Source organism: Poecilia mexicana, unplaced genomic scaffold (assembly GCF_051168715.1).
Source record: "Poecilia mexicana isolate PSO_F unplaced genomic scaffold, ASM5116871v1 scaffold_12, whole genome shotgun sequence".
Classification (NCBI taxonomy): domain Eukaryota; kingdom Metazoa; phylum Chordata; class Actinopteri; order Cyprinodontiformes; family Poeciliidae; genus Poecilia; species Poecilia mexicana.
This window is the reverse complement of record NW_028263381.1, coordinates 23,080,063-23,315,719: the sequence shown is the minus strand read 5'-3', so window position 1 is coordinate 23,315,719 and position 235,657 is coordinate 23,080,063. Positions and strand designations below refer to the sequence as shown.

Genomic DNA, 235,657 nt, shown 5'->3' with positions numbered 1-235,657 from the left:
TGAACTTCACTTTTATTCATTTAGTCAGAGTCCCTATTAAACTCTATTAAATCCATGCCACTCTTTCATTTTCCTTGTGAGCCGTTCTTAGTCAGGAGAATATTCCAGAAAACTGGGTAATGATCTCTGCCTCCAGATGAGGCGTCTAAATATTTAATGATCAAACTAAATATTTCTCTTCAAACTAAATGTTTCCCATCAGACTAAAGACGTTTCTCCTCTTCCTCCTCTATCAGACCTTCTCTGCTCCTGCAGCAGGTTCCTCCATACCTGAGAGCTTCCAGTCTCCAGTCTGGATCCTTCAGTCCAGCCGACAGCAGCTTCACTCCTGAGTCTCCTGGATGATTGTAGCTCAGGTCCAACTCTTTCAGATGGGAGGGGTTAAAGGTCAGAGCTGAGGCCAGAGAAGCACAGCCTTCCTCTGAGACCAAACAGCCTGATAAGCTGCAGACACACAATTCATCACATGATGAGAACGTTGAGGTAGAGCCCAAGGTCTGAACTGATGGATGGATTTATAACATGTGGAATAAATAATAAAGCCAAGCAACTGCTGGATCTGTAACAATTCTTCTTTTTGCACCAAAGATGTAGCAATTTGTCAAGAGCCCAGAGTTACCTGAGAGTCTCCAGGATGCAGTTTGGACTCTTCAGTCCAGCAGAGAGAAGCTTCACTCCTGAATCCTGCAGGTTGTTGTTACTCAGGTCCAGTTCTCTGAGACTGGAGGACTGGGAGCTGAGAACTGAGGACAGAGCTTCACAGCTTCTCTCTGAGAGGTTACAGCCACTCAGTCTGAGGAGACAGGGAGGAAAATCTGGTATTAAACAATTCATCACAATTTATGTTCTTTCAAATCAACAATGTTTTTATTGGACAGAGAAGGAACCATGTGATTTTACACAACCTTTGTATTTGTTGTGAACTGGTTCATTCTATATTTGGGCCTCCAGCCTTAAATGACAGAACTACAGGTAACAAGGAGGTTGGAAAGAAAATTATAAAATTACACAATTAACTATATTAATCCATTTCAACGTTAACATAAAGTGGAGGAGTTTTGCTGCTTGAATATGTAACATTATGTTCAGCTGCTGAAGGAAGTCTGTTTCTTTTTTGGTCATCCCCCCCAGTGGACACTTTGAAGAGACAAAGCACCAAAATATAAACTGAAACATGAATATTTACCTCATAATTAGCAGATTTCTACCCATCAACAATACCTGCAGTACCAATGTGTGTCCTTACAGAGCTTTGTTGGAGGCTTTAACCACTGGCAGCAGCCTCAGAAGAGCCTCCTCTGAAGCAGAGTATTTCTTCAGGTCAAACACATCCAGATCTTTTCCTGATGACACTAAGATGAAACCCAGAGCTGAACACTGAGCAGGAGACAGTTTATCTGTGGAGAGACTTCCTGAACTCAGAGACTGTTGGATCTCCTCCACTAGAGAACGATCATTCAGTTCATTCAGACAGTGGAACAGATTGATGCTTTTCTCTGCAGACACATTCTCACTGATCTTCTCCTTGATGTACTGAACTGTTTCCTGATTGGTCTGTGAGCTACTTCCTGTCTCTGTCAGCAGACCTTGTAGGAGTCTCTGATTGGTCTGCAGTGAAAGTCCCAGGAGGAAACGGAGGAACAAGTCCAGGTGTCCATTTGGACTCTGTAAGGCCTGGTCAACAGCTCTCTGATGGAGAGACTTTATATTTGATTTGCTAAAAAATGTAGAGAACATTTTAGAGAAAAATGATGGTGATTTTTTTTCCATCAGGTTGACTCCAGAGTTGATGAAGGTCAGATGAACATGAAGAGCAGCCAGAAACTCCTGAACACTCAGATGGACGAAGCAGAACACCTTGTCCTGGTACAGCCCTCTCTCCTCTCTAAAGATCTGTGTGAACACTCCTGAGTACACTGAGGCTGCTCTGATATCGATGCCACACTCTGTCAGGTCTGATTCATAAAAGATCAGGTTTCCTTTCTGCAGCTGATCAAAAGCCAGTTTTCCCAGAGACTTGATCATCTTCTTGCTCTCTGGACTCCAGTGTGGATCTGTTTCTGCTCCTCCATCATACTTGACCTTCTTCACTTTGGTCTGAACCACCAGGAAGTGGATGTACATCTCAGTCAGGGTTCTGGGCAGCTCTCCTCCCTCTCTGGTCCATAACACATCCTCCAGAACTGTAGCAGTGATCCAGCAGAAGACTGGGATGTGGCACATGATGTGGAGGCTTTGTGACATCTTCATGTGGGAGATGATCCTGCGGGCCTGCTGCTCATCTCTGAATCTCTTCCTGAAGTACTCCTCCTTCTGGGGGTCATTGAACCCTCTGACCTCTGTCACCATGCCAACACACTGAGGAGGGATCTGATTGGCTGCTGCAGGTCGTGTGGTTATCCAGAGGAGAGCAGAGGGAAGCAGTTTCCCCCTGATGAGGTTTGTCAGCAGAACATCCACTGAGCTGGACTCTGTAGCATCAGTCAGGATCTCCTTGTTGTGGAAGTCCAGAGGAAGTCGACTCTCATCCAGGCCATCAAAGATGAACAGAACCTGGAAGTGTTCAAAGCTGCAGATTTCTTTGGTTTCAGTAAAGAAGTGATGAACAAGTTCCACCAAGCTGAACTTTTTCTCTCTCAGCACATTCAGCTCTCTGAAGGTGAATGGAAATATGAAGTGGATGTTCTGGTGGGCTTTGTCTTCAGCCCAGTCCAGAGTGAACTTCTGTGTTAAGACTGTTTTCCCAATGCCAGCCACTCCCTTTGTCATCACTGTTCTGATTGGTTGATCTCTTCCAGGTGGGACTTTAAAGATGTCTTCTTGTCTGATTGTTGTTTCTGGTCTGTGTGGTTTCCTGGATGCTGCTTCAATCTGTCTGACCTCATGTTCATCAATGACCTCTCCAGTCCCTCCCTCTGTGATGTAGAGCTCTGTGTAGATCTGGTTCAGAAGGGTTGGACTTCCTGCTTTAGCAATCCCCTCAAACACAGACTGGAACTTCTTCTTCAGACCAGATTTAAGTTGATGTTGACAAACTGCAGCGAGATGTTCTAAAATAACACAAAAAGTAAAATCATGGATGAAACAAAAATACCTTCTGAAGATAATTTAAATAAATGTGATTCCATTTCTTCAGACATCAGTAAATGTGTCATTTATCCATCAGGTCAAATCTTTGTAGAAATCCTCTTACTGCTCTGCAGACGGTCAGCCAGCTCCTCCTGCTTCATCCTCCTCAGGAAGTTCAGTGTGATCTTCATCACTGCCTCTCTGCTGCTCCTCCTCTGCTCTTCATCATCACCTCTCAACACCTCATCATCCTCTCTGTGACTCTCTGAGCATTCTGGGTAATCTGGACTCAGAACCTTCTGGATCTTCTTCAGCTCGTTCTTCACAAAAGTGACAATGTTTTCCTCCAGCAGCTGGAACAGAATAATAGATGAAGGAAACATCAGACTGAAATCATGGAGCCAAACACCAGATGGATGTTGGACAGACTGACAGTCCTCTGGTCTACAAAGTGCAGCATGGAGACGACTGTGAACAGAACCATGGAAAAGTAGTTGTTGTTCATGTACAGACCATAAATATGGAGTCCAGCTGTGTTTGATGCTGCTGGACAGACGGACCACTGGGAACCTCTGAGCTCTGCTGGTCCACTCTGTGGAGGAACCAGGAACAATCAGGAAGGCAGGAAATATTCATCCAGCAATATTTACTAATAAAATAACTAAGAGTGTCACATTAAAGCAGAAAACAGAGCATCACATGAACACAATACAAAGAAGTTAGAAAGAGGAAGATGAACTACAAGGATGAAGACCAGTAACACCAGAATCACCAGTAGACATTTTAAAAAGTTGGTGCTGAACTTGGTCTTCAAACTGTCCACACTGTCAGCAGATCTGATGCTGGTGGAGACAGAGTCCCAGAGCTTGGGGACAGTGGAAGTGAAGGCTCTGTCCACACAGGTCTTCAGGACAGTGTGGGACATCCATCAGGTTCTGATGACTGGATCTGAGGTGATGTGGACATGGAGGAGCTCTGAGATATGTGGGTGTGTCCATGTGGGATCCTCTCCTGGATGTTCTAGAGGATTTAAAATGGATCCTGTAGATCCTGGAAGCCAGTGAGCTCACATTATATCTGTCCACACAGAGACAATCAGAAGGTAAAGGTCCATGAAGTGATATCTGGATGTGAGCAGTGAACCAGATGATCCAAGTAAAGATTTAATGTTCCTGCTGATCCACTAAGAACCAGCAGAACCTCTGATGGTCCACATCAGCTCAGTCTGGTTGAGTTCCAGCAGATCTCACCAACCACATCATGAAGCTTTCCTTCCTGCTGAACTGATCTCACAATGCACACAGGAACCAAGTCCTGATGGACCAGACTGGTTTACCAGGTATTTCCCAGTGGCTGGTGGAAATGTGTCCCACTGTTAGTCTGACATGGAGCCAGGAAGCAGCAGAACATCATCATCATCACCCAGAGATGAAGATATGAAGGTGTTTTCATTAGAACAGAGCAGCTGGTTTATATAATGGATCAAAACTCTGTAAATATAACTGGGAACATCTGAAACTTACTGGTTCAGTTTCAACAGTTAGAAACAGCTCACCTCTCTGATGGTGGAGATCCAGGAGATTTAAAGTAAATGATCTCTTCCTTTGACATGTTGCTCTTAAAGGACACACAGCTGGGTTCTGGTTCTGGTTCTGGTCTGAGTCTCTGATGGATCCTGACAGAAACATGATGATTAAAACTGAATCTGTTCATATCACCGTAATTTATGTAAGTGTAGCCCTGGGGTTTGAGAACCACAAGAAGTGGGGGGTTTATGTCTTTTGATAAGTACCTGGGGTTAAAAATGGGTAATGGAGTTACATAAATGTACATTTCAGTGATTTATCTATTGCAGCATAAGTAAGAGGCTGAATCCCATAGGTTTGAGAGTAACGGAGGTTTACGAGGGAAAGTAAAGGGGACTTGAACAAAAAAAAAAAGGGGGAGGAGGAAGGAGAAGGAGAGCGGGGAGGAAGGATGGAGCAGAGTGTTGAAAGAGTCGTAACGAGGGATTTTGTATTCAAACAGATGGGAAAATATCTGTGTTAGATATAGTAGTTGAATATAACCATTACTATACGCTGAGTATAGTACAGTACTGAGGAATAAGAGTTAGGAACTGTGAAGAGGACTGTGATTTATGAGGGGACCTAGCTACGGAGCACATGTTCGGAGGAACGACCAAGATGGCGAGAGGTTTTTCATAAGGACAGATATAGTTGTAAGAAACGTGTTTGAAGGAGTAAAGAGTAAAGAAGAAAAGAAGGGACTGTGGACTCGGAAAACAGCATTGACGTTGAGGACATCGGTGGAGGAGGTTTTCATGAGTTCATCGAGTTACCAGACGAGATAAAAGAAACGCGGACGGCAGGATTGCTTCGGCGAACTCGAAAATCAACAGGCCTGCGACGAAAGATTCAGCGGGTATCGGACGGTTTGTGAGAGAATGTGGGCCCTGCGAGTGTGTGTGTGTGTGTGTGTGTGTGTGTGTGTGTGTGTGTGAAATTATATGTTTGAAATGTAAAAGGGTGTAGAATTGAGAACTGTGATTTTTGGGAATGTTATTAATGGGTTATGTATACTGAAATGTGTTAAATTTCTGCCAAAGTTCTGGGTAGAGGAAAAAAAAAAGTTAGCTGTGTGAAAATATAAAAAAATAAACCCGAAGTTCTGCATGGATGTCTGGGTTATTCTAGATGAAACAAAATAGGAATGAAAATAGTAACTGAGTAGTAGTCACTACATTTAGGTAAACCTGATTGGTATATTCCGGAAAGCTAACGAACCCCAGTAGTTTCCCACTTGAGAGCGAGAGTTCTGTCCTGGGTCCAGGTACGGGAGCGGTGGGTGCTACATAAGCATATCCTTATTGAGGTTTTCTTTGTTCTTTACATTTATTTTAGAGGTCATAGCAGAAAAGTGAGGTGATTCTAGTTTAATATTGTTTCCTGTTATTTATCAGCAGTAATTTATTTTACTTATGGTGTCAATAGCTGGTCAGTATGGGGCAATTTCTCTGAATGATAGTTAAACTGATCTCAGGGAGACAAAAGTATCAGATTTTGAGGGTTCTGTTAATTAGATGAACATGCAGAAGTTCTGGTAGAGACCTTGGATATAAACTGATTTATTTTACTTTTTAAAGTTCTTTCATTCGTTTTTGCGTCACCAATAATCCCATTGGACTTTGTTTATTGATACTGATGTTAACATGAAGACTGGGATTATATTATAGTCTTTTATATGTTCCATCAGCAGGTATTGAAGCTCAGATTAATTAACTGAGTCTGATCTCCTATAATAACTTCATGGTTCTGCTGCTAGTGAAATATTTTGTGCACATGAACGTTTCTGTCCTGGTCATGTTGACGGTACAAGGCTTGGTCTGAACCTGCAGCAGTAAAATCTCAGAAATAACAGAAATAATTATGAAGCAGGACTGAGAACCAAAACTGTAGAAAGTAACTCAGATCATTAGTTCTGCCAGCAGCTGCTGCAGAAATACTCCAGAAGAGGTTTTAGTGCAGCTTCAGGTCTGGTTTTATTCTATATAACTGCAGGTATTAAGAATGGAAACCAGATCGACTGAATCTTTGTGTGAATTTTTCTGTCAGCTTTCCAAAGAAATCTTTACATTTTATTAAAGTTTGGTTGATTTTAACTTGCTGATCTCTCACATCACAAACCTGGAGGAAGATGTGTGATGTCTTTAACAAGACATGTTACCATATGCATTGATGGAATGAAAATAAAATAACCTGGTATTCAGTTTAATGTTCCCATGGCAACAGAACCCAACAGAACTTGGTTACAGATCAGTTACAGCAGTTAGAAACAGCTCACCTCTCTGATGGAGGAGATCCAGGAGATTTAAAGAAAATGGGTTCATCCTTTGACCTGTCGCTCTTAAAGGACACACAGCTGGGTTCTGGTTCTGGTTCTGGTTCTGGTCTGAGTCTCTGATGGATCCTGACAGAAACATGATGATTAAAACTGAATCTGTTCAGTCTGGATGAAGCAGCAAAGAGGAGCAGCAGCAGCTTCATCACCACGTCTGTTTTGGCCTGATATAGTGAACGCTGTGTGAAAAGGGCTGTGGACAGTTAGAGATGGTGACCTCACCTCTGACCTTTGCTCTGGCTCTCATCTTCCTCACACAGAGTGGTTTTAGAGGGAGGGACTCCCTCCTCTCTGTCCTCACACTGATCCATGCTGCTGAATTCACATCAGCTCACACACACTTTCTAGCTTCACCTGCAGAGGAAACACACATCATTCATCTGCACATCAACTCTGATCATCCTTTACATCATTAGTGCTGGAAAAAGATCAGCTGCTCCTCCTCTGATTGGCTCTTCTTCTCTGCTTCATATCAGTGTCAGGTGAATGCAGTCAGACAGCAGAGAGGCAGAGGAAGCTGCATCAGCTGCTGCACTTCTACTATCAGTCCACTAGATGTAGACATGGACCAACATTTACATTCACTGATTCAACCTGCACTTCTATTATCAGTCCACTAGATGGAGACATGGAGCAACATTTACATTCACTGATTCAACCTGCACTTTTACTATCAGTCCACTAGATGGAGACATGGAGCAACATTTACATTCACTGATTCAACCTGAACAACAGGAAGGATTTTAGTTAATTATTAATCTCTACAAGAGGATTATCTGCAGGGTCAAAGATGAACTATTTAGTAATTTGACTGAATTGAACAAATTTTGCTGTAATAGCATTTAACTTTGAAAGGATGCAGGATAAAATTGTTGTGTCCGACTAATGGTGGAGACCAGAGTTTGATTCAAGGAAATAAAATTAAGAAGATAAAAAAACATCTGATGTTAATCAATAATCCTGTAGATTAACCTTCAAACAGCAAAGATGCAACTTTTAGCTGAAATCAGAAGTGAACCTTTTCTCCAAACATCAGAGCAGAAACAGTCAGTAAAGTTCCTGAAGACAAAGTTCATGTAGAAAACAAAGCAAACTTACAGTTTGTTCAAACGATCCAAAGAGCTGAAGAAGAAAATGTGATCAACAAACTGAGACCCAACAGAACCGCAGGAGAACCAGACTGGTGCCACACCTGAAAAGACTGTAATGGGACAGGACTGGACTCTTACCTGATCTGAACGATTCAGAGTTCAGAGTCCAGGTGTTATAAATGCTGAATAACTGATCATGTGACGGCTCACCTGGTTTGTAGTTTCTTGTTCCAGAGCAGCAGAAGGTTTGCTGTAAAATCAGAGGCAGGTTGATAAAGTCTTCATGAGGAAGGAGAGAAGTTCTGATGAAAATGTTTCATGATGGTTAATGAGGATAAAGCTGCTACCACCACCTGATTGTTTATCTTTGTGGTAATAATTGTTTATTATGTTCTTAAGGTTTTTTAATCTTTGTTTTCATTGTTATGTTTGCAACTTAATTTGAGCAGAAATGAGTCCAGAGAAAAGAGCAGCTGGTTGATTCCTGCTGCAGTAACTGGTCTGACTATGAATACAGTCAGAATATGAAGATAAAGTTAAACAAACTAAACTGTAGTTCTTAACATCACCACATTACTGCAGCTGAAACCACACGTTGTTATAATATAGATTATTAATATAGCTCCTATATAATCATTGATCATCATGTCAGTGAGGTGAGCAGAGTGAGGACAGTCTCTGGTTAAACCAGGATCAGCTGAGCAGGTTCTGCTGATCCAGGTTCAAACCTGATTTCATTTCAATCATCAACCTGAATCTAAAGTCAGATCAGCAGCAGAAGGTGGCAGCTTGTTCCAGACTCATTATTTACACATGCAGCTGTTTTCCAGCTGTTCTCCACAGCTGGAGGGAGGGAGGGGGGATGTTTGGAGGAGAGAACCTGAACATTCAGCCTCCAGGTTTTACAGCTGGATTCTGACCTCAGCAGCTGGAACAACGACACAGATGAAACCAGAGACTCCTGGAAAATGGATGTTTGGATCTGATCAGGTCTGCAGATTCACTGACTGGGATTTATTCAGAAAATGTCTCAGAGCTGAGAAGAGCTGAGCTTCTTCAGACTGAATGCTGGGAAATCTTCACTCCTCCCATTCAGGGATGTTCAGGTTCTGAACTTTAACAACTAGAATCAGTTGGAAACATCAGGAATTTGGTCCATTAAAGTGTTAATAATAAAATCAAACCTTCTGCTGTTAGTTGAGTAAAGTCTGTTTCCACTAAGAACTGTGAGCGTTTCCTCCAGTCTGTGTTCGGCTTTAATCTCCTGCAGGAAACCAAACCTCCACGTCTCGACTGGAGTCGCCGTGGCAACGCCTTTCAGACATCAGGATGGTGGGTTGAGACTGGATGAGAGCCGATGAATTGTTTTTATTTAGTGGCAGAGCTGCATTCATCCATTCATCATCCCAGTTTTCCTGCCATGCAGATTAATCTCCACTAATCTGAAGCTTGGAGACCAAAATGTCACAAACTGGGATTAAGAGAGTTGAGATGTTGAAATCTGTCACATTTAGAAAAGAAGCTTCATGATGCTATGATTTGTTCATCTGAACAACTTTTTAAAATACTTACTCTTTATAACAAATCAAACTGATCAGAATTATTATTTTGAAGCAGCAACCATCAGTTTAATTGATCAATTATGTTATTGGCAAACTAATATAAAGTAAACTGATGTATGGAAGAACAAACATGCCTCAGTCAAGATAATCACCATTCATATCATATTTATAACCACATTAGCTAACAAAGCTAACATCTTGTATTCCACATATGTAAAGATTAAAACCTTTAGATTAAAATGTGTAGAAAATTATAAACTTATGTCCAGTTTTATTTGCTACAACAGAGTTTTAGGGCCAAACTAAGGAAAAAATATCAAATAAATGACAAACTAAGTCTGTCTGTGTGGTGATAAAATGATCCTAAGTTACCATCAGCTGATCATGTTATATTAATGCTTGTGAACTCTGACCTGAAGATCCTGTTTGGGTTAAACACACACAAGGTTGGAAGTTGTTTTCCTGCAGCTGAAGGGAACCAGACTGTCTCTGCATGTTCTGGATCCTGGATATAAAACCTACATGTTGACTCTTCCTGTTGGAGCTTTTAATCCTGAACTGATTCATTACTGATCGTCTTACAGGCTCTCTGCATTCTGCACAAGATACAAATAAACCTGATGGACTGATTTCATCTAACAGCTTGGAAATTAATGTTTTCCTCAACAGTTTGGTGCCGACCTGGACACTCGGCTCCAGCCTCAAACCTGGATTAGGATTAAAGAGACGAGGGCTGCTGGTCGGCTCCACGGCTCCAGAGCTGAGATCAACGAACTCAATCCACTGATATCTGCTGAGACTCACTCAGGGAATAAACTAACTTAATAATTATAAATTATAAAATACTAAAGGATCCTAATGACCTTTTTCCCTGAGGATTGAGATTGACCAGATTAATAGAGATTACAAGAGAAAGAAAAATAAATAAAAATAGGAAAAGAATAATAACAGAATAAAAGTAAGAGAAGACAGATCTTTGTAAAGATTATTTTCTTGAAGATTCCTGCAGGGTGTCTGTCAAAGAAATTGATACTTATAGAGATTTTTTAGTTTTTCTTGTAAAGCTGAATAAAAACCTTTACAGAGTTTTGATGGAACCACAGGTTCTAGGATGAGTCCTAGTCAAAGTCCTTATGGGAGGATAAGGCAGGTATTTACTAGAGTTTTGGTTTTAAATTCAGGGAACCAAACCTTTAGAGAATCCTAAAGACTTTATCAGAAATAAAAACCTGTTAGAGGATGAAGAGGCAGAGCGACCTCAAAGCTGATTGGTTGGATTCTGTGGAGACGTTTGCAGTCTAAAGAGGAAATCCCACCTATTCAGAAGAAATGGGTCTGAGTGGTTCCTGGGTCTTTTCTCCTCCTCAGGGTGAATCGATTCACTATATAATAATGAAATATGGAGAAAAAAGTTTGCATGATGTGAATGAATGGATGAAAAGTGTCATTTCTCCTGTTGATTGAAGCTGATGGTTTAAAAGGAAAAGAAAGATAATTAGAAGCAGAGGAAGAAACTGAGGCAAAGAAACGAGAAACGAAGAGTCGAGTTGATCCTGAGAAACAAGGAAAGTTTGGAAAGTTGGATGAAAGAGAGAAAGAAGAGAAAGACAGAAAAATGATGAACAAATGGAAATGCTTCTATTTCTGAACATAAATCTTGTGGATAAATTACAGGCCTTAATATGTTTTAGTGTGTTTGAATCAGCAAATGATTTTATTTTGAAAAGGAGGATAATAAGTGACTAAAACAATCATGAAAAGGAAAAATAAGATGTAAATATTTATATAAACAATAAAAACAACAAAACAAACTAATGGATTTCTATTTGCTTCTTCTTCTCTCCTCTGTCTGAGCCTCACTGTGGTGCATCTGACCTCTGACCTCAACTCCTCAGCCCTGTCCTCCATGGACCAGATGACGTCCCTCTCACACCAGCAGCTGATCAAAGTGATCCAGTAGATCCAGTGGATCAACAAGATGAGGAAGATGAAGAAAACCTTCATCACCTCCAGGCTCTGAAGATCCTGATTTATTTGACACCAGAGAACTGATGAGACATGTCCATTCAGGGGACGACTGTCTGTCTCCTGTTGGACATTTGGACTGAAACTGTGTGTGACTGAGCTTTAACAACCTCCACTGGTCTGCTGTCCAGGATCAGAGCAGAGAAAGAAAAGATCAACCTGATCAGAGCTGAGAGGAGAAGACACCATCTGTGGACAACATGGACATATTGTTGCCATGTGAAGCTGGACAACATGGACATATTGTTGCCATGTGAAGCTGGACAACATGGACATATTGTTGCCATGTGAAGCTGGACAACACGGACATATTGTTGCCATGTGAAGCTGGACAACATGGACATATTGTTGCCATGTGAAGCTGGACAACATGGACATATTGTTGCCATGTGAAGCTGGACAACATGGACATATTGTTGCCATGTGAAGCTGACAGCTGTAAATGATCATTTGCTGACATTTATTCTCCAAAGTCATATTTCTCTGTAATCTTTAATCCAACATGCTGTCAGTGAGCTTTACTCAGTCACTTGTTTTTTACTCAGTGCCTGAGTGGGGCAGACAAAATGAGCCACAGCTGGATAATCTGGGGACAATTAAAGGCTCCCCAAAATGTTCCATGTTGTCCCAAGATGACAAAATGTAACCAGTTAGATTAACGACGTCTCATTGGAGATGAGACTGAATTGATGTCTCTGACTTGATGACATTAGTCTGATTTCTCCTCTTCACCAGCCACTGCTTCAGGGAGTTTTGCTGTGTGATGATGGTTGAAGCTGTTGGGCCTTTAATTTGAAAGGTTCCTGTGTGGCTCAGACAGCGATGCTCTAGCATTGCTCTGTCTTTAATGGCTCAGTTAGGATTTGAACACATTTTACACAATGTTGGCACTTTTGACAAAGGTTGATGTAGTTAGTAAATCAAATGCTACTCGTCCTTTTGTTGCTGTAGATCTAGTAAAACTAGATCTTGTCTCCTTCTCTTCACATATTGTTCATCTTGGCAGTCATCAAATAAACAGGTATTTTTGTATTTTTATGTTTGAAATGTTTTGAACATAGATATGTATTTTAAAAAGACAAATGTAATAATTTCCTGCTATCAGGTTCCAGGTGTTTTCTCAGCAAACGTCAGCATGTGAACATAAAGAGTCTCTATTAAATCTAATCTATTAAATATCTCTCATCATGTTGCTTTTAATTAAATCCAGTTTGCTGAGCGTCTGCAGGTGAAGATAAAGACGAGTTATGTTGTGGTCATTTGGACTAAATCCATAAAGTCTCAAACCAGCCTGGACACAATTTGTCAGATCAGACCAAGACGGAGCCAAAGACGGAAAAACCAGTTTGAGAGCGTCTGGATCCCTGGGAAAAAGGGAGGTTCTGGTTCTGGTTCTGTTCTGTTCTGGGGATGACTGTGGGGCTACTGGAGATGATGGTCCAGAGGAACTTTAGATCAAATCAGGAACATTATGGATCACCCTGACCATCCTCTTCATCAGACGGCCTTAGAGAAACAGTGTCTTCAGTCAGAGGCTCCTTGAAATGTGCTGCGACACAGACCACTACAGGAGACTTTTCCTGCCCACAACCATCACCACCTACAATAAGTCTTTGAAGAGCCTTGAATAATATGTGTTACATTTCATTTCCCCTTGGGATCAATATGTTTGAATCTGAATCAAGTGTTAAAGTCGTCATGATTGTAGTTCCTTATTCTCACTTTTATACTTTTTATCTTTGTGTTTATATTCTTGTTCAAACTGAAGTTGCTGCTCTGACAGCTGCATTTCTTTACCATGGTACGATAAGCTATACTTTGATTAAACTATCAGTTTTTATGACACTTTTATGTCCCTGTTTATTTAAAGGGTCCAAAGTAAAGAGTGATCCCTTCTACCCAAATAATGGAGTCCAGGACTTGAATCTTTTTCAAAATCTTTGTTCATCAATTAAAAATCCCACATCAGATCCTTGCAATGTCATTTCTTCCCACTGAACACGTAGTATTTTCTGTCTGTGTCCTCAGTTTCCCAGCATGCCCTGCTGGAGTGGTGGAGGTTAATGAGGGGGCGGAGTCTGTCCTCCTGAGCTGCCGATACTCTGATCATTTGCCTGAAGAGCCTCACTGATGTGGAACCGCAGCGATCTCACTCCTAAATCTGTCCACCTGAGGAGAGAAGACAACGATGAGCTCAAAGGCCAGAACCAGAACTTTACAGGCCGGACCTCCATGAACCCTCTGGACAGCAGAACCTTCAGCCTGACTCTGAGGAAACCTCACCTGTCTGACAGTGGAAACTACACCTGCATCATCTACGACGGGAGAGAAGAACTGGAGCTGGCAGCCGTTCACCTGGAGGTCAAAGGTCAGATTAACACCAGATTCTAAAGCTACATGTTGTGAATGAATCTGTTGCAGTGAGAAAACTGATGATGATGGTTGTTGATCCTGGTCTCTGTAACCATGGAGACCAGCAGCAGCAGCAGCATCCCAGAGTGAATGAGTGAAACCCATGGATGGATGAATGAGACCAAGGACTCAGAGGGAATCTATCAGCTGCTCTGTTTGCAGTAGAAACTTGATGTTCATGAAATTATTTGACAACAATTGTGGATAATTAGTAGAGTTGGATCAGGTGGTTTTATAACGAGCATTTTATTAGACTATGTAATCATACAAATCTAATAAAACAAAGTCAAACTAAATTAGATTTAGATGCTCAGATTGGAATCAACTGTAGAAAGACTTGAAGGAAATTCTCTCCTCTCTTGTCTCTTCATCAGTTTATGATTTGTTTTGTAAGCTTTGATTAATATCAAGTTGTAGTTTAGTCCTATTTCTACATTTGTGTTGCTTTTTTCTTCTTCCTTTATTATCTACATTTGACATGAATTGCATTTTGATGTAGTTTTGATCTGTAATTGTTTGTGTATTGTCTCGGCTAGGTCTCTTCAAAGGCTGATTTTTCATGTCACTGAGACACAATTGGTTCAATGAAGATGATATAAATAAATATACAGTAAATGTCATGTAAAAACAGCTGCTTGGTTTTATATCTTTAAATGAAAATCTTTTCTCTACTTGTGAAATTGACACAAATCCTTCTTTAAAAATGTCTGCCTGCTGATTGTGGACGCAGTAAACAGAGAAGACATGGCATCTCATTAACAGTCATCAGATATTTGCCTCTAATTTTCCAGCACAACACAGAAACTCAATGATATTAAATGTTGTAATAATTTCATGTCAGTTTCCTCCCCACTGGTTACATTTGATGTTTCCTCAGATGATCAGGAGGAGGTGGCGATGAATGAAGGAGCAGAGTCTGTTATCCTGCCCTGCAGAACGTCTGCTGACCTTCCTGAGGACACTTCAGTGGACTGGACCCGTCCAGAACCAGAACTCATGATGGTTCATGTGTTTTCAAACAGCAGCAGATCTGACAATAAGCAGGACAGCCTTTATGGCGGCGCACAGAGATGAATAAAGAGCTGCTGAGGACCGGAGACGCCAGTCTGACCCTGAGGGATCCCACTGACAGAGACAGTGGAAGCAACATCTGCACCATCTACAGGGGCCAGGACATCCTGAGACACACAGTGGTTCTGACACAGGTCAAAGGTCACAGAGACACAGCTGGAACAGAATCATTTACCAATTCAATGACTTTATGTCATGTTTTGCTGATTCTATGTTGCATGACTTTGTGTTTAATGATGTGAAGCTCTTTGAAATATCTTGCTGCTGAAATGACAAATAACATTTGATTGATTTGATCTACTGATGAAGGTCAAAGGTCAGAGGAAGGTCAAACCTTATTAACAGTGTAATAAAGCTTAATAAAATCTTTATTGCTTGTCCTACTTGTTTCGCTTTATTTCAGGTAGTGGAAAACTTAATGACTGTTTTGTTAAAGTCTTTGCTAGTGTAATAATTAAATCATTATGATATGATGATTATTGGTTCATGTCAAGTTGTCGTAACAAAGACATTTTTGTCTTGAATCATGTCAGCTTTGTATTAAAAGTGTCATGATTTACCCAACAACACTTTATGACAACAGTCATAAATATTCATGAAGACTGAATGACAGTGTCATGTCAGTCTTATTCACACCCCTTCATATAAAGTGTTACTGTATCTTCTTCCTTCTGCAGGTGAAACACTCAGTAAGCTAGCAGGAGCTATAAGGCCTTCAACAAATTAGGTGCTAATATGGGGCAGATGTGGTGATGGAACAGCTGGGGAAGATTTCTGGTTGATCAAACAGTGGGTATGAATAATAAACTTGAATTAATTAGTTTGCCCTCCTCTGGTAAAAGATGGAGGGTTTCCTCTGAGTTATGGCACGTTTACAGACTCTGCATCCTGTGCTGGTTAACTGATGGGAGAATAATGGAGGAGGCGGGCCGCTGAAGATCAAAATGTCAGAGATGGGGATGAGTTTAACTACTGGACTTAAAAGCTGGAGAGAAGCCTGGCTGTAACTTTGCTTCAGCAGCAAATACATGGAAAACAGTTGATCTCCAGGCTATTTTATTATGGCCTGGGTTCATTAAATGAAGCTAATAAATTAAAATTATATCATCATTCTATCTTAACCCAATTATTATCACCAATAAAGAGCACAACAGGAAATATAGACTACATTTTAATAAAACTTTTAATGTAACATTTTTGGGGAAGAAAATGGAACATTTAGAAAAATACCTTGTTTTTGTTTTACTGACAATCACCTGCAGCTGCTTAGAGAAAATAACCTAATATCAGTTTATTAAAGCAACTTTTGGGCCAAATATGATTAATGCTACAGAGGAAACGATGGGAGAAAATTCAGGTTTATCAGCAATAAAGTGACTGAGGGAAGCATGGAGACTCACATAAAAAGGTGAAAGGTCATAAAAAATAAAACTACAGTTGGGGCAAATTTATTACAACAGAAAGATATTGTACAGATATCGAAAATAGGAAACCTAGGTTAAAAGTGTGAAAGAGAGAATAGTTTGAAAAATCAACAAAATTTGCACATATATTTCAGACAATTTCAAATAAATTAATGAAAATGTGAAAACAAAACAGAAGAGAAGGAGGAAGTTCAAACCGTCTCTTCTGAACAAACAGAGATTTAAAGAGGAACAGCAAAAGCAAATGAAGTGGATTAGCAGAGCTTGGTGTCAACAAGGACATGATAATGGAAAACACTGACTGATATTTAGAGCCTGACGGCTGTAAATGCAACAGGAAGTAGATCAGAGAGAAAAAACGAATCGAGAAATCACTCAGGGTCAACTTGATCACCGACTGACAGCCTGACACTGAGCAAGGGGAACAGAGAGCTGAGGAACCAGACGCTGGAACACAGACTGCTGCTGGAGGAAAAACAAGGGAATCATACTCAAAGTAAGAGATTAAAGTTTCTGTAGGATGGAAACTGACTTCCTGTTTTAACTTTCTGTCTGCTGGGTTTTCAGCTTCACTCAGAGACAAAATGGCTTCCAGGTTAGAGGAGGATCTCTGCTGTCCGATCTGTCAGGACATCTTTAAGGATCCGGTTCTTCTGTCATGTAGCCACAGCTTCTGTAAGGAATGTCTGAAGAACTGGTGGAGAGAGAAACCAGGAAGAGAGTGTCCAGTTTGTAAGAGGAAATCTTCTAGAGATGAACCACCTTTATGTCTGGCTCTGAAGAATCTGTGTGAGTCTTTGTTACAGCAGAGAAACCAAAATGCTTCAGAGGGTCTCTGCTCTCTGCACTCTGAGAAACTCAAACTCTTCTGTCTGGACCATCAGCAGCCAGTGTGTCTCGTCTGCAGAGATTCAGATTTACACACCGAGCACAGATTCAGAGCCATCGATGAAGCTGCTCAGCAACACAGGAAGAAACTTCAGGAAACTCTGGAGCCTTTAAAGGAGAAGCTGGAGCTCAGGAAGAAAGTTCAGGAGGAGTTTGATCAGACAGCAGAACACCTGGAGGTCCAGGCCCGACACACAGAGAGGCAGATTAGGGAGCAGTTTAAGCAGCTTCATCAGTTTCTAGCAGAGGAAGAGGAGGCCAGGCTGGCTGCACTGAGGGAGGAAGAGGAGCAGAAGAGAGGGATGATGAAGGAGAAGATGGAGGCTCTGAGCAGAGAGATAGCGGCTCTTTCAGACACAGTCAGAGCCACAGAGGAGGAGCTGAGAGCTGCAGACGTCTCATTCCTGCACAACTACAAGGCTGCAGTGGAAAGAGTCCAGCGCTGCCCCCTGCTGGAGGATCCACAGCTGCCCTCAGGAGCTCTGATAGACCAGGCCAAACATCTGGGCAACCTGGCCTTCAACATCTGGAGCAACATGGAGACCATGGTGACCTACACTCCTCTGGTTCTGGACCCAAACACGGCTGGTAAAGAACTCCATCTGTCTGAAGATCTGACCAGTTTGACTGGAGGAGAGAAACAGCAGCTTCCTGATAATCCAGAGAGTTTTGCTGATAAATTCTGTCTCTGTTTTGACTTCTGAGGGTTTGAACTCAGGGAACCACAGCTGGGATGTTGATGCTGGAGGCAGGAAATCCTGGATATTTGGTGTGATAGAAGAATCTGTTGATAGGAAGAAAAACATCAAGTCTGGACTGTTGGTTATAGAGTTCAATGGAGATGAAGACTCAGCATGGTCTCCATCAGCTCCTCCCACTCGTCTCCCAGTCCAGAATAAAGTCCAGAGGATCAGAGTGAATCTGGACTGGGACAGAGGAAAGCTGTCCTTCTCTGACCTGGATACTAACACACACACACACACACACACACACACACACACACACACACACACATCTTCACACACACCTTCACACACACCTTCACTGCCAAGATGGCTCCATTCTTCAGCTCTGATTATGAACTAAAAATCCTACCGATGAAGATCTCAGTGATCAACCAGCAGCTCAGCATGAAGAACAAAAAGTCCAAATGAAACATTATTGATCAGATGAAGGATTGGTTTGATGATTGTCAAGTTAAAACAGCAAATGGTTCATTTGTGAGTGCATTTACTATCTCCACCCAACTGGCACACACATCACAGAGAACCAAGCGCACCCATCCCTTTCACTCAGGCCCATCTGAAGTCTATCAGGTAACTTGGCACACCTGTGCTCACAATGATCTCTGCAGACAAAGAGCCTCAGCTTCAAGCTTCCACAAAGACACTCTGGTAGGAACTGGACATGATATCATTTAATCTGCATTCAGAGACCAAATCAGCCTTTGATTCAATGGGTTTGATGTGTTTGGAATGTAGTTTATTTGTTCCTTCATTCACTGTTAACTTCAAAGTAGATTGTTAACATTACCTGGAAAACTAGTGAATGAGTTGATTGTGATCTGTAATTGATTTAGTTTCATTAGTTTGTAGGTTTCCAACCTGCTCTGTGACTCTCTGTGACTCTCTGACTACTTATGCCAAGTCATGGTGGTCTTACACTGTCAGCTGAAATCATCTAAAGACAAAAAGAAAAGATGAATCAAAGATGAGATGAGTGGTTCCTGCATTTCTTTGAGGGAAACAAGCTTTTTCTAGTTTGGGCAGAAGCTGAGGTGGTTTAAAGAGACCAGAAAACTTGACAATGATTGATTGTTTACTGGTTTGGTGAATTTCTTCATATCATTTTTAAACAGTTTTTAATCAGGAAACTGGAGCTGATCTGATCATCTGGGGACTTTTTCATTTCTTTCTGTGTTTTCCACTGTAATGTTTATTATTTCCAACAACTTGATGTCAATGAAATGACTAGCAGATGATTGAAAGCATAATGGGAAGCTTAATAAATGTATTAGTAGCTGGTAAGAATGTATTTAGTTTTTCATCACTGTGATGCTGCAGTTCCAGTCGCACAAATGTGGCGCCATCCAATCACACCACACACAATAGTTCAGTCTCACCACATTTATATCTGGGTTTCTTTAAGTCTAGCATTGAATTGACAGAATAACTATTTTTGTTTAGAAGGCAGCACATCATAACGCTGTATTCTAGAAGAAGTGCAGACATTTTAGATCTCACTGTTATGTCCCGCCTGATTGAACCTGTTTTCTGAGTTTCCTCAGTCCCGGCTGCTCCAGTCCTTCACAGGAACAAAGAGCTGGAGCTGCTGAGGCTGCAGCTTGGCTCATACCACTACTCATCCAGAGGGGAGGGGGTTTTTCTATGCTGGCTTCAGTTGCTGTTTGTGTTTCTCCCCTCTGTGTTTCTATGTGGCCTGATCAGCCAGGATTTAAGTTTCCCCTTTGTCTCATTTAGGGAGGGATGTTTGTTGGAGTCAGTCTGAGTTCAACTTTGTTACTTTAACCTTTTTATGGGCCCAAGTTTGTCATTTTTTATTGTTGACCAAAGTTTATGTTTTGGGTTAAATAAAAGCCAATAATGTTTTAATTTAAACCTGTGCCTGGCTTTCCTTTGACTGCTCGGTCCATCACAATCACCACCAACATCTTCAGTGACTTTATCAACTTTTGCTGTTTTATTTATAAAGGATTAGAAAATTAAAACAACTTTACCATCACAACATGCGTCCAAACATCTTCTCTGCTTGACTGGTGAACAAATTAAAGGAGAACAAAAATCCTAGAAAAGCAGAATTAGCAGCAACATAAATGTATTATTTCATCTTCACCCTCTGGTCAGAAATCTAAAAAATCATCTATTTTGTTTTGTTTGCTACATTATTTGTTCCAATGAGCTGCTTCCAGTCCAAACCTGAAGTTATTTGATGTTCATTTAGGAAGAATTTCATGCAAACAAATGTTTCAGCTGCTTCATGGGAACAAATGATTATATTTCCTGAATGTCTCTTGTTGATCTGAAACAGCAAAAATAAAACCAAATAAAACAGATAAAGTTATCAGGTTTGTTGGGATTAATGGCTTCATGAATCTGCAGCTAAAAATCCTTCTAACACCAAAATGTGAAAAGTTCAGGCCTTTCTGCTTGACTTCACATCAACACAGTGTTTACTGATCTGCTGGTTATTTGTTATATTAACCTGTTACAGATAAACTACAATAAAAAGTCTGGCCATATGTGAACCTGTATAAGTTTATTATAGTTTACTGCAATTATTTGCCACTAATATTGGTAAAAATTAAAAGGTTTCTAATGTGAGTAATGGGGCGACATGCAGTACACCCTCCAGTCCAGCAGGGGGAAGCAGAGCACATGTCTTCAACATGAGCCTGCGCCTACAGAGGATCCCTGTGACGTGGAAAACATCCTGCATTGTTCCAGTGCCAAAGACGCAGCGACCCTGTGACTCCAAGGACTCCTGTGACCTCTGACCTCCCACATCATGAAGACCCTGGAGAGACTGGTCCTGGAGCCGCTCCGGACTCTGGTCCAACCACACTGGACCCCTTGCAGTTCTCCTAGCAGCCCAGACTGGGAGTTGAGGACGCCATCATCTTCCTTCTGAACTGTGTAAACGCTCACCTGGACCAGCTCTGAGAGAATCATGTTCTTTGATTGTCCAGCACATTCAGCTCCATCCGTCCGGCTCTACTGGGTCAGAAACTGATGGTGATGCAGGTGGAGCCCCCTGGTGTCCTGATTGTTGACTATTGTTGAGAACGAGAATCTCAATCGATGAATCATAATTTGTATTGACACACGGAGCATAAAATCAGCCAAGAAAAGCATTCAGACTTTACTTATTTTATTAACTTTCAGCGCTGAAAGGAGACGCTTTACCATTACATCCGAGAAGAGTTTCTAAAAAAAAGTCTGTGCAGCGTCTGAGGAGAAGGAGGAGGGCAGCTGATTATATGGACTGAAGACACTCCCTGAAATCACACCATGTCTCTGTGGCCTGATAAGTTTCTGTTTCTCGTGAGAAATGGACCTTGGTGTCTAACAGAATCAAAAATGTAACTCTTTACTATGGGCCCTTTGTCTAACAGCATGTGACTCTTTCTCGGCCTTGGTAAAGCATCTCAACACCCCCTGTTGGGATCTAAAAGAGCCCAAAAAGGAGAAGACAAACCCTAGAGTAGACACTGTCCCTTCCGGAAAACATCCCTCGAGGCTTTTACAGATCTTGACATACATATCATCATTTCAGTCACTGATGTCTTTCATTCATGTCATTTCATCTCATTTCATTTCATTTCAATTTTGGGGGTAAAAACGGACAGGGCACCCCTAGGCCTCTTAGGCGGTGGATCGAAACCACAATGAACCTCTTACAATCTAATGAAGAACATGTAAGGAAATAAAATCTTAAAGAATGTTAGAGTTAAAATTAGGAAAAGGAAATTCAACCGTCCATGGCATGACTCTTTTTGTTTTTTGTAGAAGAAAATATTTTTGCAGTTTTCTCAGAGCTTCATCATCTGTAATTACACATCAATCATAAAGTCGGACCACGACACTTTCTGGAACCAAATATTATTATTACCTTTATGTTGCTTGTTATTTATTATTTCTTTTTGTTACCTCGGGTCAACACCATGCCATAGAAGGGTGATGAACTATAAAAGAACAAAGTCTGAAATTTTTTGTGTTAGTTTTTTATATATATTTTTGTAATCCAAGTTAAAAAGAATAAATGTTAAATTTTATGAAAATATAAAATGGATGAAGTGTTAGGAGGATCTAATTTTCATCTTTAAAGTAAAAACTATTAAAATTATATTCACTAAGTTGTTAGAGTTAACTAAAATGTAAATTGAATACAATTGTAGAATGATTATTTAAAAACTTAATAAAATGCAAAATGAATAAAAGGTAGATATTACTTAAAACTTAATAGAGTAAAATTAGAAATGTTAAGGTACTATCCTTTAAAGTCAATGAAGCGGTAATGAGTAATGAGTAAAACAATTTGTTAGTTTTATAAACCAAACTTATTGAAATTTCTATGCAATATTTAAAAGTTAATGACCTAGAGAAAGGATGTAATGTTAAACAAAATGAAATGGTAAGAAAAGCTTAGAAGTCTGAGTATTGAAAGGCACAGAACAATGAACACATTCATAAAACGGCAAACCAATGCAATAAATCAGGATCAAGGGCAGCACAGTCAAAATATATGATATGAATTAACTGTGATGAGGAAACAAGTAAAAATGCTCTCTACGTAAAATGTACTAATAGTAATAAGATCTAATCATATCAGTCTCTCTATAGCGAGACATGTCTACGTCAAATCAGTTTCTGTGTGTGTCCAGATGTAGAGCAGCCCGATAGGAAACCCCGACAGGCCCGCGAGGCTTCAGTGGCGTTTCAGCTTTAACTCGGTCCACCAATCGTGGAAGGCGCCACAGTCTCACACCCGGCTCACCCAGAAAGGATTGGACTTCATTCTGCAACAGAAAAAACACAACAAAAAGCGAAATCAATGGATTATATAAAGAACATTAAAGTGAATGAAAAAATGTTGTTTTGTCACTAGATACTAGTACTGCCCTTATACTATAGAAAGCCGGAGTTCAACGGTCGTCTGTCGGTTCTGGGAAACCATCTGATAGGCAGGTGAGGTTCTATTGGTACCGCTGCCCTTCTCTATGTTGGAAGTGATGCACTGAACAGCCGAGGACCTCAGGCAGGGAACAGCAGCATCCACATGAGGAGAGCAAGGAAGGTTCTTTAAGATTCTGCATCATCTGATTAGTAAATATAAAGTTCTTTTTTTTTATTTAAAGGCTGCTCCTTGAAGCTGAAGATCAAGTTTTTTTTTTTCATACTAAGCCAATAGAGCATCAATATATCAGTAACATCTGTTATTCAAGTTCTCCTCTTAATAACAGCTAAAGAAATGCTTAAAGTCAGTAACACCTTGGACATTTCAACCTTCAAGAATAACTTTCCTTGTTTTAAGTGTTGGCATATTTCATAGGATCAGACAAAATCAGAAACCAAACAAAAAATCATGTAAAAGATCAGATTATGAAATAAATGTGCAAAACTGCCCACAGTCATGTTTTATCAAAGAAATATCATTTGAAATGTACATAAGATTTATCCCTAATAGAAACTTTACCAGAAATCTTAAACCATACATGAATGTTTTGCTTTTGTTATTTTAATGAGATTCAATCAAATAGTCCTCATTTAACAAGAAGTAACCTGCTATACTAAAGGCTTGTAAAGTATCATCAATAGTGTGAAAAGTTAATGATCCGTGTTAAATTAAGATCCCTTGTAATATATTGCATTCACGTAATAAAAGACAACCTTATTTTGTCTCAGACCAAAAACTGTAAATTATGATTATGAGAAATGTTTAGGCATTGGATCAACAATTACACATAGAACTAGATTCTTTTTATTCTGTCAATCTGTTTGACCCCCTTTAATCAGTTCCATAATTGCTCATTTGTAAATCCCCATTTAGACCAATTTTATGTGAATCCTCATATTTTCTTCCCATTTTAAGCCCTCATATAAAGATTAGCCTGTTTTTTTTTTTACAAGAATAAAGTTAACCCTGTCACTCCATATTTAACTGACTTATTTTATTCTCATCATGATTTTAAATCTCATAAGTTCAACAATTTGAACCTTTGAACAATTTGTTCTCTTGAAACCCTTCTATTAAATATTTGTTTAACTGAATTACACTCCTTTGTAGTGTTGATCATATTTATCAATGTTTTTGGCAGATTTGGGGAGAAGTTTGATAAAACTAGATTTATTAAATGATATAATGTTCAGGTTAGACCTTTCTGCATGACTTGGTTAAACAAATTATTTTGAATTATAGCAAGAGAGAAGCAGCAATCAAACAATTTATATCTATTTTGTAGAAATCTAGTTGACACGTGACATCATTGTTAATTTTAATGTATTCAATTCAGAATATTCAGTATTACTTTAGAAACTCATTCGATTAATTAAAACATTTGTGAATTTTGATTTAACCTCTTTTATATTTTGCTGAGGCCCAAAACTGAAAAATGTCTCAATATATTAGATTAACTCAGAATTTGCTTGAATAGAGTAATTCCATTCATCTCCCCCTGTTTCTGTATCAGACACTGTTTAGTGTTTCGGTACAGAAACTCCTAAGAAACCTACGCAAATCATTTAGCCCAAATTTGCTTTCATTGCTAACTGTAACAGTTGGACGTGATTTAACCAGGGTGTTTACACCTCAGTGAAGGAATTTAACAGTTGATTAAAAAATGTGCAGTAAACCCATAATTTGGTTGAGTAATTTTCCAAAGAGTAGATTTTCCTAAGATTTGAAATGGATTCCAAATAAACTTAAATCATAACTTGAAATAATAGTCCTTATATTTGTAGCCACTGTAATTTGAACCAACTAGAACTTAGACCATCCTCTTTTGCATTTAAAGTGTGGTCGGATGTGCTTTTGTAAATCAGGAAATTAACAATTTTACCGACTTTTATCCTTTTCAATTCTTGTCCTGCTGGAGGAGAGAAACACATTAGCCAGATGTTGGACAATCAGAGTTATAATCATTCAGGCAAACAAAATATTTCTGTAAACTGCAGAGAGTTCTGACACCCTGCTGCACCGTTAAACTTATCCTGGGGGTCAAAGAGCAGAGGTCAGAGTGCAAAGGCAGTAGATAATGAATTTGCTGTAAATAAACTAAGGTGAGAAAAAGTGGCATCACACAATTCAAAAATTCTAGAAAAACCATTAAGAGCTACAAAGTTTTGTTGGCAGCCATTTTGTCTCCAACCTGCAGACTGAGGGAAATCCCAGGACCAACCATGGCAACAGACAGGACCGCCTCTGAGTCTCAGTCCGACTTTACATGTGATGCTCCATTTGCCCCATCAGAATCTGCCCAGGGCAGCATTCAGTCCCGCTGTGCAGAAACATCTGGACAAAGTATGTGGCCCCCCGTGTGTGGGAAGGGAGAGACGGAGAGATACAGCAGATGAATCATTGTTTTCAAACCTCCGTCTCACGTCGGGCAGAAGCTGTTGGTCTTTTCTGCCATAGGAGACCCTCAGAAATGACGCCTGGGTCTCATCCTTTAGCCAGGTGTTTCCTCAGAGATCACAGTCAGACATCCAATCCGAGATCCTGTAAGCTGCAATCCGCCTTCAGGTGACAACAGGAAAAATCAGTCCAGCCTCACTGACCTCTGTAGAAGGTGTAAGAATCGTCCAAGAGGTCTTTGCACCCAAACAGCTGTCCAGCAGAAGATGGCACAATTCATGTGTAGGAAGTGCAAATGTCCAAGTCAGCGTGGCTAAGAACAACGGAGGCCTGACGCCGAGGCCACGCGATCCGCCTCTCATCACCTCATTGCACGGTTCTGAACCCGCAAAACCCGGCCCCTACGGTCCGTCAGACCACAGGAAGCAGAACTGCTAGAGTAAAACACAAAGTAAATTAAGAAAATAAAAGTGTATGCCACCTTTTGCTCACATAATTATAAATTAAATGTCTTTTCTGTAGCTTGTGATGTAGATGAAGAGTTGCTTCTTTTTTTGTTTCAGCCAGGCTCAGGGTCACTGGAGCGGCTCAGATAAGGTCCACTGCCTCAGTCTCTGAGCTCCAAGGAAAGATAAAATAGAAATGCGTTAAGATGATTCACCCTCAGATGTTTCAGAATTAACAGATTATGGAATCAACTCCTCTCAAAAATTAAACTCAAAAATTATTAAAAATGTAAACAAAATGTAGTATTTCCAGCTACATACACTTTTCAGAAATTGGTTATTCAAATGCATATATAAAATAATTAAGTTAATAGTGTCCAATTCTACACAAAAGCATCTTTGTGAAATTGCCACGCTTTAAGACAACTAGTTAAATTTCCTTAATAATTTAGGTCAAAAAGAAAACTGTAATCAAATATTCTTTATACCATTAAAGAAAATATTACCATTATCCTGATATTTTCCAAAACAGCTGAGTGATGTATTTATGTCTGGTTTTCTTTTTAGAATTTTTAAAACATTTTACATTTTATCTGAATTTTTGCCCGTGTCCCCTCAGGGGCTCCGTAGAATTTTATAGTACTTTTAACCAAAATTTTCTTAATGATAACAATTATATCCAACTGTAACTTTATATAATTAAAATTAGAGGTGATGCAGGAAATTCATGAATGTTTAAATAAACATGGCATAGATATTGATTGAAGCTATTCAGTTTTAAATTACCAATTTTAATTTAGTAAGATCTTCTATATGACTCTGTATTTCAGTCATGCAGGAAGGCACTGTAAGAGTTCATTAAATAAACTCACAATATACCAATGTCACATGAATAAATTCATAATTAAACATATCTATAAATCGACTAGGAACTAGAGTCTCTTTCTTCTCCACCCCCTGTTGATATAATTTAAAAATTTGAAAGCAATTTTGCATGTTACTATTCTCCAAAACTAAAATATTCCAGGGTGTCACAAGTTTTCCAAATCTTCTGTCTAGAATTGAAAGTAGATGATGAGATATTCTAAATGTAAAGATTTATCAGAAATGTTCTAAATGTAAAGATTTATCAGAAATGTTCTAAATGTAAAGTTTTATCAGAAATGTTCTAAATGTAAAGATTTATCAGAAATGTTTTATGTTTATAATTTATCATTTCCCCCTTTTGTTTTCTTATGTAAATAGAAAACAAACAAAATATTGTTCAGAGACTCTTTTTTTTACATATGTCTAAAATGTCCAACTGAAACTGAACTGCAAAGGCCAAAAGCTTCATTATTTTAATGAGTTCAGATCAGAATTTGGATTGCTTTCCTAAAAAGCAGTGTCAATGTTTATTTTGAACTGACAAAAGAAAAATGTATCAATTTAGGCAGAGGAGCAAAATCTGTAGACAAAGATTCTGCAGTACTGTAAGATGTCTTTGCGTTTCAAATCAAATGTTTTGTTGGACTTGAATTTATGTATCAATTCAATCAAAATTTAAGGCACACAAATGTTGTGAGCCAGTTGTTGTCCAATCAGTTTGTTTTTACATAATCAATTACTATCATATCAACTTTAAAAGCTTCATGTCCAATTTGTGCCTTTCTACCAAACACGCATGTGTTTTGAAAACAACAGTTAGTTCAGTTAGTAAATTAGTCTGTTATTAGAAAAAATAAAAACAATATTAATAAAAATGAAAAGAAAAAATGTCAAACTAAATGAAGCATCTTGTAATAAATGCTGTCTGGTCTTAAACCAAAGCTGAAATGTGATTACTCCTTTTCCAACATTCCCATTTTGAAGTAAGGTAACCGAATTATCTACTGTAGATTCAGAATCATAAATTGTCTTTGAGGCAAGAATATTTTGTAATGAACCTTAATTGAATCCGGAGCTGTTTCATAATCACCTTTTAATTCATACAAATATTCATATTCATTTACCAATCCTGTTCCCTCTTTAGACATTTTAAGGTGACCAAGTTTCACATAAACAGGAATCCTGTTTTTGATCAGATAATAAAAAAGAAACATTTTGATGAGTCCATGATAAAGTTCAAGTCTGCTATAAACCTCATTTTTTAAAGTTTCATTAAGTTTAAATTTAACCATGTCTACAGCTAAGCTGAGTTTCAAAAACTTCAACCCATTAGATGTCACTTTATTTTGTTTATAAAATAAAGTTTTATAAACCTGTTATGTAATTTCATTCATCCTTCATACAGTTAATTTTACCACATGTGAATATAGTGAATTGTGCAGGATTAGTTTAGTTTCAACCAGTTTTCCCTCAGCGTCATTTATTCCGTCCAGCCAATATTTCACCAAAGGCTGTTTAACAGGTCGCCTCTTTTCTGCACCAGGTATTCTAGCCCCCTTTTTTTTAGTTTTTCTCTTTCTCCCTTATTTTGATATTCGTCATCCTCTGCCAAATAGGTTATTAATGCTTCTATTTGCTCAGACCGCAATCAACCTTATTCTCTTATCTTTTTCTCATTCTATCTTTTTTCCTATGGTGGACCCCTCTCAACACTTTTGTGTTTCTTGAGCAAGTCACAGATTGGCTAACGCGTTCTTTTCAGGGGGCAGCACTCCCCAAGGGTAAAACCGACAAAACCTCGCCTTTACCTTCCCCGCGTCCGGGAAAAGCCGGGGACGGCGAGCTCCCGCTGCAACCAAGCCAATCAACCTTTTACTTTGACTATTAGCTACTTAACTCTTTAATCTTTAACTTTACTCCTATGAACAACTCAAAAGCCTTTAGACGAACCAATCAAAAGCAGTACGAACAACAGCTGACAATGAACAATGGCTGACAACTTAGACAACTCGGTGACAAGCAGACAAACCTGGGAAACAGTACAGACAACGGCTGATAACTGAAATTTATACAGACCTGAGAAACAGTACAGTGGTGTATATTAAGGAACAAGTGTCCTTACCTTTCATGTGGGCGCTACACCAGAGTACTGTTTCGGAGAGTCTGCGCCTGAACGGCCAGTCCAATCTCTGCTCATGTGTCAACACAAAACCATCCTCTGCTACCAACTGTTGAGAATGAGAACCTCAATCGATGAATCATAATTTGTATTGATACACAGAGCATAAAATCAGCCAAGAAAAGCATTCAGACTTTACTTATTTTATTCACTTTCAGCGCTGAAAGGAGACGCTTTACCATTACATCCGAGAAGAGTTTCTAAAAAAGTCTGTGCAGCGTCTGAGGAGAAAGAGGAGGGCAGCTGATTATATGGAGTGAAGACACTCCCTGAAATCACACCATGTCTCTGTGGCCTGATAAGTTTCTTTTTCTCGTGAGAAATGGACCTTAGTGTCTAACAGAATCAAAAATGTAACTCTTTACTATGGGCCCTTTGTCTAACAGCATGTGACTTTTTCTCGGCCTGGTAAAGCATCTCAACACTAGCTAACTCTAATTCCCTACACAAAACTGGTATTTACCACTAGCTAATGCTAGCACACAATACCCACATAGTACATATTAACAACTAATCCCAAAGCACTACACCAACTAAGTATTTATCACTAGCTAACGGTAATGCCCAGCACCAAAATGTTATTTACCACTAGTTATGCTAGCACACTATATGAATGTGGCGACACTAGATGGTAGTTCGGGTTTTGTGGGATTTTAGTTCTAATAGGTTGCTCAACAACGCCACCCTGGGAATTTCACCCAGGGAATATTACCTCTCGTCGGAGGCACACAGGTTCGGTTATGCAGGGATTTAAAACATCTGAGACAGTTCACAGTTATAAAAGTAGTTTTATTAAATTCTCTTTTTTAAAAAATGTTTTTAAAAATGACACAATAAATCAAAATAAGTCAAAAGAAAATAGAAAAAACTGCAGCAGCTGAGGTTACCGGCCGGAGGGGGCGCTATGGGGACGACCTCCACCAAACACAGCAAACCAAAAAAAAAAAAACCTTTTAACACCAGACGCAGTGAGACACCCCAAACTCAAAAATCACAGCACACAGACGAGGAGGACACCGTCACCACACCAACACCGCCACCGGGCCTCAGCAACTGCAAACAAAAACAGACAGTTAACCAATATAATAATCTCAAAAAGAATAATATCAGCCCTGACTAAATAAAGAACAAAAAAAAAGGCTGTAGACAAAATAAGTAAAAGAAATAGAAAACAGATAATACAAGTTAAAACATCAGGCCCAGGCGTGGTCCTCTTGCCGCACCGCAGCGAGAGGTGAAATGGGCGCGCTGACGCCACACCCCAAACACCGCTTTAATGAGGGCGGATAACGCCACAGTCCAACTTTAAAAACAATTGTGCCGAAATCCGGGAGATAAACGTAGACAGGAGCAGAGCAGGTCCGGAAAACGGATGCAGACAGAGCAGATCCGGGAAACGAACGTAGACAGAGCAGATCCGGGAAACGAACGTAGACAGAGCAGATCCGGGAAACGAACGTAGACAGAGCAGATCCGGGAAACGAACGTAGACAGAGCAGATCCGGGAAACGAACGTAGACAGAGCAGCAATGGTCCAACTGTGGGGACTACAAACAGATTAGTCACTAAAACTAAAAGAAAGCGGAGCCTAGATGGGTGTTAATTTCTTACCTGCCGATCCACAAACACGCACACACACACACTCGCAGACCGAGGAAGAGGAGCGCAGCGCTGAGGCGTTTTACCTATAATCACACTTTAATTTAGATTTTCTGACCACGATCAGCTAAAGTGCAGGGAGAGAGAACACCTACCACCAGATCGTCAGCACAACATGCACCAGCCAGCAATTTGTTGCTTTCCGCTGCCAGATTCCACCGGACACAAACCACACAGTGGGAGCACAAAGACGACACATGCTGAATGAGCGCTGCAGCTCCCTTATATACACCACGCCCACCTAAGAACCGGAACTCCTCACCTGGAAACTATTTGTAGAATTACATACATTTCTATACCACTACATTCTACCCCCCCTTCTTGCATCGTCGACCCGACGATGGCCAATTCAAAACTGGAACTATCAGATCCAAGGTCTAAAAGCTGATACACTTGACATGGATGCAGAAGAGCCTCCAGGAAGAGCATCTCCTGCTGGCCGTGGGAGATGGTACACATTAGAATGTTGTCCAGCAGTTTGTCGTTTGGAACGACGTAAGGCCACTGGCTCAGGACAGCTGACAGGTGGAACAGTCACAGATGTAGAGGGTTCAGCGGATACAACTGGTTCACATGGTGACCCTGGTTCCTGGGATGCAGCTTGAGGCTGTGATCTACTAAAAGGTAAGTCAGAAGCAACCACCAGGGGTTGCTGTTCACAAACAAACAGATCATAATCAAATGGGCCATTATCCTCAGACAGTCCTTCTTCTACAGAAGGCAAGTTGTGAGGAGGAATGTGATCAGGAGGAACAACACCAACCACAGGCTTCAGCATGGTACGGTGTACCTGTCTTACTTTAGTCTGGTCATTCATAGGTGCAATGGTATAAACAGAGCCATCGTCCTTTGGTGCCCTCAACACTTTATACTTGACAGAGCTCCATCGGTCCCTGGTCTTATGAGGCCCCCTAGCAGTAAAGTCACGCAAAAACACAAATTGACCTTCTTTTAATGGCAGATGTTTCACCTGAGTCTCATGGGCCTGCCTTCGGCGATCTGCAGCATGTTTCAGGTGCTCTCTAGCCCCATCAAAGGCTACCTGCAAACGAGCTTGATGCTCTTGAACCCACTCATGGACAGAACCACCAACTGGACTCTCAACTCTACCCAACAGGAAATCTAGGGGCAGTCTAGGTTCCTGACCAAACATTAAAAGGAAAGGTGACTCTCCAGTAGATTGGTGAGGAGTTGTATTATAACAATAAAGAACCTGGGGCAAACAGGCATGCCAATCTCTCTTCCGAGACACAGGCAGCGTCCTTAACAGATTGTGCAGCGTCCGATTAAAACGCTCACATTGGCCATTTCCTTCTGGGTGATATGGAGTGGTGCGTGATTTTACAATACCATACAAGCTACACAGCTGCTGGATAAGTGAGCTCTCAAAGTTACGACCCTGGTCGGAGTGCAACCGAGCTGGAACACCAAACTTATAAAACCATTCAGACACCAAAACCTTAGCCACAGTGGCCGCTCGCTGATCCCGTGTGGGGACAGCAACAGTATATTTACTAAAAACATCTGTCAAGACCAAAACATTTTCTAAGCCATTCTGAGTGGGCTCTAAGGTGGTATAATCAATAGCCAAAATTTCATTAGGACGTGATGCTAATAAATGTCCCATGTTACCATAAGCTTTAGGGTGGACATCCTTTGCCACCTGGCACCTCTCACAAGCCTGGCACCATTGGGCCACATCAGAGGCCATATGAGGCCAGTAACACCGGGACCGTAAGAGCGCCAAAGTTCGCTCCACTCCCTGGTGACCATGTTCTTCATGAACTTGGGTCAGAACATCCTTAATTAGCACACTTGGTAACACCAACTGAAACACAACATCACCACCGTCGGACCTAAATACCTTTCGATAGAGAACTCCATCTCTCTCGACAAACCGGTTCCACTGTCGAAGCAGAACCAACGTGGATGAAGACAGCTGGGCTCGCTCCTCTCGACTAGGATGCTGTCCTTTCTTCCAAAACACCAACACGTCCTGTAAAACAGGATCCGCCTGCTGCAAAGCACAAAGTTCAGCTGTAGTATGCTGTGGCAAAACTGCAACGACTGCTTGGGTTGCCTCAACTGTTTCAAACCCCAAAGCTTCCTGCAATGCTCTAGGCATAGCTGTACCCGGAAGCATGACTTTCACATCTGGTAGGTCAGGTGGATGCTGGCGAGAAAGCGCATCAGCATTGGTGTTACTCCGACCTGACCGGTACTTGATCTCAAAATCAAAAGATGCTAGCTGAGCAGCCCACCTCTGTTCAGTGGCAGCCAATTTAGCGGTGGACAGATGACTGAGAGGGTTGTTATCAGTGTAGACAATACATTTGTTCCCCAACAGATACTCTCTAAACTTGTCAGTCATGGCCCACTTAAGGGCCAGAAACTCAAGCTTCATGGAGCTGTAATTTGCCATGTTTCGCTCTGTGGGTCTCAAGCCTCGACTGGCATAAGCAATCGGTCTCACCTTGCCTCCTTGCATCTGAGAGAGGACTGCTCCCAGGCCACCATGGCTGGCATCAACCTCCAGGATAAATGGCTGAGTGAAATCTGCATAGGCTAACACTGGTGTTGTTGTTAGCTTAGCCTTCAGGATTTCAAAGCTCTTTTGACACTCATCAGTCCAACATGCAGCAAGTCCACAATCTGATTTCTTACCAGCTTTGGCACCAGCACACTGAGCCACAACTCTATGCAAAGGAGCTGCCAGTTTTGCAAAACCTTCCACAAAACGACGGTAATAACTGGCAAAGCCAAGGAATGACCGAAGTTCTGAAGCTTTAGTGGGAGTTGGCCAGTTAGCTACAACTTCAACTTTACTAGGATCTGTGGCAACCCCTTCACCAGAGATCACATGTCCTAAATAACGTACCTCTTTTTGAAAAAAGGAACATTTACTGAGCTTTGCCTTAAGCCCCTGTTGTAGAAGTCGATCCAGCACCACCTTCAAGCGCTCCAGATGTTGATCCACACTTGAAGAGAAAACAACAATGTCATCAAGATATAACAAAACAGACTGGCACTGTTGATCCCCAAAAATCCGCTGCATTAACCGTTGGAAGGTACTAGGCGCATTGCAGAGCCCAAAAGGCATCCGGTTCCATTCAAACAGCCCAAAGGGAGTACAAAAGGCAGTTTTTGGACGATCTGCCTCCACAACTGGAACCTGATTATACCCACTAGCCAAATCAAGGGTGGAAAACCAACATGCACCAGACAAGGCATCCAATGACTCTTCTATTCGTGGGAGAGGAAAAGAGTCTTTTCGGGTCTTGCTATTTAACTGTCTATAGTCAACACACATCCGAATACTTCCATCTTTCTTTCTCACTAATACTATTGGAGAAGCATACGGGCTGCTACTCTCTCTAATGATCTGTGAAGTCAGCAATTGGTTGATATGGTCCTTCACCACCTCATAATCAGAAGGGGGAATACGCCTATAGCGTTGTTTAACTGGGACATCGTCAACCAAAGGAATGTCATGAGCTATCAGACTAGTACAGCCCAGGTCACCATCATGAGATGAGAAAACTGTCATGTACTGATGGAGCAATGATCTCACCTGACCTTGTTCTTCCACAGACAAAGACGACAAATCCAAGTCCTTCACCTGCTGTTGCACACCAACTGAAGCCGTCTGGCACCCCATCCTGGCTACTTTTGCTGGGACTTCAGTAATTCCTGCCGGGAGACTCACCACATTAACAACATTCAGTGTGCCAACAACAGTGCGAGGGTATAACACCACTTCAGTCAAACCAACATTAATAATGGGCACATAAGCTGTACCCCTGATTACTGGAACCAAGGCAGGGGAAGCAAGCAAACCAGAAGGCAATCCGGACTCTAAGGGTTCAAACAGAGCAGTAGAGCCTGAGTACCCATCAGAACATGTGGCAGCCACAATTTTCATGACTCCACCAGGAATCCGACAGCCCTTTTTACCCCTGACCTTAACCCTTCCAGGACTATGAGGCTCTTGTAAGGAGGCAGACTGACACTGCTGCAGTGCCTGCATGACGGACTGAGGGGTCTCAGAAACACCAGGCACAGAAGACCAAGCTACACCATGCAGCCCAAACAGTTCCTGATAACACTTCCTGATCACATTCATCCCCAAAACACCTGGGACCTTAGTTGGGAGCTCACCACAAGGGTCCTGAACAACCAAAACACCACAGTGGGGAATCAATTTGCCACAGAGTTGTACATCAAGTTCTAAATAGCCAATATAAGGAATCTTAAGACCATTGGCAGCTCTAAGCTCCAACCAATGACACGAATGGAGACGCTCCAAACCCCAAGACTCCATATGCTGACGAAAAAAGCTTTCAGAGACCGTGGACACCATTGAACCAGTATCCACTAAACATGCGACTGTTACACCACCCATGATTACATCTGCATGAGGACAAGCTGAGATCAATTTAGAAGCACCCAAACTCCCAATAACGGCTTGTGAGCCAGTAGCACCCCCACCTAAACTGTGGCTCTGCAGTTCGGTGGGAACTAGTTTTCCGCCGCTGAAGCAGAATGGGGCCGAGTAGCTGAATCTGACTGAACTTGGGTTCGACGAGGGGCACGCACCCCATCACACTCTCGTGCAAAATGACCAGGCTGATTACACCGCCTACAGATAACTGGACCAGCAAAGGGTGGACGGTTAGTACGACGGAAATTCTGCAACTGAGAAATGCTCTCACTAAGCTGTTGGAGCTGCTCTTGCTGACGCTTTAGCATTTCCCTCATCTGACTCATTTCTGTTGCTGATGTCAAAGAAGCTACCTGAGGACCACCATGAACCCCATACTGGACACCATAAACTGAAGGAACCGACTGACTACGGCTTCTCACAGGATGAGGTACCCCTTCGCGCTCCCACTGTATTGCTGCAGTCCTAACATCAAGCAAAGTGCTGTCCGGCCTCGCGCGCACCAGCTGCTTCAGCTCACGACGCAGGGAACCATCCAACACCTGCTCAACAAACTGATCTCTTAGCAGCGTCTCAGAATTCAACATACCAGCAGGTGCGCGTTGCTTTACCTTCTCCATAAGACCCATTAATGCGAGGGAGAACTCCTGAAGACTCTCCCCCTCTTGTTGTCCTCTGGAAAAGAAGGCCTCTTGGAGAGCAACATATGACTCTGAGCAGCCATACAATTCTTGTAAGATTTCAAACACTTTAGCAGGGTCCTCTCTCTCTGCACTAGAGCGATACTTTATTTCATTCCTAGCCTCTCCATCCAAATGATCGAACAGGAAAAATGCTTGGTCAGCAACAGATAGATGTCGCGCTCTCATACACACCTTTGCTTCCTCCATCCACTCACTCAATCCTATGCCTGTCCTTCCTCTAAAGATGGGACATTTCCTATCCCTAGGCACAAAAATCAGTCTCTCTGCTACAGGGAGACTAGGCGTAGGAGGGGCATTAGCCGATGCCGAAGAAGTGGACGGTTGAGCACCCAAGCTAGCCTGACCCTGTCGCAACTGCTCGTTGTCAGCTCTTAAGCTTGCTACCAGGTCCTTAAGTTCCTGAATTTCTTCTTCCATTATAGCAAGCTTATGATTACTGCAGTGCAAAAAAAAAAACAACCTAAGGTTAAACTATTAAGACCTCACCCACCACTTTGAAGCTCTACATGGAACCACTGCTGCTCTGTTTCTGGATCGGTCAATCTGCACAAAAAGAAAAAAAGGGAAAAAAAGAAAAAAAATACACAAACACAAATATTGAAAAACACAAACACTGGTCTCAGATGTTCATAAAAAGCATAGTCCTGCCGACAACGCCAAAAATGTGGCGACACTAGATGGTAGTTCGGGTTTTGTGGGATTTTAGTTCTAATAGGTTGCTCAACAACGCCACCCTGGGAATTTCACCCAGGGAATATTACCTCTCGTCGGAGGCACACAGGTTCGGTTATGCAGGGATTTAAAACATCTGAGACAGTTCACAGTTATAAAAGTAGTTTTATTAAATTCTCTTTTTTAAAAAATGTTTTTAAAAATGACACAATAAATCAAAATAAGTCAAAAGAAAATAGAAAAAACTGCAGCAGCTGAGGTTACCGGCCGGAGGGGGCGCTATGGGGACGACCTCCACCAAACACAGCAAACCAAAAAAAAAAAACCTTTTAACACCAGACGCAGTGAGACACCCCAAACTCAAAAATCACAGCACACAGACGAGGAGGACACCGTCACCACACCAACACCGCCACCGGGCCTCAGCAACTGCAAACAAAAACAGACAGTTAACCAATATAATAATCTCAAAAAGAATAATATCAGCCCTGACTAAATAAAGAACAAAAAAAAAAGGCTGTAGACAAAATAAGTAAAAGAAATAGAAAACAGATAATACAAGTTAAAACATCAGGCCCAGGCGTGGTCCTCTTGCCGCACCGCAGCGAGAGGTGAAATGGGCGCGCTGACGCCACACCCCAAACACCGCTTTAATGAGGGCGGATAACGCCACAGTCCAACTTTAAAAACAATTGTGCCGAAATCCGGGAGATAAACGTAGACAGGAGCAGAGCAGGTCCGGAAAACGGATGCAGACAGAGCAGATCCGGGAAACGAACGTAGACAGAGCAGATCCGGGAAACGAACGTAGACAGAGCAGATCCGGGAAACGAACGTAGACAGAGCAGATCCGGGAAACGAACGTAGACAGAGCAGATCCGGGAAACGAACGTAGACAGAGCAGATCCGGGAAACGAACGTAGACAGAGCAGCAATGGTCCAACTGTGGGGACTACAAACAGATTAGTCACTAAAACTAAAAGAAAGCGGAGCCTAGATGGGTGTTAATTTCTTACCTGCCGATCCACAAACACGCACACACACACACTCGCAGACCGAGGAAGAGGAGCGCAGCGCTGAGGCGTTTTACCTATAATCACACTTTAATTTAGATTTTCTGACCACGATCAGCTAAAGTGCAGGGAGAGAGAACACCTACCACCAGATCGTCAGCACAACATGCACCAGCCAGCAATTTGTTGCTTTCCGCTGCCAGATTCCACCGGACACAAACCACACAGTGGGAGCACAAAGACGACACATGCTGAATGAGCGCTGCAGCTCCCTTATATACACCACGCCCACCTAAGAACCGGAACTCCTCACCTGGAAACTATTTGTAGAATTACATACATTTCTATACCACTACATGAACATAGTATATATTAGCAACTAATGCCAACCGCTACACCAATTCAGTATTTATCGCTGGCTAGCTGTAAAGTGCTACAATAACATAGTACTTAACAGGAGCTAATGCTAATGGGCTACGCCAACCTGGTGTATTTCTTCAAACCTCAATAGCAGCTCATGGAGGAGTTTGATCTGTTCACATTTCATCTGTCTGATGCCATAAAGTCATGACACGGTAACATTTTTCACAAATATGTAAAAAACATATTTTTAATAAAAGTTACACACTGCAGCTATAAATGCCTGGATTTGTTCAAACTACTAATTCTGCATTTATTATGTTTATAATGCAAATATTTAAATTTGAACAGGAAAAGAACAGAATGAGCAGCAAATGAACCAAATGCAGAAGAAAAATGTTTTTATTTCTCTAAAAACCATGAAGAAAAACTGCAGCAAATAAACAAAAGGAAGATTTAATATTCAAATCTGACGAGTTTAGAAAAATAGGAGCCGACAGAAACAGAAAATGTTCAGAGAGAAAAACTGATCAACATTTCAATGAAATCTGATGAATGAGAGGAAAAAATAAGAGAAACGACATCTTGATATTCAGTGTGAAGCTTTGACTGGAAACAAACAGGAAAACATGAGGATCCTGGAATAATCCTGGAATAATCCTGGAATAATCCTGGAATAATCCTGGAATAATCCCAGCTTCCATCTTTAAAGGACTGGAAGAAGAAAAAGTTTCCAAGGACTCAATCAGAAAAGTTTCACCAAGAAATAGATTGTAGAGATGAACTATCTGTTCAACAGTGAGAGAGTTTCTCTGACAGGAGGAAAATATTTAGACTCAAATCAGCAAAGAGACACTGAGGAACCAAAAGTCAAGAACCAGAATCCAGGAATCAGAGGTTCAGTGAATGTGGTGTTGAAGGTGTGGAGGAGGATCAGTGAGTCAGAGGAGACTCTGTAGAAGGACAGAATGCCAGCAGGACAGTCCACATACACTGATACTCTGTGAGAGACGGAGGAGGAGGAGGAGAGACGAGTTTCTATGTCATTTTGCCAGACAGAGTAACCATCATCATCCGAGCAGTTCAGACTCCAGGAATGATCATTACATCCAAACTTACAGTCTGCACTGTATCCTTTCCTCTTGATTCTTCTGTAACTCACTGATATATAAACTTTTCCTCTCCACTCAACCTCCCAGTAACAGCGACCAGTCAGACCAGTTCTACACAGCAGCTGATTATATACATCAAATCTGTCTGGATGATCAGGATATGACTGAAGCTTCTTCACACGTGTCACCTTCCTGTTGTCTTCAGACAGTTTGAGGTTTCTGCTCACTGTGTTTGTGTCGATGGTGAGTTGACAGGAATCTGATGGAGAGAACAAACACAATCCAGCTGCAGTTATTGATCATTTATTGATCTTTGATGATGATCCTGAATGAGTGATGTGACAGTTTGAAGATGGTTGAATGTGAGCTGCTTTGTTGTCATGAATCAGATGAAAAACACACTTACACTTCCTCAGACCTGGTGTCAAGAATGGGCCTCCAGCAGGCTCCACCCTGAAAGGAGGAGGGGGGTCAGACCATCAGTCTCTTTCAGCAGCAAACATGGACATTACATGTCTCTCAGACACACATTGTCCTCCACTGAGACAGGAACAGTCCAACATCTGGATTGCAAACTGCAGTGGATGTAGGAAGGACAGTTGGTGCTGCTGCAGCACAACTCATTTCTCCAAACACAGGAAAAGCTCCAACAGAGAGGAGAAAGGAAATCCCTCAGTAACAACCTGAAGAAACTCACTGAAGCCTAAAAGGACATCAGGAAACTAAGGAAACATTTCTGGAAGCTCAACCTGATTTAATAATCAGCATTAAAATCCAATCAATCTAAACTCTGATCAACACCTGGATACCTGCTCCATCCACACTCCCACACACAGATGAAGGAATGAAACACTAAACAACCTGCTGCTGAAAACCTGCTGTGGCCTCACTGGAATATCCAGAAATACAAACATTAAAAAGGAGAAGCTGCATCACATTCAACAAAGAGTTCAACAAGAACCAAACATTTGATCTCTGAGCTCAGACTCACAAACCAGGGAGAGGCTTCCATCATCACACACCTCTGACAAACACCTCCAACCTTTCAGCACTTCCTCTACCAACCAGCACCACCAGGTGGCGCTATACACACTTGTGAGTTTAGTTCAAAATCTTGATTTCTCTCTCTGAACTTTTAAACATCCATCTGACCAACATGGAGTTACTTTTCTTCTCATCTTTGCTCCTTGGGGCTGATTGGTCTGGAGCTCCATCCAACATTGTTTTAAAGTCCTTTCTGTCATCAGTAGATCATCATGGAAATCTAACTGAACTTCACTTTTATTCATTTAGTCAGAGTCCCTATTAAACTCTATTAAATCCATCCCACTCTTTCATTTTCCTTGTGAGCCGTTCTTAGTCAGGAGAATATTCCAGAAAACTGGGTAATGATCTCTGCCTCTAGATGAGGCGTCTAAATATTTAATGATCAAACTAAATATTTCTCTTCAAACTAAATGTTTCCCATCAGACTAAAGACGTTTCTCCTCTTCCTCCTCTATCAGACCTTCTCTGCTCCTGCAGCAGGTTCCTCCATACCTGAGAGCTTCCAGTCTCCAGTCTGGATCCTTCAGTCCAGCCGACAGCAGCTTCACTCCTGAGTCTCCTGGATGATTGTAGCTCAGGTCCAACTCTTTCAGATGGGAGGGGTTAAAGGTCAGAGCTGAGGCCAGAGAAGCACAGCCTTCCTCTGAGACCAAACAGCCTGATAAGCTGCAGACACACAATTCATCAAATGATGAGAAGATGAGAACATTGAGGGAGAACCCAAGGTCTGAACTGATGGATGGATGGATTTATAACATGTGGAATAAGTAATAAAGCCAAGCAACTGCTGGGATCTGTAATAATTCTTCTTTTGCACGTAAGATGCAGCAATTTGTCAAGAGCCCAGAGTTACCTGAGAGTTTCCAGGTTGCAGTTTGGACTCTTCAGTCCAGCAGAGAGAAGCTTCACTCCTGAATCCTGCAGGTTGTTGTTACTCAGGTCCAGTTCTCTGAGACTGGAGGACTGGGAGCTGAGAACTGAGGACAGACCTTCACAGCTTCTCTCTGAGAGGTTACAGACACTCAGTCTGAGGAGACAGGGAGGAAACTCTGTTATTAAACAATTCATCAGGATTTATGTTCTTTAAATCAACAATGTTTTCATTGGACAGAGAAGGAACCATCTGATTTTACACAACCTTTGTATTTGTTGTGAACTGGTTCATTCTATAGTTGGACCTCCAGCCTTAAATGACAGAACTACAGGTAACAAGGAGGTTGGAAAGAGAATTATAAAATTACACAATTAACTATATTAATCCATTTCAATGTTAACATAAAGTGGAGGAGTTTTGCTGCTTGGATATGTAACATTATGTTCAGCTGCTGAAGGAAGTCTGTTTCTTTTTTGCTCATCCCCCCCAGTGGGACACTTTGAAGAGACAAAGCACCAAAATATAAACTGAAACATGAATATTTACCTCATAATTAACAGATTTCTACCTATCAACAATACCTGCAGTAACAATGTGTGTCCTTACAGAGCTTTGTTGGAGGCTTTAACCACTGGCAGCAGCCTCAGAAGAGCCTCCTCTGAAGCAGAGTATTTCTTCAGGTCAAACACATCCAGATCTTTTCCTGATGACACTAAGATGAAACCCAGAGCTGACCACTGAGCAGGAGACAGTTTATCTGTGGAGAGACTTCCTGAACTCAGAGACTGTTGGATCTCCTCCACTAGAGAACGATCATTCAGTTCATTCAGACAGTGGAACAGATTGATGCTTTTCTCTGCAGACACATTCTCACTGATCTTCTCCTTGATGTACTGAACTGTTTCCTGATTGGTCTGTGAGCTACTTCCTGTCTGTGTCAGCAAACCTTTTAGGAGTCTCTGATTGGTCTGCAGTGAAAGTCCCAGGAGGAAACGGAGGAACAAGTCCAGGTGTCCATTTGGACTCTGTAAGGCCTGGTCAACAGCTCTCTGATGGAGAGACTTTAGTTCATGTTTTTTAGATGATGAAGATTTCTTAGATGTTTGTGTTTCTTCCATCAGGTTGACTCCAGAGTTGATGAAGGTCCGATGAACATGAAGAGCAGCCAGAAACTCCTGAACACTCAGATGGACGAAGCAGAACACCTTGTCCTGGTACAGCCCTCTCTCCTCTCTAAAGATCTGTGTGAACACTCCTGAGTACACTGAGGCTGCTCTGATATCGATCCCACAATCTTTCAGGTCTGATACATAGAAGATCAGGTTTCCTTTCTGCAGCTGATCAAAGGCTAGTTTTCCCAGAGACTCGATCATCTTCCTGTTCTCTGGACTCCAGTGTGGATCTGTTTCACCTCCTCCATCATACTTGACCTTCTTCACTTTGGTCTGAACCACCAGAAAGTGGATGTACATCTCAGTCAGGGTTCTGGGCAGCTCTCCTCTCCTTCTGGTCTCCAACACATCCTCCAGAACTGTAGCAGTGATCCAGCAGAAGACTGGGATGTGGCACATGATGTGGAGGCTTTGTGACGTCTTCATGTGTGAGATGATCCTGCTGGCCTGCTGCTTATTTTTGAATCTCTTCCTGAAGTACTCCTCCTTCTGGGGGTCATTGAACCCTCTGACCTCTGTCACCATGTCAACACACTGAGGAGGGATCTGATTGGCTGCTGCAGGTCGTGTGGTTATCCAGAGGAGAGCAGAGGGAAGCAGTTTCCCCCTGATGAGGTTTGTCAGCAGAACATCCACTGAGCTGGACTCTGTAGCATCAGTCAGGATCTCCTTGTTGTGGAAGTCCAGAGGAAGTCGACTCTCATCCAAGCCATCAAAGATGAACAGAACCTGGAAGTGTTCAAAGCTGCAGATTCCTTTGGTTTCAGTAAAGAAGTGATGAACAAGTTCCACCAAGCTGAACTTTTTCTCTCTCAGCACATTCAGCTCTCTGAAGGTGAATGGAAATATGAAGTGGATGTTCTGGTGGGCTTTGTCTTCAGCCCAGTCCAGAGTGAACTTCTGTGTTAAGACTGTTTTCCCAATGCCAGCCACTCCCTTTGTCATCACTGTTCTGATTGGTTGATCTCTTCCAGGTGGGACTTTAAAGATGTCTTCTTGTCTGATTGTTGTTTCTGGTCTGTGTGGTTTCCTGGATGCTGTTTCAATCTGTCTGACCTCATGTTCATCATTGACCTCTCCAGTCCCTCCCTCTGTGATGTAGAGCTCTGTGTAGATCTGGTTCAGAAGGGTTGGACTTCCTGCTTTAGCAATCCCCTCAAACACAGACTGGAACTTCTTCTTCAGACCAGATTTAAGTTGATGTTGACAAACTGCAGCAAGATGTTCTAAAATATTAACATGAAAAAAGTAAAGTTAGGATCTAAACAAAATCATCTTGGGGAGATGAGTTGAAAAACATTTTTCTGTTTCTCCAGACATCAGTAAATGTGTCATTTATCCATCAGGTCAAATCTTTGTAGAAATCCTCTTACTGCTCTGGAGACGGTCAGCCAGCTCCTCCTGCTTCATCCTCCTCAGGAAGTTCAGTGTGATCTTCATCACTGCCTCTCTGCTGCTGCTCCTCTGCTCTTCATCATCACCTTTCAACAGCTCATCATCCTCTCTCTGACTCTCTGAGCATTCTGGGCAATCTGGAGTCAGAACCTTGAGGATCTTCTTCAGCTCGTTCTTCACAAAAGTGACAATGTTTTCCTCCAGCAGCTGGAACAGAATAATATATGAAGGAAACATCAGACTGAAATCATGGAGCCAAACACCAGCTGGATGTTGGACAGACTGACAGTCCTCTGGTCTACAAAGTGCAGCATGGAGACGACTGTGAACAGAACCATGGAAAAGTAGTTGTTGTTCATGTACAGACCATAAATATGGAGTCCAGCTGTGTTTGATGCTGCTGGGCAGACGGACCACTGGGAACCTCTGAGCTCTGCTGGTCCACTCTGTGGAGGAACCAGGAACAATCAGGAAGGCAGGAAATATTCATCCAGCAATATTTACTAATAAAATAACTAAGAGTGTCACATTAAAGCAGAAAACAGAGCATCACATGAACACAATACAAAGAAGTTAGAAAGAGGAAGATGAACTACAAGGATGAAGACCAGTAACACCAGAATCACCAGTAGACATTTTAAAAAGTTGGTGCTGAACTTGGATTTCAAACTGTCCACACTGTCAGCAGATCTGATGCTGGTGGAGACAGAGTCCCAGAGCTTGGGGACAGTGGAAGTGAAGGCTCTGTCCACACAGGTCTTCAGGACAGTGTGGGACATCCATCAGGTTCTGATGACTGGATCTGAGGTGATGTGGACATGGAGGAGCTCTGAGATATGTGGGTGTGTCCATGTGGGATCCTCTCCTGGATGTTCTAGAGGATTTAAAATGGATCCTGTAGATCCTGGAAGCCAGTGAGCTCACATTATATCTGTCCACACAGAGACAATCAGAAGGTAAAGGTCCATGAAGTGATATCTGGATGTGAGCAGTGAACCAGATGATCCAAGTAAAGATTTAATGTTCCTGCTGATCCACTAAGAACCAGCAGAACCTCTGATGGTCCACATCAGCTCAGTCTGGTTGAGTTCCAGCAGATCTCACCAACCACATCATGAAGCTTTCCTTCCTGCTGAACTGATCTCACAATGCACACAGGAACCAAGTCCTGATGGATCAGACTGGTTTACCAGGTATTTCCCAGTGGGTGGTGGAAATGTGTCCCACTGTTAGTCTGACATGGAGCCAGGAAGCAGCAGAACATCATCATCATCACCACCCAGAGATGAAGATATGAAGGTGTTTTCATTAGAACAGAGCAGCTGGTTTAGATAATGGATCAAAACTCTGTAAATATAACTGGGAACATCTGAAACTTACTGGTTCAGTTTACAGCAGTTAGAAACAGCTCACCTCTCTGATGGTGGAGATCCAGGAGATTTAAAGTCAATGGGTTCATCCTTTGACCAGTCGCTCTTAAAGGACACACAGCTGGGTTCTGGTTCTGGTTCTGATTTGACCGTCTGATGAATCCTGATGAGAAAAATTCTAATTAAAATATTTCTGTGTATTTTATTCTGTAAAGTTTATTTTGAATGTGGAACATTTTAAAATACTGAGCTATGAGACCCAACTGAATCAGACAGGTCATCAACTTGATGCTCTAAATGATTCCCATCAGAACCGGTCCAATCCTCCAACATGTTTCTGATCATTGATCCTCCTGAATAAATCCCAGCCTTGTTTAAAGAGTAGAAAGATCTGATTCTCAGACAAACATGTTGGTTTAAATGACTGAGAGAAGTTTGATGATCTTAGTGTTGAGCTCTGACATGGAGAAGAACCAGGAGTCGTTTCCACTCTGACCATCCAAGGAGGATCTGATGGAGCTTCATTCAGAACCAGATGGTCCGACAGAGACCATCTGGTTCTGAATCAGATCCACTTGAGGTATAATTTAGATTAAATGCAGAAATGGTTGATGATCCATGATGTTTGAACCACAGAGGTGAAACTGGAATCATATAATTATTTAATTATAATTATAATAATTATATTATAATTAATATAATTATTAATTATAATATAATTAAGGTCTAATCGTCCAGCGTTAATCTGTTTATTGTCAGTTGCTCGAAATCTGATTTATTGCTTCATTGATTTTGAGAACAATCCAAATATCAACCTAGAAATGAAATTCACTTATGGATTTGTGTATCTGTATTAATATTAATATTGGACAAAGTGCATGATTTTGTTTCATTTGGAAACATTAAGTTGATGCAGAACTTGGTATCGTCACATGGCCACAATGACAGATATAAACAGTTACAGCAGTTAGAAACAGCTCACCTCTCTGATGGTGGAGATCCAGGAGATTTAAAGTAAATGGGAAGACCCATTGACCTGTTGCTCTTAAAGGACACACAGCTGGGTTCTGGTTCTGGTTCTGGTCTGAGTCTCTGATGGATCCTGACAGAAACATGATGATTAAAAGTGAATCTGTTCAGTCTGGATGAAGCAGCAAAGAGGAGCAGCAGCAGCTTCATCACCACGTCTGTTTTGGCCTGATATAGTGAACGCTGTGTGAAAAGGGCTGTGGACAGTTAGAGATGGTGACCTCACCTCTGACCTTTGCTCTGGCTCTCATCTTCCCCACACAGAGTGGTTTTAGAGGGAGGGACTCCCTCCTCTCTGTCCTCACACTGATCCATGCTGCTGAATTCACATCAGCTCACACACACTTTCTAGCTTCACCTGCAGAGGAAACACACATCATTCATCTGCACATCAACTCTGATCATCCTTTACATCATTAGTGCTGGAAAAAGATCAGCTGCTCCTCCTCTGATTGGCTCTTCTTCTCTGCTTCATATCAGTGTCAGGTGAATGCAGTCAGACAGCAGAGAGGCAGAGGAAGCTGCATCAGCTGCTGCACTTCTACTATCAGTCCACTAGATGGAGACATGGAGCAACATTTACATTCACTGATTCAACCTGCACTTCTACTATCAGTCCACTAGATGGAGACATAGAGCAACATTTACATTCACTGATTCAACCTGAACTTCTACTATCAGTCCACTAGATGGAGACATGGAGCAACATTTACATTCACTGATTCAACCTGAACTTCTACTATCAGTCCACTAGATGGAGACATGGAGCAACATTTACATTCACTCATTCAACCTGAACAACAGGAAGGATTTTAGTTCATTATTAATCTCTACAAGTTTATTATCTGCTTTAACTATTAACTATTTAATAGTCTGACTGAATCAAAGACATTTTAAGAATAATATTTAATTTTGAAATGATCAGCAAGAAACTTTTCTGTTTGATGTTAATGGCTGAGACTGGAGTTTGATTCCTTGAAATAAAACCATGAAGCATTTTGTTTAGATAGAAAAATAAAGAAACATCACTGTTGTCATGTTTTTTTTTCTTACACGTCATTAATAGTTTAATAATCCTGTAGATTAGTTTTCAAACCGCAGGGAGAATAAACTTTGAGATGAATTCAGAAGTGAACATTTTCTCCAAACATCAGGACAGAAACAAGTAGGAAAGTTCCTGCAAAAAAACTTCAAGTAGAAAAAAGGTAAACTTACAGTTTATTCAAAGAATCCAAAGAGACGAAGAAGAACATCTGAAAATCAGACTGAAACCCAACAGAACCGCCGATAGAACCAGACTAATGCCACACCTGTACAGAGACACAACAGAATTGGACTTTTACGTCGCCTGAACAACAAGAGTTCAAAGTCAAGATGTTGTAAATGTTTTATAACTGATTATGTGACAACTCACCTGGATTGTAGTTTCTTCTTTCAGACAAACTGAACCAGGAGGTCGAAGGTCTGCCGTGAAATCAGAGGCAGGTTGATAAAATGGTCATGAGAAAGATGAAGTTCTGATAAAAATGTTTATGATGGAGTCATAAGGAGAAATGAACCCAGAGAAAGAACAGCTGGTTTATTCCTGCTGGTCAGACTATAAATACCAGGAGATAAATAAACATAAAAGTTAAACAAACTAAACTGTAGTTCTTAACATCACCACATTACTGCAGCTGAAACCACACGTTGTTATAATCTAGATTATTAATATAGCTCCTATATAATCATTGATCATCATGTCAGTGAGGTGAGCAGAGTGAGGACAGTCTCTGGTTAAACCAGGATCAGCTGAGCAGGTTCTGCTGATCCAGGTTCAAACCCTGATTTCATTTCAATCATCAACCTGAATCTAAAGTCAGATCAGCAGCAGAAGGTGGCAGCTTGTTCCAGACTCATTATTTACACATGCAGCTGTTTTCCAGCTGTTCTCCACAGCTGGAGGGAGGGAGGGAGGGGGGATGTTTGGAGGAGACAACCTGAACATTCAGCCTCCAGGTTTTACAGCTGGATTCTGACCTCAGCAGCTGGAACAACGACACAGATGAAACCAGAGACTCCTGGAAAATGGATGTTTGGATCTGATCAGGTCTGCAGATTCACTGACTGGGATTTATTCAGAAAATGTCTCAGAGCTGAGAAGAGCTGAGCTTCTTCAGACTGAATGCCGGGAAATCTTCACTCCTCCCATTCAGGGATGTTCAGGTTCTGAACTTTAGAAACTAAACAGGATTTCATGTCTTTCTCCTCAAAACTTATAATACTTGTTCTCAGAACCTCTTCTTATCTCCCACTTAAGTCCCTTTTCCTTTTGCTCTGCACATCCAGACCAGGGCCGACTTCAAAGCAGGGCTGAATGTTTTTGCATTAGCACTTCCATCCTAGTACCACCCTGTTACCTGGATCACCAAGAGCTGTGGTTCTGATCGGACCGGCTAGACCAGGCTGGTTTGGAGTTAGCTGGATGTTTTTCTAGAAAACTCTGGTACTGAGCCATAAGTTTAAGTTATGATGCTTCCCAAATATTCAATTTCTACATATTTATAGGTTCTCATCCATCCAGGACATGGAAAAATAAAAACAAAAAGAGTTAAAGCAACTTAAGTCATAACTGAAATAACACATGACTTGTATTGAGAACCACTGCAATAAATCAATATTTATGATGAATTTTATTAAGTGGAGTTACTTATTAAAACTTGTTTAATTTATATCCTTAAGTTTTTGTAAAGGTGTAGCAGAGATTAGATCTGTGGCTCTGAACCAAACTCATCTAAACAACATTTAAATCTTAATTTGACTTTTTGGGTCTCAACAGTTTGAGAAAAACTCATTTGATCTGCGTTGCTACTTACTAGCCATTTTTGGTCCTGCAGCTTGAACACAATAACTTTTAAACCACATTTTATGTTTATTTAACTTTAACTTTGCTGACCCCCGAAAATTATTCTCAAGAAATGTTCCTGTTTCTGGTTCCCCAATAATGAGATGGGATCTTCGCCCTGGAGGGGAACGTCTGTCATTTAACTTGTGGTGTCAAGAAATTGCCGTCATAATCTATTCTTACCTGTAAGTTTTGAAATGATGATAATGACAGAATATTCAGCTGTATTTTATTTTCTTTTTGTTAGAATAATTTTAAACTGAACCAACGATCTGCATTATGTCACCAGATTAAACTGATAAATATGCAACTTTTTCCTGCAGTGAAACAAAAAAACTAAAGTTCACTGACTTTGGTCCCACTAACAGTTTGGATATAAAAAATAAAATTCAATGTTTGCACCTAAATTATAAACTATTTATCTGCGGTATCCAAAATGAATATCTCACCTTCCTGCTCTGCATCAGCTGCACATAATCATAATCTCAGGGTTTTGAAGTTGATCTGAATGATAAATCTCCACTCTCTGCTGCACTGGAACTACAATCGCCTCTTCCACCAAATACTTTAATGCTAAATGTAAATAACATTTCTCCATTGAACCGATCAGTAGTCGTTAAGACTGTGAACAAGGGAATTTTCTCAGTTTACGTCGCTAACTAAAGCAGGAAATCCCGCAAACTGCAGCGGTAGTTCAGCTGCCTGTGAATCCAGCTCAGAGACCACTGGATGGAGAAACAACGACGTCAACTTTCTGCTTCGTAGTTCACTAAACATCCGCCAGCTGTGCTAATGATTTCTAACAGCTACTGATCGCTAACAGCTACTGATAGCTAACAGCTACTGATCTTAGGCAGCATTTTGGTCACCCTACCAACTCCCTGTCCAATGGGTGGCACAGGTTGCTACCATCAATAGTAGCCATGCAGGCACACCCGCTAGAAGGAAACAAACGCACCCAGTACAACACTTCCATTCTATTGGCTGAGAGGTTGCCAGGCGACTGTGCCCAAAGGCATTTCCAAAAGCGAACAGAGACTAAGTGTGAGTGTGAGGAGAAATTTTGAAAAGAAACATTACACGTTGTTGGGTAAATTGTATTATTATCAACTATTTGTTATATCTTTATTATGTTCTTAGTTATGTGGTCTTACTTATTTAGTTTAGTCATATGTTTTTAGAAATGTTTCTATATTGTTAACCACTCTGCTTCCTTTCTCAGAGGGCCTCTCTGAAGAAGGGCAGTGACAGCAGCTCTTCACAGAACGGCCTGCTTTGACCTCTTAGATAGCTATAAAACCATCGCCATGAAGATTCACAACTTGTCCTGTTTGATCCTGGGTCAGGAACTGGATTGGCTAGTGTGAGATAGATTGTGTTGTTAGTTAGCTATAATCTTGGCGCTGTGACTGTGTGATGAAGTGTTTTTCCCCTCCCTTTAGAGTTACAGCGCTCTCTATGATTAGGGATCCTAAAGACAATAAAAAGAGAGGGGCAGGCAAATGTGCTTCAGAGCGGTAGGAGATTTGTAACTGGAAGCACATCTCTGTCTGTTCTCCTCGCGAGTATTAAGAATCTAACTCTCTCTTGTCTTTCCTGTGTTATTTGTTGTGTTTAATAGGTGTCAACTCTGACACACGTTTTGAAAAGAAAGCCATGAAGTCCTGCTTTCAAAATAAAATTGTAAGCAAAAGTATTAAAAGTTTTGAGATGAAAGGACATGACATCCTGTTTTCAGACTGAAAATGTGTGCTCTTGGATTATGGCAGAAAAATTCCTCCATAACAGAGGAAATGTTTGAGAACAAACAGAAACTAAAGGATGAAGGAATGAAGAGATTCCAGTTTAACTGGAAAGACAGAAGGAGCTGCAGAAACACAGATGGTGGTGATTTAGTTTCAACAAATAGAAACGTTTCAGGTTCACAGCAAAGTTAACAGAAAACAAACTGCAGACATGATGTTAGAGTCTAATAATCTATTAATTCAGATTCAGACATTAATAATCCTTGTAACAGTTTTATACATTACATCTTCTGTACCACCCATTTGTAAATTATATCAGCTAAATTTGATTATATTTCAGTTCAATATGAGACACATTTGTTTATAATTAAGTTCCATACAAACTATGAGATACATACTGTCTAAAGGATGTAACTGATGGTTAACTCCACAGAAAGAAAAGTGAAAACTGAAGATAAATATAAGAAAAATGCAAGAGAAACGATAAGAGGAGAGAAAACAACCAATAAGGATCATTTAGCCCCTCCTGGACATCAGCTCACCAGGTCTGTTTAGTTTATGCTTATTTTCTGTTAACCGTCAGATATAAAGTACATGAATTTGTCCTGATGTAGAATTTTGCTGTCGTTCTCTAATGTGAGCAGTTCTCACGGGTTGTCAGCACCAGAATAAACCCTGTTTTCTACATTGTGCCAAAGTCCTTGAGGTGCTACAATCCTGTAGATTAACCTTCAACCAGCAGAGATTAAAACTCTGAGCTGAAATCAGAAGTGAACATTTTCTCCAAACATCAGAGAGAAACAAGCAGGAAAGTTCCTGAAGACAAAGTTCAAGTAGGAAACAAAGCAAACTTACAGTTTGTTGTAGAATCAGAAGAAGAAACTCTCCAGTGGCTTCAGACCGACTGAGACTCAGGAGAGCTGCTTCTGGGAATAAACCAGCTTCACCTGCATGGAGGAGGAGGAGGAGTTACTGGGAGGAGTTCAGACCTGATTCTGCTCCAACTGGTTCTAGCAGATTCATCGCTGCCGTTCTGAGATGAAAAACTCAGAAGCCCCTGACCCTTTATCCCTGATGCCCCTGGTGCCTTTTTGAGTTTATTTTATTATCTGTATGTCAGGAGGCCTGCTGGTTCCTCTGTTAACGTCTCTGGTAGAGCAGCTCTGTCAGGGAGGAAAAGACGTCGTATCGTCTCGCTTCGCATGCAGAGATCAGAGACCATCTGACTGACAGAAGGAAAGAAGCCAACAGGTCGTCTGATCCACAGGTGGAGGCCGAGATTTATAGGAACAGGAACCAGATTCAGCAGGTGTGAAACTATGAGGAGCTGAAGGGCCTCACCTTTCCCCAGAGCTGATCTGGATCCAACAGAACCGGTTCAGCAGCATCTGCAGAGCCGACCAGCAGAGCTTCACTCCCAGTTTGTTCTGGTTGCTCTCTGAGAGGAAGATGAAGATGATGATGGTGGTGGTTTGTGGGATCCTCCTGCACAGTCAGATCACCTTCCTCTCTCTGCTCTCATCATCCTCACTCCAGTCTCTGCAGGTCTTTCTGTCTGGAAGCTGCTCAGCTCAACCACAGCAGAGGTTCTGGAGGTCCAGCAGGTTCTACTGGGTCGGTCTCAGACCAGTTGCTGTGTGGTTCTGCTGCTGTTTGGTTGATAAGCTGAAGTTCTGACGTGGTTCTGTCTGGGACCAAAGTAAATGGAGGTTCTGTTGTGTTCTGGTCTCACTTCAAATTGTCCTACTGGGAGAGTTTTGGTCCATCTGGTAACAACTTTTAAAGGTTTATTCAGATTGTTGTCGCTTGTTATTCTGTTCAGGTTCTGGTTCTGGTCGGGTTCTGGCCTTCATATATTGACCTGAATGACATCAGCTGAACTAAAGGACATTCTGACGTTTCCAGAGACTTTCAGCTCCAAACGGCTCTGAGTTTATTATCATCTGCAGCCCGAAATTTTAGCATAACTTGACAAATAGTAAAGTTTTAATGATGAATCACGAAGTTTTTAATGTTGTCGATAAGATGAGCCTCATACTTCCTTCATTTTAAGTATTTATTCTGCTGTGGAAGCAGAACAACCAGTGAGACCCAAACCAATAACTGATTATAAAATATCTATACATACTGAACAAAATGTCACATATTGTTGCCATGTGAAGCTGGACAACATGGACATATTGTTGCCATGTGAAGCTGGACAACATGGACATATTGTTGCCATGTGAAGCTGGACAACATGGACATATTGTTGCCATGTGAAGCTGGACAACATGGACATATTGTTGCCATGTGAAGCTGGACAACATGGACATATTGTTGCCATGTGAAGCTGGACAACATGGACATATTGTTGCCATGTGAAGCTGGACAACATGGACATATTGTTGCCATGTGAAGCTGACAGCTGTAAATGAGCATTTGCTGACATTTATTCTCCAAAGTCATATTTCTCTGTAATCTTTAATCCAACATGCTGTCAGTGAGCTTTACTCAGTCACTTGTTTTTTACTCAGTGCCTGAGTGGGGCAGACAAAATGAGCCACAGCTGGATAATCTGGGGACAATTAAAGGCTCCCCAAAATGTTCCATGTTGTCCCAAGATGACAAAATGTAACCAGTTAGATTAACGACGTCTCATTGGAGATGAGACTGAATTGATGTCTCTGACTTGATGACATTAGTCTGATTTCTCCTCTTCACCAGCCACTGCTTCAGGGAGTTTTGCTGTGTGATGATGGTTGAAGCTGTTGGGCCTTTAATTTGAAAGGTTCCTGTGTGGCTCAGACAGCGATGCTCTAGCATTGCTCTGTCTTTAATGGCTCAGTTAGGATTTGAACACATTTTACACAATGTTGGCACTTTTGACAAAGGTTGATGTAGTTAGTAAATCAAATGCTACTCGTCCTTTTGTTGCTGTAGATCTAGTAAAACTAGATCTTGTCTCCTTCTCTTCACATATTGTTCATCTTGGCAGTCATCAAATAAACAGGTATTTTTGTATTTTTATGTTTGAAATGTTTTTAACATAGATATGTATTTTAAACAGACAAATGTAATAATTTCCTGCTATCAGGTTCCAGGTGTTTTCTCAGCAAACGTCAGCATGTGAACATAAAGAGTCTCTATTAAATCTAATCTATTAAATATCTCTCATCATGTTGCTTTTAATTAAATCCAGTTTGCTGAGCGTCTGCAGGTGAAGATAAAGACGAGTTATGTTGTGGTCATTTGGACTAAATCCATAAAGTCTCAAGCCAGCCTGGACACAATTTGTCAGATCAGACCAAGACGGAGCCAAAGACGGAAAAACCAGTTTGAGAGCGTCTGGATCCCTGGGAAAAAGGGAGGTTCTGGTTCTGGTTCTGTTCTGTTCTGGGGATGACTGTGGGGCTACTGGAGATGATGGTCCAGAGGAACTTTAGATCAAATCAGGAACATTATGGATCACCCTGACCATCCTCTTCATCAGACGGCCTTAGAGAAACAGTGTCTTCAGTCAGAGGCTCCTTGAAATGTGCTGCGACACAGACCACTACAGGAGACTTTTCCTGCCCACAACCATCACCACCTACAATAAGTCTTTGAAGAGCCTTGAATAATATGTGTTACATTTCATTTCCCCTTGGGATCAATATGTTTGAATCTGAATCAAGTGTTAAAGTCGTCATGATTGTAGTTCCTTATTCTCACTTTTATACTTTTTATCTTTGTGTTTATATTCTTGTTCAAACTGAAGTTGCTGCTCTGACAGCTGCATTTCTTTACCATGGTACGATAAGCTATACTTTGATTAAACTATCAGTTTTTATGACACTTTTATGTCCCTGTTTATTTAAAGGGTCCAAAGTAAAGAGTGATCCCTTCTACCCAAATAATGGAGTCCAGGACTTGAATCTTTTTCAAAATCTTTGTTCATCAATTAAAAATCCCACATCAGATCCTTGCAATGTCATTTCTTCCCACTGAACACGTAGTATTTCCTGTCTGTGTCCTCAGTTTCCCAGCATGCCCTGCTGGAGTGGTGGAGGTTAATGAGGGGGCGGAGTCTGTCCTCCTGAGCTGCCGATACTCTGATCATTTGCCTGAAGAGCCTCACTGATGTGGAACCGCAGCGATCTCACTCCTAAATCTGTCCACCTGAGGAGAGAAGACAACGATGAGCTCAAAGGCCAGAACCAGAACTTTACAGGCCGGACCTCCATGAACCCTCTGGACAGCAGAACCTTCAGCCTGACTCTGAGGAAACCTCACCTGTCTGACAGTGGAAACTACACCTGCATCATCTACGACGGGAGAGAAGAACTGGAGCTGGCAGCCGTTCACCTGGAGGTCAAAGGTCAGATTAACACCAGATTCTAAAGCTACATGTTGTGAATGAATCTGTTGCAGTGAGAAAACTGATGATGATGGTTGTTGATCCTGGTCTCTGTAACCATGGAGACCAGCAGCAGCAGCAGCAGCATCCCAGAGTGAATGAGTGAAACCCATGGATGGATGAATGAGACCAAGGACTCAGAGGGAATCTATCAGCTGCTCTGTTTGCAGTAGAAACTTGATGTTCATGAAATTATTTGACAACAATTGTGCATAATTAGTAGAGTTGGATCAGGTGGTTTTATAACGAGCATTTTATTAGACTATGTAATCATACAAATCTAATAAAACAAAGTCAAACTAAATTAGATTTAGATGCTCAGATTGGAATCAACTGTAGAAAGACTTGAAGGAAATTCTCTCCTCTCTTGTCTCTTCATCAGTTTATGATTTGTTTTGTAAGCTTTGATTAATATCCAGTTGTAGTTTAGTCCTATTTCTACATTTGTGTTGCTTTTTTCTTCTTCCTTTATTATCTACATTTGACATGAATTGCATTTTGATGTAGTTTTGATCTGTAATTGTTTGTGTATTGTCTCGGCTAGGTCTCTTCAAAGGTTGATTTTTCATCTCACTGAGACACAATTGGTTCAATGAAGATGATATAAATAAATATACAGTAAATGTCATGTAAAAACAGCTGCTTGGTTTTATATCTTTAAATGAAAATCTTTTCTCTACTTGTGAAATTGACACAAATCCTTCTTTAAAAATGTCTGCCTGCTGATTGTGGACGCAGTAAACAGAGAAGACATGGCATCTCATTAACAGTCATCAGATATTTGCCTCTAATTTTCCAGCACAACACAGAAACTCAATGATATTAAATGTTGTAATAATTTCATGTCAGTTTCCTCCCCACTGGTTACATTTGATGTTTCCTCAGATGATCAGGAGGAGGTGGCGATGAATGAAGGAGCAGAGTCTGTTATCCTGCCCTGCAGAACGTCTGCTGACCTTCCTGAGGACACTTCAGTGGACTGGACCCGTCCAGAACCAGAACTCATGATGGTTCATGTGTTTTCAAACAGCAGCAGATCTGACAATAAGCAGGACAGCCTTTATGGCGGCGCACAGAGATGAATAAAGAGCTGCTGAGGACCGGAGACGCCAGTCTGACCCTGAGGGATCCCACTGACAGAGACAGTGGAAGCAACATCTGCACCATCTACAGGGGCCAGGACATCCTGAGACACACAGTGGTTCTGACACAGGTCAAAGGTCACAGAGACACAGCTGGAACAGAATCAGTTACCAATTCAATGACTTTATGTCATGTTTTGCTGATTCTATGTTGCATGACTTTGTGTTTAATGATGTGAAGCTCTTTGAAATATCTTGCTGCTGAAATGACAAATAACATTTGATTGATTTGATCTACTGATGAAGGTCAAAGGTCAGAGGAAGGTCAAACCTTATTAACAGTGTAATAAAGCTTAATAAAATCTTTATTGCTTGTCCTACTTGTTTCGCTTTATTTCACGTAGTGGAAAAATTAATCACTATTTTGTTAAAGTCTTTGCTAGTGTAATAATTAAATCATTATGACATATGATGATTATTGGTTAATGTCAAGTTGTCGTAACAAAGACATTTTTGTCTTGAATCATGTCAGCTTTGTATTAAAGTGTCATGATTTACCCAGTGACACTTTATGACAACAGTCATAAATATTCATGAAGACTGAATGACAGTGTCATGTCAGTCTTATTCACACCCCTTCATATAAAGTGTTACTGTATCTTCTTCCTTCTGCAGGTGAAACACTCAGTAAGCTAGCAGGAGCTATAAGGCCTTCAACAAATTAGGTGCTAATATGGGGCAGATGTGGTGATGGAACAGCTGGGGAAGATTTCTGGTTGATCAAACAGTGGGTATGAATAATAAACTTGAATTAATTAGTTTGCCCTCCTCTGGTAAAAGATGGAGGGTTTCCTCAGAGTTATGGCACGTTTACAGACTCTGCATCCTGTGCTGGTTAACTGATGGGAGAATAATGGAGGAGGCGGGCCGCTGAAGAACAAAATGTCAGAGATGGGGATGAGTTTAACTACTGGACTTAAAAGCTGGAGAGAAGCCTGGCTGTAACTTTGCTTCAGCAGCAAATACATGGAAAACAGTTGATCTCCAGGCTATTTTATTATGGCCTGGGTTCATTAAATGAAGCTAATAAATTAAAATTATATCATCATTCTATCTTAACCCAATTATTATCACCAATAAAGAGCACAACAGGAAATATAGACTATATTTTATTAATAAAACTTTTAATGTAACATTTTTTGGGAAGAAAATGGAACATTTAGAAAAATACCTTGTTTTTGTTTTACTGACAATCACCTGCACCTGCTTAGAGAAAATAACCTAATATCAGTTTATTAAAGCAACTTTTGGGCCAAATATGATTAATGCTACAGAGGAAATGATGGGAGAAAATTCAGGTTTATCAGCAATAAAGTGACAGACTGAGGGAAGCATGGAGACTCACATAAAAAGGTGAAAGGTCATAAAAAATAAAACTGTACAGTTGGGGCAAATTTATTACAACAGAAAGATATTGTACAGATATCAAAAATATGATACCCAGGTTAAAAGAAGTGTGAAAGAGAGAATAGTTTGAGAAATTTACAAAATTTGCACATATATTTCAGTCAATTTCAAATAAATTAATGAAAATGTGAAAACAAAACAGAAGAGAAGGAGGAAGTTCAAACCGTCTCTTCTGAACAAACAGAGATTTAAAGAGGAACAGCAAAAGCAAATGAAGTGGATTAGCAGTGCTTGATGTCAACAAGGACATGATACTGGAAAACACTGACTGATATTTAGAGCCTGATGGCTGTAAATCCAACAGGAAGTAGATCAGAGAGAAAAAATTAATTGAGAAATCACTCAGGGTCAACTTGATCACCGACTGACAGCCTGACACTGAGTAAGGGGAACAGAGAGCTGAGGAACCAGACGCTGGAACACAGACTGCTGCTGGAGGAAAAACAAGGGAATCATACTCAAAGTAAGAGAATAAAGTTTCTGTAGGATGGAAACTGACTTCCTGTTTTAACTTTCTGTCTGCTGGGTTTTCAGCTTCACTCAGAGACAAAATGGCTTCCAGATTAGAGGAGGATCTCTGCTGTCCGATCTGTCAGGACATCTTTAAGGATCCGGTTCTTTTGTCATGTAGCCACAGCTTCTGTAAGGAATGTCTGAAGAACTGGTGGAGAGAGAAACCAGGAAGAGAGTGTCCAGTTTGTAAGAGGAGATCTTCTAGAGATGAACCACCTTTATGTCTGGCTCTGAAGAATCTGTGTGAGTCTTTGTTACAGCAGAGAAACCAAAATGCTTCAGAGGGTCTCTGCTCTCTGCACTCTGAGAAACTCAAACTCTTCTGTCTGGACCATCAGCAGCCAGTGTGTCTCGTCTGCAGAGATTCAGATTTACACACCGAGCACAGATTCAGAGCCATCGATGAAGCTGCTCAGCAACACAGGAAGAAACTTCAGGAAACTCTGGAGCCTTTAGAGGAGAAGCTGGAGCTCAGGAAGAAAGTTCAGGAGGAGTTTGATCAGACAGCAGAACACCTGGAGGTCCAGGCCCGACACACAGAGAGGCAGATTAGGGAGCAGTTTAAGCAGCTTCATCAGTTTCTAGCAGAGGAAGAGGAGGCCAGGCTGGCTGCACTGAGGGAGGAAGAGGAGCAGAAGAGAGGGATGATGAAGGAGAAGATGGAGGCTCTGAGCAGAGAGATAGCAGCTCTTTCAGACACAGTCAGAGCCACAGAGGAGGAGCTGAGAGCTGCAGACGTCTCATTCCTGCACAACTACAAGGCTGCAGTGGAAAGAGTCCAGCGCTGCCCCCTGCTGGAGGATCCACAGCTGCCCTCAGGAGCTCTGATAGACCAGGCCAAACATCTGGGCAACCTGGCCTTCAACATCTGGAGCAACATGGAGACCATGGTGACCTACACTCCTCTGGTTCTGGACCCAAACACGGCTGGTAAAGAACTCCATCTGTCTGAAGATCTGACCAGTTTGACTGGAGGAGAGAAACAGCAGCTTCCTGATAATCCAGAGAGTTTTGCTGATAAATTCTGTCTCTGTTTTGACTTCTGAGGGTTTGAACTCAGGGAACCACAGCTGGGATGTTGATGCTGGAGGCAGGAAATCCTGGATATTTGGTGTGATAGAAGAATCTGTTGATAGGAAGAAAAACATAAAGTCTGGACTGTTGGTTATAGAGTTCAATGGAGATGAAGACTCAGCATGGTCTCCATCAGCTCCTCCCACTGGTCTCCCAGTCCAGAATAAAGTCCAGAGGATCAGAGTGAATCTGGACTGGGACAGAGGAAAGCTGTCCTTCTCTGACCTGGATACTAACACACACACACACACACACACACACACACACACACACACACACACACACACACACACACACACACACACACGCACACACACACACACACACACACACACCCTTCACACACACCTTCACTGCCAAGATGGCTCCATTCTTCAGCTCTGATTATGAACTAAAAATCCTACCGATGAAGATCTCAGTGATCAACCAGCAGCTCAGCATGAAGAACAAAAAGTCCAAATGAAACATTATTGATCAGACGAAGGATTGGTTTGAGAGTCCCGATCTGGAGCCAGGGCTAAGTACAACAGGGAGTCTCTAAGAATTCCCCCTGCTCACACTCATCGTTCAGCCAGACAGCCAGAGTCCAACTCTCTCTATTTGTAATTCAGAGGGGACCCAGGAGAAAAAGTCTGGGAACCACTGGCTTAGTGTGTAGAACCTGAGATGGTTCTGAACCTCATGATTGCAGCTGGTTCTTTGTTGACGTTTCTGTTAGAGGTTCTGGAAAACTGAATGAACTGTTCTTCCCCAGCTTCCTCAAAAAAAACTAAATTGATGTCAAATGTTTTGAAATAAAAATTCCTCAAATATTTCTTTATGTTTAAGATATTAATGTTTCCAGAGATCAGTGAGTCCCAACAACAGACTAAGGCTGTTGGAGGCAGTAAATACTGGATATTTGTGTTTATAGCAGACGCCCGGCTTCTGCTATAAGCACAAAGAAAAGAACATGGAAGCTGGGCTTAAAGAAAGAAACATTTGGTCAATGAAACTCCAGACATGAACAGACCAGAAGCTCTGCTAACATGGCTGCATTGAAGCTTCTGTTCTTCATCCACAGAAACAGGCACGTGCAGAGGGGGGGTCTGGGGGTGCTTGAGCACCTGCCCTTTTTGCTCCTTGCCCCCAAGTGCCCTTTTGGTCAACTTATTATTTTTTTTTAATTTTTTTATTTTTTGTATTATTTCCTAAGCCCTCTTCTGACACATAACATGTACTAAAATTATTTGTAATTATTTATTTATTTTTGTTGGGGTTTTTGTACAACATAATAAGCCCTCCGGTCACCTTGTTACCTTTGACCTTTTGCCCGTGACGCATGACACAATTGGCTCTCACGCAGTGAGATAAGGCGGCTAACTGGAGCTCAGCGTAGCAAACGTTCCAGATTACAAATCAGTTTTTGAATAAAAAAAAAGAAACGTTTATGGTGAATGAAGTGGAGTAGACCTGCTACTTGTCAGGTGACGGAAAACGTTGAAGTCTCGTTTCTGCTTCAGCTCGGAGTAGCGGTTTAAGCAGAGAGGTAATGAAATACAACAGACACTGACAGGCCTCTGCTTTACTCTGAAGAACTACTGAGGGGAGGAGACAACCAGGTGAGGAAAAACTGTTCTTAACTATCAATCAGTATTTTTATCATACAGACATTAGGCTGCTGTTGTGCTATTAGCTAGCTGCTAGCTACGACTTTGCTAGCAAAGCTAGAGAACTGAAAAGCTTCTTCCCTGTATCGTTAATGATATCAGTCATTCTTCACTATTGCTTATGCCATAGGGGCACATCGCCCATCCAAAACCGATCATCTCCATAATGGATAAATGTCTTCTAATTTCCTTTGCTGCATAATGTACATTGCATTTATTCTGGCGTTAGGTAAATGTATCTTGAAGGAGAATAGCACTTAAATAAAAGTCCGACAAGGATATTCATTTAGAATTAAAAATAACTCACCCTGAATTACCATGATAGATATAATGTATGTAATAAAAGCAGTGGCGCAAAAAGTGGGTATGAAGCGCATGCAACGTATAGGGGCACAGCACCGGAGGGGGCGCCAAAACCCCGTATGGAGGGTGCCGACGGGCACATAATGCCCGTCGGCACATCTAACTGCATTCTGTCCTAAAATGCAGTTAGATGTGCCCCCTTTTTTTTTTTTTTTGAGCACCTGCCCCTTTAGTGGTCTCTGCACGGCCCTGCACAGAAATCTGCTGAAGGAACCAACTCCAGACCTCCTGGTATTGAAGAGTATAAATTTAAGATTTAAGAGTATAAATATAGTATATTTATACTCTTAAATATATAAGTAAAAGAAAAAACGCACAGAGACGTAGTTCTTGCTGCTAGGCCATAGATGAGCTGGAGATTTATTAAACTACCACGGATTCCTCATTACAGTTTCATCAGTTCAATACTCAACAATCTTCCATAGTCTCAACATAAAAAATCTCCTCCAAGTCTTCACATCAACCTTTTTTTTTATACCTTCTCATCTTCTTCAGTGTGTGTTGGAAAGTTTCAACCAATGGCGTGCTACTGACGTACATCTCTACAATCAGAAGATTATAGAGATGAACTATCTGTTCAACAGTGAGAGAGGTTCTCTGACAGGAGGAAAATCTTTAGACTCAAATCAGCAAAGAAACACTGAAGAACCAGAACTGGACCAATAGAACCTAAATCCAGGAATCAGAGGTTCAGTGAATGTGGTGGTGAAGGTGTGGAGGAGGATCAGTGAGTCAGAGGAGACTCTGTAGAAGGACAGAATGCCAGCAGGACAGTCCACATACACTGATACTCTGTTAGAGACGGAGGAGGAGGAGAGACGAGTTTCTATGTTGTTGTGCCTGACAGAGTAACCTTCATCAGAGCATCTCAGTTTCCAGGAATGATCATTATATCCAAACCAACAGTCCGTACTGTTTCCTTTCCTCCTGATTCTTCTGTAACTCACTGATATATCAACATCTCCTCTCCACTCGACCTCCCAGTAACAGCGACCAGTCAGACCAGTTCTACACAGCAGCTGAGGCCAGAAATCAAATCTGTCTGGATGATCAGGATATGACTGAAGCTCCTCCACACATGTCACCTTCCTGTTGTCTTCAGACAGTTTGAGTTTTCTGCTCACTGTGTTTGTGTCGATGGTGAGTTGACAGGAATCTGATGGAGAGAACAAACACAATCCAGCTGCAGTTATTGATCATTTATTGATCTTTGATGATGATCCTGAATGAGTGATGTGACAGTTTGAAGATGGTTGAATGTGAGCTGCTTTGTTGTCATGAATCAGATGAAAAACACACTTACATCTCCATGGACCTGGTGTCAAGAATCGGCCTCCAGCAGGCTCCACCCTGAAAGGAGGAGGGGGGTCAGACCATCAGTCTCTTTCAGCAGCAAACATGGACATTACATGTCTCTCAGACACACATTGTCCTCCACTGAGAAAGGAACAGTCCAACATCTGGATTGCAAACTGCAGTGGATGTAGGAAGGACAGTTGGTGCTGCTGCAGCACAACTCATTTCTCCAAACACAGGAAAAGCTCCAACAGAGAGGAGAAAGGAAATCCCTCAGTAACAACCTGAAGAAACTCACTGAAGCCTAAAAGGACATCAGGAAACTAAGGAAACATTTCTGGAAGCTCAACCTGATTTAATAATCAGCATTAAAATCCAATCAATCTAAACTCTGATCAACACCTGGATACCTGCTCCATCCACACTCCCACACACAGATGAAGGAATGAAACACTAAACAACCTGCTGCTGAAAACCTGCTGTGGCCTCACTGGAATATCCAGAAATACAAACATTAAAAAGGAGAAGCTGCATCACATTCAACAAAGAGTTCAACAAGAACCAAACATTTGATCTCTGAGCTCAGACTCACCAACCAGGGAGAGGCTTCCATCATCACACACCTCTGACAAACACCTCCAACCTTTCAGCACTTCCTCTACCAACCAGCACCACCAGGTGGCGCTATACACACTTGTGAGTTTAGTTCAAAATCTTGATTTCTCTCTCTGAACTTTTAAACATCCATCTGACCAACATGGAGTTACTTTTCTTCTCATCTTTGCTCCTTGGGGCTGATTGGTCTGGAGCTCCATCAAATATTGTTTTAAAGTCCTTTCTGTCATCAGTAGATCATCATGGAAATCTAACTGAACTTCACTTTTATTCATTTAGTCAGAGTCCCTATTAAACTCTATTAAATCCATCCCACTCTTTCATTTTCCTTGTGAGCCGTTCTTAGTCAGGAGAATATTCCAGAAAACTGGGTAATGATCTCTGCCTCCAGATGAGGCGTCTAAATATTTAATGATCAAACTAAATATTTCTCTTCAAACTAAATGTTTCCCATCAGACTAAAGACGTTTCTCCTCTTCCTCCTCTATCAGACCTTCTCTGCTCCTGCAGCAGGTTCCTCCATACCTGAGAGCTTCCAGTCTCCAGTCTGGATCCTTCAGTCCAGCCGACAGCAGCTTCACTCCTGAGTCTCCTGGATGATTGTAGCTCAGGTCCAACTCTTTCAGATGGGAGGGGTTAAAGGTCAGAGCTGAGGCCAGAGAAGCACAGCCTTCCTCTGAGACCAAACAGCCTGATAAGCTGCAGACACACAATTCATCACATGATGAGAAGATGAGAACATTGAGCCATAGGCGCCGGAATAGGGGGGCCAGGGGCCCATTGGCCCCCCCACTTTACGGCCCTGCTTGTCCGCTGGTCCCGCCAGACATTTACAGGCTGCACACAACTCTGACAGTCCGACTGACATCTCTCTGTGTTTCTATGCAGACAGAGGTACAGATAAAACCTCCAGCACTGAGGACCAAATCTGAGGCTCCAGATCATAACAGTGATCCAAAGGTTCACCACATGCGGAGCTTCGGGTCGGGTTGGGATCAGGAACCGGTCTGACATCTGAAAAAAGGCTTTGACTCTGATCCAGTCCAGGTCTGAACCAGTTCTGCCTAAAGATTAAATGAGATTTCTGTATTTGTCTCCATCTATAGAGCTGTGACGATGTTTTCTTTCTAATGACGTTTGGATGAAAAACAGAAAAAGAGATCGGGCCCATCATGTCCGTTTACGGGTCGGACCAAATGCTCACCCACACTTTGCCCAGAGCAGATCATTTTGGCTCAGATCAAAAAATAATTGTGTGAATTTGTTTACTTTTTCCTCTTTGCTCTTCCAGATGCCAATCAGCCATCAGGAGCCATAAATATCGATGCTACTGATGGTTTTCAGGTCTCTGTTGAAATTCATGTTTGTCTGCTAAATAACAAGCACATTAAAGTTAATGGTGTTTTTCATTTTGTTTTTAATATAAAATATTGTCAGCAGTCTGACTGGTCATCTGTCCCACACATATCATCTCTTTCCCGCTCAGTTTGTGGAACAGCAAATATAATCTGCTGCCTTTTGGTTTTAGACCCGCAGCATCCAAGCGCTGCTGCGCCGTAACGTGATGATCCACTAGGTTGTCCTGCTGCTCTAAACTGGCATTGCTGGAGGACATTTGACATCTATTTTATTATTATTATTTTAATATTGCAAATATTTGACCAGTCGTGGTTTTTGTCATATCTATCTGTCCTCCCCATAGTTCTATTGAGCGTATTTTGGACTTTTAACAGTAGCTGAACACAGGAAGCCGCAGCTGCATGTTTACCTTGAGATTTTCCTTTAAGTGAAACAGAAAAGAATCATTTTAGATTTTTTTACTTTTAACATTTAGGAGAAAAAAGATCTATTGTGTCCAAACGTAGCGAGTCTGTGTGAGTCCGTGGAGGTGCGCACAAAGCCTGAATCTGATTGGTCAGTTTACTTTAGTGAATTTGGCAGCTTGGCGCTTTTTCTATAAGGTGAAAATGAAGAGCGGAGTTTGAATCCTCCTGTAGTTCTAAGAGCGGTCGGATCCTGCAGAGCTTTTTACCGTGTCCGGTTCGGGCGGGTCTCCGGTGTGTGTGTGTGTGTGTGTAGGTGTGTGTGTGTGTGTGTGTGTGTGTGTGCGTGTGTGTGTGTGTGTGTGTGGTGAACTGAAGAGCAGAACCCGGTTGGACAGCTGTTTAACCCGCTACTGTTCACACCAATGATGTAATGATGACAAAACCTTCATCCAATCAGGTGTTTTAATCCCGTCGATCTGTGTTCAGCTGTTCTCAGATCGGCTGCAGCCATTTATTCTCTTTTCCATTTTTCCGGACTCCAGTTCTGAAAATGGAATAAAGTCCACTCCACCATCTAATGCTCTGTGTAAAGCTGCCTTCTGCTCCCCACTGACAACTTTTACATTTTGTTCTGATTGTTTTCCACCAAACCTCTATGACCGCAGCGCATGGTAGACTCAGAAACGTTGTCCACCAGGTAAGGGATGTTTACTGTTTACTTCGGGACAAATGGCGACAAACCCACTGAATTGATTGACAGGAGCCATCATATCAACTGAACAAGAGCCTGACATTCAAAGTGCGTAACAGAGGTGACGAAACACCCCATGGCCCCAATACCTCAAAAATGAATCCAACGCCGCTGCGTTGAGGTAGAGCCCAAGGTCTGAATTGGACATTTTCACAAGAGGAAAACACACAAGAAACTGGAGCTTAAACTGTTAATACTTTGAAATATTAATAAAACTGTATTTCCTTTTGTAGATAATAAAAATCAACATTTCCCCATCGATGGTTGAGAAAGTCTGACAACTGCTGGTTGGAAAGATCTGCAATAATCTCCTTTGTTCTGTCAATAATCCAGAGTTACACTATCAGTGGAAGCCTGACCTCCACTTTTCTTAATAACTTTCTTTATGATTCTTTCAGCCTGGAGGAAATGAAAATGATCCATTATTATGTGTTGAGATTTAGCAGGTTAACCATGTCACAGTCAGACATCAATTATTATATCAGATAATAATTACATCATCTTTGAAAGCAGGTAAAGGACAGAAATCTGGTTTCACCAGGATTGGTCACATTTTACCTGAGAGTCTCCAGGTTGCAGTTTGGACTCTTCAGTCCAGCAGAGAGAAGCTTCACTCCTGAATCCTGCAGGTTGTTGTTACTCAGGTCCAGTTCTCTGAGACTGGAGGACTGGGAGCTGAGAACTGAGGACAGAGCTTCACAGCTTCTCTCTGAGAGGTTGCAGACACTCAGTCTGAGGAGACAGGGAGGAAAATCTGGTATTAAACTATTCATCAGGATTTATGATCTTCTGGGAAAGCCTGAAGGTTGTGTCTTGTTTCATGTCTTTTTGTGCCTTTTTTCAGATCTAGTTTATTCTATAGTTGGGTGTCTGGAAGGACTGAACTACAGGCAGCAAGAAAACTTGCAAGGCAAGAGAACTATAAAATGCAACAATGAACTTAATGAATCCAGTGTCAATCCTGAGAATCAAAGCTGGTTGAAGATCAGCATCAGGCTTAGTTTGAGGAAAAACACTAACTTGAATCAAAGCAGAGAGAATCTCAGATTTCATCTTTATCTTTTTCAACTCTTTGGATACAGAGATGGAAAACTGAGCAGCAGTTGAAGAAGCTGTTCTTTTATCCAACAGTCATACTGGTCAGTAGTAGGATTGTCCCAAATGTGTTCCAAACAAAACTCCATTTGAGAAACAAAAAGTATGACACAACTAATGGAGAAAACAAAACACTCAGACACAACCAAAACTTTGCACTGGTCAAATGTTAAAGATGGGGAAACGCCCCAACCTGACACTAAAGGTGCCTCTCAAAATGGTGGTGTCAAACAAACTTTAAGAGAGTAAAACTGTGGTCACTAATATTACAGCATTGAGTGATTCTCCTAGTATGTTATTAAGCAGTTTTTTTGGGAAGGAATGTGCTCCTAAAATGTTAAAGTCCTTCTGTCATCACACAAGACACACGACATATGAAGTCCAGACCAGATTACATTTTTAACAAAGGTTTTATTAAACCCAAATCTGGTCATAAAGTGGTTCTGGGAGTCTTAGTGAAATAAATACAAAGTGGGAGAATCAGAGACCAGGCAACAGTTGGCTGATGGAGTCTGGCTGCTGTGGAGGCTCACACTGATTCTAATCTAATGTTTGGAAGAGTTATGTCTAGTAGGTTTCAACTAATTTATTATTCTTTCTATTGCTGTATTAAAATTCAAATATGCTTTATTGATCCCAAAGGGAAATTAAATGTTAGATGATGATGCTGTGGGCAGGAAAGATCTCTTGTAGCCTCCATTACAATGAATTTGAAGAAGCTTCTGACTGATATTAGTTGTGTTCTAGATCAGATCCTCTACTCGTTTCTCTGGATGTAGATCAACTTTTCTAGATGTTGCTCATCCTCCTCACTTAACCATTTCCACTTATTATAAAATCTACATTTGCTCTCAGCCATATATCTTCAATGATAAGATTATCAGCTTCATGATGTCATTAATCTGCATATTTTTAACTTCCTGTCTATCAGCCAATCAGCTCGTTGTATTTTCTCAGTAGACCAATCAGTGGAAGCCCCGCCCCCCCATGATGTGAAGACAGAGAGACAAACTGAACTCTGATAGGAAACAGTTTAAACAGATTTTCTCTCTCCAACCTCTTGGTTCCACATGGAGCTATATTTGGCCCCCTGCTGCTCTGACTACCATGTCATTGTAGTTTGAGTAGTTGGGTTGGTTTCCTGGGTTCTTTCAGCACCATGTGAAAGATTCCAACATTTTAAATGGGATGTTGTTTGCAAAGTTACAAAGTCAAAAATAACAGAAATAACTTGAGTTGTTTAGCCTGTTAAGAGAGAAAATCAGGAATCAGAATAACAAGTCATATTTTTACCATGTTATTCCTTCATTTATAAATCTCATGGCTCCAATCTCAATATATAACTAGCAAACTAAATGTTTCCCATCAGACTAAAGACGTTTCTCCTCTTCCTCCTCTATCAGACCTTCTCTGCTCCTGCAGCAGGTTCCTCCATACCTGAGAGCTTCCAGTCTCCAGTCTGGATCCTTCAGTCCAGCCGACAGCAGCTTCACTCCTGAGTCTCCTGGATGATTGTAGCTCAGGTCCAACTCTTTCAGATGGGAGGGGTTAAAGGTCAGAGCTGAGGCCAGAGAAGCACAGCCTTCCTCTGAGACCAAACAGCCTGATAAGCTGCAGACACACAATTCATCACATGATGAGAACATTGAGGTAGAGCCCAAGGTCTGAACTGGACATTTATAGGAGAGGAAAAAAGTCAAGAAACTGGAGCTTAAACTGTTAATACTTTGAAATATTAATAAAACTGTATTTCCTTTTGTAGATGATAAAAATCAACATTTCCCCATCAATGGTTGAGAAAGTCTGACAGCTGCTGGTTGGAAAGATCTGCAATAATCTCCTTTGTTCTGTCAATAATCCAGAGTTACACTATCAGTGGAAGCCTGACCTCCACTTTTCTTAATAACTTTCTTTATGATTCTTTCAGCCTGGAGGAAATGAAAATGATCCATTATTATGTGTTGAGATTTAGCAGGTTAACCATGTCACAGTCAGACATCAATTATTATATCAAATAATAATTACATCATCTTTGAAAGCAGGTAAAGGACAGAAATCTGGTTTCACCAGGATTGGTCACATTTTACCTGAGAGTCTCCAGGTTGCAGTTTGGACTCTTCAGTCCAGCAGAGAGAAGCTTCACTCCTGAATCCTGCAGGTTGTTGTTACTCAGGTCCAGTTCTCTGAGACTGGAGGACTGGGAGCTGAGAACTGAGGACAGAGCTTCACAGCTTCTCTCTGAGAGGTTACAGACACTCAGTCTGAGGAGACAGGGAGGAAAATCTGGTATTAAACTATTCATCAGGATTTATGTTCTTTCAAATCAACAATGTTTTATTGGACAGAGAAGGAACCATCTGATTTTACACAACCTTTGTATTTGTTGTGAACTGGTTCATTCTATACCCAGATAGCACATGATGTTAAATCAACGTTGAAAAATAGTTAGAATCGTTGATTTTTGGTTGAAGTCGACAAATGACGGTGGATCAACCATCAAACAACCATCCATCTCTAGCCAAGTAACCAATGTTGAAACTGTGTCATTGAATCAATGTTTTTTTGTGGTTGAAATCTAATGACTGAAATGCTGATGTCTGATCAACATCTGATCAATATTGAATCAATGTCAGCTGTTTTGCCGCACCCCTTCCCCTCCTCTCCTCCTCATCAGCGCTCTGGGTCAGAGCATTTTATTACTGAGCGGGGGTTATCACATTTAAATTAAGCACTGTAGAGGATAGTCGGTGGTGATTACTTTCTGTACATTTTCTTACTTGTTCATAACAATTCTCACTGACTGTGTGTGTGTGATATATTGACACAAAAACATCTACAACTTACTACAAGGAGTGGAGCGGTCCACCCCCACCGTTTACATGAGTGGGATGTCCCAAACACACAGCTGCTTCGCTGTTGGCTTGTTGGAAAATATGTTAATTCAATGTTGAATTATCATCACAAAGGTTGCATGTTTGGTTGAGGTCGACAACTGATGGTGGATCAACTATAAAACAACCATTCAATTCTAGCCAATTAACTAATGTTGAAACTGTGTCATTGAATCAATGTTGTTTTGTGGTTGACATCAAATAAATGAAATGCCAACGTCGAATCCAGTGTGTTTCAGCACTGGTCCTCCAGGCCCTACAAGTTTTAGGCATTTCCCTAATTCAACACACATGATATTAATTGACGTCTGGTTTTGCTGAACTGAAAAAACGCAGGTCAGTTTGATTGACGTCAAGGTTTGGGGAAGAACTACCCAGATAGCACACGATGTTAATTTAATGTTGAATTATGATCACAAAGGCTGCATGTATGGTTCAGGTCAACGACAGAAGCTGGATCAACCATCAAACAACCATTCAATTCTAGCCAATTAACATTCATTGATTGAAATGCCACATCGAATCCAGTGTTTTTCAGCACCGGCACCAGGCACACTGCCCTGCAAGTTTTAGCCATTTCCCTAATTCAGCACACATGATTTTAATTAACATTTGATTAACAAGGTTTTGCTGAACTGAAAGCATGCAGGTCAGTTTGCCTTGAGGATAAGGTTTGGGGAAAAACTAGTAATCAAAGTGTTCAGGTGTTTTTTGCACCCCTCACCACCGCCTGCCATTCAAACGCCCAACCCCCTTCCCTCCACCCGCCAAAAACACACACACACCTCTTTCCCCCCACCTGGGCCCATCTACCCCTCAATCGGGTGAAACAACTTTAATTTTAAGTGAGGGTTTTTCATTTTTCACATTTTATTTTTTAAAAGATTGTTTTGGCTAGTGGCCTTTATTTGATAGTTAATTGACAGGAAAGTGGGTAATGCAGCAAAGGTTGCCAAGGTCAGGAATTGAACCTGTGACAGCTGTGTTGAGGACTGAGTCCTTGATTGTGGTTTGTGCTTAACCCCTGCGCCACCACAGCACAACCCCTTTTAGGTGAGGGTTAATCACGTTTTAACTTAAGCACTATGTGTTGACAACACTGAGTTGTGATTCTGTTCTGTACCCAGATTCACTAGCGGAACAAGTCAGCGTTGGGCCGGGGGGCGGGGCTAATTACCGGACCCCTAATGAATCACCAGGCCCCTGACGTTTATCGCCTGCGCTACCAGAAACTGTTGAGCGAGGGGCGGGGAGGTTGGTCTGCGTTTTTTGGTTGATCTTTACCCAGGACACACATCGGCTAAACCGTGAGTGAAACGGTCACTGGGACTGACTAGTATATATTCCATTGAGGGAAAGTAACTTTAACATTAAATAGACCTTTCTCAACAGGCGGTAGACTTTCTCAGTCTATAATCAGATATTTAAGCCCCCCCCATAGCTCTGCGCCTGCCCAGATTGCACATGATGGCAATTCAACATTGAATTAACATCTTTTGCCAACAAGCCAACAGCGAAGTGGCTGTGTGTTTGGGACATCCCACTCATGTAAATGGTGGGGGTGGACTGCTCCACTCCTTACTCCTTGTAGTAAGTTGTAGATGTTTTTGTGTCAATATATCACACACAAATGGTCAGTAGGACTTTTTTATGAAAAAGAAAGAAAATGTACAGAAATGAATCTTCACCCACTATCCTTTACAGAGGTTAATTTAGAATGTAATACCCCCCACTCACTAATAAAATGCTCTGACCCAGAGCTCTGATGAGGAGGAGAGGAGGGGAAGGGGTGTGGCAAAAGAGCTGACATTGATTCAACATTGATTCAACATTGATCAGTCGTTGATCAGACATTAGCATTTCATTCATTAGATTTCAACCACAAAACAACATTGACTCAATGACACAGTTTCAACATTGGTTACTTGGCTGGAGGTGGATGGTTGTTTGATGGTTGATCAACCGTCAGTTGTTGACCTCAACCAAAAATCAACCATTCTAACTATAATTCAACGTTTATTTACTGTTGTGTGCAATCTGGGCAGTTTGTTGCATCCCTCATAACCTCCTCATCTCCCCCTACTCCCTCCCAAGCCTCCCCCACCCAGCCGCTCCTCCCAACCTTCTCCTCTTTACCCCCTCTCATTCCTTCTTCCCTCCCCCTCCTTGAGCTCTGGGTCAGAACATTTTATTACTAGGTGGGGGTTAATCATGTTTCAAATTAAGCACTACATGTTGAGAACAGTGGGTTGTGATTCCTTTCTGTACATTTTCTTACTTGTCTGTAAATATTATTACTACTGTGCATAATGTGTTGACACAAAAACATCTACAAGTCTGTACTAGGAGTTGTACAGTCCACCTCCCCAATTTTACACTTGTGGTTTGTCCCAACCAAAAAGCCACTTTGCTGCTGGCTTGTTTGCTACTGGCTTCTGAATTGAATTCTCTGCTGAGCACTTTTATGGTAAGTTTTTCAATATTACTTTGATCTTAAATGTGTTTATTGAAAAATAAGGGCATTGTTTTGTGCCCATAGTAATCCTGGTTATTTTGGGGCAAAACGGATATTTTTAATAATTGAGGTCATGTCTCCTTTTGTATTATTTTCATCCTACCCACCACTCCAGGCCTAAGTATGAAATCCTGCGAGATTTTGTGGGATTTGAGTTTTTAAAATAGGGCGGGGCCTATTGTTTGGTCTGGGAGAACATGTGGTGGACAAGGAAGTGTAAGGCTGGCTGGTCCAGGTGGGCTTTAAATTGTTGTGATAGTAATCACTTGTTTTTAACTTTTTATTATGATATGCTTAGGGTCGTGCTTAAATGAGCCTCTGTACCAGAACAGCTGAGTTGGATGATTACATGACTGTCTGCAGCCATCAAGAAGTGCAGAAGGTTGTTAATCATCCACAGATTCAATCCAGGTGAGGCAGAAGGGAAACACTTAACATGTAAGGCAGGTGAAACACTGAACTAAACCTGCTAATGACTGATTCAGTCTGTTGATCCTTGGATTGGTAACTGGTTAAATTGAACTGGACTATTGTTACTTGTGTGGGATCTTTATTAGCATATAGACACTTTTTAAGGAATTTAATCAACTTATTTGGAAATATTTGTAGTTGATGGAAGATTGAACCAGCTATTTGATGGAAGTTTATTCTGTATAAATTATAATTTTTCCAACTACACTATAAATCACCTTTTGTTCGATTTATTTGTTTCTGGTGTGTTAAATAAACCTGATCCTCCCTGAGTTTTATTGTTAGGTTTTCTGATAAACAGCCCTTTATTTTAAATATTGATTTAATATCAATATCATAAATCCTACACTATACTGCAGCTTGATGGGTAAATGCAGTTGTATATGTAAACATTAAGATAAATATTAATGAAGGATTAAGATATTAATTTAACAGTGAGTTTACATGGGGAACTATATGGTTTGTATTTGTTCTCAGACCTGTAACCAGTACACTGTTTAATCTTTCATTGTGTTTCAGAACTTTTCAAATGTTTATCATATTTCTAACTGGCACCTTCCTCACTTTTATTTTTTTCAGCTGTTGCTCTGCAGTTTGACCGAAAGCTGACTCTTGAGGACTGCAGCAAAATTGTCAAGAAGTGGCTCCATTATGCGCCAGAATGAGAGGAAGACATCGCAAGGAATCAAAGTGACGCCAACCAGAGTCAAACTGGGGATACCACAACTTGTACTGTTTCCCTACTTCATACAGTACAAAGCTTAACTTCATGGACTCTGTTCTTCTGTGGACAACATACTGTTGTTTTGACAGTCAAAAAGGAATCAAATATGTTTAAAGATCTGTCCCTCTTTTCTTAAATAAAATGTTAAATCAAACCCATGTTGTCATTTTTAACCTTTTGTACACAGTTTACGCATCATCTGCCAATAATAGTGTTTAACACCAGTAAAGAAACTTTTAGTGGCATGTTATGATGTAGACCTATCAGATGTAAAATGTACATAAATCCTTAGCTTTCATTCAATATAAAAACAACTGCATGTACATCCACAGTCAAATGAGTGTTGAATCAACATTGATTCAATGTAGAATCAACACAAATCTGCATGCAGATCCACGTTCAGCTGATGGTTGAATGAACGTTGATTCCTAACTTATTCAATGTAGAATCAACACAAATGTGCATGCAGATCCACAGTCAAATGAGTGTTGAATCAACATTGATTCAATGTAGAATCAACACAAATATGCATGCAGATCCACGTTCAGATGATGGTTGACTCAACATTGATATAATGTAGAATCAACATTGATTCATAACTGATTCAATGTACTATCAACACAAATATACATACAAGTTGACATACAGATGATGGTTGAATCAACATTGATATAATGTCAGTTATGGTTGAAACCCTAACGTTGATTCAACATACAAGTCACCGACCACTTTCAATGTTGTTTCAATGTCAGCGTTCAACGTTGATTCAATGTTTCTGGCTGACATTGATTCAATGTTGTTTCAATCATTCTGTGCTATCTGGGTAGTTGGGCCTCCAGCCTTAAATGACAGAACTACAGGTAACAAGGAGGTTGGAAAGAGAATTATAAAATGACACAATTAACTATATTAATCCATTTCAATGTTAACATAAAGTGGAGGAGTTTTGCTGCTTGAATATGTAACATTATGTTCAGCTGCTGAAGGAAGTCTGTTTCTTTCTTGCTCATCCCCCCCAGTGGGACACTTTGAAGAGACAAAGCACCAAAATATAAACTGAAACATGAATATTTAACTCATAATTAGCAGATTTCTACCCATCAACAATACCTGCAGTAACAATGTGTGTCCTTACAGAGCTTTGTTGGAGGCTTTAACCACTGGCAGCAGCCTCAGAAGAGCCTCCTCTGAAGCAGAGTATTTCTTCAGGTCAAACACATCCAGATCTTTTCCTGATGACACTAAGATGAAACCCAGAGCTGACCACTGAGCAGGAGACAGTTTATCTGTGGAGAGACTTCCTGAACTCAGAGACTGTTGGATCTCCTCCACTAGAGAACGATCATTCAGTTCATTCAGACAGTGGAACAGATTGATGCTTTTCTCTGCAGACACATTCTCACTGATCTTCTCCTTGATGTACTGAACTGTTTCCTGATTGGTCTGTGAGCTACTTCCTGTCTGTGTCAGCAGACCTTGTAGGAGTCTCTGATTGGTCTGCAGTGAAAGTCCCAGGAGGAAACGGAGGAACAAGTCCAGGTGTCCATTTGGACTCTGTAAGGCCTGGTCAACAGCTCTCTGATGGAGAGACTTTAGTTTAGGTTTATTAAATAATAAAAACTTTTTAGATGTTTGTGTTTCTTCCATCAGGTTGACTCCAGAGTTGATGAAGGTCCGATGAACATGAAGAGCAGCCAGAAACTCCTGAACACTCAGATGGACGAAGCAGAACACCTTGTCCTGGTACAGCCCTCTCTCCTCTCTAAAGATCTGTGTGAACACTCCTGAGTACACTGAGGCTGCTCTGATATCGATGCCACACTCTGTCAGGTCTGATCCATAGAAGATAAGGTTTCCTTTCTGCAGCTGATCAAAAGACAGTTTTTCCAGAGACTCGATCATCTTCCTGCTCTCTGGACTCCAGTGTGGATCTGTTTCAGTTCCTCCATCATACTTGACCTTCTTCACTTTGGTCTGAACCACCAGGAAGTGGATGTACATCTCAGTCAGGGTTCTGGGCAGCTCTCCTCCCTCTCTGGTCTCCAACACATCCTCCAGAACTGTAGCAGTGATCCAGCAGAAGACTGGGATGTGGCACATGATGTGGAGGCTTCGTGACGTCTTCATGTGGGAGATGATCCTGCTGGCCTGCTGCTCATCTCTGAATCTCTTCCTGAAGTACTCCTCCTTCTGGGGGTCATTGAACCCTCTGACCTCTGTCACCATGCCAACACACTGAGGAGGGATCTGATTGGCTGCTGCAGGCCGTGTGGTTATCCAGAGGAGAGCAGAGGGAAGCAGTTTCCCCCTGATGAGGTTTGTCAGCAGAATATCCACTGAGCTGGACTCTGTAGCATCAGTCAGGATCTCCTTGTTGTGGAAGTCCAGCGGAAGTCGACTCTCATCCAAGCCATCAAAGATGAACAGAACCTGGAAGTGTTCAAAGCTGCAGATTCCTTTGGTTTCAGTAAAGAAGTGATGAACAAGTTCCACCAAGCTGAACTTTTTCTCTCTCAGCACATTCAGCTCTCTGAAGGTGAATGGAAATATGAAGTGGATGTTCTGGTGGGCTTTGTCTTCAGCCCAGTCCAGAGTGAACTTCTGTGTTAAGACAGTTTTCCCAATGCCAGCCACTCCCTTTGTCATCACTGTTCTGATTGGTTGATCTCTTCCAGGTGGGACTTTAAAAATGTCTTCTTGTCTGATTGTTGTTTCTGGTCTGTGTGGTTTCCTGGATGCTGTTTCAATCTGTCTGACCTCATGTTCATCATTGACCTCTCCAGTCCCTCCCTCTGTGATGTAGAGCTCTGTGTAGAACTGGTTCAGAAGGGTTGGACTTCCTGCTTTAGCAATCCCCTCAAACACAGACTGGAACTTCTTCTTCAGACCAGATTTAAGTTGATGATGACAAACTGCAGCAAGATGTTCTAAAATAACACAAAAAGTAAAATCAGAGATGAAACAAAAATACCTTCTGAAGATGATTTAAATAAATGTGATTCCATTTCTTCAGACATCAGTAAATGTGTCATTTATCCATCAGGTCAAATCTTTGTAGAAATCCTCTTACTGCTCTGCAGACGGTCAGCCAGCTCCTCCTGCTTCATCCTCCTCAGGAAGTTCAGTGTGATCTTCATCACTGCCTCTCTGCTGCTCCTCCTCTGCTCTTCATCATCACCTCTCAACACCTCATCATCCTCTCTCTGAGTCTCTAAGCATTCTGGGTAATCTGGACTCAGAACCTTCTGGATCTTCTTCAGCTCGTTCTTCACAAAAGTGACAATGTTTTCCTCCAGCAGCTGGAACAGAATAATAGATGAAGGAAACATCAGACTGAAATCATGGAGCCAAACACCAGATGGATGTTGGACAGACTGACAGTCCTCTGGTCTACAAAGTGCAGCATGGAGACGACTGTGAACAGAACCATGGAAAAGTAGTTGTTGTTCATGTACAGACCATAAATATGGAGTCCAGCTGTGTTTGATGCTGCTGGGCAGACGGACCACTGGGAACCTCTGAGCTCTGCTGGTCCACTCTGTGGAGGAACCAGGAACAATCAGGAAGGCAGGAAATATTCATCCAGCAATATTTACTAATAAAATAACTAAGAGTGTCACATTAAAGCAGAAAACAGAGCATCACATGAACACAATACAAAGAAGTTAGAAAGAGGAAGATGAACTACAAGGATGAAGACCAGTAACACCAGAATCACCAGTAGACATTTTAAAAAGTTGGTGCTGAACTTGGACTTCAAACTGTCCACACTGTCAGCAGATCTGATGCTGGTGGAGACAGAGTCCCAGAGCTTGGGGACAGTGGAAGTGAAGGCTCTGTCCACACAGGTCTTCAGGACAGTGTGGGACATCCATCAGGTTCTGATGACTGGATCTGAGGTGATGTGGACATGGAGGAGCTCTGAGATATGTGGGTGTGTCCATGTGGGATCCTCTCCTGGATGTTCTAGAGGATTTAAAATGGATCCTGTAGATCCTGGAAGCCAGTGAGCTCACATTATATCTGTCCACACAGAGACAATCAGAAGGTAAAGGTCCATGAAGTGATATCTGGATGTGAGCAGTGAACCAGATGATCCAAGTAAAGATTTAATGTTCCTGCTGATCCACTAAGAACCAGCAGAACCTCTGATGGTCCACATCAGCTCAGTCTGGTTGAGTTCCAGCAGATCTCACCAACCACATCATGAAGCTTTCCTTCCTGCTGAACTGATCTCACAATGCACACAGGAACCAAGTCCTGATGGACCAGACTGGTTTACCAGGTATTTCCCAGTGGCTGGTGGAAATGTGTCCCACTGTTAGTCTGACATGGAGCCAGGAAGCAGCAGAACATCATCATCATCACCCAGAGATGAAGATATGAAGGTGTTTTCATTAGAACAGAGCAGCTGGTTTAGATAATGGATCAAAACTCTGTAAATATAACTGGGAACATCTGAAACTTACTGGTTCAGTTTACAGCAGTTAGAAACAGCTCACCTCTCTGATGGTGGAGATCCAGGAGATTTAAAGTTAATGATCGGACCCTTTGACCTGTCGCTCTTAAAGGACACACAGCTGGGTTCTGGTTCTGGTTCTGGTCTGAGTCTCTGATGGATCCTGACATAAACATGATGATTAAAACTGAATCTGTTCAGTCTGGATGAAGCAGCAAAGAGGAGCAGCAGCAGCTTCATCACCACGTCTGTTTTGGCCTGATATAGTGAATGTTGTGTGAAAAGGGCTGTGGACAGTTAGAGATGGTGACCTCACCTCTGACCTTTGCTCTGGCTCTCATCTTCCCCACACAGAGTGGTTTTAGAGGGAGGGACTCCCTCCTCTCTGTCCTCACACTGATCCATGCTGCTGAATTCACATCAGCTCACACACACTTTCTAGCTTCACCTGCAGAGGAAACACACATCATTCATCTGCACATCAACTCTGATCATCCTTTACATCATTAGTGCTGGAAAAAGATCAGCTGCTCCTCCTCTGATTGGCTCTTCTTCTCTGCTTCATATCAGTGTCAGGTGAATGCAGTCAGACAGCAGAGAGGCAGAGGAAGCTGCATCAGCTGCTGCACTTCTACTATCAGTCCACTAGATGGAGACATGGAGCAACATTTACATTCACTGATTCAACCTGAACAACAGGAAGGATTTTAGTTCATTATTAATCTCTACAAGTGGATTAACAAATAATTAATCATTTGCAGTGATTGGATTATATTCTGCTTCAAAGATTATATAGATATTTTACTTTGAAAGGAAGCAACAAGTTGTTGTTTTTGACCTTGATGGTGGAGACCAGAGTTTGATTACAGATAATAAAAACATGAAGCAGATTTTTCAGAGAATAAATCATAGAAACATCGTCCTTTTATCATTTTGATTCCAGTTCATCAGTAATATAATTCTGACCTTCAATCAGCAGAGATGAAACTTTGAGCTGAAATAAGCAGTGAATCTTTTCTCCAAACTTTAGAGAGCAGAAAGAAACAGGAAAGTTCCTGAAGACAAAGTTCAAGTAAACAAATCAAACTTACAATTTGTTCAAACGATCAAAAGAGTCAAAGAAAAACATCTGAACAACAAATAAAGATCCAACAACCTGATCAGAGTCGCACCTTAACAGTGTAATTCAAACCGAAAGTAAATATGACGGATGTTGCGTAACTGATGACGTCACAGCTCATGTGGGTTGTAGTTTTTTCTTTCAGAGCAGCAGAACCAGGAAGTTGAAGGTCTGCAGTGAAATCATAGGCAGGTTGATAAAATCTTCATGAGGATTTACTTTGTTTAGACCAGTGTTTCTCAACCTTTTTGGGCCAGCGCCCCCCAGCCTTCATCCAGGTCCCTCACCGCCCCCACCAAAGAATTTGTAGGCTACTTTTCACTGACTATTATTTTATTATTAATGTTACCATCATTATTGTAGATGTTTTGATTTTTATGCTTATTTCTGTTTTTATCATCAAAAATAATTTCCCAGAGAACAAAAAGCCATGTGAATAGAAATTATTTTCACAGGTGTCTAAGAAAAATGCAATGGATATTCAACTTAAAATTAGTAAGCCTAACAGCAGCCAATCAGAGTGGAAACAATATTCTTATTCTGTGCCATTTTCTAGTTGGTAAAGTTGTTAATTCAAGTAAATGATCTGGCTGCAATCAGTGTATTCAGACAGGGTTCATAAACAAAACTTTAAAGATTATCACAGCCGAGCGGCACAGATGTTTTTAGCAACCCTCCAATTTTAGAAAGTGGCAACAACAAGCAGGCTTATAAACACTATTATGTGACTATCATGGCTAATTAAACGTATTAAGCACAGGTACAGTGTACAGGTACAATTAGCCTCCAGGAGGCTAATTTAGCTAGCTTACACCATGGCGTTTCTCCTGTTTCTATTTCTAATGCTGCTGTAGGTGTTGTTTTGAAGGCTCCAGTAAACAATCTTAATGCTTGATGTTGAATACTGTCTAATTTATCCAGATGAGTTTTAGCTGCTGAACTGTAAACTAAACAACCAAAATCAAAGTTGGATCTTATCATCCCTGTATAAATCTGTTTTAACGATTGTCTGTCTGCCCCCATTCACTACCAGCCAAACACCTCAATATATTCAACTTTCTCTTACATTTATCTACAATCTTTTTGATGTGAATATTCCATTTTAATTTTTCATCAAACCACAAACCTAAACATTTTATGCTCTTTACCTGCTCTACTTTTTGATTATATAATTTTAATTTTATTGTTTGTTTTTTTCTGAGAAAATATAATTACTTTAGTTTTATCCACTGAGAATTTGAATCCCCATTGCAGTTCCCACAACTCTATATCAATAATGACCTTTTGTCATTTCTTTACTATAAACTCAACATTTTTCCATGTTGCTCCATCATCTGCAAACAGTGAACAACCCACATCCTTTCCAATATTTCTGAATATGTCATTTATCATAACAGAAAACAATAATGGGCTTATGATGCTCCCCTGTGGCGTTCCATTTTCCACTACATATTTACCTGAAACTGCTTCACCAATTCTTACCTGTAATTTCCTGTTTGTTAAAAAGTCTTTAATCCATTCATATATTTTCCTTTGATCCCCAATTTGTGTAATTTAATTAATAAGCCCTCCACCCACATCATATCAGATGCTTTTTCAGTATCGATAAATTCTGCCGCTACAGTTTCCTTGTTTACTTGAGCTCTTCTAACTTCCTGCTCCAGACATAACGTTGAGTCATTAGTGCTCCTCCCTTTACCAAAACCACTGTGATCATTAGAAATATATCCCTTTTATTTAAATAATACACTGATCTATTATTAATAATTTTTCCATTATTTTACATAAGTTTGAAGTTAAAGCTATTGGCCTATAACTTTCTGGTTTTGAATGATCTTTTCCTGGTTTAGCTATCAATAATCAATAATACCATACCATACCATACCAACTTTATTTATAAAGCACTTTAAAACAACCACAGTTGATACAAAGTGCTGTACAATTTAAAAACACAACATAATAAAAAGTAATTAAAAACAGTTTAAAAACAAAAATATACAATTTAAAACTAGATCCCACTGGTGTTGAAAGCCAAGTAAAATAGATGGGTTTTAAGATGAACTTTAAAAGTGGACAGAGAAGGAGCCTCTCTGATCTGCAAAGGTAAGTCATTCCATAATTTGGGGCCCATGACAGAGAAAGCCCTGTCCCCTCTGAGCTTCCTTTTTGTTCTCGGTACCTCCATGAGCAGCTGATTTGCTGACCTGAGAGACTGATAGGGTACGTAGGGATGAAGAAGCTCAGAGAGGTAAGCCGGGGCAAGATTATGCAATGATTTAAAAACAAACATAAGAATTTTAAAATGAATCCTAAAATATACAGGCAGCCAGTGAAGTGAGGCCAGGACAGGGGTCACATGTTCCCTCTTTCGAGTTCCTGTCAAAAGTCGTGCAGCAGCATTTTGTACTAGCTGCAGACGTGAGAGCAGCGCCTGACTGACTCCCAGATAAAGTGCATTACAGTAGTCCAATCGAGTTGAAATAAAAGCGTGGATCACCGTTTCAAAATGCTGCCTGGAAAGAAAAGATTTCACTGATGCCAATCGCCTTAAATGATAAAAGCTGGTCTTAACCACGGCTCTAATTTGGGTGTCCAATTTAAAATCACTGTCCACCTTAAAGGTTTAAAATATTCCTCCAAAGGTCCCAGGTCAACAGAGGAGGGCTCACAGGAGCCACTGGGTCCAAACACTATCACCTCTGTTTTGTTTTCATTAAAGTTTAAAAAGTTCAAGGCCAACCAAGCTTTAATGTCACCTAGACATGCCAGGAGATGTTTGATTGAATGTACATCCTGCTGCTTTATGGGCAAATAATAATAATCAATAATAGATTCCTTCCATAACTCTGGTCATTTTCCCTCTCAGATTTTATTAAATAATTGTAATATTATATCTTTTGACTTATCACTGAGTTGACTTATCATTCTATACCAGATTTTATCTTTCCTGTATTTTTGGTCTTTTTAAACACACAATTCAATTCCACTTTGGTAAACTCAACATTCAAAAATGATTTATTTCTTCATCACTCTGTATTAAATTTTTATACTTAAGTACCGTATATTCTCTTCCTTTTCTTCCCTCTTTGCTAATATTATTTGTGCTATGTATCTTACTAAATAATCTTGCCAATACCTCAGCTTTATCCTCATCTCTAATTATATTAACATTCTCTACTTTTAATACAGGATAATCAAACTCTTTTTAATACCTTTCATTTTTTAATTACTTTCCAAATCTTCTCAGTTTTTGTATCTCTCCCTATTGAACTACTAAAATGTCTCCAATAATCTCTTAGCTTTCTTTATAATCCTCCTTACTGCTGCTTGCTTCCTTTTATAATCAATAAGTTCATATAAACTGGGTTATGTTTTAATACCTTCAAGGCTTTATTTCTTAATTTAATTGCTTCCTTACACTCACTTGTCCACCATGGCACCTTTTTCTTATCATTAATACTCCCTGACGTTTTAATAGTTTTCTGCTGTTATTATCTTTGAGATTCTTTCATTTACTTCATTTATATGCATTTTAAAATCTACCTTTTCTAAATACATTTGACTCAAATATCTAAACTTACTCCAATCTGCCTTATTAAAGTTCAATCTCTTCCCACTATTTTTATACTTATTTCCAATTATTCCTACCCTTATAGTTATAGGATAATGATCACTACCTACTGTAGTTTCTTTATCAACTGACCAATCACAAATACCAGCTATATCATTGATACAATTGTTAGATCAATAGTTGATTCCATCCCCGTTCTTATATTGATTCTTGTTCCCCTTCTCTCATTAATACAAACTAAATGTTTCATTTCCATCACTTCTTCTATAACCTGCCCATTTTTATCATCACTATTACCCCACAGTGAACTATTAGCATTGAAATCCCCACACCAAATTACTCTCCCCTCCAAATAATCTAATAATCCCACCATTATTTCAGCCGATAACGATTTACATGGATTATAAACATTTATTATTTTAAATTTACTTCCCTGCTCCCAGAACTCAATTACTATGAATTCTAGTTGTTTTCCTAAAAGCTGATATTTTATCCCTGGTTTTATAAATATTCCCCCTCCCTCGTCTCCATCTCTTCTTATACCATCATATCCTCTAATCACAAAATCTAATGTTACTTTTAACCAAGTTTCCTGCACACATATTATATCCGGTTGGACTTCAAGCTGGTCAATATAACCTTTAAATTCCTGTCCATTAGCTACCAAACTCCTAGCGCTCCATTGCAATATGAACATAAACTACTTTCACTTGCTGGTCCCGACTTCTTATCCACCTCTAACTTTTTATTTATTTCTTCCCATGTTCCTTCCTTAAAGCCCAAGAATATTTCAGCTCCTCTCACTATTATATTAATCTTCTGGTTTTGTGCTTAGCTTGATCAGTACAGTTGATAACAGAAGCTATGAATAAAACTAGATTTTCCACTAAGTGACCTTTTCTTCTGCTAGTATTTTAGTTTGCTGTATTGTTTGACTCCCCATTTGCTCCACCTCTTTTTTCCTGCTCCTTCACATTTTTTACAGCTTCTGCATAGCTTATATTTGTAGATGTTTTAATCTGCACAGCTTCTTTAGCCTCTTCCTTACCTCCCATCCTCCGTACGTAACCCTATGATTCCCCCACAGTTACAACATTTCTCTTGTTCATCTTCCTTACATTCTTTATGATCTTCCCCACATTTTGGACATCTCTGCTTTCCTTTACAAACTGCCGCAATGTGTCCAAACCTTTGACATTTAAAACACCGAAGTGGTGGAGGAACATAAGGTCTGACTTGGAAACTTATAAATCCTATTTTTATATTACTTGGCAGCTCTTTTCCTTCAGACTCCACCAGGACTGACTGACTCCCCACTCTCTCACCATCCACAGTTCTTCACAGCCTTTTCACATTAGTCACCTTTGCTCCAACAATATTTCTCTTAAATTTTTCCAGATCCTCATCTAGAGGGATCCCATAGATCACCCCTCTAATTGTTTTATTTCCTCCCAACATTGTTTTCTCCAGCTCAGCTCTTTTACATATATTATCCACATTGAAGGCCTTATTCTTTTCTCTATATTCTTACATTCTATCAATAGGTTTCCGTCTCTCTAAATCTTTACCATTTCAACGTCTCCTAGTTTCTTTTTCATTTCTCTTGACACCCCAATTGGGCTGATTTTCTCCTGACCTTCCTCACTCTTAACTTTCAGAATTACTTTAAACGAAGTATATGTTTTTTCATGAATAATGATAATGCATTTAGCCCCCGGGCCGGACTAAATCGTTCGGCGGGCCGGTTCCGGCCCGCGGGCCGTACGTTTGACACCCCTGCTCTATTTCATTAACTGATCATTTTTCCCCACTATGTATCTCCACAAATGTTCTCATAGCTTCTGATCCTTCTTCTCCCGATGGATTTATGCTGCGCGGAACAACAGCGCCCCCTCCGGCCAGTCTGGGAACCTACCAGAACCGTCCCAGCAGCCAGACCCAGACAGCTCTGAAAGCGGCTCCGATCAGGCCCAAGTTCACATGTTTATTATTACTGCTGTTCGCAACTTTTACCCAACTAATGAGATTATTAAAATAACATCTAATGAGATTATTTAAACAGTAAAGCATAAATAAATGCACTAAATCTGTAGGAGTTTTGCAGGTTTTTTGGAGTACTTTGGAAATGAAAATATGTTTTTAGATTTTGGGGGGTTATAAGAGTTTATGAAACTGTTATTTTAAATACAACATAAACATTTGCATTTTGTACAACCATTTGTACAAAAAATACATTTGAAAAGACATTTTACTGACTTCTTTTGAATAATCTGGTACAATGAATAAATATTTCTTAGCAAGGGGGGAAACTTGGATAAAAAATAAACAAGACAACAGAAGAAAAGTCAACATTTGTACATTTCTTTGTAGTAATGTTCCAGAACTGGATCTTATAAGGGTTAAAACCAGATTAAATTTATAAGTTAATAACAGATACATGTGCAACATAAACATGGAAGCAACTGAACATTTATTATTGGTTCTGCCTGCAGGAAGCCATTGATTTCTTCTGGATATCTGCACTAAGTTTTTACAAACAGAGATGTTGACTTTATGGATATAAAAGTGGAAAATTCTCGACTTTTGAAACTAAGAAATTTAATAGTTTTTTGTTGGTGGAGATTTTCTCTTTTCTTCAGTTTCCCCATAGTTTGGTGAAAACATTTATTGCTTTCTTATCGGATGATTAAACTAATTGCAACACAATAAAGGTTTTTGGAGTTTTTTTTTTAAATCATCAGTTAAAGTTTATAATTATTTTCACAGGATGAGTCGAAGCAAAATCTGTTGGATTGAAATGAATAAATATTGGAGCAAATTTAATCACTTTTCACTCCCTTCCTGAACTTCAGGGGAAATTTATGAACAGTTTTGATGTTTGTTTATTAGATATTGATTTAGTTTCTTAGCAGTTATTAATGGAAATATTCATCTTTGTCTTGATTCTGCTTTTGTTTTTCTGCAGCTCCTGTTACAATAATAAACTATTTATTTATCATCTGCTGTGTTTCCGTACATCAGTTTACTGACAGTCATTTGAACTGAGGGATGATCTGGACTGTTTTTATTTAATTTAATCCACCTTGAAGTTTACGGTGCTGCCAGTAAAGCTACAGGGAAACGGAGAAAAGGTTCCAGTATCTATGCAGTAAAAATGATTCATCAACATTTTTGTTCCTGATTTATTGTAAACTGGGATTAAATTTACTACCAAGTGACTCTTTGACCTTGTAGCTTAAACTTTACCTCGTTGTTTACTTCAGATCTGCTCTGACCTAGTTTGGTTTTTTGCTGACTAAAGGTTTTTGTCAGCATCTTGTTTTGAGTCAAGTTCTTTCCTCAGACTTTATTACCCATCTACATCAGACCCTGTTTGGCTCTTAATCTGAAACATGATGTTCAAAGTTTGTCTGAATATTCATCCAGGCAGCTGCAGCTCCACATGCAGCACAAGGCACCTTTTCTTCCTGCTTGTGAACCAATCCCAGGTGAAAAAAAGGATACTTTAGTATACTTCAAACATACTTACATTTGTGAAAGTACACTTTAAGTAATTATTAAGTGTACTACCTATAAGTATATCTGAAGTATGCTAAAAATACACTTGTACCAATTTCAAAATTAGTACTTTAAACACACTTAAACATAATTGTACCAAAATACACTTTAATATATTAAAAGTATACTTTAAGTGAACAAAATATGAATGAATATATATGAATTTTAAGTGCCTTAACAAGCTTTTACTATTTATTAAAATTGCATACAATAAAAAAGGATAATCATGATGTAACTTTTAAGAAAATACCCAATGAATTTTCAGATGTTTGATGTAAAACCTTATAATCAACGGCATTAGCTCCAGTTTATACTCCAGACCAGATGGTGGCGGTATTGCACACTTTCATTTATTTAAAAAACGCCACAAAGAGAAGAAAAAATTTGAAGCAGGGAAGATAATAATAAATAATAATAAAGCTCTGAAATATTTAAAAATTATAATTTAAGTACACTCTAAGTACAACTTGAAGTTTTTCCAAAAAAGTATGTATAGTATACTAAAATATACTATTAGTTGTAATTTAATACTATTTAAATACTACTAAAGTATACTATTTTCACTTGGGCTGACCCCCAAAATGTCTCTGCACGCCCCTGGATCTATGTGCAATATTCTGATTGGATGTGGCACCTGGACAGGTGAGCAAACATTATCCACAGCTCCAGGGTTGAGCCAGAGTTCTTCATGTCTGTTTTAAAATAATAAAGATTTCCCAGGGTCAGGGACGTTCAGCAGCAGTAAATGTTTTATTGAAGGTTTTGTTTTTCAACATGACAAAGTTTCAATGCTTTCTCTGAACACAACAATAAAGTCATAAAATCAGACGCGTCTCCTCCTCTGGTCTTTATAAGCAGGAACCAGAGCAGAAGGAGCTCAGATCTCTGATCACCTGTTCAGGTAAAACTTTCTCTTTTCATTGACTATTTTCTTCCTTAGTTTCTAGAAGTGATGAATGGCTTTACTGCTGTTGCCTGTTGATGTGTTGGCCTGCTTCATGCTGTTAACACAGGTCCATCCCTGCTTTAAGGGTAGTTCAGTCTGACAGATGAAAGGAACTGAAACCCAGAGAGAGTTTGAACAGTTCAGTTTCAGGCCAGCAGCAGAATCAGCTCAACCTTATGATAAGTTGTGTTTGTCTGCAGCTTCCTGAGTCATGGCCTCCAGCCTTCCTCTCATCGTCCTGCTGCTCTGCTGTGTGGGCCTGGCTCACTCCTACCTGACGGTCTCCAACCTCAGGGCCCGAAACCTGCGGCCTGACAAGTACAGCAAACCGGACGGCTATGTGAAAGTCTACTACGGATTCAGCAACATGGGTCAAACGCCTTTTGTGCAGGGCAATCGAGATCCTTCATGGCCACAGAGCTTTAATTACTACAATGCCAAGCTGAATGGCCGACTGACGGTCAAAGTTTACGACAAGGACGTTGCCTTCGATGATTACCTGGGAAGCTGCACAGCTGTGATCAAGAGGGGAACCTACAACGTCCGGTGCAATCTGAGCAAAGGGGGAACCTTGTATTTCACCTACAGCTTCAGTTGAGCAGAGTGTTGCTGTCCTGCTTCATTGTGTCTGGAGAAATTAGTTTTATATCACTGCATATGTTTAGAAAACATGAATGATTGTACCAACTTTCAGATCAATTATGAAAACCGAGAGGATCAAAATATTCAAATGTCTGGGCTGAAAGTAAGAAATAAACTTATTAAACCAAAATGTAATGAGTCTGGCATTTTATTCCTTGTTGGAGATGAAATAGAAAATATTTCCACCATCCTGAGGAACATTAATGACCCGTCTTTTCCTCTGGGTACTAAACTATTTGACTTAAGAGACAGAAATTAAACCTTAACATCAAAGCCCCTCATTCTGCATCAGGAGGTGGGCGCACGTCCGCTAATCTGCTGATAGCAGAGCTAATTCGCTTTGATTAGCTTCAGCTAACTTTGAAAACGTTTAATAACTTACTCTAAATTATTTTTCCAGATAAATAGTTTGTTGTAAACTTTCAGTTAAATAAAGTTTGACATCTGGTTTGAAGTTTTGGTTATGGACTTAAGAATTCTTCAATTAGACGTTAATCAGTGATTCTTGAGAATAGGGACAAAACAGGTCCTATGGATAAAGCATGAAATTTGAATAAAATAAACACAAAATATAATTTTTTCAAATATCTGACTAAACTAACCTGGGTCATGTGAGCACAACAATGTATGTTTTCCGGGTGTTTGCTGAATATTTTTTTATTTCAAACATTGCAGTCGTTGGATGATGCCTGTTAAAACAACTAAAGAAATCCTATAATTATATATTATGACAATTAAGTATAAGTAGTCATATAAATAATTATAAAAGTATCAATAAATTGAATTAAAAATCATTTTTATATTTTCCAGCTCCATTGAAATTTGTCCCTAGTTTTTGTCAAAATCAGGCATTATTGGGGGGCACCAGAACTTCTGAGGACCCCATGACGTTGTCTTTTCTCTTCCTTTGCTAGGAGGGCTAGTTAGCTCCGGTTAGCTTAAGTTATTCTTTAGTTTTTTCTTCTGTTTTATTCCTAAGTTGTTTGTCACAACCATGATGTGTCAACTCCATAACTGACAATTTACAAAACTTTGATGAAATTTTTGCGAAATAAAAGCTTAATTTTGGTAAACTGTAAATATTTAATGGACCTGACGAGCTACAATATGGCCTCCTTCAGAATAACATCATATAAATTGAGGTAGTTTGGCATTTCGTCAACTCCATCAGAGTTTTTGTGACTCGTTCAGTGAAATTGTTGTCAAATCTCACTTAAATGTAAAGTTAATTCATTTTAATGTGTTTTACATAAATTGCATTACTTCACATGTACCAAGTTTTTCATTTTACTCACTAGTTTGTCACCACCTTCAGTTCTGTGTCAACTCCGTCAGATGGACTTTTTGTTTTTTGCTTTCAATAATATTTATTTTGTTTCTTGAGAAGCATTTGTCTGTAAAATGAGTAAAAATATCACTAATAGGGTATTTTAAAAATAATTTTATATTTATTTTTCTCGGTCTGGTCGATTAAAAATGTAATTTAAAAAAATGTTGCAACTGCGAGCCTGCACCTTAGCATCTTTACATTTCCAATACATTATTTGTCATATTTACATACATAAAGTTGAGAAATAATTAAAAAAAGGGAAAATTAAAACCCATTTTGTCCCTATTCTCAAGAATCACTGTTATACTCATGCTCTTATTCTGAAGAACATAAAAACCACATCAGTTCAGTTTCTTTTCTTTTTCCTGTTACATCACGTTAACGCTTTAGGAGAAATTAGCATTAGTTTATTTCTAAATTCTGCGTTGATGCAGCACTTTAGCGTTAGCTTCTGCTAAATGTCTTGTTGGTTTAGAGCAAGGGGCCCAAAGTGGGTCCTGGAGGCACCCTGCATGTTTTATTCTCTCCTTGGTGACAGTAAAAACCTTTTCAGCAGGTCAGTGTCTGCTTAGGCCTCTAATGAGCATTATTGCATCCAGGCTAAACCAGGAAGAGAATAAAACGTGGAGGGTGCCGGGCCTCCAGGACCCACTTTGGGCCCCCGGGTCTATAGTGGAACTGAATTTGGAAGTGACCTCGACTATTCTGTCGTTAAACTGACCCAGAATCTCAGATTTCCCTTTGAGCCTCAACAAGTGAATAAACCAAACTGAAGACTGACGTTAGGGTGAAACTTTAAGTCAGACTTTAATGATGAATGAAACAAAAATAGACGTTAGACAACATTAGAAACTGCACAGTGATCCGTTTACGTCGACCTTTGACCCCCGATGCCTTCAGGGTCAGGACTTCTGTGCCAGCAGCGTGCTGAGTTTGATCTTCCCGTCCATGGAGGCTGTGAGGCAGGTGCCGGAGTCGACGGCGGAGCACCAGTCCACCGTCACCACCGGGGCCTTGTGTCCGCCCAGCGGCAGCACCCGATCCAGTGCCGGCTCCCCATTGGTCAGCTGGTAGAGGAGGAGCAGAGAGTCAGAGAGTGAAGATAGTTTTTTGTAGTAGTTTGGTGGAGATTTTCTCTTTTCTTCAGTTTCCCCATAATTTGGTGAAAACATTTACTGCTTTCTAGTCGGATGATTAAACTAATTGTAACACAATAAAGGTTTTTGGAGTTTTTTAAACATCATCAGTTAAAGTTTATAATTATTTTCACAGGATGAGTCGAAGCAAAATTTGTTGGATTGAAATGAATAAATATTGGAGCAAATTTAATCACTTTTCACTCCCTTCCTGAACTTCAGGAGAAAGTTGTGAACAGTTTTGGTGTAATGTAGGAATTTAAAGGTGCTAAACTCATGAAATAAGAAATGATACCCAAAACTCCATTCTCTCTGCTCATAGACAAACAGGAAGACATTTAATGCACATCTGCGGATTCACTCATTACATTTTCATCATCTCATTTTCATCGTCTCAGAATCCAAAATGTCTTGTCTCTTACTTCTGACATTGAGTATTTATACTATATCAGCCCTGCTGTTGTATATTGGAAAACGTCTGACCAATGGCGTTTCTGAATCTTGCTTCTGGCTCCGTCTTACACATGATGTGTGTTGGAAGATCCGAGAATTCAGTGACTGACATGGAAATTAAATCTGCTCCATCAGAGACCATTAGTCAAATTGTTAGTCCAAACAAAGATTCTTTTCCAGTTCGGCCCGACTTCTTCGCACGCAAGCAGGAAATGTGAATCAAACAACAACACAATTATAATTCTAACTATTAATATAATTATATTCCTTTACAGTGTTTGTTTATTAGATATTGATTTAGTTTCTTAGCAGTTATTAATGGAAATATTCATATTTGCCTTTATTCTGCTTTTGTTTTTCTGCAGCTCCTGTTACAATAATAAACTATTTATTTACCATCTGCTGTGTTTCCATACATCAGTTTACTGACAGTCATTTGAACTGAGGGATGATCTGGACTGTTTTTATTTAATTTAATCCACCTTGATGTTTACGGTGCTGCCAGTAAAGCTACAGGGAAACGGAGAAAAGGTTCCAGTATCCATGCAGTAAAAATGATTCATCAACATTTTTGTTCCTGATTAAATTTACTACCAAGTGACTCTTTGACCTTGTAGCTTAAACTTTACCCCGTTGTTTACTTCAGATCTGCAGCAGAAACAGAATAAAAATCTTATCATTTCTAAGATTACACAAACTGCTACCAAATGCTAGTATTTGGGAGCCACTAGCTAGTTTTTTCTGTTCCAGTTGGTTAGAATCTTAATGGAGATTTCTTTGTGTCAATAGGAAACTTTTGATGGGAGAGGACAGACGTCACATGTGGCGTACCCCAAGGTTCAATCCTAGGATCCCTCTTATTTAGCACACAGTTTCAGTTCTTCCAGCTGGAAACTAGAGATCAGGATGACCTCTGATCCAAACCTTCAGAGTCACATAAAGATGGTTACAAAGTGGGCCTTCTATCACCTGAAGAACATTTCCAGGAAACATTAAAGATCTACTGTTATAGTATCATCCTTCCAGACCCCTCAGGTTCTGGTTCTGGTTCTGCTCTGCATCAGAACCAGAACCAAACATGGATGAGCAGCATTTAGCTTCTATGCACCACAAATCTGGAACAAACTTCCAGAAGACACCGAGTTCCTTAATTCAAGATGAAAACCCACCAGAGACTTGCTTTTGAACCATAATAGATTAAATATTGATCAATATATTTGATGTGATGATTTTAATTGATTTTAAGGACGGCACTGGACCAAATGTGATGTCTGTTACAGGTTTCTCTATTGTTGAATGTATTATGTTTTTATGATGTAAAGCACTTTGAACTGCCTTGTTGCTGAAATGTGCTATACTAATAAACTTTGTTGATTGACTGATCTGTCTCATGGATACAGCTTAAGAAATTACTATCATCACAGCCAATATTTGCTGCCTCCATGATTCAGCATACTTGGACAGGTAAACAAACATTATGCTGGGTTCCAGGTATGAGGAACCAATTCTTCCTGTTGGGTCAAACACTATTATAAAATAATAAAGATTTCCTAGAAAACCAAGACTGGATGTTTAGTAGCAGCAGTTCATGTTTCATTTCTATAAAACAATAAAATAATTTAGTAAAGTCAGATGTGAGTGAGTCTCCTCCTCCGTTCTGGTGTTTATAAGGAGGAGCCAGAGCAGAAGGAGGTCAGATCTTTTAGGATCAGATTAGGAAGAGGTTAAGCAGCCACAGATCTAACACCCAGGAGTGAAAACATTCGGACCAGCAGAGATGAAGATGATGAAGACCCTGGTGCTGCTGCTGTTGGTGGCTGTGGCCAACGCGAAACGGTTCGAGCGCTGTGATTGGGCGCGCACCCTGAAGGCCAGTGGCATGGATGGTTACCGTGGCATCAGCCTGGCCGACTGTAAGTACAGAACCATCAACTGTTAGCATAGCATTTTGTTTTTGGTTTTATTTTCATTATTTTTAGTACTTTGTTTGAACCTATTAGGAGAGGAAAAATTCTAAAACTTTAAAAACCTTTTGACTCGTTAAATCCTCTCTTATGCCCGGATTCAGAAAAATGCTGTGCGCAAAGACTGAGATCACACAGAGATAACAGCGTCACGATAATCAGCATTTATTCAAGACAGATGCAAACTATCACCAGACAAACACATCATAAAACATCAGAAATCTCAGACCACAAACAACACATGAGTTTACCTGAGAAAAGGAAAAAAGACAAAAGATGGAAACGACAGACAAAAAGCAAAGACGTCCTTGGAGAAATTGCAAAGAGCAAAATCTGATTTGTTACTCTGTAGAAAGTTTTTATAGTAAAGGCGTATTCTTGTCTTTAATTTATTCAAATAAGGCGTATATTTGCTGTACCTGTCTCTGACCTTTTTAAAGTTAGAAACTCCCTGCAATTTGTTCACAAGATCAAACACCAGTTGTCACCATTCTCTAAATAAGGTGGAAGCAGAGACTCTCCTGATCTCCTGCTGTTTCATGGCTTTCACAGATCAGTGTGAAAAGCTGGAACTTACTACTGATTGCTACTGAGGGCAGATCAAAGATCTTGGCAAACAATTTGCTTTAACTACAGGTAAAATAAAGGTCAATATGCCAGAATAAGTTACTGATTTTAAAACTATAATTAGGCTATTTCAATCAAAACATGTTAAGTTTTAAAACTAGCATATTTTTAATTTATTTTTCTTAACAAACCTCTTTTACCCAAATTGGGACTTGAAAACAACAGGAGATGTGTCGCTCTACCACCACTTAATCAAGCTCATGGCCTGTTTTTGAGAAATATGGCTGAAAATAACATGCCCAAAATGAATTGAATGTATCTCAAGAACTACAGAGTTTATTTTAATTGTTTTGGTATCAAAACAAAGGTAAGACCCTAGAGAATATATTACAGCTCTAAAAACCACCCTGCCTGTTACTGAGGAAAGTAAATTAATATGATACACAGCAGAAATTAGGAAAAAGTATCTATTTCCGCCTAAAAAAAAACCAGTTTAATATATTAAGATTCCTTTTAAAGCAAGCAGATGAAATCCAAAACCTGTAGTAAACAACAGCACACAATCTGACCTTTTACTGTGCCAAGTTTCATGAAAAAAAAGTTAATCATATGAGTTTTAGAGAGGTACTACTTGATAAAAATCTAGACGGATCTTCCAAATTAGCCATTTTGGCACAATTTGTGCCATTTGAACTTTCTCAGTTTTTTTTTCTGTAGGTTCTGTTTCAATCATTTATTCTTATCATAAAATAAATAATTATTTATCATAGATAAGTAATTACATCTAATAATTGTTTTTGGAGGTTCCTTTTAAAAATCCACATTGCATTCATTCATAAAAAGAGAAAAAAATAGACAAATTGTAATAATCTGAAAATGGAACAGATTAACTCACAATAACATTTCAAATATAATTATATAACAATGAAAATGCAAATAGCAATGAAAGCTAATTTGTCAAAATGATATGATCACAGGAAGAAACTAATATATCTCACAATTACATTACAATAACAATGCGCTCTGCGCGTAAAATCATGCAGTTCTCCATTCAGACGTTCAAAATTACGCTGGGCAGTTTCTCGGGAACCCATTGGCCAATTTTGATGATTGACATGTCTTTCGAACCGTCAGAGCCAATAGAATCCGAGGGCGTTGACATGAATACGGAACCTAAAGCCATTCACCAATTACAGGGCGGAAAACGCATGTGACGTACATTGACGGAGTTCGCCTCTAGATTTTTTATATGGTAGCCAGGACACGGAAGAGGCTCTGGGCGGAGCCGAAAACAATATGAGACGGACTTAGGGAAAATGGATTATCGAACCAAGTGGAAATATTTAGTCTAATAAGGATTATGACCACGAAACAGCAAAGGTAGGACTGAATTTATGCTTTTCGCTTCGTGAAATTAGCTATTTCTTTTTTTCTTCTTTAGCTGCTGGTTCAGTGAGTTTTGCACGTAGTGTGGCGACTCTGGTATTGTTGGAAACGGCAGAGCTTCGGCTTTACTCTGATCGATAGTTTGTGAGGATCGGGCCACCTAGCTCTTTCACTGTTGCGTTTTTTTTTTACCGGGTTAGCCTCGTTAGCCTCGTTAGCATCTAATTAGGTTTTTTTTTAATCAAGCTGCTTAGTGTTCAAGCTGGGTGTTGTTGAGGTAGAACATATTGTTTCTGTCATTTAGAGGAGCTTTTCCCCGATCCGTGGATATGCAATATGCCTATATTGATAAATGTATAGCATGTGTTCTCAATTGATCTTGTTGCAGCAAAGGCCGAGGACCCAAATTTGGGTCCTCTAGCGAATGACAGGTTAATGTCTACCTGTACACATCACTGGTTACCATCAATAAATCTGTCACCTCCACTGGACCTTCAGACTTGTTCAGGTCCAGAACACCTGCATGGTGCTACATGGAGGCTTATTTAATATATTTGCCTCAAAGTGAGAAGGTCCAGGATCTTTCTGTATGGGGTTTCCATGTTCTCCCTTTGCATTTCTTGGTTTTCCTGGTTTCCTGGACGCCTCCAGGTCATGTTCAGCTCTTTGTCAGTGGTAGATGTTGTTTTTCTTGAGAGTTTCCACTCTTGCTCACTGATCTTTGGTGATAGACTCCAGTTCCCTTTCAACTTTGAAGGGATTTAGGAAGGGAGAGACAACAATCATTATTCCTAAATGTTCAATAGCTACTCCAATGATAACTAATCCATTCTTCCCTCTCATTGTGTTTCCTGATTGTCCGTAGGGGTTTGTCTGACCCAACACGAGTCAGGCTTCGACACCAGTACCACCAACCGCAACAGAGACGGCTCCACCGACTACGGCATCTTCCAGATCAACAACCGCTGGTGGTGCAGAGACAGCGGAGTCTCCAGCTCCAACGGATGCAACATCAACTGCAGCCGTAAGCGTTGAATCCCATGTTACTTTGGAAGTTCTCCTGGAAAGCAGAAGTTCCAGTTTTTGAATCTTCCCACAGAACTCCTGACAGATAACGTGAGAACGGCGATCACCTGCGCCAAACGCGTCGTCAGGGACCCCAACGGCATCAGAGCATGGTGGGTCATGTGGTGCAGTGATGATGGGACTGCTTTGATATTCGTGTTTGGACGAGATCATGTAGCATACATGTTTTTGGTTTCAGGGTGGCCTGGCGTAATAATTGTCAGAACCGAGACCTGAGCAGCTACCTGAGAGGCTGCAGACTCTAACCTGGACCTGAAGACGGGATGGAGTAGAAACATCACTGTCTGTAGCTTTCACAGATCCAGTCCTGTAAAAACCTTCTTTAGCAGGTTCTCTAACTGACTCCATCAGCTACTCTTCTTCCCAGCTTTGTTTTAGTTTATTAGAGTTTGTCCTGAAGATCCCACAACAGCATTTCAATTAGGTGGAGGTCTGGACTTTGACTAGACAATTGGAGGACCTTGATTATTTACTTTAACAGTAAATATTCTGTAAAAGTAAACAGACCCAGGTTGAAAGAATGAGCTCCAGACCTCAAATTCATCTGATGAACAGATGCTCACATTTGACTCCAGAATACTTTGGTCTACAGAGGAGTTCATGGTCCAGCCCATAACTGTAAGATACCCAGGTTTTAGGGTGAAAAAGCCCAGATCACCATCCCTCCACCACCGTGCTACAGTAATCATAAAGTGATTATGCTGATCTGTTGTGTTTGGTTCTGTCCATCTTGGTCCAACATGTCCTCTCTGGTATCCTCTGTCCAGAGGACATTGTCCCAGAAGTCTTGACCTTCAACCAGAGGCAGATGTGCTGATCTTAGTCATTCAGCCATCTTGTTTCTAGAAACAAGAGGCTTTCCCCTTTAACCCTTCCAATTAGCCATACTGGTATTCTCTGGATTGTTGCATTTACTGACCACTCAGTGACATCAGAGACCTTCTATTAAACATTCTAAAACCGCAACTGTAACAGCAAAACAGAAGAAATATTGCATTCTACTAAACAGAGGCTAAAAACATGTTTCCTTTGGTTAATAATAACTAGGATATTGATTAAAATATTTGATGTATATTTGACTATTTTCCTCAATGATGTTGATGATGGCAATTCACAAAATGTAAAGGTTGTTTGTTTCACAATAGATTAGTATGTTATGTTTTCATTATGAAATGGGCTATACTAATAAACTTAACTTCACTGTATAGTTTTTACAAAATGAATGAGTGAAATTTTGTCAAATTTCAGATCAAATATGAAAAATAAAAGGATCAAAATATTTGAACTAATAAAAAAACCAAACATGTTAAACCACCTTTCCTGAAATCAGGTTTTGCACAACTACTGTGTTTCTGTCATGTTGTCATTACTTTCACTTCATACTAGGGTTTAAAACTATTGTTAGCCGTAAGGCTACTTTTCTTTATTGTAAGGAGCAAAAGGCAAATTGTTGTTTTCTGCAGAAGCTCCTTCATCAAGTGAGGAGGCTAAATTCTGGAAACTTCAATGGGTGATAACATTTATTTTAGTCGTGGTCCGTCGCATTCAGCTGGTTATGATCATGTTTTACAGATTCCCAGGTTCTTTGTTGGAGCAAATCAGTGACTCAAATGGCCTCTGGGTAACTGTAATAGTGGAAATTAAGGAAATAAGATCATTTTGGTGTGTATATGGATACAATAATAAAGCGATAAATAGTATATTTTTTGCTGAGTGATGATAAAACATTGTAAATTAAAATATTCCACTGATCAGGTTATTTTAGGAGGAGATTTCAATGTAACTCCAGATGGATCAATCGATCGTCTCCCCTCTAGGGGGCAGCACCACATTTACAATGATGTTTTTGTAACTTAATCTCTAATCCAGATTTGACAGACTGCTGGAGAATTAGAAACCCTAAAACCAGACAATACTCCTGGTTCAATCCTTCTGGAAATGGCCAGAGCTCTAAGCCAGATTATTGGTTAATCCCTCATAATCTGGTAAATAATATTCAAGCTGTGAAATCTCAGCGGCTCCTCTAACAGATCATTGTTCAGTTACCTTGTTTCTCTCTCTAAATGAATCTAAACCAGCTTCAAACTGGAAGTTTAATAGTAATCTGCTGAGTAATGAAACCTTTTGTTCAGAAATCCTGAACCTCATTCAGGATATTTCAGTGATCAGATCTGGACCATCTGGACCCGTCAGAGAGCTGCTGATGTCATCAAGCTTCTCCTCAGGCTGATGGACTCTGGTTCTGTTCTGCAGAGCCGTGTTGGATGGAGGCTCAGTGGACCAAGTGGGTTCAGGTTGAGGGTAGATCCCCTCTGAGCTGCAGGTGATCCTGTTTCCATCCTGATGGATCCTGATGTCAGAGACTGGAGCTGAAACAACATGAGAAAATAAAAAAGAAGAATTTCTCAGGAGAAATAGAACCACAATAAAAACTCTCACAACAGGATTTGAATGTTTTCAATGAAGATGTTCCACCTTCTGCTGCCAGGTGACCAACACGTCTCTAGGAGACGCCAGCTGTAAACGCATCACACCTGTAACTCATCATCATCAACCTTCATCCTCTCAGCAGCAGATCGCCGTTTCCTCTGGATCTGATCCTCAGACAGAGACGCTCTGGATCTGCAGCTCTCAGAGCAGCTGGAGCCACGATGGTCAAACCGGACAATCAGAGATGATCCAGTTTCCATATCAGGGCCACATTCTGGTTCTGGACCAGCCCTGGTAAAATGCAGCCCTGGTTCAGAACCTGCTGCTTTCAGAATCTGCAATAAGATCAAATCAGGTGAAAGTTGAGCTGAATGGTGTTGAGGAGGAAACCCAGATCCTCTGAAGGATCAGAGGAAAACCTGCCTGGAAACAAGATCTCAGCAAATAATCTCCATGATCCAGATGATGTTCACTGGACCAGAAGTTCTGGTTCTGATGGGAAACAGGAAGGCTTTGTGGAGCAAAGTGGCCTTTTGAGTTATTTTCATGGTTTTACTATTTTGGATTTATTCAGTTTGGCTGTGACATGTTGACATGATTTAATTTGCTGTGTCGTCTGTATTGTGGATTTATTTTGGGTTGCTGAGTCGCTGTGTGCTGATCTATTTTGCATATATCTATGTTTGCATCTATCATTAAACGTCTAGTTTATTTATAGTTTGTTTAAAAATAGCAAGTAGATTTATTCTATTGGCTTTTCAACAATTAATGAAAAAGATTTCTTGACATTAGTTGGAATAAATAATTCCATGTTTTCCTCCGTCTCTTCCAGCTGCTTCCATGCTCGTATCTACACATGCGCAGCCATAGTGCACATGTGCACAAAGCTAAAAATGAGCCAACAACAGGAACCAGAACCTGTTGCTAGGAGCCTTTTTGTTGTTCCAGCCCATAACGACGGCCTGATGATGGACCAGCTCTGCTTCTTAGTCTGAATTCATGGAGTTCATGAATTCAACTCATTGAGCCTCAAACACTGAGAAGCTGAACTGAGAAAGGATAATTCTCCACAGTCTGGAGGCTCTGCTGAGACGTATGGAGGTCAGAGAGAAACTGAGCAGAGCTCAGCAGACCCAACTCTGGGTTGACCCACAGAAACAAAAGGTCAATAGAAACTTTAACTGAGTGATTGAACCACATGAAGAGGCTGGTGTCTGAATTATTAGGCTCCTACATTCAAGGCTGCAGCTTCGCTTCATGGTGAAATACAGGATTTAATGGAAATCAGAGGAAAAAAGGGGAAAGTGCGTCTCTGGACTTTCAGTCCTCACCGACTAAACCTGACAAGGTGTCGGTTCAGAGCGAGGAGTGGGGCCCTCTGAAGAGTTTCTGGTTTATAGGGTCACTGGGACGTCTGAGGAATAAATGGAAACTAAACATGTTCTGGAAGATGCTGACCTCACTGGTTTAATTCCCGGTCTGTGTGTGAGCCGGGCCTCTGCTGGACCAGAGGATCCATGTGGAGCTGCTGGTCTGAGACGTTTGACTGATTTGGGCTTTTTGTTTGTTTGTCTTGTTGTTTTGGTGGATGGAGAACAGAAAATATGATGAACAGCCATGAAATGATCTGTGGATGTTAAACTGATGAATTTATGCTGTTGGTCACATATAAACACAATGTTCTTTGTTTTATAGACCAAAGGATCTTTTCCCCCTGGAGTTCAGCTTGATAACCTTTAGATTGATTTGCATAATGAAGTAACTATTGAAGGGGCTTTGGGGGGGGGGGGGTCCCATTAGGAAGCAGGAAACCAAATGGCAGTAAAGTGGAAATCAGCCAATTCACTTTGTTCTGATTCAAATTCATCATTAGACTCAGTTAAAATAATCAGTCTGATAGTCGACCAGACCTTTTATTGGAGATTCAGTTTTTACTTTATATAATTCAGGCCGTGGGATTAATAGTCATTTTTTCATGGGTTCATCTCATGGAGGAATAAAAGGAAACGAGTCGGCAGATAAATATGCAAAACAAGCTTCAAAAACAGTTTTATTGAGAAACTGATTCATTTAGTAAAGAGGAAATAAAATGTATTATTAAACAAAAGGTGAAGGAAAGATGGCAGAAGCAGTGAAGAAGAGAGAACTGGTAGATGCTTTATAATGAGGAGCCACTGGTGTGCCAACATTCTGGTTGGCACACCAGTGGCTCCTCTGCCTGCTGTCCCTGTACCCCACTCCACAACGAGGAATTGGTGACGCAGGGCAGAGGAAGAGGCCGCTGGTGTGCAGAAAAGGAGGTATGTAAGGGAGGTGGCATTCAACACGTGCAGGACATGTGGCCACCCAAAGACCAAAGACTTTGGCCTCAGTCGGTTCGGCAGAGCCACATTCTGCCCGGGCAGCGCTGGTGGGCGTCTTTGGAGGCCAGGCTGGCAGAGCAGCATCAGCAGAGGTACCACAACCCCCATAGGTGGATGTACATCTTTAAATATTGTATATAAATCTGTAAAAATGTAAATAGATCTTTATACTTACCCAAACGTATAAGACAACTTGTATATTTTGTATTGTGATGTTTGTTTTGTATTTTTCCCATTTATATTCCTTAATAAAGTTGTACTTGATGTAACCCCTCAGGTTATATGGCTCTTTTCTCCTACACACCTTATTCTTAAATACAATGCATTGTAGGCCTTTTTACTTTAAACAGTAATAATCGCCTGTTATTTAACCTGGTTAATGTTTTACACTAACATATTGGAGGTTTTACCCGCTGTAAAAGTCCTCAACATTATAATCCGCACAAGTATTTTCAATTGGCTTAAAACACGCAGTAAATGTAGCATTTCGTCAGTAACTGTTATTTACTACCGCCAGTAAATGCATCGTTTTCACTTGTCTCTACCACCTTACTGGTCAGTCAAGGGCAAAATCAAGTTTAAGCGATTTGATTGGTTGTGATGGACTGAGAACCGGACTGGAGCTGCACGTGCCGCTGCTACGTACTGGCAGTTGGTCGGCAGCCGTTCATGGACGAGGTTGGATCTGTGCTGCTGTGGACTTTTATTTGTTAGCTAACCAGTTGGAGCTACGAACTTTTCCCTGGACGTTTTCTGGAGCCACAGAACCGGACCACACTCGTGAGCCGGAAAGGACTGTTGGACTGGAGTTGGAGCCGTTTTATTGCCGTTCATTTAAAACTGGTAATCCATGGTGGGGTGAGTAACCCATCCCTTGTAGTTGTTCTGGGAGCCGCCATCTTTGGAACTGCTATTCCGAGAACGAATGCTAACTGAGTCCCTTCAGGCCTCCAACGTTTGTAAAGCTGAATTAGACTGCTTTACTAATTCAAGAAACTGAATAGTGTGGTTGATACATTCAGCCTTGTTTGCTTATTTCTTATGTATTCACTTTAAATGGTTGTTTTATACAGTTCTGAGACAGCGCGGTTGCACTAAGTGTGCTAAATGCTGAAAGCTAACTGTGCTTTGTCAATGTGCATTGCCCTTGGTTTACTACTGACCACCAGTACGGTTTATTAAACTGGTCAGTTCAGTGAAACATAAATTTAAATGTGTGAACATAACTTGACAATCTGAGTTTTAAAATGGTAACCGGATCTTATAAAAACTGATCACCACTGGCAATATGAATGCGAGATCCAAATAGTGCCGGAAATTCGCTCTTTATCTGATAAGGGACTAAATATGATTTAAGATTTAGTGAGACTTTATAAAGTTCTCCATCCCAGTTAGAATTGCATATTAAATGAAGAAGAGGAACACCACCTGACCAGATTAAGGACGTCGAAAGCAAAGTCGCGGATGAATACCATTTTTTCCAAGACCTGGATCCCACAGGCGGCATTTTTTCTAAATGCGAAGCGAGCTGGAGCCATAGAAGTAAGGTAAGCTGCATTTGTCGTTTTTTGATAATGCCATCCATTTTTTAAATATGTTAAGAGCTAAAAGTTTGTGTCTCTGTTACATGTTTAAACACAGGACATAAAACAACAGCTTGCTAACTGTCGAGGGCAAGAGTTAGCAGCTAGCTAAACGCAGTGTGCTACTCGGTTACACTTATAGAACTTTTCTTAAGAGAAAATAAAAGCAACTACCAGGATTTTTGTATTGAACACTTCCTCAGGTTCACATATGTGGCGCTTGGTCAAAGTTTTGCATCAGCGTACTGACTGCAGGCTAAAATCTATAATTTGTTGGAACTAAGGTGGAAAAATGAATATGGACATTATAGATGGTCAGTTAACTTGATAAAACATTAGGTAAAGTTCTTAATTCCCTTTAAAGTGCATTTATTTATTGAGATGTATATAACAAATTGTTTCTGTTATTTGTCAAAAAATGTATTTCTGTTTTTATTTCGGTCCTCCAATAAATGTCAACACTTCTGCTTCTTGGACAAATATTTTCTTTTACCCCGCATTGGCTGCTCCGGCGCAGGAAATACGGCGGCCATCTTGGATGGGTCGTCCCTCCTACTTTGCTCAATCAAAACAGCAGAAAATGCCTCAGCATTGATGAACATTGTTGTTCAGATCTACAGACTATTGATGTGAGGGCTGGACAGACAACATTTCACAAGTAAGATGGACATATTATTGTGTATATATTGTGATTTTAATATTACTTTACTGTATTTATGTCCACCGGCGAGATACCAGCTAATATTAGCTACAGTGCTGCGCTACACCAACATGGTATTTAGCACTAGCTAATGCTACAGCACAATACCAACATAGTACTTATTATACTCAGTGGAAACAAATGCTAACATGCTACACAAACATGGTATTTAGCAGTAGCTTACACTAAAACGATACACTAAGGCATTTATCTTAATCTAATGCTAAAGCAATCCAATAACATAGTACTTAACAGGAGCTAATGCTAACGCGCTACACCAACCTGGTGTATTTCTTCAAACCTCAATAGCAGCTCATGGAGGAGTTTGATCTGTTCACATTTCATCTAACATGCCATACAGTCATGACACGGTAACATTTTTCACAAATATGTAAAAAACATATTTTTAATAAAAGTTGCACACTGCAGCTATAAATGCCTGAATTTGTTCAAACTACTAATTCTGCACTGAGAGTAGGTACCGGCAGCGATGCTCTTTCCACTCAGGAATGGGAGAGAACGCATGCTGATCACAGAAAATGCCCTAACTTCCCACCATCAAAAGTCCTTTTCAGAATATTTTTTTTCCAAAAGCAACACTACTGTGTTAAAGTTCATTGATTTTACTTTCCAACGATACCAGTTTTATGTATGTTTAAGTAAATAAAACACTTTAAATTTTCCAGTATTTTTCATAATTTTTTTTAAAAGCAGCATTATTTATGCTAATTCGAACGCCCCTCCTGAAAGGCGCTGAAACATTGTCCAAGAAAATCGGTTCGGGCGTCACGAACACATGACCAAATGAGCCAACAGTGATATCATATTAATCCTTAAACTATAGGCTTTCTATACATACCCGGTTTGTTGTGGGTTATTTTTTTTAGTTTTTTTGTAAATCATAAAAGTATCAAAACTTTGTCAAATAGCGAACGAATTATAAAAAATAACCCGACAAAATGGGTATAAAAATAAAGGTTAACTTGTTAGCTTTAATATAATACTGGAACCACACTTGCAGAATCAATGTGCGTGACGCCCCACGCATATCAACACACGAACGGACCTCCCCCGAGGCGCCCCTTCCAGCTTTCGCTCTTTCTGTAAGCTAAATGTGGCTACGTGGTGAAGCTAGCTAAAAACGAATAACCAGAGTTTTAAGCATCCGGTAGTTCTAAGAGCGGATCGAGTGAACTCTTCCTGAGCTTTTTACCGTGTGCACGGTCTAGCGGGGACCTGTTTTAACATTTTTTTTTTTTTTGTGATGTTGCAAACGGAAAAGCGGACGGACCGCCCGGCTGGCTGATCATGACATCTACCGCGCTATGCCGAGCTCCACCGCATTCTAACACGACCTGCCGGAGCCCCGCACAAAGACTGCGGGAGGAGTTAAATCTAGTCGAAACTTTTATAAAAGAGGAGAATTTAAGCAAACATGGTCCCTTCCCCTCCTCACCTGAACGTGGGGTTATTCATCCTCCTCCTCCTTCCCCTCCCCCTCTTCCACAGGTATGCTTTGTCCTTATTATTTAATAATAATAAAAAAGCGGATTAGATCCGCTGTTTTTATGGGCCACGGGAATTATGTATGATGATCTGCATTTGTGTGGTTTAGGTTTGTGCTGATTTTGTGCGATTTTTGCAACAAGGACATGAAGCGCGTTAGCAGACGTGCTCAGTGGCGGTTTCTGATATGGGAGGCATGGGCAACCGCCCAGGGCATCATTATGTGGGTGGCGGCATGATGAAGTGACTGTATCTATACTAAAATGATACATTCTAGACTTTTTTTATAATAAACTGTACTTTCTTTGGCACTTTTTCAGATGGTCGATAGTAGGGAATTTTCCATAAAGAAAGAAATCTAAAAAAAACTATCTCTATTTTCTGCCAACAATATAGAAAAAACTACTAAAGATAGCCATAAATAAATGTTTTTATATGATGCTGCAGCCTAATTGACATCTAGGAATAGGTACCGGCAGCCAATTTTTTTTCTTTAGATTTTTGGTACTCTAAATGCATTTTTCTACTAAGTGTATTACCAGAAAAGAGCAGAAAAAATTTCAGCCCATTATCTCTAACGGTTTTTGAGATTTTGGGGGTTAGGTGTACCTTCCCACAAACGCACCTTGGAGTAGAAAAAGATGTGGTTTTTGAAAGTCGATTACTCAAAAAATAAATCAATTTAACACTTATTTGTAATTACATTCTTTAAATAGATATAAATTATATTGTAAAACATGAAAATGTGCAGTATAATTAGCTTACTTTAAAAATGAAGGTTCTTTAAAAAATTGAATTTTTAAAATAACAGAAATTTCAATATTTACCCTGACAGCAGAGATGGCATGTTTGGGATATATTAAAAAATATATATTGAAGCTAAGGCCAAAAAGCCATTTTTCCCAGGCTGCTATGTGATTTTAACAAGCCCAATTTTTTGTAGGGGTCTGGGACAGTCAAACAAAAAATAATTTGGCTGCAAAAATGCTTCCTAAGCTAATTTGACCGACGGAACAAAATTTCAAAAATAGACAAAATTGAGTATTTTTTGACCACTCCTCAAATTTGTATCTTTCATTGGATTTCAATGAAACTTCTTTAGTACAAGTAAATTAGGTTGCTGAACATTATAAAGACATCCATTTTTGGCTACCTTCAATAGTTTCCTTAATATTGCAGGTAGGAAAGATGTATTTTGAGGCGTTTTTAAAAAATTCGTATTTTAGACAATTTTTGACTTGCTCTAAAATGTTTGTTGTTTTTATGCGTTTCATAGAAACTTCCTTCCTAGATGTCAATTAGGCTGCTGCATCAGATAGACATTTACTTAGGGCTATCTTCAGTAGTTTTCTTAATAAAGCTGGCACAGAAAATATAGATTTTTCCTTTTTTTAATGGAAAATTCACTATTAGCGACCATCTAAAAAAGTGCCAAAGAAGGTGCCATTTTTCATAAAAATTGTCTAGAGTTTATTCTTTTTGGACACATTCAGTCACTTCACCAGACAAAGCACTCATTTTTACATATATGAGATGAACCACTGGATTCTGGAACAAAACCAAAGGTAAGTAAACATCTTTTGAAATAATAATAAAAAAAGGTTATTTATCCCAAAGGAAAATTTATCTAGCAATGAATGTTATCAGGTCAGTACTTATAAGTACAAATTAAGATACTCCTTGAATCGCATCTTGACGTCCTTTATCTCCTGAACTGCCCAGATTCTCCCATTGGTAGTGGTGACTGAAATGGTCCATGCAAAAACAAATTTGCATTGATATTTTTGTTTCTTAACCGCTGGTTGTAGCGTAAGCGGCACACTAATGGAAAAAAAAAAAATCCGCTCCAAGACCGAACCCATTTCTCTGAGAATATACAATCAATATTATTTATTTTATTGACCAGGTATCTAAATTCACACATATACGCTCCATCTTCTACCACTCCGTTTTGTATTTTAAGCGTAAGCTATATAGAAACCCAGCTAAAAACAAGCAGCTTGCTAACAGGACGGCGAAGTTAGAGAAAGCCCGACCAGATCGGCAGAAACCGCCTTCCCACACCGGATTAAATAGCTACAATCACATATCAAAATAACGCTAACTATTATCTTTACATTACTTTAAAGATATCTGATGTAAGAAGGTGTGTCTAACTTACCCAAGTATGGAATTAGTACGTCCGGAATAGAGCAGTGATCCGAACAGTCAGCAGCGTCCACAGAAGGGGGCTCCATTTTTTTATGCTAGAGGGGCGACGTGCCTTTCGTTGATGATATGCTCGGCGCGTCACGCACATTGATTCTACAAGTGTGATTCCTGTATTATATTAAAGCTAACAAATTAATCTTTATTTTGATACCCAGTTTGTCTGGTTTATTTTTTATAATTCGTTTGCTATTTGACAAAGTTTTGATACTTTTATGATTTACAAAAAAACAAAAAAAATAATCCTTGACAAACCGGGTATGTAGAGAGAGCCTATAGTTTAAGGTTTAATATGATATCACTGTTGACTCATTTGGTCATATGTTCGTGACACGCCAACTGATTTTCTTGAACAATGTGTCAGGAGGGGCGTTCGAATTAGCATAAATAATGCGGCTTTTCGAAAAAATTATGAAAATTACTGGGAAATTTAAAGTGTTTTATTTTCTTCAACATACATAAAACTGGTATCGTTGGAAAGGAAAATCAATGAACTTTAACACAGTAGTGTTGCTTTTGGAAAAAAATATTCTAAAAAGGACTTTTGATGGTGGGAAGTTAGGGCATTTTCTATGATCAGCGCGCGTTCTCTCCCATTCCTGAGTGGAAAGAGCGTCGCTGCCGGTACCTACTAGGAAGGAAGTTTCAATGAAATGCATTAAAAAATAAACATTTTGGTGCAAGTCAAAAATTCTCTAAAATTAGATTTTTTTTAAAAACAAACAAAAAAATCCCTATATCCTTCCAGCAATATCAAGGAAACTATTAAAGATGGCCAAAAATGGACGCTTCTATGTTATTCAGCAGCCTAATTTATCTGTAGTAGAGAAGTTTTATTAAAATCTGATGAAAAATACAAGTTTGGGGAGTGGTCAAAAAATTACTTAATTTTGTCAATTTTTGAAATTTTTTTCCATCGGTCAAATTAGCTTTGGAAGCAGTTTTGCGGCCTAATAAATCTTTATTGAACAGTCCCAGACCCCTACAAAAAATTGAGCCTGTTAAGACCACATAGCAGGACGGGCAAAATAGTTTTTGGGGCTTGGTTTCAACTTATATTTTTTAATATTGTATCCCAAACATGCCATCTCTGCTGTCAGGGTAAATATTGAAATTTGTTTTATTTTTAAAAATTACATATATTAAAGAACCTTCATTTTAAAAGTAAACTATTTATACTGTACATACTCATGTTTTTCGATATGATTTATTTATATTTAAAGGATGTCATTACAAATAAGTGTCAAATTTATTTATTTTTTAAGTAATTGGCTTTCAAAAACCCCATCTTTTTCTACTCAAAGGTGGGTTTGTGGCAAGGTGTACCCCCCAAAATCTCGGAAACCGTTAGAGATAATGGGCTGAATTTGTTTCTGCTCTCTTCTGGTAATGCACTTTATAGAAAAATGCATTCAGAGTACAAAAAATATAAAGAAAAAAAATTGGTTGCCGGTACCTACTGAGAGTCCAGAGTTTATTCTGAGGGAATAGACAAAGTGTCAACTTTTAATTTTACAAAAAATCAACGAACTGTTGGAAACTAGTTTGGTGAGACAAACCTGTATTTAAATGACCCAATGTTGTAGATTATATTTTTTCATCTTTCACCTTCATGGGATGGGAATGTTTTACTTTAACTAGGACTTTCTGAAAGGCAGAGTTGATGAAAAATATTTTTAATGCAAATATTTAAATTTGAACAGGAAAAGAACAGAATGAGCAGCAACTGAACCAAATGCAGAAGAAGAAAAATGTTTTTATTTCTCTAAAACACATGAAGAAAAACTGCAGCAAATAAACAAAAGGAAGATTTAATATTCAAATCTGACGAGTTTAGAAAAATAGGAGCCGACAGAAACAGAAAATGTTCAGAGAGAAAAACTGATCAACATTTCAATGAAATCTGATGAATGAGAGGAAAAAATAAGAGACACAACATCTTGATATTCAGTGTGAAGCTTTGACTGGAAACAAACAGGAAAACATGAGGATCCTGGAATAATCCTGGAATAATCCCAGCTTCCATCTTTAAAGGACTGGAAGAAGAAAAAGTTTCCAAGGACTCAATCAGAAAAGTTTCACCAAGAAATAGATTGTAGAGATGAACTATCTGTTCAACAGTGAGAGAGTTTCTCTGACAGGATGAAAATCTTTAGACTCAAATCAGCAAAGAAACACTGAAGAGGAACTGTGACTGAACAAGAACCTAAATCCAGGAATCAGAGGTTCAGTGAATGTGGTGTTGAAGGTGTGGAGGTGGATCAGTGAGTCAGAGGAGACTCTGTAGAAGGACAGAATGCCAGCAGGACAGTCCACATACACTGATACTCTGTTAGAGACGGAGGAGAAGGAGAGACGAGTTTCTACGTTATTGTGCCAAACAGAGTAACCTTGACGATCAGAGCATCTCAGACTCCAGGAATGATAATTCCATCCAAACACACAGTCTTCATTGTTTCCTTTCCTCCTGATTCTTCTGTAACTCACTGATATAAAAACATATCCTCTCCACTCGACCTCCCAGTAACAGCGACCAGTCAGACCAGTTCTACACAGCAGCTGATACCAGATATCAAATCTGTCTGGATGATCAGGATATGACTGAAGCTCCTCCACAAATGTCAGCTTCCTGTTGTCTTCAGACAGTTTGAGGTTTCTGCTCACTGTGTTTGTGTCGATGGTGAGTTGACAGGAATCTGATGGAGAGAACAAACACAATCCAGCTGCAGTTATTGATCATTTATTGATCTTTGATGATGATCCTGAATGAGTGATGTGACAGTTTGAAGATGGTTGAATGTGAGCTGCTTTGTTGTCATGAATCAGATGAAAAACACACTTACACTTCCTCAGACCTGGTGTCAAGAATCGGCCTCCAGCAGGCTCCACCCTGAAAGGAGGAGGGGGGTCAGACCATCAGTCTCTTTCAGCAGCAAACATGGACATTACATGTCTCTGAGACACACATTGTCCTCCACTGAGACAGGAACAGTCCAACATCTGGATTGCAAACTGCAGTGGATGTAGGAAGGACAGTTGGTGCTGCTGCAGCACAACTCATTTCTCCAAACACAGGAAAAGCTCCAACAGAGAGGAGAAAGGAAATCCCTCAGTAACAACCTGAAGAAACTCACTGAAGCCTAAAAGGACATCAGGAAACTAAGGAAACATTTCTGGAAGCTCAACCTGATTTAATAATCAGCATTAAAATCCAATCAATCTAAACTCTGATCAACACCTGGATACCTGCTCCATCCACACTCCCACACACAGATGAAGGAATGAAACACTAAACAACCTGCTGCTGAAAACCTGCTGTGGCCTCACTGGAATATCCAGAAATACAAACATTAAAAAGGAGAAGCTGCATCACATTCAACAAAGAGTTCAACAAGAACCAAACATTTGATCTCTGAGCTCAGACTCACAAACCAGGGAGAGGCTTCCATCATCACACACCTCTGACAATCACCTCCAACCTCTCAGCACTTCCTCTACCAACCAGCACCACCAGGTGGCGCTATACACACTTGTGAGTTTAGTTCCAAATCTTTATTTCTCTCTCTGAACTTTTAAACATCCATCTGACCAACATGGAGTTACTTTTCTTCTCATCTTTGCTCCTTGGGGCTGATTGGTCTGGAGCTCCATCAAATATTGTTTTAAAGTCCTTTCTGTCATCAGTAGATCATCATGGAAATCTAACTGAACTTCACTTTTATTCATTTAGTCAGAGTCCCTATTAAACTCTATTAAATCCATCCCAGTCTTTCATTTTCCTTGTGAGCCGTTCTTAGTCAGGAGAATATTCCAGAAAACTGGGTAATGATCTCTGCCTCCAGATGAGGCGTCTAAATATTTAATGATCAAACTAAATATTTCTCTTCAAACTAAATGTTTCCCATCAGACTAAAGACGTTTCTCCTCTTCCTCCTCTATCAGACCTTCTCTGCTCCTGCAGCAGGTTCCTCCATACCTGAGAGCTTCCAGTCTCCAGTCTGGATCCTTCAGTCCAGCCGACAGCAGCTTCACTCCTGAATCTCCTGGATGATTGTAGCTCAGGTCCAACTCTTTCAGATGGGAGGGGTTAAAGGTCAGAGCTTTGGCCAGAGAAGCACAGCCTTCCTCTGAGACCAAACAGCCTGATAAGCTGCAGACACACAATTCATCACATGATGAGAAGATGAGAACATTGAGGTAGAGCCCAAGGTCTGAACTGGACACTGATGGATGGATGGATGGATTTGTAACATGTGGAATAAATAAGAAAGCCAAGCAATTGCTGGGATCTGTAATAATTCTCCTTTTTGCACCTAAGATGCAGCAATTTGTCAAGAGCCCAGAGTTACCTGAGAGTCTCCAGGTTGCAGTTTGGACTCTTCAGTCCAGCAGAGAGAAGCTTCACTCCTGAATCCTGCAGGTTGTTGTTACTCAGGTCCAGTTCCCTGAGACTGGAGGACTGGGAGCTGAGAACTGAGGACAGAGCTTCACAGCTTCTCTCTGAGAGGTTACAGTCACTCAGTCTGAGGAGACAGGGAGGAAAATCTGGTATTAAACAATTCATCTGAATTTATGTTCTTTAAATCAACAATGTTTTTATTGGACAGAGAAGGAACCATCTGATTTTACACAACCTTTGTATTTGTTGTGAACTGGTTCATTCTATAGTTGGGCCTCCAGCCTTAAATGACAGAACTACAGGTAACAAGGAGGTTGGAAAGAGATTTATAAAATTACACAATTAACTATATTAATCCATTTCAATGTTAACATAAAGTGGAGGAGTTTTGCTGCTTGAAAATGGAACATTATGTTCAGCTGCTGAAGGAAGTCTGTTTCTTTTTTGCACATCCCACCAGTGGGACACTTTGAAGAGAAAAAGCACCAAAATATAAACTGAAACATGAATATTTACCTCATAATTAGCAGATTTCTACCTATCAACAATACCTGCAGTAACAATGTGTGTCCTTACAGAGCTTTGTTAGAGGCTTTAACCACTGGCAGCAGCCTCAGAAGAGCCTCCTCTGAAGCAGAGTATTTCTTCAGGTCAAACACATCCAGATCTTTTCCTGATGACACTAAGATGAAACCCAGAGCTGACCACTGAGCAGGAGACAGTTTATCTGTGGAGAGACTTCCTGAACTCAGAGACTGTTGGATCTCCTCCACTAGAGAACGATCATTCAGTTCATTCAGACAGTGGAACAGATTGATGCTTTTCTCTGCAGACACATTCTCACTGATCTTCTTGATGTACTGAACTGTTTCCTGATTGGTCTGTGAGCTACTTCCTGTCTGTGTCAGCAGACCTTGTAGGAGTCTCTGATTGGTTTGCAGTGAAAGTCCCAGGAGGAAACGGAGGAACAAGTCCAGGTGTCCATTTGGACTCTGTAAGGCCTGGTCAACAGCTCTCTGATGGAGAGACTTTAGTTTAGGTTTTTTAAATAATGAAGACTTTTTAGATGTTTGTGTTTCTTTCATCAGGTTGACTCCAGAGTTGATGAAGGTCAGATGAACATGAAGAGCAGCCAGAAACTCCTGAACACTCAGATGGACAAAGCAGAACACCTTGTCCTGGTACAGCCCTCTCTCCTCTCTAAAGATCTGTGTGAACACTCCTGAGTACACTGAGGCTGCTCTGATATCGATGCCACACTCTGTCAGGTCTGATCCATAGAAAATCAGGTTTCCTTTCTGCAGCTGATCAAAAGCCAGTTTTCCCAGAGACTTGATCATCTTCCTGCTCTCTGGACTCCAGTGTGGATCTGTTTCAGCTCCTCCATCATACTTGACCTTCTTCACTTTGGTCTGAACCACCAGGAAGTGGATGTACATCTCAGTCAGGGTTCTGGGCAGCTCTCCTCCCTCTCTGGTCTCCAACACATCCTCCAGAACTGTAGCAGTGATCCAGCAGAAGACTGGGATGTGGCACATGATGTGGAGGCTTCGTGACGTCTTCATGTGGGAGATGATCCTGCTGGCCTGCTGCTCATCTCTGAATCTCTTCCTGAAGTACTCCTCCTTCTGGGGGTCATTGAACCCTCTGACCTCTGTCACCATGCCAACACACTGAGGAAGGATCTGATTGGCTGCTGCAGGTCGTGTGGTTATCCAGAGGAGAGCAGAGGGAAGCAGTTTCCCCCTGATGAGGTTTGTCAGCAGAACATCCACTGAGCTGGACTCTGTAGCATCAGTCAGGATCTCCTTGTTGTGGAAGTCCAGCAGAAGTCGACTCTCATCCAGGCCATCAAAGATGAACAGAACCTGGAAGTATTCAAAGCTGCAGATTCCTTTGGTTTCAGTAAAGAAGTGGTGAACAAGTTCCACCAAGCTGAACTGTTTCTCTCTCAGCACATTCAGCTCTCTGAAGGTGAATGGAAATATGAAGTGGATGTTCTGGTGGGCTTTGTCTTCAGCCCAGTCCAGAGTGAACTTCTGTGTTAAGACTGTTTTCCCAATGCCAGCCACTCCCTTTGTCATCACTGTTCTGATTGGTTGATCTCTTCCAGGTGGGACTTTAAAGATGTCTTCTTGTCTGATTGTTGTTTCTGGTCTGTGTGGTTTCCTGGATGCTGTTTCAATCTGTCTGACCTCATGTTCATCATTGACCTCTCCAGTCCCTCCCTCTGTGATGTAGAGCTCTGTGTAGATCTGGTTCAGAAGGGTTGGACTTCCTGCTTTAGCAATCCCCTCAAACACAGACTGGAACTTCTTCTTCAGACCAGATTTAAGTTTACAAATTGTAGCAAGATGTTCTAAATTAACACAAAAAGTAAAATCAGAGATGAAACAAAAATACAGTCTGAAGATGATTTCAATAAATTTGATTCCGTCTCTTCAGACATCAGTAAATGTGTCATTTATCCATCAGTTCAAATCTTTGTAGAAATCCTCTTACTGCTCTGCAGACGGTCAGCCAGCTCCTCCTGCTTCATCCTCCTCAGGAAGTTCAGTGTGATCTTCATCACTGCCTCTCTGCTGCTCCTCCTCTGCTCTTCATCATCACCTCTCCACACCTCATCATCCTCTCTCTGACTCTCTGAGCATTCTGGGTAATCTGGACTCAGAACCTTGTGGATCTTCTTCAGCTCGTTCTTCACAAAAGTGACAATGTTTTCCTCCAGCAGCTGGAACAGAATAATAGATGAAGGAAACATCAGACTGAAATCATGGAGCCAAACACCAGATGGATGTTGGACAGACTGACAGTCCTCTGGTCTACAAAGTGCAGCATGGAGACGACTGTGAACAGAACCATGGAAAAATAGTTGTTGTTCATGTACAGACCATAAATATGGAGTCCAGCTGTGTTTGATGCTGCTGGGCAGACGGACCACTGGGAACCTCTGAGCTCTGCTGGTCCACTCTGTGGAGGAACCAGGAACAATCAGGAAGGCAGGAAATATTCACCCAGCAACATTTACTATTAAAATAACTAAGAGTGTCACATTAAAGCAGAAAACAGAGCATCACATGAACACAATACAAAGAAGTTAGAAAGAGGAAGATGAACTCCAAGGATGAAGACCAGTAACACCAGAATCACCAGTAGACATTTAAAAAAGTTGGTGCTGAACTTGGACTTCAAACTGTCCACACCGTCAGCAGATCTGATGCTGGTGGAGACAGAGTCCCAGAGCTTGGGGACAGTGGAAGTGAAGGCTCTGTCCACACAGGTCTTCAGGACAGTGTGGGACATCCATCAGGTTCTGATGACTGGATCTGAGGTGATGTGGACATGGAGGAGCTCTGAGATATGTGGGTGTGTCCATGTGGGATCCTCTCCTGGATGTTCTAGAGGATTTAAAATGGATCCTGTAGATCCTGGAAGCCAGTGAGCTCACATTATATCTGTCCACAGAGACGATCAGAAGGTAAAGTGATATCTGGATGTGAGCAGTGAACCAGATGATCCAAGTAAAGATTTAATGTTCCTGCTGATCCACTAAGAACCAGCAGAACCTCTGATGGTCCACATCAGCTCAGTCTGGTTGAGTTCCAGCAGATCTCACCAACCACATCATGAAGCTTTCCTTCCTGCTGAACTGATCTCACAATGCACACAGGAACCAAGTCCTGATGGACCAGACTGGTTTACCAGCTATTTCCCAGTGGCTGGTGGAAATGTGTCCCACTGTTAGTCTGACATGGAGCCAGGAAGCAGCAGAACATCATCATCATCACCCAGAGATGAAGATATGAAGGTGTTTTCATTAGAACAGAGCAGCTGGTTTAGATAATGGATCAAAACTCTGTAAATATAACTGGGAACATCTGAAACCTACTGGTTAAGTTTACAGCAGGTAGAAACAGCTCACCTCTCTGATGGTGGAGATCCAGGAGATTTAAAGAGAATGAGATCATCCTTTGACATGCTTCTCTTAATGGACATACAGCTGGGATCTAGTTCTGGTTCTGGTTCTGGTCTGAGTCTCTGATGGATCCTGACAGAAACATGATGATTAAAACTGAATCTGTTCAGTCTGGATGAAGCAGCAAAGAGGAGCAGCAGCAGCTTCATCACCACGTCTGTTTTGGCCTGATATAGTGAACGCTGTGTGAAAAGGGCTGTGGACAGTTAGAGATGGTGACCTCACCTCTGACCTTTGCTCTGGCTCTCATCTTCCCCACACAGAGTGGTTTTAGAGGGAGGGACTCCCTCCTCTCTGTCCTCACACTGATCCATGCTGCTGAATTCACATCAGCTCACACACACTTTCTAGCTTCACCTGCAGAGGAAACACACATCATTCATCTGCACATCAACTCTGATCATCCTTTAAATCATTAGTGCTGGAAAAAGATCAGCTGCTCCTCCTCTGATTGGCTCTTCTTCTCTGCTTCATATCAGTGTCAGGTGAATGCAGTCAGACAGCAGAGAGGCAGAGGAAGCTGCATCAGCTGCTGCACTTCTACTATCAGTCCACTAGATGGAGACATGGAGCAACATTTACATTCACTGATTCAACCTGCACTTCTACTACCAGTCCACTAGATGGAGACATGGAGCAGCATTTACATTCACTGATTCAACCTGAACAGGAAGGATTTTAGTTCATTATTAATCTCTACAAGTGGATTAAATTCACCACTAAAGATGAACTATTTAGTAACTTGACTGAATTGAACACATTTTGCTATAATAGCATTTAAATTTGAAAGGAATCAGGACAAAATTGTTGTTTCCGACTTTAAAGGTGGAGACCAGAGTTTTATTCAAGGAAATAAAATTATGAATCAGTTTTTTCACAGAAGAATAAAAACATCTGATGTTAATCAATAATCTCTTAGATTAACCTTCAAACAGCAAAGATGCAACTTTTAGCTGAAATCAGAAGTGAACCTTTTCTCCAAACATCAGAGCAGAAACAGTAAAGTTACTGAAGACAAAGTTCATGTAGAAAACAAAGCAAACTTACAGTTTGTTCAAACGATCCAAAGAGCTGAAGAAGAAAATGTGATCAACAAACTGAGACCCAACAGAACCGCAGGAGAACCAGACTGGTGCCACACCTGAAAAGACTGTAATGGGACAGGACTGGACTTTTATCTCATCTGAACGATTCAGAGTTCAAAGTCAAGGTGTTATAAATGCTGAATAACTGATCATGTGACGGCTCACCTGGTTTGTAGTTTCTTGTTCCAGAGCAGCAGAAGGTTTGCTGTAAAATCAGAGGCAGGTTGATAAAGTCTTCATGAGGAAGGAGAGAAGTTCTGATGAAAATGTTTCATGATGGTTAATGAGGATAAAGCTGCTACCACCACCTGATTGTTTTTCTTTCTGGTTGTAATCGTTTGTTAAGATTTAAATCTTTGTTTTTATTGTTATGTTTGAAACTTAATGTGAGGAGAAATGAGTCCAGAGAAAAGAGCAGCTGGTTGATTCCTGCTGCAGTAACTGGTCTGACTATGAATACAGTCAGAATATGAAGATAAAGTTAAACAAACTAAACTGTAGTTCTTAACATCACCACATTACTGCAGCTGAAACCACACGTTGTTATAATATAGATTATTAATATAGCTCCTATATAATCATTGATCATCATGTCAGTGAGGTGAGCAGAGTGAGGACAGTCTCTGGTTAAACCAGCATCAGCTGAGCAGGTTCTGCTGATCCAGGTTCAAACCCTGATTTCATTTCAATCATCAACCTGAATCTAAAGTCAGATCAGCAGCAGAAGGTGGCAGCTTGTTCCAGACTCATTATTTACACATGCAGCTGTTTTCCAGCTGTTCTCCACAGCTGGAGGGAGGGAGGGGGGATGTTTGGAGGAGAGAACCTGAACATTCAGCCTCCAGGTTTTACAGCTGGATTCTGACCTCAGCAGCTGGAACAACGACACAGATGAAACCAGAGACTCCTGGAAAATGGATGTTTGGATCTGATCAGGTCTGCAGATTCACTGACTGGGATTTATTCAGAAAATGTCTCAGAGCTGAGAAGAGCTGAGCTTCTTCAGACTGAATGCTGGGAAATCTTCACTCCTCCCATTCAGGGATGTTCAGGTTCTGAACTTTAAAAACTAGAATCAGTTGGAAACATCAGGAATTTGGTCCATTAAAGTGTTAATAATAAAATCAAACCTTCTGCTGTTAGTTGAGTAAAGTCTGTTTCCACTAAGAACTGTGAGCGTTTCCTCCAGTCTATGTTCTACAGTGGCAGAGCTGCATTCATCCATTCATCATCCCAGTTTTCCTGCCATGCAGATTAATCTCCACTAATCTGAAGCTTGGAGACCAAAATGTCACAAACTGGGATTAAGAGAGTTGAGATGTTGAAATCTGTCACATTTAGAAAAGAAGCTTCATGATGCTATGATTTGTTCATCTGAACAACTTTTTAAAATATTTACTCTTTATAACAAATCAAACTGATCAGAATTATTATTTTGAAGCAACAACCATCAGTTTAATTGATCTATTATGTTATTGGCAAACTAATATAAAGTAAACTGATGTATGGACGAACAAACATGCCTCAGTCAAGATAATCACCATTCATATCATATTTATAACCACATTAGCTAACAAAGCTAACATCTTGTATTCCACATATGTAAAGATTATAACCTTTAGATTAAAATGTGTAGAAAATTATAAACTTATGTCCAGTTTTATTTGCTACAACAGAGTTTTAGGGCCAAACTAAGGAAAAAATATCAAATAAATGACAAACTAAGTCTGTCTGTGTGGTGATAAAATGATCCTAAGTTACCATCAGCTGATCATGTTATATTAATGCTTGTGAACTCTGACCTGAAGATCCTGTTTGGGTTAAACACACACAAGGTTGGAAGTTGTTTTCCTGCAGCTGAAGGGAACCAGACTGTCTCTGCATGTTCTGGATCCTGGATATAAAACCTACATGTTGACTCTTCCTGTTGGAGCTTTTCATCCTGAACTGATTCATTACTGATCGTCTTCCAGGCTCTCTGCATTCTGCACAAGATACAAATAAACCTGATGGACTGATTTCATCTAACAGCTTGGAAATTAATGTTTTCCTCAACAGTTTGGTGCCGACCTGGACACTCGGCTCCAGCCTCAAACCTGGATTAGGATTAAAGAGACGAGGGCTGCTGGTCGGCTCCACGGCTCCAGAGCTGAGATCAACGAACTCAATCCACTGATATCTGCTGAGACTCACTCAGGGAATAAACTAACTTACTAATTATAAATGATAAAATACTAAAGGATCCTAATGACCTTTTTCCCTGAGGATTGAGATTGACCAGATTTATAGAGATTACAAGAGAAAGATAAATAAATGAAAAATAGGAAAAGAATAACAAAGAATAAAAGTAAGAGAAGAAGAGAAGACAGATCTTTGTAAAGATTATTTTCTTGAAGATTCCTGCAGGGTGTCTGACAAAGAAATTGATACTTATAGAGATTTTTTAGTTTTTCTTGTAAAGCTGAATAAAAACCTTTACAGAGTTTTGATGGAGCCACAGGTTCTACGATGAGTCCTAGTCAAAGTCCTTATCGGAGGATAAGGCAGGTATTTACTAGAGTTTTGGTTTTAAATTCAGGGAACCAAACCTTTAGAGAATCCTAAAGACTTTATCAGAAATAAAAACCTGTTAGAGGATGAAGAGGCAGAGCGACCTCAAAGCTGATTGGTTGGATTCTGTGGAGACGTTTGCAGTCTAAAGAGGAAATCCCACCTATTCAGAAGAAATGGGTCTGAGTGGTTCCTGGGTCTTTTCTCCTCCTCAGGGTGAATCGATTCACTATATAATAATAAAATATGGAGAAAAAAGTTTGCATGATGTGAATGAATGGATGAAAAGTGTCATTTCTCCTGTTCATTGAAGCTGATGGTTTAAAAGGAAAAGAAAGATAATTAGAAGCAGAGGAAGAAACTGAGGCAAAGAAACGAGAAACGAAGAGTCGAGTTGATCCTGAGAAACAAGGAAAGTTTGGAAAGTTGGATGAAAGAGAGAAAGAAGAGAAAGACAGAAAAATGATGAACAAATGGAAATGCTTCTATTTCTGAACATAAATCTTTTGTGGATAAATTACAGGCCTTAATATGTTTTAGTGTGTTTGAATCAGCAAATGATTTTATTTTGAAAAGGAGGATAATAAGTGACTAAAACAATCATGAAAAGGAAAAATAAGATGTAAATATTTATATAAACAATAAAAACAACAAAACAAACTAATGGATTTCTATTTGCTTCTTCTTCTCTCCTCTGTCTGAGCCTCACTGTGGTGCATCTGACCTCTGACCTCAACTCCTCAGCCCTGTCCTCCATGGACCAGATGACGTCCCTCTCACACCACCAGCTGATCAAAGTGATCCAGTAGATCCAGTGGATCAACAAGATGAGGAAGATGAAGAAAACCTTCATCACCTCCAGGCTCTGAAGTTTCTGTTGATCCTGATTTATTTGACACCAGAGAACTGATGAGACATGTCCATTCAGGGGACGACTGTCTGTCTCCTGTTGGACATTTGGACTGAAACTGTGTGTGACTGAGCTTTAACAACCTCCACTGGTCTGCTGTCCAGGATCAGAGCAGAGAAAGAAAAGATCAACCTGATCAGAGCTGAGAGGAGAAGACGCCATCTGTGGACAACGTGGACATATTGTTGCCATGTGAAGCTGGACAACATGGACATATTGTTGCCATGTGAAGCTGGACAACATGGACATATTGTTGCCATGTGAAGCTGGACAACATGGACATATTGTTGCCATGTGAAGCTGGACAACATGGACATATTGTTGCCATGTGAAGCTGACAGCTGTAAATGATCATTTGCTGACATTTATTCTCCAAAGTCATATTTCTCTGTAATCTTTAATCCAACATGCTGTCAGTGAGCTTTACTCAGTCACTTGTTTTTTACTCAGTGCCTGAGTGGGGCAGACAAAATGAGCCACAGCTGGATAATCTGGGGACAATTAAAGGCTCCCCAAAATGTTCCATGTTGTCCCCAGATGACAAAATGTAACCAGTTAGATTAACGACGTCTCATTGGAGATGAGACTGAATTGATGTCTCTGACTTGATGACATTAGTCTGATTTCTCCTCTTCACCAGCCACTGCTTCAGGGAGTTTTGCTGTGTGATGATGGTTGAAGCTGTTGGGCCTTTAATTTGAAAGGTTCCTGTGTGGCTCAGACAGCGATGCTCTAGCATTGCTCTGTCTTTAATGGCTCAGTTAGGATTTGAACACATTTTACACAATGTTGGCACTTTTGACAAAGGTTGATGTAGTTAGTAAATCAAATGCTACTCGTCCTTTTGTTGCTGTAGATCTAGTAAAACTAGATCTCGTCTCCTTCTCTTCACATATTGTTCATCTTGGCAGTCATCAAATAAACAGGTATTTTTGTATTTTTATGTTTGAAATGTTTTTAACATAGATATGTATTTTAAAAAGACAAGTGTAATAATTTCCTGCTATCAGGTTCCAGGTGTTTTCTCAGCAAATGTCAGCATGTGAACATAAAGAGTCTCTATTAAATCTAATCTATTAAATATCTCTCATCATGTTGCTTTTAATTAAATCCAGTTTGCTGAGCGTCTGCAGGTGAAGATAAAGACGAGTTATGTTGTGGTCATTTGGACTAAATCCATAAAGTCTCAAACCAGCCTGGACACAATTTGTCAGATCAGACCAAGACGGAGCCAAAGACGGAAAAACCAGTTTGAGAGCGTCTGGATCCCTGGGAAAAAGGGAGGTTCTGGTTCTGGTTCTGTTCTGTTCTGGGGATGACTGTGGGGCTACTGGAGATGATGGTCCAGAGGAACTTTAGATCAAATCAGGAACATTATGGATCACCCTGACCATCCTCTTCATCAGACGGCCTTAGAGAAACAGTGTCTTCAGTCAGAGGCTCCTTGAAATGTGCTGCGACACAGACCACTACAGGAGACTTTTCCTGCCCACAACCATCACCACCTACAATAAGTCTTTGAAGAGCCTTGAATAATATGTGTTACATTTAATTTCCCCTTGGGATCAATATGTTTGAATCTGAATCAAGTGTTAAAGTCGTCATGATTGTAGTTCCTTATTCTCACTTTTATACTTTTTATCTTTGTGTTTATATTCTTGTTCAAACTGAAGTTGCTGCTCTGACAGCTGCATTTCTTTACCATGGTACGATAAGCTATACTTTGATTAAACTATCAGTTTTTATGACACTTTTATGTCCCTGTTTATTTAAAGGGTTCAAAGTAAAGAGTGATCCCTTCTACCCAAATAATGGAGTCCAGGACTTGAATCTTTTTCAAAATCTTTGTTCATCAATTAAAAATCCCACATCAGATCCTTGCAATGTCATTTCTTCCCACTGAACACGTAGTATTTCCTGTCTGTGTCCTCAGTTTCCCAGCATGCCCTGCTGGAGTGGTGGAGGTTAATGAGGGGGCGGAGTCTGTCCTCCTGAGCTGCCGATACTCTGATCATTTGCCTGAAGAGCCTTACTGATGTGGAACCGCAGCGATCTCACTCCTAAATCTGTCCACCTGAAGAGAGAAGACAACGATGAGCTCAAAGGCCAGAACCAGAACTTTACAGGCCGGACCTCCATGAACCCTCTGGACAGCAGAACCTTCAGCCTGACTCTGAGGAAACCTCACCTGTCTGACAGTGGAAACTACACCTGCATCATCTACGACGGGAGAGAAGAACTGGAGCTGGCAGCCGTTCACCTGGAGGTCAAAGGTCAGATTAACACCAGATTCTAAAGCTACATGTTGTGAATGAATCTGTTGCAGTGAGAAAACTGATGATGATGGTTGTTGATCCTGGTCTCTGTAACCATGGAGACCAGCAGCAGCAGCAGCAGCATCCCAGAGTGAATGAGTGAAACCCATGGATGGATGAATGAGACCAAGGACTCAGAGGGAATCTATCAGCTGCTCTGTTTGCAGTAGAAACTTGATGTTCATGAAATTATTTGACAACAATTGTGGATAATTAGTAGAGTTGGATCAGGTGGTTTTATAACGAGCATTTTATTAGACTATGTAATCATACAAATCTAATAAAACAAAGTCAAACTAAATTAGATTTAGATGCTCAGATTGGAATCAACTGTAGAAAGACTTGAAGGAAATTCTCTCCTCTCTTGTCTCTTCATCAGTTTATGATTTGTTTTGTAAGCTTTGATTAATATCAAGTTGTAGTTTAGTCCTATTTCTACATTTGTGTTTGCTTTTTTCTTCTTCCTTTATTATCTACATTTGACATGAATTGCATTTTGATGTAGTTTTGATCTGTAATTGTTTGTGTATTGTCTCGGCTAGGTCTCTTCAAAGGTTGATTTTTCATCTCACTGAGACACAATTGGTTCAATGAAGATGATATAAATAAATATACAGTAAATGTCATGTAAAAACAGCTGCTTGGTTTTATATCTTTAAATGAAAATCTTTTCTCTACTTGTGAAATTGACACAAATCCTTCTTTAAAAATGTCTGCCTGCTGATTGTGGACGCAGTAAACAGAGAAGACATGGCATCTCATTAACAGTCATCAGATATTTGCCTCTAATTTTCCAGCACAACACAGAAACTCAATGATATTAAATGTTGTAATAATCCAGCAGGTCTGGCTGGACCAGCAGCCACACATGGCCTGCATCCAGGACCCAGAGGGCCGACCCCTCTACCAGAGACTGGCCCCCTCAGGAAAGGTGGTGTGGAGCTCTGCTGCTGCCGCTGCGCTGTGGCTCCACCTCCCTGGAGTCCTTCCACCTCAACGCTTCATCCCAGGAAGCTGATTAACATCTTTAATGTTTCCTCTCTGCTTCTCTCCTGCTGGTTTTAAACAGAATATATTTCCTTTGACCTGCAGGAACCAGCGCCGCTCACTGCCAGGCCAACCTGCTGGAAGGCCTGATGCTCTGGAACCAGGACCGGATGGAGGAAGCGGTTGGGGGAACCGCCAGATTTAGGATGTATAGCAGCGTCCAGAGGGAGGCTGAGGCTGGACAGACTCAGCCTGAAGATCCTGAAGGCTCGGCTGGATGAGCTACCAGCCTCCTGGGGCGAAACGGGTCAGAATGATGGCCGTTTACTCAGAAGTGTTGACCAGAACTCTGACAGCAGGAGAAACAATTATACAGATGGATATTAAAGTGCAACAGTTTGTTTTTTAAAGTCACAGTATAGATACAAAAGCAGCTCATTTAATTTAAATTCCACATCAAATAACACCTTTAAATGTACTTTGTCAGTAAAATCTACACTTCTTTCAGAAAAAGTTAAATGTATTTTTATGAAAATGTTTTTGGCCCAAAGGGCAGTGATGCTGCTTCACCATGTAGGATCTGAACGTTTTCTTGTGGATTTACTTTTCTGCCACTGATTTGGTTCCAGTTCTGGACCAGGTCCTCTTGCAGGAGAACTCCTTGGGATGGAGGACCTCTACAGCCGGTTCGGTCAGTCCCTGACTGTCCTGGTCGACCCGGAGGAAGAGGATTGGTGGATGGAGGACGAGGAGGCGGCTGACGACGGCTTTGTAGACGGGGAGCTGGAGGACCTGACGGTGCCCGTCCTCTATGAGACCCTCAACACGTCCCCAGAGGACAGCGGCGTCTCCCTGGCCTTGCCCTCATCTTCCTCAGGGCCATCCACGTCGTCCAGCCAGGGAGCGTCTCGGCTGCTTCTGCAGAACCCTCTGGGTCCAGCATCCACTCCAGGTCCCTGTGAGTAGATTGCTCATCAGCTGCAGTTCTACTCATTCTGTTTACCTGCTAGCTTGTATTTTAATTCTTCTCTGCAGGCTCCAGTTATTGGCCCTGATGGCATCCCTGGCTGGGATGAGGTGCAGGACTTGGCTGAGTACCTGGTGTCTCTCTGTCAGCCGCTCTACCTGGAAGAGCACCAGGTCACAGAGGTCATCCGCCTGTGGGCTACTCTGCCAGATGGAGACCAGAGGAGGCTCCATTACCAGCCAGCATATCAGCCCAAACTGGCCCACGGAGCTTCAAGCCTCCCAAGAATCCCGGCGTCACACCTGGAGTGGAGAGTGTGAAGAGGTGGCTGATGGGCCATCGGGGTTCCTGCCCAGTGGCCCAGCACCAGTCGGCTGGTTGAGGCCAACCAAGAAGGCCGGTGTAAGGCTTCCTGATGGACCAAAGTCCTGACGGACGACCACCACATCCGGGACCTGGTCCTTGGCAGCCGGCCCCTCATGGAGGCCACAACGCTGCAGCTCTTCGTACTGAATCAGAGACCCTGACACAGTGGTCAGCATGGTTTTATTTTATTTATTTACAGACATTTTAAAGAAATGTACTGCAGTTAGTTAAGACGTTTTTGTGACTGCAGGTTTAATCGGAGGGAGAAAACCCAGGAGCTGAGCGTTCTGACCCAGGGCCTAACCACTGATGACCGTATCGCTGTAGCCAGCTCACAGCTTCCTGCTCCGCAGGAACCTCTGGGCCAGACACCACCAATATCAGGGGCCACCAGGAGCCTGTCCTGCCGCCAGACAGGGCAGGACAGGCTCCCAAGGCTGCAGCCAGGCAGAAAGCCAGCCAGTGCCACGGCGGTGCGGCCCATCGTCCCTGCAGTGCCACTGCCAGCTCCAGTGCCAGGACTTGTCCAAGGACTCCAGATCCAGTAAAGCTAACGGACTGCTTTACTAATTCAAGAAACTGAATAGTGTGGTTGATACATTCAGCCTTGTTTGCTTATTTCTTATGTATTCACTTTAAAGGGTTGTTTTATACAGTTCTGAGACAGCGCGGTTGCACTAAGTGTGCTAAATGCTGAAAGTTAACTGTGCTTTGTCAATGTGCATTGCCCTTGGTTTACTACTGACCAGTACGGTTTATTAAACTGGTCAGTTCAGTGAAACATAAATTTAAATGTGTGAACATAACTTGACAATCCGAGTTTTAAAATGGTAACCGGATCTTATAAAAACTGATCACCACTGGCAATATTAATGCGAGATCCAAATAGTGCCGGAAATTCGCTCTTTATCTGATAAGGGACTAAATATGATGTAAGATTTAGTGAGACTTTATAAAGTTATCCATCCCAGTTAGAATTGCATATTAAATGAAGAAGAGGAACACCACCTGACCAGATTAAGGACGTCGAAAGCAAAGTTGCGGATGAATACCATTTTTTCCAAGACCTGGATCCCAAAGGCGGCATTTTTTCTAAATGCGAAGCGGCTGGAGCCATAGAAGTAAGGTAAGCTGCATTTGTCGTTTTTTATAATGCCATCCATTATTTAAATATGTTATGAGCTAAAAGTTCGTGTCTCTGTTACATGTTTAAACACAGGACATAAAACAACAGCTTGCTAACTGTCGAGGGCAGGAGTTAGCAGCTAGCTAAACTCAGTATGCTACTCGGTTACGCTTATATAACTTTTCTTAAGAGAAAATACAAGCAGCTACCACGATTTTTGTATTGTAAACTTCCTCAGAATCACATATGTGGCGCTTGGTCAAAGTTTTGCATCAACGTGCTGACTGCAGGCTAAAATCTATAATTTGTTGGAACTAAGGTGGAAAAATGAATATGGACATTATAGATGGTCAGTTAACTTGATAAAACATTAGGTAAAGTTCTTAATTGCCTTTAAAGTGCATTTATTTATTGAGATGTATATAAAAAATTGTTTCTGTTATTTGTCAAAAAATGTATTTCTGTGTTTTTTTTGGTCCTCCAATAAATGTCAATACTTCTGCTTCTTGGACAAATATTTTTCTTTTACCCCACATTGGCTGCTCCGGCGCAGGAAATACGGCGGCCATCTTGGATGGGTCGTCCCTCCTACTTTGCTCAATCAAAACAGCAGAAGATGCCTCAGCACTGAGGAACATTGTTGTTCGGATCTACGGACTGTTGATGTGAGGGCTCGACAGACAACATTTCACAAGTAAGATGGACATATTATTGTGTATATATTGTGATTAGAATATTACTTTACTGTATTTACGTCCACCGGCGGGATACCAGCTAATATTAGCTACAGTGCTGCGCTACACCAACATGGTATTTAGCACTAGCTAATGCTACAGCACAATACCAACATAGTACTTATTATATTTAGTGGAAACAAATGCTAACATGCTGCACAAACATGGTATTTAGCAGTAGCTAACACTAAAACGCTACACTAAGGCATTTATCTTAATCTAATGCTAAAGCACTACAATAACATAGTACTTAACAGGAGCTAATGCTAACGCGCTACACCAACCTGGTGCATTTCTTCAAGCCTCAATAGCAGCTCATGGAGGAGTTTGATCTGTTCACATTTCATCTGTCTGATGCCATACAGTCATGACAGGTAACATTTTTCACAAATATGTAAAAATATATTTTTAATAAAAATTACACACTGCAGCTATAAATGCCTGAATTTGTTCAAACTACTAATTCTGCACATTTATGTTTATAATGTAAATATTTAAATTTGAACAGGAAAAGAACAGAATGAGCAGCAAATGAACCAAATGCAGAAGAAGAAAAATGTTTTTATTTCTCTAAAACACATGAAGAAAAACTGCAGCAAATAAACAAAAGGAAGATTTAATATTCAAATCTGACGAGTTTAGAAAAATAGGAGCCGACAGAAACAGAAAATGTTCAGAGAGAAAAACTGATCAACATTTCAATGAAATCTGATGAATGAGAGGAAAAAATAAGAGAAACAACATCTTGATATTCAGTGTGAAGCTTTGACTGGAAACAAACAGGAAAACATGAGGATCCTGGAATAATCCTGGAATAATCCTGGAATAATCCCAGCTTCTATCTTCAAAGGACTGGAAGAAGAAAAAGTTTCCAAGGACTCAATCAGAAAAGTTTCACCAAGAAATAGATTGTAGAGATGAACTATCTGTTCAACAGTGAGAGAGTTTCTCTGACAGGAGGAAAATCTTTAGACTCAAATCAGCAAAGAAACACTGAAGAGGAACCAGGAAACCAGAACCCAGGAATCAGAGGTTCAGTGAATGTGGTGTTGAAGGTGTGGAGGAGGATCAGTGAGTCAGAGGAGACTCTGTAGAAGGACAGAATGCCAGCAGGACAGTCCACATACACTGATACTCTGTTAGAGACGGAGGAGGAGGAGGAGAGACGAGTTTCTATGTTATTGTGCCAGACAGAGAAACCATGAACATCAGAGCAGCTCAGACTCCAGGAATGATCATTATATCCAAACAAACAGTCTCTACTGTTTCCTTTCCTCCTGATTCTTCTGTAACTCACTGATATATCAACATCTCCTCTCCACTCGACCTCCCAGTAACAGCGACCAGTCAGACCAGTTCTACACAGCAGCTGATTATATACATCAAATCTGTCTGGATGATCAGGATATGACTGAAGCTCCTCCACATATGTCACCTTCCTGTTGTCTTCAGACAGTTTGAGTTTTCTGCTCACTGTGTTTGTGTCGATGGTGAGTTGACAGGAATCTGATGGAGAGAACAAACACAATCCAGCTGCAGTTATTGATCATTTATTGATCTTTGATGATGATCCTGAATGAGTGATGTGACCGTTTGAAGATGGTTGAATGTGAGCTGCTTTGTTATCATGAATCAGATGAAAAACACACTTACATCTTCTCAGTCTCCATGGACCTGGTGTCAAGAATGGGCCTCCAGCAGGCTCCACCCTGAAAGGAGGAGGGGGGTCAGACCATCAGTCTCTTTCAGCAGCAAACATGGACATTACATGTCTCTCAGACACACATTGTCCTCCACTGAGACAGGAACAGTCCAACATCTGGATTGCAAACTGCAGTGGATGTAGGAAGGACAGTTGGTGCTGCTGCAGCACAACTCATTTCTCCAAACACAGGAAAAGCTCCAACAGAGAGGAGAAAGGAAATCCCTCAGTAACAACCTGAAGAAACTCACTGAAGCCTAAAAGGACATCAGGAAACTAAGGAAACATTTCTGGAAGCTCAACCTGATTTAATAATCAGCATTAAAATCCAATCAATCTAAACTCTGATCAACACCTGGATACCTGCTCCATCCACACTCCCACACACAGATGAAGGAATGAAACACTAAACAACCTGCTGCTGAAAACCTGCTGTGGCCTCACTGGAATATCCAGAAATACAAACATTAAAAAGGAGAAGCTGCATCACATTCAACAAAGAGTTCAACAAGAACCAAACATTTGATCTCTGAGCTCAGACTCACAAACCAGGGAGAGGCTTCCATCATCACACACCTCTGACAAACACCTCCAACCTTTCAGCACTTCCTCTACCAACCAGCACCACCAGGTGGCGCTATACACACTTGTGAGTTTAGTTCCAAATCTTTATTTCTCTCTCTGAACTTTTAAACATCCATCTGACCAACATGGAGTTACTTTTCTTCTCATCTTTGCTCCTTGGGGCTGATTGGTCTGGAGCTCCATCAAATATTGTTTTAAAGTCCTTTCTGTCATCAGTAGATCATCATGGAAATCTAACTGAACTTCACTTTTATTCATTTAGTCAGAGTCCCTATTAAACTCTATTAAATCCATCCCACTCTTTCATTTTCCTTGTGAGCCGTTCTTAGTCAGGAGAATATTCCAGAAAACTGGGTTATGATCTCTGCCTCCAGCTATTTCTCTTCAAACTAAATGTTTCCCATCAGACTAAAGACGTTTCTCCTCTTCCTCCTCTATCAGACCTTCTCTGCTCCTGCAGCAGGTTCCTCCATACCTGAGAGCTTCCAGTCTCCAGTCTGGATCCTTCAGTCCAGCCGACAGCAGCTTCACTCCTGAGTCTCCTGGATGATTGTAGCTCAGGTCCAACTCTTTCAGATGGGAGGGGTTAAAGGTCAGAGCTGAGGCCAGAGAAGCACAGCCTTCCTCTGAGACCAAACAGCCTGATAAGCTGCAGACACACAATTCATCACATGATGAGAACATTGAGGTAGAGCCCAAGGTCTAAACTGATGGATGGATAGATTTATAACATGTGGAATAAATAAGACAGCCAAGCAGCTGCTGGGATCTGTAATAATTCTTCTTTTTGCTCCTAAGATGCAGCAATTTGTCAAGAGCCCAGAGTTACCTGAGATTTTCCAGGTTGCAGTTTGGACTCTTCAGTCCAGCAGAGAGAAGCTTCACTCCTGAATCCTGCAGGTTGTTGTTACTCAGGTCCAGTTCTCTGAGACTGGAGGACTGGGAGCTGAGAACTGAGGACAGAGCTTCACAGCTTCTCTCTGAGAGGTTACAGTAACTCAGTCTGAGGAGACAGGGAGGAAAATCTGGTATTAAACTATTTATCAGAATTTATTTTTGTCTTCATTGTCAACCATGATCTTTTTAGAAAGGCTGAAGGTTGTGTCTTGTTTCTTGTCTTTATGTTGCCTTTTGTTCAGAACTAGTTTATTCTATAGTTGGACGTCTGGAAGGACTGAACTACAGGCAGCAAGAAGACTTGCAAGGCAAGAGAACTATAAAATGCAACAATGAATGAAATGAATCCAGTGTCAATCCTGAGAATCAAGGCTGGTTGAAGATCAGCATCAGGCTTGGTTTGAGGAAAAACAGCAGCTTGAATCAAAGCAGAGAGAACCTCAGATTTTATCTTTCTTTTTATAACTGTTTGGATGGAGAGATCAAAACCTGAGCAGCAAAAAAGCTGTTCCTTTATACAACAGTCAAATTGGTCGGTAGTAGGATTGTCCTAAAAGTCTTCCAAACAAAAATCCATTCGAGGAAAAAAAAAAAGTATGACACAAATAATGGAGGAGAAAAAAAAAACGCACCAAGACCCCAAACCAAAACTTTGCACTGGAAAAACGTTAACCCTTTCTCACATAGTGGTCACTACAGTGGACAGCTATCTAAAAACCATTTTCTTGTGTTTCTTGTGGATTTTTATGTTATAAATGCACAAAGTCCACTGAAGTGGACACTTGTGCATCAGGCAAAACACTGCCACCTACTGTCCATTTATTGCAAATGCAAGAATTGTTTTGTTTAATCCAATATGGCGAAGAGACGGAAGCAAATCGGACTAACTTGGGAATACCCAGTACCCTCTCCTAGTCTGGAAAACTCTTGCAGGTAAAAAAGATATTGTGACGTTTAGAAACCCCTAAAGGTTAACAATGAGGTAGAGCCCAAGGTCTGTAATAATTCTTCTTTTTGCACCTAAGATGCAGCAATTTGTCAAGAGCCCAGAGTTACCTGAGATTCTCCAGGTTGCAGTTTGGACTCTTCAGTCCAGCAGAGAGAAGCTTCACTCCTGAATCCTGCAGGTTGTTGTTACTCAGGTCCAGTTCTCTGAGACTGGAGGACAGGGAGCTGAGGACTGAGGACAGAGCTTCACAGCTTCTCTCTGAGAGGTTACAGCCACTCAGTCTGAGGAGACGGGGAGGAAAATGTGGTATTAAACTATTCATCAGGATTTATGTTCTTTCAGATCAACAATGTTTTTATTGGACAGAGAAGGAACCATCTGATTTTACACAACCTTTGTATTTGTTGTGAACTGGTTCATTCTATAGTTGGGCCTCCAGCCTTAAATGACAGAACTACAGGTAACAAGGAGGTTGGAAAGAGAATTATAAAATTACACAATTAACTATTTTAATCCATTTCAATGTTAACATAAAGTGGAGGAGTTTTGCTGCTTGAATATGTAACATTATGTTCAGCTGATGAAGGAAGTCTGTTTCTTTGTTGCGCATCCCCCCCAGTGGGACACTTTGAAGAGACAAAGCACCAAAATATAAACTGAAACATGAATATTTACCTCATAATTAGCAGATTTCTACCCATCAACAATACCTGCAGTAACAATGTGTGTCCTTACAGAGCTTTGTTGGAGGCTTTAACCACTGGCAGCAGCCTCAGAAGAGCCTCCTCTGAAGCAGAGTATTTCTTCAGGTCAAACACATCCAGATCTTTTCCTGATGACACTAAGATGAAACCCAGAGCTGACCACTGAGCAGGAGACAGTTTATCTGTGGAGAGACTTCCTGAACTCAGAGACTGTTGGATCTCCTCCACTAGAGAACGATCATTCAGTTCATTCAGACAGTGGAACAGATTGATGCTTTTCTCTGCAGACACATTCTCACTGATCTTCTCCTTGATGTACTGAACTGTTTCCTGATTGGTCTGTGAGCTACTTCCTGTCTGTGTCAGCAGACCTTGTAGGAGTCTCTGATTGGTCTGCAGTGAAAGTCCCAGGAGGAAACGGAGGAACAAGTCCAGATGTCCATTTGGACTCTGTAAGGCCTGGTCAACAGCTCTCTGATGGAGAGACTTTAGTTTAGGTTTATTAAATAATGAAAACTTTTTAAATGTTTGTGTTTCTTTCATCAGGTTGACTCCAGAGTTGATGAAGGTCAGATGAACATGAAGAGCAGCCAGAAACTCCTGAACACTCAGATGGACGAAGCAGAACACCTTGTCCTGGTACAGCCCTCTCTCCTCTCTAAAGATCTGTGTGAACACTCCTGAGTACACTGAGGCTGCTCTGATATCGATGCCACACTCTGTCAGGTCTGATCCATAGAAGATCAGGTTTCCTTTCTGCAGCTGATCAAAAGCCAGTTTTCCCAGAGACTCCATCATCTTCCTGCTCTCTGGACTCCAGTGTGGATCTGTTTCAGCTCCTCCATCATACTTGACCTTCTTCACTTTGGTCTGAACCACCAGGAAGTGGATGTACATCTCAGTCAGGGTTCTGGGCAGCTCTCCTCCCTCTCTGGTCTCCAACACATCCTCCAGAACTGTAGCAGTGATCCAGCAGAAGACTGGGATGTGGCACATGATGTGGAGGCTTCGTGACGTCTTCATGTGGGAGATGATCCTGCTGGCCTGCTGCTCATTTCTGAATCTCTTCCTGAAGTACTCCTCCTTCTGGGGGTCATTGAACCCTCTGACCTCTGTCACCATGCCAACACACTGAGGAGGGATCTGATTGGCTGCTGCAGGTCGTGTGGTTATCCAGAGGAGAGCAGAGGGAAGCAGTTTCCCCCTGATGAGGTTTGTCAGCAGAACATCCACTGAGCTGGACTCTGTAGCATCAGTCAGGATCTCCTTGTTGTGGAAGTCCAGCGGAAGTCGACTCTCATCCAAGCCATCAAAGATGAACAGAACCTGGAAGTGTTCAAAGCTGCAGATTCCTTTGGTTTCAGTAAAGAAGTGATGAACAAGTTCCACCAAGCTGAACTTTTTCTCTCTCAGCACATTCAGCTCTCTGAAGGTGAATGGAAATATGAAGTGGATGTTCTGGTGGGCTTTGTCTTCAGCCCAGTCCAGAGTGAACTTCTGTGTTAAGACTGTTTTCCCAATGCCAGCCACTCCCTTTGTCATCACTGTTCTGATTGGTTGATCTCTTCCAGGTGGGACTTTAAAGATGTCTTCTTGTCTGATTGTTGTTTCTGGTCTGTGTGGTTTCCTGGATGCTGCTTCAATCTGTCTGACCTCATGTTCATCATTGACCTCTCCAGTCCCTCCCTCTGTGATGTAGAGCTCTGTGTAGATCTGGTTCAGAAGGGTTGGACTTCCTGCTTTAGCAATCCCCTCAAACACAGACTGGAACTTCTTCTTCAGACCAGATTTAAGTTGGTCTTGACAAACTGCAGCAAGATGTTCTAAAGTAACACAAAAAGTAAAATCAGAGATGAAACAAAAATACCTTCTTAAGATGATTTAAATAAATGTGATTCCATTTCTTCAGACATCAGTAAATGTGTCATTTATCCATCAGGTCAAATCTTTGTAGAAATCCTCTTACTGCTCTGCAGACGGTCAGCCAGCTCCTCCTGCTTCGTCCTCCTCAGGAAGTTCAGTGTGATCTTCATCACTGCCTCTCTGCTGCTCCTCCTCTGCTCTTCATCATCACCTCTCAACACCTCATCATCCTCTCTCTGAGTCTCTGAGCATTCTGGGTAATCTGGACTCAGAACCTTCTGGATCTTCTTCAGCTCGTTCTTCACAAAAGTGACAATGTTTTCCTCCAGCAGCTGGAACAGAATAATAGATGAAGGAAACATCAGACTGAAATCATGGAGCCAAACACCAGATGGATGTTGGACAGACTGACAGTCCTCTGGTCTACAAAGTGCAGCATGGAGACGACTGTGAACAGAACCATGGAAAAGTAGTTGTTGTTCATGTACAGACCATAAATATGGAGTCCAGCTGTGTTTGATGCTGCTGGGCAGACGGACCACTGGGAACCTCTGAGCTCTGCTGGTCCACTCTGTGGAGGAACCAGGAACAATCAGGAAGGCAGGAAATATTCATCCAGCAATATTTACTAATAAAATAACTAAGAGTGTCACATTAAAGCAGAAAACAGAGCATCACATGAACACAATGCAAAGAAGTTAGAAAGAGGAAGATGAACTACAAGGATGAAGACCAGTAACACCAGAATCCCCAGTAGACATTTTAAAAAGTTGGTGCTGAACTTGGACTTCAAACTGTCCACACTGTCAGCAGATCTGATGCTGGTGGAGACAGAGTCCCAGAGCTTGGGGACAGTGGAAGTGAAGGCTCTGTCCACACAGGTCTTCAGGACAGTGTGGGACATCCATCAGGTTCTGATGACTGGATCTGAGGTGATGTGGACATGGAGGAGCTCTGAGATATGTGGGTGTGTCCATGTGGGATCCTCTCCTGGATGTTCTAGAGGATTTAAAATGGATCCTGTAGATCCTGGAAGCCAGTGAGCTCACATTATATCTGTCCACACAGAGACAATCAGAAGGTAAAGGTCCATGAAGTGATATCTGGATGTGAGCAGTGAACCAGATGATCCAAGTAAAGATTTAATGTTCCTGCTGATCCACTAAGAACCAGCAGAACCTCTGATGGTCCACATCAGCTCAGTCTGGTTGAGTTTCAGCAGATCTCACCAACCACATCATGAAGCTTTCCTTCCTGCTGAACTGATCTCACAATGCACACAGGAACCAAGTCCTGATGGACCAGACTGGTTTACCAGGTATTTCCCAGTGGCTGGTGGAAATGTGTCCCACTGTTAGTCTGACATGGAGCCAGGAAGCAGCAGAACATCATCATCATCATCACCAGAGATGAAGATATGAAGGTGTTTTCATTAGAACAGAGCAGCTGGTTTAGATAATGGATCAAAACTCTGTAAATATAACTGGGAACATCTGAAACTTACTGGTTCAGTTTACAGCAGGTAGAAACAGCTCACCTCTCTGATGGTGGAGATCCAGGATATTTAAAGTTAATGATCTCAACCTTTGACCTGTTGCTCTTAAAGGACACACAGCTGGGTCCTGGTTCTGGTTCTGGTCTGAGTCTCTGATGGATCCTGACAGAAACATAATGATTAAAACTGAATCTGTTCAGTCTGGATGAAGCAGCAAAGAGGAGCAGCAGCAGCTTCATCACCACGTCTGTTTTGGCCTGATATAGTGAACGCTGTGTGAAAAGGGCTGTGGACAGTTAGAGATGGTGACCTCACCTCTGACCTTTGCTCTGGCTCTCATCTTCCCCACACAGAGTGGTTTTAGAGGGAGGGACTCCCTCCTCTCTGTCCTCACACTGATCCATGCTGCTGAATTCACATCAGCTCACACACTTTCTAGCTTCACCTGCAGAGGAAACACACATCATTCATCTGCACATCAACTCTGATCATCCTTTACATCATTAGTGCTGGAAAAAGATCAGCTGCTCCTCCTCTGATTGGCTCTTCTTCTCTGCTTCATATCAGTGTCAGGTGAATGCAGTCAGACAGCAGAGAGGCAGAGGAAGCTGCATCAGCTGCTGCACTTCTACTATCAGTCCACTAGATGGAGACATGGAGCAACATTTACATTCACTTATTCCTTCTGACTGAACATTAAGAACTGAACATGTGCTCCATAAATACTGAATGACGTGACTAAATGAAACACATTTTAACTGTAATATTTCATTTTAACGGAAAAGGCATGAAACTGTTGTGTATGAGTTTATTTCTGGAGACCTGAGGACTCTTTCATGAAAGTAAGATTCAGAAATCCATAATAAGAGATAAAGCCAGACTTGACATAGCACCATCTGTACATTATGGCTTTTTCCGTGTCTCTTTCATCCTCTGAGCTCGGATCCTCTACCAGAGGCCTGGGAGCTTGAGGGTTCTGCGCAGTATCTTGGCTGTGCATGGTAATGGAGAACCAACCGGACATTGTGGTGGTGGATAAAGAACAGAGGAAAGCCATGTGGTGGATGTAGCAATACCAAGTGACCACAACATCAGGAAAAAGGAGCACGAGAAACTGGAGAAATACCAGGGCCTCAGAGAGGAACAGTGCAGCACATTTGAAACATCCAGGAGATCAATATCAGCTCGTTTTTATGAGTACAAGTATAAAGGAGGCTGGTATCGCGCCTGATATAAATCTATTCATTTATGTCATCACATGGACTTATATAAAGTTTTATACATTTTCTTCTCATATATTTAGGCCCGAGCAGCTATCGCTGCGAGAGCCTATTGAAACTGTGCTGTAAATTATTAGGCCCGAGCAGCTAAGCGCTGCGAAGGCCTATTGTTTTTCAAATGTTTATTTTTAGGCCCGAGCAGCTAAGCGCTGCGAGAGCCTATTGAAACTGTACTGTTTCTTATTTTTTTTATCTTCCCAAATGAATTGGCTTTTTGGGGGCTTTATCATATTCAAAAACTCACCAAACTTGGCGGGGGCATAGAGTCCGGTGAAAATTTACGTATTTTAAGGTCCTCGGAAAAATCGCAAAAGAAACGGCTCAAGGGCGCCACCTAGCAACTTTCAAAAGACCCTTTCCTATTCACTTACTTTATCGTAGAGACTTGAAATTTGGTACACTTGTAGAGCTCCCCAAGACACTCTGAATTTACAATTAATGTCATAGTGCAAGTATCACAGATTGTCGGCCATTTTGGATTGAAGTTCCGATTTTGACCCGATTTTGGCCGTTCACAGGGTTCGCATTTGATCGAACTTGTCCTAGGGATTTCGATTGATCGGCTTGAAACTCGGTCAGATCGTTCATAAGGCATGGCCGGTCCAAAGTTATCACAGGTTTGCGTTTTCGACCTTCCTGAAGGGGGGTTACCTGGGGTCAAAGTTCACCTAGTCGCCATGCAAAATAAAACGGTTATAACTTTTACAAAAAAACTCACAGCAGCACCAAACTTTCAGTGATTGATCATCATCGGGTCCCCTACAATACCCAATGGTCAAATGATGACATCACTTAGGCCACGCCCCCTGAGACCAGGAACTGTCATGTTTTACTGTGAACGGTCGCTATCTGACCCCTTTGACCTAATCAACATGAAACTGTGTCATCAGACAGAAAACATGTTGGTGTGTCATGGATTCCAACCCTGTGTGGTTGCCATGGAGCAGGTGGGCGTGGCAGCATGGCGAAGTGACCTGTAACGCCGTGTCCTTACGTTTGGCTGTGGATTCCACAATTTTGAGCCCAGTTGCACCAAACTCGACATGACTGATCCTGGTGGGATGCCTGACGATCCTATGTCGTCATAGTCTGACGTCATCTAAGCCCCGCCCCCTCAGAACAGGAAGTGCTTTTTTTTCCATGGAAAGCTGCCTTTCTGGCTCACTGCACCTAATCAACATGATTCTGTGTTGGATGACAGAAAACATGTTAGTCTCACTTGCTTTAAAGCGCCAAGAGTCTTCTGTAGAGGGCGTGGCCGTGGGACCGCGGCGAAGCAGAGGTAACGCCGCCGCCATACGTTTGGCTCTAGATTCCACATCGTTCAGCCCAGCTGCACCAAACTCACTAGGATGCATCCTTATCCATCCCCGAACAGGAATCCATAACAGTCGTTGATGGGCGTGGCCTAATTTCTCTACAGCGCCCCCTAGAAATTTTTAAATGATCAGCCCCAAGCCATGCTTTAACCTAGAATTATGAAACTTGGTACACATGTGTATCATGTCAGGACCTACAAAAAAGTCTCTTGGAGCCATGGTGCAAACCCAACAGGAAGTCGGCCATTTTGGATCAAAATCAGCCATTTCCTCTTTTTCATAGACATCGCATCTGATCTATCTCCTCCTGCAGCTTTTGAGATAGAGACTTCAAACTCAGTCAGCAGAGACTTGAGACATTAAAGATGAAAAGTTATTGTAGGAATTTTTCTATGTCAAAGCATGTGGGCGTGGCTAAGTCCCAAACTTTGACTATTCGCCATGAAACATCAAGATGCAATAACTTCCACATAGAAGGTCACAGCTGCATCAGACTTCCTATATCTGACTACAGACCACCCCTCATCACATTGAGATGGTCAGTTGATGACATCACCTTAACCCCGCCCACTTCCGACAGGAAGTCACCTGTTTTTTCTATTGTATGTCTTACTTTTACTCTCTAAGTCATATGGGTTTCATCCGGTGTAGGCTGACATGACATGATATGATGATGAACTCTCCCATGATGAACTCGACTGACCCGTGGGGGCGTGGCTAAGTCCCAAACTTTGACTATACAGCATGAAACATGAATGTGAAATAACTTCCAAATGCCAGGTCACAGCTGCATCAGACTTTCTGTGTCTCATTATAGACCAGCCTTCATCATAGTTAGGTGGTCGATTGATGACATCACCCTAGCCCCGCCCACTTCCGACAGGAAGTAACCTCTTTCTTCAATTGTATGTCTTACTTTTACTCTCTAATTCTTATGGGTTTCATCCTGTGCAGGCTGACATGAAATGACATGATGATGAACTCTCCCATGATGAACTCTACTGACCCGTGGGGGCGTGGCTAAGTCCCAAACTTTGACTATTCGCCTTAATACATTAAAGTGACATAACATGAACATACAAGGTCATAGCTGCATCAGATGTTCTATGTCTCATTACAGACCAGCCTTCATCACAGTTAGGTGGTCGATTGATGACATCACCTTAGCCCCGCCCACTACCGACAGGAAGTCACCTCTTTTTTCTACTGTATGTCTGACTTTTACTCTCTAAGTCATGTTGGTGTGTCATGGATTCCAACCCTGTGCAGGCTGACATAAAATAAGATGATGATGAACTCTGTAAATGCCTACTGCTAAGTTTGGGACTAAGCGTGGCTTAGTCCCAAACTTTGACTATTCACCATGAAACATGAATGTGAAATAACTTCAAAATGCCAGGTCACAGCTGCATCAGACTTTCTATGTCTCATTATAGACCAGACCTCATCACAGTTAGGTGGTCGATTGATGACATCACCTTAGCCACGCCCACTTCCGACAGGAAGTCACCTGTTTTTTCTACTGTATGTCTGACTTTTACTCTCTAAGTCATATGGGTTTCATGCTTTGCAGACTGACATAAAATGAGATGAACATGAACTCTGTAAATGCCTACTGACCTGTGGAGGCGTGGCCAGATGGCAGTCCCTCGCCATATGCAAACGATCATCTCTTATTCACACATGCATCATCCCATTTGCTCCAAACTTTTTATGAGTGACACTTGTGAACCTCTAAGGAGCCCAATAGAGTTTAATTGCAATTTGACTCCACTGCGCACCCAGGTTAATCAAACACCTGTGTCTCCTTGCGATATCAGCTGATCTACACCAGATTTTTGTGCATTGTCTGGGAGCAATGTCGAACATGACAGGGTGACTATCTTCAGGGCGGGTTTGGCAGCTCCGTGAGAGCAAGGCGGTGGCTGGGGGTAGGCGGTGGCTGAGGTGACATGGTGCTGAGGGGAGGCAGTGGCTGGGGGAAGGTGGTGCTGAGGGGAGGCGGTGGCTGGGGGGAGGCGGTGCTGGAACATCCGCGGTGGCTAGGCTTGAGCGGCGCTTGGCTGCGAGGGCCGCTTGAGGCTCCGCGGAGCTTTAATTAGGCCCGAGCAGCTAAGCGCTGCGAAGGCCTATTGTTTTTCAAATGTTGATTATTATTATTCCGGCTTCCGTCAAATGAATCGGCTTTTTGGGGGCTTTAACATATGTGAAAACTCACCAAACTTGGCGGTCACATTAAGTCTGCGAAAAATTTACGTCTGATAAGGTCGACGCAAAAATCGCAAAAAAAATGGCTCAACAGCGCCCCCTAGAATTTTTCAAAAGACCCTTTCCTATTCACTTAGTTTATCGTAGAGACATGAAATTTGGTACACTTGTAGAGCTCCCCAAGATGCTCAGAATTTACAATTAATGTCATAGTGCAAGTATGACAGGAAGTCGGCCATTTTGGATTGAAGTTGTGAATTTGAGCCCATTTTGGTCGTTTACAGCCTTCGTATATGATCGAACTTGTCCTAGGGATTTTGATGGATCGGCTTCAAACTTGGTCTGTTGGTTCATAAGGCATGCCCGATTCAAAGTTATCAAAACGGTGAGTTTTCGTGCATGCTGAAGGGGTGATACCAGGGGTCAAAGTTCACCGACTCACCAAGAAATATAAAACTTGTATATCTCCTACACAAAAAAGTCAGAGAGGCACCAAACGTTCTGTGTTTGATCATCTTTGAGTGCTCTACGAGATGTTATAGTGAAATTTTGAAATCTCTTAAGCCGCGCCCCCTTAGAACAGGAAGTGTCATGTTTTACTGTGATTGGTGGCTATCTGACTCCTTTGACCTAATCAACATGAAACTGTGTCCAGAGACAGAAGACATGTGGGTGTGCTTTGGATTCCAACCCCATCTGGCTAGGATGTAGCAGGTGGGCGTGGCAGCGTGGCGAAGTGACCTGTCAGAAAGTGCCCATACTTTTGGCTCTGAATTCCACAATTTTGGGTCCAGCTGCACCAAACTCACTAGGATGGATCCTTGTCCAAGCCCGGACAGGAATCCAGTGCAATATTTGGTGGGCGTGGCCTAATGTCTCAACAGCGCCCTCTAGCATGTTTTAAATGATCAGCCCCAAGCCATGCTTTATCTCAGAGTTATGAAACTTGGTAGACATGTGTATCTCATCAGGATGTACAAAAAGGTCTCTTGGAGCCATGGTCCAAACCCTACAGGAAGTTGGCCATTTTGGATCAAAGCCGCAATTTCCTCTATTTCATAGACGTCACATTTGATTTAACTCCTCCCACAGCTTTTGAGATACAGACTTCAATCTCACTGAGCTTAGAGTTGAAACATTAAAGGTGAAATGTAATCAAAAGAATCCTCGTACATCAAAAAGCATGTGGGCGTGGCTAAGCGTCAAACTTTGGCTTTGTGCCATGAAACATTAGAATGCAATAACTACTCCAGGACAGGTCAAAGCTGAATCAGACTTTCCATGTCTCATTATAGACCAGCCTTGATCACATTCACATGATCAATTGATGATATCACCTAAACCACGCCCCCCTCCAACAGGAAGTCACCTGATATTCTATGTTGGATGTCTTACTTTTACTCTGATTCAAATGGATTAAAACCTGTGCCAACTGATAGAAAATGACATGTGAAGCCCTCTGTGAATGTTGGCTGCTGGTTGAACCATGTGGGGGAGGCTAAATAGCGAGTAGCAATGCTCGCCATGTCTATGATCATCTCTAAATCAAACATGCTTCATCAGATTTGCACCAGACTTTATGTGATCATCTCTGGTGAACCTCTACAGAGCCCAAAAGTATTACATTGCAATTTGACTCCACTGCGGACCCAGATTAATAAAACAGCTGTGTCTCCTCACGATATCAGCAGATCTGCACCAGATTTTTGTGCATTTTCTGGGAGCAATGTCGAACATGAAAGAGTGACTATCTTAAGAGCGGGTTTGGCTGCTCCGTGAGAGCGAGGCGGTGGCTTGGGGGACATGGTGCTGAGGGGAGGCAGTGGCTGGGTGGAGGTGGTGCTGAGGGGACGCAGTGGCTGGGTGGAGGTGGTGCTGAGGGGAGGCAGTGGCTGGGGGGAGGTGGTGCTGAGGGGAGGCAGTGGCTGGGGGCAGGTGGTGCTGAGGGGAGGCAGTGGCTGGGGGCAGGTGGTGCTGAGGGGAGGCAGTGGCTGGGGGGAGGTGGTGCTGGAACATCCGCGGTGGCTAGGCCTGAGCGGCGCTTGGCTGCGAGGGCCGCTTGAGGCTCCGCGGAGCTTTAATTAGGCCCGAGCAGCTAAGCGCTGCGAAGGCCTATTGTTTTTCAAATGTTTATTATTTTTTTTTTTATTTTTCTTCCTCCAAATGAATTGGCTTTTTGGGGGCTTTAACATATGTGAAAACTCACCAAACTTGGCACATCCATAGCTCCTGTGAAAAATTTACGTATTTTAAGGTCGACGCAAAAATCGCAAAAAAAATGGCTCAACGGCGCCCCCTAGAATTTTTCAAAAGACCCTTTCCTATTCACTTAGTTCATCGTAGAGACATGAAATTTGGTACACTGGTAGAGCTCCCCAAGATGCTCAGAATTTACAATTAATGTCATAGTGCAAGTATGACAGGAAGTCGGCCATTTTGGATTGAAGTTGTGAATTTGAGCCCATTTTGGTCGTTTACAGGGTTCGCATTTGATCGAACTTGTCCTAGGGATTTTGATGGATCGGCTTCAAACTTGGTCTGTTGGTTCATAAGGCATGCCCGATTCTACGTTATCAAATGTTTGCGTTTTCGACCTTCCTGAAGGGGTGATACCAGGGGTCAAAGTTCACCGACTCACCAAGAAAAATAAAACTTTTATATCTCCTACACAAAAAGTCAGAGAGGCACCAAACTTTCTGTGTTTGATCATCTTTCAGTGCTCTACAAGATGGTATAGTGAAATTTTGATATTCCATAAGCCACGCCCCCTTAGAACAGGATGTGTCATGTTTTACTCTGATTGGTGGCTATCTGACCCCTTTGACCTAATCAACATGAAACTGTGTCCAGAGACAGTAGACATGTGGGTGTGTATTGGATTCCAACCCCATCCAGCTAGGTTGTAGCAGGTGGGCGTGGCAGCGTGGCGAAGTGACCCGTCAGAAAGTGCCCATACTTTTGGCTCTGAATTCCACAATTTTGGTTCCAGCTGCACCAAACTCACTAGGATGGAGCTTTGTCCACCCCCGGAGAGGAATCCAGTGCAATATTTGGTGGGCGTGGCCTAATGTCTCAACAGCGCCCTCTAGCGTGTTTTAAATGATCAGCCCCAAGCCATGCTTTATCTCAGAATTATGAAACTTGGTACACATGTGTAACTCATCAGGATGTACAAAAAAGTCTCTTGGAGCCATGGTCCAAACCCAACAGGAAGTCGGCCATTTTGGATCAAAGCCGCAATTTTCTCTATTTCATAGACGTCACATCTGATTGAACTAGTCCCACACCTTTTGAGATACAGACTTCAAACTCACTCAGCAGAGAGATGAGACATTAACGGTCAAAAGTTATCAAAAGAAGTTTCGTACATCAAAGCGTGTGGGCGTGGCTAAGCGTCAAACTTTGGCTTTGTGAAATGATACTTCTCATCCAAATATTGATCAGCCCCAAGCCATGCTTTAACCTAGAATTATGAAACTTGGTACACATGTGTATCCTGTGAGGATGTACAAAAAAGTCTCTTGGAGTCATGGTCCAAACCCAAGAGGAAGTCGGCCATTTTGGATCAAAGCCGCAATTTCCTGTTTTTCATACACGTGGCATCAGGTCAAAATAGTTATACAGCTTTGGAGATACAGACCTAAAACTCACTGAGCAGAGAGTTGAGACATTAAAGGTGAAAAGTTATCAACAGAATCTTTGTACATCAAAGCATGTGGGCGTGGCTAAGCGTCAAACTTTGCCTTTGTGAAATGACACTTTTCACCAAAACATGATCAGCCCCTAGCCATGCTTTATCTCAGAATTATGAAACTTGGTACACATGTGTATCTTGTCAGGATGTACAAAAAAGTCTCCTGGTACCATGCTCCAAACCCAACAGGAAGTCGGCCATTTTGGATCAAAGCCGCCATTTCCTATTTTTCATACACATCACATCTGATATATCTCCTCCCACTCCTTTTGAGATACAGACTTGAAACTCACTCAGGAGAGAGTTGAGACATTAAAGGTGAAAAGTTGTCAAAAGCATTCTCGTACATCAAAATATGTTGTTTTTCAAATGTTTATTATTTTTTTTTTTATTTTTCTTCCTCCAAATGAATTGGCTTTTTGGGGGCTTTAACATATGTGAAAACTCACCAAACTTGGCACATCCATAGCTCCTGTGAAAAATTTACGTATTTTAAGGTCGACGCAAAAATCGCAAAAAAAATGGCTCAACGGCGCCCCCTAGAATTTTTCAAAAGACCCTTTCCTATTCACTTAGTTCATCGTAGAGACATGAAATTTGGTACACTGGTAGAGCTCCCCAAGATGCTCAGAATTTACAATTAATGTCATAGTGCAAGTATGACAGGAAGTCGGCCATTTTGGATTGAAGTTGTGAATTTGAGCCCATTTTGGTCGTTTACAGGGTTCGCATTTGATCGAACTTGTCCTAGGGATTTTGATGGATCGGCTTCAAACTTGGTCTGTTGGTTCATAAGGCATGCCCGATTCTACGTTATCAAATGTTTGCGTTTTCGACCTTCCTGAAGGGGTGATACCAGGGGTCAAAGTTCACCGACTCACCAAGAAAAATAAAACTTTTATATCTCCTACACAAAAAGTCAGAGAGGCACCAAACTTTCTGTGTTTGATCATCTTTCAGTGCTCTACAAGATGGTATAGTGAAATTTTGATATTCCATAAGCCACGCCCCCTTAGAACAGGATGTGTCATGTTTTACTCTGATTGGTGGCTATCTGACCCCTTTGACCTAATCAACATGAAACTGTGTCCAGAGACAGTAGACATGTGGGTGTGTATTGGATTCCAACCCCATCCAGCTAGGTTGTAGCAGGTGGGCGTGGCAGCGTGGCGAAGTGACCCGTCAGAAAGTGCCCATACTTTTGGCTCTGAATTCCACAATTTTGGTTCCAGCTGCACCAAACTCACTAGGATGGAGCTTTGTCCACCCCCGGAGAGGAATCCAGTGCAATATTTGGTGGGCGTGGCCTAATGTCTCAACAGCGCCCTCTAGCGTGTTTTAAATGATCAGCCCCAAGCCATGCTTTATCTCAGAATTATGAAACTTGGTACACATGTGTAACTCATCAGGATGTACAAAAAAGTCTCTTGGAGCCATGGTCCAAACCCAACAGGAAGTCGGCCATTTTGGATCAAAGCCGCAATTTTCTCTATTTCATAGACGTCACATCTGATTGAACTAGTCCCACACCTTTTGAGATACAGACTTCAAACTCACTCAGCAGAGAGATGAGACATTAACGGTCAAAAGTTATCAAAAGAAGTTTCGTACATCAAAGCGTGTGGGCGTGGCTAAGCGTCAAACTTTGGCTTTGTGAAATGATACTTCTCATCCAAATATTGATCAGCCCCAAGCCATGCTTTAACCTAGAATTATGAAACTTGGTACACATGTGTATCCTGTGAGGATGTACAAAAAAGTCTCTTGGAGTCATGGTCCAAACCCAAGAGGAAGTCGGCCATTTTGGATCAAAGCCGCAATTTCCTGTTTTTCATACACGTGGCATCAGGTCAAAATAGTTATACAGCTTTGGAGATACAGACCTAAAACTCACTGAGCAGAGAGTTGAGACATTAAAGGTGAAAAGTTATCAACAGAATCTTTGTACATCAAAGCATGTGGGCGTGGCTAAGCGTCAAACTTTGCCTTTGTGAAATGACACTTTTCACCAAAACATGATCAGCCCCTAGCCATGCTTTATCTCAGAATTATGAAACTTGGTACACATGTGTATCTTGTCAGGATGTACAAAAAAGTCTCCTGGTACCATGCTCCAAACCCAACAGGAAGTCGGCCATTTTGGATCAAAGCCGCCATTTCCTATTTTTCATACACATCACATCTGATATATCTCCTCCCACTCCTTTTGAGATACAGACTTGAAACTCACTCAGGAGAGAGTTGAGACATTAAAGGTGAAAAGTTGTCAAAAGCATTCTCGTACATCAAAATATGTTGTTTTTCAAATGTTTATTATTTTTTTTTTTATTTTTCTTCCTCCAAATGAATTGGCTTTTTGGGGGCTTTAACATATGTGAAAACTCACCAAACTTGGCACATCCATAGCTCCTGTGAAAAATTTACGTATTTTAAGGTCGACGCAAAAATCGCAAAAAAATGGCTCAACGGCGCCCCCTAGAATTTTTCAAAAGACCCTTTCCTATTCACTTAGTTCATCGTAGAGACATGAAATTTGGTACACTGGTAGAGCTCCCCAAGATGCTCAGAATTTACAATTAATGTCATAGTGCAAGTATGACAGGAAGTCGGCCATTTTGGATTGAAGTTGTGAATTTGAGCCCATTTTGGTCGTTTACAGGGTTCGCATTTGATTGAACTTGTCCTAGGGATTTTGATGGATCGGCTTCAAACTTGGTCTGTTGGTTCATAAGGCATGCCCGATTCTACGTTATCAAATGTTTGCGTTTTCGACCTTCCTGAAGGGGTGATACCAGGGGTCAAAGTTCACCGACTCACCAAGAAAAATAAAACTTTTATATCTCCTACACAAAAAGTCAGAGAGGCACCAAACTTTCTGTGTTTGATCATCTTTCAGTGCTCTACAAGATGGTATAGTGAAATTTTGATATTCCATAAGCCACGCCCCCTTAGAACAGGATGTGTCATGTTTTACTCTGATTGGTGGCTATCTGACCCCTTTGACCTAATCAACATGAAACTGTGTCCAGAGACAGTAGACATGTGGGTGTGTATTGGATTCCAACCCCATCCAGCTAGGTTGTAGCAGGTGGGCGTGGCAGCGTGGCGAAGTGACCCGTCAGAAAGTGCCCATACTTTTGGCTCTGAATTCCACAATTTTGGTTCCAGCTGCACCAAACTCACTAGGATGGAGCTTTGTCCACCCCCGGAGAGGAATCCAGTGCAATATTTGGTGGGCGTGGCCTAATGTCTCAACAGCGCCCTCTAGCGTGTTTTAAATGATCAGCCCCAAGCCATGCTTTATCTCAGAATTATGAAACTTGGTACACATGTGTAACTCATCAGGATGTACAAAAAAGTCTCTTGGAGCCATGGTCCAAACCCAACAGGAAGTCGGCCATTTTGGATCAAAGCCGCAATTTTCTCTATTTCATAGACGTCACATCTGATTGAACTAGTCCCACACCTTTTGAGATACAGACTTCAAACTCACTCAGCAGAGAGATGAGACATTAACGGTCAAAAGTTATCAAAAGAAGTTTCGTACATCAAAGCGTGTGGGCGTGGCTAAGCGTCAAACTTTGGCTTTGTGAAATGATACTTCTCATCCAAATATTGATCAGCCCCAAGCCATGCTTTAACCTAGAATTATGAAACTTGGTACACATGTGTATCCTGTGAGGATGTACAAAAAAGTCTCTTGGAGTCATGGTCCAAACCCAAGAGGAAGTCGGCCATTTTGGATCAAAGCCGCAATTTCCTGTTTTTCATACACGTGGCATCAGGTCAAAATAGTTATACAGCTTTGGAGATACAGACCTAAAACTCACTGAGCAGAGAGTTGAGACATTAAAGGTGAAAAGTTATCAACAGAATCTTTGTACATCAAAGCATGTGGGCGTGGCTAAGCGTCAAACTTTGCCTTTGTGAAATGACACTTTTCACCAAAACATGATCAGCCCCTAGCCATGCTTTATCTCAGAATTATGAAACTTGGTACACATGTGTATCTTGTCAGGATGTACAAAAAAGTCTCCTGGTACCATGCTCCAAACCCAACAGGAAGTCGGCCATTTTGGATCAAAGCCGCCATTTCCTATTTTTCATACACATCACATCTGATATATCTCCTCCCACTCCTTTTGAGATACAGACTTGAAACTCACTCAGGAGAGAGTTGAGACATTAAAGGTGAAAAGTTGTCAAAAGCATTCTCGTACATCAAAATATGTGGGCGTGGCTAAGCGTCAAACTTTGGCTTTGTGAAATGACACTACTCACCAAATACATGATCAGCCCCAAGCCATGCTTTATCTCAGAATTATGAAACTTGGTACACATGTGTATCTTGTTAGGATGTACAAAAAAGTCTCCTGGTACCATGCTCCAAACCCAACAGGAAGTCGGCCATTTTGGATCAAAGCCGCAATTTCCTATTTTTCATACACGTAGCATCAGGTCAAAATACTCATACAGCTTTGGAGATACAGACTTCAAACTCACTCAGCATAGAGGTGAGACATTACAGGTGGAAGGTTATCAAAAGAATTCTTGTACATCAAAGCATGTGGGCGTGGCTAAGTGTCAAACTTTGGCTTTGTGCCATGACACATTAGAATGTAATAACTTCTCCAGCACAGGTCAGAGCTGAATCAGACTTTCCATGTCTCATTATAGACCAGCAATGATAACATTCTCATGGTCAATTGATGACATCACATAAACCACGCCCCACTCCAAAAAGAAGTTACCTGTTCTTTTCTGCTGGATGTTGTACTATTACTCCATGATTCAAATGGGTTAAATCCTGTGCCAACTGATAGAAAATAACATGTGAAACCCTCTGTGAATGTTGGCTGCTGGTTGAACCATATGGGGGTGGCTAAATAGCGAGTAGCAATGCTCGCCATGCCTAAAATCATGTCTAAATCAAACATGCTTCATCCGATTTGCACCAGACTTTATGTGATGAACTCTGGTGAAGCTCTAAAGAGCCCAATAGCATTATATTATTACTTGACTCTCCTGCACACCCAGGTTAATCAAACAGCTGTGTCTCCTTGTGATAGCCGATCTGCACCAGATTTTTGTGCATTTTCTGGGAGTAATGTCGAACATGACAGAGTGACTATCTCAAGGGTGGGTTCAGCAGCTCCGTGAGAGCGAGCCGGTGGCTGGGGTAGGCGGTGGCTGTGGGGTGGGTGGTGCTGAGGGGAGGCAGTGGCTGGGGGAAGGTGGTGCTGAGGGGAGGCGCTGGCTGGGGGGAGGTGGTGCTGAGGGGAGGCAGTGGCTGGGGGAGGTGGTGCTGAGGGGAGGCGGTGCTGGAACATCCGCGGTGGCTAGGCCTGAGCGGCGCTTGGCTGCGAGGGCCGCTTGAGGCTCCGCGGAGCTTTAATTAGGCCCGAGCAGCTAAGCGCTGCGAAGGCCTATTGTTTTTGTAAAAATAATTATTAGGCCCGAGCAGCTAAGCGCTGCGAAGGCCTATTGTTTTTCTAATGTTTATTATTATTTTATTTTTTTTTTTTTCTCCCGTCAAATGAATTGGCTTTTTGGGGGCTTTAACATATGTGAAAACTCACCAAAATTGGCAGATCCATAGATCCTGTTTAAAATTTACGTATTTTAAGGTCGACGCAAAAATCGCAAAAAAAATGGCTCAACGGCGCCCCCTAGAATTTTTCAAAAGACCCTTTCCTATTCACTTAGTTTATCGTAGAGACATGAAATTTGGTACACTGGTAGAGCTCCCCAAGATGCTCAGAATTTACAATTAATGTCATAGTGCAAGTATGACAGGAAGTCGGCCATTTTGGATTGAAGTTGTGAATTTGAGCCCATTTTGGTCGTTTACAGGGTTCGCATTTGATCGAACTTGTCCTAGGGATTTTGATGGATCGGCTTCAAACTTGGTCTGTTGGTTCATAAGGCATGCCCGATTCAAAGTTATCAAAACGGTGAGTTTTCGTGCATGCTGAAGGGGTGATACCAGGGGTCAAAGTTCACCGACTCACCAAGAAATATAAAACTTTTATATCTCCTACACAAAAAGCCAGAGAGACACCAAACTTTCTGTGTTTGATCATCTTTGAGTGCTCTACAAGATGGTATAGTGACATTTTGAAATCTCTTAAGCCACGCCCCCTTAGAACAGGAAGTGTCATGTTTTACTGTGATTGGTGGCTATCTGACCCCTTTGACCTCATCAACATGAAACTGTGTCCAGAGACAGAAGACATCTGGGTGTGTATTGGATTCCAACCCCATTTGGCTAGGATGTAGCAGGTGGGCGTGGCAGCGTGGCGAAGTGACCCGTCAGAAAGTGCCCATACTTTTGGCTCTGAATTCCACAATTCTGGGTCCAGCTGCACCAAACTCACTAGGATGGATCTTTGTCCAACCCCGGACATGAATCCAGTGCAATATTTGGTGGGCGTGGCCTAATGTCTCAACAGCGCCCCCTAGCATGTTTTAAATGATCAGCCCCAAGCCATGCTTTAACCTAGAATTATGAAACTTGGTACACATGTGTACCTCATCAGGATGTACAAAAAAGTCTCTTGGAGCCATGGTCCAAACCCAACAGGAAGTCAGCCATTTTGGATCAAAGCCGCAATTTCCTCTATTTCATTGACGTCACATCTGACTTAACTCCTCCCACACCTTTTGAGATACAGACTTCAAACTCACTCAGTAGAGAGTTGAGACATTAAAGGTGAAAAGTTATCAACAGAATCTTTGTACATCAAAGCATGTGGGCGTGGCTAAGCGTTAAACTTTGGCTTTGTGAAATGTAAGTACTCACCAAAAATGATCAGCCCCAAGCCATGCTTTAACCTAGAATTATGAAACTTGGCACACATGTGTATCTTGTCAGGATGTACAAAAAAGTCTCTTGGAGCCATGGTCCAAACCCAACAGGAAGTCGGCCATTTTGGATCAAAGCCGCCATTTCCTGTTTTTCATAGACGTCACATCTGATTTAACTAATCCCACACCTTTTGAGATACAGACTTCAAACTCACTGAGCAGAGAGGTTAGACATGACAGGTCAGAAGTTATCAACAGAATTCCCGTAGATCAAAGCATGTGGGCGTGGCTAAGCGTCAAACTTTGGCTTTGTGAAATGACACTACTCACCAAATACATGATCAGCCCCAAGCCATGCTTTATCTCAGAATTATGAAACTTGGTACAGTTGTGTATCTTGTCAGGATGTACAAAAAAGTCTCCTGGTACCATGCTCCAAACCCAACAGGAAGTCGGCCATTTTGGATCAAAGCCGCCATTTCCTATTTTTCATATACATCACATCTGATTTATCTCCTCCCACTCCTTTTGAGATACAGACTTGAAACTCACTCAGGAGAGAGTTGAGACATTAAAGGTGATAAGTTATACAAAGAATCCTCGTACATCAAAGCATGTGGGCGTGGCTAAGCGTCAAACTTTGGCTTTCTGCCCTGAAATATTAGAATGCAAAAACTTCTCCAGGAAAGCTCAGAGCTGAATCAGACTTTCCATGTCTCATTATAGACCAGCCTTGATGACATTCACATGGTCAATTGATGACATCACCTAAACCATGCCCCCCTCCAACAGGAAGTCACCTGTTTTTTCTGCTGGATGTCTAACTTTTACTCTGATTCAAATGGATTAAATCCTCTGCCAACTGATACAAAATGACATGATAATGCCCTCTGTGAACTTTGTCTGCTGGCTGAACCATGTGGGGGTTCAGCCAGCATTATATCTTCACTCCACTGTGCCCAATAGGTTGATCAAACTGCTGCATCTCCTCGCTACATCAACTGATCTACATGAGATATTGGGTGCTTCACAAAGGAGCGGTGCTATAAACACAATGCAGCTGTTCTCAACAGAAGTCAGAATTGTCTGTGTTCTAGAATTCAAGTGTTTTCAGTTAAAATGCTTCATTGGTTGGAAGTTTACAAGAAGTGTTCTGTATGGGTCTAGCTCATTAGTCTGATCAGAGAGTCCAGGACCTGGAAAGAGAATCTGGAACAGAACTCTATCAGATAAATCTCACCAGATTAGAAAAAAAGTTACCTCATCATCCTGGGATTATCTATAAAATAAACAAAGTCTTACATTTTCACATTTTTCCCCTCACTATTATTACATACATTTGTATTATAATTATCTCATATGTATATTCATACATTTCAACAAAGAATGGACTGTGTACTACAATTCAAGTATTTTCAGTTTAACTGCCTGTTTAAAAAACCCAGACATTATAAACCTGGGATTTGCTATAAAAATAAATAAATATTACATTTAGAGATTTTTTCCTCTCTGTTGTGAAAAAACAATTATATTATACTTACACTTATTTGTATACTGATACATTTCAACATAGAATGGTCTGTGTTCTACAATTCAAGTATTTTCAGTTGAACTGCTTTCTTGGTTGGATGTTTACAGGAAGTGATGTTTCCTTTGCTGCACTGTATTGGTCTAGCTCATTAGTCTGGTCCACTTTGCAGCAGAGAAAGTCCTGGACCTGGAAACGGAACCTGGAACAGAACTCTATAACAGAAATCTGGCCAGATTAAAACAGAGACCTTATCAACCTGGGATTCTCTATTTTTGTGCATTGTCTGGGAGCAATGCCGTACATGACACGGTGACTATCTTCAGGGTGGGTTGGGCAGCTCCGTGAGAGCGTGAGCGATGGCTGGGGGGAGGCAGGGGATAGGGGAAGGTGGTGCTGGGGGGAGGCTGTGGCTGGAGGGAGGTGGTGCTGAGGGGAGGTGGTGGCTGAGGGGAGGAGGTGCTGAGGGGAGGCAGTGGCTGTGGGGTGGGTGGTGATGAGGGGAGGCGGTGGCTGGAACATCTGCGGTGGCTAGGCCTGAGCGGCGCTTGGCTGCGAGGGCCGCTTGTTATAGTTCTTGTGCCAAAAGAATTGGCTTTTTGGGGGCTTTATCATATTCAAAAACTCACCAAACTTGGCGGGGGCATAGAGCCCGTGTAAAATTTACGTATTTTAAGGTCCCCGGAAAAATCGCAAAAGAAACGGCTCAGTGGCGCCACCTAGCAACATTCAAAAGACCCTTTCCTATTCACTTACTTTATCGTAGAGACTTGAAACTTGGTACACTTGTAGAGCTCCCCAAGACACTCTGAATTTACAATTAATGTCATAGTGCAAGTATCACAGATTGTCGGCCATTTTGGATTGAAGTTCCGATTTTGACCCGATTTTGGCCGTTTACAGGGTTCGCATTTGATCGAACTTGTCCTAGGGATTTCGATCGATCGGCTTCAAACTCGGTCAGATCGTTCATAAGGCATGGCCGATCCAAAGTTATCGTAGGTTTGCGTTTTCGGGCTTGCTGAAGGGGTCTTTCCGGGGGTCAAAGGTCACCGATTCGCCATGAAACATCAAACTGTTATAACTCTTTGAAAAAAACTCATAGAAGCACCAAACTTTCAGTGATTGATCATCATGGGATGCTCTACAATACCCAACGGTCAAATGATGACGTCACTTAGGCCACGCCCCCTGAGAACAGGAAGTGTCATTTTTTACGCTGAACGGTCGCTATCTGACCCCTTTGACCTAATCGAGGTGAAACTGTGTCCACAGACAGAAAACATGTTGGTGTGTTGAGGATTCCAAGCCAAGCTCATTTGAATCCAGCAGGTGGGCGTGGCGGCGTGGCGAAGTGACCCTAAACGCCGTGTCCTTACGTTTGGCTGTGGATTCCACAATTTTGAGGCCAGCTGCACCAAACTTGACATGAGTGATCCTGGTAGGGTCCCCTACGATCCTATGTTGTCATAGTCTGAAGTCATCTAAGCCCCGCCCCCTCAGAACAGGAAGTGCTTTTTTTTCCATGGAAAGCTGCCTTTCTGGCTCACTGCACCTAATCAACATGATTCTGTGTTGGATGACAGATAACATGTTAGTGTCACTTGCTTTAAAGCGCCAAGAGTCTTCTGTAGAGGGCGTGGCCGTGGGACCGCGGCGAAGCAGAGGTAACGCCGCCGCCATACGTTTGGCTCTAGATTCCACGTCGTTCAGCCCAGCTGCACCAAACTCACTAGGATGCATCCTTATCCATCCCCGAACAGGAATCCATAACAGTCGTTGATGGGCGTGGCCTAATTTCTCTACAGCGCCCCCTAGAAATTTTTAAATGATCAGCCCCAAGCCATGCTTTAACCTAGAATTATGAAACTTGGTACACATGTGTATCATGTCAGGACCTACAAAAAAGTCTCTTGGAGCCATGGTGCAAACCCAACAGGAAGTCGGCCATTTTTGATCAAAATCAGCCATTTCCTCTTTTTCATAGACATCGCATCTGATCTATCTCCTCCTGCAGCTTTTGAGATAGAGACTTCAAACTCAGTCAGCAGAGACTTGAGACATTAAAGATGAAAAGTTATCGTAGGAATTTTTCTATGTCAAAGCATGTGGGCGTGGCTAAGTCCCAAACTTTGACTATTCGCCATGAAACATCAAGATGCAATAACTTCCACATAGAAGGTCACAGCTGCATCAGACTTCCTATATCTGACTACAGACCACCCCTCATCATATTGAGATGGTCAGTTGATGACATCACCTTAACCCCGCCCACTTCCAACAGGAAGTCACCTGTTTTTTCTATTGTATGTCTTACTTTTACTCTCTAAGTCATATGGGTTTCATCCGGTGTAGGCTGACATGACATGATATGATGATGAACTCTCCCATGATGAACTCGACTGACCCGTGGGGGCGTGGCTAAGTCCCAAACTTTGACTATACAGCATGAAACATGAATGTGAAATAACTTCCAAATGCCAGGTCACAGCTGCATCAGACTTTCTATGTCTCATTATAGACCAGACTTCATCATAGTTAGGTGGTCGATTGATGACATCACCCTAGCCCCGCCCACTTCCGACAGGAAGTAACCTCTTTCTTCAATTGTATGTCTTACTTTTACTCTCTAATTCTTATGGGTTTCATCCTGTGCAGACTGACATGAAATGAAATGATGATGAACTCTGCCGTGATGAACTCTACTGACCCGTGGGGGCCTTGGCTAAGTCCCAAACTTTGACTATACACCATGAAACATGAATGTGAAATAACTTCCAAATGCCAGGTCAGAGCTGCATCAGACTTTCTATGTCTCATTATAGATAAGCCCTCATCACAGTTATGTGGTCGATTGATGACATCACCCTTGCCCCGCCCACTTCCGACAGGAAGTGACCTGTTTTTTCTACTGTATGTCTTACTTTTACACTCTAAAACATGTTGGTGTGTCATGGATTCCAACCCTGTGCAGACTGACATAACATGAGATGATGATGAACTCTGTCAATGCCTACTGACCCGTGGGGGAGTGGCAAAATGGCTGTCCCTCGTAATATGCATACGATCGTCTCTTATTCACAAACGCATCATCCTATTTGCACCAGACTTTTTATGAGTGAAACTTGTGAACCTCTGAGGAGCCCAATACAGTTTAATTGCAATTTGACTCCACTGCGCCCCCTAGGTTAATCAAACAGCTGTATCTCCTTGCCACATGGCCCAATCTGCTCCAGATTTTGGGTGCATGGCCAGGGAACGCTGCCGAAGGCATGAAAGCGGATCGCGTGGAGGACGGCGCGCGAGCGTCGGCGGTGGCCGGCGGGAGGCGGTGCTGGAACATCCGCGGTGGCTATAGGCTTGAGCGGCGCTTGGCTGCGAGGGCCGCTTGAGGCTCCGCGGAGCTTTAATTATTATTTTAATTCTTCCGCCGAAAGAAGCGGCTTTTTGGGGGCTTTATCATATTTAAAAACTCACCAAACTTGGCAGTCCCATACATCCTGTGAAAAAATTTTATATTTTAAGGTCGACGCAAAAATCGCAAAAAAAATGGCTCAACAGCGCCCCCTAGAATTTTTCAAAAGACCCTTTCCTATTCACTTAGTTTATCGTAGAGACATGAAATTTGGTACACTTGTAGAACTCCCCAAGATGCTCAGAATTTACAATTAATGTCATAGTGCAAGTATGACAGGAAGTCGGCCATTTTGGATTGAAGTTGTGAATTTGAGCCCATTTTGGTCGTTTACAGGGTTCGCATTTGATCGAACTAGTCCTAGGGATTTTGATGGATCGGCTTCAAACTTGGTCTGTTGGTTCATAAGGCATGCCCGATCCAAAGTTATCAAATGTTTGCGTTTTCGACCTTCCTGAAGGGGTGATACCAGGGGTCAAAGTTCACCGACTCACCAAGAAAAATAAAACTTTTATATCTCCTACACAAAAAGTCAGAGAGGCACCAAACTTTCTGTGTTTGATCATCTTTCAGTGCTCTACAAGATGGTATAGTGAAATTTTGAGATTCCATAAGCCACGCCCCCTTAGAACAGGAAGTGTCATGTTTTACTCTGATTGGTGACTATCTGACCCCTTTGACCTAATCAACATGAAACTATGTCCAGAGACAGAAGACATGTGGGTGTGTATTGGATTCCAACCCCATCCAGCTAGGTTGTAGCAGGTGGGCGTGGCAGCGTGGCAAAGTGACCTGTCAGAAAGTGCTCATTCTTTGGGCTCTGAATTCCACAATTTTGGGTCCAGCTGCACCAACCTCACTAGGATGGATCTTTGTCCAACCCCGGACAGGAATCCAGTGCAATATTTGGTGGGCGTGGCCTAATGTCTCAACAGCGCCCCCTAGCATGTTTTAAATGATCAGCCCCAAGCCATGCTTTAACCTAGAATTATGAAACTTGGTACACATGTGTACCTCATCAGGATGTACAAAAAAGTCTCTTGGAGCCATGGTCCAAACCCAACAGGAAGTCGGCCATTTTAGATCAAAGCCGCAATTTCCTCTATTTCATAGACGTCACATCTGACTTAACTCCTCCCACACCTTTTGAGATACAGACTTCAAACTCACTGAGCAGAGAGGTGAGACATTACAGATCAGAAGTTATCAACAGAATTCTCGTAGATCAAAGCATGTGGGCGTGGCTAAGGGTCAAACCTTGGCTTTGTGAAATTATACTTTTCACCAAAACATGATCAGCCCCTAGCCATGCTTTATCTCAGAATTATGAAACTTGGTACACATGTGTAACTCATCAGGATGTACAAAAAAGTCTCTTAGAGCCATGGTCCAAACCCAACAGGAAGTCGGCCATTTTGGATCAAAGCCGCAATTTCCTCTATTTCATAGACGTCACATCTGATTCATGTACTCATACAGATTTTGAGATACAGACTTCAAAATCACTCAGCATAGAGGTGAGACATTAAAGTTGAAATGGTATCAAAAGAATCCTCGTACCTAAAAGCATGTGGGCGTGGCTAATCATCAAACTTTGGCTTTCTGCCCTGAAACATTAGAATGCAAAAACTTCTCCAGGACAGCTCAGAGCTGAATCAGACTTCCCATGTCTCATTATAGACCAGCCTTGATGACATTGACATGGTCAATTGATGACATCACCTAAACCATGCCCCCCTCCAACAGGAAGTCACCTGTTTTTTCCGCTGGATGTCTAACTTTTACTCTGATTCAAATGGATTAAATCCTCTGCCAACTGATACAAAATGACATGATGATGCCCTCTGTGAACTTTGTCTGCTGGGTGAACCATGTGGGGGTTCAGCCAGCATTATCATGTAATGACCAAAGTCATTACATTATATCTTCACTCCACTGTGCCCAATAGGTTGATCAAACTGCTGCATCTCCTCGCTACATCAACTGATCTACATGAGATATTGGGTGCTTCACAAAGGAGCAGTGCTGAAAAGACAGTGCAGCTGTTCTCAACAGAATTCAGAATGATCTGTGTTCTAGAATTCAAGTGTTTTCAGTTAAAATGCTTCATTGGTTGGAAGTTTACAAGAAGTGTTCTGTATGGGTCTAGCTCATTAGTCTGATCAGAGAGTCCAGGACCTGAAAAGAGAATCTGGAACAGAACTCTATCAGATACATATGACCAGATTAGAGAAAAAGTTACCTCATCATCCTGGGATTGTCTATAAAATAAACTAAGTCTTACATTTTCACATTTTTCCCCTCACTATTATTACATACATTTGTATCATTAATTATCTCATATGTATATTCATACATTTCAACATAGAATGGTCTGTGTTCTACAATTCAAGTATTTTCAGTTGAACTGCTTTCTTGGTTGGATGTTTACAGGAAGTGATGTTTCCTTTGCTGCACTGTATTGGTCTAACTCATTAGTCTGGTCCACTTTGCAGCAGAGAAAGTCCTGGACCTGGAAACGGAACCTGGAACAGAACTCTATAACAGAAATCTGGCCAGATTAAAACAGAGACCTTATCAACCTGGGATTCTCTATTTTTGTGCATTATCTGGGAGCAATGCCGTACATGACACGGGTAACTATCTTCAGGGCGGGTTGGGCAGCTCCGTGAGAGCGTGAGCGATGGCTGGGGGAAGGCGGGGGCTAGGGGGAGGTGATGCTGTGGGGAGGCTGTGGCTGGAGGGAGGTGGTGCTGAGGGGAGGTGGTGGCTGAGGGGAGGTGGTGGCTGAGGGGAGGTGGTGCTGGGGGGAGGCGGTGGCTGGAACATCCGCGGTGGCTAGGCCTGAGCGGCGCTTGGCTGCGAGGGCCGCTTGAGGCTCCGCGGAGCTTTAATTAGGCCCGAGCAGCTAAGCGCTGCGAGAGCCTATTGAAACTGTGCTGTAAATTATTCTTATTCTTCCGTAAAATAAATTGGCTTTTTGGGGGCTTCATCATATTCAAAAACTCACCAAACTTGGCGGGGGCATAGAGCCCGGTGAAAATTTACGTATTTTAAGGTCCCCAGAAAAATCGCACAAGAAACGGCTCAAGGGCGCCACCTAGCAAATTTCAAAAGACCCTTTCCTATTCACTTACTTTATCGTAGAGACTTGAAACTTGGTACACTTGTAGAGCTCCCCAAGACACTCTGAATTTACAATTAATGTCATAGTGCAAGTATCACAGAATGTCGGCCATTTTGGATTGAAGTTCCGATTTTGACCCGATTTTGGCCGTTTACAGGGTTCGCATTTTTTCGAACTAGTCCTAGGGACTTCGATCGATCGGCTTCAAACTCGGTCAGATCGTTCATAAGGCATGGCCGATCCAAAGTTATCACAGGTTTGCGTTTTTTTTTTTTCTAATTGGAGTTACCTGGGGTCAAAGTTCACCTAGTCGCCATGAAAAATAAAACGGTTATAACTTTTACAACAAAACTCACAGCAGCACCAAACTTTCAGTGATTGATCATCATCGGGTCCCCTACAACACCCAATGGTCTAATGATGACATCACTTAGGCCACGCCCCCTGAGAACAGGAAGTGTCATGTTTTACTGTGAACGGTCCTTATCTGACCCCTTTGACCTAATCAACATGAAACTGTGTCCACAGACAGAAAACATGTTGGTGTGTCCTGGATTCCAACCCTGTTTAGTTTTGATGGAGCAGGTGGGCGTGGCAGTGTGGCGAACTGACCTGTAACGCCGTGTCCATACGTTTGGCTGCAGATTCCACAATTTGGAGCCCAGCTGCACCAAACTTGACATAAGTGATCCTGGTGGGATGCCTGACGATCCTATGTCGTCATAGTCTGACGTCATCTAAGCCCCGCCCCCTCAGAACAGGAAGTGCATTTTTTTGACTTGTAAAGCTCCATCTATGGCTCTCTCCACCTAATCAAGATGATTCTGTGTTGGATGACAGATAACATGTTGGTCTCACTTGCTTTAAAGCGCCAAGAGTTTTCAGTAGAGGGCGTGGCCGTGGCAGCGCGGCGAAGCAGAGGGAACGCCGCCGCCATACGTTTGGCTCTAGATTCCACATGTTTCAGCCCAGCTGCACCAAACTCACTAGGATGCATCCTTATTCATCCCCGAACAGGAATCCATAACAGTCATTGATGGGCGTGGCCTAATTTCTCTACAGCGCCCCCTAGAAATTTTCAAATGATCAGCCCCAAGCCATGCTTTAACCTAGAATTATGAAACTTGGTACACACGTGTATGATGTCAGGACCTACAAAAACGTCTCTTAGAGCCATGGTGCAAACCCAACAGGAAGTCGGCCATTTTGGATCAAAATCCGCCATTTCCTCTATTTCATAGACGTCGCATCTGATCTATCTCCTCCTACAGCTTTCGAGATACAGACTTCAAACTCAGTCAGCAGAGAGTTGAGACATTAAAGGTCCAAAGTTATCACAGGAATTTTTGTATGTCAAAGCATGTGGGCGTGGCTAAGTCCCAAACTTTGACTATTCGCCTTAATACATTAAAGTGACATAACATGAACATACAAGGTCAGAGCTGCATCAGACTTTCTATGTCTCATTACAGACCAGCCTTCATCACAGTTAGGTGGTCGATTGATGACATCACCTTAGCCCCGCCCACTTCCGACAGGAAGTCACCTGTTTTTTCTACTGTATGTCTTACTTTTACACTCTAAAACATGTTGGTGTGTCATGGATTCCAACCCTGTGCAGACTGACATAAAATGAGATGATGATGAACTCTGCAAATGCCTACAGACCTGTGGGGGCATCACAAAATGGCTGACCCTCGCCATATGCATACAATCGTCTCTTATTCACAGACGCATCATCCTATTTGCACAAGACTTTTTATGAGTGACACTTGTGAACCTCTAAGGAGCCCAATAGAGTTTAATTGCAATTTGACTCCACCGCGCCCCCTAGGTTAATCAAACAGCTGTATCTCCTTGCCACATGGCCCGATCTGCTCCAGATTTTGGGTGCATGGCCAGGGAACGCTGCCGAAGGCATCAAAGCGGATCGCGTGGAGGACGGCGCGCGAGCGTCGGCGGTGGCTGGCGGGAGGCGGTGCTGGAACATCCGCGGTGGCTATAGGCTTGAGCGGCGCTTGGCTGCGAGGGCCGCTTGAGGCTCCGCGGAGCTTTAATTATTTTTCTTCCTCCAAATAAAATGGCTTTTTGGGGGCTTTAACATATGTGAAAACTCACCAAACTTGGCAGATCCATAGATCCTGTGAAAAATTTACGTATTTTAATGTCGACGCAAAAATCGCAAAAAAAATGGCTCAACGGCGCCCCCTAGAATTTTTCAAAAGACCCTTTCCTATTCACTTAGTTTATCGTAGAGACATGAAATTTGGTACACTTGTAGAGCTCCCCAAGATGCTCAGAATTTACAATTAATGTCATAGTGCAAGTATGACAGGAAGTCGGCCATTTTGGATTGAAGTTGTGAATTTGAGCCCATTTTGGTCGTTTATAGGGTTCGCATTTGATCGAACTAGTCCTAGGGATTTTGATGGATCGGCTTCAAACTTGGTCTGTTGGTTCATAAGGCATGCCCGATCCAAAGTTATCAAATGTTTGCGTTTTCGACCTTTCTGAAGGGGTGATACCAGGGGTCAAAGTTCACCGACTCACCAAGAAAAATAAAACTTTTATATCTCCCACACAAAAAGTCAGAGAGGCACCAAACTTTCTGTGTTTGATCATCTTTCAGTACTCTACAAGATGGTATAGTGAAATTTTGAGATTCCATAAGCCACGCCCCCTTAGAACAGGAAGTGTCATGTTTTACTGTGATTGGTGACTATCTGACCCCTTTGACCTCATCAACATGAAACTGTGTCCAGAGACAGAAGACATGTGGGTGTGTATTGGATTCCAACCCCATCTGGCTAGGATGTAGCAGGTGGGCGTGGCAGCGTGGCGAAGTGACCTGTCAGAAAGTGCCCATACTTTGGGCTCTGAATTCCACAATTTTGGGTCCAGCTGCACCAAACTCATTAGGATGGATCTTTGTCCAACCCCGGACAGGAATCCAGCGCAATATTTGGTGGGCGTGGCCTAATGTCTCAACAGCGCCCCCTAGCATGTTTTAAATGATCAGCCCCAAGCCATGCTTTAACCTAGAATTATGAAACTTGGTACACATGTGTACCTCATCGGGATGTACAAAAAAGTCTCTTGGAGCCATGGTCCAAAACCAACAGGAAGTCGGCCATTTTGGATCAAAGCCGCAATTTCCTCTATTTCATAGACGCCACATCTGATTGAACTAGTCCCACACCTTTTGAGATACAGACTTCAAACTCACTCAGCAGAGACTTGAGACATTAAAGGTCAAAAGTTATCAAAAGAATTCTCGTAGATCAAAGCATGTGGGCGTGGCTAAGCGTTAAACTTTGACTTTGTGAAATGTAACTACTCAACAAAAATGATCAGCCCCTAGCCATGCTTTAACCTATTATTATGAAACTTCATGCACATGTGTATCTCATCAGGATGTACAAAAAAGTCTCTTGGAGCCCTGGTCCAAACCCTACAGGAAGTCGGCCATTTTGGATCAAAGCCGCAATTTCCTCTATTTCATAGACGTCACATCTGACTTAACTCCTCCCACACCTTTTGAGATACAGACTTCAAACTCACTCAGCAGAGAGGTGAGACATTAATGGTGAAAAGTTATCAACAGAATCTTTGTACATCAAAGCATGTGGGCGTGGCTAAGCGTCAAACTTTGCCTTTGTGAAATGACACTTATCACCCAAAACATGATCAGCCCCAAGCCATGCTTTAACCTAGAGTTATGAAACTTGGTAGACATGTGTATCTTGTCAGGATGTACAAAAAAGTCTCTTAGAGCCATGGTCCAAACCCAACAGGAAGTCGGCCATTTTGGATCAAACCCGCCATTTCCTGTTTTTCATACACGTCACATCTGATTTGAGTACTCATACAGCTTTTCAGATACAGACTCCAAAGTCACTCAGCAGAGAGTGGAGACATGAAAGCTGAAAAGTTATCAAAATAATTCTCGTACATCAAAGCATGTGGGCGTGGCTAAGCGTCAAACTTTGGCTTTCTGCCCTGAAACATTAGAATGCAAAAACTTCTCCAGGACAGCTCAGAGCTGAATCAGACTTTCCATGTCTCATTATAGACCAGCCTTGATCACATTCACATGGTCAATTGATGACATCACCTAAACCATGCCCCCCTCCAACAGGAAGTCACCTGTTTTTTTCTGCTGGATGTCTAACTTTTACTCTGATTCAAATGGATGAAATCCTCTGCCAACTGATACAAAATGACATGATGATGCCCTCTGTGAACTTTGTCTGCTGGCTGAACCATGGGGGGTTCAGCCAGCATTATCATGTAATAACCAATGTCATTACATTAGATCTTCACTCCACTGTGCCCAATAGGTTGATCAAACTGCTGCATCTCCTCGCTACATCAACTGATCTACATGAGATATTGGGTGCTTGACAAAGGAGCGGTGCTGAAAACACAATGCAGCTGTTCTCAACAGAATTCAGAATGATCTGTGTTCTAGAATTCAAGTGTTTTCAGTTAAAATGCTTCATTGGTTGGAAGTTTACAAGAAGTGTTCTGTATGGGTCTAGCTCATTAGTCTGATCAGAGAGTCCAGGACCTGGAAACAGAATCTGGAACAGAACTCTATCAGATAAATCTCACCAGATTAGAAAAAAAGTTACCTCATCATCCTGGGATTGTCTATAAAATAAACTAAGTCTTACAATTTCACATTTTTCCCCTCACTATTATTACATACATTTGTATTATAATTATCTCATATGTATATTCATACATTTCAACAAAGAATGGACTGTGTACTACAATTCAAGTATTTTCAGTTTAACTGCCTGTTTAAAAAACCCAGACATTATAAACCTGGGATTTGCTATAAAAATAAATAAATCTTACATTTAGAGATTTTTTCCTCTCTGTTGTGAAAAAACAATTATATTATACTTAAACTTATTTGTATACTGATACATTTCAACATAGAATGGTCTGTGTTCTACAATTCAAGTATTTTCAGTTGAACTGCTTTCTTGGTTGGATGTTTACAGGAAGTGATGTTTCCGTTGCTGCACTGTATTGGTCTAACTCATTAGTCTGGTCCACGTTGCAGCAGAGAAAGTCCTGGACCTGGAAACGGAACCTGGAACAGAACTCTATAACAGAAATCTGGCCAGATTAAAAAAGAGACTTTATCAACCTGGGATTCTCTATTTTGGTGCATTGTCTGGGAGCAATGCCGTACATGACACGGTAACTATCTTTAGGGCAGGTTGGGCAGCTCCGTGAGAGCGTGAGCGATGGCTGGGGGGAGGCTGTGGCTGGAGGGAGGTGGTGCTGAGGGGAGGTGGTGGCTGAGGGGAGGTGGTGCTGAGGGGAGGTGGTGGCTGAGGGGAGGAGGTGCTGAGGGGAGGTGGTGGCTGAGGGGAGGTGGTGCTGGGGGGAGGCGGTGCTGGAACATCCGCGGTGGCTAGGCCTGAGCGGCGCTTGGCTGCGAGGGCCGCTTGAGGCTCCGCGGAGCTTTAATTATTCTTATTCTTCCGTAAAATAAATTGGCTTTTTGGGGGCTTTATCATATTCAAAAACTCACCAAAGTTGGCGGGGGCATAGAGCCCGGTGAAAATTTACGTATTTTAAGGTCCCCAGAAAAATCGCACAAGAAACGGCTCAAGGGCGCCACCTAGCAACTTTCAAAAGACCCTTTCCTATTCCCTTGCTTCATCGTAGAGACTTGAAATTTGGCACACTTGTAGAGCTCCCCAAGACACTCAGAATTTACAATTAATGTCATAGTGCAAGTATCACAGAATGTCGGCCATTTTGGATTGAAATTCCGATTTTGACCCGATTTTGGACGTTTACAGGGTTCGCATTTTTTCGAACTTGTCCTAGGGATTTCGGTCGATCGGCTTAAAACTCGGTCAGATCGTTCATAAGGCATGGCCGATCCAAAGTTATCAAAGTTTTGCGTTTTTTTTTTTTCTAAATGGAGTTACCTGGGGTCAAAGTTCACCTAGTCGCCATGAAAAATAAAACGGTTATAACTTTTACAAAAAAACTCACAGCAGCACCAAACTTTCAGTGATTGATCATCATCGGGTCCCCTACAATACACAATGGTCCAATGATGACGTCACTTAGGCCACGCCCCCTGAAAACAGGAAGTGTCATGTTTTACTGTGAACGGTCGCTATCTGACCCCTTTGACCTAATCAACATGAAACTGTGTCCACAGACAGAAAACATGTTGGTGTGTCATGGATTCCAACCCTGTTTGGCTTCGATGGAGCAGGTGGGCGTGGCGGCGTGGCAAAGTGACCTGTAACGCAGTCGCCATACGTTTGGCTCTAGATTCCACAATTTTGAGCCCACCTGCACTAAACTTGACATGACTGATCCTGGTGGGATGCCTGACGATCCTATGTCGTCATAGTCTGACGTCATCTAAGCCCCGCCCCCTCAGAACAGGAAGTGCCTTTTTTTGACTTGTACAGCTCCATCTCTGGCTCTCTCGACCTAATCAAGATGATTCTGTGTTGGATGACAGATAACATGTTGGTCTCAATTGCTTTAAAGCGCCAAGAGTTTTCAGTAAAGGGCGTGGCCGTGGCAGCGCGGCGAAGCAGAGGGAACGCTGCCGCCATACGTTTGGCTCTAGAATCCACATCGTTCAGCCCAGCTGCACCAAACTCACTAGGATGCATCCTTATTGGTACCCGAACAGGAATCCATAACAGTCGTTGATGGGCGTGGCCTAATTTCTCTACAGTGCCCCCTAGAATTTTTTAAATAAGCAGCCCCAAGCCATTCTTTCACCTAGAATTATGAAACTTGGTACACATGTGTATAATGTCAGGACCTACAAAAAAGTCTCTTGGAGCCATGGTGCAAACCCAACAGGAAGTCGGCCATTTTGGATCAAAATCCGCCATTTACTGTTTTTCATAGACGTCGCATCTGATCTATCTCCTCCTACAGCTTTCAAGATACAGACTTCAAACTCAGTCAGCAGAGAGTTGAGACAATAAAGGTCAGAAGTTATCACAGGAATTTTTGTGTGTCAAAGCATGTGGGCGTGGCTTAGTCCCAAACTTTGACTATTCACCATGAAACATGAATGTGAAATAACTTCCAAATGCCAGGTCACAGCTGCATCAGACTTTCTACGTCTCATTATAGACCTGACCTCATCACAGTTAGGTGGTCGATTGATGACATCACCTTAGCCCCGCCCACTTCCGAAAGGAAGTCACCTGTTTTTGTCTACTGTATGTCTTGCTTTTACTCTCTAATTCATATGGGTTTCAGCCTTTGCAGACTGACATAAAATGACATGAAGATGAACTCTGTGAATGCCTACTGACCTGTGGGGGGGTGGAAAAATGGCTGTCCCTCGCCATGTGGATCGTCCCAAACTTTGACTATTCGCCATAAATCATGAATGTCAAATAATTTCCAAATGCCAGGGCACAGCTGCATCAGACTTTCTATGTCTCATTATAGACCTGACCTCATAACAGTTAGGTGGTCGATTGATGACATCAGCTTAGTCCCGCCCACTTCCCACAGGAAGTCACCTGTTTTTGTCTACTGTATGTCTTGCTATGAACACACGCATCATCCCATTTGCTCCAGACTTTTTATGAGTGACACTAGTGAACCTCTAAGGAGCCCAATAGAGTTTATTTGCAATTTGACTCCACTGCGCCCCCTAGGTTAATCGACAGCTGTATCTCCTTGCCACATGGCCCAATCTTCTCCAGATTTTGGGTGCATCGCCAGGGAACGCTGCCGAAGACATCAAATCGGATCGCGTGGAGGACGGCGCGCGAGCGTCGGAGGTGGCTGGTGGGAGGCGGTGCTGGAACATCCGCGGTGGCTATAGGCTCGAGCGGCGATGGCTGCGAGGGCCGCTTGAGGCTCCGCGGAGCTTTAATTATTATTGTTTTTCTTCTTTAGACATTAGGTTGGCTCAGAATGATTCTAAATAATGTACAGGAATGACCTAGTGCTGTTACATGTCCATCATCTGGGGGGGCCAATTAGATGACAGGGGGGGCACTGGCCCCCCGGCCCCCCTCTGGCTCCAGTATGTGAACCAAGAGGTGGCAGGTAGCTGACAGGTGTTGAAGCTGGAAGGGCATAAAAGTTTTGACTGCTGTGGTGGAATCATTGTTTACACTGTTTCTGTGTATCTTTGAATAAATGGATTTTGTTTACAAATGATTCATCTAACTGGAGCAAATTTGGATCAACGTTTAACTAGTTTAGTGTTAAACTAGGTCAGGGGTGGGCAATCCTGGTCCTGGACGGCCGGTGTCCTGCAACTCTTAGACGTCTCCCTGGTCCAACACACTTGAATCCAACAGCTGAATCACCTCCTGAATGCAGTCAAGTTCTCCAGAGTCCTGCTAACGACCTAATTATTTGACTCAGGTGTGTTGAAGTAGAGACACACCTAAAAGTTGCAGGAGACCCTCCAGGCCTGGAGTTACCCACCCCTGAACTAGGTGGTACAATAATAAACAATGGTGGATTGATTGAGTGCATAATTAGTTCAACATAGACATTTTCAAATCATTCTTAACTAAAAATCATTATCATGCCTGAGTGCTGCTTCACCTCAAATGAACAACTTTAAACTCATAAATTAACAATGGAAGTGAATATGATCATGTGAACCTGACAGTGGATTGGTTTTCTCTTCCTCTTCTCTGTGAAGCTGATGGTTTTTATTCTTCCTCCCTCATCTGTGCTGTGTGCTGTGCTATCTTTCTTGGAGCCTCTGTTTGCACATGTGAACTCAGTCCAAATAGAGTATGGATCTGGTATCGATGAGAAGATCCCACTCCTGCCCCAGTGGGACATTTGCATCTGGATACAAATGTCAACATTTGAAACACACTTAATTGAATTTTTGATAACAGGATTTCTGCTTCCTGGACCTGGCAGGTACCTCACATATCCTGAGCTTTAGTAAATGTTGGCAGCTATTCTGGCCATTGAGAGGCTGGCCGGTTCATACAATGAAATGCTTTGCTGTGAACACTCAGACTCAGATCCTGTGTGGGCAGAACCAGACAGGAAGTGATTCTTGTTGAGAACCACAGCTCAGTTCCAGTTCCTGAAACTTGCTGGCAGGAAGGAACAGACCTTGGAGAATTTGCAAGCTCAGCTTGGTGAGATTGATCATCAGTTTGTCTGTCTGGAGTCGCCATTGAAATGTAGCAGTAAGACTTTAAAGCAGATGGGGAACTTAACAGAGTTGGCCTGATCCTAATTAAATTATTGTCAATCAAAATCAATCAATCAAATTTTATTTGTATAGCACATTTCAGCAGCAAGGCATTTCAAAGTGCTTTATACAATCAGAAACACAAAGTCATGCAACGTAGAATGTACAATCAAAACATTACATTAAGTCATTAAATTTGTAATTAGTTATGTTTCAAATCCAACTCTAAACAGGTGGGTTTTTATTTAGATTTAAAGGCACCCAGTGTTTCAGCTGTTTTACAGTTTTCTGGAAGTTTGTTCCAGATTTGTGGTGCATAGAAACTGAATGCTGCTCCTCCTCTCCTGGTTCTGGTTCTGGAGATGCAGAGCAGAACCAGAACCTGAACCTGAGGGGTCTAGACAGTTGGTACAGATCTTTAATGTTTTGTGGTGCTAAATCGTTCAGTGATTTATAAACTAACAACAGTATTTTAAAGTCTATTCTCTGAGCTACAGGGAGCCAGTGTAGGGACTTTAAAACTGGCGTTATGTGCTCTATCTTCCTGGTTCTAGTGAGAACAGCAGCAGCACCTTCTGGATCAGCTGCAGCTGTTTGATTGATTTATTAGTCAGACCTGTGAAGACGCTGTTGCAGTAATCAATGCGGCTAAAGATAAACGCATGGATGAGTTTCTCTAGATCGTGTTGAGACATCAGTCCTCTAATCCTGGAGATGTTCTTCAGGTGATAGAAGGCCGACTTTGTGACTGTCTTAATGTGGCTCTGAAGGTTCAGGTCAGAGTCCATCACTACTCCCAGGTTTCAGGCTGATCGCTGGTTTTGACATCTGAATCTGACTCCCTGTGTGTCAGTCCTGGAAGGCTGGCTATCTGAAATTATCCTGGATGTTATGAACAAGATGCTCTGCTCCCACTACCTGCTCCTTTTCCCATGACATCTATGAATCAGAGCTCTACCTGTCAGCTGATGACTGCTCTATCACTTATCCAGTACTATGGCTGGGGGGCGATGGACAGTGTTCACTGACTTGCCTGCAAACACACTTCAGAATAGCTATAAACACTCTAAACTCACTGCCTTTGCCGCCCCCCTCCCTCTTCATGTCCCTGTACTGCAGCCTGTTGCAATGAACCAGGTAGCTGCGTCCCTTACTTGGACTTCCTGTTCTGGGACCCGCCCACCACCATCACCCTCTTCTCTCTCACTTCTCCTGCTCCTGAACCACAGGCTCTGTTTTTATGTTGGTAACATAAAAACAGTGCAGAGGTCTGTTACAACTGAACACTCTGACTTTAGACAAACTTACTGTCATGATCCGTTTTCTGTGATTATTTTTGAGTTTCTGTGTTCATTATCCTGTTCCCTGTGAATCTCCGTCTCTACGTCTTCCCCGTTGATTGTTCCCAGGTGTGTCTTGTTTCCTTGATTACCCCGTGTGTATTTAAACCCACCTGTTGCCTTTGTCTCTTGTCGGATCCTCGTCGTGTTACGTGTGTAACCAGTTTGTTTCCCTGTGCCGTCGTGTGTTCGTCGTGCTCCCTGTTGTTCCATCCCGTGGAGTATTATTGTTAAATCTTCTTCATTTTCATCCTGGCCTGCCTGCGTCCTACCTCACTGCTCAACCACCAGCCATAATCATGACACAACAGCAAAAAATGGATCATTTTAAAATTGGTAATAGTTTTACTACCATCATAATGTTAAAAAACAAGCAGTACATGACTGAATGCCAAAACATGCACATAAGAAGGTGAAATCAATGACAAACATTCTGGTTTCTGATAGGTGTGAGACACCAGACTTAACTAATTATGAATGTTAGTGTGATTTGGAGCAGGATAGGAGAACAGGGTAAATCTCCATTGTAACCTATGTGCTGCTTCTGTGAAAGAAAATCAAGGCTTTATTAAGCCAGGATATCTGAAAAATCCTGGCTTAATCTGCTATTCTTGTTTTGTGAAACAGCTCTCAAAGCTTGAATTCAGGATAGACATGAAGCAGTTTGATCAGGAAAAGAAAACAAGAAACATCAGCTGTTCATGTTGATTGATTGCAATTAATCACTAATCTAATAATCATGAAAATTAACCTTTAAAAGGAAAAGAGATGAAACTTTGAGCTGAAATCAAAAGTGAATCTTTTCTCCAAACTTCAGAGAGAAAAAAGAAACAGGAAAGTTCCTGAAGACAAAGTTTAAATAGGAAACAAATCAAACTTACAGTTTGTTCAAACGATCCAAAGAGATGAAGAAAAACATCTGAACAACAGACTGACTTTAAACTGAAAGTAAATGTCAGGGATTTTGTGACTGATGATGTCACAACTCACATGGTTTTTAGTTTCTTCTTTCAAAGCAGCAAAACCAGAAAGTAGATCTGAAATGAAATCAGCGGAAAAATAATAACATCTTCATGAGGAAGAAGAGAAGATTTGATGAAAATGAAGGAATCATGAGGAGAAATGAGCCCAGAAACCAGAACAGCTGATTTATTCACACAGTGGTCAGAATATAAATACAAACTGAAAATAAGAAGAAAAATCAAATAATCTAAACTGTAGTTCTTAACATCACCACATTACTGCAGCTGAAACCACATGTTGTTATAATATAGATTATTAATATAGCTCCTATATAATCATTGATCATCATGTCATTGAGGTGAGCAGAGTGAGGACAGTCTCTGGTTAAACCAGGATCAGCTGAGCAGGTTTAACTTAATTAACTAACAAATTATAAATTATAAAACACTAAAGGATCCTAATGACCTTTTTCTCTGAGGATTGAGATTGACCAGATTAATAGAGATTACAAGAGAAAGAAAAATAAATAAAACAGGAAAAGAATAACAAAGAAGAAAAGTAAGAGAAGAAGAGAAGACAGATCTTTGTAAAGATTATTTTCTTGAAGATTCCTGCAGGGTGTCTGACAAAGAAATTGATACTTATAGAGATTTTTTAGTTTTTCTTGTAAAGCTGAATAAAAACCTTTACAGAGTTTTGATGGAACCACAGGTTCTAGGATGAGTCCTAGTCAAAGTCCTTATCGGAGGATAAGGCAGGTATTTACTAGAGTTGGTTTTAAATTCAGGGAACCAAACCTTTAGAGAATCCTAAAGACTTTATCAGAAATAAAAACCTGTTAGAGGATGAAGAGGCAGAGCGACCTCAAAGCTGATTGGTTGGATTCTGTGGAGACGTTTGCAGTCTAAAGAGGAAATCCCACCTATTCAGAAGAAATGGGTCTGAGTGGTTCCTGGGTCTTTTCTCCTCCTCAGGGTGAATCGATTCACTATATAATAATGAAATATGGAGAAAAAAGTTTGCATGATGTGAATGAATGGATGAAAAGTGTCATTTCTCCTGTTCATTGAAGCTGATGGTTTAAAAGGAAAAGAAAGATAATTAGAAGCAGAGGAAGAAACTGAGGCAAAGAAACGAGAAACGAAGAGTCGAGTTGATCCTGAGAAACAAGGAAAGTTTGGAAAGTTGGATGAAAGAGAGAAAGAAGAGAAAGACAGAAAAATGATGAACAAATGGAAATGCTTCTATTTCTGAACATAAATCTTTTGTGGATAAATTACAGGCCTTAATATGTTTTAGTGTTTGAATCAGCAAATGATTTTATTTTGAAAAGGAGGATAGTAAGTGACTAAAACAATCATGAAAAGGAAAAATAAGATGTAAATATTTATATAAACAATAAAAACAACAAAACAAACTAATGGATTTCTATTTGCTTCTTCTTCTCTCCTCTGTCTGAGCCTCACTGTGGTGCATCTGACCTCTGACCTCAACTCCTCAGCCCTGTCCTCCATGGACCAGATGACGTCCCTCTCATACCACCAGCTGATCAAAGTGATCCAGTAGATCCAGTGGATCAACAAGATGAGGAAGATGAAGAAAACCTTCATCACCTCCAGGCTCTGAAGTTTCTGTTGATCCTGATTTATTTGACACCAGAGAACTGATGAGACATGTCCATTCAGGGGACGACTGTCTGTCTCCTGTTGGACATTTGGACTGAAACTGTGTGTGACTGAGCTTTAACAACCTCCACTGGTCTGCTGTCCAGGATCAGAGCAGAGAAAGAAAAGATCAACCTGATCAGAGCTGAGAGGAGAAGACACCATCTGTGGACAACATGGACATATTGTTGCCATGTGAAGCTGGACAACATGGACATATTGTTGCCATGTGAAGCTGGACAACATGGACATAGTGTTGCCATGTGAAGCTGGACAACATGGACATATTGTTGCCATATGAAGCTGGACAACATGGACATATTGTTGCCATGTGAAGCTGGACAACATAGACATATTGTTGCCATGTGAAGCTGGACAACATGGACATATTGTTGCCATGTGAAGCTGGACAACATGGACATATTGTTGCCATGTGAAGCTGGACAACATGGACATATTGTTGCCATGTGAAGCTGGACAACATGGACATATTGTTGCCATGTGAAGCTGGACAACATGGACATATTGTTGCCATGTGAAGCTGGACAACATGGACATATTGTTGCCAGGTGAAGCTGACAGCTGTAAATGATCATTTGCTGACATTTATTCTCCAAAGTCATATTTCTCTGTAATCTTTAATCCAACATGCTGTCAGTGAGCTTTACTCAGTCACTTGTTTTTTACTCAGTGCCTGAGTGGGGCAGACAAAATGAGCCACAGCTGGATAATCTGGGGACAATTAAAGGCTCCCCAAAATGTTCCATGTTGTCCCAAGATGACAAAATGTAACCAGTTAGATTAACGACGTCTCATTGGAGATGAGACTGAATTGATGTCTCTGACTTGATGACATTAGTCTGATTCCTCCTCTTCACCAGCCACTGCTTCAGGGAGTTTTGCTGTGTGATGATGGTTGAAGCTGTTGGGCCTTTAATTTGAAAGGTTCCTGTGTGGCTCAGACAGCGATGCTCTAGCATTGCTCTGTCTTTAATGGCTCAGTTAGGATTTGAACACATTTTACACAATGTTGGCACTTTTGACAAAGGTTGATGTAGTTAGTAAATCAAATGCTACTCGTCCTTTTGTTGCTGTAGATCTAGTAAAACTAGATCTTGTCTCCTTCTCTTCACATATTGTTCATCTTGGCAGTCATCAAATAAACAGGTATTTTTGTATTTTTATGTTTGAAATGTTTTGAACATAGATATGTATTTTAAAAAGACAAATGTAATAATTTCCTGCTATCAGGTTCCAGGTGTTTTCTCAGCAAACGTCAGCATGTGAACATAAAGAGTCTCTATTAAATCTAATCTATTAAATATCTCTCATCATGTTGCTTTTAATTAAATCCAGTTTGCTGAGCGTCTGCAGGTGAAGATAAAGACGAGTTATGTTGTGGTCATTTGGACTAAATCCATAAAGTCTCAAACCAGCCTGGACACAATTTGTCAGATCAGACCAAGACGGAGCCAAAGACGGAAAAACCAGTTTGAGAGTGTCTGGATCCCTGGGAAAAAGGGAGGTTCTGGTTCTGGTTCTGTTCTGTTCTGGGGATGACTGTGGGGCTACTGGAGATGATGGTCCAGAGGAACTTTAGATCAAATCAGGAACATTATGGATCACCCTGACCATCCTCTTCATCAGACGGCCTTAGAGAAACAGTGTCTTCAGTCAGAGGCTCCTTGAAATGTGCTGCGACACAGACCACTACAGGAGACTTTTCCTGCCCACAACCATCACCACCTACAATAAGTCTTTGAAGAGCCTTGAATAATATGTGTTACATTTCATTTCCCCTTGGGATCAATATGTTTGAATCTGAATCAAGTGTTAAAGTCGTCATGATTGTAGTTCCTTATTCTCACTTTTATACTTTTTATCTTTGTGTTTATATTCTTGTTCAAACTGAAGTTGCTGCTCTGACAGCTGCATTTCTTTACCATGGTACGATAAGCTATACTTTGATTAAACTATCAGTTTTTATGACACTTTTATGTCCCTGTTTATTTAAAGGGTTCAAAGTAAAGAGTGATCCCTTCTACCCAAATAATGGAGTCCAGGACTTGAATCTTTTTCAAAATCTTTGTTCATCAATTAAAAATCCCACATCAGATCCTTGCAATGTCATTTCTTCCCACTGAACACGTAGTATTTCCTGTCTGTGTCCTCAGTTTCCCAGCATGCCCTGCTGGAGTGGTGGAGGTTAATGAGGGGGCGGAGTCTGTCCTCCTGAGCTGCCGATACTCTGATCATTTGCCTGAAGAGCCTCACTGATGTGGAACCGCAGCGATCTCACTCCTAAATCTGTCCACCTGAGGAGAGAAGACAACGATGAGCTCAAAGGCCAGAACCAGAACTTTACAGGCCGGACCTCCATGAACCCTCTGGACAGCAGAACCTTCAGCCTGACTCTGAGGAAACCTCACCTGTCTGACAGTGGAAACTACACCTGCATCATCTACGACGGGAGAGAAGAACTGGAGCTGGCAGCCGTTCACCTGGAGGTCAAAGGTCAGATTAACACCAGATTCTAAAGCTACATGTTGTGAATGAATCTGTTGCAGTGAGAAAACTGATGATGATGGTTGTTGGTCCTGGTCTCTGTAACCATGGAGACCAGCAGCAGCAGCAGCATCCCAGAGTGAATGAGTGAAACCCATGGATGGATGAATGAGACCAAGGACTCAGAGGGAATCTATCAGCTGCTCTGTTTGCAGTAGAAACTTGATGTTCATGAAATTATTTGACAACAATTGTGGATAATTAGTAGAGTTGGATCAGGTGGTTTTATAACGAGCATTTTATTAGACTATGTAATCATACAAATCTAATAAAACAAAGTCAAACTAAATTAGATTTAGATGCTCAGATTGGAATCAACTGTAGAAAGACTTGAAGGAAATTCTCTCCTCTCTTGTCTCTTCATCAGTTTATGATTTGTTTTGTAAGCTTTGATTAATATCAAGTTGTAGTTTAGTCCTATTTCTACATTTGTGTTGCTTTTTTCTTCTTCCTTTATTATCTACATTTGACATGAATTGCATTTTGATGTAGTTTTGATCTGTAATTGTTTGTGTATTGTCTCGGCTAGGTCTCTTCAAAGGCTGATTTTTCATCTCACTGAGACACAATTGGTTCAATGAAGATGATATAAATAAATATACAGTAAATGTCATGTAAAAACAGCTGCTTGGTTTTATATCTTTAAATGAAAATCTTTTCTCTACTTGTGAAATTGACACAAATCCTTCTTTAAAAATGTCTGCCTGCTGATTGTGGACGCAGTAAACAGAGAAGACATGGCATCTCATTAACAGTCATCAGATATTTGCCTCTAATTTTCCAGCACAACACAGAAACTCAATGATATTAAATGTAATAATTTCATGTCAGTTTCCTCCCCACTGGTTACATTTGATGTTTCCTCAGATGATCAGGAGGAGGTGGCGATGAATGAAGGAGCAGAGTCTGTTATCCTGCCCTGCAGAACGTCTGCTGACCTTCCTGAGGACACTTCAGTGGACTGGACCCGTCCAGAACCAGAACTCATGATGGTTCATGTGTTTTCAAACAGCAGCAGATCTGACAATAAGCAGGACAGCCTTTATGGCGGCGCACAGAGATGAATAAAGAGCTGCTGAGGACCGGAGACGCCAGTCTGACCCTGAGGGATCCCACTGACAGAGACAGTGGAAGCAACATCTGCACCATCTACAGGGGCCAGGACATCCTGAGACACACAGTGGTTCTGACACAGGTCAAAGGTCACAGAGACACAGCTGGAACAGAATCAGTTACCAATTCAATGACTTTATGTCATGTTTTGCTGATTCTATGTTGCATGACTTTGTGTTTAATGATGTGAAGCTCTTTGAAATATCTTGCTGCTGAAATGACAAATAACATTTGATTGATTTGATCTACTGATGAAGGTCAAAGGTCAGAGGAAGGTCAAACCTCATTTGATTTCCACAGGAAGCTTTCCATCCTGGGCCACAGCTCTCCTGGTTCTGCTGGTTCTGGTTCTGATCGTCTCTGCAGGCCTTTTATTTCATCTTCCACATTATTTCCTGTCAGGTGAGTCTCTAAACTTTTCTGCCTCTAAATGCAGATGGATAAAATGTGTCCTGTTATCAGAGGGTGGTAACTTTTCATCCTGTCAGATTAAGTCTGGTGTCGTTGTAAAAATTCATGTTTATGACTCTACATTCAAAATAACATGTTTGTATTTTGTTGAAAAGCAAAGATCTGCATATTTTTCTCCTGGCATGGATTCACAATCTCAGACTCCTTCTGCAGGTCGTTTGATTCACCAACCAAACATTAAAACTCACCAAAAAATAAACGTCTCACATTTCTAGTCATCAAGAAAATTGTCAAGTCTTCAGAAAAGCTGAAAAACTCCAAACTTTACCTGATAGCAATTCCTCATTAGATATAAAGAAGATCTGAGTTTTTGATGGAGATTCACTTCAATATGATTCTTTTATTAAATCATTTGAAAACAGCATTAAAAGCAGAAACAAAAACCAGGAGATGCTCTGGATTGTATTGCAAGATATTCCACCAAAGTCTGGGTAAAAATCCCAAGTCAGCATTAAAATCCTGAGTCTAGTTGCGTAGAAGTCATAAAATGTTACATTTTAGTTTGAATCAAGTCATTTGGTCAAATACGCAAATTATTAAAAGACATTTTTAGATGAAAAATATATTTTAAAAGGTTTTGTTTGCTGGAGCAAATATCCAAACCCCTCTAACCTCCTGTGGCCTGGAGGAGGCGCACTTTTTCTATTGACACTTCAGAAGGAACTAATGAAATTATACCATCAGGGAACAGCCACACACTCACCCCAGGTTCCGGAGGTTTTATTCAAACACCAACCCGGTATTAAGCTTTGGCTAATGCTAGAGCTCTACACAGTGTTTATCAGTAGCTAGCTGTAAATGCTACAACAATCTGTTATTTAGCACTAGCTAACACTAGCACACAATACAGACATAGTACTTAGCAACTAATGCCAAAGTGCTACATCAACTCAGTATTTATCAGTAGCTAGCTGTAAAGTGCTACAACAACATGGCATTTACCACTAGCTAATGCTACAGCACAATACCAACGTAGTACTTATTAGCAACTAATGCCAAAGCGCTACACCAACTAAGTTTTCATCACTAGCTAACACTAATGCCCTACACCAAACTGGTATTTACCACAAGCTAATGCTAGCACACAATATCAACATAGTACAAATTAGCAACTAATGCCAAAGCGCTACACCTACTCAGTATTTATCACTAGCTAATGCTAATGGCCTACATCAACCTGGAATTTAACACTAGCTAACACTAGCACACAATACCAACATAGCACATATTAGCAACTAATGCCAAAGCGCTACACAAACTCAGTTTATATCACTTGTTAACTCTAATGCTCTACACCAAACTGGTATTTACCAATAGCAAACGCCAACGCACATTATCAACATAGTACATATTAGCAACTCATGTCAAAGCGCTACACCAACACAGTATTTATCAGTAGCTAGCTGTAAAGCACTACACCAACATGGTATTTACCACTAGCTAATGCTAGCACACAATACTAACATAGTACTTATATTTAGCAGAAACAAATGCTAACATGCTGCACAAACATGGTATTTAGCAGTAGCTAACACTAAAACGCTACACTAAGGCATTTATCTTAAACTAATGCTAAAGCACTACAATAACATAGTACTTAACAGGAGCTAATGCTAACGTGCTACACCAATCTGGTGTATTTCTTCAAACCTCAATAGCAGCTCATGGAGGAGTTTGATCTGTTCACATTTCATCTGTCTGATGCCATACAGTCATGACAGGTAACATTTTTCACAAATATGTAAAAAAACATATTTTTAATAAAAGTTACACACTGCAGCTATAAATGCCTGAATTTGTTCAAACTACTAATTCTGCACTGAGAGTCCAGAGTTTATTCTGAGGGAAGAGACAAAGTGTCATCTTTTAATTTTACAAGAACAATGAACTGCTGGAAACTAATTTGGTGAGACAAACCTGTATTTAAATGACCAAAAGTTGGAGATTATATTTTTCATCTTTCACCTTTGTGCTGTTTTACAGCATTTTTCTTTAATATTATATGGATATAGTAAGTTTGATGACATTTTTAGTTATTTGTAGCTGTAGTAAATTTGAAGGCTTTTATTTTGAAGAACCATTGTATTATCAGTGTCTGACTTCCTGTTTAGTAATTTCCTGGGATTTTTTTGGAGCTGCAGCAAGCATGGCTGGATGTTATTTTGTCTTCAGCATTTAATCTTTTGCCATCCACAAAGAAGCTCACCTGAAGCAATGCTGTAAGTGATGTTTTATGATAAGATACATGCTACTTAAGATGTGTCAGATATTATTTTGTTAAAACGCTAATGTTTCATTATTGTGACTGGTGTTTTTCATCTGACTGTTCATGGTACATTTCAGTTGACTGCAGAGCTCATATTTATGTTAAATTTATGGACTGTATGTAAGGTTTGCTCAGACACAGAACTAAGTTTTGTATTGTTTTGTGTTCATTCTGTCTGCAGTTTTCACCGCAGCATGTAAAGAGGAAGCCAACAGTAAATGGTCAACCTTACTCCACGTCTCATTCTCATCATTTGCTGTGGTTTAACTCAGTGTTTAGTCAGAGTTGATACACTCTTGACGAGAACATTACAGTGAAAAAGCAAGAATCAAGGTTTCAAGTGGTCAAAATGGCATCGAGCAGCAGGTCATCTGTGTCCGCCAGTACGAAGACATCTAAATCTTCAGCCAATGTAACTCAAGCTAGAGCCAAAGCAGAGGCTGCCAAGGTAAGAGCATCATATGCAAGCCAAGAAGCTAAACTTAAGCTGGAGAAGGCTGTCAAAGAAGCAGAAAAAGCTAAAAGAGATGCTCAAAGTCAACTGGAGACTGTAAAAATTGACACAGAGTTGGAAATGTTAAAGTTTCAAAAAGAGGCTGCTGCTGCAGCAGCTGAAGCTCAAGTCTTAGAACAGGCTGAGGCAGTTCAAGTTTTGGATGAAACGGGAATGTCTGATTCGGACAAGGTGAAAATTGAACGCACTAGCGAGTATGTTCAGTCTGAAATTGACCTAAATAACTCAGATCAAGCTTTTTCACAGCATGTTGACGCACATGCTAAGCACCTTCCAGAAGCGACACACGGGGTGAAATCTGAGAAGTCTGAAAACGTTGAACCTCATGAATCAGTGTTTTCACCCAAACCTCATCTAAAATCTTACAGCGAAAAAGACTGCCAACCTTTTTATTCTAATTATGTCCCATTGGCTGCCAGGTCTAGAGAACCAGTAAAGAGGATGTTGACATCTGAGCCATTAGCAGAGTTTTTGGCCAGACGAGACCTTGTCAGTTCAGGTCTTTACCATTTCGATGATAAGCCTGAAAATTATCAAGCCTGGTATTCTTCTTTTAAGAGTGCTATTAGTGAGGTTCGACTCACAGCAACTCAGGAATTGGACCTCATGACTAAATGGCTTGGAAAAGAGTCAAGTGGACAGGTTAAACGGCTACGTTCAGTTTATATTGGAGATCCTCAGACAGCTTTGAACAAAGCATGGGAGAGACTACGTGAGTGTTATGCTGCTCCAGAGATCATTGAAAGGTCTCTGTTTCAAAGACTGGAAAGCTTCCCTATAATCTCAGCTAAGGATAATGTCAGCCCAGATAGCACAGAATCATTGAAACAACATTGAGTCAATGTCAGCCAGAAACATTGAATCAACGTTGAACGCTGACATTGAAACAACATCAAAAGTGGTCGGTGACTTGTATGTTGAATCAACGTTAGGGTTTCAACCATTACTGACATTATATCAATGTTGATTCAACCATCATCTGTATGTCAACTTACATGCATATTTGTGTTGATTCTACATTGAATCAGTTAGGAATCCACGTTGATTCAACCATTATCTGAACGTGGATCTGCATGCAGATTTGTGTTGATGCTACATTGAATCAATGTTGATTCAACACTCATTTGATTGTGGATCTGCATGCAGATTTGTGTTGATTCTACATTGAATCAGTTAGGAATCAACGTTCATTCAACCATCATCTGAATGTGGATCTGCATGCAGATTTGTGTTGATTCTACATTGAATCAATGTTGATTCAACACTCATTTGACTGTGGATGTACATGCAGATTTGGGTTGATTTTATATTGAATGAAAGCTAAGGATTTATGTACATTTTACGTCTGATAGGTCTACATCATAACATGCCACTAAAAGTTTCTTCACTGGTATTAAACACTATATTATTGGCAGATGATGCGTAAACTGTGTACAAAAGTTTAAAAATGACAACATGGGTTTGATTTAACATTTTATTTAAGAAAAGAGGGACAGATCTTTAAACATATTTGATTCCTTTTTGACTGTCAAAACAACAGTCTGTTGTCCACAGAAGAACAGAGTCCATGAAGTTCCCTATGAAGTAGGGAAACAGTACAAGTTGTGGTAACCCCAGTTTGACTCTGGTTGGCATCACTTTGATTCCTTGTGATGTCTTCCTCTCATTCTGGCGCATAATGAAGCCACTTCTTGACAGTTTTGCTGCAGTCCTCAAGAGTCAGCTTTCGGTCAAACTGCAGAGCAACAGCTGAAAAAAATAAAGGTGAGGAAGGTGCCAGTTAGAAATATGATAAACATTTGAAAAGTTCTGAAACACAATGAAAGATTAAACACTGTACTGGTTACAGGTCTGAGAACAAATACAAACCATATAGTTCCCCATGTACACTCACTGTTAAATTAATATCTTAATCTTTCATTAATATTTATCTTAATGTTTACATATACAACTGCATTTACCCATCAAGCTGCAGTATAGTGTAGGATTTATGATATTGATATTAAATCAATATTTAAAATAAAGGGCTGTTTATCAGAAAACCTAACAATAAAACTCAGGGAGGATCAGGTTTATTTAACACACCAGAAACAAATAAATCGAACAAAAGGTGATTTATAGTGTAGTTGGAAAAATTATAATTTATACAGAATAAACTTCCATCAAATAGCTGGTTCAATCTTCCATCAACTACAAATATTTCCAAATAAGTTGATTAAATTCCTTAAAAAGTGTCTATATGCTATTAAAGATCCCACACAAGTAACAATAGTCCAGTTCAATTTAACCAGTTACCAATCCAAGGATCAACAGACTGAATCAGTCATTAGCAGGTTTAGTTCAGTGTTTCACCTGCCTTACTTGTTTAAAGTGTTTACCTTCTGCCTCACCTGGATTGAATCTGTGGATGATTAACAACCTTCTGCACTTCTTGATGGCTGCAGACGGTCATGTAATCATCCAACTCAGCTGTTCTGGTACAGAGGCTCATTTAAGCACGACCCTAAGCATATCATAATAAAAAGTTAAAAACAAGTGATTACTATCACAACAATTTAAAGCCCACCTGGACCAGCCAGCCTTACACTTCCTTGTCCACCACATATTCTCCCAGACCAAACAATAGGCCCCGCCCTATTTTAAAAACTCAAATCCCACAAAATCTCGCAGGATTTCATACTTAGGCCTGGAGTGGTGGGTAGGATGAAAATAATACAAAAGGAGACATGACCTCAACTATTAAAAATATCCGTTTTGCCCCAAAATAACCAGGATTAGTATGGGCACAAAACAATGCCCTTATTTTTCAATGAACACATTTAAGATCAAAGTAATATTGGAAAACTTACCATAAAAGTGCTCAGAGGAGAATTCAATTCAGAAGCCGGTAGCAAACAAGCCAGCAGCAAAGTGGCTTTTTGGTTGGGACAAACCACAAGTGTAAAATTGGGGAGGTGGACTGTACAACTCCTAGTACAGACTTGTAGATGTTTTTGTGTCAACACATTATGCACAGTCGGTAATAATATTTACAGACAAGTAAGAAAATGTACAGAAAGGAATCACAACCCACTGTTCTCAACATGTAGTCCTTAATTTGAAACATGATTAACCCCCACCTAGTAATAAAATGTTCTGACCCAGAGCTCAAGGAGGGGGAGGTAAGAAGGGATGAGAGGGGGTAAAAAGGAGAAGGTTGGGAGGAGCGGCTGGGTGGGGGAGGTTTGGGAGGGAGTAGGGGGAGATGAGGAGGTGATGAGGGCTGCAACAAACTGCCCAGATTGCACACAATGGTAAATCAACATTGAATTATAGTCAGAATGGTTGATTTTTGGTTGAGGTCAACAAGTGACTGTTGATCAACCATCAAACAACCATCCACCTCCAGCCAAGTAACCAATGTTGAAACTGTTTCATTGAGTCAATGTTGTTTTGTGGTTGAAATCTAATGAATGAAATGCTAATGTCTGATCAACGACTGATCAACGACTGATCAATGTTGAATCAATGTCAGCTCTTTTGCCACACCCCTTCCCCTCCTCTCCTCCTGATCAGAGCTCTGGGTCAGAGCATTTTATTAGTGAGTGGGGGGTATTACATTCTAAATTAACCTCTGTAAAGGATAGTGGGTGAAGATTCATTTCTGTACATTTTCTTTCTTTTTCATAAAAAAGTCCTACTGACCATTTGTGTGTGATATATTGACACAAAAACATCTACAACTTAGTACAAGGAGTAAGGAGTGGAGCGGTCCACCCCCACCATTTACATGAGTGGGATGTCCCAAACACACAGCCACTTCGCTATTGGCTTGTTGGCAAAAGATGTTAATTCAATGTTGAATTGCCATCATGTGCAATCTGGCCAGGTGCAGAGCTATGGGGGGGGGGGGGGGCTGGGGGTGCGGTTTCAAGTCGCTTAAATGTCTGATTATAGACTGAGAAAGTCTACCGCCTGTTGAGAAAGGTCTATTTAATGTTAAAGGTACTTTCCCTCAATGGAATATATACTAGTCAGTCCCAGTGACCGTTTCACTCACGGTTTAGCCGATGTGTTTCCTGGGTAAAGATCAACCAAAAAACGCAGACCAACCTCCCCGCCCCTCGCTTAACAGTTTCTGGTAGCGCAGGCGATAAACGTCAGGGGCCTGGTGATTCGTTAGGGGTCCAGTAATTAGCCCCGCCCCCCCGGCCCAACACTGACTTGTTCCGCTAGTGAATCTGGGTACAGAATGGAATCACAACTCAGTGTTGTCAACACATAGTGCTTAAGTTAAAACGTGATTAATCCTCACCTAAAAGGGGTTGTGCTGTGGTGGCACAGGGGTTAAGCACAAACCACAATCAAGGCCTCAGTCCTCAACACAGCTGTCGCAGGTTCAATTCCTGACCTTGACCTTTGCTGCATTACCCCCCTTCTCTCATTACCCACTTTCCTGTCAATTAACTATCAAATAAAGGCCACTAGCCAAAACAATCTTTTAAAAAATGAAAAAACCTTCACTTAAAATTAAAGTTGTTTCACCCGATTGAGGGGTAGATGGGCCCAGGTGGGGGGAAAGAGGTTTGTGTGTGTTTTTGGTGGGTGGAGGGAAGGGGGTTGGGCATTTGAATGGCAGACGGTGGTGAGGGGTGCAAAATACACCTTACATTGATTACTAGTTTTTCCCCAAACCTTATCCTCAAGGCAAACTGACCTGCATGCTTTCAGTTCAGCAAAACCTTGTTAATCAAATGTTAATTAAAATCATGTGTGCTGAATTAGGGAAATGGCTAAAACTTGCAGGGCAGTGTGCCTGGTGCCAGTGCTGAAAAACACTGGATTCGATGTGGCATTTCAATCAATAAATGTTAACTGGCTAGAATTGAATGGTTGATGGTTGATCCAGCTTCTGTCGTTGACCTGAACCATACATGCAGCCTTTGTGATCATAATTCAACATTGAATTAACATCGTGTGCTATCTGGGTAGTTCTTCCCCAAACCTTGACGTCAATCAAACTGACCTGCGTTTTTTCAGTTCAGCAAAACCCCGTTAATCAGATGTCAATTAATATCATGTGTGTTGAATTAGGGAAATGCCTAAAACTTGTAGGGCCTGGAGGACCAGTGCTGAAACACACTGGATTCGACGTTGGCATTTCATTTATTTGATGTCAACCACAAAACAACATTGATTCAATGACACAGTTTCAACATTAGTTAATTGGCTAGAATTGAATGGTTGTTTTATAGTTGATCCACCGTCAGTTGTTGACCTCAGCCAAACATGCAACCTTTGTGATGATAATTCAACATTGAATTAACATATTTTCCAACAAGCCAACAGCAAAGCAGCTGTGTGTTTGGGACATCCCACTCATGTAAACGGTGGGGGTGGACCGCTCCACTCCTTGTAGTAAGTTGTAGATGTTTTTGTGTCAATATATCACACACACACAGTCAGTGAGAATTGTTATGAACAAGTAAGAAAATGTACAGAAAGTAATCACCACCGACTATCCTCTACAGTGCTTAATTTAAATGTGATAACCCCCGCTCAGTAATAAAATACTCTGACCCAGAGCGCTGATGAGGAGGAGAGGAGGGGAAGGGGTGCGGCAATACATCTGACATTGATTCAATATTGATCAGATGTTGATCAGACATCAGCATTTCAGTCATTAGATTTCAACCACAAAACAACATTGATTCAATGACACAGTTTCAACATTGGTTACTTGGCTAGAGGTGGATGGTTGTTTGATGGTTGATCCACCGTCATTTGTCGTCTTCAACCAAAAATCAACCATTAATCAGACTTCGGCATTTCAGTGATCAGATTTCAACCACCAAACAACGTTGATTCAATGTCACAGTTTCAACGGTTTGATTGGATGGTTGTTTGATGGTTGATCCACCGTCATTTGTTGACTTCAACCAAAAATCAACGATTCTAACTATTTTTCAACGTTGATTTAACATCATGTGCTATCTGGGAGGTTACGAGACCTTGGAGACTTACTGATGGAGATCCAAAGAGGATGGATATCTCACAGAACTTGCATACCTGGATACTTCACGTGGAATCAGCCAAATAATTGCAAAGCTTCCCTTTGCACTACAAGAGAAATGGATATCTGCAGGCTCGTGGTATAAAGAACAAAACCAGGGTCGCTTCCCTCCCTTTGACTACTTTGCTGACTTTGTGCGCTATGAAGCAAAGAAGAGAAATGACCCAAGTTTCATGAGTCAAGGAAACGCAGTAACATTTGTCAAATCAGAGAGAGGAATCAGTAAGAGTTTTAACTCAAACAAACCAGTTTTGGTTTCAAAAACTGATGTTTCAACCAATGAGGATTTCAGCAAGACCTGTCCGTTACACAATAAACCACATCCTCTCAAAAAGTGCAGGGTTTTCAGGAATAAATCATTCATTGACCTAATGGCCCTTCTGAAGGAGAAAGGAATTTGTTTTAAGTGTTGCTCCTCTGTCTCACATTTCGCTCGAGATTGCAAAGCCTTCTTAAAGTGTTCTGAGTGCAACAGTGTAAATCATGATACTGTCATGCATCCTGAGCTATCCCCCAAGTCACCTAAAGCTCTTTCAGCCCAGCAGGACAATGGCGGGGAGGTTGACAGTCATGTCAGTGAGGATATTGTTTTGAACAGTTGTACTGAAGTTTGTGGTCCAAGTGCAATGGGGCGATCATGTTCAAAAATCTGCCGTGCAAAGGTTTATCCCAGTCATTCCAGGCACATGGCAATCAAAACTTATGTCATCTTGGATGACCAGAGTAATCACTCTTTAGCTAGGCCAGAGTTCTTTGAACAATTTAAAGTAAAGAGAAAACCCTTCACATATCACCTTCGAACATGTTCAGGCATGATTGAATCATCTGGCAAGAGGGCAGTCGGATTTAAGATTGAATCTATGGATGGGAAGGTGCAGATTGCACTCCCGTCACTCATCGAATGTTCAGAGATGCCAAATAACTGATCTGAAATTCCAACGCCAAGTGCGGTCCAACATCAGCCTCATCTCTGTCACATAGCAGATCAAATTCCAGAACTGGATCCAGATGCAGAAATCCTACTTTTGCTTGGAAGGGATGTTTTAAGAGCACACAAGGTCAGAGAGCAGGTTAACGGACCACACAGCGCCCCTTTCGCCCAACGTTTGGATTTAGGTTGGGTTGTGATTGGAGAAGTTTGTCTGGGGAATGTGCATAAGCACATACAAGACAAATGTGTTGCAAAGTCATCGCCATTCAATTTTTCCACCCTGCACAAGCTTCCTTCATGTTAAAGAAAGTGACAAAACTCTAAGCAGATTCTCAGAGCCAGAAAAGATGCTTGGCAGCCAAGTGTTTGTCCAAACAGAGAATGACAACAAACCTGGTCCATCTCTGGAAGATACAGTGTTCCTACAGATAATGGACAAGAATGTTTACAAAGGCAAAAGCAACAACTGGGTTGCCCCACTCCCATTCAGGGAACCACGAAAACGACTACCTAATAATAAAGAACAGGCAGTCAAACGGTTTGTATCTCTGCAGCGAACTCTTGAACGGAAGCCTGAGATGCAGAACCAGTATGTGACTTTTATGCAGAAAATATTCACCAATGAACATGCGGAGTTAGCTCCACCATTGAAAGAGGGAGAAGAGTGTTGGTACCTCCCCACGTTTGGCGTGTATCATCCACAAAAACCCAACAACATCAGGGTGGTTTTTGACTCCAGTGCCCAGTACTTGGGAATCTCCCTCAATGATGTACTTCTCTCAGGGCCTGATCTGAATAATTCTCTTCTTGGCATACTGTTACATTTTAGGAAGCAAAAGATTGCAATAATAGCAGACATCCAACAAATGTTTTATTGTTTCCAAGTGCGTGAAGACCACCGCAATTTTCTCAGTTTCTAATGGCACAAAGACAATGACGTCAACAAGGAAGTAGTGGAATATAGAATGAAGGTCCACATTTTTGGTAACAAGCTATCTCCTGCTGTGGCTATATACGGGCTACGGAGAGCCATCAGAGAGGGAGCGCAGAAGTTTGGTGCTGATACCATCGACTTTGTAGAAAGGCATTTCTATGTGGATGACGGTTTAATGTCTGTGCCATCGGAGACTGAGGCGATTGACCTCCTGCAACGGACAAAAAACTCACTAGCTGAGTCAAACATCCGCCTACACAAGTTTGTGTCAAACAGTCAGTCAGTCACAGAAAATTTTCCTCCGGAGGACTGTGCTCCACTGATCAAGGACCTAGACCTTGAACAAGAAGCTACACCCACTCAGCGCAGCTTGGGTCTTCTTTAGGAGATCACGACTGACATGTTCACTTTCTCAGCATCTACTACAATCAAACCGTTCACTCGTTGAGGAGTTCTCTCTACTGTTAACAGTATTTTTGATCCCTTGGGGTTACTGGCACCCATCACCATCTGCGGAAGGGCTCTTCTAAGAGAACTAGCTACTGATCAGAATGAATGGGATAACCCACTATCAGAAGAAAAACGTGAAAAATGGGAATCCTGGAGGGATTCACTACAAGACCGGAAGCAGCTTCATATTCCTCGGATGTACACTCAGACCTCACTTGGTTCAGTGATAAAGACTGAATTGCACGTGTTCTCAGATGCATCAAATAAGGCTATTGGGGCTGTAGCTTACCTGAGAGCAGTTCAAGAAGAGGGACAAATTGAGGTGGGTTTTGTTATGGCCAAGGCTAAACTTGCCCCTCAGTCTGAGCCTACAATCCCCAGGCTTGAACTGTGTGCTGCAGTCTTGGCTGTAGAAATGTCAGATCTCATTCAAGAAGAGTTGGATGTGAAAATAGATGAAGTCAAGTTCTATACTGACAGTAAAGTGGTTCTTGGCTACATATGCAATGAGTCAAGACGATTCTATGTCTATGTCCACAATAGAGTGATGCGCATTCTCCAGTCCACAAGGCCAACTCAGTGGAACTATGTGTGCACAGACGAGAATCCAGCTGACCATGCATCACGGTCTGTGCCTCCATCAAAATTATCACAGACTTCGTGGTTCACCGGACCCTCTTTTCTTTATCAATCATCTGAAGGCAATCAGTATACAGCTCAGAGTTTTGAACTGATCGAACCACAAAAGGACAGTGAAATCAGACCACTAGTTCAGACCTCTTCTACTGTTATAGAAAAGGCAGCCCTTTCTACAGATCGCTTCAAACGGTTTTCATCTTTTAGCTCCTTGTTGAGAGGAGTTGCATATTTGATCCACATGGTGAAATCATTGAAGCGTTCCAACCACAGGAATGAGTGTGTAGGTTGGCATAAATGCAACTTACCCCGTTGTGGTGAAGAAATAGCTCAAGCCAAAAAAGTCATCCTAAAAGCAGTGCAAGCAGAAGTTTTTGCAAAAGAAAGGTCAGTTTTACTGGCTAAGGAAACTGTGTCTGTAAATAGCCCTTTGCAGAAGCTAAGACCAGTCTTAGAGGATGACCTGATTTGTGTTGGCGGCAGGCTGAAGTACTCAGAACTGACACCTGCAGAGAAGAATCCTGTAGTCCTACCTAAAAATGATCATGTGTCATTCCTTCTATCAAGACATTACCATGAACAGGTTCACCACCAAGGTCGTCATCTAACTGAAGGAGCCATAAGAGCAGGTGGCTTATGGATATTGGGAGGCAAGTCTCTTGTAAAATCACTTATCCATAAGTGTATAACTTGTCGTAAACTACGTGGGAAGATGGAGGAACAACAGATGGCGGATTTACCACCAGAGCGACTTAAAGTTTGTCCTCCTTTTACCTACGTAGGTGTGGATGTTTTCGGGCCCTGGTCTGTGATGGCAAGACGCACTCGAGGAGGGCACTCAGAGTCAAAACGGTGGGCAATGCTTTTCAGCTGCATGACTTCAAGAGCTGTCCGTATTGAACTAATAGAATCACTGGACACATCTAGCACCATTAATGCTTTGAGACGGTTTTTTGCATTGAGAGGACCAGCCAAACAGCTCAGATCTGATTGTGGCACAAACTTTATTGGGGCTTGCAAGGAGCTACAAATGGACACAAGAATGCAAAAATATCTCACCGATCAGGAATGTGTCTGGGAATTGAATCCGCCTCACGCCTCTCACATGGGGGGTTCGTGATCGGCGTGGCAAGGAGGATTTTGGATGCTATGCTGCTTCAGCAAAACATTTCCTTGACTCACGAAGTCCTGTGTACTCTAATGTCAGAAATTACTGCCATTATCAATGCCCGTCCCTTGATGCCTGTTTCTGCAGATCCAGACAATCCTTTCATCCTGTCACTTGCAATGCTTCTTACTCAAAAGTCTGGAGTCCCTCCACCTCCTGGAAACTTTCCTGAGAAAGACTTGTTTACAAGGCAGTGGAGACAAGTACAAGTATTAGCAAATCAATTTTGGACTCGTTGGAGACGGGAGTACCTGCCGACTTTACAACAACGTTCAAAATGGACAGTACCCAAAAGAAACTTACAAATAGGAGACTTAGTTCTTCTGAAAGACAAGCAAGCTCCTCGCAACTGCTGGCCACTGGCGAGGATCACTGCTACATTCCCAGGACAAGACGGATATGTAAGAAAGGTCGAGGTCACAACAGCAGAGGAAGGCAACCCAAAAACTTACCTTAGACCTATCACAGAGGTTGTTTTGCTTCTGCATAATGAATCTTCTATGGACTAAAGTTTCATGATCAAAAGGCAGAGTGACCTCACAGAGGTCAGACTGGAGTGTGCTGTTTTACAGCATTTTTCTTTAATATTATATGGATATAGTAAGTTTGATGACATTTTTAGTTATTTGTAGCTGTAGTAAATTTGAAGGCTTTTATTTTGAAGAACCATTGTATTATCAGTGTCTGACTTCCTGGTTAGTAATTTCCTGGGATTTTTTGGAGCTGCAGCAAGCATGGCTGGATGTTATTTTGTCTTCAGCATTTAATCTTTTGCCATCCACAAAGAAGCTCACCTGAAGTAATGCTGTAAGTGATGTTTTATGATAAGATACATGCTACTTAAGATGTGTCTGATATTTTGTTAAAATGCTAATGTTTCATTATTGTGACTGGTGTTTTTCTTCTGACTGTTCATGGTACATTTCAGTTGACTGCAGAGCTCATATTTATGTTACATTTATGGACTGTTTGTAAGGTTTGCTCAGACACAGAACTAAGTTTTGTATTGTTTTGTGTTCATTCTGTCTGCAGTTTTCACCGCAGCATGTAAAGAGGAAGCCAACAGTAAAAAGTCAACCTTACTCCACGTCTCATTCTCATCATTTGCTGTGGTTTAACTCAGTGTTTAGTCAGAGTTGATACACTCTTGACGAGAACATTACAACCTTCATGGGATGGGAATGTTTTACTTTAACTAGGACTTTCTGAAAAGCAGAGTTGATGAAAAATATTTTTAATGCAAATTTTTAAATTTGAACAGGAAAAGAACAGAATGAGCAGCAAATGAACCCAATGCAGAAGAAGAAAAATGTTTTTATTTCTCTAAAACACATGAAGAAAAACTGCAGCAAATAAACAAAAGGAAGATTTAATATTCAAATCTGACGAGTTTAGAAAAATAGGAGCCGACAGAAACAGAAAATGTTCAGAGAGAAAAACTGATCAACATTTCAATGAAATCTGATGAATGAGAGGAAAAAATAAGAGAAACAACATCTTGATATTCAGTGTGAAGCTTTGACTGGAAACAAACAGGAAAACATGAGGATCCTGGAATAATCCTGGAATAATCCCAGCTTCCATCTTTAAAGGACTGGAAGAAGAAAAAGTTTCCAAGGACTCAAGCAGAAAAGTTTCACCAAGAAATAGATTGTAGAGATGAACTATCTGTTCAACAGTGAGAGAGTTTCTCTGACTGGAGGAAAATCTTTAGACTCAAATCAGCAAAGAAACACTGAAGAACCAGATATGGACCAGAACCCAAATCCAGGAATCAGAGGTTCAGTGAATGTGGTATTGAAGGTGTGGAGGAGGATCAGTGAGTCAGAGGAGACTCTGTAGAAGGACAGAATGCCAGCAGGACAGTCCACATACACTGATACTCTGTTAGAGACGGAGGAGGAGGAGGAGAGACGAGTTTCTATGTCATTGTGCCAGACAGAGTAACCATCATCCGAGCAGTTCAGACTCCAGGAATGATCATTATATCCAAACATACGGTCTTCACTGATTCCTTTCCTCCTGATTCGTCTGTAACTCACTGATATATCAACATCTCCTCTCCACTCGACCTCCCAGTAACAGCGACCAGTCAGACCAGTTCTACACAGCAGCTGAGGATCATCAAATCTGTCTGGATGATCAGGATATGACTGAAACTCCTCCACTAATGTCACCTTCCTGTTGTCTTCAGACAGTTTGAGTTTTCTGCTCACTGTGTTTGTGTCGATGGTGAGTTGACAGGAATCTGATGGAGAAAACAAACACAATCCAGCTGCAGTTATTGATCATTTATTGATCTTTGATGATGATCCTGAATGAGTGATGTGACAGTTTGAAGATGGTTGAATGTGAGCTGCTTTGTTGTCATGAATCAGATGAAAAACACACTTACACTTCCTCAGACCTGGTGTCAAGAATGGGCCTCCAGCAGGCTCCACCCTGAAAGGAGGAGGGGGGTCAGACCATCAGTCTCTTTCAGCAGCAAACATGGACATTACATGTCTCTCAGACACACATTGTCCTCCACTGAGACAGGAACAGTCCAACATCTGGATTGCAAACTGCAGTGGATGTAGGAAGGACAGTTGGTGCTGCTGCAGCACAACTCATTTCTCCAAACACAGGAAAAGCTCCAACAGAGAGGAGAAAGGAAATCCCTCAGTAACAACCTGAAGAAACTCACTGAAGCCTAAAAGGACATCAGGAAACTAAGGAAACATTTCTGGAAGCTCAACCTGATTTAATAATCAGCATTAAAATCCAATCAATCTAAACTCTGATCAACACCTGGATACCTGCTCCATCCACACTCCCACACACAGATGAAGGAATGAAACACTAAACAACCTGCTGCTGAAAACCTGCTGTGGCCTCACTGGAATATCCAGAAATACAAACATTAAAAAGGAGAAGCTGCATCACATTCAACAAAGAGTTCAACAAGAACCAAACATTTGATCTCTGAGCTCAGACTCACAAACCAGGGAGAGGCTTCCATCATCACACACCTCTGACAAACACCTCCAACCTTTCAGCACTTCCTCTACCAACCAGCACCACCAGGTGGCGCTATACACACTTGTGAGTTTAGTTCAAAATCTTGATTTCTCTCTCTGAACTTTTAAACATCCATCTGACCAACATGGAGTTACTTTTCTTCTCATTTTTGCTCCTTGGGGCTGATTGGTCTGGAGCTCCATCAAATATTGTTTTAAAGTCCTTTCTGTCATCAGTAGATCATCATGGAAATCTAACTGAACTTCACTTTTATTCATTTAGTCAGAGTCCCTATTAAACTCTATTAAATCCATCCCACTCTTTCATTTTCCTTGTGAGCCGTTCTTAGTCAGGAGAATATTCCAGAAAACTGGGTAATGATCTCTGCCTCCAGATGAGGCGTCTAAATATTTAATGATCAAACTAAATATTTCTCTTCAAACTAAATGTTTCCCATCAGACTAAAGACGTTTCTCCTCTTCCTCCTCTATCAGACCTTCTCTGCTCCTGCAGCAGGTTCCTCCATACCTGAGAGCTTCCAGTCTCCAGTCTGGATCCTTCAGTCCAGCCGACAGCAGCTTCACTCCTGAGTCTCCTGGATGATTGTAGCTCAGGTCCAACTCTTTCAGATGGGAGGGGTTAAAGGTCAGAGCTGAGGCCAGAGAAGCACAGCCTTCCTCTGAGACCAAACAGCCTGATAAGCTGCAGACACACAATTCATCACATGATGAGAAGATGAGAACATTGAGCCATAGGCGCCGGAATAGGGGGGGCCAGGGGCCCATTGGCCCCCCCACTTTACGGCCCTGCTTGTCCGCTGGTCCCGCCAGACATTTACAGGCTGCACACAACTCTGACAGTCCGACTGACATCTCTCTGTGTTTCTATGCAGACAGAGGTACAGATAAAACCTCCAGCACTGAGGACCAAATCTGAGGCTCCAGATCATAACAGTGATCCAAAGGTTCACCACATGCGGCAGCTTCGGGTCGGGTTGGGATCAGGAACCGGTCTGACATCTGAAAAAAGGCTTTGACTCTGATCCAGTCCAGGTCTGAACCAGTTCTGCCTAAAGATTAAATGAGATTTCTGTATTTGTCCCCATCTATAGAGCTGTGACGATGTTTTCTTTCTAATGACGTTGGGATGAAAAACAGAAAAAGAGATCGGGCCCATCATGTCCGTTTACGGGTCGGACCAAATGCTCACCCACACTTTGCCCAGAGCAGATCATTTTGGCTCAGATCAAAAAATAATTGTGTGAATTTGTTTTGTTTTTCCTCTTTGCTCTTCCAGATGCCAATCAGCCATCAGGAGCCATAAATATCGATGCTACTGATGGTTTTCAGGTCTCTGTTGAAATTCATGTCTGTCTGCTAAATAACAAGCACATTAAAGTTAATGGTGTTTTTCATTTTGTTTTTAATATAAAATATTGTCAGCAGTCTGACTGGTCATCTGTCCCACACATATCATCTCTTTCCCGCTCAGTTTGTGGAACAGCAAATATAATCTGCTGCCTTTTGGTTTTAGACCCGCAGCATCCAAGCGCTGCTGCGCCGTAACGTGATGATCCACTAGGTTGTCCTGCTGCTCTAAACTGGCATTGCTGGAGGACATTTGACATCTATTTTATTATTATTATTTTAATATTGCAAATATTTGACCAGTCGTGGTTTTTGTCATATCTATCTGTCCTCCCCATAGTTCTATTGAGCGTATTTTGGACTTTTAACAGTAGCTGAACACAGGAAGCCGCAGCTGCATGTTTACCTTGAGATTTTCCTTTAAGTGAAACAGAAAAGAATCATTTTAGATTTTTTTACTTTTAACATTTAGGAGAAAAAAGATCTATTGTGTCCAAACGTAGCGAGTCTGTGTGAGTCCGTGGAGGTGCGCACAAAGCCTGAATCTGATTGGTCAGTTTACTTTAGTGAATTTGGCAGCTTGGCGCTTTTTCTATAAGGTAAAAATGAAGAGCGGAGTTTGAATCCTCCCGTAGTTCTAAGAGCGGTCGGATCCTGCAGAGCTTTTTACCGTGTCCGGTTTGGGTGGGTCTCCGGTTTATGAGGTTTGTGTGTGTGTGTGTGTGTGTGTGTGTGTGTGTGTGTGTGTGTGTGTGTGTTTTGGCGAACTGAAGAGCTGAACCCGGTTGGACAGCTGTTTAACCCGCTACTGTTCACACCAATGATGTAATGATGACAAAACCTTCATCCAATCAGGTGTTTTAATCCCGTCGATCTGTGTTCAGCTGTTCTCAGATCGGCTGCAGCCATTTATTCTCTTTTCCATTTTTCCAGACTCCAGTTCTGAAAATGGAATAAAGTCCACTCCACCATCTAATGCTCTGTGTAAAGCTGCCTTCTGCTCCCCACTGACAACTTTTACATTTTGTTCTGATTGTTTTCCACCAAACCTCTATGATCGCAGCGCATGGTAGACTCAGAAACGTTGTCCACCAGGTAAGGGATGTTTACTGTTTACTTCGGGACAAATGGCGACAAACCCACTGAATTGATTGACAGGAGCCATCATATCAACTGAACAAGAGCCTGACATTCAAAGTGTAACAGAGGTGACGAAACACCCCATGGCCCCAATACCTCAACAATGAATCCGAAGCCGCTGCGTTGAGGTAGAGCCCAAGGTCTGAATTGGACATTTTCACAAGAGGAAAACACACAAGAAACTGGAGCTTAAACTGTTAACACTTTGAAATATTAATAAAACTGTATTTCCTTTTGTAGATGATAAAAATCAACATTTCCCCATCGATGGTTGAGAAAGTCTGACAGCTGCTGGTTGGAAAGATCTGCAATAATCTCCTTTGTTCTGTCAATAATCCAGAGTTACACTATCAGTGGAAGCCTGACCTCCACTTTTCTTAATAACTTTCTTTATGATTCTTTCAGCCTGGAGGAAATGAAAATGATCCATTATTATGTGTTGAGATTTAGCAGGTTAACCATGTCACAGTCAGACATCAATTATTATATCAAATAATAATTACATCATCTTTGAAAGCAGGTAAAGGACAGAAATCTGGTTTCACCAGGATTGGTCACATTTTACCTGAGAGTCTCCAGGTTGCAGTTTGGACTCTTCAGTCCAGCAGAGAGAAGCTTCACTCCTGAATCCTGCAGGTTGTTGTTACTCAGGTCCAGTTCTCTGAGACTGGAGGACTGGGAGCTGAGAACTGAGGACAGAGCTTCACAGCTTCTCTCTGAGAGGTTACAGCCACTCAGTCTGAGGAGACAGGGAGGAAAATCTGGTATTAAACTATTCATCAGGATGAATGTCTTTTTCTATCAGGTCAACAATGTTCCTGTTTTACTGATTTAAGGGACTGTTTAATATTTAATTATGTTGCCTTTTGTTGTGATTAAAACAATGAACGAAAAGACAAAAACAAACGACAGGGCGAGTTCACGAGAACAGAATGACTTTACTAGAGAAGTGGAATTTAAAGTCATAGTGGAATTGAAGCAAGAAGGAGGATCTATCCACCCGATAAAGTTGACCAGAGCAATAGAGGAAGAAACAGGGAAAATTAAAACAGCTAGAATTATGAACAACAGAAGAATGCTAATATATGCTATCAGTGAAACACAACAAAAGATAATCAGAATGAAAAACTTGATGGGGGAAAGAATTAAAACATATTCCAGGGTCTTTATCAAGGCTGAGAGGAGTAATATCAGGAGTTCCTATGGAAATGACAATGGAGGATTTGAAAAAAGAAATCAAAGGAGGGAAAATAACAGACGCCACCAGGATTAAAAGTAAAAGAGATGGAGAACTTAAAGACACAATGGCAGTAATTTTACAATCTGAAAATGTTTTGCCAGAAAATATCCAGCTAGGATCCATGAAGTACAGAGTTAGAGAGTTCATCCCCAAACCCCTCAGATGTTTTACTTGCCAAAGAATGGGACACATTGCAAAGGATTGTAAACTTAGGAGTCCAAGATGTGGAGGTCCACATGAATTTGGAAAGTGAGATAAAGATGCTAAATGTTGCTAATGTTAATACTCGGCTGGAAATGAGAAGAATAAAATTAGCTCTAGTTTATTGGAGGAAAATTAAAAGTAATGAAGAAGAGAATGTAACTTCAACTATATTAAAAACTGTTGGGAACATGCAAAGTTCCAGAGTAATGGTTTTGGATGGATGATAAGTAAATTGATCAAAATGTCTGGATTAGAGGATAAGAAAATAGCTCCGTTTAATCCGATTAGTGTTTTTCCTCCATGGCTGTTTCCTGAGGTAAATGTAGACATGAGACTTCTTAAAATGAAAAATGATTGGAATTTAAATGAAATAGGGGGAAAGACTGATGTATATTTAAGAAACTCATATTATAATTACCTCAAAATTTATTCACATGGTTCTAAAAATCTTAAAGGATGTGTGGGAATAGGAATATATATTCCAGAGTTTGAAATTCACGTTTCTAAAAGATTATCAGATCACCTATCTGTTTCCACAGCAGAGATGATGGCAGGTATATTAAGCTTACAGTGGGTAGAGGAGGTTCGACCAGACGGGGTGGTGATATGCACAGATCCTACAGCAGCCTTAGAAAGTATTAAGGGAGAAGGAAATAATAGGAAAGATTTAGTGTTAGAAATTCAGCATAGTTTATTTAGATTATATAGAGGTGGCATCGATGTTTGGTTCTGCTGGGTACCAGCTCATGAAGGGGTTAAAGGAAATGAAAAGGCAGATAAAGTAGCAAAAAGGGCTTTAGAGGTGGCAATAACATTATAATTCCTTTTGGGAAAGAGGAAGGGAAATCATTTATTAAGAGTAAAGAAATGGAAATATGGCAAAAAAGGTGGAATGAAGATAAGAAAGGGAGAAGATTATATAAAGTACAAAAGTCAGTAGTAATTAGAAATATTAATGAGAGAAACAAGGGAAGAAATAATAATGATCAGATTCAGAGTAGGTCAGACCTATTTGAATGATATTTTATATTTAATAGGGAGGAAAAATGATGATAAATGTTCAGGATGTGGAGAGAAAGAAAATGTAGAACATATGAATCTGAAAGGGAGAATTTGAAAAGAATGGTTGGAAGGACAGGTCAAGAATGGAGCCTTAAAGGAATGTTAGGAAATGAAGGAAACATAACGGATATTTACAGATTAAGAAAAGCATCATTTATTTTTCTTCAAAAAACAAGATTAATAAATACAATTTAATAGATGTAAAGAAATGTTGCTTCACAGTCATGTACAGTAGGTGGCGCTGTGCACCTTAAAGTTTCTTGTGATCCGCCATAATAGAGGAGGAGGAGAAGGAGTGGCTGTTTCTTTGTTGACAGTTTGCAACTTTGTTGGGTTGACAGCTGTAAACTCATCTCGTCCTTTTGCTAGCTTTTCTAAGCTTTGCTAGCTTTTCTAAGCTTTGCTAGCTTTTGTACGTTGCTTTGTCCCTGTGGGGGAACTTAGTGTCTCTGCTAGAGATTTGTTTTGTTTTGTTTAATTTTGTTTAACCTGAACTTGAAGTCCAGTTTTGTTTAGTTAAGATCTTTGGTTTACAACTCTGATTGTTTTGTAGATTTTGTTTAATTTAGTACATTATGGTTGTAAGTCTCTACATTTTGATTATTGTTCATTTTTACCCTTTTATTTTGTCAAAACCCAAAAAATAATTCTCTAATTGTAAAACCTTTACCATCTAGGTTTCTTTAATGTTACTTCCCTTTCCCCTGGCCGAGGCGGTCGAAACAATAACAAATAATAATTGCATCATCTTTGAAAGCAGGTAAAGGACAGAAATCTGGTTTCACCAGGATTGGTCACATTTTACCTGAGAGTCTCCAGGTTGCAGTTTGGAATCTTCAGTCCAGCAGAGAGAAGCTTCACTCCTGAATCCTGCAGGTTGTTGTTACTCAGGTCCAGTTCTCTGAGACTGGAGGACTGGGAGCTGAGAACTGAGGACAGAGCTTCACAGCTTCTCCCTGAGAGGTTACAGCCACTCAGTCTGAGGAGACGGGGAGGAAAATCTGGTATTAAACTATTCATCAGAATTTATGTTCTTTAAATCAACAATGTTTTTATTGGACAGAGAAGGAACCATCTGATTTTACACAACCTTTGTATTTTTCCCCCCCAGTGGGACAATTTGAAGAGACAAAGCACCAAAATATAAACTGAAACATGAATATTTACCTCATAATTAGCAGATTTCTACCCATCAACAATACCTGCAGTAACAATGTGTGTCCTTACAGAGCTTTGTTGGAGGCTTTAACCACTGGCAGAAGCCTCAGAAGAGCCTCCTCTGAAGCAGAGTATTTCTTCAGGTCAAACACATCCAGATCTTTTCCTGATGACACTAAGATGAAGACCAGAGCTGACCACTGAGCAGGAGACAGTTTATCTGTGGAGAGACTTCCTGAACTCAGAGACTGTTGGATCTCCTCCACTAGAGAACGATCATTCAGTTCATTCAGACAGTGGAACAGATTGATGCTTTTCTCTGCAGACACATTCTCACTGATCTTCTCCTTGATGTACTGAACTGTTTCCTGATTGATCTGTGAGCTACTTCCTGTCTGTGTCAGCAGACCTTGTAGGAGTCTCTGATTGGTCTGCAGTGAAAGTCCCAGGAGGAAACAGAGGAACAAGTCCAGGTGTCCATTTGGACTCTGTAAGGCCTGGTCAACAGCTCTCTGATGGAGAGACTTTAGTTTAGGTTTATTAAATAATGAAGACTTTTTAGATGTTTGTGTTTCTTCCATCAGGTTGACTCCAGAGTTGATGAAGGTCAGATGAACATGAAGAGCAGCCAGAAACTCCTGAACACTCAGATGGACGAAGCAGAACACCTTGTCCTGGTACAGCCCTCTCTCCTCTCTAAAGATCTGTGTGAACACTCCTGAGTACACTGAGGCTGCTCTGATATCGATGCCACACTCTGTCAGGTCTGATCCATAGAAGATCAGGTTTCCTTTCTGCAGCTGATCAAAAGCCAGTTTTCCCAGAGACTCGATCATCTTTCTGCTCTCTGGACTCCACTGTGGATCTGTTTCAGCTCCTCCGTCATACTTGACCTTCTTCACTTTGGTCTGAACCACCAGGAAGTGGATGTACATCTCAGTCAGGCTTCTGGGCAGCTCTCCTCCCTCTCTGGTCTCCAACACATCCTCCAGAACTGTAGCAGTGATCCAGCAGAAGACTGGGATGTGGCACATGATGTGGAGACTTCGTGACGTCTTCATGTGGGAGATGATCCTGCTGGCCTGCTGCTTATCTCTGAATCTCTTCCTGAAGTACTTCTCCATCTGGGGGTCATTGAACCCTCTGACCTCAGTCACCACACCAACACACTGAGGAGGGATCTGATTGGCTGCTGCAGGTCGTGTGGTTATCCAGAGGAGAGCAGAGGGAAGCAGTTTCCCCCTGATGAGGTTTGTCAGCAGAACATCCACTGAGCTGGACTCTGTAGCATCAGTCAGGATCTCCTTGTTGTGGAAGTCCAGAGGAAGTCGACTCTCATCCAGGCCATCAAAGATGAACAGAACCTGGAAGTGTTCAAAGTTGCAGATTCCTTTTGTTTCAGTAAAGAAGTGATGAACAAGTTCCACCAAGCTGAACTTTTTCTCTCTCAGCACATTCAGCTCTCTGAAGGTGAATGGAAATATGAAGTGGATGTTCTGGTGGGCTTTGTCTTCAGCCCAGTTCAGAGTGAACTTCTGTGTTAAGACCGTTTTCCCAATGCCAGCCACTCCCTTTGTCATCACTGTTCTGATTGGTTGATCTCTTCCAGGTGGGACTTTAAATATGTCTTCTTGTCTGATTGTTGTTTCTGGTCTGTGTGGTTTCCTGGATGCTGTTTCAATCTGTCTGACCTCATGTTCATCATTGACCTCTCCAGTCCCTCCCTCTGTGATGTAGAGCTTTGTGTCAATCTGTTTCAGAAGGGTTCGACCTCCTGCTTTAGCAATCCCCTCAAACACAGACTGGAACTTCTTCTTCAGACCAGATTTAAGGTGATGTTGACAGACTGGAGCAAGATGTTCTAAAATAACACAAAAAGTAAAATCAGGGATGAAACAAAAATACCTTCTGAAGATGATTTAAATAAATGTGATTCCATTTCTTCAGACATCAGTAAATGTGTCATTTATCCATCAGGTCAAATCTTTGTAGAAATCATCTTACTGCTCTGCAGATGGTCAGCCAGCTCCTCCTGCTTCATCCTCCTCAGGAAGTTCAGTGTGATCTTCATCACTGCCTCTCTGCTGCTCTTCCTCTGCTTTTCATCATCACCTCTCAACACCTCATCATCCTCTCTCTGACTCTCTAAGCATTCTGGGTAATCTGGACTCAGAACCTTCTGGATCTTCTTCAGCTCGTTCTTCACAAAAGTGACAATGTTTTCCTCCAGCAGCTGGAACAGAATAATAGATGAAGGAAACATCAGACTGAAATCATGGAGCCAAACACCAGATGGATGTTGGACAGACTGACAGTCCTCTGGTCTACAAAGTGCAGCATGGAGACGACTGTGAACAGAACCATGGAAAAGTAGTTGTTGTTCATGTACAGACCATAAATATGGAGTCCAGCTGTGTTTGATGCTGCTGGGCAGACGGACCACTGGGAACCTCTGAGCTCTGCTGGTCCACTCTGTGGAGGAACCAGGAACAATCAGGAAGGCAGGAAATATTCATCCAGCAATATTTACTAATAAAATAACTAAGAGTGTCACATTAAAGCAGAAAACAGAGCATCACATGAACACAATACAAAGAAGTTAGAAAGAGGAAGATGAACTACAAGGATGAAGACCAGTAACACCAGAATCACCAGTAGACATTTTAAAAAGTTGGTGCTGAACTTGGACTTCAAACTGTCCACACTGTCAGCAGATCTGATGCTGGTGGAGACAGAGTCCCAGAGCTTGGGGACAGTGGAAGTGAAGGCTCTGTCCACACAGGTCTTCAGGACAGTGTGGGACATCCATCAGGTTCTGATGACTGGATCTGAGGTGATGTGGACATGGAGGAGCTCTGAGATATGTGGGTGTGTCCATGTGGGATCCTCTCCTGGATGTTCTAGAGGATTTAAAATGGATCCTGTAGATCCTGGAAGCCAGTGAGCTCACATTATATCTGTCCACACACAGACAATCAGAAGGTAAAGGTCCATGAAGTGATATCTGGATGTGAGCAGTGAACCAGATGATCCAAGTAAAGATTTAATGTTCCTGCTGATCCACTAAGAACCAGCAGAACCTCTGATGGTCCACATCAGCTCAGTCTGGTTGAGTTCCAGCAGATCTCACCAACCACATCATGAAGCTTTCCTTCCTGCTGAACTGATCTCACAATGCACACAGGAACCAAGTCCTGATGGACCAGACTGGTTTACCAGGTATTTCCCAGTGGCTGGTGGAAATGTGTCCCACTGTTAGTCTGACATGGAGCCAGGAAGCAGCAGAACATCATCATCATCACCAGAGATGAAGATATGAAGGTGTTTTCATTAGAACAGAGCAGCTGGTTTAGATAATGGATCAAAACTCTGTAAATATAACTGGGAACATCTGAAACTTTCTGGTTCAGCAGGTAGCAGTTTCTACCTGCTGTTTCTACAGCAGGTAGAAACAGCTCACCTCTCTGATGGTGGAGATCCAGGAGATTTAAAGTCAGTGGGTTGACCCATTGACCTGTCGCTCTTAAAGGACACACAGCTGGGTTCTGGTTCTGGTTTTGGTCTGAGTCTCTGATGGATCCTGACAGAAACATGATGATTATAACTGAATCTGTTCAGTCTGGATGAAGCAGCAAAGAGGAGCAGCAGCAGCTTCATCACCACGTCTGTTTTGGCCTGATATAGTGAACGCTGTGTGAAAAGGGCTGTGGACAGTTAGAGATGGTGACCTCACCTCTGACCTTTGCTCTGGCTCTCATCTTCCCCACAGAGAGTGGTTTTAGAGGGAGGGACTCCCTCCTCTCTGTCCTCACACTGATCCATGTTGCTGAATTCACATCAGCTCACACACACTTTCTAGCTTCACCTGCAGAGGAAACACACATCATTCATCTGCACATCAACTCTGATCATCCTTTACATCATTAGTGCTGGAAAAAGATCAGCTGCTCCTCCTCTGATTGGCTCTTCTTCTCTGCTTCATATCAGTGTCAGGTGAAAGCAGTCAGACAGCAGAGAGGCAGAGGAAGCTGCATCAGCTGCTGCACTTCTACTATCAGTCCACTAGATGGAGACATGGAGCAACATTTACATTCACTGATTCAACCTGCACTTCTACTATCAGTCCACTAGATGGAGACATGGAGCAACATTTACATTCACTGATTCAACCTGCACTTCTACTATCAGTCCACTAGATGGAGACATGGAGCAACATTTACATTCACTGATTCAACCTGCACTTCTACTATCAGTCCACTAGATGGAGACATGGAGCAACATTTACATTCACTGATTCAACCTGCACTTCTACTATCAGTCCACTAGATGGAGACATGGAGCAACATTTACATTCACTGATTCAACCTGCACTTCGACTATCAGTCCACTAGATGGAGACATGGAGCAACATTTACTGATTCAACCTGAACAACAGGATGGATTTTAGTTAATTATTAATTTCTACATTTGAATTAAATGCACCATCAAATATTAACTATTTAATTGTATGAATGAATTCAACACATTTCAACATCAACATTTTAAAACAATGTTTCCTAAAGGAAGAAACAAGAAACTGGTGGTTCCGACTTTAACATTGAAAACCAGTTTACCAGGAAATGATAACATGAAGCAGTTTGTTCACAGAAGAAATTAAAGAAACATCAGCTGTTCATCATGTTTGATTCCAGATCATCAACAAACTAATAATCATGTAGATTAATCTTCAAAGAGAAGAGAGATGTAAATTTCAGCTGAAATCAGAACTGAACATTTTCTCCAAACATCAGAGAGCTGGAAAATCAGCAAAGTTCCTGATGAGAACGTTCAAGTAGAAAACAATGCAAACTTACAGTTTGTTCAAATAATTCAAAGAGTTGATGAAGAAAATCTGAACAACAAACTGACAGCCAATAGAGCCAATCTCTACAAATGATTAACAACTAATTAATAATTTGTATTGATTGGATTATATTCTGCATCAAATGTTATATCGATATTTTACTTTGAAAGGAAACAAGTTTTTGTTGTTTCTGACCTTGATGGTGGAGACCAGAGTTTGATCACAGGAAATAAAAACATGAAGCAGATTTTTCAGAGAAGAAATCATAGAAACATCGTCCTTTTATCATGTTGTTTGATTCCATTTCATCAGTAATATAATACTGACCTTTAAACAGCAGAGAGATGAAACTTTGAGCTGAAATAAGCAGTGAATCTTTTCTCCAAACTTGAGAGAGCAGAAAGAAACAAAGTTCCTGAAGACAAAGTTCAAGTAAACAAATCAAACTTACAATTTGTTCAAACGATCAAGAGTCAAAGAAAAACATCTGAACAACAAATAAAGATCCAACAACCTGATCAGAGCCGCACCTTAACAGTATAATTCAAACAAAGTAAATGTGACGGAAACTCATGTGGTTTGTGGTTTCTTCTTTCAGAGCAGCAGAACCAGGAAGTTGAAGGTCTGCGGTGAAATCAGAGGCGGGTTGATAAAATCTTCATGAGGATTTACTTTGTTTAGACCAGTGTTTCTCAACCTTTTTGGGCCAGCGCCCCCCCAGCTTTTATCCAGGTCCCTCACCGCCCCCACCAAAGAATTTGTAGGCTACTTTGCACTGACTATTATTTTATTATCAATGTTACTATAATTATTGTAGATGTTTTGATTTTTATGCTTATTTCTGTATTTATCATCAAAAATAATTTCCCGGAGAACAAAAAGCCATGTGAATAGAAATTATTTTCACAGGTGTCTAAGAAAAATGCAATGGATATTCAACTTAAAATTAGTAAGCCTAACAGCAGCCAATCAGAGTGGAAAAAATATTCTTATTCTGTGCCATTTTCTAGTTGTTAAGTTGTTCATTCAAATAAATGATCTCGCTGCAATCAGTGTATTCAGACAGGGTTCATAAAGAAAACAGCCGAGCGGCACTGATGTTTTTAGCAACCCTCCAATTTTAGAAAGTGGCAACAACAAGCAGGCTTATAAACACTATTATGTGACTATCATGGCTAATTAAATGTATTAAGCTCAGGTACAGTGTACAGGTACAATTAGCCTCCAGGAGGCTAATTTAGCTAGCTTACACCGTGGCATTTCTCCCGTTTCTATTTCTAATGCTGCTGTAGGTGTTGTTTTGAAGGCTCCAGTAAACAATCTTAATGCTTGATGTTGAATACTGTCTAATTTATCCAGATGAGTTTTAGCTGCTGAACTGTAAACTAAACAACCAAAATCAAAGTTGGATCTTATCATCCCTGTATAAATCTGTTTTAACGATTGTCTGTCTGCCCCCATTCACTACCAGCCAAACACCTCAATATATTCAACTTTCTCTTACATTTATCTACAATCTTTTGAGTGTAAATATTCCATTTTAATTTTTCATCAAACCACAAACCTAAACATTTTATGCTCTTTACCTGCTCTATTTTTTGAATCTATAATTTTAAATCTATTACTTTTTGTTTTTTCTGAGAAAATATAATTACTTTAGTTTTATCCACTGAGAATTTGAATCCCCATTGCAGTGCCCACAACTCTATATCAATAATGACCTTTTGTCATTTCTTTACTATAAACTCAACATTTTTCCATGTTGCTCCATCATCTGCAAACAGTGAACAACCCACATCCTTTCCAATATTTTTGAATATGTCATTTATCATAACAGAAAACAATAATGGGCTTATGATACTCCCCTGTGGCGTTCCATTTTCCACTACATATTTACCTGAAACTGCTTCACCAATTCTTACCTGTAATTTCCTGTTTGTTAAAAAGTCTTTAATCCATTCATATATTTTTCCTCTAAATCCCAATTTGTGTAATTTAATTAATAAACCCTCTACCCACATCATATCAGATGCTTTTTCAGTATCGATAAATTCTGCCGCTACAGTTTCTTTGTTTACTTGAGCTCTTCTAACTTCCTGCTCCAGACATAACGTTGAGTCATTAGTGCTCCTCCCTTTACCAAAACCACTGTGATCATTAGAAATATATCCCTTTTATTTAAATAATACACTGATCTATTATTAATCATTTTTTCCATTATTTTACATAAGTTTGAAGTTAAAGCTATTGGCCTATAACTTTCTGGTTTTGAATGATCTTTTCCTGGTTTAGCTATCAATAATCAATAATTATAATCAATAATAGATTCCTTTCATAACTCTGGTCCTTTTCCCTCCTCCCAGATTTTATTAAATAATTGTAATATTATATCTTTTGACTTATCACTGAGTTGACTTATCATTCTATACCAGATTTTATCTTTACCTGTATTTTTGGTCTTTTTAAACACACAATTCAATTCCACTTTGGTAAACTCAACATTCAAAAATGATTTATTTCTTCATCACTCTGTATTAAATTTTTATACTTAAGTACCGTATATTCTCTTCCTTTTCTTCCCTCTTTGCTAATATTATCTGTGCTATGTATCTTACTAAATAATCTTGCCAATACCTCAGCTTTATCCTCATCTCTAATTATATTAACATTCTCTACTTTTAATACAGGATAATCAAACTCTTTTTAATACCGTTCATTTTTTAATTACTTTCCAAATCTTCTCAGTTTTTGTATCTCTCCCTATTGAACTACTAAAATGTCTCCAATAATCTCTTAGCTTTCTTTATAATCCTCCTTACTGCTGCTTGCTTCCTTTTATAATCAATAAGTTCATATAAACTGGGTTATGTTTTAATACCTTCAAGGCTTTATTTCTTCATTTAATTGCTTCCTTACACTCACTTGTCCACCATGGCACCTTTTTCTTATCATTAATACTCCCTGACGTTTTAATAGAGTTTTCTGCTGTTATTATCTTTGAGATTCTTTCATTTACTTCATTTATATGCATTTTAAAATCTACCTTTTCTAAATACATTTGACTCAAATATCTAAACTTACTCCAATCTGCCTTATTAAAGTTCAATCTCTCCCCACTATTTTTATACTTATTTCCAATTATTCCTACCCTTATAGTTATAGGATAATGATCACTACCTACTGTAGTTTCTTTATCAACTGACCAATCACAAATACCAGCTATATCATTGATACAATTGTTAGATCAATAGTTGATTCCATCCCCGTTCTTATATTGATCCTTGTTCCCCTTCTCTCATTAATACAAACTAAATGTTTCATTTCCATCACTTCTTCTATAACCTGCCCATTTTTATCATCACTATTAGCCCACAGTGAACTATTAGCATTGAAATCCCCACACCAAATTACTCTCCCCTCCAAATAATCTAATAATCCCACCATTATTTCAGCCGATAACGATTTACATGGATTATAAACATTTATTATTTTAAATTTACCTCCCTGCTCCCAGAACTCAGTTACTATGAATTCTAGTTGTTTTCCTAAAAGCTGATATTTTATCCCTGGTTTTATAAATATTCCCCCTCCCTCTTCTCCATCTCTTCTTATACCATCATATCCTCTAATCACAAAATCTAATGTTACTTTTAACCAAGTTTCCTGCACACATATTAAATCCGGTTGGACTTCAAGCTGGTCAATATAACCTTTAAATTCCTGTCCATTAGCTACCAAACTCCTAGCGCTCCATTGCAATATGAACATAAACTACTTTCACTTGCTGGTCCCGACTTCTTATCCACCTCTAACTTTTTATTTATTTCTTCCCATGTTCCTTCCTTAAAGCCCAAGAATATTTCAGCTCCTCTCACTATTATTTTAATCTTCTGGTTTTGTGCTTAGCTTGATCAGTACAGTTGATAACAGAAGCTATGAATAAAACTAGATTTTCCACTGAGTAAGTGACCTTTTCTTCTGCTAGTATTTTAGTTTGCTGTATTGTTTGACTCCCCATTTGCTCCACCTCTTTTTTCCTGCTCCTTCACATTTTTTACAGCTTCTGCATAGCTTATATTTGTAGATGTTTTAATCTGCACAGCTTCTTTAGCCTCTTCCTTACCTCCCATCCTCCGTACGTAACCCTATGATCCCCCACAGTTACAACATTTCTCTTGTTCATCTTCCTTACATTCTTTATGATCTTCCCCACATTTTGGACATCTCTGCTTTCCTTTACAAACTGCCGCAATGTGTCCAAACCTTTGGCATTTAAAACACCGAAGTGGTGGAGGAACATAAGGTCTGACTTGGAAACTTATAAATCCTATTTTTATATTACTTGGCAGCTCTTTTCCTTCAGACTCCACTAGGACTGACTGACTCCCCACTCTCTCACCATCCACAGTTCTTCACAGCCTTTTCACATTAGTCACCTTTGCTCCAACAATATTTCTCTCAAGTTTTTCCAGATCCTCATCTAGAGGGATCCCATAGATCACCCCTCTGATTGTTTTATTTCCTCCCAACATTGTTTTCTCCAGCTCAGCTCTTTTACATATATTATCCACATTGAAGGCCTTATTCTTTTCTCTATATTCTTACATTCTATCAATAGGTTTCCGTCTCTCTAAATCTTTACCATTTCAACGTCTCCTAGTTTCTTTTTCATTTCTCTTGACACCCCAATTGGGCTGATTTTCTCCTGACCTTCCTCACTCTTAACTTTCAGAATGACTTTAAATTCCTCACATCTTTTCTCCTAACTCTCTCTTCCTCTGAACTGCTTCCTTCTAGATCCCGTTTGCTACCTTGACTATCTCTGATTCCCTTCATCTATTTCATTTCTTCCTCTCCCTCTTCCCACTGCCGTCCATCCTTCATCTTCCCCTTCTTCTTCATTACTTGTCTCCATTTCCATCCGATCCATTCACATACCAGTTTATGCCAAAACCCGCCTTTTCCACACTCCAAGTTTTGTTCCACAATCCTAGATCTTTGGTTCAAAAGCAACAAACTCCTCAATCCTTCGTCCCAAAACTCCTGCAGGTGCATCCAGCAGTCGAGAGCCCCTCCTCCTCCAGATGCAGGTTTCTACTCACCGGTTTGGAAGTAAGTGTCGTATATAATGACGTCAGCTTCTTCTTCTTGGATTGTTGTGGGATCCGTACTTATTTTTATTATTTGAATCAAAAATATTAAAACGTTTACAGAACCGTTTGGTTTGCAATCACAAAAGAAAATACATCTTAATTTTTCTTAAATTTATTTGGAGTAAATAATTAATATACTCAAAATTAGTAGGTCATTCTTAAAAAAGGCTTTTAAATCAAGCTAACAACAAAAACCTGAATTATTTTTAAATACCGAATTAAAGTCTTATGACTGAAACGTCTGACATGTAGTTGAGGTAATGAAAGTAATAACAGTAATTAGTACTTTTACAAGTTTCTAAGTAATAATAAAAACTAAATGTTCTGGTTCTGGAGGAATTTTTATGGATTCTAAGTTTGTTCTGATTCCTTTTCTGGGTTGCAATAATAGGAGTCTTGCTGCATAATAATCTTAAAAGTAATAAATAAAATTGGTCTAAATTGTGAGAACTCTACAATTAGTAAAAAACAGAAAGACTAATAAATGAGAGTCTCTGGATTCCAGGTTTGTTCTGATTCCTTTTCTGGGTTAACAGTGAGAACTGCACAGTTTCTACAAAGTAATAATGTAAAAACTCTGATGAAGGTGGAAATATCAGGAGAGAGTCCTCTAGAGTTCAGCCATCAGATTCCAGGGTGACTTGGGAAGGGAGAGGAGACGGGAACGAGCCGTTTGTTTACATCTGGTCTCCAGGAGAGTCCAGATATCCAGAAGGCCACACAGATTCAGAAGAACAAATTCTCTTTAGATCTGGCAGACTTAACATTTCTGTCTGTCCTCGAGTCTTTAACCGTTATATCTCTTCTAGTTCATCCAGATTAATGTGGCCGTTCCACTGAACCAAAGCCAGCAGCTTCTCCAAGATCTATTCCATCCTGCTAGTGAGTTTTGGATCCTCAGCTGGGCTGCCAGTCTCAGCAAGACTCACATCCAACTTGGGTCCCACAAAATACAGTAGTCTGTCTGTGTGTTTTAACTAGGCCAAATCTGTCACAAATGTGTTGCTAAGCCAGAAATGCACAAGCTGCAAACAGCAGAAATCCTGTTATCATGAATAAATCCAGGTGAAACCATCCCATCATGTGTGTTCCTGCAGGACAAGAGGGTTCCCATTTGCTCCGTCTCCTGGAGAAAATTTGATCACTTGGATTGAGAGACCAGTTAACCAGATGTACAATTGATAGATTTGGAGGATGTGCAAAAAAAGGCTCCGAAAAAGCAAGAAAGATCAAGCAGGGTGGAATGGGTAGGGAGAGGAGCAGAGGAAAAAGCGTCGGCCTTCACCGAGTGCTAGAGAGAAAAGTAGTGAGCAGAACTTCTGCTGCCTCTCCAGAAATGTTGGAGAAGAAGAACTGGTCGCTCATATCCTGTTGGTAGGAAAAGATCAGCATCAGATGCTCCTCCCTGTAATCTGGCTCTGAAGAATCTGTGTGAGTCTTTGTTACAGCAGAGAAACCAAAAAGCTTCAGAGGGTCTCTGCTCTCTGCACTCTGAGAAACTCAAACTCTTCTGTCTGGACCATCAGCAGCCAGTGTGTCTCGTCTGCAGAGATTCAGATTTACACACCGAGCACAGATTCAGAGCCATCGATGAAGCTGCTCAGCAACACAGGAAGAAACTTCAGGAAACTCTGGAGCCTTTAAAGGAGAAGCTGGAGCTCAGGAAGAAAGTTCAGGAGGAGTTTGATCAGACAGCAGAACACCTGGAGGTCCAGGCCCGACACACAGAGAGGCAGATTAGGGAGCAGTTTAAGCAGCTTCATCAGTTTCTAGCAGAGGAAGAGGAGGCCAGGCTGGCTGCACTGAGGGAGGAAGAGGAGCAGAAGAGAGGGATGATGAAGGAGAAGATGGAGGCTCTGAGCAGAGAGATAGCAGCTCTTTCAGACACAGTCAGAGCCACAGAGGAGGAGCTGAGAGCTGCAGACGTCTCATTCCTGCACAACTACAAGGCTGTAGTTGGAAAGAGTCCAGCGCTGCCCCCTGCTGGAGGATCCACAGCTGCCCTCAGGAGCTCTGATAGACCAGGCCAAACATCTGGGCAACCTGGCCTTCAACATCTGGAGCAACATGGAGACCATGGTGACCTACACTCCTCTGGTTCTGGACCCAAACACGGCTGGTAAAGAACTCCATCTGTCTGAAGATCTGACCAGTTTGACTGGAGGAGAGAAACAGCAGCTTCCTGATAATCCAGAGAGTTTTGCTGATAAATTCTGTCTCTGTTTTGACTTCTGAGGGTTTGAACTCAGGGAACCACAGCTGGGATGTTGATGCTGGAGGCAGGAAATCCTGGATATCCTGGTGTGATAGAAGAATCTGTTGATAGGAAGAAAAACATCAAGTCTGGACTGTTGGTTATAGAGTTCAATGGAGATGAAGACTCAGCATGGTCTCCATCAGCTCCTCCCACTCGTCTCCCAGTCCAGAATAAAGTCCAGAGGATCAGAGTGAATCTGGACTGGGACAGAGGAAAGCTGTCCTTCTCTGACCTGGATACTAACACACACACACACACACACACACACACACCTTCACTGCCAAGATGGCTCCATTCTTCAGCTCTGATTATGAACTAAAAATCCTACCGATGAAGATCTCAGTGATCAACCAGCAGCTCAGCATGAAGAACAAAAAGTCCAAATGAAACATTATTGATCAGATGAAGGATTGGTTTGATGATTGTCAAGTTAAAACAGCAAATGGTTCATTTGTGAGTGCATTTACTATCTCCACCCAACTGGCACACACATCACAGAGAACCAAGCGCACCCATCCCTTTCACTCAGGCCCATCTGAAGTCTATCAGGTAACTTGGCACACCTGTGCTCACAATGATCTCTGCAGACAAAGAGCCTCAGCTTCAAGCTTCCACAAAGACACTCTGGTAGGAACTGGACATGATATCATTTAATCTGCATTCAGAGACCAAATCAGCCTTTGATTCAATGGGTTTGATGTGTTTGGGATGTAGTTTATTTGTTCCTTCATTCACTGTTAACTTCAAAGTAGATTGTTAACATGACCTGGAAAACTAGTGAATGAGTTGATTGTGATCTGTAACTGATTTAGTTTCATTAGTTTGTAGGTTTCCAACCTGCTCTGTGACTCTCTGTGACTCTCTGACTACTTATGCCAAGTCATGGTGGTCTTACACTGTCAGCTGAAATCATCTAAAGACAAAAAGAAAAGATGAATAAAAGATGAGATGAGTGGTTCCTGCATTTCTTTGAGGGAAACAAGCTTTTTCTAGTTTGGGCAGAAGCTGAGGTGGTTTAAAGAGACCAGAAAACTCGACAATGATTGATTGTTTACTGGTTTGGTGAATTTCTTCATATCATTTTTAAACAGTTTTTAATCAGGAAACTGGAGCTGATCTGATCATCTGGGGACTTTTTCATTTCTTTCTGTGTTTTCCACTGTAATGTTTATTATTTACAACAACTTGATGTCAATGAAATGACTAGCAGATGATTGAAAGCATAATGGGAAGCTTAATAAATGTATTAGTAGCTGGTAAGAATGTATTTAGTTTTTCATCACTGTGATGCTGCAGTTCCAGTCGCACAAATGTGGCGCCATCCAATCACACCACACACAATAGTTCAGTCTCACCACATTTATATCTGGGTTTCTTTAAGTCTAGCATTTAATTGACAGAATAACTATTTTTGTTTAGAAGGCAGCACATCATAACGCTGTATTCTAGAAGAAGTGCAGACATTTTAGATCTCACTGTTATGTCCCGCCTGATTGAACCTGTTTTCTGAGTTTCCTCAGTCCCGGCTGCTCCAGTCCTTCACAGGAACAAAGAGCTGGAGCTGCTGAGGCTGCAGCTTGGCTCATACCACTACTCATCCAGAGGGGAGGGGGTTTTTCTATGCTGGCTTCAGTTGCTGTTTGTGTTTCTCCCCTCTGTGTTTCTATGTGGCCTGATCAGCCAGGATTTAAGTTTCCCCTTTGTCTCATTTAGGGAGGGATGTTTGTTGGAGTCAGTCTGAGTTCAACTTTGTTACTTTAACCTTTTTATGGGCCCAAGTTTGTCATTTTTTATTGTTGACCAAAGTTTATGTTTTGGCTTAAATAAAAGCCAATAATGTTTTAATTTAAACCTGTGCCTGGCTTTCCTTTGACTGCTCGGTCCATCACAATCACCACCAACATCTTCAGTGACTTTATCAACTTTTGCTGTTTTATTTAGAAAGGATTAGAAAATTAAAACAACTTTACCATCACAACATGCGTCCAACCATCTTCTCTGCTTGACTGGTGAACAAATTAAAGGAGAACAAAAATCCTAGAAAAGCAGAATTAGCAGCAACATAAATGTATTATTTCATCTTCACCCTCTGGTCAGAAATCTAAAAAATAATCTATTTTGTTATGTTTGCTACATTATTTGTTCCAATGAGCTGCTTCCAGTCCAAACCTGAAGTTATTTGATGTTCATTTAGGAAGAATTTCATGCAAACAAATGTTTCAGCTGCTTCATGGGAACAAATGATTATATTTCCTGAATGTCTCTTGTTGATCTGAAACAGCAAAAATAAAACCAAATAAAACAGATAAAGTTATCAGGTTTGTTGGGATTAATGGCTTCATGAATCTGCAGCTAAAAATCCTTCTAACACCAAAATGTGAAAAGTTCAGGCCTTTCTGCTTGACTTCACATCAACACAGTGTTTACTGATCTGCTGGTTATTTGTTATATTAACCTGTTACAGATAAACTACAATAAAAAGTCTGGCCATATGTGAACCTGTATAAGTTTATTACAGTTTACTGCAATTATTTGCCACTAATATTGGTAAAAATTAAAAGGTTTCTAATGTGAGTAATGGGGCGACATGCAGTACACCCTCCAGTCCAGCAGGGGGAAGCAGAGCACATGTCTTCAACGTGAGCCTGCGCCTACAGAGGATCCCTGTGACGTGGAAAACATCCTGCATTGTTCCCGTACCAAAGACGCAGCGACCCTGTGACTCCAAGGACTCCTGTGACCTCTGACCTCCCACATCATGAAGACCCTGGAGAGACTGGTCCTGGAGCCGCTCCGGACTCTGGTCCAACCACACTGGACCCCTTGCAGTTCTCCTACCAGCCCAGACTGGGAGTTGAGGACGCCATCATCTTCCTGCTGAACTGTGTAAACGCTCACCTGGACCAGCTCTGAGAGAATCATGTTCTTTGATTCTCCAGCACATTCAGCTCCATCCGTCCGGCTCTACTGGGTCAGAAACTGATGGTGATGCAGGTGGAGCCCCCTGGTGTCCTGATTGTTGACTATCTACCACAGTTGGTGTGTCAGACAGTGTTGTCAGCAACTTGGGGCTCCACAGGGAACTGTCCTCTCTCCTTCAGGCTCTATCCATCCGACTCCAGCTGTTGCTCTGAGACCCGTCGTCTCCAGAAGTTTCCAGCTGTGGTTGGTTGGATCAGTGAGGTGATGAGACTGAGTCCAGGGCTGCTGTGGACAACTTTGTCACATGGTGTGGGCTGAACCAGCTGCAGCTCAATGTGACAAAGGAACTGGAGGTGGATCTGAGGAGGAGGACCAGGACGCCGGTGACCCCTGTTACCATCCAGGGGTCAGTGTGGACATTATGGAGGACAACTATAAATATCTGGGAGTCCACATTGACACAAACTGGACTGGGTCAAGAACAGCGATGCTGTGAACAGGAAGGGCCAAAGTCTCCTCTACTTTCTGAGGGGGCTGAGGTCCTTCAACATCTGCCGGACTTTGTCAGGATGTTCTGTGAGTCTGTGGTTGCCAGAGCCATCCTGGATGCTGTGGTGCTGGACAGCAGGCTGGAGGTGGAGGACACCAACAGACTGGACCGACTGACCCGGAAGGCCAGCGGCGTGGCTGGAGTGGAGCTGGACTCTCTGACAGTGGAGTCAGAGAGAAGGACCCTGTCCAAGATGGAGGACATGTTGGACAACGAGTCTCATCCACTTCATGACGTGCTGGACGGATCCAGGAGCTTCAGCCAGAGACTCATTTTACCAAAGAACCACAGAGAGACTCAGGAAATCATTTCTGCCTGCAGCCAGTGGACTTTACAACACCAAGTCTGACTTACTGAGATCTAATTTTCTCTGCAGTCATTCATAGATTATCCATCCATCCATTTTCTGTCCACCCTTGTCCCTAGTGGGTCGGGAGGAGCTGCTGCCTCTCCAGCTAACGTTCCGGGCGAGAGGCGGGGTCACCCTGGACGGGTCGCCAGTCTGTCGCAGATTCATAGAATATTTATTGATTAATATATCTGCATGTGCATGGTTGTTATTTATTTATTTTAGTCATATAGAATCCTCTCATTACTCTCAGGTATAAATGTATTTTATAAACGTTTCATTTGGTTACATTGATTTTTAAAACCTCAGATGGAGAAGCTTGTCAATGAATAAGTAATTTATCATTGAGGATCAATAAAGTATATTCTCATCCATCCATCCATCTTTTCCAGGTTTTATGTTTAAAATCTGCCATAAATTCATAACATGATGAACAAATGTCAAATGTTTGGTTTCTTTTCTCTATTTAACAGTAAAATCAAACCTCACAGTAACTGAGATGGATAATAGCTGCTGTTAGCTGGTAGGTTATAAACAGCAGGGCTGGATTTAAACTGAAGCATGTTTTTTTATAAGATCATCCAATTTGAACCAGAAACCACATTCCCTCTAAACACAAAACAGAAAAAAACAAAAAAGACATTAAAGCAGAAAATGTGAGATAACACCTTATTGTATCTGATTCTCATTAGAAAATAAATGATAAAAAGTTAAACCAATTAGAGGCTCCAGAATAATAAGGTTTCTCAGCAGCTTCAGTCGCAAACAGGCTTTTACTCCAAAGCCAAGAACTCATTTTAATTAAAGTTTTAGATTAAGACAGTAAATTAAACGCATTATTGCTGAAAATTTATCAGGGATTTGCTGAGTTTTAGAGACAGAAACATTAATGCTCTCATTAAAATCAGATTTCCTTCTTTGATTCAAAACAATCTTCTCTGTCATCAGGAAATATAATTTTTTTCAAGGATATAAATGTTCCTTTATTTTTCTTTTATTATGAGAGTTGAAATGTTTTAATTTGGTGCTTTGAGGGAGACCGTATCGGAGACCCATCCAACAGCAGGAAGTAGACCACAGTGCAATTGGACATGCATTGAACAGCCACACACTCACACACACATTCTGTCCAACATGGAAACTTCAGGACTCTGATCGAGGTACATTCACTCTCAGGGTCCAGCCACACACTCACACACACTTTGTCTATTATTGACACTTCAGGAGGAACTAATGAAGTTATACCATCAGGGAACAGCCACACACTCACACCAGGTTCTGGAGGTTTTATTCAAACACCAACCCGTTATTAAGCTTTGGCTAATGCTAGAGCGCTACACAGTGTTTATCAGTAGCTAGCTGTAAACGCTACAACAATCTGTTATTTAGCACTAGCTAACGCTAGAACACAATACCAACATAGCACATATTAGCAACTAATGCCAAAGTGCTACACCAACTCAGTATTTATCACTAGCTAGCTGTAAAGAGCTACAACATCATGGCATTTACGTCTAGCTAATTCTACAGCACAATAACAACATAGTATTTATTTTCAACTAATGCCAAAGTGCTACACCAACTCGGTATTTATCACTAGCTAACTCTAATGCCCTACATCAAACTGGAATTTACCACTAGCTAATGCTAGCACACAATATCAACATAGTACATATTAGCCACTAATTCCAAACCGCTACACCAACTTGGTATTTATCAGTAGCTAGCTGTAAAACATTACAACAACATGGCATTTATGACTAGCTAATACTAGCGCACAATAACAACATAGTACTTATTAGCAACTAATGCCAAAGTCATACACCAACTCAGTATTTATTACTAGCTAACTTCAATGCCCTCCAGAAACTGGTATTTGCCAATAGCTAACGCTAACACACAATATCAACATAGTACACATTAGCCTGTAATGCCAAAGACCTACACCAATTAAGTATTTATCACTAGCTAACGGTGATGCATTGCACCAAACTGGTATTTACCATTAGCTAATTCTACAGCACAATAAAAACATAGTATTTATTAGCAACTAATGCCAAAGTGCTACACAAAATCAGTATTCATCACTAGCTAACACTAATGGGCTACATCAAGCTGGTATTTAACACTAGCTAACACTAGCACACAATACCAACATAGCACATATTAGCAACTAATGCCAAAGCGCTAAACCATATCAACTTCATTTATAAAGCACTTTAAAACAACCACAGCTGATACAAAGTGCTGTACATCAAAACACAAACTCAGTATTTATGACTAGCTAACTCTAATGCCCTACACAAAACTGGTATTGACCACTAGCTAATGCTAGCACACAATACCAACATAGTACATATTAACAACTAATCCCAAAGCACTACACTAAGTATTTATCACTAGCTAACGGTAATGCCCAGCACCAAAATGTTATTTACCACTAGTTACGCTAGCACACTATATCAACATAGTACATATTAGCAACTAATGCCAAAGCGCTACACCAACTCAGTATTTATCACTAGCTAGCAGTAAATAGGTACAACAACATGGCATTTACTTCTAGCTAATTCTACAGCACAATAACAACATAGTATTTATTGGCAACTAATGCCAAAGTGCTACACCAACTCAGTATTTATCACTAGCTAGCTGTAAAGCGCTACAACAAGGCCTTTACGTCTAGCTAATTCTACAGCAGAATAACATCATAGCACACATTAACAACTCATGCCAAAGTGCTACACCAACTCAGTATTTATCACTAGCTAGCTGTAAAGCGCTACAACAACATGGCCTATACGTCTAGCTGATTCTACAACACAATAACATCATAGTACATATTAGCAACTAATGCCAAAGTGCTACACCAACTCAGTATTTATCACTAGCTAGCAGTAAATAGGTACAACAACATGGCATTTACATCTATCTAATTCTACAGCACAATAACAACATAGTATTTATTAGCAACTAATGCCAAAGTGCTACACCAACTCAGTATTTATCAGTAGCTAGCTGTAAAACGCTACAACAACATGGCATTTACGACTAGCTAATTCTACAGCACAATAACAACATAGTATTTATTAGCAACTAATGCCAAAGTGTTACAAATCAGTATATATCACTAGCTAACTCTAATGCCCTCCACCAAACTGGTATTTACCACTAGCTAACGCCAGTGCACAATAAAAACTTACTACTTATTAGCAACTAATGCCAAAGTGCTACACAAACTCAGTATTTATTACTAGCTAACGCTAATGCCCTACATCAAACTGGTATTCATCACTAGCTAACACTAGCATAATATATCAACATAGTATATATTAGCAACTAATGCCAACACGCTACACCAATTCAGTATTTATCGCTGGCTAGCTGTAAAGTGCTACAACAACATGGTATTTAGCACTAGCTAATGCTACATCACAATAACAACATAGTACTTATTATATTTAGCAGAAACAAATGCTAACATGCTGCACAAACATGGTATTTAGCAGTAGCTAACACTAAAACGCTACACTAAGGCATTTATCTTAAACTAATGCTAAAGCACTACAATAACATAGCACTTAACAGGAGCTAATGCTAACGCGCTACACCAACCTGGTGTATTTCTTCAAACCTCAATAGCAGCTCATGGAGGAGTTTGATCTGTTCACATTTCATCTGTCTGATGCCATACAGTCATGACACGGTAACAATTTTCACAAATATGTAAAAAACATATTTTTAATAAAAGTTACACACTGCAGCTATAAATGCCTGAATTTGTTCAAACTACTAATTCTGCACATTTATTATGTTTATAATTCAAATATTTAAATTTGAACAGGAAAAGAACAGAATGAGCATCAAATGAACCAAATGCAGACGAAGAAAAATGTTTTTATTTCTCTAAAACACATGAAGAAAAACTGCAGCAAATAAACAAAAGGAAGATTTAATATTCAAATCTGACGAGTTTAGAAAAATAGGAGCCGACAGAAACAGAAAATGTTCAGAGAGAAAAACTGATCAACATTTCAATGAAATCTGATGAATGAGAGGAAAAAAATAAGAGAAACAACATCTTGATATTCAGTGTGAAGCTTTGACTGGAAACAAACAGGAAAACATGAGGATCCTGGAATAATCCTGGAATGATCCTGGAATAATCCCAGCTTCCATCTTTAAAGGACTGGAAGAAGAAAAAGTTTCCAAGGACTCAATCAGAAAAGTTTCACCAAGAAATAGATTGTAGAGATGAACTATCTGTTCAACAGTGAGAGAGTTTCTCTGACAGGAGGAAAATCCTTAGACTCAAATCAGCAAAGAAACACTGAAGAACCAGAACTGGACCTGAACCAACAGACTGTAAATCCAGGAATCAGAGGTTCAGTGAATGTGGTGTTGAAGGTGTGGAGGAGGATCAGTGAGTCAGAGGAGACTCTGTAGAAGGACAGAATGCCAGCAGGACAGTCCACATACACTGATACTCTGTTAGAGACGGAGGAGGAGGAGGAGGAGGAGGAGGAGGAGGAGGAGAGACGAGTTTCTATGTTATTGTGCCAGACAGAGTAACCAACATCAGAGCAGCTCAGACTCCAGGAATGATCATTGCATCCAAACAAACAGTCATTGCCTCCTTTCCTCCTGATTCTTCTGTAACTCACTGATATATAAACATCTCCTCTCCACTCGACCTCCCAGTAACAGCGACCAGTCAGACCAGTTCTACACAGCAGCTGAAGATGATGAAATCTGTCTGGATGATCAGGATATGACTGAAGCTCCTTCACAAATGTCACCTTCCTGTTGTCTTCAGACAGTTTGAGTTTTCTGTTCACTGTGTTTGTGTCGATGGTGAGTTGACAGGAATCTGATGGAGAGAACAAACACAATCCAGCTGCAGTTATTGATCATTTATTGATCTTTGATGATGATCCTGAATGAGTGATGTGACAGTTTGAAGATGGTTGAATGTGAGCTGCTTTGTTGTCATGAATCAGATGAAAAACACACTTACACTTCCTCAGACCTGGTGTCAAGAATGGGCCTCCAGCAGGCTCCACCCTGAAAGGAGGAGGGGGGTCAGACCATCAGTCTCTTTCAGCAGCAAACATGGACATTACATGTCTCTCAGACACACATTGTCCTCCACTGAGACAGGAACAGTCCAACATCTGGATTGCAAACTGCAGTGGATGTAGGAAGGACAGTTGGTGCTGCTGCAGCACAACTCATTTCTCCAAACACAGGAAAAGCTCCAACAGAGAGGAGAAAGGAAATCCCTCAGTAACAACCTGAAGAAACTCACTGAAGCCTAAAAGGACATCAGGAAACTAAGGAAACATTTCTGGAAGCTCAACCTGATTTAATAATCAGCATTAAAATCCAATCAATCTAAACTCTGATCAACACCTGGATACCTGCTCCATCCACACTCCCACACACAGATGAAGGAATGAAACACTAAACAACCTGCTGCTGAAAACCTGCTGTGGCCTCACTGGAATATCCAGAAATACAAACATTAAAAAGGAGAAGCTGCATCACATTCAACAAAGAGTTCAACAAGAACCAAACATTTGATCTCTGAGCTCAGACTCACAAACCAGGGAGAGGCTTCCATCATCACACACCTCTGACAAACACCTCCAACCTTTCAGCACTTCCTCTACCAACCAGCACCACCAGGTGGCGCTATACACACTTGTGAGTTTAGTTCAAAATCTTGATTTCTCTCTCTGAACTTTTAAACATCCATCTGACCAACATGGAGTTACTTTTCTTCTCATCTTTGCTCCTTGGGGCTGATTGGTCTGGAGCTCCATCAAATATTGTTTTAAAGTCCTTTCTGTCATCAGTAGATCATCATGGAAATCTAACTGAACTTCACTTTTATTCATTTAGTCAGAGTCCCTATTAAACTCTATTAAATCCATCCCACTCTTTCATTTTCCTTGTGAGCCGTTCTTAGTCAGGAGAATATTCCAGAAAACTGGGTAATGATCTCTGCCTCCAGATGAGGCGTCTAAATATTTAATGATCAAACTAAATATTTCTCTTCAAACTAAATGTTTCCCATCAGACTAAAGACGTTTCTCCTCTTCCTCCTCTATCAGACCTTCTCTGCTCCTGCAGCAGGTTCCTCCATACCTGAGAGCTTCCAGTCTCCAGTCTGGATCCTTCAGTCCAGCCGACAGCAGCTTCACTCCTGAGTCTCCTGGATGATTGTAGCTCAGGTCCAACTCTTTCAGATGGGAGGGGTTAAAGGTCAGAGCTGAGGCCAGAGAAGCGCAGCCTTCCTCTGAGACCAAACAGCCTGATAAGCTGCAGACACACAATTCATCACATGATGAGAAGATGAGAACATTGAGCCATAGGCGCCGGAATAGGGGGGGCCAGGGGCCCATTGGCCCCCCCACTTTACGGCCCTGCTTGTCCGCTGGTCCCGCCAGACATTTACAGGCTGCACACAACTCTGACAGTCCGACTGACATCTCTCTGTGTTTCTATGCAGACAGAGGTACAGATAAAACCTCCAGCACTGAGGACCAAATCTGAGGCTCCAGATCATAACAGTGATCCAAAGGTTCACCACATGCGGCAGCTTCGGGTCGGGTTGGGATCAGGAACCGGTCTGACATCTGAAAAAAGGCTTTGACTCTGATCCAGTCCAGGTCTGAACCAGTTCTGCCTAAAGATTAAATGAGATTTCTGTATTTGTCCCCATCTATAGAGCTGTGACGATGTTTTCTTTCTAATGACGTTGGGATGAAAAACAGAAAAAGAGATCGGGCCCATCATGTCCGTTTACGGGTCGGACCAAATGCTCACCCACACTTTGCCCAGAGCAGATCATTTTGGCTCAGATCAAAAAATAATTGTGTGAATTTGTTTAGTTTTTCCTCTTTGCTCTTCCAGATGCCAATCAGCCATCAGGAGCCATAAATATCGATGCTACTGATGGTTTTCAGGTCTCTGTTGAAATTCATTTTTGTCTGCTAAATAACAAGCACATTAAAGTTAATGGTGTTTTTCATTTTGTTTTTAATATAAAATATTGTCAGCAGTCTGACTGGTCATCTGTCCCACACATATCATCTCTTTCCCGCTCAGTTTGTGGAACAGCAAATATAATCTGCTGCCTTTTGGTTTTAGACCCGCAGCATCCAAGCGCTGCTGCGCCGTAACGTGATGATCCACTAGGTTGTCCTGCTGCTCTAAACTGGCATTGCTGGAGGACATTTGACATCTATTTTATTGTTATTATTTTAATATTGCAAATATTTGACCAGTCGTGGTTTTTGTCATATCTATCTGTCCTCCCCATAGTTCTATTGAGCGTATTTTGGACTTTTAACAGTAGCTGAACACAGGAAGCCGCAGCTGCATGTTTACCTTGAGATTTTCCTTGAAGTGAAAAAGAAAAGAATCATTTTAGATTTTTTTACTTTTAACATTTAGGAGAAAAAAGATCTATTGTGTCCAAACGTAGCGAGTCTGTGTGAGTCCGTGGAGGTGCGCACAAAGCCTGAATCTGATTGGTCAGTTTACTTTAGTGAATTTGGCAGCTTGGCGCTTTTTCTATAAGGTAAAAATGAAGAGCGGAGTTTGAATCCTCCCGTAGTTCTAAGAGCGGTCGGATCCTGCAGAGCTTTTTACCGTGTCCGGTTCGGGCGTGTGTGTGTGTGTGTGTGTGTGTGTGTGTGTGTGTGTGTGTATGTTTTGGCGAACTGAAGAGCTGAACCCGGTTGGACAGTTGTTTAACCCGCTACTGTTCACACCAATGATGTAATGATGACCAAACCTTCATCCAATCAGGTGTTTTAATCCCGTCGATCTGTGTTCAGCTGTTCTCAGATCGGCTGCAGCCATTTATTCTCTTTTCCATTTTTCCAGACTCCAGTTCTGAAAATGGAATAAAGTCCACTCCACCATCTAATGCTCTGTGTAAAGCTGCCTTCTGCTCCCCACTGACAACTTTTACATTTTGTTCTGATTGTTTTCCACCAAACCTCTATGACCGCAGCGCATGGTAGACTCAGAAACGTTGTCCACCAGGTAAGGGATGTTTACTGTTTACTTCGGGACAAATGGCGACAAACCCACTGAATTGATTGACAGGAGCCATCATATCAACTGAACAAGAGCCTGACATTCAAAGTGTAACAGAGGTGACGAAACACCCCATGTTATTATGACGTGTTGTTAGAATATTTCAGTCGTGCCTTCAGTGGTTCTGGTCGGGAATTAAAATGGACTTTCAGAACCAAAGTGAGACATCAGAGCTGTTAATGAAGCTGCAGTGATTTAATGAAGCAGCTCATTTCCACAGTGACAGAAACCTGCTATTGAGAGGAACTGACTGATTTATCTGGAGGATCAACAGCTGCAATAATTACACTTCACTCATTCATAAACACATGAACACATGAGTGGAAACTGAAACAAATGTTGACTTTTGTCTGTTTGAATGAAATCATCCATCCATCCACCCATTTTCTTTCACCCTTGTCCCTCAGTGGGGTCGGGAGGTGCTGGTGCCCATCTCCAGCTAACATTCCGGGCGAGAGGCGGGGTCACCTTTATCGGGGTTTTTTTGTCTGCTTTAGTAGTCAGTGTTGTGGTACTCGAGATCGGTCTCGGTCTCGAGTCCGGTCTTAAGACCATTTTTGATTGTCTCTCGGTCTCGTGTCGGACTCAACCGCATTTGGTCTCGGTCTTGTCTCGGTCTCGGGCGCTGAGGACTCGGTATTTTATTTCAAGACCAGTCAAGACCGCAACTATGAAAATATCACTAAACGTGCAGCATACTGTCCAGTTTATTTAACATCTTTGTTTTCAGTGGATGCAAAACGCACCGATTAAAATCCAAGCAACTACTGTTTCTGTTACTCCCCCCTCCCTCTACCCTCCCCACCTTTCACTCGCGCGTGGCACTCCAGGACATGCGCAGTGGTTTTCTCTCAGCGGCAGAAGATGTCTAATAGTCAGTAATTGAATATCGCTGCATAAATCATAAGAAATCCGATGGCCACAGCTAACTCAACATCGCTTCGCTTTCACAGACGGTGGGGACAACGTCTAACTTTTATCGTCACTTAGAAAAGTAGCTCAAAGAAGGTAAGCGCCGTTGACGTGATGTTAGCAAAGCTAGCTGTATGTTGCCATGACAACAGCTCAGCCAATCACCAGCAAGCAGACGTTGTTGGTGATCTACCTGGTGACATCACACATAAGAATTTGTGATGAAAAAAAGTCACTCACTGTCTGAGTTATTGTGGGGAGATGTTGACTGACTTGTCGCATATATGGGACAAGTCAGTGTCCCATATACAACGCTATGTCCAAAAGTCTGCAATATAGTGATGTGGCATTCAGGAGCAGTCCGATTCTTCTCCACGGCTCTTTGCTTAGCAGATAGGACTGGAGTGTCAGTCGTTCTATCAGATTACCATATGCTGTCAGAATGGCAAACATTCAGTGAGTACCATGCCTGCGCATTAAGAAGTGCGACCATCAGCGGAGTTGTCAGTTCACCATTCGCAACAAGTTATGACGAAATAAGTCATTAAATTGTTTTCAATGATATATAGACATACATGCGTTGTCGTGGTTTCAAAGTGTATTTAAAGCAATGGTTTCCAAACTATTTCTATGGTTTACAAATGGCTGTCTGGTTGAACGACGTGGGGGGGCAGCTTCTTAGAGACTCCCTGTTATACTCGGCCCCGGCTCCAGACGAACAAGGGGGAATCAACTTTTTGGGGACAAAATGAATCGTAGCTGAACATGGACAATAGCAGTAGTGATTGGTTGGATGTGATGGTGGGAGGAGGAACTGCTGGTGCTTTTATAAAACACAGAAACTTTAACTGGACCAAACCATAGAAGAAGAAAGCAGATTTTACCATGAAGATCCTCAGAGTGGATCAGTAGAATATCAGCTTCTGTCTGCAGTTTAGTGGCAACACAACTTTCACATCACAAACATCAGATCCAGAATAAAACATGGTTTCTTACCCTAATCGTTGTAATCTGCATTCAGGATCCTGTAGAAAACCACAGAGCTCCTTCACTCCAGAATCTTTCAGGTCGTTGTTGCTCAGGTCCAGTTCAGTCAGATGTTGGTTGGACTTCAGAGCTGAGGCCAGAGAAGAACAGCTGATCTCTGACAACCTGCAGTGGATCAATCTGAATAAAGAATAAAAGATGTGAGCTGAAGCAACAGGATGCAGGTTAAAACTGAAATATGAACAAATTAATAATAAAATGTGGAAAATTAATTTGACTGAATGTAAAAGAAACATGATGAACTGATGTTTAATATCTGATCCAGTAAAACTGGTTTATAGAGTCCAAACCAGCAGAACCAGAACATGTTATTATGACGTGTTGTTAGAATATTTCAGTCGGGCCTTCAGTGGTTCTGGTTGGGAATTAAAATGGATTCAAATGTTAAAATAGTTTCATATCAGAGTCAAAGTGAAGGTTGGTTTATCTCAGGTATCTGGTAGAAACCTGTGACTCTGTTGATCCAGCAGGTGGCGCTGCTCTGCTGGTGATCAGGTTCTCAGCTCTTTGTTCTAAAGTCAAAGTATTTACTGAACTATGGGGACAGTAAATACTTGGAGAACTTATTCTGGTTCGGTCCAGACCAGGGATCTTCACCTTCAGGCCTCGATGGCCGACGTCCTGCAGCCTTCAACCCCTGAGTCCCATCATGAGGTCAAAGTTCAGCAGGACTCTGGAGAACCTGACTGCGTCCTGAGGGACAATTCATCACTTCATTCAGGTGTTGAAGCAGAAACATCTAAAGGCTGCAGGACACCGAACCTGGAGGCCTGGATTTGAAGAGTCCTGGTCTACAAGCTGCTATGCTGCCTTCTGGCTACCTGCATGTTGCCATGACAACAGCTCAGCCAATCGCCAGCAAGCAGACGTTGTTGGCGATCTACCTGGTGACGTCCCAGCAGAGGATGGACAGCAGAGACAGAGGACAGCTGGAGACGAGGACCAGATGTTTGCTGCAGTGAGACACAGGCCTCCTTTACCACTGATCACATCTGATCATTATTGATCATCAGAAACACGATGGATTATCTCTGAATCAGCTCTAAAGTTTCTGATCGGTGACCTGATGAAGCGTCTCTGAGGCTCCAACCGACTGACAGACTGAAGAGACGGTTCTTCTCTGACCCGGTCCAACAGAACCACAGCTTCAGGACAAAGCTGAGCTGGAGGAACCGGCTGCTGCTGCCAGTTTTTATTCATGTTATAGTTTCTGGTTATGAAACATAACTGGTCTGGTTCTGGTTCTGGTTTTACTCTGGAGGAACTTTTCATTATTAATGTGAAGAAGAAAAGAGAAATAAATCAATCGGATCATCTGAATCTTTTCAGAACAAACTGAAACATCTCCATCATTAATTATCATCATTTGACTTATTAACTTATTTTTGTTCATCAGTCCAAAACCTTTTAAAGTGAAAAATAAAGATCAATATTCTCAAAGTCTGAAAAAGGAAAATAATTCATTTACAAAGCAAAAAGATTTTAGAAATTATATTCTAACATTTAGAGAGCAGATTGTTTTTAAAGAAAACAGAATAAATGTGAAGATAAATAAATATTAATGAAAGATTTTATAGGATAAATAGAGAAAACAAACCTCAGACTCTTCACTTTACTGACTGAACTCTGCAGGATCTCACACAGATGATTCAGTCCAGAGTCTGTAATGGTTTCATCTTCAGCTCCATCTATGTTGATCTGACTGATTTCCAGTTCAGTCAGATGTTGGTTGGACTTCAGAGCTGAAGCCACAACTTCATATTCAGCCTCTCTGAGTTTACAGCCACCAAGTCTGTGATTAGAGAAGAAATAAAGTCAGTTCTGATTAAACCAGATCATCTATATAAACACATATGATAACATTGATATCATCTGATGAACATCTGGTCTTCACATCAATTTACTGAGTTTGATCATTTCATAACTAACATCCTGGTTCTGGTTCTGTTCAAAGATCCATTTAATAGAGAAGCTGAGCAACAGGCTCCAATAGTTCAGGCTTCATGTTCTCAGAACAACTGAAGGTTTTAGCGGCGGCCATCTTGGCTACCTGTTAGCAAACCTCCCTGTTTCTTCCTGCTGAGCTCTGACTGCTGCAGCAACAATCTGGACCAGAAGCTCTTCATCACATGACTTTAAACAGGATTTTCATTGGAAGATGAAGGAACGGATGAAACCAGTGGAGCTGATATCCTAACAGACCCAACATGGTGGAGCGGATGGTGATGATCAGAAAATAGTTTCTATTCATCCATTTTCTAGACAAACTTCAGCTTCTCTAGTTTGTCTGTGGCTCATTACAGCTGCTGTAGTTTCTGAACGTTCAATAAACGACAGAATTGGACTAATTACCTCGTTCATTTGTGAGTATAAGTCATTCACAACAAACATCAAAGGACAAATATATTTCATTAAGTATTTAACAAACAAATCACTCATATGGTGATAATTATGTGGAATTAAATTAATTGTCTCATATAAAAATATTAGTTTGGTTCTCTGGCATCTTGCTTTGAGCTCAGAGTCAGAGGCTTTTCCTCCATCAAACATGATATTTATATTTGTCTCTTATTTAGTGGAAATATTGATTTTGATTAGATTTTCTCCAAAATAACATTTTTCAACCTTTATAGCTCCACTGTTGAAAATGAGGCTCTAACATTCATGAATGACATTGAAATAAAATCCAGTCCAACATCTGGTTTGATTCCTCTGGATCCTGTTGAAGGAAAAATATCACAAGATTTTAACTCAACTCTTTGGTTCCTCCTATCAGTCTGTAGTTTCTCATGTTGAGGTCAAAGTTCAGATCTACCATGACTGATTGATTCCTGCTGGCCTCAGGTTTACAACCAGCTTCTGACTGAGGAACCAGTAACCTCCTCCCAGTGTCAGAATCTCACTGAGGAAGAAACTGCATCAGGTTTTCTATCACTTCCATATGTCTGCTATAACTGATGTATATCTGCATATAAAATAGTTTTATTTACAGTTTCTGTGGGTGAGTGGTAGATCTCAGCCGGCTAGTGAGAGGAAAAGTAGATCCTGGTCTCCAACAGTTTGGTCAGCTGCTCTAGAGTGATGCAGCTCATGTCTCTCCAGGTCTTTATGGACATTAACAGCTTCATAAAGGCTGCAGATGAAGAGCTGATGAGGAAAATGGTTCCAGCTCTGGAAGCAGATTCTCAGAGCTTTGGGAGGATCTGACAGAAACCAGGACTCCTCCAGAAATGACTTTTTATGACAGCAGACAACAATCACTAATTTATTTATTTAACCTTCATTTCACCAGGAAAATCCCACTGAGACTGAAAATCTCTTTTGCAAGAGAATCCTGACCAAGACTGGCAGCAGACAGAGGTTACAGAACCATCCATTCATGTTGCTCTCATTTATAACCTCAGAGGAAACTAGTGGGCAGAAGAAAAGTTGGTTCACAAAGTTTCCAACTAGATTAAAGGGCAACAGTTTTGATGCAGGAGTTTATTTTAATGGTCCAAGTTTCCATCAAACCTAAACAGGGATTTTATAGAAAAGAGTCAAAGATCCAAAGATGTGAATCATGGGGAAGCGGCCAAATGAGTGAAAGTTAAAAATGTGTCTGTGATTGATTGGATCTGTCAGAAAAAAACAGGTTTATAGAATTTTATACTTGAAGACTGATAAAAAGTGGAATATTTTTAAAAACCTCTAAACATTAAAAGCTGCAGCAATGCTGTCCTGGAGCAGCTGAATGTTTAGATGGTTGAAATCGTCCAAGGAATGAAGGAAGTAAAGGCCAAAAACCACCAGAAGCAATTTGAGCAACAAAGAAGAAACAGAGCAACAATGCAAACAATGAATGCTGCATTCACACAACATTCATTGTGTGAATGAATATAATGAAGACATCTGGACCAGTTTTTTTCAGTAAAGCTGCTTTTTCAAATCCAGTAATCAGACTAAAGTTACTTCTACGTGTCTTGGGGAGCGACGGCCGTTTCTATGCGACAGGATCAGCAGCGACAGAAACGTAAACAATGGAGGGAGATGAACATTTTGTTGATGGAAAATCAGGAACTATTGAGTTTCTGTCACCAAGTCTGATTATTATAAGTGACTCTGGGCTTGTTTTTTCTAAAGTCGCTTGCAGTTTTCTGGTTTTGTTTCTAAACATGAAGTTCCTCATTTGGGTTTGGAAATAAGCAGAGACACATAATAAACCCCAGAATTTGTCTGACATCCAGGTAGTTTCAGTCAGACTCTCCCTGTCCATCATTTCCCAGATGATCCGTCCTGCTGTGTCTTTGTTAATGTCAAGTTAATATATTTGCTGTGAATGACATCAAGCTTTGCTTTGCGCTCCAGAAAACTGCAAACATTGAGACTAATATGAACAGCAATAAACATGAAAACAGCCACGAATGAAAGAGTCTGTAAAGTTGTGCAACTAAACACTATTATAATCATTAATATTAAGATAAGTGTCATAAATCTGTGCAGAAGGTGATATGAGCTGTGGAGCAGCAGGAGAAGCTCTGTGTGCTGAGCTATGACAGCAAACACAGGGCCGTAACACAGAACCTGGAGGCTGGGGCAGGGAAGGGGGGGGCTAAAATCCTATTTAGAGCTTATAGACAACAGAGGAAAACACAAAGATTACTACAGTTATTTATGTTGTAACCATTAAACAATCTGCCCTTCAGTTCAACCTTATAAGTGAGACACATTGTTGATGTTACTATTATAAAATAACTTAGAATTAAGTTTTGGCAAAGCTTAATGTAATTTTCACAGGTGGTGGAGCGTTGTCGTTAGCAGCTGCTAAAGTAACTAGAAAAGTTACTTTTCATGTACATTAGTTACTTTCCACATCAGGTAATCAATAATCTGATTAAAGTTATGTTACGAACCGAGCTTTGTTTCATTTTTGTTTCCTTTTTTTTTTGAGGGATTTTGTTTGTTTTCGGGTGCGCCTGCTGCTTCCTTCCCTTTCCACCAGGTGTCGCCGGGTGGTTGGCTCCCTGGAGAGGCGTCCTCCAATCCGGTAGACACACCTGTTGTCTATTTGGAGATGACTGCGGTGCAGCATTTAAGAAGCGGCTGGTCGACTCTTCAGTGCCTGAGTGTTAGCTTACTACGGTAAACGTTTCTCTGAGAGGCCCCCTGAGTATTACCCCGTTTAATCATTCGTTGTGTTTCCTCGTTCAGGAGTTTCCCGTTGCTGTTCAGAGCTCCTGTGACTCTGTCGCTTCCTGGTTCACCTGAGTTCCCTTTGTGGAGCCTCCGGGAATCCCAGTGGGCCACACTAGTCTGTGCACTATCCCACCCGGACCCTGTCGGCCACCAGCTCCGCCGCTCCCGCAGTAAAACTTGCCTGTTCCGCCCTCCAACGTCCTCCACCTCACCAACCTACCGGTACCTGGATTCTCCTGCATTCCCCTCATCCGGTTCAGGATCCCGACGCACTCTCCAGAAAGTAAGACGCCCTATCAACTGCCTGCAAAACAGATTCCCATGATCCCTGAACCCACCTCTAACTACTTACCTCTCGTTGACAGACAGAAGACCCGGTCCCCTCCTCTGAATCCTGATCAACTTTTTATTTACCTTTGTTCTCATTAAAATATATAATTATTCGAACACACCTCCTGATCTTGTTCTTGCATGTGGGTGCGAAAACTAGACCCCATCATGACAAGTTACTTTTCCAAAGTCACTATGCCATCACTGATCTGGACTCACCGAGCCTTTCTGCAGTTCCTCACAGCTGGAAGCAGTCTCAGTCGGCCCGATTCTGATGTGTTGTACTTCTCCAGGTCCAACTTATCCAGAACCTCTGACATCTGCAGCATGAAGGCCAGAGCTGAACACTGGATTTCTGAGAGTTTATTCCCTGATTCCAGGAGCTGTTGGATCTCCTGAAACACTGAGAGGTCGTTTATCTCCACCAGGCAGTGGACAATGTTGATGCTTCTGTCAGGAGAGATTCTATCAGAGTTCATCTTCTTCAGATTGTTGATGATTCTCTGGATGGTTTCTGGACTGATCTCTGTCCGACCCAGCAGGCCTCCTAACAGACTCTGGTTGGACCCCAGAGTGAGACCATGAAGGAAACGAACAAACAGATCCAGGTGGCCATTTTTACTGCTGAGGGATTTAGACATAACTCTGTTCATGAAACCCTCCAGAGATGTTTCACTACGCTCATCCATAGATGAATTATAATTATAATAATGTCCCCTGAGGAACTTCTCCACCACCCCTGTTTTCCTGCTGGTGAAACAGTGGAACATGTAAACTGCAGCCAGAAACTCCTGGATGCTCAGGTGAACAAAGCAGTAAACTGGTTTCTGGAAGATCAGATTCTCTCTTTTGAAGATCTCTGTACAAACTCCTGAGTACACTGAGGCCTCTGTGACATCCAGACCACACTGCTTCAGGTCTTCTTGGTAGAACATGATGTTTCCTTTCTCCAGATGTTCCAACGCCAGCCTCCCCAGCTTCAGAAGAACTTCCCTGTCAGCCTCCATCAGCTCCTGTGAACTTGTCTCATGTCTTCCATGGTACTTGTTCTTTTTCCTCTTTGTCTGGACCAGCAGGAAGTGTGAGTACATGTCAGTCATGGTCTTGGGCAGCTCTCCTCTCTGCTCTGAGGTCAACATGTTCTCCAGAACCGTAGCAGTGATCCAGCAGAAGACTGGGATTCCACACATGATGTGGAGGCTCCTGCAGGTCTGGATGTGGGAGATGATTCTGCTGGACAGCTCTTCATCACTGAACCTCCTCCTGAAGTACTCCTCCTTCTGGGCGTCGGTGAAGCCTCGTACTTCTGTTGCCCTGGAAACACATGAAGGAGGGATCTGATTGGTCGCTGCAGGTCTGGTAGTTATCCAGATGAGAGCCGAGGGAAGTAGCTTCCCCTTGATGAGGTTTGTCAGCAGAACGTTGACTGATGACGTCTGTGTGACATCAGAAACCAGCTGCCTGCTGCTGAAGTCCAGTGAAAGTCTGCTTTCATCCAGGCCATCAAAGATGAAGAGCAGTTTGCATTTAGCCAGCTGCTCTGCTGGGAGCTTCTGGAGTGTTGGGTGGAAAACATGGAGCAGCGAGAGAAGACTGTGCTGCTCATCTCTGATCAGGTTCAGCTCCCTGAACGACAGCAGAACCACCACACTGACATTCTGGTTCTCCAAGCCCTCGGCCCAGTCCAGAGTGAACTTCTGCACTGAGAAGGTTTTTCCAACACCAGCGACGCCGTTGGTCAGAACCACTCTGATGGCTCCATGTTGGTCAGGGAAGGATTTAAAGATGTCCTGGCACCTGATTGGAGAGTCATGGAGGTTCTGGATCTTGGAAGCTCTCTCCAGTTGCTTCACCTCATGTTGGGTATTAACCTCTTCACTCCAACCCTCTGTGATGTAGAGATCAGTGTAGATCCTGTTGAGGAGGGTTCTGCTTCCTGTTACATCACTTCCTTCAGTCACACATTCACATCTCCTCCTCAGACTGATCTTATGTTCCTTTAGAACCTCCTGCAGACCAACATCTGCTGAAACAGAAGAAACAACTGCATTAAAAACATGACGCTGATTAAGTTGTGTGAAGCTGACACCCCACCCACATCAAAAAAATCCAGAAAATAGTCTGAATGGTTAGTGCTCCGTTTGTGCAGGTTTGTGCCGTTAAAATTTTCGTTTGTGCAGTTTTGGTTTCTGAGATATTAAAAATTATTTTTTAGGTCATCCAGAGTTCACCATCCCCCCATATTGCTCCAAAACAAACCTAAGTGGGCAAGTTTGTTTAAATTCTTCAGATTTTCAGCTGATGTACAATGTGTACCTTCTTTTGTTTTGAACTTCAATAAAGATTTAGAACAAGAAGAAATTTGTCTCATTTCAAGAAATGTTTTAAGATAGCAATGTTCACCAATATAGTTTTCCTTGGACCGATCACTCCTCATAGAGGGACAGACGGATCCTGCAGGTTCTGCTCTCAGTCTGAGGTTCTGATCTCTGAAACACAAAATGTTATTCAGATCAATTACTGAGAAACTCTGAGATGAAAACACTGAAGAAGATCAGGGGCCTCATGCATAAAAGACACTAAAACTGGGAGTACAGAAAAATTTAGAAAAGTTCGGCACAAAAAAATCGGATGCTTAAAACCTGCTGACCTTTCCTTTATAAATCCTAATTTATAGTAAATAAAGCAGCTGCTGGTCGGCCTGTCGCCTCCATAAATACATATTAATGTAAATTAGTATAAATACCCAGAAGTCTGCCACCATGTGAAGCAGTAACCATGGCAATGTCCTTGTTTGAAGCAGTATTAGTATTTATAATAATAATTATTATTATATATTTTATTTAAAATGTGCTTTCAGGGCACATAATGTCATCTCATAAAAATAAAAATACATCTTAAAGAAAAAAAATCCAAATAAAAAAATAAAATAAAGAGATCTGAGTGCAGCAGATCGTTCAGCCGGATTTAAAGACAGACAGAGAGTCTCTGAGTGGGAAAGTGGACGTTTATTCTAAATAGTAGAATCATGTTTATAAGTTTACATTTACAGAATAAAGATGCTTTATGTCCATAAGGCTCATTCACAAAGCGGCTCGACTGAAGGATGGCTGCAGCTGGACCGGTACCGGTACCGCTCGGCTCCTTCTTTTAGTTCTGCTCAGAGATCCAGGAGGATCCGTCTGGATTAATCTAAACACTAATAAACCATCAGATCAATCTGGTCTCTGATCAATCCTCCCTCTGAATCCTTCCATTGTTCTCCATCAGAGCCAAAGCTCCTCAGGTAGCTGCTCACCTGGATGCAGCTACTGATGGACCTGATTGTCTCCACACCTGATCACCTTCAATAATCAAACCTGTTGATTATGTTTAATCAGCAGGTTGGAGTTAATCTGCTGATCCAACCTGTTTTCTTTTTAGTGAGAATGAAATTACTCCATAGATGCATTCAGAGCGATGAGTTACATCTTTATGAGACAAAAACTGAGGAAAAGTATTATTTACGTTCTAGTGAGGTTTTCACATCCTTTTACTTTTATTTTCTTTATTTTGTATGTGTGTTTTAGCTTATTGTCTGAGGATAAATGCAGTTCAGTTTTATCATTTACGTTTAAGCAATAAAATATTAAAATCATGAAAAACAGAGTTTGATGCTTCTTGGTCTAAATAACTGAATGTCGTCAGATTTCAGTATTTAGTGAGAAAAGTTTGTGTGGCTGCTGCACATTTTCACGCCAGTGAAAAAGTGTCGGTATATTTATGCAAACCTTGACGCAAGGTTAATTTTTATACATGCCGACTTTTGCATAAAATATGGGACCAGACATTTTTTATTCACACGATTTATGAGGCTCCAGAACACAAACTGCTGCAGAGAAGCAGAAGGTTAAAGTTCTGGATCATCAACCTGGATCACATGGGCCCAGTATATAGACTGGTCCCAGTGTTCCCAGTATATAGACTGTTCCCAGTGTTCCCAGTATATAGACTGGTCCCAGTGGTCCCCGTATATAGACTGGTCCCAGTGTTCCCAGTATATAGACTGGTCCCAGTGTTCTCAGTATATAGACTGGTCCCAGTGGTCCCAGTATGCAATCTGGTCCCAGTGTTCCCAGTATATAGACTGGACCCAGTAAAGAAGTTTCCTCTCTCAGTGGGTTTATCTCTCTAAAGTTCTGGTTGTTTCTGTTTCCATGGATCGTTTCCATCCATCTCTGACTCACTGAAGCCTCATTAAAACTCCTCTGATTGGCTGACATTCCTCATGTCTACTCAGCTTTAAGTTGGCAGAAAAATTAAGTTTCTTTTTATTTATTTGCTGAAGATAAACAAGTTAATATTAAATAAATCTGTGTGGAGTCACAGGAATCAGTTAGAAACTGGTTTCTTACTTGATGTCTGATGGTTCTAGTTCAGTACTGAAGTTTGGAGGATCTTCTTTGGACCAGTCCCTCCTCATAGAGGGACAGACGGATCCTGCAGGTTCTGCTCTGTCCTGCTTTAGGTCCAAATCTCCCATCTTCTGGATTACAGTGAGTCTGAAAGAGAAACCAGAACCAGTCAGTTCCCAGTGATCCAGTCAGCAGAAAGTTGATCCCATCATGTGTTCAGAGGATCAGAGGAACCTGATCCAGCAGGAACCATCTGGGTTTGAATTGTTCTCTCCTTCACTTCTTCAGGACCTTCTGATGTCTGCTGGCTGATCCAGAACCTCCTGGAGAACTTCTGACTTTATTAACAACATTTAAAACCTGAAACCTGAACTGGAATCATGTTCCAGGTCTGCAGAAACATCCAGAGTGAGGTCAGATGTAGTGAATGAAGGAGTGAACATTTCCTATGAAGTGGTGATGTTTTGGTCCTGAACAGATGGGCTCAGTTAAAGCAGCGGTTCTGAAACCTTTGGGGTCCAGACCTCCTTTAGACGGGCTGCCAGTCCTCCTGCTGAGAGTCGGTTCAGTCAGAGAGGCAGGAATATGTGGAAGGAATATTTTCCAGACGGACCAACAATCAGAGAGATTCAGGATCAGGTGATCCATGGAGATCATGAGGAGGATCTGATCTCTCAGCTTCCAGCAGATCTGTTCAGGTTTCCAGCTTAGAGAGACAAAGAGTTTCTCACTGCTGCAGGAGAAACAACAAGTCCAACTGGAAAAGAAACAACTCAGAGAGGAGGAAGAGGGAAATCTGTTGAGTTTAAATCTGCTTTGACTCCACAGATCAGAGAAACTTCAGTTTCTGATGAACCCCAGACTGCAGAGGAAGGAGAGATGTGTCACATTTTAGGATTTAAATCATCAGGAAAAGCAGTTTAACAGGATGGAGTATTATGGACACACTAAGGAAATATATAAAATATGAGAAGAAAGTCAGAATATAACAACCTTATTCTGGTAATATTATACATTTATTCCAAAAAATTATATTTTATTTTCATCTTATTATGGTTTTAATACTCCGTCGTAGTTTAAAGTGTTTTTGTTCTGGTTTTTCCTACTAAGATGAAACCAGTTTTGCTCTTTAAACGACTCATTAAGTTCTTATTTAGTTTATATTCATATCATTATTGCTCACAATCAGATCACCTCCAGGTGTTGGTGCTGCCTAAAGGTGGGATCATGTGGGATCCTGTAGATCTCAGTCGCAGTAACTAAGTTGTGGCACTTTGTTAAATATTTCTCTCATGAAATATAAATGTGTTTCTTCATGTAACAACAATTTATAAGCAGCAACGATTCACAGTAAAGTCTCCATTTCAATTCATTTCATTTTCCGTCTAAATCCTTCCTTGATCAGCCCTTAAATTAAATAAATCCAGTAAAGCTCGACCCCAACATGGATCCATGACAGACGATCTTCTATCCGTCCCACCGAGAGGGGAAGCGCAGATCGATGCTCTAAATGATTCCCATCAGAACCGGTCCAATCCTCCAACATGTTCCTGATCATTGATCCTCCTGAATAAATTCCAGCCTTGTTTAAAGAGCAGAAAGATCTGATTCTCAGACAAACATGTTGGTTTAAATGACTGAGAGAAGTTTGATGATCTTAGTGTTGAGCTCTGACATGGAGAAGAACCAGGAGTCGTTTCCACTCTGACCATCCAAGGAGGATCTGATGGAGCTTCATTCAGAACCAGATGGTCCGATAGAGACCATCTGGTTCTGAATCAGATCCACTTGAGGTATAATTTAGATTAAATGCAGAAATGGTTGATGATCCATGATGTTTGAACCGCAGAGTTGAAACTGGAATCATCTAATTTTTTAATGGAGGTCTAATCGTCCAGCGTTAATCTGATTATTGTCAGATGCTAAAAATCTGATTTATTGATTCATTGATTTAGAGAACAATCCAAATATCAAACTAGAAATGAAATTCACTTATGGATTTGTGTATCTGTGTTAATATTAATATTGGACAAAGTGCCTGATTTTGTTTCATTTGGAAACATTAAGTTGATGCAGAACTTGGTATCGTCACATGGCCACAATGACAGATAAAGAGATCAGCAGTTAGAAACAGCTCACCTCTCTGATGGTGGAGATGCAGGAGATTTAAAGCCAATGAGTTCACCCTTTGACCTGTCGCTCTTAAAGGACACACAGCTGGGTTCTGGTTCTGGTTCTGGTTTTCGTTTTGGTTTGCGTCTCTTTCGCCTCCTGACAGAAACATGATGATTAAAACTGAATCTGTTCAGTCTGGATGAAGCAGCAAAGAGGAGCAGCAGCAGCTTCATCACCACGTCTGTTTTGGCCTGATATAGTGAACGCTGTGTGAAAAGGGCTGTGGACAGTTAGAGATGGTGACCTCACCTCTGACCTTTGCTCTGGCTCTCATCTTCCCCACACAGAGTGGTTTTAGAGGGAGGGACTCCCTCCTCTCTGTCCTCACACTGATCCATGCTGCTGAATTCACATCAGCTCACACACACTTTCTAGCTTCACCTGCAGAGGAAACACACATCATTCATCTGCACATCAACTCTGATCATCCTTTACATCATTAGTGCTGGAAAAAGATCAGCTGCTCCTCCTCTGATTGGCTCTTCTTCTCTGCTTCATATCAGTGTCAGGTGAATGCAGTCAGACAGCAGAGAGGCAGAGGAAGCTGCATCAGCTGCTGCACTTCTACTATCAGTCCACTAGATGGAGACATGGAGCAACATTTACATTCACTGATTCAACCTGAACAACAGGAAGGATTTTAGTTCATTATTAATCTCTGCAAGTGGATTAACAAATAATTAATCATTTGCAGTGATTGGATTATAATCTGCTTCAAAGATTATATAGATATTTTACTTTGAAAGGAAGCAACAAGTTGTTGATTCTGACCTTGATGGTGGAGACCAGAGTTTGAACACAGGAAATAAAAACATGAAGCAGATTTTTCAGAGAAGAAATCATAGATCATAGAAAC

The 235,657-nt window shown here is 41.3% G+C and overlaps 12 protein-coding genes, 7 long non-coding RNA genes and 2 pseudogenes across 23 annotated transcripts in view; 5 read left to right on the top strand and 16 right to left on the bottom strand.

Annotated features, from left to right (window-relative positions):
• Positions 1-16,778: 16,778 nt before the first annotated feature.
• LOC148156156 (E3 ubiquitin-protein ligase TRIM35-like) lies at positions 16,779-19,472 on the top strand (annotated as a pseudogene). Its single transcript, XR_015764725.1, has 3 exons — positions 16,779-17,050; positions 17,122-18,416; positions 18,461-19,472. The product of XR_015764725.1 is annotated as an E3 ubiquitin-protein ligase TRIM35-like (transcript).
• Positions 19,473-29,793: 10,321 nt separating this feature from the next.
• Positions 29,794-32,531, bottom strand: LOC148156155 (uncharacterized). The gene is made up of 2 exons (XR_015764726.1): positions 30,780-32,531; positions 29,794-30,710 (listed from the first exon to the last, which is right to left on the bottom strand). It is a non-coding gene; the product is annotated as an uncharacterized LOC148156155 (long non-coding RNA).
• A 5,727-nt stretch (positions 32,532-38,258) lies between these two features.
• On the bottom strand, positions 38,259-40,718 carry LOC148156154 (stonustoxin subunit alpha-like). Its single transcript, XM_088011370.1, has 2 exons — positions 40,712-40,718; positions 38,259-39,272 (listed from the first exon to the last, which is right to left on the bottom strand). Exons 1-2 carry the CDS (start codon positions 40,716-40,718, stop codon positions 38,716-38,718), a joined length of 564 nt encoding a protein of 187 aa, XP_087867496.1. The 3' UTR covers positions 38,259-38,715.
• Positions 40,719-40,882: 164 nt separating this feature from the next.
• LOC148156142 (NLR family CARD domain-containing protein 3-like) lies at positions 40,883-200,099 on the bottom strand. The gene is made up of 4 exons (XM_088011369.1): positions 200,043-200,099; positions 198,587-199,054; positions 41,514-43,305; positions 40,883-41,060 (listed from the first exon to the last, which is right to left on the bottom strand). The coding sequence occupies exons 2-4, from the start codon at positions 198,843-198,845 to the stop codon at positions 40,883-40,885; spliced, it is 2,229 nt and encodes a 742-aa protein (XP_087867495.1). The 5' UTR covers positions 198,846-199,054; positions 200,043-200,099.
• On the bottom strand, positions 45,676-52,364 carry LOC148156153 (uncharacterized). The gene is made up of 3 exons (XR_015764751.1): positions 51,358-52,364; positions 46,100-46,231; positions 45,676-45,946 (listed from the first exon to the last, which is right to left on the bottom strand). It is a non-coding gene; the product is annotated as an uncharacterized LOC148156153 (long non-coding RNA).
• Positions 57,168-59,536, top strand: LOC148156152 (E3 ubiquitin-protein ligase TRIM35-like; annotated as a pseudogene).
• Positions 61,356-62,401, bottom strand: LOC148156151 (stonustoxin subunit alpha-like; the record flags this gene model as incomplete). Its single annotated transcript, XM_088011332.1, has 2 exons — positions 61,356-62,184; positions 62,332-62,401. Coding segments are annotated over 2 exons (600 nt in total), but the record flags the coding sequence as incomplete, so codon positions are not given.
• LOC148156150 (uncharacterized) lies at positions 71,801-73,306 on the top strand. 2 transcript variants are annotated; one of them, XR_015764728.1, is made up of 3 exons: positions 71,801-71,909; positions 72,256-72,368; positions 73,008-73,306. It is a non-coding gene; the product is annotated as an uncharacterized LOC148156150 (long non-coding RNA). The 2 variants fall into 2 exon arrangements; XR_015764727.1 differs by having other exon boundaries at positions 71,904-72,368.
• On the bottom strand, positions 74,251-78,798 carry LOC106911410 (NLR family CARD domain-containing protein 3-like). Its single transcript, XM_088010623.1, has 3 exons — positions 78,703-78,798; positions 77,928-78,059; positions 74,251-77,774 (listed from the first exon to the last, which is right to left on the bottom strand). The coding sequence occupies exon 3, from the start codon at positions 75,796-75,798 to the stop codon at positions 74,284-74,286; it is 1,515 nt and encodes a 504-aa protein (XP_087866749.1). The 5' UTR covers positions 75,799-77,774; positions 77,928-78,059; positions 78,703-78,798; the 3' UTR covers positions 74,251-74,283.
• Positions 86,626-87,578, top strand: LOC106924587 (perforin-1-like). The gene has a single exon (XM_088010680.1). The coding sequence runs from the start codon at positions 87,018-87,020 to the stop codon at positions 87,402-87,404; it is 387 nt and encodes a 128-aa protein (XP_087866806.1). The 5' UTR covers positions 86,626-87,017; the 3' UTR covers positions 87,405-87,578.
• LOC106912010 (lysozyme C-like) lies at positions 91,440-96,575 on the top strand. Of its 2 annotated transcripts, XM_014978841.2 has the most exons (4): positions 91,440-92,280; positions 95,150-95,308; positions 95,384-95,462; positions 95,549-96,575. In XM_014978841.2, exons 1-4 carry the CDS (start codon positions 92,145-92,147, stop codon positions 95,613-95,615), a joined length of 441 nt encoding a protein of 146 aa, XP_014834327.2. In that variant the 5' UTR covers positions 91,440-92,144; the 3' UTR covers positions 95,616-96,575. The 2 variants fall into 2 exon arrangements, with proteins under 2 accessions (XP_014834327.2, XP_014834326.2); XM_014978840.2 differs by having other exon boundaries at positions 95,384-96,575.
• Positions 96,873-98,990, bottom strand: LOC148156149 (uncharacterized). The gene is made up of 2 exons (XR_015764786.1): positions 97,846-98,990; positions 96,873-97,739 (listed from the first exon to the last, which is right to left on the bottom strand). It is a non-coding gene; the product is annotated as an uncharacterized LOC148156149 (long non-coding RNA).
• On the bottom strand, positions 107,897-111,080 carry LOC148156148 (stonustoxin subunit beta-like). The gene is made up of 3 exons (XM_088011331.1): positions 111,076-111,080; positions 109,620-109,654; positions 107,897-108,883 (listed from the first exon to the last, which is right to left on the bottom strand). The coding sequence occupies exons 1-3, from the start codon at positions 111,078-111,080 to the stop codon at positions 108,324-108,326; spliced, it is 600 nt and encodes a 199-aa protein (XP_087867457.1). The 3' UTR covers positions 107,897-108,323.
• On the bottom strand, positions 111,132-112,912 carry LOC148156147 (NLR family CARD domain-containing protein 3-like). Its single transcript, XM_088011330.1, has one exon. The coding sequence runs from the start codon at positions 112,641-112,643 to the stop codon at positions 111,132-111,134; it is 1,512 nt and encodes a 503-aa protein (XP_087867456.1). The 5' UTR covers positions 112,644-112,912.
• On the bottom strand, positions 126,555-132,205 carry LOC148156146 (NLR family CARD domain-containing protein 3-like). Its single transcript, XM_088011329.1, has 4 exons — positions 130,444-132,205; positions 129,816-129,989; positions 127,229-127,311; positions 126,555-127,081 (listed from the first exon to the last, which is right to left on the bottom strand). The coding sequence occupies exons 1-4, from the start codon at positions 131,952-131,954 to the stop codon at positions 126,555-126,557; spliced, it is 2,295 nt and encodes a 764-aa protein (XP_087867455.1). The 5' UTR covers positions 131,955-132,205.
• On the bottom strand, positions 133,702-168,740 carry LOC148156145 (uncharacterized). The gene is made up of 3 exons (XR_015764756.1): positions 168,566-168,740; positions 134,086-134,215; positions 133,702-133,932 (listed from the first exon to the last, which is right to left on the bottom strand). It is a non-coding gene; the product is annotated as an uncharacterized LOC148156145 (long non-coding RNA).
• LOC148156144 (uncharacterized) lies at positions 178,701-179,835 on the bottom strand. Its single transcript, XR_015764729.1, has 2 exons — positions 179,631-179,835; positions 178,701-178,989 (listed from the first exon to the last, which is right to left on the bottom strand). It is a non-coding gene; the product is annotated as an uncharacterized LOC148156144 (long non-coding RNA).
• LOC148156143 (stonustoxin subunit alpha-like) lies at positions 188,706-191,645 on the bottom strand. The gene is made up of 2 exons (XM_088011328.1): positions 191,621-191,645; positions 188,706-189,686 (listed from the first exon to the last, which is right to left on the bottom strand). Exons 1-2 carry the CDS (start codon positions 191,643-191,645, stop codon positions 189,133-189,135), a joined length of 579 nt encoding a protein of 192 aa, XP_087867454.1. The 3' UTR covers positions 188,706-189,132.
• A 16,440-nt stretch (positions 200,100-216,539) lies between the features above and the next one.
• On the bottom strand, positions 216,540-217,557 carry LOC148156141 (stonustoxin subunit beta-like; the record flags this gene model as incomplete). Its single annotated transcript, XM_088011368.1, has 1 exon — positions 216,540-217,557. A coding segment is annotated over one exon (585 nt), but the record flags the coding sequence as incomplete, so codon positions are not given.
• Positions 217,558-228,447: 10,890 nt separating this feature from the next.
• On the bottom strand, positions 228,448-233,543 carry LOC106912923 (NLR family CARD domain-containing protein 3-like). The gene is made up of 3 exons (XM_088011367.1): positions 232,627-233,543; positions 230,636-230,721; positions 228,448-230,258 (listed from the first exon to the last, which is right to left on the bottom strand). Exons 1-3 carry the CDS (start codon positions 232,752-232,754, stop codon positions 228,448-228,450), a joined length of 2,025 nt encoding a protein of 674 aa, XP_087867493.1. The 5' UTR covers positions 232,755-233,543.
• Positions 233,544-233,998: 455 nt separating this feature from the next.
• The window catches only part of LOC148156140 (uncharacterized), a 1,972-nt gene continuing 313 nt past the window's right edge, over positions 233,999-235,657 (bottom strand). The window contains exons 2-3 of one of the 2 annotated variants that reach the window (XR_015764741.1): positions 235,051-235,182; positions 233,999-234,897 (exon numbers count right to left, since the gene is read on the bottom strand). This is a non-coding gene — a long non-coding RNA (uncharacterized LOC148156140). Of the gene's footprint in view, positions 234,898-235,050; positions 235,428-235,657 lie in introns of those variants that run through there. The other variant, XR_015764740.1, reaches the window with a different exon arrangement.

What these genes read in the sequence shown, in the direction of transcription:
- LOC106911410 (XM_088010623.1), bottom strand. Translation starts at nt 75,798, where the DNA reads ATGACAAAGGGAGTGGCTGGCATTGGGAAAACTGTCTTAACACAGAAG.
- LOC106924587 (XM_088010680.1), top strand. Translation starts at nt 87,018, where the DNA reads ATGGCCTCCAGCCTTCCTCTCATCGTCCTGCTGCTCTGCTGTGTGGGC.
- LOC106912010 (XM_014978840.2), top strand. Translation starts at nt 92,145, where the DNA reads ATGAAGATGATGAAGACCCTGGTGCTGCTGCTGTTGGTGGCTGTGGCC. An exon ending in TGGCATCAGCCTGGCCGACT is followed by an intron (nt 92,281 to 95,149) that starts GTAAGTACAGAA and finishes GATTGTCCGTAG; the next exon opens with GGGTTTGTCTGACCCAACAC. An exon ending in ATGCAACATCAACTGCAGCC is followed by an intron (nt 95,309 to 95,383) that starts GTAAGCGTTGAA and finishes ATCTTCCCACAG; the next exon opens with AACTCCTGACAGATAACGTG.
- LOC148156148 (XM_088011331.1), bottom strand. An exon ending in GTTGGAGGTGATTGTCAGAG is followed by an intron (nt 108,884 to 109,619) that starts GTGTGTGATGAT and finishes CAATAACTGCAG; the next exon opens with CTGGATTGTGTTTGTTCTCT.
- LOC148156147 (XM_088011330.1), bottom strand. Translation starts at nt 112,643, where the DNA reads ATGACAAAGGGAGTGGCTGGCATTGGGAAAACAGTCTTAACACAGAAG.
- LOC148156146 (XM_088011329.1), bottom strand. Translation starts at nt 131,954, where the DNA reads ATGACAAAGGGAGTGGCTGGCATTGGGAAAACAGTCTTAACACAGAAG. An exon ending in AAAGCCTCCAACAAAGCTCT is followed by an intron (nt 129,990 to 130,443) that starts GTAAGGACACAC and finishes CCGTCTCCTCAG; the next exon opens with ACTGAGTGGCTGTAACCTCT. An exon ending in TCCATGGAGACTGAGAAGAT is followed by an intron (nt 127,082 to 127,228) that starts GTAAGTGTGTTT and finishes TCTCTCCATCAG; the next exon opens with ATTCCTGTCAACTCACCATC.
- LOC148156143 (XM_088011328.1), bottom strand. Translation starts at nt 191,645, where the DNA reads ATGATCTGCTCTGGGCAAAGTGTGG. An exon ending in CTGCTCTGGGCAAAGTGTGG is followed by an intron (nt 189,687 to 191,620) that starts GTGAGCATTTGG and finishes CAATAACTGCAG; the next exon opens with CTGGATTGTGTTTGTTTTCT.
- LOC148156142 (XM_088011369.1), bottom strand. Translation starts at nt 198,845, where the DNA reads ATGTTTCCTTCATCTATTATTCTGTTCCAGCTGCTGGAGGAAAACATT. An exon ending in GGCTGACCATCTGCAGAGCA is followed by an intron (nt 43,306 to 198,586) that starts GTAAGATGATTT and finishes TTAATATTTTAG; the next exon opens with AACATCTTGCTGCAGTTTGT. An exon ending in AAAGCCTCCAACAAAGCTCT is followed by an intron (nt 41,061 to 41,513) that starts GTAAGGACACAC and finishes CTGTCTCCTCAG; the next exon opens with ACTGAGTGTCTGTAACCTCT.
- LOC106912923 (XM_088011367.1), bottom strand. Translation starts at nt 232,754, where the DNA reads ATGGGAGATTTGGACCTAAAGCAGGACAGAGCAGAACCTGCAGGATCC. An exon ending in CTAGAACCATCAGACATCAA is followed by an intron (nt 230,722 to 232,626) that starts GTAAGAAACCAG and finishes TTTGTGTTTCAG; the next exon opens with AGATCAGAACCTCAGACTGA. An exon ending in GTCCAAGGAAAACTATATTG is followed by an intron (nt 230,259 to 230,635) that starts GTGAACATTGCT and finishes CTTCTGTTTCAG; the next exon opens with CAGATGTTGGTCTGCAGGAG.